Source organism: Coffea arabica, chromosome 3e (assembly GCF_036785885.1).
Source record: "Coffea arabica cultivar ET-39 chromosome 3e, Coffea Arabica ET-39 HiFi, whole genome shotgun sequence".
Lineage (NCBI taxonomy): Eukaryota > Viridiplantae > Streptophyta > Magnoliopsida > Gentianales > Rubiaceae > Coffea > Coffea arabica.
The window spans coordinates 1,068,501-1,345,500 of NC_092315.1; the positions used below are offsets into that span (position 1 = coordinate 1,068,501).

At 36.4% G+C, this 277,000-nt stretch overlaps 37 protein-coding genes, 2 long non-coding RNA genes and 1 pseudogene across 64 annotated transcripts; 18 read left to right on the forward strand and 22 right to left on the reverse strand.

Annotated features, from left to right (window-relative positions):
• Positions 1–361: 361 nt before the first annotated feature.
• On the reverse strand, positions 362–2,055 carry LOC113737875 (patellin-4-like; annotated as a pseudogene).
• A 2,430-nt stretch (positions 2,056–4,485) lies between these two features.
• On the reverse strand, positions 4,486–5,739 carry LOC113737112 (uncharacterized). The gene has a single exon (XM_027264368.2). It carries the CDS (start codon positions 5,685–5,687, stop codon positions 4,635–4,637), a length of 1,053 nt encoding a protein of 350 aa, XP_027120169.1. The 5' UTR covers positions 5,688–5,739; the 3' UTR covers positions 4,486–4,634.
• A 139-nt stretch (positions 5,740–5,878) lies between these two features.
• LOC113743409 (replication protein A 70 kDa DNA-binding subunit B-like) lies at positions 5,879–16,020 on the reverse strand. Of its 3 annotated transcripts, XM_072084166.1 has the most exons (12): positions 15,750–16,020; positions 15,439–15,569; positions 15,194–15,212; positions 9,134–9,289; positions 8,002–8,272; positions 7,824–7,911; positions 7,616–7,740; positions 7,445–7,523; positions 7,220–7,352; positions 6,968–7,125; positions 6,761–6,881; positions 5,879–6,665 (listed from the first exon to the last, which is right to left on the reverse strand). In XM_072084166.1, the coding sequence occupies exons 4-12, from the start codon at positions 9,281–9,283 to the stop codon at positions 6,171–6,173; spliced, it is 1,620 nt and encodes a 539-aa protein (XP_071940267.1). In that variant the 5' UTR covers positions 9,284–9,289; positions 15,194–15,212; positions 15,439–15,569; positions 15,750–16,020; the 3' UTR covers positions 5,879–6,170. The 3 variants fall into 3 exon arrangements, with proteins under 3 accessions (XP_071940267.1, XP_071940266.1, XP_071940268.1); XM_072084165.1 differs by having other exon boundaries at positions 15,439–16,020; XM_072084167.1 differs by lacking the exons at positions 15,439–15,569; positions 15,750–16,020 and having other exon boundaries at positions 15,194–15,347.
• LOC140038758 (uncharacterized) lies at positions 9,649–14,783 on the reverse strand. The gene is made up of 4 exons (XM_072084023.1): positions 13,811–14,783; positions 12,794–13,705; positions 9,707–12,700; positions 9,649–9,659 (listed from the first exon to the last, which is right to left on the reverse strand). The coding sequence occupies exons 1-4, from the start codon at positions 14,781–14,783 to the stop codon at positions 9,649–9,651; spliced, it is 4,890 nt and encodes a 1,629-aa protein (XP_071940124.1).
• An 870-nt stretch (positions 16,021–16,890) lies between the features above and the next one.
• LOC113738074 (uncharacterized) lies at positions 16,891–23,022 on the forward strand. The gene is made up of 7 exons (XM_027265236.2): positions 16,891–17,847; positions 18,582–18,779; positions 18,862–19,134; positions 19,875–19,977; positions 20,738–20,856; positions 20,964–21,140; positions 22,122–23,022. The coding sequence occupies exons 1-7, from the start codon at positions 17,545–17,547 to the stop codon at positions 22,869–22,871; spliced, it is 1,923 nt and encodes a 640-aa protein (XP_027121037.1). The 5' UTR covers positions 16,891–17,544; the 3' UTR covers positions 22,872–23,022.
• Positions 23,023–23,248: 226 nt separating this feature from the next.
• Positions 23,249–26,565, reverse strand: LOC113738075 (uncharacterized). Of its 3 annotated transcripts, none has more exons than XM_072084169.1 (8): positions 26,219–26,565; positions 25,980–26,110; positions 25,186–25,263; positions 25,049–25,093; positions 24,893–24,937; positions 24,640–24,785; positions 24,072–24,168; positions 23,249–23,777 (listed from the first exon to the last, which is right to left on the reverse strand). In XM_072084169.1, the coding sequence occupies exons 1-7, from the start codon at positions 26,484–26,486 to the stop codon at positions 24,108–24,110; spliced, it is 774 nt and encodes a 257-aa protein (XP_071940270.1). In that variant the 5' UTR covers positions 26,487–26,565; the 3' UTR covers positions 23,249–23,777; positions 24,072–24,107. The 3 variants fall into 3 exon arrangements, with proteins under 3 accessions (XP_071940270.1, XP_027121038.1, XP_071940271.1); XM_027265237.2 differs by having other exon boundaries at positions 24,734–24,785; positions 26,219–26,561; XM_072084170.1 differs by lacking the exon at positions 25,980–26,110 and having other exon boundaries at positions 24,734–24,785; positions 26,219–26,563.
• Positions 26,566–27,905: 1,340 nt separating this feature from the next.
• On the reverse strand, positions 27,906–30,894 carry LOC113738077 (probable protein phosphatase 2C 34). Of its 2 annotated transcripts, none has more exons than XM_027265241.2 (6): positions 30,732–30,894; positions 29,533–29,792; positions 29,123–29,437; positions 28,884–29,001; positions 28,569–28,801; positions 27,906–28,406 (listed from the first exon to the last, which is right to left on the reverse strand). In XM_027265241.2, the coding sequence occupies exons 2-6, from the start codon at positions 29,773–29,775 to the stop codon at positions 28,185–28,187; spliced, it is 1,131 nt and encodes a 376-aa protein (XP_027121042.1). In that variant the 5' UTR covers positions 29,776–29,792; positions 30,732–30,894; the 3' UTR covers positions 27,906–28,184. The 2 variants fall into 2 exon arrangements, with proteins under 2 accessions (XP_027121042.1, XP_027121041.1); XM_027265240.2 differs by having other exon boundaries at positions 29,533–29,801.
• On the reverse strand, positions 30,870–35,320 carry LOC113738078 (CST complex subunit TEN1). 6 transcript variants are annotated; one of them, XM_072084171.1, is made up of 5 exons: positions 35,048–35,320; positions 34,750–34,863; positions 34,068–34,218; positions 33,426–33,546; positions 30,878–30,989 (listed from the first exon to the last, which is right to left on the reverse strand). In XM_072084171.1, the coding sequence occupies exons 2-4, from the start codon at positions 34,851–34,853 to the stop codon at positions 33,427–33,429; spliced, it is 375 nt and encodes a 124-aa protein (XP_071940272.1). In that variant the 5' UTR covers positions 34,854–34,863; positions 35,048–35,320; the 3' UTR covers positions 30,878–30,989; position 33,426. The 6 variants fall into 6 exon arrangements, with proteins under 6 accessions (XP_071940274.1, XP_071940272.1, XP_027121043.1 ...); XM_027265242.2 differs by lacking the exon at positions 30,878–30,989 and adding an exon at positions 31,507–32,124; XM_072084173.1 differs by lacking the exon at positions 33,426–33,546 and having other exon boundaries at positions 30,870–30,989.
• A 123-nt stretch (positions 35,321–35,443) lies between these two features.
• On the reverse strand, positions 35,444–49,187 carry LOC113738076 (phospholipase D zeta 1-like). Of its 2 annotated transcripts, none has more exons than XM_027265238.2 (20): positions 48,624–49,187; positions 47,794–47,895; positions 47,531–47,646; positions 47,285–47,426; positions 46,478–46,648; positions 45,517–45,690; positions 43,880–44,122; positions 43,676–43,792; positions 43,346–43,485; positions 43,062–43,211; positions 42,450–42,606; positions 41,850–42,374; positions 40,689–40,799; positions 39,699–39,845; positions 39,415–39,612; positions 38,395–38,496; positions 37,548–37,679; positions 37,213–37,278; positions 36,597–36,658; positions 35,444–36,524 (listed from the first exon to the last, which is right to left on the reverse strand). In XM_027265238.2, the coding sequence occupies exons 1-20, from the start codon at positions 48,876–48,878 to the stop codon at positions 36,275–36,277; spliced, it is 3,360 nt and encodes a 1,119-aa protein (XP_027121039.2). In that variant the 5' UTR covers positions 48,879–49,187; the 3' UTR covers positions 35,444–36,274. The 2 variants fall into 2 exon arrangements, with proteins under 2 accessions (XP_027121039.2, XP_027121040.2); XM_027265239.2 differs by having other exon boundaries at positions 47,285–47,442.
• Positions 49,188–56,374: 7,187 nt separating this feature from the next.
• Positions 56,375–57,343, forward strand: LOC113737055 (uncharacterized). The gene has a single exon (XM_027264306.2). It carries the CDS (start codon positions 56,491–56,493, stop codon positions 57,067–57,069), a length of 579 nt encoding a protein of 192 aa, XP_027120107.1. The 5' UTR covers positions 56,375–56,490; the 3' UTR covers positions 57,070–57,343.
• A 5,292-nt stretch (positions 57,344–62,635) lies between these two features.
• Positions 62,636–64,565, reverse strand: LOC113738079 (ethylene-responsive transcription factor RAP2-3-like). 2 transcript variants are annotated; one of them, XM_027265249.2, is made up of 2 exons: positions 64,198–64,565; positions 62,636–63,429 (listed from the first exon to the last, which is right to left on the reverse strand). In XM_027265249.2, the coding sequence occupies exons 1-2, from the start codon at positions 64,367–64,369 to the stop codon at positions 62,819–62,821; spliced, it is 783 nt and encodes a 260-aa protein (XP_027121050.1). In that variant the 5' UTR covers positions 64,370–64,565; the 3' UTR covers positions 62,636–62,818. The 2 variants fall into 2 exon arrangements, with proteins under 2 accessions (XP_027121050.1, XP_027121051.1); XM_027265250.2 differs by having other exon boundaries at positions 62,636–63,423; positions 64,198–64,557.
• A 2,153-nt stretch (positions 64,566–66,718) lies between these two features.
• Positions 66,719–70,142, reverse strand: LOC113738080 (uncharacterized). The gene is made up of 2 exons (XM_027265251.2): positions 68,362–70,142; positions 66,719–67,142 (listed from the first exon to the last, which is right to left on the reverse strand). The coding sequence occupies exons 1-2, from the start codon at positions 69,805–69,807 to the stop codon at positions 66,969–66,971; spliced, it is 1,620 nt and encodes a 539-aa protein (XP_027121052.1). The 5' UTR covers positions 69,808–70,142; the 3' UTR covers positions 66,719–66,968.
• A 163-nt stretch (positions 70,143–70,305) lies between these two features.
• Positions 70,306–75,229, forward strand: LOC113738081 (malate dehydrogenase, mitochondrial-like). Of its 6 annotated transcripts, none has more exons than XM_027265256.2 (6): positions 70,306–70,682; positions 70,847–70,885; positions 71,105–71,175; positions 71,331–71,450; positions 73,077–73,226; positions 74,863–75,229. In XM_027265256.2, exons 3-6 carry the CDS (start codon positions 71,127–71,129, stop codon positions 74,877–74,879), a joined length of 336 nt encoding a protein of 111 aa, XP_027121057.1. In that variant the 5' UTR covers positions 70,306–70,682; positions 70,847–70,885; positions 71,105–71,126; the 3' UTR covers positions 74,880–75,229. The 6 variants fall into 6 exon arrangements, with proteins under 6 accessions (XP_027121057.1, XP_027121055.1, XP_071940276.1 ...); XM_027265254.2 differs by having other exon boundaries at positions 71,407–71,450; positions 73,077–73,209; XM_027265252.2 differs by having other exon boundaries at positions 70,314–70,682; positions 71,407–71,450.
• A 2,934-nt stretch (positions 75,230–78,163) lies between these two features.
• On the reverse strand, positions 78,164–80,929 carry LOC113736401 (multiple organellar RNA editing factor 3, mitochondrial-like). The gene is made up of 4 exons (XM_027263346.2): positions 80,536–80,929; positions 79,490–79,587; positions 78,770–78,835; positions 78,164–78,667 (listed from the first exon to the last, which is right to left on the reverse strand). The coding sequence occupies exons 1-4, from the start codon at positions 80,886–80,888 to the stop codon at positions 78,396–78,398; spliced, it is 789 nt and encodes a 262-aa protein (XP_027119147.1). The 5' UTR covers positions 80,889–80,929; the 3' UTR covers positions 78,164–78,395.
• A 1,640-nt stretch (positions 80,930–82,569) lies between these two features.
• Positions 82,570–85,034, reverse strand: LOC113737877 (exopolygalacturonase-like). The gene is made up of 5 exons (XM_027265019.2): positions 84,867–85,034; positions 84,243–84,563; positions 83,550–83,839; positions 83,172–83,388; positions 82,570–83,024 (listed from the first exon to the last, which is right to left on the reverse strand). Exons 1-5 carry the CDS (start codon positions 85,032–85,034, stop codon positions 82,800–82,802), a joined length of 1,221 nt encoding a protein of 406 aa, XP_027120820.1. The 3' UTR covers positions 82,570–82,799.
• A 20,041-nt stretch (positions 85,035–105,075) lies between these two features.
• LOC113738082 (probable acyl-CoA dehydrogenase IBR3) lies at positions 105,076–112,979 on the forward strand. Of its 2 annotated transcripts, none has more exons than XM_027265258.2 (17): positions 105,076–105,352; positions 106,511–106,645; positions 106,774–106,914; positions 107,069–107,200; positions 107,428–107,613; positions 107,787–107,864; positions 107,981–108,103; positions 108,175–108,273; positions 108,399–108,516; positions 109,452–109,711; positions 109,805–109,999; positions 110,449–110,591; positions 111,190–111,301; positions 111,385–111,594; positions 111,981–112,133; positions 112,345–112,449; positions 112,590–112,979. In XM_027265258.2, exons 1-17 carry the CDS (start codon positions 105,218–105,220, stop codon positions 112,779–112,781), a joined length of 2,517 nt encoding a protein of 838 aa, XP_027121059.1. In that variant the 5' UTR covers positions 105,076–105,217; the 3' UTR covers positions 112,782–112,979. The 2 variants fall into 2 exon arrangements, with proteins under 2 accessions (XP_027121059.1, XP_027121060.1); XM_027265259.2 differs by having other exon boundaries at positions 111,217–111,301.
• A 2,547-nt stretch (positions 112,980–115,526) lies between these two features.
• On the forward strand, positions 115,527–117,736 carry LOC113736679 (pectinesterase-like). Its single transcript, XM_027263747.2, has 2 exons — positions 115,527–116,647; positions 116,875–117,736. Exons 1-2 carry the CDS (start codon positions 115,657–115,659, stop codon positions 117,567–117,569), a joined length of 1,686 nt encoding a protein of 561 aa, XP_027119548.1. The 5' UTR covers positions 115,527–115,656; the 3' UTR covers positions 117,570–117,736.
• A 1,521-nt stretch (positions 117,737–119,257) lies between these two features.
• LOC140038759 (probable pectinesterase/pectinesterase inhibitor 58) lies at positions 119,258–119,855 on the forward strand. The gene is made up of 2 exons (XM_072084024.1): positions 119,258–119,438; positions 119,587–119,855. The coding sequence occupies exons 1-2, from the start codon at positions 119,258–119,260 to the stop codon at positions 119,853–119,855; spliced, it is 450 nt and encodes a 149-aa protein (XP_071940125.1).
• Positions 119,856–122,088: 2,233 nt separating this feature from the next.
• Positions 122,089–124,265, forward strand: LOC113736667 (pectinesterase-like). Its single transcript, XM_027263734.2, has 2 exons — positions 122,089–123,207; positions 123,428–124,265. Exons 1-2 carry the CDS (start codon positions 122,217–122,219, stop codon positions 124,120–124,122), a joined length of 1,686 nt encoding a protein of 561 aa, XP_027119535.1. The 5' UTR covers positions 122,089–122,216; the 3' UTR covers positions 124,123–124,265.
• A 4,836-nt stretch (positions 124,266–129,101) lies between these two features.
• On the forward strand, positions 129,102–131,306 carry LOC113736578 (pectinesterase). Its single transcript, XM_027263621.2, has 2 exons — positions 129,102–130,234; positions 130,495–131,306. The coding sequence occupies exons 1-2, from the start codon at positions 129,232–129,234 to the stop codon at positions 131,190–131,192; spliced, it is 1,701 nt and encodes a 566-aa protein (XP_027119422.1). The 5' UTR covers positions 129,102–129,231; the 3' UTR covers positions 131,193–131,306.
• A 987-nt stretch (positions 131,307–132,293) lies between these two features.
• Positions 132,294–137,841, forward strand: LOC113737116 (condensin-2 complex subunit H2-like). 2 transcript variants are annotated; one of them, XM_027264373.2, is made up of 11 exons: positions 132,294–132,704; positions 132,801–132,900; positions 134,682–134,788; positions 134,865–135,007; positions 135,084–135,522; positions 135,611–135,783; positions 135,857–136,030; positions 136,138–136,227; positions 136,665–136,783; positions 136,869–137,027; positions 137,219–137,316. In XM_027264373.2, the coding sequence occupies exons 1-11, from the start codon at positions 132,512–132,514 to the stop codon at positions 137,220–137,222; spliced, it is 1,701 nt and encodes a 566-aa protein (XP_027120174.1). In that variant the 5' UTR covers positions 132,294–132,511; the 3' UTR covers positions 137,223–137,316. The 2 variants fall into 2 exon arrangements, with proteins under 2 accessions (XP_027120174.1, XP_027120173.1); XM_027264372.2 differs by having other exon boundaries at positions 132,295–132,704; positions 136,665–136,766; positions 137,219–137,841.
• Positions 137,842–139,099: 1,258 nt separating this feature from the next.
• On the reverse strand, positions 139,100–140,545 carry LOC113736764 (RING-H2 finger protein ATL2-like). Its single transcript, XM_027263859.2, has one exon. The coding sequence runs from the start codon at positions 140,347–140,349 to the stop codon at positions 139,441–139,443; it is 909 nt and encodes a 302-aa protein (XP_027119660.1). The 5' UTR covers positions 140,350–140,545; the 3' UTR covers positions 139,100–139,440.
• Positions 140,546–145,289: 4,744 nt separating this feature from the next.
• LOC113737140 (uncharacterized) lies at positions 145,290–146,453 on the forward strand. Its single transcript, XM_027264397.2, has 2 exons — positions 145,290–145,497; positions 145,670–146,453. Exons 1-2 carry the CDS (start codon positions 145,411–145,413, stop codon positions 146,147–146,149), a joined length of 567 nt encoding a protein of 188 aa, XP_027120198.1. The 5' UTR covers positions 145,290–145,410; the 3' UTR covers positions 146,150–146,453.
• A 5,794-nt stretch (positions 146,454–152,247) lies between these two features.
• Positions 152,248–155,265, forward strand: LOC113737080 (epoxide hydrolase 1). The gene is made up of 3 exons (XM_027264329.2): positions 152,248–153,019; positions 154,387–154,628; positions 154,745–155,265. The coding sequence occupies exons 1-3, from the start codon at positions 152,543–152,545 to the stop codon at positions 155,013–155,015; spliced, it is 990 nt and encodes a 329-aa protein (XP_027120130.2). The 5' UTR covers positions 152,248–152,542; the 3' UTR covers positions 155,016–155,265.
• A 1,556-nt stretch (positions 155,266–156,821) lies between these two features.
• On the forward strand, positions 156,822–159,305 carry LOC113738083 (epoxide hydrolase 2-like). The gene is made up of 3 exons (XM_027265260.2): positions 156,822–157,485; positions 158,320–158,561; positions 158,822–159,305. The coding sequence occupies exons 1-3, from the start codon at positions 157,009–157,011 to the stop codon at positions 159,066–159,068; spliced, it is 966 nt and encodes a 321-aa protein (XP_027121061.1). The 5' UTR covers positions 156,822–157,008; the 3' UTR covers positions 159,069–159,305.
• A 251-nt stretch (positions 159,306–159,556) lies between these two features.
• On the reverse strand, positions 159,557–163,129 carry LOC113738084 (oxaloacetate tautomerase FAHD1, mitochondrial). Its single transcript, XM_027265261.2, has 7 exons — positions 162,795–163,129; positions 162,516–162,681; positions 161,156–161,208; positions 160,651–160,713; positions 160,343–160,393; positions 160,133–160,250; positions 159,557–159,924 (listed from the first exon to the last, which is right to left on the reverse strand). Exons 1-7 carry the CDS (start codon positions 162,990–162,992, stop codon positions 159,812–159,814), a joined length of 762 nt encoding a protein of 253 aa, XP_027121062.1. The 5' UTR covers positions 162,993–163,129; the 3' UTR covers positions 159,557–159,811.
• A 34-nt stretch (positions 163,130–163,163) lies between these two features.
• On the reverse strand, positions 163,164–170,473 carry LOC113737878 (protein GAMETE EXPRESSED 2-like). Of its 6 annotated transcripts, none has more exons than XM_072084179.1 (13): positions 169,092–169,539; positions 168,138–168,344; positions 167,996–168,054; positions 167,772–167,913; positions 167,081–167,389; positions 166,727–166,851; positions 166,205–166,422; positions 165,862–166,089; positions 165,340–165,569; positions 164,574–164,812; positions 164,342–164,498; positions 164,034–164,195; positions 163,164–163,596 (listed from the first exon to the last, which is right to left on the reverse strand). In XM_072084179.1, the coding sequence occupies exons 1-12, from the start codon at positions 169,426–169,428 to the stop codon at positions 164,062–164,064; spliced, it is 2,385 nt and encodes a 794-aa protein (XP_071940280.1). In that variant the 5' UTR covers positions 169,429–169,539; the 3' UTR covers positions 163,164–163,596; positions 164,034–164,061. The 6 variants fall into 6 exon arrangements, 5 of the variants coding, with proteins under 5 accessions (XP_071940280.1, XP_071940279.1, XP_027120821.2 ...); XR_011842361.1 differs by lacking the exon at positions 163,164–163,596 and adding an exon at positions 163,756–163,804 and having other exon boundaries at positions 163,910–164,195; XM_072084178.1 differs by lacking the exon at positions 163,164–163,596 and adding an exon at positions 163,756–163,804.
• A 2,894-nt stretch (positions 170,474–173,367) lies between these two features.
• LOC113738085 (large ribosomal subunit protein eL18y) lies at positions 173,368–175,694 on the reverse strand. The gene is made up of 5 exons (XM_027265262.2): positions 175,554–175,694; positions 175,367–175,456; positions 174,818–174,946; positions 174,197–174,379; positions 173,368–173,718 (listed from the first exon to the last, which is right to left on the reverse strand). The coding sequence occupies exons 1-5, from the start codon at positions 175,554–175,556 to the stop codon at positions 173,560–173,562; spliced, it is 564 nt and encodes a 187-aa protein (XP_027121063.1). The 5' UTR covers positions 175,557–175,694; the 3' UTR covers positions 173,368–173,559.
• A 2,117-nt stretch (positions 175,695–177,811) lies between these two features.
• On the reverse strand, positions 177,812–182,981 carry LOC113738086 (lipoamide acyltransferase component of branched-chain alpha-keto acid dehydrogenase complex, mitochondrial-like). Its single transcript, XM_027265263.2, has 8 exons — positions 182,638–182,981; positions 181,733–181,879; positions 180,978–181,103; positions 180,192–180,586; positions 179,480–179,727; positions 178,836–178,924; positions 178,465–178,692; positions 177,812–178,289 (listed from the first exon to the last, which is right to left on the reverse strand). The coding sequence occupies exons 1-8, from the start codon at positions 182,842–182,844 to the stop codon at positions 178,176–178,178; spliced, it is 1,554 nt and encodes a 517-aa protein (XP_027121064.1). The 5' UTR covers positions 182,845–182,981; the 3' UTR covers positions 177,812–178,175.
• A 7,197-nt stretch (positions 182,982–190,178) lies between these two features.
• On the reverse strand, positions 190,179–195,469 carry LOC113737041 (uncharacterized). Its single transcript, XR_011842362.1, has 5 exons — positions 195,330–195,469; positions 194,235–194,435; positions 192,936–193,098; positions 192,498–192,598; positions 190,179–190,594 (listed from the first exon to the last, which is right to left on the reverse strand). It is a non-coding gene; the product is annotated as an uncharacterized lncRNA (long non-coding RNA).
• LOC140038809 (protein DETOXIFICATION 55-like) lies at positions 190,570–192,378 on the forward strand. The gene is made up of 2 exons (XM_072084180.1): positions 190,570–190,682; positions 190,776–192,378. Exons 1-2 carry the CDS (start codon positions 190,641–190,643, stop codon positions 192,240–192,242), a joined length of 1,509 nt encoding a protein of 502 aa, XP_071940281.1. The 5' UTR covers positions 190,570–190,640; the 3' UTR covers positions 192,243–192,378.
• An 11,180-nt stretch (positions 195,470–206,649) lies between the features above and the next one.
• Positions 206,650–208,087, forward strand: LOC113737201 (FCS-Like Zinc finger 15-like). Its single transcript, XM_027264465.2, has 2 exons — positions 206,650–207,075; positions 207,683–208,087. Exons 1-2 carry the CDS (start codon positions 206,816–206,818, stop codon positions 207,846–207,848), a joined length of 426 nt encoding a protein of 141 aa, XP_027120266.1. The 5' UTR covers positions 206,650–206,815; the 3' UTR covers positions 207,849–208,087.
• Positions 208,088–210,718: 2,631 nt separating this feature from the next.
• On the reverse strand, positions 210,719–213,463 carry LOC113736659 (uncharacterized). Its single transcript, XM_027263727.2, has 3 exons — positions 213,076–213,463; positions 212,845–212,950; positions 210,719–211,080 (listed from the first exon to the last, which is right to left on the reverse strand). The coding sequence occupies exons 1-3, from the start codon at positions 213,259–213,261 to the stop codon at positions 210,998–211,000; spliced, it is 375 nt and encodes a 124-aa protein (XP_027119528.1). The 5' UTR covers positions 213,262–213,463; the 3' UTR covers positions 210,719–210,997.
• A 932-nt stretch (positions 213,464–214,395) lies between these two features.
• LOC113737130 (uncharacterized) lies at positions 214,396–222,403 on the reverse strand. Its single transcript, XM_027264389.2, has 13 exons — positions 221,247–222,403; positions 220,527–220,608; positions 219,954–220,145; positions 219,421–219,485; positions 219,176–219,335; positions 218,556–218,801; positions 218,308–218,424; positions 218,029–218,217; positions 217,863–217,944; positions 216,642–217,579; positions 215,483–215,981; positions 215,185–215,375; positions 214,396–215,075 (listed from the first exon to the last, which is right to left on the reverse strand). Exons 1-13 carry the CDS (start codon positions 222,284–222,286, stop codon positions 214,575–214,577), a joined length of 4,302 nt encoding a protein of 1,433 aa, XP_027120190.1. The 5' UTR covers positions 222,287–222,403; the 3' UTR covers positions 214,396–214,574.
• Positions 222,404–227,876: 5,473 nt separating this feature from the next.
• On the forward strand, positions 227,877–234,414 carry LOC113738089 (glyoxysomal fatty acid beta-oxidation multifunctional protein MFP-a). The gene is made up of 18 exons (XM_027265266.2): positions 227,877–228,178; positions 229,286–229,357; positions 229,434–229,499; positions 229,585–229,641; positions 229,723–229,790; positions 229,872–229,953; positions 230,385–230,440; positions 230,524–230,826; positions 230,911–230,997; positions 231,479–231,653; positions 231,740–231,861; positions 231,990–232,153; positions 232,247–232,501; positions 232,613–232,734; positions 232,835–232,956; positions 233,095–233,243; positions 233,426–233,564; positions 234,124–234,414. Exons 1-18 carry the CDS (start codon positions 228,073–228,075, stop codon positions 234,157–234,159), a joined length of 2,181 nt encoding a protein of 726 aa, XP_027121067.1. The 5' UTR covers positions 227,877–228,072; the 3' UTR covers positions 234,160–234,414.
• Positions 234,415–235,376: 962 nt separating this feature from the next.
• Positions 235,377–240,060, forward strand: LOC113738090 (bidirectional sugar transporter SWEET17-like). Of its 2 annotated transcripts, XM_027265267.2 has the most exons (7): positions 235,377–235,584; positions 237,609–237,773; positions 237,991–238,027; positions 238,156–238,366; positions 238,510–238,671; positions 238,758–238,877; positions 239,621–240,060. In XM_027265267.2, exons 2-7 carry the CDS (start codon positions 237,740–237,742, stop codon positions 239,855–239,857), a joined length of 801 nt encoding a protein of 266 aa, XP_027121068.1. In that variant the 5' UTR covers positions 235,377–235,584; positions 237,609–237,739; the 3' UTR covers positions 239,858–240,060. The 2 variants fall into 2 exon arrangements, with proteins under 2 accessions (XP_027121068.1, XP_027121069.1); XM_027265268.2 differs by lacking the exon at positions 237,609–237,773 and having other exon boundaries at positions 235,457–235,584.
• An 839-nt stretch (positions 240,061–240,899) lies between these two features.
• LOC140038810 (uncharacterized) lies at positions 240,900–242,074 on the forward strand. The gene is made up of 2 exons (XR_011842363.1): positions 240,900–241,434; positions 241,558–242,074. It is a non-coding gene; the product is annotated as an uncharacterized lncRNA (long non-coding RNA).
• A 7,500-nt stretch (positions 242,075–249,574) lies between these two features.
• Positions 249,575–251,491, forward strand: LOC113737073 (uncharacterized). Its single transcript, XM_027264319.2, has one exon. It carries the CDS (start codon positions 249,995–249,997, stop codon positions 251,204–251,206), a length of 1,212 nt encoding a protein of 403 aa, XP_027120120.1. The 5' UTR covers positions 249,575–249,994; the 3' UTR covers positions 251,207–251,491.
• A 7,306-nt stretch (positions 251,492–258,797) lies between these two features.
• LOC113737879 (phylloplanin) lies at positions 258,798–259,649 on the reverse strand. Its single transcript, XM_027265021.2, has 2 exons — positions 259,441–259,649; positions 258,798–259,304 (listed from the first exon to the last, which is right to left on the reverse strand). The coding sequence occupies exons 1-2, from the start codon at positions 259,622–259,624 to the stop codon at positions 259,012–259,014; spliced, it is 477 nt and encodes a 158-aa protein (XP_027120822.1). The 5' UTR covers positions 259,625–259,649; the 3' UTR covers positions 258,798–259,011.
• Positions 259,650–261,460: 1,811 nt separating this feature from the next.
• On the reverse strand, positions 261,461–266,619 carry LOC113738091 (eukaryotic translation initiation factor 2 subunit gamma). The gene is made up of 9 exons (XM_027265269.2): positions 266,484–266,619; positions 264,737–264,932; positions 264,543–264,604; positions 263,865–263,977; positions 263,684–263,786; positions 262,927–263,154; positions 262,615–262,833; positions 262,253–262,513; positions 261,461–262,051 (listed from the first exon to the last, which is right to left on the reverse strand). Exons 2-9 carry the CDS (start codon positions 264,840–264,842, stop codon positions 261,749–261,751), a joined length of 1,395 nt encoding a protein of 464 aa, XP_027121070.1. The 5' UTR covers positions 264,843–264,932; positions 266,484–266,619; the 3' UTR covers positions 261,461–261,748.
• Between the last annotated feature and the right edge of the window lie 10,381 nt (positions 266,620–277,000).

Consider the following 277,000-nt stretch of genomic DNA (forward strand, 5'->3'; position numbering starts at 1 on the left):
TTAGCTAGATTAGTTTGAAGAAATAAAAAATAAAAAAATGAGGGATGATAGTGAGAAGAAGAAAAAGAGATGGAGTGCATTTTTTGATAATGTAAAGATATTTTAAACTTTATGGCCAATTGAATGAAAAAGGGAAGGAAAATTTTAGCAAAAAAAAAGGTTTCATTTGTCAAAAGTTAAGGCAATACGCGGGCCAAAATGATGGGATGTTATAGTAACTTGGTTTTCTTCATATATACAAGGTAGAGATAGATAGACATTTTAGATTCATAAAATGTTTTTGTATTTTGCATCTTCTAACTTCGAACCTTGGATACTACGTTGGTAATGTCATCCATTTGTATTCCTTAAGAAAGAGAGCTGCACCAATCGTCTCTCATATATCACATATGTGAAAATTTAGTCTCTTATAACAAAAATGATCAGTTTTGATCCCTAACAAACAAAAAATGATCACCTTTAGTCCCTTTTCACTTTTTCGAACCAATTTTGGCCGAAACTCATTGGGTCCATATGCAATGCCCAATTCCTAAAGGGTAAAAGTGACAAACCACTGTTGATCAATTATGCGAGGGACCGACTGTGCAAAACTTTAGTTAAACATTCATAAAAAAAACACAAAAACTAAGAAGCATACTTTTGGCTTCAAATTCAGGACAGTTGTCTTGGAGAAGAGCAAAAGCTTGTTTTGTAGCAACACGAACTGCCTTTTTGGATGGATCGATTGAGTTCTTGAGATCATTGATCTGAAACAAGGAATTGACACCGCCAGGCTTGAAATCAAGCTTTTGAATCCCCTTCTCCATAAGCTGGACTCTCCATCTCAAGAACTGATCCTTAGTCCCAAATATCTTCTTGTAAAGCTCCTCATCATCCAAAACTCCAAAAATGTTGTAATAGATGGGCCTTTGCAATCAATCCCATTCATGTATGCAACAGATGCAAGATCATCCCCTAAATCTTCATCCAAAACTGAATCATTGTTCAACTCTTTTCTCCATTGAAGTGTATTCTTCAGCATCTCAAATGCCTCATTGACTTTGAATTCCTTAACCCTCAAAAATTTCAAGAGAACCACATCAGTTCCCTCATGCCCTTTACTAGCCAAAAGAGACACTCCCCAAATGGAGATATCCTTGTCAATTTCAACATCTACGTCAGCCTTTTCACCCTCCTCACCATTATCATCACTCTTTTCTTCAGCATTTTCTTCAGTTTTCTTCTCTTCATCACCTTCATTTTCCTTCTTTCCATTTTTATTCTCTTTAACTTTTTCTTCACCTTTTTTTGCAGCCTCATTTGTTTCTTCTTTCTTCTCTTCACCTTCCTTTTTCGATGACTCCTTTAGAGCCTCTTTAGCCACTTCTTTCTTAAAGAGCTTGTTTCCCAGAATGGCTTTTTCCAGCTTCGACTTCAAAATCATTCAAAGCCTTCTTCTCAAACTCTTTGAGATCAGAATGGAAATTAGTTTATTCCCTATAAGAAGAACTCTTCTCAACCATCTTTCCTTCTTTGCATTCATCACCATCAGTCACATCCTTCACTTGCTGCACTTTCTCCATCTCCTTTTCTTCCTTTAAAACCTCTTCCTTTGTAACAGCCACTTTAGCCAACACCTGAGTTGCCTGTGATTTCTCCTCAACAGTCATGATAACAATGCCTAAAATGAACGCAAAAACACCAAAAAAATGAACAAAATCATTCAATAAATTAATCAATTACAAACCAAATACATAAATTAAAGAAAGCCCAACTCATTTTTACTTCTGATTTTGCTGAATTTCTATCACAAACTTTTCTCTTGCTTCTCCAATCTCCACTGCTGGTTCTTCTTTGGCCTTCTAAAGAGTTGAGAGAAGGAAATCAATAATGGTTTGAGAGGAAGGGGAGAAGGGAGTTTGACTCATGATTTGCCACTTTTATCCATTAAAAATTGGGCATTGCATGTGGACCCAGTGAGTTCCGGCCAAAATTTGTTCGAAAAAGTGAAAAGGGACTAAAAGTGATCTTTTTTGTTTATTAGGGATTAAAACTGATTATTTTTGCTTTGAGGAACTAAATTTTCACATTTATGATATGCGAGGGACGATTGGTGCAGTTCTCCCTTCTTAAAATTAATGTCAAGCTAACTCATAGCACAATACATGTCACGTGATGTGCGACATGTCAAGTGGTACTAACACATGGTTTGGACACGTGTCAGGGGTATGACACATGTTTGTCGAGGTAGACGTGGCAATTTTTGGGTATTTGCAGTTTTAGTACTTTATGTTTGGAATTATATATTTAGGCCACATGTAGCTTCTCAGCATTCAGGACTTATTTTCATGTAATATCATTTAAGTCATGTCCATTTACTTTAGATATTACACATAAATAAGGAAATATCCTCTATTTATATTTAATAAAAATAGTTTCAAAGCCAAATTTCTAAAAATAAATTCCAAGTTTCCAGTTTAGGGTTGTACAACTAGAAAAATTCTAGAATGATAGGGTTAGCCTAATTTCAAAAAGAAAAAGCCAACCCTAATTTTCTAGAATAGGGTTAACCTAATTTAATCATAAGAAACAAATATCGAGATTTTTTATTCTCACTTTCTAAGTGTTTAAAATACCAAACTTTTTGTGGTACTTAGTCTTCACAAACTGATCAAACTTAGGTACATGTATTCCTGAACCCTGATATTACTCGATATGCAGCTATAAACATCCAAGGGTATATGTTCATTCTAATTAAGTGCTTTATTGTGTCGAGAAACCTTCTCTCATAAGTGAAATTATATGATCTAATCGTGGGATTTGACATTGGCCTTATGTCTTTAAACTATGCACATAGCATTCACCTATGCACCAGGCCTATTGGAAAATCAGTACGACCACGATCCTCTCCACCCAAACTTTTGGTCTTCGAAATACCAGACTTTTGGTCCACTACCACACGCAAAAAGGTTAATACTCCCTCCGTCCCACTTTGATAGTCATGTTTTCCTTTTTCGTCTGTCCCAAATTATAGTCCACTTTCCAATTGAAGAATGTAGTTGTATTTTAATTTTTCTAAAATACCCTTATTCAATGTAAGTTGTTATTACTATAAACCTACCCCATTTAATGAGAGTTGATTATTTTTTTACCATCAATTCAAATTCCCATAAAGTTGTACTCTAATTCATTTGAGGGTATTTTAAAAAAATAATTATCTAAATTGATTGTTCCAATAAAATTAATTACTTTTTCTTAAACTGTGTGAAAAAAAAATCAGGACTATCAAAATGGGACGGAGGGAGTAATGTAATTCCAAGGCAACCAAAAATGTGAACTCTGACTAAACATCTTGAGGCCCAATATATAAAGAGGTTGACCTTTGACCAAAAAAATCAACAGGCCCAACGGCTACCAATAACTGTGTGGGCCATTACACTTCCAAATAGCTGCAAAAGGTTAAATCGGAAAATCAAACTGAGAATCTCCCATCAAGAGTTGTACCATATGGCTCAACAAAATGATTCACATGGACAACAAAATTACTAAAACGCCAACCACCTTGGACAGACCAAAACCTTCAAAAGCTTGGAAAAGGGTAAATCAGTAACCCAAGCTAACATCCGCTGCTTTAAAGATTGTACCACAAGCTCCATCAATGATTTACATGACATGGAAAAGTACAAAAAAAGCCACGGGGAGACGGACGAAAAGCTTGCCGAAGCTGTTGCCAAAGTGCTTTTCATACTACATGTAGGATTATTATTTTTTTTTTTGGAGCTTGAATTAAAATTTTCTGTTTGTCACATAATAAAGCCTTTCTGTAAAAATTTGACCAAGAATCGTGCTACCAAATGCAAATTTAAAGGCGAATAACATACTTTATTAATACTTCAAAACTCTATAACAACGGGGCAACCTTAATTGGTAGAAATATGTGCATAAGAAACACAATACTTCAAAATTCCAGCCTCTCCGGTTGGAGACATTCATGGTAGGATAGCAAGCTTGGTGGTGCTGGTTCTGTACATTGTTGTGTTGTCCGCCTTTTTCTGGGCAGATTGCAAAAAACGTCTCAAAACTTGTATTTGTTTAATACTATATAGTTTAGATAGAAAATCCAGTTTCAAAGTTTTGGTGATAGCAGACGGCTGAACTTACCTAATCTTGATATCACACTGTAATAGCTTAGTATATTAAAACAGAGACACCAGATTTTTCTTTTTTTTTAAAGATAGCTGTAGCAACTAATTAAAGTGCTATTTCTTACTGGGCTTGATTCTATGGTCAACTCCATGCTCATTGTAAGTAGCGTTCGTAAACTTTTGCAGGCCCAAGTTCTTGGCCTCCTGTCGCCTTGCTGGGTTTATGCACGAGCATCTTCCCCAATGGTTATGGGTCTACATTATAAGGTAGTGAGTGATGGTGAGTTTGAAGGAAGTCAGGCACCCAGTGGTGGTGGAGTCTTGCTTTGTCCTAAAAATGGAAAATCAAACAAATTGGCACTCGCTCAAAATTTGATCTTTATATCTAAGGAATTGGTTGACCGTTGATTTTTCAATCCAAGAATTTGCCCAAATTTCGAGTAACTGTAATGTTATTGTGTACTAGTGCAGTGTGTATTCCTTATACAACACACAATTTTCTATTCCAATTCAAGAGCCCGAGCAAATCCTCCATTGATAAACACTGGAGCTCAATTCATCAGGGAGAGCAGAAGACCAAGCAGCCAAATCAGGCAAAGCCCTTGTCAATGCAAGAAAGTTTGCACCTTTTTCTTTTGGCATTAACTTCCAGTTCAGCTCCCCGGCACCAGGAAATGCTTTCCTCATTGCTCTAATTGCATTATTTTGTTCCCAACCCAGTTCCAAATTCCCTTCCAATAATTCTTCACGTGCATCAGAAGAAACTCCCCCACAATTCACCATTATTCTACCCTTTGGCATCAGCTTCTCTCCAATTTCCGCCCAAGTTTTCACCTCCTCCAACCCCCTTAAAACCTTTCCGTCCGCAAACAAATCCACGATGATTCCGGCGTATCCTCCGGCAACACTGGCATTCGCCGAGAGCGCATCGCCGATGCGAACTCTTAATCCTCCTCCTCCGGCTTCCGCACGGTTCTCGAGCTCAGAGAGCCCTAGGTATTCTCTGGATTTATGAACTAAGATTTCGTCGATCTCCCACCCTTCGATCTGCAACGACGGCCACAAATGAAGCATTAAATCAGCTGCTGTTCCGCCTCCCAAGCCAAAAATCGCAATCGGACCGGCAGGAATAATCCGCGGCAAGCTGGCGAACTCGTCCCAATACGAACCAGTCCATTTACTTCCGCCCTTGCCGAAAATGCTGTGAATCTTGTGGCTGGAGTCGAGAAGCAAAAGCCTCGACTCTGCAGTTTCCAAAATCATAATGTCGTTGTAAATGCTTCGAACCGCAGTTAATAACTTGATATCTTCCGGCAGCGGTTCGTCGGTATTTTGACCATGTCCGTCTTCAGCTGACTGATGCTGAACTTCATTTTTAGCAGTGCTGCTTCTTCTCCGGGAATGGAAGAGCTGTACGGTCCTTCCGGTGAACGGCAAGGAATGTATTGATGAAGAGGCGCGGCGACGGCGGCAGCATTGAGAAGGTGGGTAGCTGGGCGATGACAGAGGAAGGGAGGAATAGGTAGATGATATGATACTACTGGTAGAAGAAAGAGTCTTCATCGAGGATAAGAATTTTTTTTCTTGTCGACTGGTTGAGCTGACTATTTTCGTGGCTTCGACTAGCATGATTCTGGCCGTGCATTGCACGGCCTACCCACTGATATGATCAAACAACTTAATCACACCTGGGCAATCAGGACCATATATGTATATATATGATATGACCAACTGAAAAATGAAGAGGTAAATAATGAATATGCAAATCACAACCATAGATTACATAAACTCAAACATTCATGTCTTAGCAAAACACACACTTCAGTTCAACCCACAGTTACATATTAGGGGGTTTAAATAGGCTTCATTGCCTATTGAGTTACAACATTGATGGTTAAACCATTCATAGATATATTAGGATCCATTACTTTCTAAGTCAAAAGAATAATGGATCATAATATAATTCAAAAGGCATTGTCTAAGCAATCAAGATAGTCATCAAGGCAATGAACAAAAGATATAACAAAAGTGCAGAAATCAGGCATATCAGTCTTCCTTTGCTTTAGGTTTCTTGGCTGGACTGTCTTTGATATTTGCAGGTGGACCATACGGTTTTGCAGGTTCTTTGGCAAACTCTTCAGGAGCCTTTGTTGGTTGTTTAGGATCTGTGTCTGCTGGTAAATCTTCTGGAAATTCAAGGCTTCTTTTTGCTCCACTGGTTGCAGATGTCTGGCTGTCTTTGTAAGAACTGGCTCCAGCAATTTCTTCAAGTAGCAACTTTGTGCTTGGTGTGAACAATTGATCCTTTGATGATGTTTCTGCATGCCTTGCTGATGAACTGCCAAGTGCAGAAGAAACTTGAGTGTTTTCTGGAAGTTCCAGAGGAATGGGACGGTCTGATAGTTCAGCTGCAGTATAAGCCTTGATGACAGTATTTTTTTTCTGCAGTTGACCTTGGAAAGGAGTCTCATAGGATTTCAGAAAACAGACCACTGTGTACTTTTTCAAGGCATCATTAAGTTCAGTATCTATTTGAAAGCCCTGCACCAGAAAATTTTTTTAGTTAGGTTCAGCGAATTCCTTTCTATGTATATCTGTATTTATGCCTGAATATAAGACAGAAAATTCATACTTACATCTTCTTGTGCTTGTTTAAGCTGCAATGGAGTGAACTCAATCAATTTTTCAGCATCTTCTCCAGATATAATGCAATGTATTGAGCTCGAAGCATCAGTTATAATAATTGGAATGCGAGCCCTTTAATTGAGTGGAGGAATTAAGATTAATATATGGTAACAAATGCGAATAATATTTAATTTAGAAGCATAAGTTAATGATCTAACCTGAGTTCAACTTCACTTTGCTGTTTGCATGAAGGACAGTGGATGATCCAGTCAATGTCAGCATTCACAATTTTGTGACAATTCGCACAAGCTGTAGTCCAATATTTGCTGAATCCATATGCAAGTTTGACAGTTCCTTGCACCCAAGCTGCCTTTTGCTGAGGCAGGCAACCATGAATGGTATTTGAATGTGAATTAGACAGAAAATAGTTATATTTAACCAAAATTGTAGAATAACAATATGGTACTTACAACTGGAAATGATGCCTGAAAATTGCTGATTGCTTTGATATCTTCTTCATTTGGAGGAGGAAGTAAACAGTTTGCATCATTGTATGTTTTAGCATCAAGCAAATTCCTGATTTCTTCCTTGTTCAAGCTGAACCTGAATGATTATGTTTAGAGCACAAATACAAAATTTATCAGTAAAATAAGTTGATAATTTATGGAAAAAACTAAAAAGAAAATTATACTTACCATTGCCTCAAAGATAGGTCATCTGGAAGTGGAGGACTAATCAGAATTCCAGATGAATACCTTGTAGTGAATGACAAAGCTGTAAAAATGATGAAATGGTTTAGTAATTATAACATCAAGTACTTAAAAGACACACAATAAAGAAATCATAATGCATAATGAAAAATTTACTATTGAATGTGGTAACTTTAACACGGAGAGCTATGATTAGAGGGGCAGTGCTAATCATGTCTGCTATTTTGCTCCCTTCATCATGTTCAAATTCATTCCAGAGAGTCATAAGCATCAGTTTCTTCCTGTCAGGTATAACAAATAAATTATAACTACTGCCATTAATCTAAAATGAGTTAATAAAATGGTAGTATTCAGGTTTGATTACTCTTCATTCACTATTATAATGTCTCTAGAAATAGAAGCCGGATCTGGCTGTTTTATTGGGAATGCGTGAATGACAAAGCCTCTAATATCTGAAACAAAAGTGTTGATATGAATGTAAGAAATCAATAAAATGTCAAATGACTGTCAAGTAAATTAAAAAATAATGTAACAAAAATTACTGCAAAGGTTATCTGAATCAGCATATTTGTGCAGATCAGAGAAGTTTGTCAGCTCAAATATGCAAGGCAGCATAGGTGGCACAGGTTCAGCATAATTTTCAATCAAAGTCTTGTAGTTCAAAATCCAGGAGCATTCATAAGTCCCAACTCTGTATGTTGGGTCAGCAGGAACCACAATTGCATTAGAAACATAATATCTTTGATAAGGCTGCAGAAATTTGCTGAAGGTCTTGATGTGTTGTTCATAAGTCACAACAGAAACTTTTGTTCCCTGATTAGGATTAGGAAAAGTTAGTTATATATATATTATGAGTTATAGCTATAACTATAATGTTGATGGCTAACACTATATTTATGACACAGAAATTAAAATTATAGGAATGCATACTTTAATAGTTAGGCAAGTATTCACTTGTAATGAAACTATAGTTTTGATATCAGTAGATGAAACTATGGTTTGTATAGATGAAAAGGTTAACTGCCATAAGTATATCAATTGTTCCAGTTCATTAGTCCTGTGCAAATTTAGAGAATTAACATATTATACTCCCACATGCTGTCTGGTACAGCGTGTCTTGATGACCAGCAGAAATATGCAATTTTTTCTCCCCTTAAGCTTTTACAATTCCATTATCTGTTTAGTGTGTGTGTTTTTTGTGAGATGTAATAAGCAATAATATGACAGGGTAAACTGGAATTGCATATGTATATGTTTGTGATATGCTCATAACAAAGGTTTGTAATGCAAGAATAACTTCGGTATAAGGTAAAATTTTTTGGTATAAGTTTGAAAATTGAGTTCTCATTCACTCTTTTTTTTTTGATGTCACAGATTGAGAACATTCTTCTTTTTCTTCTAGACCAACAAAGCCTACTTGCTAGCTGGATAGAAAAACTTAATGAACAGCAAGATTCCCTTCAGGAGCAGGTTGATATAAGTAAGATATCAGAGGTCTAAATTCACTGATTACTATGTCAAAAGTGGTGCTAATCATCCTTATTCTCAGCTTCAGCAAGTTTTCAACCATGTGGTAATGAAGAAGCAAATCATAAAATGTTCGTATACAGAATCTAAAATGTTCTCATCTATGAATTTAATTAATGACCAGAGAGATAGGAAAGAATTGCTGACCTCAGCATCTGTGAGCAGAAACCGCATAATTCGCCTAGGTGGAACTTCACGAGTTAATTGACTGTGGCCTTTGTGAACAACTTGTGCTAGAACAGTCCACTTTTCTGCTCCTTTCTGAATGTTTAGTACCGAAGATATATGTCTAGGCATGATGGGCTGTATTTGTAGAGAAATTAGATAGTGAATTAAACAAAATAATAAAGTTGGAAAAAAAGCCATGAATATTAAAACCTGATAATGTAATCTGGGAAGCTTCAAGAACTTCTTTATATACTATATTTTTAGTATGATCAGTGCATGATTCATCAAAATAAGCTGGCCTAATAAGTACTTTTACAGCCGAAGCTGTTTTGGCTCTTGAAAGTGCAACATATAATTGGCCATGTGAAAACACAGGTTCTTTCAAATAAATACCAACAAAATCTAAAGTTTGGCCTTGTGCTTTATTTATTGTCATTGCAAAGCACAAACGAATTGGAAATTGTGTTCTCTTATATGGAACTGGATATTGTTCATCACTTGGTGGCTGCAAGGAAATTCTATGTATAAAAACTTCTTTGCCACAAAAATCACCCACTGCAATTTTAGCACAAATAACATTCTTGCTCAAACTCTTTATTATGAGTCTAGTTCCATTGCATAATCCTTCAGCAGGATCAAGATTTCTTAAAAGAATTATTGGGGCATTGGATTTTAAGAGTAACCTATGTGGAGGTAAATTGCTTGGCGTAAGAGTATTCAAAAGATCAATATATTCAGATTGATGATTTTCATTCAGTGTTTCATCATAGCTTAGGTACTCAGTCAAATCTCCTGGAAATTTTTTGATCAATTGATCATTTATTTCATCTACAAAGTTATTCTTTGTAGTTAGAATTGCTCTATTTTGTGAGCAATACAGTTTGTTTGAAGGATCTTTAAATTCAGGATACACAATATTGATTAGCTTTTCAATTGCATCAGTCTCATTATTATAGTTAACTATAATTGAAGATGGAAGTTTTACTATGTCATTCTCATTTGTTTCTTGTGTCCCATCTCCAATTCTTAAAAGAAACTGCGTGAATGAAGGATCTAATTTTGCTCTCATGTTCTCTATTAATTGCAATTTCTCTAATTTGTGCCATAATGGAGAATTTATCAAACATGCATTTATCATTTCAGCTTTTGTTCCTTTTCTAACAACTGGCAACGTTTGTCTAAAATCTCCACCAAGTACAACTACCTTTCCCCCAAATATTTCTTCTGAATTCATTAAATCTCTTAAGAGATCATCTAAAGCTTCAATTGCTGCTTTTTTAGCCATTGGTGCTTCATCCCAGATTATGAGTTTTGCTTCTTTGATCATTGCAGCTAAAGAAGTTTGTTTACTGACCCGACATGTTGCACCATCAAAGATATCTATTGGAATTTTAAATCTGGAATGTGCAGTCCTTCCACCTGGTAAAATGGAAGCTGCAATTCCTGATGTAGCTGTAGCAAGAGCAAGATAGCCTTTAGATCTAACATCAGCTAACAAAGCTCTATAGAGAAATGTTTTTCCAGTACCACCTGGACCGTCAATGAAAAAAACACCAGATCTATCTGAGTAAATTCTCTCAGATATGACTACGAATGCTTTTTTCTGTTTTTCATTGAGTAGCTCAATTGAATTTAAGTCAATTTCTGAAATGACAATGTTTCTTTCTGCTCTTAATTCTCGAGTTTCATTGTCTATATTTTCATAAGAGAATCCAATGGGAATCAAATTATATGAATGTATACTTTTTCCCATCGATTGCAAAAATCCATCAATTTGTTGCAAGACATTTCTTTTCACTTGTGTAGATGTCATTGCTGAACATTTGGCAAAATCTTCTGACATAGAAGATTCAAAATTTTGCCACAATGCCTTTGGGTCATTAGGGCAAGAATAAACCAAAAGTGTTGCAAAGAGTCTCCTCATTTCATAGGGCATATGAAAAAGTGAGGCTTCTTGTAAACAAATTTCTTGGCTGTTATCATTTTGTAACAAGCCTCGAATTAATGCTGCTTCTTGGAACGTTTCTACTTGAACTCCATTAAAGGTTCTTAGGTCATCAAATGAAATTGGACATCGAACCTTTGATAAGAGTAATCTCAAGTAGTATCGTTCTCCTTCGGAAGGATGAGCAGTCATTATTCGACCTATTGATTCACCTCTTTCTCTCAATTTCCAGTATTTTTGCTTAGGTAACCAGACAAAATGATCAGGAAACTCTACATAAGTACAATTTAGATCCTGAGCTGCTTTATCTGTCCTATTCATGTAAAAAAATTCAGTGAGCATTGTTTTTTTCAAATGATAGTTATCGACAACATTTTGAAGATTAGCTGTTTTTTTGAAACTCATTGGCTGATAATTCTCCAAATGTAATTGTAAATGAATAATAGGTGGCTTTATTTCACTCATACAGAATCTAAAAATTCTCCATGCTGCCTCAGGTGGAGAAACCCACCTAGCTGATACATATTGTTTAATTTCATCAATTTCTGAATCAGATTTATTATTCACTACAGAGAAGCTAGTTCTATCATGACCTTTATAGATATACTTGTAAATGTATTTGACTGCTTTAATTGTAGAGCATATTTCAACATTAAGATGGCAATCAAATTTAGCCAAAAGATATGGATTGTATGGTACAACCCATCTGTTATCTAAAAGAGCTGATTTAATCTTAATTTGAACTCCATCATCTCTTCTTCGATATTCAGGATATGCATTAAGAGTTTGGATAGTTTCCTCACAGAAATTTTTAGGAAAATTATTCTTGCAAGTTCCATTTTTTCTCATGCATACATTTGTTGGATCAAGTGAACCACATGGTCCATGAAGCATATGTTTAATGACCAAATTATATAGATGTTCATTTTTCTCTTTATTTGGTATCTCAGCACAGACAATTTTATCATATTCTTCAGGGGTATACATCTTGAATTTTGACTTTAAAATTAGCAAGAAATGTGCATGTGGCAGTCCACGTTTTTGGTATTCAATGACATAAGTGTAAGCTGCCACTTCACCGAAGATGCATTTTTTCAAAAGTTCATCTTTAAGCTGTTCTAACTTAGCATGAAATACTCTAGCAAGCAAATCTGGTCTGTTTTGTGCCTCTTCTTTGTCTATTAAGTGTTCTTTTATTTCTGGCCAATTAGGATTGCAAGTCATGGTCAGAAATATATCCGGTTTACCATACTTCTGTACTAATGTCATTGCATCCATGTATTTACGTCTCATATTTCTCGGCCCTCCAATAAATGATGGCGGTAATATGATACGTTGGCCAACATTAGATGCTTGACTCTCACCTGATCCTAAAGCATCTATTATGCCTTTCAAGAACTCTCTCCTAATTTCCTCTTGTTGTAATCTATAGAAGTCAAGTCTTTGTGTCTCAAGCTTCACATATTGATCAACAATATATTGTTGTAGGAGGCGAGCAAAATGTAATAGCCAAGATTCATCATTGTCTCTAATCTGAAGTTTATAACAATAGTATTCTCGAAGGGACACAAAATTTGGATCTTCATGTATGTTTTCCATTGCTGTGGAAAAAATAATAGTACATTATTAAATGTGTAATCATAAATATTAAATAGGTAAAATGAAAGATCATGGTATATAGTTATTATACTAACCATGTTCTTCATTTTGGATTAATTGTTCTGCTGTAGCAGCATTTGCAGGGGAAATCAAATCTGCTACAGGTTGTTTTTTTTTCCTCTTTCTTCCATATACTTTTGCTCCTTTCTTTGGTATTCCTTGGTGCCAGCCAAGATCACCAAAAGGAAAAAGTATTGGATATTGGAGTGGATCATAACATCCATAATAGTACTGTATATTTTTTGAAGCACCACTATGGGTATGAACTCTAATATCACGCCTGCCAGTTTCTCCATTTTCTTGCCCCTCAACCCACAAACCAGCAACTTGTGAAGTTGTCGGTCTATTATAAACTCTTTGATCAACACCGGGCAGAGTTTTTAACACAATGTAGTAGTTATCTAAATTAGGTACCTCTCTCAAATTTCTAAAAAATTTTGCATATGGATTAGACTCAAGAACTTGCATAATTTTTCTAATCACACTTTCAGATAGTCTAGGACAAGCTGCTAATCGATTGCTTACTTCAGTTTCAAAATCATTGAAATATAACTGTAAATTATTACTATGATCATTGCTTGAATTGAAATCATTCAGAAAATGATATATTTGTCCTTGAATTCTAAAAGTGTAAATTCCTTTATTCCTTTTTGAGAGAGTCAGATCAGCTTTAACACCGAAGGAAGTGAATCCAAAATGATTATTATACGTTCTAATAAGAGCTCTAAAAGATTGTGCCTCTTGTGAAGATGAAGTCAATAGCTCTTTAAAGATATCTGGAATTTTATTTTGAGCTAAAATAACTTCACCATCTTGGCAACAAAAATACGCTGTCTCAGAAAAAAACTTCTTCGCTCCACAATGAGGACAATCTAGTTGGCGTGGTAGGATATCAGCTTTGTCAGGAATTATATCCAACAAAGCTCTTCCTGTTTTGTATCCTCTTCCTAAAATATAATTATTTTAGAGCACTTAGTAGTCAAATCATTCAATTGATTTTAATGCTAGTTTAAAAACAGATATTAGAAAACTTAAAAATATTAACTATAGACCTGGCTGAGTTTTTTTCAGAGATGATCTGCGATGTTTCGAACGAGATCGAGAAGTACACTGAACATCAACAGCTGAGGAACACTCATTCACAATCGTGATGCTTGTTCGATTTTCAATTATATTTGTAGAAGCAATAGATTTAGATTTTGCTCTCAATCTTTTGTTTTTCCATCTAAAGTAGGCCAGTCTCCTATATTCTTTCTTATTTATTACCTCTCCATGATATATTTCAGAATATTCAAGAGGGCTCTTATCATAAGGACCAATTGATCTAGATTTTCCTCTCAATTTTTTCTGTTTCCATCTAAAGTAGGCCTGCCTCCTATATTCTTTCTTATTTATCACCCCTTCATGATATATTTCAGAATAGTCAAGAGGGCTCTTATCATGATATATTTCAGAATAGTCAAGAGGGCTCTTATCATAAGATATAACAGATGTACTACCTATTATAGGTATATGGCTATTCACAGAAAGGGGAGGAATATAATTAGCTAGTTCCATATCTAGATTTGATATTTCAGAATAGCTAATTTTTTCTTTAACGTTTGCAACTTGTTCACTCTGAAACTGATTTTCTATAACAAATGGTTCCTCATTGCAGTTCACTTGTGACAAAGTAGCAGGTTCAACACCACAGAGGTTGATTAAAGATGAATTCATTGTAGGCAAACAATGCTTGTCAGTAGAATCAGAGGTATAATGAACTTCTCCAGTATTTTTTGGAGGAAAGTAAACATTTTTACCTCTGCAGTGATTTGGCAGAATTACATTCCTATCGATGTGATTTTGTGAAGCACATGTTTCAACAGAGTGCTTTTCACGGATGTCATTCTCACAGTTGATTACAATAGGAGAATATGGTTGAGAAACAGAAGAATCAAGAGTAAACTTCATATGCTCAGTCAGCATATTTAAGTTTCTCCTTTTGTTTCTTTCCAACATTGCTAAATCAAGGGAATCATCAAACATCTCATCTATCAATCTAAAACCTGAACTAAATTTTCTTTTTTTCTTCATTTTGAAACACAGAAGATCAAAATCTAATTTTACTATAAATAAAGCAAGATACTAAACCAAAGGTACACAAAATGACAGAATCAAAGCATCCTAGAATAGCTAAAACTAACTAATATATATAAAATGACATCCTTAATAACCCGAAGTACAATGATACTAAATGATGTAATTATTGAATAGATAAACAGCTAACAGCATCATGCAACATTTGAAATTAAAAACAGAGGCAAAAGTAAACCATCATAGCATAACATCAAACACATCGCATTTCTTATAATAATTAAAAGAAAGCAATAAACAGAGGCAACAACAATGGGAAAAAATTGCAGTTCAAATCAGAAGGTGAGAAAACAGAAACATACCTATATTTTCTTTGCTCGCCTGAATGTTTGCAAAAGTCCGGCAGCATTTGAAATTAATATAAAAACAGAGGAAAAAGTAAACGTAAGCTAATCGAAAAATTAGCATCATAATTATTCTTTTATGCATAAAATAAAAGACATGGCAGTCTTTAATTAACGGAAGGCAATAAATGAACAGAAGGTAAGAACATTCATCAAACTAAAAAATTGCAGGTTGAAATAAAAAGACACAGAATAGAAAATACCTAGATTTTCTTCGGTCGTCTGCTGAAGACCGGCAAAACTGAGGAACAAAAGTATATATAGGACTGGGAATAGTAAATTTTGAAAGCTGCATCATAGCATACGTCGGTAGAACAGGCATCCCTAAAATGAGCTGATTTTGGGGAAAAAGAGATATCAGTGAACTGTTTTTGGGGCAAAAGAAGAATTGACGTCAATTGGGCGACTTTTTTAGAGACAATCGAAAGGAAGTACAGTTAATTGCTCGAGGAATTGACAGAAAATCGAAGATTTTGCAGGGCCGTAGATTTTGGGGAAAAGGAATTTTACTGACCTAATTTTTGGGGCAGGCCAAAAATTCACGTGCGTGTGGAGGATTTTCTGGGTCGAAATCAAATTGAAGGACAATTTAGTTGTTGAAGGATTCGGTAAGAAACTGAAAATTTTGCAGGCCGATATAGTATAGCGGCCTATTCGATCGAGAGAAAGAAAAAGGCTATTCGACAGAAAAGAAGGGGAAGGGAATTCTGGGTAAATGAAGAAAGAAGGAAGTTCAATAAGTAATAAGACAATTAAGGTGCTGTTGACTAACTTCAACATCAGTCATCAGTCATATACTAACGGCTAAGCACATTACTTCTAACGGGCATAACTCCATTAATTTATATTAATTATATAATGAATCATATAATCTAATTCAAAACAGCCCATGTGATAAAAGGGCCCACAAATAGTTTACAATTATTTGCACTTGATCAGAAAATTATAAAAGAAATATTTTCAAAAATACAAAAATAACCCTAAATAGTTAGCAACTATTTAATGAGTTAGTTTTCATAAAAGCATTCAATTGACCTTTCACATCAATTAAAAACCAAACAAAAGGAACAAATGCAAATAACTAAACCATTGTTACCAATTAGCCCCTAAATAGTAAGGAACTATTAAGACATTGAATTTGAAGACCATGTCTGAAATAGACATTTCTCACTTTTTGGTAGAAAAAACCAGGAAAAAAACTCCTTTCTCTAACAATATAGTGACACTTGGCATTCAATTGAGAACTCCAATTGTTCTCTTATCTAGTTGGTAGATATGGCCTAATGAAATTAGTTCAATTTGGAGTGTTCATTGTGAATGAAAAGAACGACCATAATCAAAGCAATTTAAAATTTAGCCCAATTCAAACCGTCAATTACGCTGAGCGATTCCTCGCCAACACCAGATACCAGAGATGAGAGACCCCCCTTGCACACTACGCTTATCCAAACCCGGGTCCGGCAAACCGGAACCCGACCCCTATTTAAATTCGAGAATCAATCAACTTGATCCAGAGCTGATTTTTTTTTTTTTTATCAACACAGGCAGACAGTGTCCCAACTTTGATCAGACTAATCTTTCTATCTTTGTGTATCCCGCTCTTCAAGGACATATAAAATGATAAAAAAGTCGAATTTTAACCACAACGTGTCAGGATCTAACGAGGGAACCCAGCACCAGTCGAGTGAACCCGAGGGGCACCGAAAGCTGATTCACGAGCCCTTACTTAGTTGGAACCAACCATGAACGAAACTCAATCTCAAGGGACGAGATCGATCATACCGGACCCCACTCAATCACCAAAAAAAACAAACCCATACACGCTTATCGCCGGCCATAACCGTAGACAATCACGGCCCCACATTTACCCGCCACTTTTACTCCTCCTCCGCCTCCTCCTGCATCTCCCCCAATCTTCATATTCCCCAGACCACCCAAAAACCCAAGAACAAGGAGCCCCTTTCTTCTACTTCTGACCTTTGCAACACCTTTCCCTTTAAACTTACCTTCCCACCCCTTTTCTCCTCTTTCACCTCCTCACCTCACCGAGGGCAAACCTGTCCTTTTCCTCACTCCACCTTCTTTCTTAACTCCCTTTTTTTAATCTTTTCGAGATATTGATCTCAGTTTCAAGCTTACCATTTCTCTCTCCGCGTTTATCTTTTTTTTTTTTGCCTTACTGAAAGTTGAAACCTTTTTCTTTTCTGTTTTATTGGAGATTGAATCCAAATAAGACGCCACATCACGGTGTAGTGTAAATTTGAAATGAATGAATAGTGTATATAGGGTTTTAGAGTGTGTTTGATCTAATGGCAGCCACGACGATGGCGACCGCCGCTGGAGCGGTTGTGCTGCTCTACTATGTGCTCAATCGGCGTTTATCGGCCAAAGGAGGGGATGAGGATGTTGCTGGTAAGAATGGCGAGGAGTACTCCAAGCGATCCGGCAGACGGAGGATGTCTACCCGGAGGCCAGTAGCTCAAGCTCCGGCTACGTGGTTTGAGACGATTATGACGTTGTCGGAGACGCTTAGGTTTACTTACACCGAGACGTTAGGGAAATGGCCAATTGCAGATTTAGCATTTGGAATTAAATATTTAATTCGAAGGCAGGTAAAGTCTTTTTCTTCCCCCTCTTCTCTCGAATTAATGATTTTTTTTTTCCATTCCTCTGAAAAATTGTATGCATATATACGTTTTTATTCAATTTTTGTCGTTTGCTAGTGTATTTATAGGCTGTTTTAGTTGATAAAGTTCAAGACTTTGCTACCAAGGGATTCTGCCAGCTTCAATTGATGCGTGTTCCTTACAAATCGCGTCTGAACTCTGAAATGAAATCTTACTGCGATGAATTGGTTCATTTTTTAAGTTTTACTTTGAAATAGGAAATACTTGATTGCTATAGTATTGACTAAAATGTTTGAAGGACTTTGGTTTCTGAAACTTTCCAAATATGCTGTTTTTGTGGAAAACGCTGGACTATGCGTGCTTTGGATTTGTTGACTTGAGGAAAAATCCAGCTTGTTCTTGATAGTGTGGAAATGAGATGTTGTTCTTAAGGAATTTTCTTTTTTCTATTTGATTTGTATGGTAGATGTTTCTCTGACTTGAAGTGTTTAATTTAATTTAATTTTTTTATAGTGTTTGTATTTGGTTCTTCAAAAGGCTAAGTTCTCAAACTGGCTTACAAGGGATGCACATTGGTTGTGACACGGCAAAACCGAAATAAACGTCTTTGTTTGAGTCCTTCCTGTTGGGTGCTTGCTTTTGTTTAGTTGTTGATCTAATTTGCTATGCTTTTCAAGGTTCAATGTTCTCAGAATTTATAGCTCATATATTTCTTGCAGGGCAACCTACAACTTGCAAGTGTATATGCTGGAGAAGATTCTGTACAGTTGAAAGGCATTGAAATAATTGCACAGTTGTATTATTATTTGAAGTTGCTGACTCTTTGTATGCTGTTCTCGAAGAAACCATTTCCAGTTTTTTTGGAGTCTGCTGGTTATTCTCAAGCAGATGTCCTTCTTCAAAAGGCCAAAGCAGGAGTATGAATTATTTTTTGCTGTCTCTGGTTATATAGTTTGTGGTGCTTTATGAAGTATTCATCCCCAAATTTTATTTCTGCAGCTTTTGAAGCCTGCATTTACTATTATACGTGATAAAGATTCAAAATGCTTCCTTCTTCTAATTCGAGGAACTCATAGCATCAAAGACACATTAACTGCAGCAACAGGAGCAGTGGTCCCTTTTCACCATTCAGTTTTAGATGATGGTGGCATAAGCAATCTAGTGCTGGGCTATGCGCATTGTGGAATGGTTGCGGCTGCACGTTGGATTGCAAAGCTTAGCACTCCCATCTTGCTGAAGGCTTTACATGAAAATCCTGACCATGAAGTCAAGGTAGGTGCTATGTTTACTATAAATTTCTTCTAATTGAATATTTTATTTATTTTTCTTGTTCATATATGGTTACCTCGTAATTTGCAATACAACTTTTTGAGCTATCTTTGGTTAAACTGTAATGTATTCGAACAATGTACGACGCTTAAATTACATTGAAGTTATTAGTTTCAGACTTTGTGCTCTGTCATGGCACTTGCATTGTGGTGTAGAATTAGTTGCATTGTGGTGCAGGTTTACTAGAACTATGGCATATGTTTAGTTGCTTTTTAGTTTAAATTTCTCCTAGCTATGTCTATGAGTTTGCAATTCTGCACGGTAAAGCTGACTCTTTTACTGTGATGGTTTAAGAGTATTAGACATCTTGCATAAGCCACCCAATGATTTTTGTCTTCTATATGCGAAACCCATCTAGCATGGATACCTGTTCCCCCTCCCGGCTTCATAAATCCCACCCCTCCCCTGCTGGAAAAAATTTGAAAAAAAACATGTAGAATGTAAGATGATTTGTTTTTGGTATTGCAGATGGTTTGAGTAGTTTAAGGAATAAATATTCCCTGAAACCTACAAAATTAGAGGAAATACTTCTTTGTTTTTTTTGAATATCGACCAAGATCTTTGAGCATCTGCAAATTTGCTCAGAAAGCCATTGGCAGCTCAGTTCTCTTGCAGTACATAAACTAGACTATTGAGTATTCAGTTCGACATAAATAATTGTAATGAAGCATATCAAATTTCAGATTGTTGGCCATTCACTGGGAGGCGGCACTGCAGCACTTCTTACCTATATCCTCCGAGAGCAGAAAGAATTATCCTCAATCACGTGCGTCACTTTTGCACCAGGCATGTTATGATCTTCTAGGGTATACTTTTGTGTTGACTGATGAAAGAGGCTTGTTTCTTCGAATGTCAATTACTGCAAAATTTTGTTTCTCATCCAAACATTTCTACCAATTATTTTATCCCATTGCTGTGGAGTTGTTGATGTGTTAATAAAATATGTCTTTGGCCTTTAAATCTGCATCTGCTAGCTCGATTGTTGGTCAAATTTTTACAGAGGCTTTATCAAGTGAGTAATTGAAAGTTCTAATTCAAGCTTCAATATGTAAAGTGGATATGGCAAAGTGTATCAGCTGTAAATAGGTGTTTCTGGATCAGGTGTCTCTATTATGTAAGCCATTCTTGCTGACAGATAAAGATTAGTGTGTTAGATCAACCTGCTATTCCAATACAGGTCAAAGAATTGTATCAGCTACACTGGTTGAAGTACTATAAGTTGTACAATCGCCCTCTTCATTCAATTAAAAGGAAGGGAGAGTTGGGATCCTGGAAGCTTCTTAAAAAACATGCGGTTTGATGAGTCGAGGCTCCTCTGTTCATATAGAACCTGTTTACATTCACCTATTGTCTTCTATGTTTGAACTTGTAAAGATGTTTGCTGTGAATAATTCTTCCTTTAGGGCAGTAAGCTTTGGATTTGTGTAGCTGATTTACTAGGGAAACTTGATTTGATCTGCTTTAATATGAGTTGGTTACTTTAGTTGATCTATTTTTTCTACATTGAGACAATTATTCTGCCATCTTTGTTTTTGCTTTTCTTCAGCTGCTTGCATGACATGGGAGTTGGCAGAGTCAGGAAAACACTTCATTACAACAATAATTAATGGCTCTGATCTTGTGCCTACATTTTCAACTGCTTCTGTGGATGATCTTCGTTCAGAGGTTCGGTATTATTTTCATTTGAAAATATTTTTATGGGATATTATTCATTCATGATCTGAAAATAACCCCAGACTCAGCTGATAGGGCCTCATCTTATACCCCATTAGGTGACAGCTTCATCTTGGTTAAGCGATCTGCGTGATCAAGTTGAGCACAACAGAGTTTTAAATGTGATATATCGATCTGCCTCTGCTGTTGGGACTCGCCTACCATCTATAGCTAATGCCAAAGCAAGGGTTGCAGTTGCGGGTGCATTTCTGCGGCCTGTTTCAAGCAGCACTAAGGTAAGATGTCGTGTCACTTATTGGTGTATTTTGCAGCTAATTGTTGTCAATTTGCTTATATAGCAACGTGTTTTTTCATTGTCTGCATGCTTAAGATCTGCTTTTGAAGAAGGGAAAATTATCGGTTTCATCCTTCACATTTCATAAAAATATTCTTTTCATCCCTCACTTTTAAAACGAAACAATTTCATCTTTGACATTTAAAAACTGAAGTTCTTACATCCCTGAACCCAAATTTCAATCTGAATCAAACCACCAATCAACATAATTACAAATTTTGGGGGTGTAATTGGTGGATCACTTGGTTAACTTAACTTGATATTCATGTAAAATTTAATGAACCCAAAAATAATAAATAAAAAATTATAACATAAAAAAAAAGATTAATCTTTTCTACATTATCATTGTATATTCTGACGGTTTTATGTACCGCCATATCATTTTAATTTTAATTTAAATACCAAATTTTATATTTATGATACACATCTAGATTCGCAAACGGATATACTAATGGTGTATGAAAAGATTTACCCAAAAAAAACTCTACTATTCCAAGACAAAGAATGGCCTTTTATGTTATAATTTTTATTTTTTTGGTTTAATAAATGTCATGTGAATATGATGAAATTGACCGAGTGATCTATCAATTCTATTTCCAAAATTTATTACTAGGTTATTGAATGGTTTGATTCAGATTGAAAATTAGGTTCAGGGATGTAATAGCTTTAATTTTTATTTGTCAGGGACGAATTTGCTTCATTTTAAAAGTGAGGGACGAAAAGAATATTTTTGCGAAATGTGAAGGATGAAACACATAATTTTCCCTTTGAAGAATGGCATGTACAATGTGGAAAGTCATTTTGGTTGTCTTCTCACAAAATTTGCATAGCTCATTAAAATACTGAACCAGGTCCATGTTCCTTACTTGTTTTTGGGCACTATTTGGATCTGGTAGGTGATTTTTACTCTCATATATTACAGGTAGTGATGAAGCGTGCACAAGATGTAGCTCAAGCAGTTGTTAAGACCCGCACTTCTTTCTCATCATGGACATGCATGGGTCCACGTCGACGAGTGGTGAATGCTCCTTCAGACCCTAAAGCAAATGATATGCCTGAAGCCTCTTCTCTTATTAGTGAAACAGTGTCTGTATCTAGTATGACTGAAGTTGTAAACAGAGAATCCGAGTCAAACAAGATGGAATTCTGTTCTTCAAACAGTGGTTCAGCACACGAGGAAACTGATGAAGAGGAAGATCTTATTCAGGTGGATAGAGTCATTGCCACATCTACCTTGGAAGATATAACTCGGGGTGAGTTGTGGTATGAACTGGAAAAGGAGCTTCAGAGGCAGGTGAATGAGGCTGATATTCAGGCCCAGGAAGAAGAAGCTGCTGCTGGTGAAGAAATTTCAGAAGAGGAAAAGTTGCTGGCTGATGCAGTGGAGAGTCAAACACCCATCTCATCTTTAGATGTTTCAGAAAACCTGCAATTTTACCCTCCGGGCAGAATAATGCACATTATTTCTGTGCCTGCATCTGAGGCAAGTGAATTTGGCGAGGATGATCATAAACCAGAGCAGGTTGGCATCTACGAAACACCTAGAGAATTATATAGCAAACTACGGTTGTCGAGGACAATGATCAATGATCATTACATGCCAATGTATAAAAAGATGATGGAACTACTGATCAAGGAATTAGAAAATGAGGAAGAAGACGTGTCTGTGTAGCTTTGAAACCAAATTGCTGCAGATTACCTGTTGATAGTTTTGGACATTCCCTTGTATGCTTTGCCTTGAACTATGAATGACGCATTGAGGAAGCAAATTCTTGATGTCCTTTTGCAGAATTATTAATAGTAACCATTTTTAACTGCCAGAATTTAATTTTCCAGCATTAATCTATTGTAATTGCTTTCGGGCCAACAAGTTGCAGAACTTGAACCCCAGCTGATACAATTAGCATGTGTACACTGTTTAGCAAGTTAACGAGCCTCAGTTTATAGCATTCTTCTTTTGTTTCAGGTACTTGTCTTTTTCTTTCAAGTTACCTTTGGGTTTAACCTGATCACATGTTTATCAGGGATCAGTTGTAAGAGCCAGAGAAATATAAATTGATCATAGGGATCAAACCAACTTCAGTAAAACTCCTATCTAAGAGAATACACGAACATGACCAAAACCCTGATTCTCAAAAGGATATCTCTACCCAATTCCCATTCGAGCTTTCTGAACGTCTTACTATTAGACTACTGCTTGAAAACATGCACCAACTTCACTATTAGATAGTTACATGCTCCAACAGAAGCTGCCGCTTTGGCCTAGCTCTACTCCAAGACAGAGTAGGGCTTCTTGAAATTATAAGAAGCCAGCAAAATTTGGAGACTAAATCCTATCCAAATAATGTTTCAAATGAAGTCTTTAAGATGCTAGATTTAACATCCATTAATGCCTCTCAGAAGTTTGATGTATCAACCACCATAGCGGAATTTTAGTGGCCCAGGAGGCTCCTCTTCCATGATGCCTGAACCAGTTGTTGCCAAGTAGTCACGGATGGTTGTTTTACGATCCGCAAGAAATGTGTGATCAACAAAGTTATTGTAGACCAGATCACCAAGATTTTCTGCTGCCAGTACACTGCGGTGCCCTTCCATCAATATTGGCTCATGTATAGCATAACAAGATAATTTTGCCACAACAAATTTGCAAGCATAATAAAGTTCTCGTAGATTAATGGCAGTAATAGATTCTTGAAAAGTAAATGTATGATGCAGTAAACAAGTGATGCAGAACTATCACTCAACCCATCACTGAGAAGGTCTTGAAAACTACAGATACAATTCGATAAGTACATCAGATTCCAGAAAAACAAAAGTTCCTATTGTCCGAAAAATAAGAAAATAAAGAAAAGTGAAATTGAGTAGCACTCACCAGTGACGCAAATAAACACGACAAGGTAGTATATCATCATGCCAAATCTTTTGGATACCATATCGTCCATACCTTTGGAAAAATATTTCCTGGTTTCCTGAAAGTTATGTGCAAGAAGATAGAAGATGTTTTCATTTTACACCATGTTGCTTACCAAAAGAAGAAACATATATAAACATGTTTGAACAGTTGGATAAGAGGGTCAAGGGTGCACACAAGTAGGACAAATCACAGTGCAATTTAGAATATAGAGGATATTCATACTCCCTTTAACTTTAATAATTAAACCCATAAACATAGTAGGATACAAATATCAGTTAGTTTTCAGAATTAAAGGACTGTAATTCATCAAAGATAACAGATGCTCAAATCTCACCAAACTTCCCAATAACCAAATTGAACAAACTGTTCATGTCAAATTTTTGTGCAACTTTAACAGCTTGTTAGAAACAGATTCACTTTCTCCAGCACAAAGTCTGATGCATGGATACAATGGTAGTTGGATGTCATCATATCAAGTAAAAGACTTGAGGATTACGTTATAGAACACAAACAAAATTCAACATACTGCTTTTCAACTCCCCAATTTGTTTTATTTGGGGGGCCCCGGGGGGGGGTGGTGTTGGGAACTAGTCGATACACTAAAGATATCTGATAATCACCTTTGCATCTATTCTGGAAATATTCTTCATCACTATAACGGGCACAAAGCACCTGCATAAAAATTAGCAGTGGAACATATCATGAACAGACTTATGGGCAAGTTATGCCAAAAAAGGTAAGGAATCCATGAACAAGATTCAAAATCTAGTCAAGCATACCGCAGGATTAGTATAAAACAATCCGTTTATTGTCTCGGGTACTACCTAAAGACAGATAAAGAAATCAATCTTTAGTTAAAATCATGAAATATTTAGATTGAGTACCATAAGTTCAACAGAAAATGAAGAATAACAAGGTATGGTAAAGCAACTCACTACTAAAAAACGGAATTCATGCTCCCTTTCAATGAATGATGGAATCTGAATTTGTGAATAAAGATATCAGGTCTCAAATAACATCTGAAGCTAATGGTAGAAATTCAACAATTCAAGAACTAAAGGTATACACATACCTCTGATTTTGGGATCTCAAAAATAGTGATTATCAGAGATTCACCATCACAGGGCTCCACACTCAAGCTTGATATCTCCTAAAAAATATAGCAGCATTCAGTTAAAAGAACCCAAGTACATTTCAAAATTGTGATGAAGTGCAGCAAGAAAATGAAGTCCTTAGCATCTTTTTAGCTAAATCTCTCCTTGACACCCTTACAATAAGTAAAGGAAGAGAGTAAAGGAAGAGAGGCTGAGACTAAGAAAAATAATCAACTTGTAAAGCTTTTTAAGTCGTTAGGTTAGCAACAAGCAAGATAATTTAGTGATTGACATAAAAGTTCAGAACATAAAACTGAAGCATCAAGAAAGTCACTGCAACTCATCGAATCCTTTTTCCTCAACTCCTGGTGGTGTTGCGGTGATAAAGTCGGAAATCCTAGTTCTATATCACAAATATCAAATAATTAAGGTGAAAGACACATCAAAACAAAATTTAATGCAGTGGTCTTTTATGGATTGCATTAATGCCATGGCAGATACTTAACTCAGACTTCGGACTAAGGATCATTCTCTCTCATCCAAATATCTGCTTACACTGATCAGTTTCGTATTACAGCAAAACTTCCTTTGTTTTTTATTAGCTAATATAATTGCAGTAAAATCTCGTTTTATTTGAAAAATCAATACTTTAGCAAACTAGGAGCATGAAATGTAATCCACAATACCAAACTTGCATGATCAATTTAATAGCCAAAAAACACGCATTTGTTCCTCGTACTAACACGGAACAAGTGAAATGTAGAACTGAAACCTTAGTTTCAGGTTTCGCGATACCACGCTCGAAGAAAATCGGAGCAACATGAGCAAAAACTCGCCGGAATCCACTCAGTTTACCGATTCTGAAGTTTATAAGCTCCGGAAACGTGCTCCGTGCACTCCTCTCTGCTCTACCAACAACGTAATCATCAAAATAAGCGAATACGGAATACTCCCTACAAAACAAAAAAGTTACTGCCATTACAAATGCCAGATTAAAGCAACTATACGGACCGGAGAGGAGAGAACCGAAGCCGCAAACGGAAACAAGTCCATCGGAGGAGACAATTTTGTCGAAATCGGACTCGTGTTCCAAAGGATAAGGACAGAAGATGTCGCCGGAGGACATTGATGCGGGAGTTCGCCACCGTCCACGAGCGAAGAGGTTGGGGGAGAAGTGGGGACGAGAGAGAGGGAGCGGTTTCAGAAAAAGGGCGGAGGAGGAGGAGGAGGTGGTGGGAAAAGGGAGGTGTGCACGTGTTCGGCACGCGTGGCTCAACATGTGAATATAATGCGGATTTGGTAAATATCCTCTCAAGTCTCAACTCGACTCGCCCTTCAAATCTTTCTCTGGCATATGAATCACGTTCTGGAAATGGAATGGAAGGTGTCAAGTCACGTTAGTATTGGGCAAGAACTACGTCGTATTAGCTGATCCACAAATCAAAATTACTGTTGATTTACAAGTCAAGAGTATTTGGCTTCTGATTCACAAAGGCCTATTTTTCTTCTAAGCATATGTCAATTGTTTTCTTTTTAGTACATGTACATTCTAGCATGTTGTTTAATTATTTTACTATGAAAAACATGTTACTTTTTCTTTTCCCTGCCTAGGGAAATAGGACAGGAATGGTCATTAGAAGGACAGTTCCTGAGCAGTTCACGGCCAAAATTTGATCAAAAAAATTTATACGGTACAGATTTTATCTTGTATCTCGATTTTAACAATATGTGTGGGACCCACAAAATTTTGTTCTAAAGTTACACGTTATTGAAAATAAATTATACCATGTGCAAACAAAGTTACGCGCTGTGCAAAATGTGTGTGGGACCCACAAAATTTTGTTCTAAAGTTACACGTTATTAAAAATAAATTATATCATGTGTAAACAAAGTTACGCGCTGTGCAAAATGCATATAACTGCTAGGAACGGTTGCATCTAAGTGCCCGTGGTCCCCTGCCTAGTGATAGATGTTTATAGTGGGATACATATAATCTTTTAACAACATGTCAATTATGGTTTAATTGTCAACGCACTATAGTGCAAGTGTAAAGGGATAGGAGCAGATGTCTTCATCTAATGGAATCTAATGGACAAATCATTTTACAAGACATGTGAAAATCATTTATCCAGTGGTATTTGATGCTAAAATAGAAGTGGGTTCATACGACTTTAGTGCATTGTTAGTACATTTTTGTTTTTATCAAATCATGAATTGGCCTTGTTTGAATTGTAGTTTTCATTTTTACGTTTTCTGGGAATACATCTGCATCATATATATCAAATCGTTATAGTGAATACATCTATATCACATACACCAAATTGCTATTATAGTATATTTTTTTACAAAAACTCCAAAAACTAGCAATTTCATAGTATGAGGTTTGGGTCTTGTTTGTCTGACCTCCGGAAACATGAATACATATTCAATAAACTACTTTTAGTTTCTACTTATAATAGTTGTAGCTGTTAGCCTTTAGAATTAAGACTCGTGCTGATGAACTGAGTGATGTGCTTGTCAACGTCCTTATTAAGCAGTAGTAACTACGTCTTTTCTTGCTACCTTAATGATTCAAGGGAAGCAAGCTACACTATTTTGCTGTTTTGTGATTGGTTATGGTGTATGTCATATTAACTCCTTTCTCCACCATTCTTGATTTATTCTTGACCGAGTTTTGATGTAGAGAGAACTCAACACATGGACAGTGATCTTGATTGATTTTATTTTTGAAAAGACTACACGTATTCGGAGGATATCCTTCCTGTACGCATAGGATTGACCTGGCAATCCTGTTGGCTCACTGGTGATGTTACCTTAATCTTGATGCATCACAATCTTCACAGAACTTTTATGTTTTCGGGTCATTCAGCTCATAACTGTTCCTATGTATTTACAAAGACAGAGGCCTGGAATGATAGCAAATTCATATACATCAAGAAAGCGAGGCTGCAGCAAATGCATCCCTCCTCCTCGTGTTTCATGCAAGTTTCTTACTAAGCTTCAAAGGATCAAATTCTTGTGAGGGACAAGAGTCGTGAAAAAATAGGCAGATGGCTGATATGTCATCCATTGCGATACCTGGTCTCTTGCGTTTCCATGCACAGACTGCTGATTCTACCAGCTTCTTAGCCGATTCTTCCCTTTCAGGTGTTGAAGATACTATGTCCACAGCTTCTTGGTTAGAGATGACATCCCACACCTACCAAAAGAGAACATGGAGTACATTAGATTATGTTCCAACCTCGTGGTATGAGCAGTGCAAAAAGAAATATCCTTAACCAGCCTACTAGCTAAAGTTTTCCTCCTCAGAGAAGTCTCTACTTTTTACATGATGCTGAGTAAAGAAACAAAAAGGGCATACACCATCTGTTGCCAAAATGGCAAATTGATCTCTATCTGTTATCCTTCTCTGTGTTAATTCTGGTTCAGAAATTAGACCAAAGTCTTTGATGTAGTAGTCACCAAAGGCTCTTGATATTGCTAATCCAGGGCCTTCAAGTGTGTTTCCATTTGGCATCCAAACTCTGTATACCCCCGGTTCATCATGACAGGAACATATCCTTCCATTTGACTGTGTAATTCGCTCGCTTTCCTCTGTAACATGAGAAAGAAACACCTGCATAACTATGGGGAAAACTCATGGAGAAAGAAAGAGAGCGTACGAGAGAGAGCTCACGAGGTAAATTAGGCTTCAGGTCAACAGTAAGCTGAATTGGAACCAAGCTGCCATCATCAGAAGTTGTTGCCAACACAGCCCGAGAGTCACCAACATTTGCAACAACAATGAGATTACCCTGGAATTCATCAAAAGAAATGATTCAGAAATAAGAAATCCACTATTGGATGTACAAATTTGAAGTCACCATCACCATATTCTGATTGATTTACAAATCCAAAAACAATAAATTTGATAACCTGTCTGACAATTGTCAAAGCTGTTGAACCACTATAAAAAGAATCAATCCCTGGAAGCTGAGCAAGTTGATAATCAATTGCTGAGCAAGCCTTGAAGTAAGACTGCTTCCATATGTCAAACTGGCAGCGGCGTCCATCTGATGATCCAAATTCATCACTATCAGGTTTCACGACAAATTGAGCAAGAGTTTCTTGCCAATTGCACAGCAAAAAGGATGGCATCAATTGCCTCACTGTCTTGGCCACAAGATGTCCCCAAGGACCATGCCCGTCAAAAATGCCACAGAATATCATGTCCTCTTGGCATCCAAACTCCTAAAAAAGGTAACCCAATCTCATCAATAAACAAAATCTTAAAAACTACAGATTGTTTCATTAGTATAGTGTATTGTGGATTGTAATCTACATACCTCCCAGACAATAAAGCGATCCTGATTTATTCCTTTCTTCCCCTTCTTAGAATAAGCTGAAGCCATATTACTGGTCCTGTTTGCATTGACAATGCCAGAAGAAGTCAACATCATTTCATTTTTTCTTGCTTCCTTGGCCAAAGTATCTGCGGCTTCCCTCCCAACACCAACTCTACTCTTTCTACCACTCCTAATAGAAATATTTTTTGCCAAAGTTGAAAGGATAGTGGTAAACTGCACCATCTTCTCTAATGATTGTCCTGCACAAGCTGATGTTACAGCAAAATTCACTTTACTTGAAAATGGATCTTATTGTACTGGAAAAAATCATCTAAAAGTTTGTTGAAATCACTAAAATTTTGTAACTTCATTTCAGAACTCTCTGTGATTCTTTTTTCTCTGAATTGGCAAGGACAGCTACATGTTCTATTAATCCAAAGTGAATAAATAAATGACGATTGGGGATAATTTTATCTCTCAATTTTATTGATGAAAAACGAAGAGCTGAAGAGCTTAAACATTTCTTTGATCCATTTGCATCTATTCATGTTGACTGTGCTTTGAACTGTATTTAGGCAAAAGTGATGGATGCTTTCATTTTCTTTCAATCTTTGCACATCCATTCTGATAGGAAAAAGGGCTTGATATGTAAAAAGATCAATTTTCAGTAATCATGTTAAGTTTATGCCTTTATAAGCTAAAACCCCACGAGGACATGAGAAATATTCTTCATCTGTCTTTTCCTGAGCTGTCAGCAAGTTTCTAATGGAGAATTTCTGGAATTCTATAGTTTCAAAGCATGCTTGTTTTTCCTTTATTTTGTTGGCAAAGAAACTGTGCAGGCATAGTTCTACCATCCACTCATGTTACCAATACCTCCATGTTTGAAGAAAGCAATATGCTAGGTGCCAATTTACACTTTATAGAGACTTGGTTGTTTTCGGCTTTTATAAAGAATGATAGCTTCAATTTCAGAACTCTCAAAACAAAGCAAGAACTCGTAATTTTCCAATCAACCTTCTACCCTCTTCTTCTCCAAGATTTCTCAACAAATGAATTCATCGTCTAGCTTTTCATTCACAGCGAAAAACCACTCAATCCAATTCTAAACAATAATGAATATTCATCAACCACATAGGGAAAGTTATGCATAACATCTTAGAAGTCAAAGAATATATGAGAGGACAGATGATACGCACCACTTGTTACTTGCGGCCGGCTCTTTAACTTAACCAAGAAAGAAATTCTGAAACTCCAGAAATCCACAGAAAGAACCCATTTTCCGTCCAGCTCCGGGGAAAATTCGGCTAGTCAGATTGATATGTAAGGGAGCAGGAGACCCTTGAGATGGCTTACACTCCATTCTAGTCTCTTCCTCGTTACAGCGTAATATATAGAGTCATGTATTGCTTTAATGCAGACGTGCCATCGGGTATGATAGAAGTACAAAACGACCCCTAGTTTAACAGCCAAAATCCAATCAAAAGCTGGCCATTTTAGAAATTTAACAATGATTTTCTTAATCACCATTCTTCGTTTCCTATGGAAAAGCCTTCTTTCACTAAGTCTTTTTCTGGAGGGTAATGTAGGAGTAACCTTCTAGTTTAAGATGTCAAATTAATAACGACCAAGCACTGTTAAAAGCTAATTACAATTTAATCAAGCAATTAAGCATAAATTAATGGGTATGGATTTGGATAATGATGCAAATGCATAGGATATTAGGGGTAAGCACTTAAATAAAGTATCTTGGTGGTTCAAAATGTTGCAGACTCAGCTTGGCAATTGGAAGAGCAGTTGGTAACATCTTATATGTCACCGTTCAATATTAAATATTAATATCCGTATTCCTTCTATATTTATTTAGGTAATTAAAGAAAGACTTGAGGGTGATACCCAGTCTCACAAGTTGCATCACCATTCTGTAGTATTTTATCAAGCGCTAATTTTAAAATGGTTGAAATTATAGGAACATTTTGGTTTGTGGTGGTTCCTGCTAGAAGCTCGTAGCAAAAGGTTAATGAGTATGACAAAGTCAATGCAGGACAGACATCATATGAGAACATGATAAAATGATGCTAGAGTTTCTAGAATATATTGAACATAAAAACCTCCAGTACGGCTGAAATTGCATAATTTGCTCTGAAAGATGAGATTAACTGAAGTAATGTGGACGTTAACAACTCTATCCCATGTGCTCTGTTTGATGACAATTTGAAGGGAGAAGGGGATCGTCAAACCATGAATTCTCAAGGCCTAACAAAAGGCATAGTTTGACTTGAAAGTGGCCATGATATGGAAAAGCAGCTGGGAAGAAATGGATTATATAGCGCATGTCGGCATCCAGCAACCAGCGAGTAGAACTCGCTAGCTAATTATTGATTTACATAGTTGGAAGGTCTCTGTCCAGTTTGTTTGTATAAAAACCAACTTTCGTAAAGTTCCAACTTTCCTTCCTCTTGGTGAGGCTGAGCCACCAAGTTTGTGTGTATTACGTGTTGGGGGTTCGGAGTATGTTACCGTCTAGGACTGGAATGCCCGCCTTGTGCCTCCTTGACATTGCAAATCCAAGTACCGAACCCATGAAAATATCTAGGGAAAATAAATTACTCACATTAAACCAGGCCATATACGATGTTGTCTTATTCTAATAGAATACTAGATGAAGTGATTACATGAAACAATGATACAGTTCAATTTCTACCACAGAGACACACGTCTGTTTTTTTTTTTTTTTTTTTTTATATATATATATCTAGCAAGGAAGGTCGAGATTCTTTCCTCCCGAGTATATGAAGTCACAAAATCGAAAGAACTATCGTGACAGTTCCACCTGCCACACGTGTTCTACAGGGGGAAAAGGCCACAGCCATTTAATCTACATGCTCCATTTGGTTAAAGATTTGCTAATGCACTCAATGCTCCAACTTTCAGCTGGATTTTGCTTAGACAAAAAGGTTTGGCAGCTCAACAAACATACAAGTTCAATAAGATCCCAATATATGATCGCATCTAAACAACTACTCAATAGTGAGAGGGCTCGAACTCGAGATCTCTCATTTACACTCTCTCCTCCAAACCACCCAATCCATCCCTTCCCCAACCACCAGAGGATGTGATGTGGGGGGGGGGGGGGTGGGGTTTTATGCACAACTTTTACAGCTATTGAAAACAAACTTGGGGAGTGTTTTAAGTTGAAGACATCTTAAAGCTCCTGATGGCAAGATATAGGAATCCACCTAGGAGAATTTATCAAACGTCAAACCAACTGCAATTGTTAAGTCTATTGCCGCAAGTGATATCAAACTCAAACAAACAATTGGCATGCTTAGCCAATCAATCATTCCAAACAAATAAGAGATGTGATTAACAAAGATCAGCGATTGAGCCTCACTGCCAACTCAACACCTTTTTCTGCTCACAACTTATCAGTGATGCTTGCAGTTCCTGAACATGATGGTCAACTCTAAAGTAATGCTTGGTATAGCAGTATTGACCATGGACTAGACTTCTGGTAAGACCATGTTCTCATCCTAAAAATATGCGCCCAATAATTAATGCTCTTGGCTAAAACGGTTATGAGAATATACAAAAGAAACCTAGAGAATGCAGATCGCAGAAATTTGATTGAATATATCAATGAAAAGATGCAAGAGAATGGGTAACAAGCAAAAGGTAACAACTAGCTTGGTGGAGGAATCAATTTCCCTCTCCATAAAGATATTTTGCTTCGCTTCTAGTTGAGTTCCACACAAAATAGATACAGGAAGCCAACATCTGTACGATTAGGCAAGAAAAATGAAAACAGCCATATTTTGTTCTCATCTTTCTCCTCTTCAGATAGAATTGACAGTTGATATTAACCTTGTATCTTTTCTATAAATAGATATTACCCTAAGATGTCGTGCTATTCATCTGCTCAGCTTGAAAGTCTCTCAAGAGCTGCAGAGACTGATGATAGAGATTAAGATCCATGCCATCTACATTCCTACCCACTCGTGCCCTCAAAATTGCCTGACATTTATGATAAAAGCTCACAGTAAATAAATGCATGAAGTGGTCAGAAAAAATTTTAAAAAACCTCGAGAGGTTTTTTATGTGTGCCATGATTACGCTTAAGCCAAAAGACACGCTGTGTAAGATATATTGCATATGTAAGCACAATCAATCAAACATGCAGGGTCAATTTAATTAATTAAGAGCAAAAATCACATGGTACATTCAAAAAACTTAGCTTGATCACAGAAATGAAGCGTGGAAATAAAGCGAGAGGTTGATCTCCAGATGAAGAATGTCCCAAACACAAATACCACACCCATTTCCTAATTTTCCTATGTAACATCACTTATTTATCATCCTCTGCAGCCTGTTGCTCTATAAGCCACTGAACTTATAGATGGAGAGATCAAAGGATTCCAAACATCAAATTGTCATCGGGATTTACAGAAAGGGCACCAGAATGGAGGATATAAATTCAATGATTGCTCAAATATTTGTATGTAGTTGTACAAGAAAATCACCATAGACATGCATACCTGATTGCTGGGGTCAATAAGCAGTTCTCCAATGAACTGGTACAAGGAACCTATGCGAAGATTGACCTTCAAATGTTGCGTGTCAATCTTTAAGGAAGCATTGCCTTCGACAATTGAGGCAATTGCAGTCTCTATGTCATACTCCTGTAGCCTATAAAATAGAACAAATTAACCCTCTCAAAGCTGCATAATTGATTTTAGATTGTAGCACACAAGTGGCATATCTGACAAAATATCATAAAACAATTAAGGAGCTGAACTTTCTTTAGAATCCCGTGTAAGTTTGTATAATTTTATGTTCTTCTGCACTCGAAACACCTCAGAAATTTTACCGTGGTATATTGATATGATGGTAAGAAAAGTAAATGGCAATGATGACACCACCACGCTTGAAGTTGAAGTATAGTTGCAGATAAACATCGATATAAATATAAATAAATAAATAAACTTCTGATTGAAAAGCAAGAAATGCAAGAAGCAACATTATCACTAACAAGTGTGCAAAGACACCATGACATGAGCCGATGAAGGGCCTATCAGAAAAACCCACTACCATACTTTCGAGTTGAGAAGTGGCCTGCTTTCTCCCCTTCTTATTAACTTTTTCTCTATATGTTTCACAAATCGAAATAGACAAAATTCAAGAAGCATTTGCAACAAGGAGCAACACGTAAACACCTACTTTCCAGTAACTCGAAGCGATGCTCCTTGCGTGAATTGTGAGGAGGAGGGAACTAGTTCCTCAAGAGTCACCAACGCACCAAAACTTACAGCAGATGTTGCCATTGAAGCAATTCTACAAACAGGCGGAGCTATAAGAGTTTCACTGAGGTATTGTTGATCGTAAACCAGAAATTAAGATAAAAATATCCGAAGTTTGAGAGCAATTTACATGATCAATGTCAACTAAGTAAATCAAGGCATGGATTTCCAAAAGACAAAAGACAATTTTATGATTAGTTTGGGGTTTCAGAAGCTACCTCCAGATGAAGGTTAAAAAATGTTCCCTCGGTTTCCAAAATTAAAAAGGCCGGGAATATTTTGGACCAATTTAGTTATCGATTCGGCCACTTGGATTCTGATTTTTCCCTCGTGGGCCCGTTTGAATTGCTGATTTTTAATCAATCTTATACTCACTCCCTTTAAGGTCCAATGTGCTCCATCATTTTTCAGTAGACGATACATCTTTTCTTCCACATGTCAAAAGTGGAGGCGAGACTACCACAAACAGAGAAATTCGAAATGAGTTGAACAGGGGCAGGAGACAACTAGAAAGCGGATTGTTGGTCTGAGCATCTGAAGGCACTTTCTAAACTAACCATACGTAGCCCAGACTCTCCACCGCCCAGGCGTCATAGACCAAGGGAAACATGACGTTGCTGAACATATACGTTCATCATTTATAGGAACTAATTTATGTAAAAGTTAATTTGAGATACATGGCCAACAAGTTATCAATGTGTCAGGAACCATACAAAAAAAAAAAAAAAAAAATTCATCAATGTCTATCCGAAATGTTCCTTTTTTCGGTTTTTATTTTTTTAGGGGTGAGGGGAGGTTGGTTGAACCATATTGCTCTATAATCTATATTGCAGAGAAGTCTTGTGCACAAATTTTTGTGAATCTTTCAAGTACATAAAATATCACCCCCATGAAGACTTTAGAAATCTTCGGTGCCTGCTGATATCGTGCTGAATATTATCGGTTGAGATGGTAAACAATCATTTCTCTGTCACTGGATCCTCATCCTCCTCTATGAACAGAACTGCAAATCTTAATGAAAGTGCTTCCCGCAACTGGCAAACTCCGGCGCTTATTGTCAAAGTAGACCACCAGATATGATAGTTCAGGTGTCAACAATGGACTAATGCCTTGAGGAACACCAGAGTGAATCATGAAACTTTAATTTCATTCATATACATGTAGAAACATTAAGCAGAGAAACTTGTATATAACTTCCACTTCCTCGAACATTAAGAGCCCCGCTAAAGAGCGCCTATATATAACTTCCATTTTCTTGCTGTATTTTCTTGCTTCGAACTGAAGTTTCTGGTCAACCACCACCCCTTTCCATCTCTCTCTCTCTCTGGTTGGGGGGCTCCCTCTGTGTGTGTACTCTCCGCCTGAGGTGCATGTCTCACCATACTTAAAGACACGTGGAAGATAATTTTCAGCTATATACAAGCCGTAGTTAATAAAGATGATGCTCAGTGAAAAACTTGAGATGATGCATAGTACTCGCTTTCATTGAACACAGGTCTTAAATCTTCTTTGGACATGAAATCCAAAGGGAAAGAAACAAGATGCCCCCTAACAGATTCTAACCTCTCCAAGGGATCAGTGCATTTAATATCCCCATCTTGATAAGACTCGAGCTTATTTGGGGCTATTCCTAAATCAATGGTTGCCTGGCCAAGTTTTTCTTTCCAGTAGACCATGCATTGACGGAGAGAAGCCCTGCAAGCTTACACAGATTTTTATACAATCAACAACAAAAAGAAAAACAAATCTTTGAAAGAAGGAACGCACCTGGAATGGATTAGATCATTGGGTATACAAGAAAAAACATCTTGGTAGATCATGGTATTTGTCTGGCAAAATCACATTACACAGAGAAGTTAGTTGGAGGTAAATAAAAGCCAGTGTTACAAACCCTAACTCATAGCACATATGAGTTTACTCATTGTGAGAAGTTAGTTTACTCATTACATTGAGAAGTTAGTTGGAGGTAAATAAAAGCCAGTATATAAGATTTACTCATTGTGAATGGATTAATCTTCTATACACTGACCGTGTATACACTTTCACCATTAAATGCATGACACATAATCCGAATTTGAATTTGAAACCCAAATTTTGCATGTGTCGTACATCCAACCGTGATAGTGTATACGATGTCAATGCATATAAGATTTACTCATTGTGAATTCTTTCTTTTACATTCGAGAAGATTACAAACTTGTTGGCTCAAGTAACAAAAATGACTCTTCCATCAAATCATACTCTGGAGTTTAACTCCCATCTTTATTATTGCAGACAGAAAATTATACACTGAGAATCAAGATAGAAGTAATGGGCAACAACCATATCCTGACAAAGATGAGCAAACATTTCATTGACGACGTACTTGAAAATGGCATTTTACCTTGGCAGTTGCCATCCATATTCCCTTATATGTAGAATCAATCACCGGATCTCTTATTTGATGGACCTAAAAGAGGATAACCAATTATCACCCAAATCTCACATCTCAGAAAAAGATGAAAGACAGATGCAGAGGCCAGAGGTTAGAAATCTTTCATCTATTAATTCTACCTAGTCCTTTTCTACTTGCTTTTCTGTGAATGACACATAAATTGGCTATGCATACCCCTCCTAGAAAGAATGGGGAAAGAAAAAAGAAAAAAAGGAGTTCCATAGAAGAAATGATTTCGAGAGACATGACTATCACACGGTATCAAAAGGGTGATGGAAACTGACCTCTCCAGCTCTAAGACCAAGGTGCTCAGACCATAGAGAAAGCCGCAAGCTCGATGCAAACTTCCCAGCCTTCCATGGCTTGCCTCCCATTAATGAATCAAACAGTTCTTTGTCCTCAACTAGTACACCAATCTGAAACAACATAAGTAACATGGCTGGTCAGCAACCAGGGGCATAATTTAAAATGCGAACCAGAACCAAATTCCTAGTGATAAGCAATCCCAAATTATGTAATGAAGTGGAAGTAAGATTCAACAAATTTTTTGAGGTTCAGAGTACTGCAATATGACATACAAGTCAACACCCATACCAAGATGTATTTAGATGTGCATTTTATCAGCTAGGAGACAAAGCTTGCATAGCTTACCAAACAAACTTCTATGCATAAAGAACAAAAAGAATGGGCTGAACGACGTGAAAAATAATAATTATTGGGATGCTAAGAAATGGCTAAGAAGCTCAGGAACTTATGCTTGCTAGAGGAAGACCAAGAAAAATTTGACTCAGAGAAGAAGTATTCTTCCTTTTCTAACAAAGCTAAAGGAAAAGTATGTGCTTTCCATTATTCTTTGAATAAAATAGACGAAGCAGCTGACATCAATCACTCTGCTTAAATGATTATACAGTGATGCCTGGTGACCAGAATAAGCAAGGTACAAGTCCTTTACAGAGGTATAAAGATGCAATTTACCACCTGTAATCTACAAGGAACAAACTCAAGTAAGAACCCATGAGTAAAGACTGAAGAGAATGGATATAGAATAAGAGAGTAATGTAAACCACCCCGAACATTCAACTAAATCTGTATAAAAAATCCACAGATAAAGAAAAGGAATAAAATATATACCTCAGAGTCCCTTGAGCCAAGCAAACTTCTATCATTGATATTAGCAGATCCAACTAGAGTTATACAATCGTCAACTATCATGATCTTGCTATGTACATACACCTAGAGAAATGAAAAAATCACCAATAGCATCATCAATTTTATGTTGTAGAAGCAGAAAAGAGAACCTTGTAGTGAATAGAAACAGTGAATTCTTATCCCCTTGATTTGCTTTTGCAAGTCAAGTGTAGTGGAAATGAAATGCAATTATCCAAACATTCAACAAATTTATTTTTAAGTGCTGTAACCATCAGACTATTACATGTTTCCATGAATTTCATCTTCTTAGATACTAAGCAGTTCCATGGCTTCATGAGCTGTAACTACTACGTGTAGTATCAATCAAACAAACAACTCATTTGAGTACGGGCTGCTGTTTTCTACCGTGCATAATTCTGCTCGGAAGAATAAAAGTGGCTCTGCATCAAGATAGAATGAAGATAGGGGCAACCCCAGAAAGGTGGACAGGAGCCAAGGTGTGGAAGAGAAAGGAGGTGAAAATGTACAGGGTTTAAAAAAAAGAGTTAAAAAAAAAGAAAATAAAGGGACAGATAGCAATAAATAAATAAATAAGAGAGTTGTCTTTGCGGCTGCAAGGGGTACAGTTAAAGCAATGCAAAGTTACCAAAATTAAATAATATTTTAGCGTAAAAATCTTAAATAAAAATAACAAGGGACTACCTTAGCATTTCTTCCAATTTCAAATATGCAACTTGCAAACTTCTACACTTAGATATAATGTATACCAAATAACGAACTAACATATCCTTATTAAATAATCAACTAAAGATAGGTCCTGCCTGTCTAATAACTAACAAATGGACAGTTCACTCACCTAAACGGTAAAGTGCGTAAACGAGTCAAATTTACACATAAATACCATCAACAACTAAACAATCAGAAGGTCATAGAATTAGCAATCAGATGCTTGCAAGAGACTTCTTAATACACAAAACTTGAAAAAAGAAATTGCACAGTCACCTGACTGGAGGCCACAGGACCACCTTCAAAAAGTCTACCATGAGCTCTAAGACCATAGAAAGATATATAGTCATGCACTCGAGGTCCGATGTGATCATAAAGATTGTCCAATATCGAATTACGTCCTCTGCATATTGTTCGATACTGCCAATGCATAATTGCTCTCACAGATGCTGCGCCACCATCATCCACACCACCCTGCCAAAGTATATAGAGTGAAAAAAATAAATAAATAAAGAAAAATTACTCATATTGGACAAGGGGAACACAACCAAGCATAGTACCTGGAAGCCTGGAAGAAGTGGTATGACAATTATAACTCTGAAACACTTCTTTTCCTTGTAAGCTCGCATAATGCGTTGGTATAATGCTTCCAGTACACGATTCCGTATGATCTCGTCTCCAGAAAGACCTGAGATGAAGAATTGATTCTGGAACAAGTTTCCAGGAATTTATGTCAGACAAGAAACTAAAAGCTGCTTAGAATATGCCTAGCCTCCTTAAATGGAAAACCACTCAAGAAAAGACTGATCAAATACTCACACTGACGGCAATTGCATCAGAAAATTGAATGCAAATTTGATAATACAAAATCAAAAAGCAACAAAATTATTCAGTAAAAAATAAGAATGTTCAACAAATGACCTGTCACAGGCATGGTAATCGCTTTCAAAAGATATCCCTTGTAGAAAAGGAAAACCAACTTCCTCAAAACCAGACCATGAAACTTGCAGAAGAAAAAAAGACAGACAAGTGCAACCACACTAACATTAGCTTGTACTTCAGAGATCAATTGCCTTATCCATCACAGGAACGAAAAGGACACTTTTGAATAATTGAAACCTGGGAAGCTTCAGAAAATGCTAAATGAATGGCTATCAAGACATAACATGTAGATCCCATTGAATGCTGTAGAAAGTTGAGCATAGGCAGTTTCTTAGCAGTCACCAAGGATAAGGTAGTGTTCCAGTTATAAACAGGACACTAGTGGCACATAGGGTCCTTTCCAATATTATTTTCCAAGTTATATTCTCCTCTAGCTGTGCCTTTAGTCCCATCCATACCACCTTCCCATATTTCACAATTTTCCAAGACTTGCTCAAATATATTAAACACTCCGCACGAAAAGTCACATTCAAAATATTTACCTTCCTTCTGAAACTACTGGCCCAAATTTACTCCAAATTAGTTACCTAGATTAACACAATTAATTCATTGATTATCAAAAAAAAAAAAAAATTACCACAACTAAAACTAATAAAGGACAGGAATACCTCAATATATATGAAGTGTTCTGCCTTCTCGATAAGAGAACAGTAAGCACTGTGAATGCTTTCCTCTATTTGGCTAGTTCCAGCAGACCATTGACTGACACTCCTTATAACCTAAACTTGGAAGCATCAAAGGACAGTAGTTATTTAAATAACCAACATAAAAAAGAAAAAAATTTTAAAAGAGTATAATCCTCAGATATATTACATAGAATCTTCTAAAACAAGCTCATGTTTGGGATGCTGTAGGCCCAAAAACAGTTGCAGGTCATTTTTCACAATATACCCACAAAACACATTCCACCACCTCCGCAATGACAAGCCATTGTAACATGATGTAAAAGTAAGCAATTAAAACAATCTTAATGAAATTCATATGATATCACAGTACATTCTCCCACTAAGAAAAGGTTTTAAGCTAAATATTGTGAACTATACTCATACCAGAACCAGTTCTTCTACCTCAGCCCATGTAGCATATATAACCGCTATTTGCTTACAAGTAAAGTTATGTAGGTCAAAGCCCCCCAAAAAGAACTTGTTAAGTAGAACAAGCAAAGATTCCAGCATAGCCTAAATAGTCTTAAACAAAGTGTACTTTGTGCTCATTAACCAGTAACAGACACAACTGCACTAAAAAGAATGACATAAACAACCTGGAGATTATAGCACACCGCTCTGTTTATATAGCCAAACACAACGTACTATGAATCCCACATAGGAGGATAGCATGAGAACATCAACATATGAATCACGCTTATAATAGTAATATGTCTAATGTTTATTTGTTACATGATACAGAAACAAAAACATGATCTTAATATGTAATATATCCTTCCTAGCAAGTGGGAAAAGTTACTAATCATGCCCATCTATTAGGACAGGAACCTAATCTACTTAATAATCACCAACACTTTTTATATCATACACTGATGGGATACAATATGGATGCACGCATGTCACTCAGTATAGAGATCCTCAACCTCCTAAAGAAATTATATCTAACCCCACCTAGAGAAACAAAATCCTGAGCCAGAGTTGCATGGCCTAAACACTACATCTTCAATGATCAATAAAATTAGATGTATACATGAACTCAAGTAGCTCATCATGGATAAACATTTGATCAGAAAGAACTGGGGCACTGTGACATTTAGATCTCACCTGACATCGACATGAAACACGAGGACCAACTTGTCCACTTTCATCTGCCAGATCAACTTGACCACTTCGATCCTGTGTTTCCCACCATTCATTACCTGAAGGCTTGAATCCAGGCTGCATGGAAGACAACTCCTGCAGCATATGTGAGGCATCAAGATCATCTACAAAACCTTTCATTGGCATATCTGGATTAATTGGTTCAACTTTTGACTTTCGGAAAGAGAAAGGACTTTTGCTGGGCCTGCTTGCTTGATCATGGAAACCATATTCCCTACTTAAACCATTTAATTTTAATTGCCCCTCTGAAGCATCGAGCCCATCTGCTTCTTGAGGCATGAGTAAGGGGATATCCTGGCAGGATGATCGAGCCGAAAATGATTCTTGCTTTTTGGTGCGTTTACGGATGTTTCCATCATTCTTAATTTCATCATCAATGTCTCTGTTAATTCCCATGTAGTGGGGAATAACCATGTGATGCTGTGGCATAAGGAGTGGGATCGCCTCCTCATATGGAGCTTTATTCCTCTGAAAAATGATATAGCTATAAAATCACCAAAGCTTTTAAATTCAGAGAATACCTAAAACTGTAACAAGATTAACCTTTGCATAGTTCCAACGCTGAACAAAATGTCTAGCAACATCACGGCAAGGCGGTCCCCAAAAAGCACAGTGGACATCATGCCATGGCATACGCGGATACTTTTGCCGATCTAATTCATCTTTCATAGTATCTTCCCATGAATTTGGTTCCGACTCCCTGAATTGTTATTAGGTATCGGACAGGCAATTATTAGACATAATCGATGCAGATTGTAGCTCTCCACAAAGTCAATCTCATCACTGTATGTGTGTGTGTGTGTGTGTATGTATGTATGTATCACACAATGAGTCGGTACATTTGTAGATCCATTATCATCAAAAAGCAAATTGACATCAGAAAAGTTCCAGATCCAAATTATTCATACTTAAAGTAAACAATGTAAAGTATCCATCTTTACTTGTTCTTTGCAACAACAATCCTCACTCAGGTATAGCAACAAACAACTAGAACTACTTCAAGATCATTAAGACCAAGTAATTTATGGATGTTCCAATGCAGCAGACCATCATGTCCCACTAGATAATTCTGAGACTAAATTGACTTCTAAAATCAGGATAAATAGTTAGCTACAAGATTAAAATGAACTTGTAATGAAAACACGGGGAAAGCACCTTGGGTTGTAATAGTCCTTTCCAGGCCAATTGCAGGGAGGGTAATCGCCCACTTTGTGATCAAATGAATCATAGCGACCAAAGCAGAGGTCAAGCCCTCCAAGAAAGCAAATATGGTGGTCAACAATAACAATTTTCTCATGGTGCGACCTATGTATAAGCAGATGTAAGTCCACAGAAATTTCTGTTTCATCACTGAGTGAAAACAATAATCAAGTACCATATCTGTAGGAAAAGAGTATGAAAACTTAAACAGCTACTGGCTTTGACAATAAGGTGCATACCATAAATAGACACCAGTAGAAAAATGGTCTGGATATCGTAGTACTCTCACATTCTCATGGATGCCAAGAAGCTTTTTCTTGCTGTAGACGCTGTTAATTTTCAGAGCTAGGGCAACCTCTTTGTATAGAAGAATATAAATCTACAGGAAAAGAAAATTCAAGAATCCAAAATTAAAGTTCATACAGTTAGGATAACAAAAGCAGGGACAAGCCATGTTCAGATGCAGCCACATTTTCATGAAAGCCACAATTGTTTCCTTCAAAGAACTTCAGAAGTATTGGCATGTATGAAACATATAACAAGTAAATCATATGTACAGGCATATATACCTGAACACCTTGCTTAGCTTTCATTTCTAGTAAAGCATCAAGCCGAGAGGATGCATGAGCATCAAAAGGCCGCCGCAGGTAGAGTTCTGGGCAGAGCCACCAACCACAAATAAATATCTGCAGGAAACTTCTATTCATATTCTACTTGCTCATATAATAAAAAGTGAAGAATATTATCTGTGAAGGTGAAACTAAAGCTTTGACCTCTGATTTTGCATCCTCAATTGCCAAAGCAATCGCTTCAAATGCCACCCGACCATCTACAAACCACTGAGCCTGACTACCATCTTCTGTCAATCCCCGAGGAGGAGCAAAAGATCCAAAACGGTGAGGGTGACACCAACCCTCAGGTGGCCTAAGACCAGCATCATTAATTGCAGCAACCCAATCTTTGACTTTAGCATTGGCCTTGGTTCTGACCTTGATGCACCGGATTCCACAAGATACCTTTAATAACATCATAATAACTTCAGAAAAAGTGCAACTTCTTACAAATAGCAATGCTGACCTTGGATGAAAACCAATCACTCATCATTTTAACTGGGACTAGGAAGCTAGAGGCAAGGTAATACAAGTCTATGCTACAAACTTCCTTCAGATCACGATGCTTTTTCTTGTTATTCTCATCAAAGCATGGTACCAAATATTCCACTGAGATGTGGAAAAGTTGGGAAAGGAATAGGTTTTTATTAAAAACCCAAAGGGCCCCCAACCCATGAACCTTTAGAGTTGCTTCATTTCCACAATGACTTGCTTGGGTATTGACCTTCTTCTTCTCCTTCTACATCCTTTCAGGAATAGTAGCATAAATATTCTTTGCAGATCTCCAACCATCTCAACAAGTTTTCTCTAATTTAACACAATTATGATTGTTCACTTTTTGTAACATTTATTTCGTTCAAATTCAGGTCAACATTTTATTTCTTAGTTGACTAAATCATTAGCAATTTCAATACAGCTCCTTACTTGCCCAAATTATCTCTCTTCAAATAGGTGGCCTTAACCCTGAAATTTTCATTTTGATTATACTGATGCACTATGACACTAGAACATATAATGCTATCACTCCATTTAACCATATCTATTTGTTCCTATGAATGCATCATCCCCGGTCCCTTTTTTAATTCAATCATGAAACCTAAACGCTTAGATCAGTAAACCCATTATCCGTATCTTTAACTAAAATATTCCGTCTCCAACAATCAAGAATTCAAGGAAAATTAGAATCCTAATCCTCTTTATATTCATTTACAGGTTTTTATTTATTTATTTATTGAAAATTGATTGTCTACAGACCAGTGGCGGAGCTAGGAATTGCAATTAGGGGGGGCGAGTCTCTGTTATTTGGACCAAGTCCAAATAACTTTCAAATATTATTGTTTGGGTCCTTGAGAGGGGGGCAAAGTGAAAATTTTTATCAATATTTTTTTGGGGGGAGGGAGGGGGGGGGCAAAACAATATAATAAAAAAATTTTTACTTAGAAATTTTTTTATAACAATTGGAGGGGGGGGCAAAGTGAAAATTTTTATCAATATTTGGGGGGGCAAAACAATATAATAAAATTTTTTTTACTTAGAAATTTTTTTTTTTAACAATTGGAGGGGGGGCGGTTGCCCCCCCTGGCCCCCCCCTTCCCTCCGCCCCTGCTACAGACACACTCCCAAAGACATCCTTCTCAGGAACAAGATGCAAATCTTTGTTATCTTTAGAGACCCATAAGATGCTCTAAGGACTAACAAGAAACTTTATACTTCAGGACTGGACTCCGAATGTAATGCTTCAGGAAGAGTGTCAACATAGAATGGGTCCTCTACAAGAAAAACATGCATAAACAGCTTACCCTGAAATAATGGCGCAAAGGATTGTGATCCTTTACTTCTTTTGCTAATGATACACGGCCATCTCCATTACCATCTGATGCTGGTAGTACATCAAATACAATTATATCTAGAGGTTGCGCATCAAAAGGATCTTTGAGGAAGGCCAGAAATCCAGGCTTGAGTACAGCCCAGACCTGCATATAATTCCAACACTGTGATATTTCTTGTAGAGTAAATCTAAATTAGATACTACAATACAGGTATTAGGAGCATGACCAGATTTAAATTAGAAACTAAACTATGCATATTGAAAGCATAACTCCAGATAGCTGAAAGCAGGTTCTAACAATTTCAGCATTCAAGCACATGACTGGTGTTAGCTAATTGAGAATGCTTAAAATCAAGTGAGGACATACAAACAGATTTTTTATGACAAGTTGAGGCCACACAGTAAAAATGCTTAGATTATGGTTGACACAATATTGAGGGATGCACAAGAAAAACTTTCCAGTAAAGAGAGAACCAAACGAGGAAAGCTGTAAAATATGAAAAGACGAAAAGAACGCAGTAAGGGATACAGAAAAGCAAACCCAGTACAGCCTACCTTTTTCATCAGGTTGCGAAACCTGTATATGAAGAAAAGGGAGAAAAGACTAGGAATAACAAAACCTAATAATTCTCTGAATAAGAACCACATAAGCAGGATGCAAGGAAACTCAAAATTCTAACTACCCCAAGCACTGACCTCTTAGATTCTCCAACCAAAGTCATCATGAAATAAAAGCAAAGCAAAGCAACAATGATCTTGTAGCAACTAAAAATTGAAAGGTCACCAGTCAATGTCATGCAGTAGTTGAAAACAGTAATGGATCCAAATATGAGAAGAGGAATTCTCAAGTAGTATGCAATTTTCATTATCCCCAAAAATCAGAAAAAACAGAACGAGAGATTCATGGTAGATTATCCAGCGAAGATAATTACCTTCTGCCAATTGTCTTTGCAGCAGCTGAACCACTGACATGAACAACAGCCTTGATGTTCATCATCACTTGGGATTTTTGGTAAGTGCTTCACCATGACATAATCTTCTTTTAGCTTAGGACCATACTCTGGTAAAAAGGACAACCTGGAGACTTCCAAAAATCTGCAAACCTGCCATATAATTGGGAAATGTGAAAGACAGAAAAATACCGAGAAAGAAATCTGGAGTAGCCAAAACATGAATTCAACTTAATTTTCAAAAAATGGAAACATTAGCTGCATAAGAGTTGTAGCCTAAATACACAGTTCAGCTTAAAACAAATCAAAGCAACGATATCTTGACTAACAATCGCAATCTCCTAGTGCTATTACGGGTTAGTTACTATTCCACCACACAGATATTCCATGGTCAATTATTCTTTGGTGAAAGAGATGTGCGAGAATTTCATACACATGATAACATGGAAGTATGTGCTTGTGAAAATTTTCCCTACCGAATTTGTATATGTAACATGAAGGGTTGAAGTAGTTGCCGAATATCAGGTAAAATCTCTCTAGGTGCTTATTTAATTCAAGGCAACTTAAGAAACAAGGTAACTCATTTACCGGGTCAAGCTACTGACTCATGCTCTTGGTGCAAGCACACATGCATAGAAAACACTCTTTCTGTTAGTTGCTAAATTCGAAGGATGAAAATATGAACATTAAAGAAAACAAAGTGTGCTAATTATTAGGTTGTAACAAAAGTTGCTACACTATCTTGCAAGCAAATCTAAAACAAAAATTCTAGAGTAAGACTTTGCATACCTCCCGTGAATTCACTATATCCATGTTCCCAAGAAAGTGATTCAAGTAGCCTTGCATTGCTACTTTTGATCTGTCAGACATTGAATTCTGCCGTCCTAGGGCAGGCCGAATAATTGGCAGGGCAGCACTTGACGGAACATCTCTGAACAAAAAACTACCTGTAAGAATCATACAAATTATGATGCTACTCGCAGTATGTAACACTTACTCCCCTTTCACAATAAGCAATATAATCTCAAGATTCACCTGTTTTTGACACTTTCATCATTACGCAGAGGAATGGTCTCATCTTCAGCTTCTTCATCATCCTGTATAACCGGTGTATGATCTCCTATTCCTAAATTTTGAAGCCATTCTCTGACCTTCACATTTACGCATCCATAAGAAACACATCAGCATTCCACCACAGATTCAACATGAGTAAAAGGTGCAACAGTTTGATCAAACAAACCAACCTCCTAAAAATAAACTGCAAAAATGCACACCGAAGCAAATGAATCTAAGCATACCTGCTCCTGCTTTTCATGAATTTCCTCAATAAATGCCCTTTTCTTCAACGCAAAATGTAAATAGAATACTTGTGAAGCTTTCTTGACTAACTGCCACTTGAACTGAAGAAAGAATAAGTATTAGTCCAGCAGAATCCAATCAATTACTAACCTCCTAACCTATGGGGGGAAAAACACTATTGGAATATTGAAGCTACCATTCAACCAATTCAAGTATTAATATTTTTTTTAGGTGGAACTGACGGTAACGAAAGGTACCCAAATAGGCTACCAATCTTTTCGTCCCCTGTCACCAATTTTAATTGATAATTGTAGACTACCAAAATTCGCACAATCCATCAAAATTCACATACTGCCCATAATTAAAACCAAATATGTGCAAGGTAGCAATAACTGTCACAACAACAATATAACTCCTAAAATTCATTTTCAGTCAAACAACATCCTAAATTAACAACTAAATTTAGTTTAATTACGTCCAAAAACCCAAACTCACTCAATTTCAAATCCGAAAAAGCCCCAGTTTTTACCTCGTCTACAAGAACTCTAAGTTCACCCTTTTGGCGTTCCCTGTCAAAGCCAACACTCCTCACCTCACTCTGATTCCTAGCTCAGGTATAAATGAACAAACTTCCATTCATATCCAGTTCTCAAAAATCCAAACTTGAGCTGATTCCAGCATCACTCTATAAGCAATCTGTTTATGTTCTAGTCTCTTCTATAAAACTCAAAGTAGCAACTTCTCCATTAAACAAATTTCTACCTGATATATTGAAACAAACAAAAAATAAACTAATATTGGCAGCAAGCGAGGCAAGGTGAAATCATACCTGTTTGTATTGGAATTCAATTGTATAAGTGAGCATAATAGGGCTAATATCGGCAGCATCGGGGCGGGACACCTGAATAATAGTAGCCTTAGGCAACTCATCGAAAATTCGAGCTGACTCGGCTCCGTGATGATGATGAAAGGAGAAGAATGATGACATCATCATCGGCAGCGGCTCCGATTGCACTTGCACGTACCTCGGGCCTCCTCCTCCTCCTCCTCCGCCGCCGGTCACCAAGTGCTCCGTCGACGCCATTCTCTCCGATCACCACTGACGATTTAACAAAAAATACAGAAACACGTGTACAATCGATAGCTATGTCAAAAAAGGAATGACGCAATTAATTTGTTCCGGATAGAGATCAAGAAGAAGTAGAAACAAAATAGAGAGAGAGAGAAATTTGAGAAAAATAAAGGGCTAATTAGAATTTGACTTTTTTGGGATGAAATGTGTGGATTTTCTGTTTGGTAGTTTTCAACTTTTCATTGTCTTCCGTTACGTGGACTTTGGTGTGTGGTCGGTTGTGGATAGTCCGGAATTTCAGGATCCGGGTAGATTTGAATTGCATTACAAGTCTCTCTCTCTTTATTTTTTTCAAGTGAGTCTATGCCTTCTAGTTTTCGTTTTTTGACTCTCTCTCTCTCTCTCTCTCTCTGCTTTTTTTTTTTTTTTTTTTGGGGTGTTTTACAACAATTTTTTTAATGGTTTTGGTTGGGATTAGCCACTAGCCAGGATAATTACGCGAGCTTAGCACAATTGTGTGAGTTTTGGCCTTCATTTGGAGATAAATTTCCGAGCACTAGTTTAAATTCTCAAAGAAATGGTCCTTTTCAATTTAGGTTCTAGAACACAAGACGAAATCTGTGGCTAGTACAGGGTAATTACGGTTTGCTTTGGAGCATATCAGCAGATGATCCATTGTTTATACTTGACCGATGGTCGTTGGGATGCAAAAGCCTAAACCGTTTCTTGTTTTGAGTTTTGACTGGTAGGTTTTGCTATTGTGACCCAGATAAACCAACTTAATCAATACTCATATAAATAAAAATTATGAGTCAATTGATGATGCTAGATTATTTGCATTAGAATTTCGAAATTGGCTACATCCCTAAGTCTCCTTGATCGTATGCTTCGTCCCTTAGGAACTGACGTAAGTGTCAAGTTTGGAATACTAATATGCCAGGTATTTCTAGAGAATAGAGAGAGTTAATGCTAATCTGATTAGAAGAAATGTGGCAAAAAAAAGAAAAAAAAAAAACCAACGAATTGAATTGAAGGAAGACATGGGGTTTGTTTGGACAGTAGATTATTTGGTCAACTATATTTGCTGACGTCATCATTACAATTTTCAATACAGCTTTTTATCTTTCTAATTATCTTTTTATCTCACATACATCACATCAGAAAAAATGCTACTGTAATTATTCCAAATAATATTTCAAATAATATCCTATCCAAACAAATATAAATTCTAAATGTTTGGATAGGAGATTATTTGGGATAATTTTTTAAAGAAAATACTGTAACACTTTTTTGATGTGATATACGTGAGATAAAAAGATGATTAAAAAATAAGTTGATGACACAAATAAATCAATGGATATAAATAAGGTGTCAATAAAGTGCAATCAAAAACACAGTAGTGTGTGTTTTTCCTTATATTCTATTGAATTCAAGTTTGTAGCTATTATTTATTGTTTGAAACTGAATGCCTGTACATAGGGTAGGAAGAAGAATAAAGCTAATGCAGGAATTTCATACCTTCGGCTCAAAAAAAGGGAAAAAAAGAAGTAGGTTTTTCTTCACAAAATCCTTCATAATTTTTTCTCAAATTGTCGAATTTAAAGATTAAATTCTTACTAAAATAGCAAGAAGAAGGACAATTTTGTTCAAATTTAAAGATTAGATACTTTGCAAGCTTTAAATCCTCCTTCTTCAGCCAAAGGAAATATAGATGGAAAACGAAAAAATAGAATTAGGTATGTGTTAGTTAAATGGGTTTTAAATGGATAATTAGATATCCATCATCCATTTGGATGCGGACAACCATTTATTATATATTGCATCATTTAATCCACGATCTATTTACATAAAATCAATTATCATCCATATATCATTCAATTATTTGACAAAAATAACCTCAAGATGCTCAGTTAATTGCTAAAAACCGGGCAGAACATGGATGGATTTTATGCATGTATGCTCTAATAATCCTCTTCTCTTATGTAATTAACATATTTAAAAATCTCCCACAACATTCAATAAGAATGGGGCAAAACCAAAATAAATGGTTAATCATAGAAGGGGCACTAAAGAGCAGACAGCAAGCAACAAAGCATTAAAAAAATGGTGGCTAGATTAGAGGGACACACAGAGGTCTAGCAAACAAAAACCATAGCCTTTGCAAGAACTCACCAAAAAACCAGTAGAGGTATAATAACGCCCACTGTTTAACTATTTATCAGGCCGTCTGCTCTTTTAAAACTCACATTCAAAGCCTAAGTTCTTTCTGAACCAAACCAAATCATGGCAGCTAGGTTTGTACATTTTTTGAAGAGATCTCCTCAAACTAAAAGTTTTATCGACAACATCTCCTCAGTCATAGTCATTTTGTTATGAGTGAAATCTCAATTGAGAAGAGAGCAAGCAAAAATTTTGTTGCTCCAAGATGGAGAGAGTCAGATGTATCATGCAGTAGATGAGGTCATCAGCAATATAAAGGAGATAAGCAAAGCCTAACGATGGGTACTAGAGATGAGAGAAGAAGGCTTTCGGGGCTGCCAATGAAGGCTAGGAGCTAAAGAATGTGGAGAATGACTTTAGTAGTAGTAGTCTAAGTAACTTTAGCATTAGTTCTGTAGTAAAAAGACATAAATTTTAAACCCAAATATATATATATATATATATATATATATCAGCCATCCCACCACCCAAAAAAAAGTATAGAATCTTGAGACGTTTTTTGTTAATAAAAATGTCATTTAGTATTTCTAAATCTTTTTTTATCTTAGGAAAATTGTAACAATGTAGATGTAGAATTAATTTATGGAACTAGTTAGAAGTTAGAAGTATGAATTTTACAAAATACAATCAGTAGTATGTTTTGAGGGTGTTTGACATCTTACCTTTTGCCCATGCTTCTTGTTATTAGTGGTTATGAAGCAAACCAAAACAATAGTAGTATAAGTAGTTTTTTTTTTTTTCTACTAGAGCCTTATATGTTTTGTTGTTAGCATGCAGACTTTCTCTCTGAGATACTATTTGATTTACCAGAACAATTTTATAGTTGGCAATAGTACTAGAGAATGGAAAAAAGTCTATCCGAATTTTCACCTGACTTTATAAATTTGCATGAAGTTGCTCATTGAGCAATATCAAATTGGAAGTCACACTAATTAGGTACAAAATAGCGTAAAAATTGATAAGACTGTAAATTTTTTGAAAGCTAAATTGAAATTTGGCAACCTTTTTGCTTTTTCCCCTACAATTTATATCTAACTTTGATTGGGATCTTTTTCTTCCTTTCTATAAGCTTACAACTAATTACACCCAAGGGTGGGGTGGAGCCAGTGCGAACTGCTCCTGCTATGGTAGTATATATCAACAAAGGTCCTTCCCAGCTAAAACATTGTTTTTCAAAGGGGCAAACAAACAAAAGTCCAAGATAAAGCCTACGCAATAATAGGTTCATTAGCTTCAAAACAACAAAGAGCAAGAAAGAACCAACACATCGGCTTTGTGGGGGGTCTTCACCGCTTAGTAGCAGCGGGTCGAATGGGCTTGGCCCCTGTCGGGGTTTCTATCCCACATCGGCTTTGGGGGGGTTGGGATTTGGGTAGTTAAGTCCCTGGGAGCAATCCAAGAATTGCCGACTTTTGGATTGACTTCTGGGATTAGGTTTAATTGTTCAAATGTCGTTTCTCGAAAGAAAAAAGAACCAACACACCAAGCAAAGGCAGGAAAAATGAAGAAATAAAGCAACCAAGACCAAGAGGGCTAAAAATGCTGGACTCATTCTCTAATAAGTACTATACTACTACAATAGTATGGTATAAACTGAATAGTGATTACCATGGAGATTATTAAGCAGTTAAGAATTACGTATTTTTTAATACCTAACAACTATACTAAGCGCCTTTGTTACATCCAAAAAATTGGTAAAGTTATTGTGGCCTGTAAATGCACTAACAGTTTGGGCCCAAAGCAAAGCCTGCAGATCTGGATGGTTGCCTTGTTTCTAGCTCTTATTTCAATCCAGTTTGGATATCTTCCATCGATTAATACTTGTTGGGCTTAAAAATCTTTTCCAATCGATTCTAGATTTATTAGTTCCTTTAATAGATATGGTGGGTTGTTATCGGGGATTAATAAATAGTAGTAGTAGATAACTTTATGGATTAATTAAAGAGAAGGTGCTCGTGCTGAACTAAAAGTCTAAAACCGGAGAAGTCTAATTGAGCTCGACTTTTGGCCCTTTCTTAATTGAGTTCACCTACCCTGAAGTCTTTGGAAATCTCTACGCAATAGATAAATACATTTTTTTTAAAAAAAAATCTCTCTAAGATTAATACAAAATTTCTATTCAAGCACAAGGAGCTTTTGACCAAAATGTTCAAATACATACCTGACCTCACTTGATTATCTACTTTTTTTTTTTAATCGAAATCGATAAATAACCCACACACACACCCACCTAATTTAAACAAACGCAGGAATTAATCGAAGAACAGCCCGAAAGCAATTTAAGGGGAATCCACAAAGAACCACTATTCAGCCAATTGGTAACTGAACAGGGTTCCTGTGGACCTTAAATCCAGAGTAAAGACCCCACGATCTTTCGATGTGGGATAGGATGCCCTAGCCCCCGCGAACACTCTCACCAACTGAATGGTTTGTTTGTTTTCTATACTTGATTATCTACTTCAGTTAGCCTAAACTTGACTTCAAGAATAAAAGCTTATTATATTCGGTGAATTATTAAAGATTTGACTCATCCATCCAAATTCCAACTTCCATTCGCTTGCAAATTGCAATGCAACCTTTTTATATGATGATAAACTAATCTAAACCCTGTACATGACAAACCAATTTTTCAGGAAAACCACTGAAAAGAAAGGTCCTATCATTTTGCCTATTTTGACCCTTTCATGTTCTCCACTTCTCATCCCACTACTCTCTTTTCTATATTTCCAATGGAATTGCTAATATGCATGAAATGAATTGGCAAAGACAAGCCCATCGGGGTTGACTCGTAAGGTGGTGTGTTCGAGTCGCCTCTCTTACCGTCTTGTATATCTTGGAAGCAGGGTGCACACGCGTAGAGAGATTAATCGATAAAAAAATCGAGATATTTTCTGTGTCGAAAAAAAAGTTGACAAAGACAAAAGCTATGATAAACTAATCTAAACTTATCATTTTGCGCATTGTACATGATCTTTAAGAAGTTTGTTACTACTTTTAAATACTACTAGATAGACTAGTAGGTCACTAGAACTGGAGTAAGATCTTTACATAAATGTCAAAAAAAATTGCATTGGAAAATTGGAAGAAATACTAACGTACTAACTAGGGGTGTAATCGAGCCGAGTCGAGCTCGAGTATTGCTATACTCGAGCTCGACTCGACTCATATACACCAAAGCTCGAGCTCGACTCGAGCTCGAGCGAGCCCAAAAAATCGATACTCGAGACTCGACTCGAAAAATTTTCTTGACTCGATACTCGAGGCTCGAAAATTTTTTTCATTTTAGGTCTTTTTACAATTATGTTATTACTTTTTTGCCATTATAGGATTTTATTATAAAGAAGGATATATTGTAAATTTCATATAACTTATACCCATAATGGTCATTTTATAATTATAATACATATATATTATTTAAATTATAAATATATTATTTAAATAACTCCGGCTCGTCGAGCTACTCGACTCGACTCGAGCTGGGCTATTTCGACTCGAAACTCGACTCGATTTTCATTCGAGTTACTCGAAACTCGGCTCGAACTCGGTCAACCCGAGTTCGAGCCGAGTCGTTGACCGAGCTACTCGCGAGTAGCTCGGCTCGCGTACATCCCTAGTACTAACCAACCGTGGCGTAGGCGTAGAGGAAAAATCTTTCAATACCACACGTTTATTCAAGAACAAGAATCAAGGGTTATGTTACCTGTGTAAAGCGCGGACCTATGTGGCCGCCCCTTGAAAATTCGGCTTCAAATCCTCTGTCCCTAAAGTAGTTTTTGTCCCCTCTATCCCTTATTTGTACAGTTGCCACCTGTCTCTAGGCTTTTGTTACTCAAGTTTACTCAAGTTAGCCTTTTGATAATAATCGGTTGATAAGTTTACTTAAAATCAATTAAAACAGATAATTCAAAACTTTTTTTTTTATTTTCTTTTTAACAAAAAAGAGTCTTATTGATCATAAACATAGAAATCAACTAAAACTTTTCTTTATTTTGTTTGAGTTTGGGATTAACAAAACTTGTAAATCAATTATTATCGGTTTATTTGAGTTCGGATTAACAAAAGGTTAGAAACACGTGGCAGCTGTACAAATAAGGGACATAGGGGACAGAGACTACTTTGGGGACAGAGAATTTGAAACCTGAAAATTCACCCAAAAAAAAAAGGGAAAATCGTCCAAAACGTCTTTCACATTTTGTAAAATGATTTTTTTTGTCCCTCACTTTTAAAAGTATAATTTTATGTCCCTTACATATTCACATCGGTCAAATTTAGTCCCTAACTAGGTTTCCGATCATTTTTTGGCCGGAATCTATCACGTGCAAGGCACGTGATCATTTTTTAAGGGTAAATTTGTCAAATTATATTTTACATAATCTGATCTATAGTCCTCCACATTTTATAAAATAAATTTTTTCGTCCCTCAAATTTTATAAAATGATTTTTTTCATCTCTCACATTTCACAAAATGAATTTCTCCATTCCTCACATTTCAAAAAATGAATTTTTCATTTCTCACTAATTATGTGTTTGAATACATTTTTTTTAAACATATGTATATATCTATTTAATTTTACTTAATAATAATAGCATAAACACATGTATGTAATTGGGCCCAACTTGTGGGCTATCTTCTTTTTTTGTATGATTATGACTAATATTTATCAATAGAACCTTAATTTGCTTTTTCTTATTGTATTTTGACCGAAAATAGCTTTATTGGCCAAATTGACAATGAATGCAAGATTTTTTACTAGCTAATACCAGATGAAATCAAATGATCACGTATAATATATGGTATTCGTATTGTTAAATGAAATCAAATAGACACATACATATATTTATGCTATTCGTATTATTAAGCAAAATCAAATAGACATATACATGTGTTTAAACAAAATGTATTCACACACATTTTTTTTAAGGGTTTCCCTCACACACATAATTAGTGAGGGATGGAGAAATTCATTTTATGAAATGTGAGAGACGAAAAAATTATTTTATAAAATGTGAGGGACGAAAAAATTTGTTTTATAAAATGTGGAGGACTATAGATTAGATTATGTAAAATATAATTTGACAAATTTACCCTTCAAAAATGATCACGTGCCTTGCACGTGATTGAATCCGGCCAAAAAATGATCGAAAACCTAGTTAGGGACTAAATTTGACCGATGTGAATATGTAAGGGATATAAAATTACACTTTTAAAAGTGAGGGATGAAAAAAGTCATTTTACTAAATGTGGGGGACGTTTTGGACGATTTTTCCAAAAAAAAAAAGACAAAATAAATACTATTCCCTTCCCTTCCCTCCTCCCATTGCCCGGGAAAATCTTCGCTGCCCAAAATCCCTAACCCTAGCTGAAAATTTACTCCCGTTTCTCAAACCCTCATTCAATTTCCCGATGGAAATCTCTGTCATCTCCGATGCATTAACGTCAGTGGCCTCAACCCAAGGTTTAAGCTTAGGGGTTTCAAAGCTCAACTTCTGTTCAAATCAGTCTTCTGAACAATCCGCCGGAATTCTTCAAATCTCCGCCATGATTTTTCCGCTCGATGCTGTTGCACCACCGCCGGTGAAGTCGAATCGGACAAGAACTTTACCGCGTAGACTGATCAAGAAAAGGCGTCGTACCAGAAGAAGATCTTCAACCGGTGATGATGATAATGATGATCGGGAAGAAGTTTTCGGGTTTTTTGGCGGCGACGGAGGAGTTTTTGATGGGCCGTTTAATAATGGTGGCGGCGGCGGCGGCGGCGGCGGTAGTTGGAATTTTGGTGGGTTTGGAGGGGCAAATTGGGAAGGGTACTCATCCAACTCGTATAATGATCCAGCGTTCGATTTTGTTTACGAGGTGTTGTCGTGGATTGTTTTATCGAATTGTTTGCATTTTGCGTTTAAGAAGGTTGTGAGGATTGTGGCTGATGTATTTGGTGATCCTGCTAGGGAGAAGGTCCCGATGAGATTGGAACCTGTTTGCTGAATTGGTAAAAGAAATTGACTCCCCGAAGCAAAGATAAACTCTTTACTCTGATACACATAATTTAGGATTTGATTATATGTTCTTCGGGAAAAAAATTATGTAAATAAGTGGACAGTACATTTAGGACTATGCTTCTTAAGTTCGCAATTGCATTTACCTTTTTATTGTTTATCAGCGTAAATAATGTAAATATTCATCGATGGATGTCTGACTGATTTTGAATTTGCTTTACTCTATATGATTCTTCTATCCACGGACTGATATAGTTGCGTTACATGGATTGCGTGTTGGTGATACTTCTGTTATACGTTCTGTGATGATTGTTGTGGAGATGTGTTCCCCTTCCATCATACAAGTCTGTGAGCAAAGATTTGAGTTGTCTTGACAAATAAATAAAAGTGTAAGCTGGAGATTTTTTATGCTACTTGACTTACAATGCTGGATATGGTAAGGGTAGCACAATCAATTACTCCTAAAATTTTTTTTGCTCTTGCATTTTGAAGATTTGCTTGGCCTTAAAGATGTATCTTTTTCTTTGTGATTCTTGATTATCGTAGACTTTACATCTCCCCTTCAAAAATGATTCCCCTCCCTATATCTGCCTTTCAATGTGGTCTACGTAGTGTATTCTGGGTCATCTGGTGAATGGCAAGATCGAGTCTTTGAGCATGGTATGTTGCTGTATTGTTGTTTGGGAGTTCATAGGATAGTTATTACTTCCATGTGAAAGTGTCTGAAGCCTGTGATCACCTGTTTCATTTCTGGTTTACCAACAACAAATATTTTGTAACTAATGAGAGCCAAAGAGGCTGTATTTCTTTCTGGTTTGAGGGGGCTAGAAATGTTGTAACTAGTAAGATTCAAAAGGAGCATTTGGTGGTTTTATCTTCTTCAGAAGTAAGAAACCAGTAATTAGCTTGGCCCCTCTGGGTAGTCAAATCTCCTATTACTGCCAGAAATTACGAACTTTCTTTTGATGTCCCTGCCCTTAACTTGTTATGTTTAAGATCTTACGACAATGAAGTTAGTGAATATCGATCATATGCCTTGTGAAGTGCTATATTTACATTATCTTGCAAAGGAACATCCAATGGTCTCTCTTTTACTGACTTAGAGGCCTTGAATACCCTAATAATTGGGATTTGTCTAGGGCAAATTTCAGGTTCTTTATTTTATTTGAAGTCAGGCTGATTGATAGAAGCATGAGTGCCTTTCTTTTGGGGGTTTTGTTCACGGCCTCTGAACCAATTTAGTATGATTGCAATTTTTTTTCTTCTTTTGGTGCTTGTCCTTGCATTGACTGTTGAGTCAACTGGCTACCTCCTCGTGTAATTTCTCTAGCACAATCGCTGTTGCAATTTTTTGTAGTTTCTTTAGTACTATTTTACTATTAAAATTAAGACTAACAGAAGGTTTGGAGGCATGTGCCTCAAAGACTGTTTGTTCCCCAGCAGGTTGGCTGGTAAATTCTTGACATGCCGCTCTCATGCAATGGACCTAACTTATGTACGACTTCATATCACACTTTTCTACTTTCTACGCCTTTTATCTTTTACATAGGAGAGAAGTATCAGATGATGATGGGGGAACTAGGCAGCAAACTGTCAAGGAACAAAGATGGCAGTTTGAAAAAGCCCCACGCATATGTCCCATTAAGATTTGAAGTGACACAATCAGCACTTGGTTCATGCATCTTCTTAGTCACTTTCGATCGACTGATTATTCCTAGTAATTACAATTACACATAAAACACTTGATAAATTATTTTTAATACCCCGAGTCTCTATCTGCCGACGTACGGCTGTCTGTCTGTGGTTTATTCTTTTTTCTTCTTCTTGGATATCGATCTTTCTCACTACTTTGTGTCTCTTCTATCTCCTGTTCCAGTAATATTCGATTTTGAACTGCTAGATGTGGCAGTAAACATCATGGCATTGTTCATCTGTTTCGTAGAAAAGGGGAAAAGATGTTACCGGAAATGTGCAGAAAATTTCAAAGAGTGCCCAAATAGTTGTTGGTCCCATTCAGCGTTTACTCCTCCTTTCCGGAGCATTTTCCTGGGTAACTTCCCAAGTACCTTGTAGGTGATACGGCTGCTCTATACATAATAATAGCTCTACCCTTTAATACCCGAACATAAAAGTCCTGTGCATTAATTTCCAAAATAAACAGGCATAGGATGGCCTTATGCATGAAAATTCTTCTTCAAATTGCGTAAGATGGAATTTCAAGAATGCAGATGATTATCCAGCTGAAAACAAACTCTGTCGTACTTTAATTTGATCGCCGAAGTATTTTGCGATTTTTTTCTGTTAAAATCAAGTAGTAAATTGCACTAACTTGTGTGATATAAACTGAAAAGTGAAATTCCAAAAGTTTAAGGACATTTTTGTCCCCAGCACACCACCCTAGGTAACTTGCCAAACAATTTGTCTTTTTACGAGAAAAGACCATTCCAAACTGGTATCAAGCACCTTTTGTTTTCGAAACAAACGAGTAAACATGAAAACCCATTCGGGACTCCTATCAAATTAGCGATCGATGCACGCTTGATGCGTGTGTAATGAATGTAGAATCCTTCGTTTGAGATAACGAATGTAGAATCCTTCATTTGACAACAAAATTTAAAAGTAGTAAATTTAAAAAGTTATTGCAACAAAATATGATAACAATCAAACAAAAAAATTAAAAGAAGCAATCACATGCAGTGATTGATTAATGAATCTTTTAAGAAGTGGAAATTTTTGTTCTAAATGTACTCTTATATTGAGATGGAACTCCACAATCATCTAGAGGATAGTATTGTATTCAACAATTGAAAAGCATCAAAATCTTATGGCAAGAGATAGAAAAAAAAAGTTCCGTACAAAGGAGATGGAGAAGAAGTTATTTATGTGATTTTGATTTGTAGTTCGGTGGTGGGGGTATTTCATCGTGTGATGTTAGTGGTTCGTTAGAGTGGGATTAGTGATGATGAGTAGCTATTTTCTTGATAAAGGTAATACGTACGTAAGAGAGAGGCGAGTTGAGTTGAGTTGGATAATAAAGAAAGAGAGATTTTTAGTAAAAGATTCTGAATCCAAAATCTCTCACTTAAAAAAATAAAAAGAGAATAAATACATGTCACAAGACTAATCTAATTTTCAAATGGTTCAAATCAACTCTGTATTTCAATGTAGGCTCCGTATGTCTTGACTTGGAGGTGGTTCAGTATTTTCCGAGTCTTCAATAACAACGTAGTTGGGTCTATGTTTTCTTCTTATTATAGGAATAGTCGTAAGCAAATATTATTGTTTGTCAAAAAAAGAAAAAAAAAACAGAGAAAACACCTGTATGTGCAACGTTTTCCCGTCATAGAATGTAGAATAGTCAATGTTCTAAATGCACGGACTACCGAATCCAGCCACAGTAAAAGTTAGTGTGCACTATACAGTTGACCCCTTAATTATTGAGGTCTGAATCCTTCTCTCTACCAGAAGAAAGGGTTCACGAGACAATCTAAGATTTGACGTTTCTTGGGTGTTTTTTGTTCTCTTGTCTCCGTAGCATTTGCGAAATTTGGTTGAAAGATTTGAAGACGTGCAGGCTGCAGCTTAGAAAGGAGACATTTTGGCCATTATCCGACGTGAAAAAACAATGCAGACAAAAATCACATTTGTATTGATCCGCTCGGTGCTCTTTTCAGCGTTTCCCCTTGACAAATGACTCACTGAATTTGCGTGTAAAGGGGTTCCAGTCTTACAATTTTAGAAGGGATTCCAATCACAAAGGTGCCCCATAAGTAAGGATTATTTAGGTAGAAGTCCTTTCTTTATACAGTCATCACTACACTAATACGTATGACTTAAGTACATGTGAACTCCACTACTAATTACGCAGGTCAATTGGAGCAAACATTAGTTAAGAAATGAGGCCCAATGGGTGATTCAAGAAATCAGTAGTATTACTACTAATCCGTTTTAACTCCTAATTTGGTAGGCGTCAACCAAGCACAAGTAGTGGTGTATTAATTGTAGTAAACGGGTTGATATTAAGGGTCTGTTTGGTTGGAAGTAAAATGTTTTTCTTGGGAAAATATTTTCCGTGGAAGTAATTTTCCATGAAAATCATTTTCCTTTCATCATTTTCAGGTGTTTGGTTAGTTTATTGAAAATATTTTCTTACTCATTTTTCTGGTGCTTGTTTAACTTTTGAAATATTTTCACTTTTATCTCTATCTTTACTTTCTACACATTATAACTACATACTTCTTCCCATGCAAAATAAGAAAATTTATCTCATTGTTTAACTTTAAAAAATCTTGGAGAAATGTATATATGAATAAAAAATATCTCCTTAAGCAATAAACAAATTGCTGGCCATTTAGTGTCAAATATCAATCACATGCAATGCTTATTGTGACATATATCTTGCACTCTCACTGCTGAAAGTTTCTCTAGAAAAGAATGTCCCTTTTATACATAATTAATTACTAACATATGATGAGCAGGATGAGATTTTTTTTTTATTTTGAATATACTAGAGGGAGGGTTGGGTGGTACGGGGGAGGGAGTGTAAGGAAGAGGTCTTGGGTTCGAGTCCTCTTGTTTACACTAAAAAAAAAAAAAGAACATACTACAAGATATTGTCAGTAAGTTTGGAACATACTACAGGCGGGATGCATGCATTTTGGAAAACAACTTCAGTAAGTTTGGAAGGGAAGTTGTTTTCCATAAGATGAGTGAAAATATTTTACATAGGAAAATGTTTTCAGTAACTTTTGTGCAACCAAACACGGGAAATTAGGAAAATATTTTCCTGGAAAACATTTTCACCCGAAACAAACGGACCCTAAAAGGGAATTCTTTCCTCAAATAGTGACCTCATCATCCTCTGTGCCCCCCACTGGCAACAGCAGAAATAAATGAATACTCGACGCCGTAGAATAAATTACTCCCTCCGTCCCATTTTATTAGTTTTGTTTTTTTTTTTTGTCTGTCCCAAATTGTAATCCACTTTCCCATTAAGGAATGTAGTAATCTTTCAAATTGTCTAAAATACCCTTATTAAATATCTTGTTATTAATACATTGTTATTAAATACTAACCCACTACATTGAATACGTTGAGTTTTTCCAATACATAGATAAATGAAAAGTCTATCTTTGTTATTTATTGGCACTGTTGGCGGTAATTGAAACAATCAGGGTGCACTATTGGCGGTAACTGATATTTATTGGCACCATTAGCTGTAACGGATATTAATTGGCACTCTTCGTGATTAGCATAAGGGTATTTTAGGAAATTATTAATCTAAATTTATGTTTCCAACCAAATTAATTACACTTTCTTAATCAGTGTGAAAAAAAAATCAAGACTAACAAAACGGGACGGAGGGAATATGTAAGAGCTGAGAGTGCTTAATTACGAAAAGGTGTCTTGATTGGATGAATGGAACAGCATCATTACCAATCAGACATTATTAATTAGCCAAATGCAGAATACGACACAAATTTTTTGCAATGAAGTATTTCTTCTAATCATACCGTGATAGTAACGTAGTAATACTACCCTTGCTGGCTAATTAATTGATGCCAAAGCATTATTATTATTATTATTATTATAGTGTACCATGATATTGACACCATCCACAGAATGCAGTAAAAATTATCCCACATCAGGCAGTAAAAGTCTGAAAGTACACGCAAAAGACAAAACAGGAGAGAAAAACACGCAGTTTCTAATCTAGATAGTCTATGGTAAAATTTCACTTAATACAGCAGATTATTAGGCTGCTGGGCTGTAGCAACAAGATCGTCCATCATCCAGAGATCAACCGGGTCCGATTCAGTGATCCCACCAAACTGAGATGTTGCTGTGGTGGTCGTCTCAGGTTCTAAGCCCAGGAAAGATTCCAAGCTGGAAAATTGATCCCCATACTGATAATCTTGATCAGTCACTTGGGACGGATAGTAAGGCTGGGGTTGGAAGCCAGGGTCCACTACTGGCGGGGTTGGTCCAATTGACTCCAAGATCTCCTGATCAGGCTGAGGATAATAAGCCGGCGGTGGCTCAGGGGTGACACAACGCCGCTTGGCCAGTGGCTGCCGAGGTGGTGTCGGCTGTGATGGGGTGGTTGGTGGCGGCTGATCATCAGCAACAAAGTTGAGTTTAGCCTTGTCGCCCCGGATGCGCTTGGCTGCCTTGTCATAAGCCCTGGCTGCTTCTTCAGCTGTGTTGAATGTGCCGAGCCAAACTCTAACGCCCTTTTGTGGATCGCGAATCTCAGCTGCCCATTTTCCCCATGGCCTCTGTCTGATCCCTCTGTACTTGTTCTTCCTAGGCTTCTGACTGATCTTCTCAGACTTCTGATTACCTGCTCCTACACTTCCAAAAAAATCACTTCTTCTTGCTAATACTACATCAATAATCATTCAAGTTAGACACCATTAATTCTTCATTCCTGCTAGACACCATTAATCCCCAACCCTTTATTTATTTATTTATTTTTAGAGGGGGGAGGGGGATTGGGGTGGTTGTTGTGTTGTAGCATGAAAAATTGATCTACTATGTACACGTACATATGTCAATCTCAGAATTACCTATGCATAATACATACATGCAGCTACACCGTATCAAAATATATAGGTGGATATAATATAGTAATACTTTGTACGTATGGATTTGTGAAAACCCTGATGGAGTTGTTACGGTAAAGAAATACTTATTAGTAAATATGTTTAGAGCCATCCTAAATAGTAAATACGCAGTCCCTAAGAAAGTAGATAATAATATAATTGGAAACTAAAAGCCTATTATATGTAAGCTTGCTGAAGTATGCATACATACATATCAAAATATAGGAGCGTCCAAGTATGCAGTAGATGTATTTACATGTACGTATGAATCATCAACATAAATCATTTTCTGAGCGCGCAATTAATTAGGTCGTCATACAACTATTATACTTTATTATTGGAGTATTATTATTATTTTTTTGGTAATTTATCCAAAAATGGCAAAAAAGTACATAAAGGTAGCAAGTGGTAGTAATAAACCAAGATGAATGATAGTATCAGCAGAAAATTCAAAGATATGTAAGCTAGTGGCAGTAGATTGTGTTCAGGTAATGGGGGGTGAGTGGACCGACCTTTCTTTGGGTGCTTGTTCTTGTCAGTGGCCTTGGTATCTGCAGCCTGGCCAGAAGGGTCGAAGCCCCAGAAGGGAGAGATGGTGTCAAACTCAGCCCACAGTTCTTTTGGGGTTAACTTCCGGCCGGGGTTGATCGGAGACCCCCCGGAAATGATTGCACCTCCACACATCTTTCTTTTTTTTTGTTGGTTGTTCTTGTTGTCTGGCAGAAGAAGATGGTAGGAAAAAAGTTTTCAGAGAAAACTGAAGAGGAGGAGGAAATGAAATGAAAAAGGAGGAATAAATAGAGCAGAGAGAGAGAGAGAGAGAGAGAAGGAGAAGCGTTACGTATTGAGGGTCTTAGTGTTGTGTTTTGTTACGTGATTTTACGAAAGAGGGGACGGTTACGAATCAATAATCAAAGGGAAAATGACAAGTGAGGAGAGCTGAACCCAGACTTTGTTTTTATTCGGATTGTATATTTTATTTATATACATATATGGGATCAAACGGTGGAGAGAGGGCCCATCCATTTGATGTTGATGATGTGATGTAACGTAACGGGGAAATTTTCTTTTATTTTTTTTTGTGGGTCCAGATGAGATGAGATGTGTGATGAAATTATGCACATCAAATCAGTATTGAGATTTTTGCAAGTTGGCAAGGAAATTTGGGTAAATTTGAGCTACCGTATTTCGGTGCTCAAAACTCTGATTTTCATTCCGCTTACTTTATTTTAAATCTTGTTTATAACTCTAATTGAGTTCCAAATTTCAAAGGCTGGTTCGCAATGGGTGCGGTTTCTGCAATTGGGCTATTTTAAAAGATATACTGACAAAATAAATAAATGTAAATATTAATGCATTATAGCATGTAAAAAAAAAAACAACAACTTTAGAATTATTTTGTTACAATTAATTTCATCTTTCAAATTTATATTGAGCACATCTGGGTTATTTTTTTTTTCAGACAAAAAACACATCTGGATTATTAATTGCAATTGCTTTGCCTATCGCATAGAACCCATCCTTGCAAGAGGGTGTGGGATGTTGGTCCCAACCCTCCTTCCCGATTTGGATACGTCAAATTATGAGAGGTCTTTTTTAACAATAAAATTAGGAGATTTTTTTCTGAAATAATAAAAATGTGATATTAAATGAGTTGATTCCTGGTACATAGTACTAATACTAGTTTATTTTCTTTGGATTTTAGACCATATGAAAGAAAGCATTGCCACTATAATATAAATAATAATCACATCAGAAAATTCTGCCCCCCAAAAAAAGGCATTAAAAGAAAGATGACAATCGAAGATTATATCCCAAAAAAGGAAAAAAAGAGTAGAGATATGTGTTTGGATAGAGTGTTATTTGAAATATTATTTGGAATAATTACTGTAGCACTTTTTGTGATGTGATGTACGTGAGATAAAAAGATGATTGAAAATATAAAAAAGTGAATTGGAAAATGTGTTTATGATACAAGCGAAATATTATTTGGTATAATATGAATATCCAAACAAACTCTCGAGTCGAATAATGTCGAATAATATTGGATATCCAAATCAATAATGTCGACATAGTGGCACCAACCTAAAAGCCACACGCAGTCGAAGGCCCCAAAAAACTTGCTTTTGGGCTGACCCATCTCGTTTTCCACAAATATTTTCTTGACACATTTCTTAATTACTTCACATGCATCACGGTATATTTTTTTTCCTCAAAAAACTTACAATCCAAACGGGTTATCATCTAATAAGCATTAATTAAAGTTTAAATGGATTTAGGAGACAAATAATGAAGTATATTATGATTTGTCCATCAATAATTCCGTTTCTTTCTTGTCAAAAAAAAAAAAAAATGCATTAGTAGAACTCAGAAAACAGATCAACAAGGCGCATTTCTCTTATCCCACCAAGGGCAAGGGCTAGTTTACTTCGGGAAATATAATAATATGACATCAACTGCATGTAGCAGTGCCGCAAAAGGGCAAACTTCACGAGGCACAGCGCATCAGACTAAATGGCTTTTAGGGAGCGGGGGTTAGACTGCTGAGACTTGTCTCGAACAGAAAGAAACGCTTCTTTTGTTATTGCCTCCCAACATTTTCTATGCCTTCTTCTGAAGAAACAGCCCAAAAGTTCCACATCATCCGTGGGAAACCGTTCCTTAAGAGGAGGCCAAGGTTATGTCATTCACAACCCTACAAGCTTCCAATGCAATAATCTTCCCAAACAAAACATATGATATGATAATACCCAACAACTATCACTCCAATAATTTCGTTGATCTCTGATTGCATCTGGGGTCTGGCAAACTTAGCATAAGCAGAAGACAAGAATACGTTGTCGTGCCATGCTCCATAGGCAAAGCCCTGGGAGTTTTGAGGGGAAACTTAAGACCTGATCCCTTGCTCACAAGTCACAATAACACAACACTGTGAGGATCTTATACCATCAATTTACTCGGTCACCGTGGAATTTAGTACTCACCCTTTCGTATAAAACCTACATGAAGATATCAATGAATGTATAGCATAAATTTTCCATGAAACAATATAATATTTTGTTCCTCATTCATCATCTCAGCCTCAATCTAATGAAACATGTGTGTTATACATGACTATAAAATATCACCTATAATGGGTGTAGACCCAATCAACCAAACAAAAGCAATCTTTTAGCAGACTAACATATATAATCTCTCCAACAAATCGCATTAAGTGGGAAATTATCAAATGTAAAGCGCAGTTGTACACCAAAGGCCACAGAGACAACATCTGCAAGCTCGTCTAGTCAGCCATTTTGGTTAACCGATGAATGGTACTTCTTGCAACCCTATTACCAGGATCAATTCTCATAACACTTCTGAGGTCTTCAGCTCCAAGCTTGTACTTCTCCATACTCTCGTACAAAAGAGCACGTTGCACCAAGATGTTCACATTTTTGTCATCTTGTTCTAGCGCCTGCACAATCCAATGGCCAAAAAGTCTCTTACTTGGAGTGAACCGCAAAAACTCCTCAGCACGATATTAAAAGATCAAACAAGAACCAGCATATTTATTCACCAGCCCCAATTAATATTCAAAAAAAAAAAAACGAAAAAGAACAAACAGAAAGATGCATCAGTGTCCCGTGGATTTTCATTACCTTCCTGCAGATGCTCCCAGAAAACACCACCTACATTTTTGTCAGCATAAACCAGGGGAAGAAGGAATAGTATCTTAAATTACAGGTTTTCTCTAAGTGGCTATGCCAACTGCATACTATTTCCATAAACTGCAAATACAGATCTCGTGAAGGGACATCAACTTATACAGGAAGCACAAAGTGTAGAAAGAAAGGTTCAACAAAACTTTGACCTGGTCTGAAGCCTATACCTAAGTAGCTTGCTCGTACATCCCCTCCCCCCGCCCCCAAAAAAACCAAAGAAAAAAAACCCCGAAAATCCCCAACAAAAGGTATCATGCATAGATGTAAACAGAATGGATCCACGCGGCTAGTTAGGCAAGGTGATCTCAATAGCAACAATAATAATTAATAAATACAAAGGAAAGGGGCCTTAAATAGTTTCCATTTCAATAATGTGAGACACAAGGGTGTTATAATAGCAGTATCGTTTTCCAAAGGCTCTCAATGCCCCGTTCAAGCCCTTGACCAACCTCTAAACTGTTCACTAAAAGGTCTTGACTGTAGTTTGATCCATGCTGATCAAGTATGAAACTTTAAATTTAGTCATGGAAAGACCGACTAAAACTTCCTAGAAAAATACCTGACAAGTCTCTTTATAAAACAGTTTTCATACTGTAGCAACTTGGGACTAAATATACAATTCTTGATCCAATTAACTAGTCCTCCAATATATCGGGGAGCTAGTCTATGAAAGAGGGATGGTTCAACTCTAACTTGCACAAGTAGTTTCTTTAGCAGTTGAAGTGCCATGCCAACATTTAAGTATGTCACAGAAACAAGAGCTGCTACCCCTATACTCACATAAAATAAAAATTCTTGAAGTTATCTGCCAGATAAAACGCAAAATTCACCAGTTACTTGACGAAGTTCAGTGCTCAGACTAGCTATATTTTGGGAAGGTGCAATTACAGGGCTAGTTATTTTGGCACAGCAATTCAACCTGGAAAAGCACCGAAAATCATGAAAAAATGATTTTGAAGAAAAATAATATACCTTTGTGCAATCAGCTACAGCTTTCTTATATTCACCAACTTCTTTGTAACATGCAGCTCTGCATGTCAAGACGTCCATGATGCCAGTATCATCTCCAGCTTTCTCCAAAAGAACGACGGTCCAAGACAACCATTTTATGGCGTCAGCAAACTGGCCCTGCTTGTAATTGTCTAATCCCTTATTTTTCGCAGTTGAAGCACTAACACCAGCAGGTGGGGGTGGAAGTCCTTCAAGTTCGGTTGTCCCACCTGTGTCATGGCCATTGAAGTCCGATTCGAATCCCCAGTCATCGCGCCCAGAAGAATCCTGGCTTTTAAATTCAGCACCGCTGCCTGGAGTTGTCGTAAACAATGCATCAAAACTATCAACACCAGTGGACTGACCAGATGGTCGACTATGAGGCTGACTACTAGGGAACCCAAAATCATCAATATTCGAAAAAGAACCTCCTGCACCTGGCCCAGCAGTATTATGGTTCCCCGAAGGAAAACTACTTGGCTGACTCTGGGACGGAGTACTAAAGAACCCAAAATCGTCAACATTCGAATAAGAACCTCCTGCACCTGATCCTGTCGAGTTGTTGTTTCCTGAGGTAAAACTACCTGAAGGATGTGCAACTCCACTTGTTTTTGAAGCACTCTGAAAACTTTGAAATGCATCATCTCCAACTTTACTACTAGCACTTCCTTTACTCTCTGACTTCATATTACCACTCGGTTTAGACGAAAAATCAACTAAGGAACCAAACGGGTCCTTATTTGAACCCATCCCACCCAATCCTCCACCTCCAGCCATACTCTTCATAGAAGGACCACCAAGATTTGTTCCTTTACTAGCATTCCCATTCAAGTTAACATTCCCTCTACCGCTGTTGTTACTGCTAAATCCACTCGTATAAGTCCCGAAAGTTTCACTAGACCCCCAATTTCCGCTACTTTTTGTTGAATTACCCGTTTTGGGCAATGAATCCGCCATACCCCCCATTGAAAATGAGCTCTTATTCGACGCCGGAGCTGCATTTTTCAAAGGCACATTACTATTGCCCTTGTTCTGACCCAATGCCGAGCCAAGCAAATCACCAAACAAGTTGGGATCTTTGTTAACAACTCCAATCCCAGAATTCAAACTGCTAGCTGGGGCAGATGAACCCCAACTCTTCCCAGAAATATCCCCCACCATCGAAGTGGGACCCGATAGAGATCCCGTCCGAGTTGATTGAGCCGGAGCAGCAGGTTGGTGGGTCCATGAGGGTTTGTTAATAGGCTGGTGAGTCCAGGACGGCGTCGTACTGGGCTTTGCCTGAGCTGATGAATATGAACCATATGAAGAAGACTGGTTCTTTTGATCGCTAAGAGATCGAGAACCCGACTTTCCAAGACCCAAATCGAACTCGAAACTATTTAAGGATCCCGATTTGCTATTGGATTTTCCGTAGTTTGAATTCATTTTCCTCCTCTAGATGTGAATTATGTTTAGGAAGTTTGGGCTAATCAAATCAAAGCCAGATAAAAAAACGAAAACTAAACGTAGATGATCCGAAAATATAGATCAAACAACGAACTACTAAAAGAAAGGAAGAAAGAAAGAAAGAAAGAAAGAAGGGATCTCGGATGGGTTCAGTATATACCTGATGGAGTTAAAATTGGAATTGAAACTGAAATTTGCAGAGAGGTTAAAGAAAAGCTTGGACCGCGTAAGGCTGAAAGGAGCTCAGAGCCACCGCTGGAGAGAAACCAAGTCGGAGGGAATAAGAAGTGCGACGGGACCGCGAGTTGGAGCAGGAGCTGGCTAATTAACATATATAGCTAAATGTGTGAATGCCATTCTCTTCAATTGAGTTGAATTGCTGACGTGGCACATTTTTATTGGTCTATTGGTGGTAGTCCTCCGATTGATTGAGCTAATGAATTGAATTGAGGACAAAATCGAGATTTCACGCCTTAATGAATAGGTAGGGTTCCGAGAGTCTTCGCTTGCGCCGCTCATTGTGTTTCTTGCTTCTGCTCCGTTTCTTTCTTCCTTTCTTCTCCCGTTCTTTCTTCCTTTCTCCTTTCTTTGTTTTTCACTTCTTCTCTTTCTTCTTTAATTGAACATTAAATAACAGTGCAAGACAAAACAAAGGTCACATGTTGGTCTTCTTCCAGAGCTTCTCTCCCCTTCCATTTTTCTTTCCTTTCTTTGGCAAGAAAATAAGATTCGGGATTTTCTCTCCCAGAGATGTCAAAATGTTTTTCCTCCTCTTATTTTCTCTTCATCTCTCCAGTTTTTTTCTGCACCGCCATCTACCCAAATCGTTCTTCCTCTCATCAGCTGAATCATGTGTACGCTGGATCATCCACCATTATAAAAGCAAAAAAAAAAAAATATGGAGATCGTTTTCCCTTTTAAACTTTCTTCATCTCCTTCTAAAAAATTGTCATCTTTATCGGTGATTTTTGTGGGTTTTTTTTCCTAATACTTGATTGTACTTTCTATGGTGTTGTAGGTGGAAAGGTTGAATATTTACATTGACTCCAGATTCAAGGTAAGTGTCTTCCATGACTTTTCCTTATCTTTAAAACCCTCAATTCTTTTTCTCATATGCCTTTACTCTCATCTCTAAGGTTTTTTTTCCTGTTTTTTCGTATTGCTTTAAGAAGGAATAATTTGACTTCCCCGTAATATATTGTGCTCTTTTTTATGTTTTGGTGAAACAATTTTTTTTTGTTTTCGTTTTGGGTTTTTTGCTGTTGCTGTAATTTAGGGATTTTTTTTTATGGAGAGCAATGAAGGAGGGGATGATAATGTTCTGGATGGTTTCGCAAGTCAAAAAAGGTTTGCTTTTTTTCATACCCTTTTATAAATAATCAAGAACATTCCCTATTAATCCTTTGGCAAAATGTTGTGAAATATCAAATATTTCAATCCAAAAAAGTACAATTATAATGTTAATATGATTAGCAATCCTGTAAACTCTACTGTCCCTATAGCTTCTGAGGTCTTCAAGAAAGCAGGGACTTATGATGACAAAAAGTTTTTTGGCGTCACTATACTCGATGTTGTCAGGGCGAAGACATTCTATGCTGGGAAGGCCGAAGTCAATGTTGCAGGTATATCTGCTAGGCCTTGGATTATAGTGTGGTGTATGTAAAAGTGTCTTACTCGTTCTTTGTCGTGTTTTGGTTTTGGGAAGTAGTCTATTCTGGCCTTAACTTACCTTTTAATGCTTGCTCCTTTCCTCCAGAGGTTAACGTACCTGTTGTTGGATAGAAAAGTACTCCAGTTCTTTTGTTTGGTTTGAAAAATGAGGTAGTGTATTTTTTGGGTGATACAACAAGTTTTCTGAAGCAAAACTTATCACTTGAGATATGATAAGTGAATGGGTGAGAAAGTTCAAGTTTTGATGTTAGAAATCACATTGGAAATGGTGATGCATTTGACCATAAACCTTTTACGAATAAGAAATTTTTTTGCTGTCACTGGACTAGAATACACCTACTTTTACACTTTTTTCCTTCATTCCCCCAATTTCTTTGTCTCCTATGTTTCAGAATTTTTTATCTGATTGTTTTCTTTTAACCCAAAAAAGTAGAAATAGGCTTTTGTGTGTGCCTATAGGGGTTTAAAAAGTAAATGCACTTTTAGAGTTAATAAAAATGAATGGTGCTTGTTAAATTGGTTGCTTCAGAATATGACGAAATTGGGAGGGGCATTGCAAGAGTTAATTCAGTTTGAAGGCATTCTCCTGTTAAGATTTTGGGTACTCGTATATTTACCATACTGCCTATCTTTACTGCCTTGAAATTTAGCGGGGTTCTATCTATCTCTATTGATTGCAGTTATTATTTCTTAGCAGTTGAAATGTCTTAAATTTAGTGGATAGAGCAGCTGATGTTCTATGTTCAAATTTCCCAACTCTTGTTTAGTTGTTGCTTGGGTTTTTCAAAATAACTGAAATTGTCAATTTTCTTGGTTCTTGTTCATGTCTCTGCCATTGCAAGGAGACTTTGACTGCCATTTCCAGGTTGACCTTTTGGCCCATGTTCCAAAGAATCATCCAAAATATAATGAATCTGTTATTAAACTACATGGTATTCTTCATAATGTCAAGATTTGGGAGGCTGTATGTTGAAATCTTTATTTCATAGTTGATTTTTCTGGTTTTGTGGTTTTAATATGCAAAGTGAAATCATTATTATGCCTAACTTCCTTGAAGATGTTTTGATCAGTTCATGATTCATGAGATACATAGTTATATGAATTAGGTAAATGGAGTTTCAAAAGCAATGTCCATGTAATCTACTATGAAGATACTGTCTTTCCTCTTTTAAATTACTAAAAAAACCTAGCTCGATCTTTGACTGGAAAAAATATGTTTAAAAAATAGTATCCCTGTGCTTCACACCATTGACCTTTGATGTTGGACCCAATTTTGCATTTTTAAAAAAAAGAAAAATTGGAAAGTAATGCATAGGAAGTTCTCTAGAATTTGCTTCCACATATATGTACAGTGTTTTGTTCCCTTTGGGGAAATTTCATCAGTGACATTATTTTTATTGATTGATTTCTATTGGTAAGACTCGCTTTTATACTCTCTCAGTAGATTCTTTTCTTGTTTTTGTTATCCCCAATTTTTTTTGTGAATTCTTCTTTCTTCTAAGCAACTTTAAATGTTCTTTTCATTATATGAATATGTTATTATTGGGATACATCTAATCTTGATCCTACTTCTGTAGCAGGAAATGACCATATTTTCTGTTTTGTTACTGGTGGGTCTGCTCATGTGCAAATGCAACTTAGCACCAAAGAGTGTGAGAGTCTGGGATTAACTGGTCTGGCTCTCTGCTTAGACTGCAACACTTTTGCTGAGTACGTCAAGGACCAAGGTTATACCTTTATTATATGAATTTTGTTGATCCTCTGATATTTATGGTTTTTGGTGGATTTTATTTCTGGGTTATGATGGGTTTTTTGAATTGATTACTCGCTTGTAAGTACATGGGTTGTAAAATGGTAATATTTGGGATTCTTGTTTCTGTACTATAGCTGATTGGTTGTCAAAATTAACGAATAGTAGGAAGCAGATGTGATTCTTATTGCTTTTAGTTGACTTAAGATCTGGGTTTTTTTTTTTGGGATTTATGAATTGCTTATTTATATGTGAGATGTCATTGGTGATAATTTGAAACAAGAACCTAAAAAAGGCTATGTTTTTATACAAATCAGATTGAGCTATTATGCTTATAACAGTAAATAAGTGTATTTTGATTTTTGTTGTTTTCGCTATAATTTTTTGTGATTAAGTTTGATAAAAAAAATGGATGGATAAGTAGTATTTTGGAAGATTTATCTTTTTTCTTTTTGTGCCTCAGATAACTTAAGTATAATCGCAGAAATCGAAATAAGATCTTCATTGGGATTCTTAAATTATCTCATGCAATTAATGGCGTTACATTGTAATCTATAGAATTCTAAGTAACTAGCCTGGATTATGGTAATGGTTCAGTTTTGTTGCTCTTGAGGATGTTTTGCACCTGAGCTGACAATGATCAAGACCTGCAAGAACAAACGTTCTACGGTCATGATTTCCTCAATTACGCCTTGTAGTTCCTTATATTTGATGATTAGGACCATACCTATTAAATTGGGATATTCTGTTGGCATTCTTTATTGTACCAAATAAAGTACTATCAGGAGAAATTCTGAATGGAAATGTGCCATTTTCTGAAACATGTACCAGAGAACCCTTACTCTTCAACCCTTTTATATCCATTTTGGTGACTTTGGAAAATTTAAATAGCTGAAGCTTGTGTAACAGAATTCATCAATTATATAATGACTTAGATTTGTTAAAGAATTTTGGATAGTAAGATTACAACAAACTTTTTGAACATTCTGCAATAATTTTAGTTAACAGGAAGAAAATTGCTTATGTCGTCTAGAAATCCTGGATGTTTGACAAGATCTGCATTTAACATATGCAATTTAGATGATAACTTCTATAGATTTCTGTATGATATTGGAATGATCTTTTTGAGCATTCCGCAAATAATATACTCTATGAGTATGATAATCTGGAAAACCTAATGTTTGAAAAGACTCCGGATGCAGTTTAGATTTGTCAGTGCCTCTTAGAAATTTGCCCCTTGGCTTTGCCTTAGGCTTAGAGATGGCTTGCTGGATCGGTCCATTTTTATCTATTGATTTTTGTTGTGAATTTTAGTGTGCAAAGCTTGGTCCTGTCGATTCAAAAATAGCTCATTTGATGCCCACTGTCTTGAGTTCATTTTGTTTTGTTTTGTAAATTTTTCATTGATTTCTTTGTTTTGTGTTTTGGCCTGTATCGTTGCTTCTGATATATGATGATTTGGTATCTGTAGGGTAGGAGAAGGGGCGGTGGCATATGGTGTTAAAAATCTTATTTTTCATAAGAAATATCTCCAAGTCAATAGCTTATGTAGATGAAAGCCTTGGGATATTCCGCCTTCTAAATCTCTCTGACCTTTGTTGTGTAATTTACAGGATCTATTGAGGCATGAGAGTAACAGAAGCCGTGGTGACATCCCTTTCATGTATGTCATTATTGTGGGTTTGCTTGGCCTTGTTCTGGGTTATCTTTTGAAGAGGACGTAATCAATCAAGGTTTGGCGTAACCTGCAATATCATGTGTTACAGTCTGTTTCAAAATATTTAGATCATTGAAGACAAATGTACAACTGATCGGGAAGCGCTCAGTATCATGTAGCCATCTGATTGACTGTAGAAACATGCTTAAGAAGGTGCTTGATGGATTTTTGTTATTGCCTTGAGGGCTTTAGAGCATTCATTGTGTGACTAATTGCTGTAACGTGTTATTTTGGAAACTTAAGCGATGGACATATTTTTATCTTGCTTCTTGTTTTCTTTCCCTTTCTAATGCCTTAATGTTCAATCAGCTAGAATTTTGTTGGCTTTTTCCCCAGTGGTCATATTGTTTCAATCAGTCATCATTTTATCTTCAGTGGTCATATTTAATTTTTCTCTTTGTGATCTTGATATAAACAAATATTGATTCATTTTCTCATTGTCTATTGTTGATTTGTTATCCAAGCATTTGAGAGTTTAGTTAACGTGTATACATACAGAATATGATAAATGTTAAACTATTCGATTTGGAGCCTTCATCACTTGTGCTTTCAGTTTCATTATGCAAGTTGCAAATCTGCCGTGGTTGATGTGTACATAGCCAATAGTTTTGAGGGTGTCAAGTCAGCATACTAGAATAATTTCTAAGTTTTAACCAGGAATTAACACCATCCGAATCTCAGGGAACCATCAATAAGGTTAAGAAGCTTTTCATCTTTCGAATTTTAGAATTTTGCTTGATTTGAACAATAATAGAAATCGAATTGAATTACTTATCAGATTGAGTAAACAAATAGCATCTCCACTGTTAAATATTTGGTTTTTTTTTTCTTCCCTAAAAGGTTACTTGTTTGCAAAACTACAAGACTAATAAAATATATTTGTTTTGAGAACAAAAGTAAATGATCAATAAAGAAATATCTGACCCGGACACTCCTGTGTTGACAAAAAAAAAAAAAAAAAAAAAATCTGAAGTTTTGCTTTTCTTGGTTTTGCATCTGCATCATCGCTGCAGCCGAGGAAACTTCATTGGTAGAGTTTTCATTGTGGGTCTGTAGAGACTGCATTTTAGAGATCTTTTTTGTATGTGGATATGATTATATATTATTTTAAAGTTTCTTTTATGGAAAAAAAAAGAGAAGATGTTATATTTGTTGTATGTTGTTGACTTAAAACTTATCTTGCATCTGAAATATTTTCATTGTGTAATTATTTGATTTGGTTTTTCAAAACTCATTCATTGTCTTAATAAGATTTTAGACACGAGATAATGGTTTGTTTATCTTATCAATTATATGTAGATTTTTAGCCCGTATTGTGTTGAATCCTGTATCTCTTGCAATTATGTGGTCGTTTTTATATTTTACAATTAAATAGGCTTCTTATCCGACATATTTTAGTATTGCTCTCAAAAAGTTGACCTTCCTCTTGAATTTGTTCATGAGTGGCATATTTTTTGTGCACATCAAATCATTGCAAATACAGTTAGTATATGCAAGATGACGTTACATGGTAATATATTATTTTGAAACTCATGACATTGCCAATCCTATTCAATTAGTAGATAAAGCAAAAACTGACTCTTCGTCGCTTAGTCACTAAGTTAAAATTGTGGCTTATTTTCACTGCTTAATAAAATTACAAAAACATAATCCTAAAGATTTTGGTGCACCTTTGTATAACTTTTCATACTTACTATCTAAATTTGAGTAATTGCGCATTTCTGGGCAAGTCCAAAAATTACACCGCGCATCGCGCGGTGTTACCCTCCTAGTTATTTATCATGTTTGATCCAGTTTACCAATTTAGCGACTGAGACAAATTTTTTAAAATTTGCAAATCCCCCCAATGAGTTACTCCTGTATGCTATAGGAGTACATCTACGCAACTTGAACATAAATGACAATTTCCGTTAATGTTTAGTAAATATCTGCATGGAATTATTTTTGAGATCTTTAACAATTTAAATATTATGATTCCCATTATACACGAAAGTCATAAAGTGATGTGTTTAAGGATTAAATCCATCAATTTATTTGTAGTTTGACCATGCTCAAGTTTCATTTATGTCAGATGAATCTTAAGAGCGTGTTTGAATAACAAATCATTTGGGATAATTTTTTTTAAACTATTGTAGCGCTTTTTCATGTTATGTATATAAGATAAAATGGTGATTGAAAAATGTGTTGAAGATAGAAACAAATAAAATTTGGCAAATAATCACTATCCAAACAAATAAAATTGTAGGGTTTTACCTTGAAATGTTTTTCAATATTAGGCTTCTTTATTGTTTCGCTAGGTGATTGACTAATTGCTTTTTTTTTTTCTCTTTTTTTTTTTAGAAGTAAAATAGGAGCAGCTGAAATACCCATCATTTACAAGAAAGATGTAGGTACGCTTTTCAAATTTAGATGGAATTCCAGGGCAGTCTCTTTAAGCTCTCAGGAAGATTGATATATTGACTAACCGCAGCGAAATGAGGGTTCACTATCATTTCTCACATGAAATTGGCAATTAATCTCACCTCCAACTAAATGAAATACATTTCTTTTGATGCTTTTACGTTGATGTTATCCTCTATTACCATAATTGTACACTTCTTTTTTTGGTACAAACGAAAATATACACTTATTTTGAAGTTTTTAAAGCATTGGCATTGAACAATGTAGCAAAGATATTACTGAATAGTCACAAAAAGAATAGTCACAAAAATTATCCACTTCTTTTTTTGGTAAAAATGAAAATATACACTTATTTTGAAGTTTTTAAAGCATTGAAATTGAACAATGTAGCCAAGATATTACTGAATAGTCACAAAAAGAAGACAACCGTATTTCTATCAGCTAGCATATGTGCTGAAAGATAATTTTTCCCTATCAACTTTTGCAACGAAAACATCGAAGGGGAAAGTAAGCAAGGTAAGAATACCTTGCAATTCGTACCGGCTTCACTTCGAGACACTCTTCTTCAAATCCTTGAGGTGCAAGATGAGCAGCAAGGCTTTTCAATCCCCAAATACACATTTGTAGTCAGTACAAGGCAAGAAGAGGCATTTTTTCCGTTTTGACTACATAACTTAGATGTTTGTTGTTCATCACCATCTAACTTCTCGAGAAACACAGCAACCGTAACCATTTCCAGTTCTATCTCTTATTAATCGGACAAGAATTCAAGGTTCAAAAGGAACTTATAGTTGCAGTTAAAGAAAATGCCTGCTGAAGTTTCAGTTACTTCAAGGGCCATTCTACTAAATCAAGTAAAATACCAATTACAAAAGATCCCAATGGATATTCACACGAGTTCTGACATGCCAGGTAACATGCAGTCTTTCCTAACCAGCTAACTTGACAATACATGACGGGCCAAATTACTATCCATCCCTCAAGCTTAACTAAATTCAGAGGAATCTCATATTTCAACAACTATGATTTTCAGGCATTTGTCCCCTGAAACCCTCCCTGGTTTGGTTGATAACCACCCTCACCACTCTGAGGTACATTCTGGCCATTCATTGGTGTTGGCTGCTGCGGCGCTGCTTGCTGATTTGGAGACCAGGCCTCTCTTCGAATAGGCTCTCTCCTTTCAACCTGCATTGTCTCACGTCGTCTATCATACCGTGGACGAGGCCTGTTCCTGGTTTGTTGCCTCTCATTGAATCTATATTGTGGCCTAGGAATAACCTTTCCATCAACAAAAAGATCCCCTATAGCAAATTCAAAAACAGCACCAAGAAATGTTTGATTACCATGAAAAAGTAATAGAGGAAATGTAAGGACATAAAACATTAAATTTCCACTCTGCTAACCTCCATAGTCCTTGTTGGGAACATCAAGATATGAATCAGGCAAAACCCACAGAACATCTGGTAAACCTATTTCAAGACACACAACGTGGAATTAGTCCAAAAAAACCTCAAAAGTAATCTAGAACAAGCTATTTTTTGTCCAATCTCAAATTAATTACTTTAGCAAAAATAAATCAAAAGTTTGATTAAGCCAGGAACATTAGCAAATAACATGTTCAGATAGTCAGGAGATATAAACAAAAAATAATTGTTCCGGCCAACAGTTTCCAAAGAATGTAGAACATTGAACACAATTCCCATAAGTGTACATTCAATTGAATATCTCAAGCAATGACTCTACAATTACGACTGTAAACAAATGATAAGCATATACTAGACCTTTTAAACCCCATCAAGATCCTGATACTGTGGGAATAGGTTGGAAAAATAGAATACATAACACAATGTGACATCCCTTGCTTCTTCAATTTTCTTCTGTACAGAAGTTGCCATATGATTGTTTTGAATTTTATTGCTACAGAAGATGATGTTTTTCCTTCTCCTAATTCAGACTATTAGAACAAAGCAAACTCTGATCCTCCAAAAGGGGAAAGATCAAGAACAAAGTAAACTTCACCCAAACCCGAAAAAATAAACACAAAAAGACATAGCAAGTCATAAAATAACTATGACACTTTATTGATATCAAAATCTCTCCAATTACCATGGGGCATTGATTACCTTTAACTTTGTATGAGAGCTCCTCAGAAATCAAAGCACCAAATCCAGTGTATGTTGTTGTGCAAACAGAGTAAATTTTCTTCTTTGCCTCCTCTTCACTGCATAATAAACAAACAAGACATGACACAATCTCAGATTAACAACTGTATGTTGAACCTTTAGATAAACTATGGCTATTAAGCAACTAGGAGAAACATCTCCAAAACCAATGGCCAAAACTTAGTGCCAAGCAGCACACAGTTACGTACATGAAGTTCTAACAAACAACTTATTGACACTGATGATTAGTTCCATTTACTATATTTTCAGGCAGATAACATTACAGTACGCTGAAATGCCAATTCATCAAAATGCCATCTAACCATCCTATACCGAAAAACATGCATTCAATCTGAAAATTGTACATGCACTAGTAGACGTCGATGACAGAGTGGAAAAGTATAGCAACATTCATACTGGAAACAGGTAAAACTAAATGCCAGAAACGTATGATAAAAAACTGCATTGAGTACATGAATTTCTCTTTTTTGCCACACTTTCCGGTACAAAAAAACATGCAGAGGAAACTTAAGTAAACAGGTTAAAGAATCATACTTTATACAAAGATTTTCCAACAATATCAATGCCATGCAATCATAAATATTTCCTAGTTTGGGTTTTGCATATCAAGGATAATCCCCTGAGTAAAGCACACATAATGTATATTTAAAAAAATTACAAGCTGAATTAAAAGATCATCCCCTTTTTTCTTTTTCTTTTTTTTTTGGTTCTGCCTTTCTCTTGTCAACGATTTATCATCAAGGAATTAGTTAAAAACACATAAACTAACAAGAAGTACATCAATTAAGTTCAAGGGCATTATACCCTAAAAAATCTTGTAATTTCGTCATAAGATAAACTAATTTTTTTTTTCATTTTTCTTTCCAAAAAATTAATTACTAGGCCTCGGTTCAAATCTAGTACAACATAAATAATTGGATAAAAAGGATAATCATGTCAAGAATCTAAGCAACATGTGGTTGCCCACCGAGAAAAAGTAATTGTACCTTCCAACAACAGAGGCTAGGGTTTTAACATAAGTGTTAACCATTTCTTCATCCGAGGGTTTGGGGTCATTTGGGAACTCCATGACGATAAGCCAGTGTTCATAGTCGCAACCGTCGAGGAGTATCGTCTCCTTCGGCGGTCGGTTGCTCCAGTTGGGTGACGGGTCATTTAGGGGAGAGTAGCCCGACCCGGATGTTCTGTTCCGGGTTAGGATGTTATACGGGATCGGAGCTGCCTCTGGGGTTTCGTTATGGAGATTGAGGAGAGGGACAGTGAGGCGGGCACGAGAAGGAGATGATACGGTGCGGCTGAAAAGGGTGGCTAATGTGCGCCGGGCGGCGAATAGCGCCATGGCTGCTGCTGCTGCTGCTGGCTACAGAGTATTGACGAGATGGTTGGGCTATTTTATTCATCTTCTCGCGGAAGAAATTGCACTTTGGCCCTTCATGTTTGGGTTTGTTCTTTTTCTGCTATTTTATTTTGGATTTGTTCTTTTTCTGCTATTTTCTTTACTCTTTTTTTTTTTTTTTCCTGATGGAGGGGGTTTTCGGGTCATCAAATAAATCGGACCCGACTAATCCCCCACCGGTCCGGGAGGAGAGGCCCCATCCCCCGAACACGATAACCATGGGATTCGAACCCTGGTGGGACTGGACAACGGCTCCTAAGCAGGCTTACCGTGGCCAACCGAGAATTGAATTTACTCATTCTTGATACTACTTCAAGAATTTACTCATTCTTGATACTACTTCAAGAATTGAATTTAAACAAGTAGAACGCTTTCGTGTATAAGCAATAATTAATTTCTTACTTAGCTTGACAATCAATGATTAGTTCCTTTATTTTGTTTTGATGAGGGAGGTAAATGAGTTGTATATACTGAACACTAACTTATTGTTTATAAGCACAGTTTCACTGAGTAAATTTGACTTACAAAATATTGGGGAGTTTGGATGAAGAATACAAACTTTTATCTTTTTTATTGGGATAAGTTTGAGTTCTATTTGATCGGAGTGTTCCATCAATGCATGAATTTGTGTTCATTGATATCAAGTTTAAATCGAATCAAAATGTTAACAGGCATAAATTTTATTTAGATTTGATCTAATTAAGTTAACCGATTAATCTGAAATGAGTTTTTGTTAAATTGAACTTGATTCATGTAGCAGTTAGTAGCTTGGTTAATCTATCCTGGCTTATTTGTGCTAAAACTAGTCTTCTGAATTTATTTTTTCATATTCTGAAGGCATGTCATCATTTAGCTTGGTTCATGTATAATTGCTTCTCATGTTTTGAATTGTTCTTCCAAATTAGACAAGGCGAGGGATCCAACACTAGGTACCGTACCTTCTTTAAAAGTAAATTATTGATCACCTCACATACACATTTTTCTTACAAAATAAGGTTTATGTGAAAACTGCCCTTAGACAGAATAGAAAACCAAAAAGAATGGAAAGACAACGAATTGGAAATAAAGTTTGTAGGTTTGCAATAAATTATTTATATAATGAGTGGCCAATTGACACTAATGTTAGAACTTAGAACTATAGCGTTAGTTTCTGAATAATAATAATAGAAAGAATTAATGGGAAAATTGCTTCAATGAAAGGGTGAGGGAACAGAAATGTAGTAAATGTGCACTAGATAGCAAACTCAGCTCAATCTCAAAATTAATCCAAGTTTATTTGGACCAATCCATTAAACCATGTTGGTTTTAATTTGCCTATTCTTTGTCCACATAATTTGCATGGAAATGAGAGACATAATTTGTTCCTTCTTTTTTGGCCTCTCTATATAATTTGTCAACAATAAGAGACAACAGATCGAAAAGGGTCTTTTGAGCGAATGTGCAAATTTAATGAGGGGCAGCATGCTGTTTCCGGGCAGCTATTGCATCTAAAATTAGTGTATTTGGATTCGACTTTATATTTGGAGAATATGATATATGTGAGATAAAAAGATGATTGGGGAAATAAAAATGTGTAGTAAAAAATGTGTTTGTGATACAAACAAATAATTTTTGTGTAAATGATGCCTATTTCCCTGTCCTAACAAGAATGCTTTCTCTATTTCCGTCCTTGCAAGATCTTCAGTTTTGTTCGTGTATTAGCACTTGCAACATTCTCCCCGTTCTCCATATCCTAATCAGCCCTTCCCATCCCCAGAAAAAAAAAAAAATAAATCAAGATTTAGCTTCTAGAAAGCAGAAATACTTCTTTCCCTACACATCTGTTTGTTCTTTTTTTACTGGAAATATATATAACTATAATACACAAGGAGCAGGGGTTTGTACACCGCTAGAGATAACTCGCGCATTAGCACAAATGGAGGAAAGTCTAGCGGTCCTCGTGTTCCTGAGATTGATGTTGGTAAAATACACATTTTGGCAAGGAACCGATGGGCTGCACGTTAGACTGATAGCAGTTTCTGTGCTTGTGGTTCCCCTTATGTTTTCATAGACAACATCGGTGATTCTTACTTGAGATGGCTGCATAAAATTAAACAATCAAAATCAGAATTGGGATTTCTTTCTTCTTCACATGGGAGATTAATCACTTCATATTGGCTTTCATTGATTGAGGTCCGTAGCTTAATTTGTTTACACAGCTGGAGAGAGAGAGAGAGATTAACCGACCTGGGTGGAGGATCCGCCATAGTTTTGGTCTATGATGATGGGGTTCAACACATTTTCCATGACAATATCGCTGAAACGCATCCCTGCAGCAACACTTGGACCTGATCCTGCGTATGTTTTAATTCTGACGCCATTTGTAGTGCCTTGCAGTGTGCAATTTTTCACAATCAGCCCTCTCACATCCAATTCATTGGGATATTTGCCCAGGCTACCTATGCTGTTTCATGAACAATAATAATGTTAACCCGAAAAAGAAAAAAGAAAAAAGTTAATAAGGTTGTTAACCAAGAATGCAATCACTAAAATGAGCTAGATTTTGATTCGCACGACGATCCAATCATCATTAAGCAAACAACTTTCGTGTAAGCCAAAAAGTACCTGATGCCATGTCCAGGGCCGCAGGTGACTTTGTTAATGGTGACATTAGTGGCTCCCGGTCCAATAGAGACACAATCGTCGCCTGTTCTGATTACACTTCTGGCTATCTTCACAGTGTTAGATTTGCTTACGTGCATGCCATCGGTGTTGGGACTATCTGGAGGTGCAGTAATGGTGAGGCTATGTGCTCTAAATAGGTAGCTGTTAGTAACGTGCATGTGAAATCCCATGGCGTTTACCAAGCTGATACCCTTGATTTTTGCATTCTTCACACCATTAAAGTGGAAAGACTGCACAAATTCATCAAAAAAACATAAAATGTGAGATTCTTGCAGGGAAAGTCAGAGGAAAGTAAGGGAAAGAGACAACAAAAGTTAAATGCAAATGTCTCAGTTTCCAATTCCTATGATTGGTCGAAGATATAATATGGGGCCATGAAGATAAATTTTCTTGAAATCTATCAGCACTTTCTTCAGATATAATTTGCGGTCAGTTCTTTGTCACCAATAGTAAATTACTAGTAGTAGGGTTTAACGATCTAAAATATTTTATCAAGACTTTTTTTTTTTTTTTGAAAAGAGAGAGAGAGAGAGAGAGATTTTCTATGGATAGCATATAAAAGAGCTGGATTATGTGACAATTTTTGGACGAAGAATTGCAACCCCGTAAGACTGAGTTTATTTAGGTGCTTACGGCTGGTAAATGCACACAATCACCATTATTTTTGCAGTCATTGTATTGCCATACATTCTGGCCCCGGCCGTCAATGGTACCTCCGCCAGTAATTACCAAGCCGTTTATCGTGTCGAAAGAAATCCAGCCTTGACCGGAGTATGCAGAAACATCAGACACGGCTTGTACGGTTCCGGCAACCTGGAAAACGATGGGACTTTGGCTGCTGCACGGCCCCTCAAATGTGACCTCTCCGAGCGTGAAAATCCCTGGAGGTACAAACAAACTTGCCCTTGGTCCAACGAATTTACAGGCAGCATTCCATGCCCTCATGAAAGCCTGCTGGAACGCAATTATGGAACTACCATTAATTCTCTAGTTTATGTGGATAAATTCAAAACGAGAGATGGTTACATTATGCATTAATTATTACCATCATCAATCAAGTAATGGTTGGGCAGGAAAATTATTCATCTATTTATTTTGTTTTTTTTTTCTATTCTAGCAATCTGTAAAAGGACAAATCATAATCCAATATTCAGAAAATCATTGGTGATGTGCACTAGCCAGTTGCATAATCAATAGCAAATGCATAGCTTACAACCCAAATAAATACTATCTGCATGAATGAATACGATAATTCACCTGGGCACTATCTGTATTGCCGGGCTTTGCACCAAAGCTGACCACATTAAAGACGGCAGGAGGGGCGGGCCGTGGAAGGCCGCCAGCTGCATTGCAAGAAGCCAGAGCCGAACATAAAACAAGGACCGTAGCAATTGTGCTGCTGCTGCTTCTTCTATCCATGGCCATTTTACCTGCCGCAGCAACCCTCAAAAACTGGTCTCCTCCTCCAATTGTTTTTATAAATTGCTTGTTTGCTCTCACCCCAGGGATTTTAGATGTTGAAAGGGCAAGAGCTCTCTCTCTCTCCGATATCTTTGTGTTTGGTTCTTTTTATAATTCAAAAGCAATCATTGTTCACACTCCATAGTTATCGGCAATGCCTGTATATTGGCTGTTCGGACGCTGCGGACGACCTTAAGTTTACGTTTTGTTCTTGTTTCGGCTTGTCTCCGAAATTGAGGGCTGTTATTTAGTCACCCTTTCAAGTTCCTTCAAACATAGCACTAATTTATTAGCCGCCGGGCCATGCACCTCTCTCTTTCTCTCTCACGCCCGCAAACTTTGGTAATTGACCTCTCGCCTCTCATTTTCATCGAGTCCACCCATAACTGAGATTAACGCTCACCAGTTTTAACTTCCTGAGAACCTTATTATACATGTCTCAAGCCACATGGTGGACTGTCACCAAGTAATGATCATGGTAAGTCATATGTTGACTATTGTCACATGATGCACAGAGATTATGAAATTCCCTCTCTGCGGTTGCCTTACCCAGCTAATTAACCTCGGATTAACAAACCAAATGCAAAGGGCATGTATGGTTAATTTTCATGATTAGTATGGCTATTAAAGCTTGCTCTTCTTCGATCTTGTAGACATACAAATGGGAAGCGTTTTGGATACGTCACTCATCAATATATACTCTTTTTTTTTTTTTATAAAAAGGAGCTTGGGTGGAAATATATAATCATGGGATTGGGACCAGTATGATTAACATGATACAAGTGATAGAGTTGTCGTATTTTTTTATTTTTTTTTATCATCTGGCATATACTTACGGACATAGTGTACTCATACTTCGAATTAGTGTATTATCAACGAAATTTATTCGCACAACAGAATAATGTAGGGATAAACCATGTCGTATAAAAAGGGGATAATTGCAAGGAAATCTCCCCTGAGGTGGTTTCTGACACTTTCACTAATCTCTTCTGAGATTTTAAAAATTATACTAACCTCCTTTGTCGGAAATTTGGACCCATTACTTATATAAGATATAGTGAATATACTACTTTGCCCTAACACATTATGCATTATTACAAATAGATATTTGACAAAAAAGGTTAGGGCACTAAATAATAAGATTAACTAATAAAACCAAAAAAATGATTATTTCATCTCAAATTAGCAACCATAATTACAATAAAAAAATGACATCAATTGCTATCCTAAGATGGCGCTATTTTTGTGATTAATATCACTTAACAATGGTCAGAACATGCAACCTTATATAATCTGCACAAATAGATTTTATGAGCAAGAGAAATAGAAGAATTTTCTGATTGACTTATTTTGTTGAATCTTGTGTTCAGACAAAACTATTCATGCCTTTTGTTGTTGATTTGTTGACTAAGACTTGTATGTTTTTTGCACCAATACTTTTCCTTTCACCTCGTCAACTAAAATAAAAAGATTAATTTTTTACCCAAATTCAGATGCTTCTACTACTAATTTAATAGCATTATAGAGTTAGTTGTGTCTTTTATGTGTAGTTGCAAATGACAAAAAATTATGGCCATTACAATTTGTACTAGCTATGTGCAGAGACCATTGTTGCTTCAGGTTATAGTTGCTACATCTTTTCAAATTTTACGTATATCCCTTGACTTTTCAAATTTTACCAATACAACTTGAGGACAATTATCATGGAAAAGGGTGTATATGGAAGAAAATTATCATCTGATCACTCTTCAAAATACTTTTTAATAGTACTTTTTTGAATTGGACTGATTAGGTACCAAAACTTTAAGTTAAAGAGAGATTAGTGTTTTTTTTAAAAAACTTCAAGGAAGGTCAGGTTTTTATCTGTTTTAAACATCGGATTTCCTTTATTTTGCTGGATCCGATTTATGAACTTTCCTCACATTCCAAACTTTTATCTATGTGGGCCAGTTCCAAAGTCCTGGAATTTAGATGTCTGTATCCACCACCACACCCCACCGCCGCCCAAAAAGATATAAAGAAAAAAACATAGATGAAAAGAAAATCTTTGTGAGATACACACTTGCATATCTTTGGTTCATCAAGATTGATACATAGAAATATATATAAGTATAATTTATTACTTTCTGAAATCTAGATATTACTTTCCTAATGGATCTAAGATTCTGGATGATGAACAACTGTATTGCTATTGGAGGGGGCAGATTAACTTTCACTTTGCACAGGTAATTTTGCTAATGTCTTTTAACGATTGGATTTAAGCGAGAAGTTAGGCGTGCAAAATGTTAAAAATTAAAATTTAGAGCGCAAAGTGAAAACAAGATATAAGCTTAGTAATGCAAATTAGAGTTAGTCCTAGAAAAAATAGAGAGCTCTCTTAGAGTACTAAAACTAGAAGTCCATTAAAACTAGCAGTGGATTTGAGAGACCACAGCCAGACACCACGCTGATACGTACGTACTATTAAAAGGGAAGGAAGCAAAAAAAAAAACGATTTCATGCAAGACCATATATATATACTACTAGAAGACAAGCATAACACGTATAGAACTAGTGACATCTTCTGATGCTTCACGCCGGCAGCCAGCTAGCGGAGTACCATAACTAACTCGTCTGATTTTCCCAAGTGGTGCAGAAGAAAACCTCAGGATTAATCAGCCACGGAGAACACCAAAGAGTGATTTTCGCTTACCAGCATCCTTAATCAACACCCCTCCATATTTTCTTGCAGCTTGGTTACAGTCAATGGCTTCATTTTCTTTCGTAGGAATATCAATAATGTTATTACTCACCAGTGGCAAGTTGGACCTTCGATTTGACCAAAATGGTTGCTGAATTCGATTTGCTTGAGGCTGTTGACGCTCCGGACGAGGTGGTGGCGGCGGCCTAGTGGTTGGACCACGGTACTCTTCACGTTCCAACGTCGCAAAGCCTTCCTTGCCAATCTCCACTAGACTTGCTCTATTCTTACGTCCCATTTCAACCAAAGACTACTATTTGGATGCTAATCGAATACTAGTAATTATAAATACTGATCGGATGAGCAAAGAGTTCGATTGCTTTTGCTTGGTACAAAAACTAATGGATTCATACATCTTATATATAGAGGACCAAAAAGTATCTATCACTCGCATCCTGCATGCCAATGGTAGCCTATATACTTTACTTCCTAGCTAGTTTTAGCTTCATTATTGGCAATATTCAATGTTCAAAAATCAAGTTGGGTCATGGGTGTGGTTAAACATTCATGGCTTTTGAGCGATATTGAGTCAAAGATTCTTTCTTTTTAGGTTTTTATGCAATATGTACTAAAATATTCTTTCTTTCGTGGCTCTTTAGGCTTTACATTGAGTAAAAAAAAATTCTTCTTTGGTGGCTCTTTAGGTTTTCGCGGAGGCAGTGAATAATTTATTAGTGGAGAAAGCTCCAAAGAGAAAAATTATACCGATTCGCCTATAGATTGACATTAATAAAATGATCAATTCGAGTTTGATTGTTCATTGAAATAGCTAGTTAACAATTGCGGTACTAGCTTTTAATTAAGTTTGTTTGGATTGGGTTTTATTTCCCCAAATTTATTTGCTTACATCATCATTACAATTTCCAATACACCTTTTTACCTTCTCAATTACCTTTTTATCTCACATACATCACATCACAAAAAGTGCTACAGTGAAAATATCTCTAATAATTCACAATCCAAACAGACAGAATGTTATCTACCAAACAATAAACATACCACAAAAATTTTTTTCATTCTACTTTTGTTTTGTCGTTGCTCTTTAATTTGCAGTTTTTTCTCTAAGTTTTTTTTTTTTTTTTTAATAGGAGAAGGGTTAGGTTTGAAAAGCGGCTATGATTTCAATCTTAGCCAGTAAATTAAGATCTCTTTAACTATTTTTTTAATGTATATAAACACTAATTCGAGCTTTTTCTGTTAGTCAATCAATAATTACAGGGTGGATGAGGTCATTGAATTACGTAACACTGAATGACGTCTAAATGGTAATTTTGCGTGTTCTAGAGTTAACGGTAAAAGTTGCCAAATGGATTCAGCATTATATCTGCAATTCTTTGAAGCTTGTTGAGCAGGACGAATCCATAGAAGAAATTACTACTGACATCTTTATTCCTTTAGCATTGTCTTCATCTTAAATAAATTTTCGGTGATCTGAATTTTGAGCTTCCTATATCTCATATCCAAGTCGACCGACCAAGTAAAAGAGTTGCTGGAATTTCCACATGCATATCCACCACCACCACCACCACCACCACCTAGTATGGATGAGATAATGTTTGATCACTGATCACCCAAGAATTTAGAAGATTCCTTAGTACTACGCTTAAGTTGTGTAGATTCTACGTGTTGCGAGTCATTGAAATTAAATCCAATGTAAATGTTTTATTACAGTTTGTACGTATATATATTCACGGTTCAGGAAGGCCAATGAATTTGGTAAATGAGTTGAAACTTTTTTTTTTTCATGTGTTGTACATCATAAAATGGGGGAATCACTGGGCAGGTACGGTTAGATTTATTTAGGCGCAATTCGTATGATCGTTGTATTTTTTTTTCTTCGTGATTTGGCGTATATTCACGTAACTTTATTATATTTCTTGACATCTAATAAAAGTTATATAAGTATACACTAAATCATAAAATACAATAAAATTATGTGAATGTATACCAAATCATGAAAAGAAGCACGACGACAATCAGATCAATTACACCTAAGGCTAACTGTACGTGTTCCATTCCCTGAATTGTATGTGAGTTAGTCCATTCTTCTGGGGTTTTTGGCAATCATATGAAATCACGTTGGTTTCAATCTACAAGTGATGACGCAAAATACTAGAACTAGTTTGTCGACTTAGCATCTGGTTCAAAACATCTATAGCCCTTAAATGATCCAGTATCGAATTACAAGTAGTTAATGGAATTTGGAATATTTCAACAACCCAGATCGGTCAATATATTATTTGCCTAGATGATTGGTAGAAGTACGTACGGCAATGTTAGATAATGAAGAAAATCTGGCTTGTGGGATAAATTAATGTGTGAATTGGAGGATATGGATTCAATTTTTGTGGGATATATCAGTGCTAAACTAATGATTTTTTTCCGCTTCATGAAATCTGAGTCGACCAACCTTTTAGATTAATTATTGCAATTATATATCTAAATAAATTATCACCCGTATCAGTGTTTTGTTACTTCATTAATACAGCGCGAATCAGATTCTGGTGCCTTGCTTTAAGTGCTGCTTATTGTGCGTACGAGGACGTCAAAAGTTTATCAAATCAAAGAGGCATCCATTAACCAAAGCCAGAATATAAAGTATGGTATTATACTGAGCTTTAAGGTTCGCCAATAGTGCAGTAATTAAACAACACTAATCATTGTTCTTAGACTAAAATATGGGATTTTTCACACAACTTTTTCTTTTCTAGATACGATTGCGGCTAAGAAAGTCATTCTTTCTTAATTAATGGATGAGAAGATCGCACCGCATGCCCCAATAATCTCGCAAGTATAAACTATATGTGTACTTGCTATTTTCAGATTAAAATTATCTGGGGGAATGATCTTGTGCATATGGAAGGCAAATAAATTACAGTGGCATCAAGCCATCAACTCCAGACAGCTTGATCCACATGTCTCAGTACTGGAATCATAACAGTGTGAATTCACTCTGGTAATTAGGGTTATAATTGAAGATGAAGAAGTGTAACTTTCATGCACAAAGGGAATATCCAGCGTCTTTAGCCGGAGATGCCACCTCGTCGCAGGAATTAAATCTACGAGATGCAAACTTATCTGATCGCCATTCATGAAGGTACCCATCATCATGAATCATGATCAGCTCAGTATTTCCACGCACTTAAAGAGTTTTCTCTTGGGACAAATCTTCAATTTAATATTTAGAAACAGATTGATGCGAATCCAAGCCTTACCGTCCTGGCTAAGTATGCAGAGAAAATTACAATCTGTTGATTCATCGATATCCAATGGTATGTTTAGTATGGTATATTCAAAGGGAAAAAAGCAAAGAGATAAGAGAATAAAATGGATTTGCTTTATTCGTCGTCTTTGGATTACCTTTGAACAAGAAATTTGGGAAGATCGAGACAATAGAAAATTAAGGTGTAACTTAATTAACTGTCCATAGCCTTAAAGCTTAGATAAGTTTCATGTCCATCAGAGTAGAAGAAAACGCAATGACTACATACAAAGGGCATTTGAATGAGATTTAACGGGTGACTTTACGCTGAAAAAGCTCAACCTAAATGGAAACTCGATTTGTTGGATAGCTAATTTAAGACCAAAAAAAACTAACCTAGCTAAACATACTTGATAACAATTACTATTTGTTAGACTTCTTAAAAATCAATTCAAACTTAAAACAGCCTGAGTTGGACTGTTATTAGCTTGTCTACAATTCAGAGGGATGAGAGACTACTTTCGGCCATAGTTCAGCTCAGATTTGTTCAAAGCACGTAAAAAATCTTAGAAGGGACAAACTACACAATTTTAGGGTTTTAACAACGCAAAAAAAAAAAACACAGATTGAAAATTTTCTTTTCTTGGACAACATTTTGGCAAGACCAAAAATGTTTTGAGGCTAATTATGGGCAAGTAAGTCTTGAGCACATGCAGCTAATTAATCATTTTTTTAACTCTAATGGTGATTATCTGAAAATATACCATTCAGTTTGAGTATAGTACAAACAATGTTGACCCAAAGCGCTTTTGCTCCCTCGCTCTCATTCAGGATCCATAACACGTCTAAATCACATCCCAAAGAAATAGAATTTGTTGAACTACATCACGAATTTGATGACGCTATTTAGCAGGAAGTTATTGAGCCAAGCAAAATTAATTAAGCTCGCATATGCATGAATTTGTCGATAAATGTGAAACTTATCATCAAACATTCTGAAAAAAGAACGTGCTACCCAGCCAGGATGAACTTATAATGCGTCTAAATCTAATTTCCATAAATTAAGTAGATGAATAAATAGAGTCGCAGTATCTGAATGTAATCACGAAATTTATCCTCGTTGGACCTTTTTTTTCCCATTTTTGAGGTGGTCGGGCTGGGAAGGTGGCGGAAGCGAGGGAACGAAAGAGATTCAAAATTATATCAATAGCCTGCATATATTACAGATGCAGTACTTGTTACAAGTAGTTTTTGGTACTATATATGGGTAGTTATACATACACTTGCCCGAGTACCTTTAATTTTACATCTTGCAAGCCTGGCATATTATCAATATTAACCAGGAGGTACAAAGTACTGCCTTAAAACGAGCACTTTTAACATAAGTTCATACAAGAAGTAGCATACGATCAAGATTCAAGAGTGTCATCCTTAGGATAACAGATTAATTATAACGCATACGAAAAGGTGGCCCCTGATAATCCATCACCGGCATGTATTCGACAGACTTTGCATATGCCTCGTATTGATAGCCGCTCACAACAGTTGCTTCTGTTGCAAAGGTCTTGTTTACTCGCACAGTATTGGATTCCTGGGGCCGATAAACAAGGTATGATTCTTGAGGTTGAGTTGCTTCTGTTGCAAAGGCCTTGTTTACTCGAACAGTAGTGGATTCCTGGGGTTGATGAACAAGGTATGATTCTTGAGGTTGGTAACGCTGGTAGCAAATTTGATGAGGATGATTTGCATGGAAAGTGGTGGCTGCGTTGGCAGCTGCAGGAGCCCTTTGTGGTGGTGGAAGGACTTGACGACTCGGCCTGCGTCTCCAGCCGAAATGTTCATCAATTATAGCAAAGCCCTCCTCGCCAATCTTAACAAGGTCTGGCTTGGATGCCATTGAATCTCAAAGGCTACACTGAAGAGAATAGTATTACTTAGCAAAAAGTAGTTGTGTGTTTGATTTCTGATGCAGAGGTAGAGAGGCAGAGGCCTTTATATAGAGGCTTTTTTTTTTAGATAGCAAGGGTCCCAAAGTGGGGGAAAAAGTCGAACCATATGAACATGGCTGCTTCATGGAAACGAGACAACTTCCCATGCTAAGTTACAAACATTTTTATCACTTCTAACGTTTATGCCCCCACATTTTTGTCACTTTTGCTGCAGTGTCTCTCGTTTTTTCAAATTTTTAAAATTGTTTCTACATCTTTTTTTTTTTTTTTTTTGCATTAACTAACTATGATTAATTATGATAACTAATTATAACGAGCTATATTGAAAAGACCACAGCTCGACATATATAAAATCCATAATCTTGCATCTAAAATAAAATAAATAAAACTAAAATTTTTTGTCCCAAAAAACAACTTAATTTTCATGAGTTACTTTCTACAAACAAAACTTTTACCATCAGTTTTACAACTTCGTTACATTACCCACACATTGGGGTATCATTAGCAAGCGGTTACTTTAATGTATACATGAACTTGTTACATTTTCTAGCCATCACCTTGGTTCGATTTTGGCAGATTTAATGAAATGATGATGTTTTATCCCCAAGAAAAAAAAAAAAAAAACCATCACCTTGTTTCGATTTTGGCAGCACAACCTCATAGTGAGTGGGAAGAAAAATCTGAGAAAATTCCAACTTCCCAACATGGGGCGATTCCAGGAGACAAAGGCATAATAAAGCTAATGGGAAAGGGGAAGGCACCTGGTGATTTAATTCAGGAGGGCTATATTATTTCGTTTGATCGGCAAGGGAAAGTGGTTTTATACGGTCGTGGTCTTGGCGGTGGTCCGAGTCTTTCCTCTTTCGGTGGAATAGAACATGACAAGTGTGTAATGGATTGGATGCCTTGGACTTCGGTCGAAGACTGGACGACTTCAATTTTCAGTCCATTTGTGTTAATCTTTCATCTATGTACACATTATAAACTAATTTTGAAAAATGATTATAGACAAAATTAGAATAATTTGAAACGACTCTTAAGTGGATTCTTGATTTTAACTTTTTAATTATTCAAAATTATTAAAAGAAAGAAAAGAAAGGAATAATCAGATGAATAGAGCTCCTAGTTAAGCCTGGTTGTTTGCTTGACCGCCACAATTACTAGAAAGCAGAATTATTCTTCTGACTGAAACAAACAAAACAACTTCTATAACAACTGATCTTTCATTGATATAACGAAAATTCGGTCAAGGAAGAGATAATTCCTTTTTGCTTTTCTTTGGTTCTTTTCATCTGACTAGGATAGACCAATCCAAAGTTCATTCAATCAAACTATTTAGAAGCACAATCTTACTTATAGAATCACAAAAGAAAAAAGATTAAAAAAGAAGAAGAAAGTTTGCAATTTGTTTCTGGCAAAAGCTTCGTTTGGATTGTGAAAAAAGATTAAAAAAGAAGAAGAAAGTTTGCAATTTGTTTCTGGCAAAAGCTTCGTTTGGATTGTGATTTTTTGTAGAAAAATATTTACATTTTTCGTGAATATATTTTTTAATCATTTTGACTACCTTACATACATCAAATTGCTACAGTATATATTTTTTTACCAAAACTCCTAAAATTCACTACGGTACATCAAATTTTTAACTGGAAAATGTAACCATACTCAAAAGTTTACCAAGCTAGTGTTGTACACAACAAAGGCTCTGTTTGAATTCAGACTTTTTTGAAAAATAATTTTTTCATCTACAATGGTACAGTAATATACAAACAAAAAATAACTCCAAAAACATCATATCCATACAATATATCAAAAACAATTTCAAATATACAAAAAAATACACAACTACCCATCATTCTCCACCACCACGGCCACCACTCCACACCCACGACCCTCTCTCCTCTCTCTCTCCGCCCATCTTTCCTCTCTCTCTCCTCCTCCTCCTCCATTTTTTCTCCTCCTCTCTCTCCTTCTCCTTCCTCCTTTCTTCTTTCCCTTTTCCCGCCCCCCAATTTCCTTCCCTTCGACTGACCGCAACCTTTCTAGTCACGATCAAATCTGATCGCGACCAGAAGTCGTGACCAAGACGGTCGTGGTTAGAGTGGTGACTAAAGTCGTAATCACCACCTGCGAGCGAGAGACGGGTTTGGGGTTGGGGGGAATGAGGGGAGGGGGGAGAAAGGAGAAGGGAGAGGAAAGAGAGAGGAGGAGGGGAGGAGAGGAAGAGAAAGGAGAGAGGGGGAGGAAAAGGGAAGGGATAGTGATGGGTCGTGTAAAATTTTAAAAAAAGTATTCCAAAAAAATTGTAAATTATAAAAATACTTAAAAATATATTTTAAAAATATCTCTAAAAACAATTCAAAAACATCTAAAGTAAAAGTTTTTTATATGCACAGCTATAGTAAAATTTTTGAAAAATACTTCCAAAAACAGCTAATCCCAACAGAGCCAGTATTACGGTGAGTTGTTTTAATCAGAAGAAAGACACCAGATCTCTCTGCTTCTATGAGTTGTTTTGATCAGTTAGATTTTGAATCTATTCTTCTCCCATGTTATATCATTCTTTATGTTTAAGCATTTCGTTTTCATTGGTTTGGATAGACAAAAATCTGATCAAGTGGTGAAATTAAATCAAATGACGGGGACAGTGCAAATTAAATTACGAGAATAGTGTATACTCTTGACCACGTACCGTGCTAGATCCAGCTCGAGCTCGCTTGGCCTTTCTGTAAAACCACTTTCTACAATCAACCATTACATAAAAAGGTTACAACTTCATATGAATTGTGATTGATACAATGGTATTTAGTTTTATGTTGTACTTCTTTTTTCATAAATTGTGTTTGCTATAGAGGTTTCTCGCATTTGCTGCTCTTTTTTTTTTTTTTCTTGATATGCATGCATTTAGTTAGAAGAAACCACTTCAAGTTTCGGCATAAATTGTAATGTCTAGAATGAAAATGTAATGCCATCACAGGTTGAAATATTCCGTCATACAGCTAATACAAAAAAAAAAAATTTTTTTGGTCCTCTTCCTACATTAATGAAAAGCACTTGCAAATTAGTAGAAAACGATCGTTGATGACTGTTACGATCATAGTTATTAAACCCGATCTGGCCCGGCGGTTCAACTAGTCAACCCAATGAACCGGCCATAGAACCAGGCCAAGTTGCTAATTAGATCGTTTGGACAGCAGAACCGTTAACTTTTTGACGAACCGGCGGTTCAACCGATCAACTGGCCGATTTTCTGAGGAACCCGGTTGCTACGCGGAATTTTTTTTAGAAAATATTGCATTGATGGTTCAAACTTGAGACCTTCTTAGAATGTAGTGCAATCACCACTAGACTGTATAAGAATGTAGTGCAATCACCACTAGACTAACAATCCATTTGTTAGTTGTTTGGTCCTTCTTATATTATATATTAGACTTTTATTCTGATTTTATTTCTTCAAAACAAAATTTATTTGGAATCTTTTAATAAAATTTTATTTATTTCCCAAATTCCACAAGGCAAATTTTAATAAAATAACATTATCTAGTTTATTTCCATAAGTTAAAACTAAAAGTTTGTTAAAAATAATGAAATTTCCATAAAGCAAATTTAAGTTTTGTTGATTCTTATAAAAATTAATGATTCTATAATAAATTAGACTAATTGAACATTTACTAAGACATAGTTTATTATAATTTCAACTATATAAAAAATTATAAGACATAATATTTAAGTATATTTAGTGACCCACCGGTTGGACCACTCACCCACTGATTGAACCAGTAACCCGTTGACTCACCTCTTTCACCGGATTCCTCCCCGGGCCGGGTTTAATAACTATGGTTACGATAACGATAAGCAGATTAAATAAGCGAATTCATCAATGCAAAAAAAAAAAAAAAAAAGAGGAAAAGACAATTTCTTTCATGCACTGGTCTAGGTATTACTTCCAACATTCAGAGTTCCAGCTCAAGAACTTCGGAAGGATACCAGTAAAATATCAGATGAAAAAATTGAGCCGCGAACTTGTTTTATATATATATATATATATATATATATATATATATATATATATATGTATATATATTAATTCTTTTGCCTGGGAGAGTGCTATCAGGAGATGAAAATGTTAGCCATAGACCGTTAAAAAGAAAAAGAAACAAAAAAAAGAAGTCAGCGAAAAAGATGCAAGTATATTATATAGAGCATTCTAATATTGCTTCCAAGCTCGACTTCTACATACTTCTTCTACAAGCCTGGAAACTATAAAAGACTAGCAGCCATACAAGCTGTAATTATGTGCTTGCTTGCTTGCTAGTTGTTAATTGCTACTACTGCTACAACACAGGAGAAACTTTCTGCAGCACTCTGCACTCTGCAGTGATGCATCCACATATTACATATACAATAGGCCTGCACATATAATGGAACTTAGTAAGCCATAGCTTCTGATTTCCTCTTGGAATAATCCATAATGATCATCCCATCATGCAACTTCATAGCATCATAGCGGGTGACCTTCTCTTCACTAGAAACAGGGATCATCATCTGATAAATTGGGGGTTTCTGAGGTTGATATGGGGGACAAACTGATATATATGGGTTGGCAGCTGCAGGAGCCCTTTGCGGTGGTGGTAGGACTTGACGACTCGGCCTGCGTCTCCGGCCGAAATATTCATCAATTATAGCAAAGCCCTCCTCGCTAATCTTAACAAGGTCTGGCTGGGATGCCATTGAATCTCAAAGGCTACACTGAAGAGAATAGTATTACTTAGCAAAAAGTAGTTGTGTGTTTGATTTCTGATGCAGAGGTAGAGAGGCAGAGGCCTTTATATAGAGGCTTTTTTTTTTAAAGATAGCAAGGGTCCCCAAGTGGGGGAAAAAGTCGAACCATATGAACATGGCTGCTTCATGGAAACGAGACAACTTCCCATGCTAAGTTACAAACATTTTTATCACTTCTAACGTTTATGCCCCCACATTTTTATCACTTTCGCTGCAGTGTCTCTCGTTTTTTCAAAATTTTAAAATTGTTTCTACATCTTTTTTTTTTTTGGCATTAACTAGCTATGATTAATTATGATAACTAATTATAACGAGCTATATTGAAAAGACCACAGCCGGATATATATAAAATCCATAATCTTACATCTAAAATAAAATAAATAAAACTAAAATTTTTTGTCCAAAAAAACAACTTAATTTTCATGAGTTACTTTCTACAAACAAAACTTTTATCATCAGTTTTACAGCTGTGTTACATTACCCCACACATTGCGGTATCATTAGCAAGCGGTTACTTTAATGTATACATGAACTTATTACATTTTCTAGCCATCACCTTGGTTCGATTTTGGCAGATTTAATGAAATGGTGATGTGAAAAATCTGAGAAAATTCCCACTTCCCAATATGTGGCGATTCCGGGAGACAAAGGCATAAAGCTAATGTGAAAGGGGGAGGCACCTGGTGATTTAATTCCGGATTGTTATATTATTCCGTTTGATCGGCAAGGGAAAGTGATTTTATACGGTCGTGGTCTTGGCGGTGGACTTGGTGGTCTGAGTCTTTCCTCTTTCGGTGGAATAGAACATGACAAGTGTCTAATGGATTGGATGCCTTTTAGTTCCGTTGAAGACTGGACGACTTCAAATTTTCAGTCCATTTGTGTTAATCTTTCATCTATGTACAGATTATAAACTAATTTTGAAAAATGATTATAGACGAAACCAGAATAATTTGAAACGACTCGTAAGTGGATTCTAGATTTTAACTTTTTAATTATTCAGAATTATTAAAAGAAAGAAAAGAAAAGAAATAATCAGATGAATAGAGCTCCTAGTTAAGCCTGGTTGTTTGCTTGGCAGCCACAATTACTAGTAAGCAGAATTATTCTTCTGACTGAAACAAACACAACAACTGATCTTTTATTGATATAACGAAAATTCGGTCAAGGAAGAGATAATTCCCTTTTGCTTTTCTTTGGTTCTTTTCATCTGACTAGGATAGACCAATCCAAAGTTCAGTCAATTAACCTATTTAGAAGCGTAATCTTACTTACAGAATCACAAAAGAAAAAAGATTAAAAAAGGAAGAAAGTCTGCAATTTGTTTCTGGCAAAAAGCTTTGTTTGGATTGTGATTTTTTTGCAGAAAAATATTTACATTTTTCATGAACATATTTTTAATCATATTTTTACCTCACATATATCAAATCGTTACAATATATTTTTCCACCAAAACTCCTAAAAATCGCAACAGTACATCAAATTTGTAACTGGAAAATGCAACCATACTCAAAAGTTTACCAAGCTAGTGTTGTATGCAACAAAAGTATTACGGTGAGTTGTTTTGATCAGAAGAAAGACACCAGATCTCTCTGCTTCTATGAGTTGTTTTGATCAGTTAGGTTTTGAATCTATTCTTCTCCCATGTTATATGATTCTTTATGTTTAAGCATTTCGTTTTCATTGGTTTGGATAGACAAAAATCTGATCAAGTGGTGAAATTAAATCAAATGACGAGGAAAGTGCAAGCTAAATTACGAGAATAGTGTATACTCTTGACCACGTACCGTGCTAGATCCAGCTCGAGCTCGCTTGGCCTTTCTGTAAAACCACTTTCTACAATCAAAAGGTTACAACTTCATATGAATTGTGATTGATACAATGGTTTTATGTTGTACTTCTTTTTTCATAAATTGTGTTTGCTATAGAGGTTTCACGCATTTTGCTGCTCTTTTTTTTTTTTCTTGATACGCGTGCATTTAGTTAGAAGAAACCACTTCAAGTTTCGGCATAAATTGTAATGTCTAGAATGAAAATGTAATGCATCACAGGTTGAAATATTCTGTCATGCAGCAAATACAAAAAAAAACCCCTTCCTACAATAATGAAAAACACTTGCAAATTAGTAGAAAACGATCATTGATGACTGTTACGATAACTATTAGCAGATTAAATAAGCGAATTCATCAATGAAAAAAAAAAAAAAAAAAGAGGAAAAGACAATTTCTTTCATGCACTGGTCTAGGTATTACTTCCAACTTTCAGAGTTCCAGCTCGAGAAGTTCGGAAGAATACCAGTAAAATATCAGATGAAGAAATTGAGCCGCGGACTTGTTATGCTTTCGATATATATATCTTTTGCCTGCCATAGACGGTAAAAAAGAAAAAGAAAAAAAAAGAAATCAGCGATAAAGATGCAAGTATATTAAATAGAGCATTCTAATATTGCTTCAAAGCTCGACTTCTACATATTTCTTCTGCAAGCCTGGAAACTATAAAAGACTAGCAGCCATACAAGCTGTAATTATGTGCTTGCTTGCTAGTTGTTAATTGCTACTACTGCTACAACACAGGAGAAACTTTCTGCAGTACTCTGCACTCTGCAGTGATGTATCCACATATTACATATACAATAGGCCTGCACACATAATGGAACTTAGTAAGCCATAGCTTCTGATTTCCTCTTGGAATAATCCATAATGATCATCCCATCATGCAACTTCGTAGCATCATAGCGGGTGACCTTCTCTTCACTAGAAACAGGGTTCATCATCTGATAAATTAGGGGTTTCTGAGGTTGATATGGGGGACAAACTGATATATATGGACGAGCCGCGGCAGGACCAGCAGGAGCCTTCTGCCTCGGTGCAGCAGCTGCCCTTTTTTTTCCTCCATATTCTTCCTCTTCCAGCATCTGAAAGCCTTCGTAGCCTATCTTAAGAAGCTTTGATCGGTTGTCCATCTTGTAGTTACTGGCCATTTCTAAGCAAGAAGTGAGGAAAAGTGGGGAGGCTAGCTTCTGATGAAACTGGGTTTGAGGTCTTCTTTTGTTGTGTATGGAAAGGTTAGTTTGAGTTGGTGGTTTGGTGTAAAAGGCCGTGAGCAATGAGCCCTTTATATAGGGAGGATTTTTACTAAGATATAGCTAGGATAAGGCTGGAATGGAAATCAGATATTTGCATAGGAAAAAAAAATAAAAGAAAAGAAGAATCTTCATGGGGTCTTAGTTTTCCCAACTTGTGTTGATTCCCTTTCAGATGTGCATGGGACCAGTTTACAGGGAAAGGTAGGGGTTTTGGAGATTCTTGAACGATGAAGTTGAGTTTCCTTCCTTGTTAAGAGGGAATAAAAATACTATGCTACTGCGTGTTCTTATTAGTTATGTATTATAACTGAATTAGTGCAGCATCCAAATTATCGAGGGAACACTGAGAACGTGGGTTGTTGATCTGCAAATGCTCCTCCACTTTGGATTGATTTGTTCACTAAGCATTTACTTTTCCAGGTTACACATTTGACTGATATTTTTTTTTGGTCATAGTATAACTAGGCCTGTCAACGGGTCGGGTCTAGACCCCGATCCGGACCGGATCCGTGAAATTATTGCGGGTATGGGTAGGGATTTAATTCTGTTTCCCGGATCCGGATCCGGATCCGTTTTGTCAAACAAAAAACGGGTCGGATCCGGAATATAGTATTCCGACCCGTATTAGACCCGGATCCGGATATAAATGAATTAATAATTTAAAATATATATATTTATCAATATAATTTGATTAGGGTGATGTATTTTAATAAAGTTAATTTGATTTCTTTTCTTATTTGGTTTTTTCTTTGCATTAGTTAGAAATTAGTTTACAAATATATTTTTTTCTCATTTTTATTAGAAATTATAAATTTTGGTAAATTTGTTCGGGTAGACCCGGATCCGGATCCGGGACCCGCCGGATCCGGATCCGGAACATAGAATAAAAGACCCGTCGGGTAAACGGATCGGATCCGGATCCGGCATAGTAATTCGGGTCCGGGTCCGGAATAATGAATTCCGGCCCGGACCCGGCCCGTTGACAGCCCTAAGTATAACCTTATGTGGGCGTAGTACATAAATTTTGAGGATCAAAGACTCAAAAGTTTGCACTAATGCGTATGAAGTTGCATTGCAGAGCTCATTTTGGTTAAAATTCTGGTGGATAAAATTAAGGTCTATCTTTCAATAGAAACTTAGCTAGGGACAGGGAAAAAAAAAATCTCAAATTTGATTAAGTTTGTTTGATTGGATTTTAATTAAGGCACAAAAACTTGTCAAGCCTCTTTCTTTATATATATCGCGTGTGTAAAGGCTAACACTTAAAGACTTTCTTTTCTAGATCAATAGCCCCTGAAAACGTCTTTGAGCATAAACAAATTATTATATCTCAAGGAACCACTGAGCTTAGTTCGGTGGCCACTGATAAGGGACTCAAGTCCCTCCTTGGGCCGTAGGACTTGCAGTAAAAAAAAAAAAAAAATCTAAGGATGATGCAATAGCATTCCTTTGATTTAGTCAGATCTGCATACCTACTAGTTTCTAACATACAAGACTCCTTAGAATGGAATAAGTTATACAATTGTTATCGTTACCTGAAAAAAAAAAAAAAAAAAATCTCAGGGGAACAGGTGGCAACACGGCCAGATGACACAAACACACAGAGTGAGCTGCAAGTGAGCTGCATGATGTATGCATGCATGCGTAAGAATTATTCCTATATATCCACTGTAACAAAAGATCAGACGTTTGAGGTGGCTGGATAAGGCGGTCATCCCAAGTCATAATTGAGATCCACTCCGGACCCAAAAGATCAAGATCAAATCCTTCCCTTCCCTGATCCCCAGCAGCTGGGGCTCGTCAAATTAGTATTGTAGACTTGTTCACCCACCCAGATTCGTGTCACTTGTGTCTTTGCTTTAAACTTGAAAACAGACTATTCAGCCTTTAAGTTTAGGACACATAAACTCGATTTCTTAGAAATCATGTAGAATCAAGACGAGTAACGTACGTCTTTATGCATTGAAACTATTTTGGATGATGATGCATCATGCATGCAAGATCTTCCTCCTTTTTTTATTCTTTTTATTAAAACTAGTGATAACATTAACTAAGCTCAAGTTGGTTAAAAGCTACTCTTTTTCCCTAAAATTTTAGCTGTCTGTCAATACAAGCACCCAACCTCCATGCCTTTAGAATAGGAAATGATGAACTAAAATTTTTTTCCTTTCTTTCTGAAACTAGAAATGATTTTTTTTTCTTTTTTTTGGGTAGCTGTTTCTTATATATCCACAAATCAATGATACATCTGAGCTCCTGCACCTAACAGTGTATATATATTTTACGTACAATACTTAATTGTAACTAGTCTCTTGGCCCTGCTGGCTTTTGAGGGGATACAAATACACATGGAGAAGAATAGAATAAAGCGGCAAATATATTGGGAATTTGATTCTTCTTTTTTTTTTTTTTTTTTGAGATCCTCTAATTAAAAAAAAAAAAATCTCACCCATTTATGGATCAACTTCAATGAGAATAGACATTGACTAACATAACCATGCATATCTATAGCAGTACTGAAAAATCAAGGGATTCAGTCTTCAGCAGAGTTCTTATTCTTGCTTTTGTTTCCAAGTTCTGGACGCGTACAGAAAAAGTGCCATTTGGTGCTTGCAAATTATCCAAGAAAAGAAAAGGGCAGCACAAAGGGGTCCATTGTAATCTTCAATTTTGTGTCCGGAAGATAATTGTGGGTTCCAGGTTACCCTTTATACCAGACGAATCAACAATATGCCTGTTCTCCGGTTATATCAATGCAGGGCCGGCTAATAATAGACCCATAATTGTGGAGAATTTGCTGAAGATCCTTCATTTAATTGAGCAAGATTGTTCCTAGATTTGCTTCCTTTAATGAAATCAAAGTTTCTTACTCTAGACTGTAGCCAAAATAGCTCTAGACTCTAGTGGGGTTGATTAGGATTTAATTCTCTCTTTTACCAATTAACTGGAGGGATTCATTCTCCTCCCAAATCAAACCATACATTCATAGATTCATGTTACGAAACTTACAATAAACAAGTTATAAAAAAAAAAAAAAAAAAAGGACAGACTCATAGTTTTTCATGCAAAAGGTTGATTCTTGTGAATATCCTCCGGCATATCTAAAAAATATCGTACTAAGAAAGCAAGAAATATGCCTCGTGTATCAGGAAAATGTTCGTCCAATTCTTCCTTTGCAAAGTTAGTAAATATTTGTTTGGATTGTGAATTATTAGAGATATTTTTACTGTAGCACTTTTTGTGATGTGATGTATGTGAGATAAAAAGGTAATTGGAAAGATAAAAAGGTGTGTTAGAAATTGTAATGATGATGTAAACAAATATATTTTGACAAATAAATCGCAATCCAAACAAACATAATATTGAGAGCTTTCTTCGCACCAACCTCCATTTCCTGTACACAAGAAAATTTTTTAAATTCTTTATTTTGTTTTTATAGTGGTCAGAGTACGATTTCTTCATAGAAGGGTGAAGAAATAAATAAAAGAGTTACTAGTATTAAGATTTTAAAACGGAGGTCCATCTGATTTATCCAACTAGAAATAAATAAAAGAGTTTTGAACGGAGGAGTGTTCAATTGGTATTTGTTAAGATATTTAAATCACATCTAACCTATTATATAAATACGTATATTAATAATTATTATTCCACTTTATATTTATAATTTTTTTATTTAACATTTTTGAAACGGAAGTAACTGAAGATTTGAATCCATAATTTTTAATTCTTGGATCCAAATTTTCCTATGTAATTATATTTTCAAAATATTAACACGACGACTACATTTTAAAGAGTGGCTATTTGGTGGTTAAATAGAATCATAATGGAAAAGATTTTTACTGTTTAACTCTATATTTTTAAAATATTAACACTAAATTTACATTTTTTAAAGAGTGCCTATCTGGTGGTTAAACAGCATCATGATAAGAAAGATTTTTAACATCACCTAAAAGACTGCAGACTAATCCATTTACTTGCATCTTGGAACATCCAAATATCCAATAATAAAAAATATTCTTGACATCAGCTAAAAGACCTGAAAACTAATCCATTTACTTGTATCCTTGAACATCCAAATCTCCAAATATCCAATAAACGACAAAATGTATGATTTTTTTTCCCAACGTTAGAAGTTTCACTGGTTAACTGTAATCTTATCTTGATGTATATTTTTCTGTAGCAAATCTATATTTAGTGTTGTAGTCTGTCTGACAGCAAAGCTGGTCAACAAATATATAAGCTAACTAGTTTCACCCCAGCACGTCAAAAACCAAAAAAAGGGTCGATTTTTCCAAACCTTGAAAACCGTACCTTAACACTCTAAGTTGTCTTCTGCGTAGTTCAGCTTATTTGACACATTCTCTTGTGGGTTATCGTGGGTTTTGCAAGAAAATGGCGATTCGGACATCTGATCTTGTGGGCCAAGTCCATCCGGGTCAGAAGTTTGATGCTGATGCCCTGTTGCGATATGCCTCTGCTCACGTTGAGGGATTCCCTAGTTCTCCCTCTGATTTTATTGTATCTCAGGTTTGAATTCATCCTTGTTTTCTGATAGATTCTAATGGAGATATGCTGATAGATTTGATTTCTTAAAATGAATTGGATTACATTATTCTAATTCTAAGTGGCTAGAAAAGATTGAATTTTGATAGAGGAGAAGCTTTACTGGACTGGATTTTTAGGATTATGTTAAAGCTCGATTTATGATGGTGCATTAACTGTTCAGAGCATGATGGAACTGATGTGGAACTTTTGAATTTTGGTTGACAAGTTTAATGTTGTCTGAATTAAATTAGCAACTCTTCCTATTGACTACTCAATTAGCTTTCAACTATGAGAATAGCAAATTTACTCCCCTCGGAGGCTGTCTTGTCTCTTGTGACATAGGAATTATAGGATAATGAGATAACAGTTTTATTATTATTATTATTTTTTGTGTCTGTGTGTATGTGTGTGGCGTGCCTAGTATGAGAACTAATTGAAATGTTCTCTGCTTTGTCCACTTTTTTTTCCTTAGATAAAAAAAAAGAGTGGTCACATTTACAGGACTCTGAATTCAAGAATTCTATGGTTTAAGAGCAGTAATTAAGCTCTTGTTTGAAAGAAAATGCATTAATGCTGAGTATCTGAAGAAAATTTTCTATCAACGTGCTCTTTGGATTTCTAGGATTTTTTTAAAATAAGAATTAGGAAATCCAATTACAGGAGCAGACAGCTTCTACTGGTATGTTTCCTAACTTGTCATCTGTAATGGTCCGATAAATGAGGGATGTCGGTGCTAGATTTAGGTTGCTTCATCATGACCTAGGTGGTAGCAAGTTCGTTAAGCAGAAATCTTGATTTTACTTGAGGGTTGTCTTAAAGGAGTATGACCTCCGCGGTGGCTATTGATGGTGCAACAACTGAATTCTTGGGGGGCCTCATTGGCATCAAAGGCTTTAGTATCATTTGCTCGTAATGCTTGCTTAGAAGGAAAATCCTCTGTATGAAATTGAGCATTTCTAAGAAATCTGGATGTTGTCTGTTTATCATTTCAGAATAGAGAATCCAATATATTTGCATAATATGCTAGAATTTTCATGTTTAAGATATAAAGTTTTCGTTATCCTTCTTGCTCCCAGGGGGCGGCAAAGGAAAAGAAAATGAAATGTGTTGTGTTTTAATCTTGTGTTAATTGTGGATCAGTTTGGCCATGGTCAGTCAAATCCTACATTCCTCATTGAAGTTCATTCAGAGTCCTCTGTTAAGCTGTATGTTCTCAGAAAGAAGCCTCCTGGAAAATTACTTGAATCTGCTCATGCTGTTGAGAGAGAATTTCAGGTTATCTCTCTCTTCCTTTTGTACAAACAAATGTATCTGAACTAAAATTTTCTGTTGTTCAGTTTTCTTCAGATCCTTATAATTCAGTGCCCTTACTTTGGAATGCTCTCTAATTGGACGTGTGTCAGGTTCTACATGCTTTGGGTACTTATACGCTGGTTCCTGTCCCTAAAGTTTTCTGTTTGTGTACTGATTCAACTGTGATTGGAACACCTTTCTACATTATGGAGTATTTGGAGGGACGCATCTTCATAGACCCCAAATTACCCGTATGGACCTTACCTTCCAACTTTATCTTCTTTTCTTTCCACTTAAGCTGTGCTCAGAATATCAGCAAGCTAGTTCAAATGTCCTCTCCCACTCTTCTGGTGCTAATAGACATGAACTTGACTACTTAATATCAAATATTTTATCTTTTATTAGGGCATGTCGGCAAAGCAAAGGAGGGATATTTACCATGCAACTGCTAAAGCATTGGCTTTTCTTCATTCTGTTGATGTTGATGCCATTGGTCTAGGAAACTATGGAAAAAGGAACCACTACTGTAAGCGGCAGGTGCAGGATATTCTTCTTTTACCATACATACTAGATAATTGAAACTTAGCTGTATATTCATGTTAAAAATCAACCTAGACATGATGTTGCAATTGCAAGTGGAAGAAAGACATAAATGAGTTTTTGTAATGTGAAGGCCTTGTCTTCCCTTGTTATGCTGGTAAAGGCCTTTGAAGATCAAACAACTGAATGCAGAAATAGTTAATGGGATACTATTTGCATTGTAGGTAGAGAGGTGGGCCAAACAATATCTTATTTCTACTGGTGAGGGAAAGTCAGAGAGAAATCCAAAAATGTTAGAGCTAGCTGACTGGTTGCGGCAACACATTCCTCCTGAAGATTCTTCTGGAACAACAACTGGACTAGTCCATGGTGACTTCCGGATTGATAATCTTGTATTCCATCCCATTGAGGTGCTGAACTTGAGAAGTTCTTCATATTTTCTTTGCTGTAGTAGTTATGAAACTTCTTTAGAGCTACCATATGACTGCAATAAACACAATAGACAGATGCCCATTCAAAGGTGTACATTGTATTTTCTTTTTTAACCTAAAGATACTATTAATTTATTTAATTCCGCTTGCAGAATAGAGTGATTGGCATTCTTGACTGGGAATTATCTACTTTGGGCAACCAAATGTGTGACGTTGCTTATAGCTGCTTGGTACTAGTCATTCTGCTACTTTAACTTTCCTTTTTTGTTGTTTCTTTTATTTAAAGTACTACTTTTGGTTCTCTGTATGGGATTCAAATGTTGTGTATTGCGTCCTCTCTTGGCAGCATTACATTGCAAATGTTGCATCTGGGGATGCTGTAGAAGAGAATGAAGGTTTTGAACTTACTAATTTTCCTGAAGGAGTCCCTTCACTGCCAGAATATCTGTCCTATTATTGCTCTGCAGCTGTAAGTTCCGTTTTTTCATACACCTGGATAGCTTTAGATGCCTTGCTTTTGCTTGAACTATTCTAATACAGGAAAGAGCATGGCCTGTTGCTGAGTGGAAATTTTATGTTGCGTTCTCATTGTTTCGTGGGGCATCAATCTTTGCAGGAGTACATTGTAGATGGATAATGGTAATTTGACTCTAATGCTCTTACTGGAGATGTCGTGAATGCCAAAAGTTCTGATGATTAATCTTGGTGAATATTGCCTTGGATCTCAACATGTTTTAATTAATTCATTCACTGTGACTTTGCAGGGCAATGCCTCAGGGGGTGAACGTGCTCGACTTATGGGACAAATGGCCAATTCTCTGATAAGAACTGCATGGTCATTCATTGGACGTGAATCTGTCCTGCCTCGGCAACTGCCTTCTGGTAGCTTTGCTTTTTGACGATCATTATTATCCCTTAACTTAAGAGCAAAGTTGTCTTAGGCTAGGCATGGATAATCTTAAGCTACCTAGGAATATTTTTTCCTTATTTTATGCTGGTTTCATTGGTTTAGTCTTAAGTTTCTGAACCTGGTTCCCGTCGTAAGGCTTCTGAATCATTATGTGCTATTTGTCCTGTAGAATGAGACTTTTTTATAGCTGTACCCTGTTGTGTAGTATCATTAAAATGATAGATAAGGCTAAAGACCTCATTATGCACTAGCATGATAAATATAGAATAGAGCAAGTGTCGAAATTTTAGCATTTTGTTCACTGCAAATGGAAGCATTTTGTCTCAGAGAGATAATTCATCAATCTACATGATTAATCCTGCTTAGAATGTATGGCAGTCCCTTTTTTTTTAAAGTTCGAATTGGTGAGTGAAATAAACTGAGAGCAAGATATCTTTGACTTGAAATAGGGAAATTGAAGTAGGCTCCCAATTAAGTTTTTTATTATCATTGCCATGTTCAATGGATATGGGTTACAGTGGTGCTTATAGTCCTCTAGCACATTAGATGCCTGGACCATCTGAAAAGTTGGATTTTTGCATGAGAGCTTCCTCCCACTAACTGCATTCCTGCCTAAGTATCTACCATCTCTTTCTGTTGAATCTTTGCTTGCCAACATTGAGGTAAATGTTTCTGTTACTGCATTAAACCTGCCTTTTGATCCGAGAAGGATATACATGATAAATTCCTGACTCTAGCAGATTTCAGAATTTTTATTTGTTCTCAAATCATGTCTAAGGTCAAAACTTTTAAGTGAAGACTGCATTTTTGAAGCAGTAAACTGCATTTTCTGGTGCTATTTGGTTATAGTCTTACTTGTAAAAATGCTGCTTAAATTACCAGCTGGTGGTGAATTTTTCTCGGACAGATGTACAAGGAAACAAACAACAAAAAGTGGAGGAAGAAAGCAAAGTTCAATTTTTATCAATGGGTGGAAAGTTTGTCCCAAATCAGAAAGTTCAAGATTTGAGAGATCGATTGATAAAGTTCATGAACAACCACATTTACCCAATGGAAAGTGAATTCTACAAACTTGCTCAGTCTTCCAAACGTTGGACAATTCACCCAGAGGAAGAGAAGTTAAAAGAGCTTGCCAAATCAGAAGGACTTTGGAACTTGTTCATACCTGTATGTACATACGTTTCTTTATGATCTTCACAAATATTGAACATTCAGCATGAATATCTGCTCAGGGGCTTTGATAATTGTGGTTATGTCCAGCTTCACAGTGCTGCTCGAGCAAGAAGAATATTAAATGGTGGAAAACATGGTGCTTTGATAGCCAAGACATCTGACCTCTTGTTGGGTGCAGGACTTACTAATTTTGAGTATGGATATCTTTGTGAGATTATGGGTCGTTCTGTTTGGGCACCACAGATTTTTAATTGTGGGGCACCTGATACTGGAAATATGGAGGTAAAAAATAATTTTCTGTTCTTTACTCTGATAAATTAGTTCTGGGGACGTTCCCTTTGCTTTCGTATCCAGACCACAACACAGATAGTTATCATTTCATAACAATCACATAAAAGTATCGGTTATGCATGTCAAAATTATGCCTTTGGTATTCTATTTTTTCCTTTAAATCTGACTTCCTTTATATCTTCGACTGGGCCCGCTGCTGGATTGCAAGAAATAGCTTCTTCTGCCACAAATGTAGTTTCAGCCTCTATATTCTTCCCAACTTTAATGGAAGTGGGTTTGGTTTTGAATGTCTAGAATGTGCTATCAAGGACCTTAATGTGCAATGCCACCTACCTGTTATTTTGTGCTTTGTTGGCAGTGTGCTTTGAGTCACCTATTTTTTGAGGCATTTGTGTTGTATAGTTGTGTCCTTGCTGTCATGATTTACTGCAATTTTTCAGGTATTGCTGCAGTACGGGAATGAAGAACAATTACAGGAATGGCTTCTTCCCTTGCTCAAGGGCAGCATTAGATCTGGATTTGCTATGACAGAACCACAGGTTGCATCATCTGATGCAACCAACATAGAGTGTTCTATTAAAAGGTATATGCAAGCTACTATAGTTAACCATCTCAATGTGGTAGATACAGTGAAAGAGAAGATGGTATCATCAGAATGGCTTATTTAAGCAAAGAAGAGCCAGAAAAGGAAGCAGGGAAATTTGGGTGTTAAACTTCCCATAAATAGACAATGACAATTAGGATGCTATAGTTTCCCTGTGAATGAGGAAGTGATAATTTTAGCATGTCTTTTTTCTCAGTTGTCTGTAGGGGTTTTAGCTGGGATGCTTAAGTAATAAGTACTTGGGGAAAAAAAAAGAGCAAAATGGAAAGATGAAAAAAGATGTAAAAATTGGATTAAAATTAATTTCAATGCATGGTCGAGAATCACCTATTTTATTGTGGAAATAAACTGTAGTGCTTTTGTGTTCAGGAATATTTATTTGCTCAGGAGTCATGGATGCTGAAATTTATGTAATTCAATTTTTGGGATCTGGGTGGAGCTGTTTGTTTTGGATTATGACATGGTTGAGTACTAATCAATTTCGAGAGAAGCACCTCTAAATTATTGTTGTTTTATATTCCTGGGGACCAATAATCATTCTTTGATTACAGTAAGATATACTTTGATCCTTTTGAAGGGTACTTAAGACATGTCCTTTCTATAGACTTGGGGAATCATATATCATCAATGGAAAGAAGTGGTGGACCAGTGGAGCTATGGATCCTAGATGCAAACTCCTTATTGTTATGGTTAGCTCTCTGTGGCTGCCTGTGAACTCAATGATTTTGTTTTGACTTCTGAATCGAAGGTAATTGATCTGGATAACGTGCAGGGCAAAACTGATTTTACTGCTCCAAACCATAAGCAGCAGTCAATGATCTTAGTGGACATTAATACTCCTGGGATAAACATACGAAGACCACTCACAGTATTTGGCTTTGATGATGCTCCACATGGTCATGCAGAAATATCATTTGAGAATGTACATGTCCCTGCCAAGAACATTTTATTGGGAGAGGGGCGAGGTTTTGAGATTGCACAGGTAAAAGCTATGCAAGTTTGCTGTCTACTTCAATTACTTTTCATACGATTATTCTATCAACTGCTCAATGCTGGGTTTCCACTTGAGTTTTCTTTTTAGTTTATCTTGTCAGATGGCTGATAGTGCTAGATGTCCTGGTTCCATGACATTTGATGTTTTTTTTATGCCGAACAGAAATTGCAATCTTGTCCTTCTGCTAGATCCTAATCCTTGTCTTGTCCTAGGCTCATCTATGTGAAGTCAAACGTTTTTCCAGATATACCTCACTGTAGAAAGACTTTCCAAGATTTTATGGATTTCACTTCACATGAAGATCTGTGTGTTTATGTGTGATGATTATCTGAGATTCTTGACTTGGTAGTTGGTGCTGTTACCACGTTTAACAGGGTAGGCTTGGTCCTGGAAGGTTGCATCATTGCATGAGGTTGATTGGTGCTGCAGAACGTGGTATGCAGATGACAGTAGATAGGGCTCTCAAAAGAAAAGCTTTTGGAAAGCTGATTGCAGAACATGGTTCATTCCTTTCAGATATTGCCAAGGTTGGTTTGATTAAATTGCCCGTATGCAAGAACTTGCTGGAAATTACCCTGTCTTATTCATTTTCTTTTCCTTTTCCTTTTACCTAATCGTCTGTGGAAGATGTATTATTTGTCTGATTCTGACATCAAATCTCCTGCATGTACTTTTGCTTGTAAAATAATTTTCATTGAGCAATGAGGTGATGGTTAAAAAGTGTTTTTTATGCGGCAGTGTCGAATAGAATTGGAGAAAACTAGATTGTTGGTTCTGGAAGCAGCAGACCAGCTTGATCGTCTTGGGAACAAAAAGGCTCGCGGAACCATTGCGATGGCCAAGGTACCTTCCCATGTTTGAATTTATGCTTTATTCCTCCATTTACGCCTGTCTTCTGTTGTTCCTTATATGTAATTTCCTTCATACGTGTCAACTGCGAGTTTTTAATAGGATATGTAATTGTTCTGGTGGTGCACTGACAGGTAGCAGCTCCAAACATGGCATTGGAGGTACTCGACATGGCAATGCAAGTACATGGAGCAGCTGGCTTATCTGGCGACACGATACTTGCCCATCTATGGGCTACTTCTAGGACATTGAGAATTGCTGATGGCCCTGATGAAGTCCACCTCGGCACTATTGCAAAACTAGAACTGCGAAGGGCTAAACTATGATGGTTTTAGCGGGAGAAATAATCCAAACTTTGGGTAAATAGAAAGGGAAAGAAATAAAGAAAACGTTGAAGCTAATATATTTATAAACAGAAATAAGATATAAGTGTACTTTTGATTTATTGTACTCATTGACAGAGATGTTTTACTGTTCTGTTTTTCATTAATATTTGGAAATGAATGATAAACTGTTTTCTTCTTCTTCTTCTTCTTCTTGAATATCTACGTTTGACATTCGGTATTAGCGTTGCTCGTTAACGTTTTTTGACATACGAAATATGATTGGCAGATTTGCCTAAGGTGGGAGAGAATCATTGGGAGGTTAACGATGCCAAAGGATCATAAAAAACAGAGGATGTCTAGCAAATCAACCTGGATCCCTATTAACTACTATCTTCTCCAGCTGTAGTGAAAGTAGCCTAAATTGACTCGTATACATGAAACTCTTGAAGGTGAGGCTGTCATCTCTCTGATATATTTAACCGACGGGCTAAAACTATATGTGGGCATCCATGTCTACGTCCTGTATGGTTCTTGCTATTCTCCTTGAGGGGGCTTGAGAGGCTATTCCCTTCTACCAAAAACCCAAAAAAGCGATTTATAATTTGGGCATAACTAATTGATCACTGTGTAATGCAATTTGACTCATTGCTTTGTCCAATCTGGAAGAAACAAAAAAGAAATAAAGAAAATTACTCTCGGGTGAAAATTGAGTTGATTGAATCCTTGAATGGACTTTACGAGCAAACCTACTATCTTAAAGCAAACTTCAAATACTGGATTGTATGAAGCACTGGACTTGGAGTAAAAATCATGCAGAAGTAGCTGTAACAGAGCTTGGAGTGTTTGGATACCAAATTATTCCAAATAATATTTCGCTTGCATCATAAACACATTTCTCAATTTACCTTTTTATATTTTCAATCACATTTTTATCTCACATACATCACATCATAAAAAGTGATACAGTAATCATTTTAAATAATATTCCAAATAATACTCTATCCAAACAAACGAGTGTTCAAGCTGCGCTAGCCTAGCAAAATAGGTAACACATACCTATATCCTCTATCATATTTTTTGATGTTACAGGCCATTTTAATATTATACCATCTTCATCTATTATTTGCCTAAAGATCACCATCTGTTTTTTTTTTTTTTTTTGCAAGTCTTACTCTAATAGATAGAGATGATGTATATAGTGTGAAACATCCAAAAAGAGAACTCGAAGTCCCCCTGGAACTGCCAAAATGCTTAGCATACATCATAATTTTGTGGGTGGAACAAGGATTCTAGTAGTAACTTTATAGTTTTTTACTGACTTGTAAAAGTTTTTCACACTGAGCATATTCTAGGTGGGATAATCTTTCTTCTCCAGTAGAATCGGCTCCAGCAAGAACAGAGGGCTTTCACTGAATAGAAGGGTGACTGTTGTTTTGGGTCTCCAAAGTAGATGAGAGTGTCAATTCAGACCCCCCTAAAAGTGAATAACTTTTAAATTAAGCCCTTCAAATTGGAAATTTGTTTCAAATGAGCCTTAATTTCATCATTTCATGTGAATAAACTTTAGTGGCAAAATAGAATACTAAAAATTTTTAGGGACTTTGAAACGATTAATTTCCTGCCTAATTAAACTAAATATGATAAAACTTTTCTCTTTTATATAAGAAAAATGTTCATTCCATTTCAAGTTTGATTAAAAGAGTACTATTTTATCCTTTCGGGGACATTCAAGTGGGAGGTCATATGCTTCAAGTGGGACATTCATTTTGCAAGATTTCATCATGCCAATAAAGTTTAGTCAAATATTAGCAATCAAATATGAGTTGATTGAAGGGCTTATTTAAAATGAAATTTCTAATTTAGAGGGCTTAATTAAAACTTATTCATTTCAGGGGTTGAATTGGTATTTTAATCGCTTTGGTAGGGCAAATCATCAACCTTGAATTAAGTTTACATACGAAAGAAAGCAAATTAATTTTCTTCCAAACAATAACATTATGAAATTTTCGTTCAAAATTGTAACAGGTCGTCGTGCTGTAAAGCCATTGGCACGCATAGATCAGCTCAAGTGAAGCTACAATTTTTGTTTAAAAAGTACTTTTTTTGTGGGGGAAGAGAAAAGAGGAGAAGAGAGGTAACAGTTAACATAAGAACTTGTGGCTTGGCCAGGCGAGAATAGAATGGACACTCCCTGCAAAAAGAATTGATATCCAAGAAGAAATAAAATCGATATTAATTTTTTAGAGACAGGATGCCATCAGATCAGTAATTGCCTATACGAAAAGAGTTGGGAATGGATGGTCAGTGAAAAAGAGAATAAGAAACGAAGACAAGAAAATCAACATTTGTTTGCTTTAAAAGAAAAAAAAAATCAAAGGACAGAAAAATTATTGTCCTTAGAAAGTAATGAGCCTAGACAATAGAAAAACTATTATCATTCTTAAAGTTATAAGCCGAGAGAATAGGAAAAGTGTTGGGATCCTTGAAATTAGTTATCCATGTAAGCTTAATCAGTTTACCCAGGCAAAGATACAACAAATATCCTCCTTTCTTGGTTTGCCAATGAAGGCTAAGAACCAAACATTTTGTCGAAACCGTTCAATTTGAAATTGTTCGTAGCCTCATCTTTCTCGACAGAAACTGTTTGTTACTGCGTGAAATGAATTTGTGGTTGTTTTGTCTGGTACCAAAAACCTATATAAAGCATCCTGTTTCACAAAATTATTCAGACTCAGGGCACAGAAGAGGTAAGGCTCTTTTGTGTAGTAAATAAGAGACCCCTCTTAAGAGCTCTGTTAAATTCTCTCTCTGATCAAGGGAAAGATAATCTCACGAAAAAGAAAAAAATAGTAACAACAAAAATACCAAAAAGAAAATGGGTAGTGAAGGAAAGAAGAAGGCAGCCATTCTTGGCGTGTCTGCCATTCTCCTGGTGGCAGCTGTAGTTGGGACAGTCACCTACTCCGTTGGTCGCCATGGCACCGAAACCGCCACATCTGGTGGTGGTTCTGATCAAGTATCAACCTCCTCAAAGTCCGTGGAATCCGTTTGCAAGCATGTGGATTATAAGCAAACCTGTGAACAAAGCTTGTCAGGAGCCAAGAACACCAGCGACCCCAGAGAACTCATCAAGCTCGCATTCACAGCCGCAGTTGATAACATTGCAAGTGTCATCGAGAACTCCACTCTTCTCCAAAACGCCGCCAAGGACCCCAGGACTCATCAGGCTCTGGAAACTTGCAAGTATGCCCTCAACACATCCATTGAGGACCTCCAGAGGTCATTTGAAACAGTTGGCACCTTTGATATCAACAAGATTGACGACTATGTCGCCGATCTCAAAACATGGCTAAGTGCTGCAGGCACTTTCCAGGAAACTTGTTTGGATGCATTTGAGAATACAACAGGTGACACCGGTGAGCAGATGAAGAAACTCCTCAAGACAGCTGGTGAGCTCACAAGCAACGGTCTTGCCATGGTTACTGATATTTCTGAGGTCTTGACAAACTTCAACATCCAAGGCTTCAAGAGAAGGCTCATGTCTTCTTCTGTTGAACCTGATTTTGTTGATGCTACGGCACGCAAGCTCATGGCTGCCAGCACTGCTTCCCTCAAGCCTAATGCCGTGGTTGCTCAAGATGGCAGTGGCCAATTCAAGTCTATCATGGCTGCTGTTAATACCGTCCCTAAGAAGAACAACCAAACCTTTGTCATTTTCATCAAGGCTGGTATCTACAAGGAGTATGTTACGCTTCCAAAGCACGTTAACGGCATTGTCCTCGTTGGAGAAGGCCCAACCAAGACTAAGATTACTGGAAACAAGAACTTTGTTGATGGAGTTGGCACTTTCCAAACACCAACACTTTGTAAGTCGCATTATAATTTATAACTTCATTTGCTTAGCCAGTGTAGGTATTTCATTACAGATGGAGACTGGAATTGCATTCTATGAATTGAATACAATTCCAATTTCCATACTAATTGGTCTACGGTTGCAAATATCATAAGAAATCTTTAAAATGAAAAGTCTCTCGAATAGGAAAGAAACACAACATTAATCTCATGGTATCATTACTGACCACTTTTTTTGCAGCCGTGAATGGAGATGCCACCATCCTCAAGGACTTGGGAATTGAGAACTCAGCCGGGGCAGAAAAACATCAGGCCGTGGCACTTCGAGTTTCTGGCGATAGGACAATCGTTTACAACTGCCAGATCGATGCCTACCAAGACACACTCTACACCCATACCTACCGCCAATACTACCGCAACTGCACCATCAGTGGAACCATAGATTTCATCTTTGGTGACGGCTCAGCTGTATTCCAGGACTGCAAGATGGTTGTCAGGAAGCCAATGGAAAACCAGGGTTGCATGGTCACAGCTCAAGGAAGGAAAGAGAGACGCGGCATTGGAGCCATTGTTCTCCAAAACTGCCAAATCGTTGCCGATCCAGCTTTCTTGGCCGTTCAACCACCAATCAAGGCCTACCTCGGACGTCCATGGAAGGAGTTCTCAAGAACCATCATCATGCAGACTTCCATTGATGGATTCATTGCTCCAGAGGGATGGTCCCCATGGATGGGCAACTTTGGCATAGACACTTGCTATTATGCTGAGTACAACAACAGGGGTCCAGGTGCTGATACTAGCAAGAGAGTTCAATGGAAGGGTATCAAGAAGATTACTCCTCAGATTGCTCAGAGCTTCACCCCAGGGGCCTATATTCAGGGCGATGCATGGATCACAGTCTCCGGCGTACCCTATGCTCCTGGCATGCAAGTGTAAAGAGAATTATTTTAATGCGCGATTTCAGTTGATGTAAAATGAAGAATAACCTGGCTTTTAGTGCATGAAACTTTCGGCAATTTTTTGCTCTTTTTTTTTCTTTTTAGTTTGTTACAACATTAATCTTGTTCTTTTTTTGTAGAACGTTCTGATCAATAAAAGAAAAAAATTTCCTATTTGTTGGCATTTATCACTTGTATTCATGGTTGGAAGACTCGGCCGAGACCGAGACGACTCGGCCGAGTCGTCTCCGTCTCGGCCTAGTCCGAGACGATATCGCGACCGAAACGTTCCGAGATACGTGACAGGCCGAGACGTCACCGTGAAGGGTTGAAATGGCCGAGTCACACCGAGTCACTCCGAGTCATCCCGAGTCAACTTGAATTTTTATTATTTTTACTAATTTTTAATTATTTTTGCTTATCATATTTTTTACAAATTTTAGAATATTAAATATTTTAAAAATTTGTGTCTCACCGAGACCGCGACCGATATGCCGAGACCGATGTGGAACGTTCCGGGCCGCGACCATGACCGCGACCGCGACCGCGACCGCGACTTTGAACCATGCTTGTATTACTTTGTCTCCGAGACATGGAACTTTTTCTCAGATGATCAATAAAAGAAAAAATTTTTCCAGATGATCTCAAGACATGGCACACTGGTGTTGCAACATGCCAATAGACTTGTCTTGATACTTTTGAAAATACCAAAGGTGATGCTGGCATAAAAATGAAACAACTGTTTACGGTGGAAGGCGAGCTCACTACTGATGCCCTTGCAATGGTGAAAGAAATCTCTTTCTATCACCTGCAAAGACCTCAGGCTTAAACAGAAGGCTACTGTGGGAAACTGATAAAGGCACTGCACACAGACTTCTTCATGTCGTGAATTCTACTCCTAATGTTACTGTGGCTCAGGATGGCTCTGGAAAATATCAATCCATCAATGAAGCACTCAAGGAAGTCTCCTAAAAAGCACTGCTCCCTTCATCATATATGTCAAGGAAGGAATTTATGCCGAGTATGTTACAATTACAAAACAAATGTGGAATGTCATTTTAATTGGGAATAGTCCAACAAAAACCAAGATCACGAGAAACAAAAGCTTTATAAGAGGCTTGGGCACATTTTTTACTGCAACAGTGACTAAGTAACGTCTTCCTTTCTCGCTGACAGTTCTAGCATTTATTTGGATAGTAAGTTGAGTTTCTTATATTTCTGTAATTTCTTAAACTTTGAGATGTCATTCTGCCTCCTTCGTCATTCAGCTGGCTATCACTATAGTGCATATCCCAAGAAACAAGATCTAAATCTTTCCATCATCTTTTTCTTGAGGCAGCCTCCACAAGCTAAAGGAAGTGGACTCTTTTGCCTAGCAGACTGTAGTTACCAATGTAGAGAAAAGATAAGGAAAAATAAGCCTTTCTTTTTGCTTACAAATCAATATGTCTATAGCGATGACTTTATACCTCATCCAATGATGATTACTGATGTTCGCGGTCTTCTTGTTAATTCAATGAAATCTAGAGATTTTCTGTAAATCGACAAATTCGGAACTTTCATATCATCTTCTTCTGATTAGCCACCTTAAAATCCTTTTAGACTATTCTTAATCAAATGATAGGGTTGGAAGGGGACCATTCCTTTGGCAAGAACGTTGGAATTGAAAATTCAGCAGTCGCAGAGATGCATCAAGCCTTAGCTCTCCATGTAACAGCTAATGAATCCATCTTCCATAACTATCAATTGGATGGTCATCAGAACACCCTCTATGCCTACAATCATAGGCAGTTCTACTGCAATGTACCATCAGTGTTACCATTGATTTTAGCTCTGGGAATTCTCGAGCAATCCTCCAAAATTGCACGTTGATAGTAAGGAAGCTATTGGTAAAAAAAAAAAAAAAAAAAAACTGTGCATCGTCACAGCTCAAGGAAGGTTTGAAGAACTTCAAACTTCTGCAATTATCCTTCAAAACTGTAAAATCATTCCTGATACTGGCTACCCTACACAAGATCCATCGTATCGGGCATCTCAGGGACGACCTTGGAATCTGTTCTCGAGAACTATTATCATGGACCCTGATATTGATACTATAATCCACACTGATGGATGGGCAAGATGGCTTGACGACCAAAACACTGGTACTTGCTGGTATGCTGAGATTGAGAACAGGGGAGCTGGTACAAATCAGACCAAGAGAGTAACATGGCCAAGCATCAAGAAAATAACTGAGAAGGATGCTGTGCAATTCATAGCTGAACAGTTTTTTGGTAGGAGTTGAATGGATTAAAAAAGCGGGGATGCCTTATGAGGTTGGCAGGATAAGAAACTAGAGTATAACGGGGACCAACAATCATGGAAGTGTTCAATTGCAGTAATCCTGGAAAAGATAATCTTCCAAGAACCTTCTTTTTGGGTCTAGTTACTCTGATCATTTCATTCTACGGGTCAGCACCACCCTGAAAAAAAAAAGGGATGATCATTTGCGAATGTAAATGAGACTTCTGCATAGGAATGCGAAAAAAAATTTAACAAATTCTTTCATGTTCAATTTCTCAAAGCAATTTACAATTTGCGCATAACTCATCAAAAATAGAAAGCTAAGTAAAACATCAAAATTGATCACAGTGTAATGTAATTTTATTCATTGCTTCGTCAAATCTGGAAGAAACAAAGAAAATTACTTTGGGGTGAAAATTGAGTTGATTGAATCCTTGAATGGACTTTACAGCAAACCTACTATCTTAAAGCAAACTTCAAATACTGGATTGTATGAACCACTGGACTTGGAGTAAAAATCATGCAGAAATAGTGTTCAAGATACGCTAGTCCAGCTAGATAGGTAACACTTTATATCCTCTATCATATTTTTTGGTGTTACAGGCCATATTAATATCATACCATCTTCATCTATTATTTGCTTAACGATCACCTTCTGTTTTTTGGGCCATTCTTACTCTAATAGATGGAGATGATGTTTATAGTGTGAAACATCCAAAAAGAGATCTCGAAGTCCCGTGGAACGGCCAAAATGCTTAGCATACATCATAACCTTGTGGATGGAACAAGGATTCTAGTCTAACTTTTTAGTTTTTTAACTGACTTGTAAAAGCTTTTTGCACTAAGCATATTCTAGGTGGGCTAATTTTTCTCCTCAAGCAGAATTGGATCCAGTAGGAACAGAGGGCTTTCACTGAATAGAAGGGTGAATGTCGTTTTGGGTCTCCAAAATAGATGAGAGTGTCAATTCAGACCCCCCTAAAAGTGAATAACTTTTAAATTAAGCCCTTCAAATTGGAAATTTGTTTCAAATGAGCCTTAATTTCATCATTTCATGTGAATAAACTTTAGTGGCAAAATAGAATACTAAAATTTTTTTAGGGACTTTGAAATGATTAATTTCCTGCCTAATTAAACTAAATATGATAAAACTTTTCTCTTTTATATATAAAAAAAATGTTCATTCCATTTCAAGTTTGATTAAAAGAGTACTATTTTATCCTTTCGGGGACATTCAAATGGGAGGTCATATGCTTTAAGATCCCGAAAAAAATTTGCAAGATTTCATCATGCCAATAAAGTTTAGTCAAACATTATCAACCAAATATGAGTTGATTGAAAGGCTTATTTAAAATGAAATTTCTAATTTAGAGGGCTCAATTAAAACTTATTCATTTCAGGGGTTGAATTGGCATTTTAATCGCTTTGATAGGGCAAATCATCAACCTTGAATTAAGTTTACATATGAAAGAAAGCAAATTAATTTTCTTCCAAACAATAACATTATGAAATTTTCGGTCAAAATTGTGACAAGTCGTCATGCTCTATAGCCATTGGCATGCACAAAACAACTCAAGTGAAGCTACAATTTTTGTTTAATAAATACTTTTTTTTTGTTGAAGGGGGAGGGGTGAAGTGTTAACAATTAACATAAGATCTTGTGGCTAGGCCCTGGCGAGAATAGAATGGACACTCCCTTCAAAAAAGAATGATGAATTGATATCCAAGAAGAAATGAAACCGATATTAATTTTTTAGAGAAAGGATGCCATTAGATCAGTAATTGCCTATACGAAAAGAGTTGGAATGGATGGTCAGTGGAGAAAATCAACATTTGTTTGCTTTAAAAGAAAAAAAAATCAATGGACAGAAAAATTATTCTCCGAAGAAAGTTATGAGCCTAGACAATAGAAAAGTATTATCATTCTTAAAGTTATAAGCCGAGAGAATAGGAAAAGTGTTGGGATTCTTGAAAATTAGTTATCCATGTAAGCTTAATCAGTTTACCCAGGCAAAGATACAACAAATATCCTCCTTTCTTGGTTTGCCAATGAAGGCTAAGAACCAAACATTTTGTCGAAACCGTTCAATTTGAAATTGTCCGTAGCCTCATCTTTCTCAACAGAAACTATCTGTTACTGCATGAAATGAATTTGTGATTGTCTTGTCTGGTACCCAAAACCTATATAAAGCATCTTGTTTCACAAAATTATTCAGACTCAGGGCGCAGAAGAGGTAAGGCTCTTTTGTGTAGTAAATAAGAGACCCCTCTTAAGAGCTCTGTTAAATTCTTTCTCTGATCAAGGGAAAGATAATCTCACGAAAAAGAAAAAAATAGTAACAACAAAAATACCAAAAAGAAAATGGGTAGTGAAGGAAAGAAGAAGGCAGCCATTCTTGGCGTGTCTTCCATTCTCCTGGTGGCAGCTGTAGTTGGGACAGTCACCTACTCCGTTGGTCGCCATGGCACCGAAACCGCCACATCTGGTGGTGGTTCTGATCAAGTATCAACCTCCTCAAAGTCCGTGGAATCCGTTTGCAAGCATGTGGATTATAAGCAAACCTGTGAACAAAGCCTGTCAGGAGCCAAGAACACCAGCGACCCCAGAGAACTCATCAAGCTCGCATTCACAGCCGCAGTTGATAACATTGCAAGTGTCATCGAGAACTCCACTCTTCTCCAAAACGCCGCCAAGGACCCCAGGACTCATCAGGCTCTGGAAACTTGCAAGTATGCCCTCAACACATCCATTGAGGACCTCCAGAGGTCATTTGAAACAGTTGGCACCTTTGATATCAACAAGATTGACGACTATGTCGCCGATCTCAAAACATGGTTGAGTGCTGCAGGCACTTTCCAGGAAACTTGTTTGGATGCATTTGAGAATACAACAGGTGACACCGGTGAGCAGATGAAGAAACTCCTCAAGACTGCTGGTGAGCTCACAAGCAACGGTCTTGCCATGGTTACTGATATTTCTGAGGTCTTGACAAACTTCAACATCCAAGGCTTCAAGAGAAGGCTCATGTCTTCTTCTGTTGAACCTGATTTTGTTGATGCTATGGCACGCAAGCTCATGGCTGCCAACACTGCTTCCCTCAAGCCTAATGCCGTGGTTGCTCAAGATGGCAGTGGCCAATTCAAGTCTATCATGGCTGCTGTTAATACCGTCCCTAAGAAGAACAACCAAACCTTTGTTATTTTCATCAAGGCTGGTATCTACAAGGAGTATGTTACGCTCCCAAAGCACGTTAACGGCATTGTTCTCGTTGGAGAAGGCCCAACCAAGACTAAGATTACTGGAAACAAGAACTTTGTTGATGGAGTTGGCACTTTCCAAACACCAACACTTTGTAAGTCACATTATAACTTCATTTGCTTAGCCAGTGTAGGTATTTCATCACAGATGGAGACTGGAATTGCATTCTATGAATTGAATACAATTCCAATTTCCATACTAATTGGTCTACGTTTGCAAATATCATAAGAAATCTTTAAAATGAAGAGTCTCTCGAATGGGAAAGAAACACAACATTAATCTCATGGTATCATTACTGACCACTTTTTTTGCAGCCGTGAACGGAGATGCCACCATCCTCAAGGACTTGGGAATTGAGAACTCAGCCGGGGCAGAAAAACATCAGGCCGTGGCACTTCGAGTTTCTGGCGATAGGACAATCGTTTACAATTGCCAGATCGATGCCTACCAAGACACACTCTACACCCATACCTACCGCCAATACTACCGCAACTGCACCATCAGTGGAACCATAGATTTCATCTTTGGTGACGGCTCAGCTGTATTCCAGGACTGCAAGATGATTGTCAGGAAGCCAATGGAAAACCAGGGTTGCATGGTCACAGCTCAAGGAAGGAAAGAGAGACGCGGCATTGGAGCCATTGTTCTCCAAAACTGTCAAATCGTTGCCGATCCAGCTTTCTTGGCCGTTCAACCACCAATCAAGGCCTACCTCGGACGTCCATGGAAGGAGTTCTCAAGAACCATCATCATGCAGACTTCCATTGATGGATTCATTGCTCCAGAGGGATGGTCCCCATGGATGGGCAACTTTGGCATAGACACTTGCTATTATGCTGAGTACAACAACAGGGGTCCAGGTGCTGATACTAGCAAGAGAGTTCAATGGAAGGGTATCAAGAAGATTACTCCTCAGATTGCTCAGAGCTTTACCCCAGGGGCCTATATTCAGGGCAATGCATGGATCACAGCCTCCGGCGTACCCTATGCTCCTGGCATGCAAGTGTAAAGAGAATCATTTTAATGCGCGATTTCAGTTGATGTAAAATGAAGAATAACCTGGCTTTTAGTGCATGAAACTTCCGGCAACTTTTTGTTCTTTTTTTTTCTTTTTAGTTTGTTACAACATTAATCTTGTTCTCTTTTTGTAAAATGTTCTGATCAATAAAAGAAAAAAAATTTCCTATTTGTTGGCATTTATCACTTGTATTATTTTGTCCTCGGGACATGGATAACTGTACTTCACAAGATGAATTGAATTTTTGAATTAATAAATTCATGACTTCTTCAATATTGGAAAACTTCTATGTATGTTATACACAATACTTCTATATACACAACAACCCAGAGGCCCAAGTGTTTAGAAGTTGACAAAAAAAAAGAAAAATAAAAAACAAGAGTGCCGAGTTGTTTAGAAGTTTTAGAGGTTGTTTGGTGAATAGGCATCAAAATTAACAGGCATCATTCCCTACTTGGGGCTTGGATTTCAATAAATCTATTAACCCATTAGTAAAATAAGATCCATTCTTGTTCCAAACTCAAGTGGTGAGGGAAACGACGCCAATCCATGCACGTATTGGAGTTTATGATTGTGATTTCGATTTCGAGAATGTCAACCAAATGCCTCCCTCTGGAGACTAGGGGTGATAGATGAAGTTGTTGGATGAGGGACGAATGTAGTCAGATGGCATTTTTTCAGTAGTTCTTTTGGCAACTAAAAAGTCTTCTTGAGTGGAGGTTTCCATGGTTTCTCTAGGGGCTGGCTTCTTGACATTATGATACTTTTCTTCCCCGATATATCTAGCATAAGTCTCTTGTTTTGGTTTTAAATTTTACGAGTACAATACGATCAATATTCATGGTTACTTTGTTTAAATGTAATGGAATTTAATCTCTCCTAAAGCCCATTTGTTGCCTTCATGCTAAGGTTGCAAACGAATCGAGCCGCTCACGAGTTCGAGTTCAAGTTCGACTCGAGTTCGGTCAATATCAAGTTCGATCTGATCAAGTCGAACTCGAATTCAAAAATACTCAATTCGTTAGTTCACAAGCCGAATCTAATATATATATATATATATTAATAATAAAATTACATATATATATCCCTAATATTTTATTATTTGTTAAGAAAAACTATTATTTTTATTCATTTTTTAAAAATAAAATAATTTTTTTTTTATTTTTTTAAGCTCAAACTCGGGTTTTGCATTAAAAGCTCGTCAAGCTCAGTCTCGAGTTTAAGTTTCATAAAATTAAATTAAGACTCGACTAGATTAAGTCAAAATTCGACTCGATTCATCTCATTTGTACCCCCTAACGTAACTTTATCATCAAGAAGCAAATCAACTAGTGGATATACCGTCTAACTTTGAGTGCAAGCAACAAATTGATCTCTCTTTTACTTAGGTAGCTTTTGGGCACTTCAGATCCTCAGCCTAGTTATGAAGTTCCCTTACCAATTCTCATTCTTCAGATTCTAACACGTCACGTGAATTCACTTAGATCAATTCTTACAATACAACGTATTACATGTGTCAGGATTTGAAGAGTGCGGATTGATAAGGGATTTCATATTGGAGTTGAGGATCGGTAGTGCTTTTGGGAAAGCAAGTTTTATTCTTGTTAATGGCCAACTGACAAGCCTGTTGATCATTCATTAAACAGTGAAAATGCTTCAAATATTATGAACGAATCCACCAATTTCTCTGATATATATATTTCACCAAGGATTTCAAACAAAAAGTTAGCTCTTATCCTCTGTTGCAATGTCGTCGAGTACAATTATTCCAACTCCCACAAAATTTTCTTTTCATCTCTTTTCTTTTTCCGCTTTTAAACTAGTTGCAAACAGTATATCACACTAAGAGAATTTTGATGGAAGCACGATGTAGCCAATCTAGAGCTCAAAAATCAACCTAGATAGGGATTTTTTTTCTTGTTCTTTCGTTTTCTTTTTAATTTCGAGAACAATAATTAATCCTAGTTAAAGAATATTTCATATTTTATATTTTTATCTATGTTTTGCAAATTACAGAAGAGGGAAAAAAAGGAAAAACTCAATTCTCCACATTATCTATTCCGGAAGGAGGAAAAAAAAAAGATTACAATCTTTACTCCATGCAATCTGCAATGAAACGGACTATACAGTCGAACGATGAATGCAATAATCAAAAGCTATGGACACGTTGAGTTTGTCAGTGGGTTTCAATGATAATCAGTCTTTTTTAAATTACTCAATTATTTGTTCTAATATTGATTTAATCTTGTGTTGGATATGGGTAGATGTCCATGATTTTTATTGTTAGTCAATAATAACATATCCAAAATCACAGATTGTAGTGCACATGAAGAATTTGATAAAATGCACAAGAAAAAAGGAAAAGAGTCGAACTAAGTTGTTTTTTTTTGTTAGGCTAAAAGTCATCCCAACGTTGGTGATGGAATTTAATTAAAACTTTTACGACCAGAGCTATGAGTCGTTGAATTAGCAAGTTGTAATTGGTTATTGATCAACTTACAGGGAAATTCTATAAGTTGCTCAATGACTAGGGGTGGCAATTTTCGATACGACCTGAAAACACGACACGAACCTAACACGAAATTAATGGGTTTGGGTTGAGGTTTCGGGAATTCGGGTCAGAGTCGGGTTGGACCCGATGAACCCGAAAAGAAAACAGGTCGATTTCGGGTCAACCCGTAACGACCTGATATGACCCGATATGACCCGTTTACGAATTAAAAATAATTTAATAAACATAAAAATAATTTTATATAACTAAACTAAGTTATTCTTTTTTTCAAAGGCATTAATTACTTAATCCTAAATGAATTTATTTAATTTGTGTGAAGTTGAAATTATTATATTTAGACAAATAATATATTATATTATTTTTTACTTTTATACTGTTTTAATTTATTTTATATTTTGTTTGGGATAAAACACTTTTACGGTGTTTAATTTATTTTAGATTTGGTTTGGAATTATTTATTTAAATTTTTATTACTTGATTATGTAATTAGTTTTGTGAGAAATTGATTTTATTAGAAATTACAGTGATAAATTAATAAATTAAAATTAAGTTTCGGGTCATTTCGGGTCGACCCGCCAACCCGCCAACCTGAAATTTTCGGGTTCGGGTCAGCATACCTGACCCGTCACGGGTTGGCGGGTCGAGTTAGGGTCAACAGATTTTTTGACGGGTCGGCCCGAACCCGACCCGCCAACCTGATTTGGACCCGAATTGCCACCCCTATCAATGACCACCATAAAACTTGTCATCATGTCAACGTGGTGACAATAAATATATTTACAGGATTTTTTTGTTTTAATGAAATCAATCCAGAGGGTTTTAAGCAAAACAGTCTGACCATTAAAAGACGATTTTTTTCAAAAAAGAAAAAACTAAATTAATGAATTCCTTAAATAAAAAAAAATATATCCCGCCTAAACAAAAATTAAAATAGTCTCTAGTGCTTACAGGCCATGTCAACATGATCAGCTAATTGTGGATAACAATGTAGTTGTAGCCATCAATGGTGTTACTAATCCCTTAGTAGCAGCAGCGTTACAGGCTTCCCTATTCTGTTTATCCCACATCGTTCTTGGGGGGTTAAGGGTTGGGTAGTTAAGTCCCCAGGTTTGCCTCAAAAGTTGCTGGCTTTTGAGGTTAAACTTGGGATTAGGTTTAATTAAACAATTTCTTACTTCTGTAAGGAAAGGAAAAAGTAGCCATCAATGGTGTAATTAATTGCATTTTTCCTCAATTTTATATGATCATAAATGAGTTATGATTCCTTATTGGTTCGACAGTATTGTCTTTTTGCAAAGCTTTTTAAGTGAAGCTAAGCCCATAATGACCCTCAATGTATTAGTAATTCAATTTGAGAGACTGAGAAAGTTTACCCCATAGATTCTCACAAGTCAAGAATGAATTTCGCATTGAACGAAGAATATATCAATACCATGACTAAAAGATACTAACTCAGGGAATGCATAGCATAAACTAATTGTAGTTTTGAGTTTCCTGCTAAATTTAATAAATAAATAAATAAATAAAATAAAGGTAGTAAGTAGCTTTTCCTTCAGTTAAACATTTTCACCCTTGACACTTGATATTTGAAGAAACCTAAATTGGACCGGACTTAAGTTTTTATCCATCAAAAAATAAATGAAAAGGTAGAACCTGTTGTTCTAGGATCTAAAATCTAAGGATGTTGAGTCTAATTACCAGAGAAGTTTTAGATGACTCATTTAACAATTTTAATCAAAGTTACTGGAAAAATAAATCTTCGTGAGGTAGCAACCAGCAAAGTAGATTCTTTTCTTTGCGAAGAAGAAAATTTAACAACAGAGGAACGTACGTAAAACAATCACTCCCTCTGATATTTTCTTATCAATCTTCATTAAAAAAAAAATAAAGATTTTTTTTTTTTTTTTGAAACTTAAAGAATGACTCTCTTTTTTTTTTTTGTTGGGGTAATGTGTTAAACCCAATATTTTCATCCCATAGGAAATTGAATTAGTTACCACGAGGTGCAATTAATTTAAACATCATATCCTTCTGACCCTTTTGCCAAGGTGGAAAATGTTATACGCCCTCAAGTTAATATTTGCTAGACAATAAGCATACATATTCAGTAAGTCCATAGAATCTTCTAAAGCTAACAGCCCCTTAGATTCCAAAACTATGGGAGCCCAGCGAATTCATAATTATCAACCGGTCAAATGAATGTGTGTGTCATTCTCACGAAAAGTTTACTCAGCCAAAGACACAACACATACCTGTTGTTTTTGAATGGCTGTCCTACATTTTCTTGGCCTATAAATGCTAAGGACCATCGTTCTGTAATGTCCGAAAATAAAGAAGGCCCTCAGCCAAACGCTATCTAACAGAATTTGACTGTCAAATTGCATGGTTATATTCCTCGCATCTTCATCTCTATATATAAGAACCATTTCCCACATTTATCCAGACAGTGGAGGGGTATCAAAGACCCTTGTGTCTTTCCTAATAACCTTTCTCTAATTCAAGGGAAAGAGTGGGCTCGTTAGAATTCGAAAGAATAAAATATATCAAATAGAAAGAATTACTTTTAACACGATATATAAATATCATCAATGGGTTATGACGATAGTTCAAGGAAGAAGAAGCTCGCCATTCTGAGCGTCTCTTCAATCCTCCTTGTGGCAGCCGTAGTTGGTGCCGTGACTTATGGTTCTAGCCATAAGAATGTTGAATCACCCCCCGCCGGGGAAGATGCCGCGCCTGTAACATCTTCCTCCAAGGCTATACAAAGCCTTTGCCAGCATACTGATTATAAGGAAACCTGTGAAGATAGCCTGTCAAAAGCCAAGAACACCAGTGACCCCAGAGAACTTGTAAAGGTTGCCTTCCAAACAACGGTTGATAACCTCGGCGAAGTCATCAAGAACTCATCTCTTCTCCAGAATGCTGCCAAGGACCCCAGGACTTCTGAGGCCCTGGACATTTGCAAAGAAGTTTTGAACACTGCGATTGATGACTTCAAGAGGTCCTTCGATAAGGTTCAGAACTTTGATATCAGCAAGTTGGATGACTACGTGGCTGATCTCAAAACATGGTTGAGTGGTGCAATCACGTTGCAACAGACTTGTTTGGATGCTTTTGAGAATACAACAGGTGATACCGGAGAGAAAATGAAGCAACTCATGAGAACTGCTGTTCAGCTCTCTAGCAACGGCCTTGCTATTGTCACAGATTTCTCTGAGATTTTAGGAACCTTGGCAATCCCCGGCCTCAGCCGAAGACTCCTGTCTGCTGAAAAGAGAAAGCTTGATGAGGAAAATTTTGTTGAGCGTAGGCTCCTTCAAGTTGACCCTGCTTCAATCAAGCCTAATGCCATAATTGCTCAAGATGGAAGTGGCACCTTCAAGACCATTCGGGATGCTATTAATACTGTCCCCAAGAATAACACTACACCCTTTGTCATTCTTATCAAGGCTGGTGTCTACAAGGAAGTCATTTTAATCCCAAGACGCATAAACAATGTTGTGATTATGGGAGAAGGCCCAAATGTTACCAAGATCACCGCAAACAAGAACTACGTTGATGGCATTGGCACTTTCCACACTGCAACTGTTGGTAAGTTGGGTGCGCTAATTACTTTACTGCATCAAAAGGATTTATTGTTGAGGGTGTTTTTCTTCCTGTCTATCAGAAACTCAGAATTGATGATCAAAATCTTATTTCAATTCTAAGTCTCTGATATGTAGAGTACAATAGGCAACCTTAGTAGCAGATTAGCAGTGCTAAGTAATTTCTTACCATAGTTGGAATCAGATTGATGTTAGTAACTGCATTGCTGGACCATATTTTCTCATTGTGCTCTTGAAATGATACAGCCATTAATGGAGATGGATGCATCCTTAGAGACATTGGAATTGAGAACTCAGCTGGACCAGAAAAGCATCAGGCTGTGGCACTTCGTGTTTCAGGCGATAGGACCATTGTTTACAATTGCCAAATAGATGGCTACCAAGATACCCTTTACAGCCATACCTACCGCCAGTTCTACCGCGACACAACCATCAGTGGAACCATAGATTTCATCTTCGGCGATGCTGCAGCAGTTTTCCAGAACTGCAAGCTGATTGTGAGGATGCCACTTGTGAACCAAGCTTGCATGGTCACAGCTCAAGGCAGGAATAACAGCCGTAGCACCGGAGCCATCGTCCTCCAAAACTGCTCAATCGTGGCAGACCCTGCTTTGCTGTCTGCTGATCCACCAGTCAGGGCATATCTTGGACGTCCATGGAAGGAATACTCAAGAACCATCATCATGCAATCCAACATCGACGGATTCATTGATCCACAGGGATGGTCCCCATGGATGGGTACTTTTGGGCTGAAAACGTTGTACTATGCTGAATACCAGAACAGAGGTCCAGGTGCCAATACAGATCAGAGAGTTGATTGGCTAGGTATCCAACATATCACTCCACAGATTGCTGAGAGCTTCACTCCTGGCAAATATTTTATCGGTGATTCATGGATAACAGCCTCTGGCTTTCCCTACGTTCCTGGCACGATGAAAGTGTAAAACTACTAAACCCCACACTTTCCCCCAGCCCCCCATGTGATGGGACTCAATGTACAACTACGACATAACTCAACAAGAAAGTGAATTTACCATAATGAATTCTAATGACATTCTTCTTGGTACATGGCAAGTCAGTATTACTTGAATCCAGCATAGAGATCTTTCTACTTTTCTTCTTGTTCTTAACTTCATTGGACAATATTTTTACCTGTTCAAAGATACTGCTAAATAACGAAGTGTTCCACTGAATGCATGTCTTAGACAGGGGAAGAACTAGAAATTGAATTCAGCAGGGGCAAACTATGTGTAATAATTCACAATTTCTTTATCTCAATTCTAGATCAATTGATAAAGAGTAAATTCTATACACACTGTCAGTGTATACACTATCACGATTGGATGAATGACACATGAACAAATTTTAAATTTCAAATTCAAATTTTACACGTGTCATATATATAATGGTGGTGATAGTGTATATACTAACAGTATATATAAGATTAATCATCAAAATTAATTTTCATCGTTTGTATCTATGGCTTGGAATTTTTTTTAAAGACTCGCGCAAGGATTTATAAATCACAGGGACAAATACTTTGGAAATATAGGGATAATGAGATTAAATAGCCATAAGTTTGGGAAAAATAGTGAATAGAGATAAATTTAGGAAAAAATAGCGGATAAAAGTAGTTACAACATCTCTAACACTAAAAAAAAAAAAAAAAAATCTTTGCACTCTAATTTTCTGTATTTTAAAATCTAAAAGTTAGACAAGATATTATACTACATTTGAACAACTTTTTTCATATCAAAAGAAAACATTGTGCAACTCAAAAGGATACTTGCATGCATCTTTGCCAATTTTTGGGAGTATTCCACAAGATAAAATTGAGCGGGCCCCAAACAAGTTTTGGGTCTGGCCTCCTATGATTGTTGGAACATTCCAGGCCAGCCTTTACTTTTGAACCCACAAAAGAGGATGGACATATACTTCTGTCCAAAAGCAAAAAGGGCCAGTAAGCCCAATGAATACACCTGGGCGGGAAACTAATCACCCAAAAATTTTGAAACCTTTCACGCACTAAAACACTTCAATCTACACACACAACACGCCAAAGTTCCAAACGCTCTCTCCTGTCTCTAGGCTTCATCCAATTTAATTTTCCTCTTCATTTCTTGGTTAAAAAATTTGGGAGTTCCAAAACTCCATTTTTTCAACAACCCAGCTTCTAGGTTTTCTATCTTTGACCCCAAATGATGAAATTTTGATGGCAGAAAAACCCGCCCAGTAATGGACTGTTCTATTCGGTCGATTGAAGATGAATAACACTCAAGATCAACAACCCCAGTCCACCGGAATATTTCATTCGGTACAACCTCTTCGTGACCTCGAATCAAATTGGGCTGTGGATTTAGCAAAGAATCTTTCGGAATATTTGCTTAAGATCTGCTCCGGTGAAATTACCTCCGACGACCACGATGTTCCTCAACTCTCCGTAAATTTTGCCGAAGGTCTTGTCAAATTTTGCTAATAATAAGATGAGGGTTCTTGATTATTCCCAAATTCTGGGCTGATTTTGATATTATGTTTTGGGAATTTTGTGTTAGCTGCTTTGCTGCTGCAGGGTTCGGTGCAAGTGTACAGTAGAAAGGTGGAATATTTATATTCTTTGGTTTTGCATGCGTTGGAGTTCATTTCCCAGAAGAGGTTTGGTTCCTTAAGTCCATTTATGCATCTTTCATATATTTACTTCTAGTAGACTATTTTATTTTATTGACAAACGGAATTATTGCAATATGTAATAGGACAATACATAATTATGGAGTAAAGGTTGTCAATTGGCATTTTAAGTTTCTGGATTTGAAGTAAAGTTTCAAACTTTGTTAGTTTAGTCATCTGGGGATAGGAGATTTGCACACAATCTGTTAGCCTTTCCCTTGGATTGGTTAGTAGGGAATCGAAGTTAACGTCCTTGGTGTTTGTCTGTTTTATACTGTGTTGACTGTAGCTAAAGTATTGGCATCTGGAATTCTGCTGAAACAACGAGTTTAGGGTAGGGACTCTCAATGTGACAGTTAGGCTGTTCATTAAGGAGGCATAACAATTAGCCGCTCTTTAACTGGTGACTTAGTTGCAATGAGCTACATTTTTTTCTATAACTTATATATTTATTATTTTAATAGGGTGATTTATCAGGTGTGATAGCTGGTTAACCTTCTTAGAAATGAATGTTTATGCAACATTTAGATTTTGTTTGCACATGTGCTTCTGGTTTCAGTCCTCCATAGTGTGTCAATCTTATAATAATTTTCCGTAAGTAATTATTTTCACACTGACAATTTGTTTAGCTTTTCACTGTTAAAAAAGAATTTTTTTTAAAATTTAACTTCTGTTATGTTTGTCTATGGACAAAGTATGCAGCTAGATTAATCTTTCTTTCAATTTGATAAAAAAAAGCTAAAAAATTACGTTAGTCTTGCAACTGTTCTTCATTTGGAAAATTCAAGCCTTTGGTGGAATTGAATGGAGAAATTTTAGACATTTGCGTGTCAGGAGCATGTGAAAGCTGTGGTGTAATGATATTATCTAAGACTTGCATATATTTAAATTTCTCAAATGAGTTGTTAGCTGTGGCATTTGTTTACAGTAGAAGTTCTTTTTTTTTGTGAACTGGAGAGAAACTCTGCTCCTTTAGTTAGATAAACTCAAACGTGGTTTTAATTGATTGAATTTCATGGTAATCAGTTGCACAGCATAACACATTTACCTAGAGGAGAAGAAGAAAAATATGTTGTGCAGTTTTTTGATGTAAAACATATGCCATAGTGTAACACTTGTGGTTATGCGAGTTCTTTTGGCGACCTTTAAGTTAATTCCTTATGATTTGGTTTTTTTCCACATGCCTTCCCATAATTTCAACCAAATTAGTGAACTCTGTTGAAAGTTGGATTCATGAGAGCATTGCTGTTCCTAAGATAGTTTTATATAATTGTTATTTTATGTTGAACAATGATGAGCATATGGGGCCGGGGAACTGAGGGGCATAACAGGCAAATAGTCCTTAGTTTGGGCAGAACTGCCCCATTAGTGCCGCGGAAGTGTCATTAAAGTTAAAGACTCATGATTTGAATTGCTTCTTTCACATGCGCATGTGTCTGCTAAAATTTCTATGGTATGCCATTGAAACATTGTCATCTGATTTAAGCATTAACTTAAACATTAAAGATTTAGCACTTAATGGAATATAAAGATCGGTTTCTTTAAAAGTTGGATACCATTAGATTTCGTCCTTAGTTTATGGTTGACATGTGCAGTTCTGGTTGCATTTATAAGTACTCATTATCCAGGATCAAACTTCACTAGTTGTTTAAATGGATAAGGAAATTTTTGGCAAGAATGAGATATTGGTGAAAAGAGATTTGCATTTGCAAAATTTGTATAAGTTACCAATTATTTATCATTTTCTTTTTAACTTCTTATATGAGTAGTTCACAAGAACAAGGAACGAGTGCATCAGCCCAATCAGAAGAAAGTGGTTTAGAGGCTCCTCATGAGGAAGAAGATGATAGATTTTGGGGCTTAGATGACATTCCAGGTATGTTGTTTCTTTTTTATCTTGTTGTGATATGGTTGCAAAACATCTCTTGGATTAAAACTTTTCTGTGTTGCAGTTGAAGCAAAGAATATATTAGATAGTGTGAATGGCAAAGATATACCAGCACATCATTTTGTGAGACCCCCAGCAAATTTGGTTGTCCTTGAAGGTGATTGCTTAGATGCTATTGGAGATGCTGGGGAACTAGAGTCCTATCTGGTATTTGTTAAGTATTAAGAATGTGGTTTGTCTAAGGATGCTCTCATTCTCAATACATGTCATTTTGTGCTTGCAGCTAGCCACCAATGATCTTTTCCAGGATTTTATTTTGTTAGACTCATCTGATGCAGTAGCAGTCATCGACTTCTTGAACAGTCAGAGTAAAGCTGGAAAACTCCACAATGATGTCTGTAGAGGAAGCTCCTTGAACTGTAAAAGTCGCAAGAGCTTTCAGTCCCCAACCAGACATTCTGGGGGTACTGGCCACAAGCTGTCGGCTCAAAAATATCAAGATGCTGAAATCAATCAGTCTCCATTGGTCGATCATGGTGTCAAATTGAATGACCATGGTGTTGGGTCTTCTCTGCCTGCCTATGATTTTCCTGGAGATGACGGTGGTCATTTCAACATGGAAAATGAGTATGCAGAATCAGATGATTCTGATAGTGATGATCCATGGAAACCTCTCAATCCCCATGAACCAGGGAATTTAAAAGTCAAGCCTTATAAAAGAGGTTATTAGACTATTCTGTTGCCATTCTTGCTCTTTTCCTGTCTTAAATAAACGCCTGATTTGTTAAATTTTCATTTTGTTCCAAGCAGTCAAAGTGAAAGGAAGGCTGGTGGCCAATTGGCGGAAATCTGATCCTCTGATGGCAGAGTTTCCTCTTGCAAGACAAGATGGTCCTAGTTCAGAACTCGCTGAAATATGGGAAGCAAGATGCTCCACCTTACAGAGGCCAGCAGAACCACATTCTCCTCCACTCTTTGAGAAGGTTGGTTTATTTGTGTTATACGTTTTGCTCTGAGTTGGACTTCTTTTCTATATTGACAAACCATTGTTTGCAGCTGCGGCAATCATTTTTTGTTCGAGGGAGGAACACAGAATACAATGCTGTTCCTAATCCTAAAGAGAACAACACAGATAATGGATATGACAGTGAGGATCCAGGAAATGAGCCGCCTGATTTTGACATGCCAGAGGATACATACATTTATGAAGATGTACCTCAGCAAGATAAGGTTAGGCAGGCTGTTGATGTGCTTCCATATTTGAAACTTGTATGTGTGGTGAAATGGTGGTGTTGTGCACATCTAGACAAATGGTTCACTTTTCAACTTTTGTGTAGCATGATGGTGACATTCACTTGGACCGAGATGAAGGTTATGAAAATCCCACTTCTCATGCAAGCCTTGAAGATCTTTGTCGCTCCCACTTGGTAAGCCACAGAAACGCTTCCTATCTCAGTCAGCTGATTAAAGGTTGACTTCTTATCTTGGTTGTCACTGTTTAGTGTGAGCATGTCTGCTCGGAGGAGATCATATATTTGAATGGGTAAACAATGTATTTGGAGGGAAACACAGAAGCTCAAAATTCATATTGTGAGATAGGCACTTTCTTAATCTTTTCTAGTTATCAGTTTCTCTTGGTGCTGCCGTATAAAATTGTGGTTTGTATGTCTGGATCTCGAAGAAACTGCATGCGTTTCTCAATAGTGATTTGAATTGTACAATGAAGTGGGATCACTAGGTTTTGCTAAAAGAAGTTTACAATGCCATATTCAAGTGTTGAACTGTAATTCCTTCTCATGCAGTAAGTGTCTTTGAATTGTCAAGGTGCAATATTGACTTAGTGAAACTATATTGATATCTGTAGGATTCTCTCCTTGCTAGTCTTGCTGAAACTGAGAAACAGACGGAATTAGCTGCTCGGGTTTCAACATGGAAACAGAGAATTGAGCACAACTTGGAAGAGCAAGTTTGTGCATCCCACATGTCTCTATAGTTATTTGATATCCATCTTTCTACTGGTATTTCCATAACGTGCTTCTGATGCGAGCCAATATTGACACTCTGACAGGACTCGCGGCCTCCATTTGATATTCATCAGTATGGTGAAAGGGTTATGGATAAGCTACATATGGCAGGAGACACCCGAATTTCCATGTCTTTTGCTGATGTGGTCAAGGGCCAAGAAAAGCACGATGTTGCTCGAACATTTTCTGCTCTTCTTCAATTGGTAAACCCTTCACTTTGGACTTGATTATCTTGCAAACCGACGATTCTAAATTTCTAGTTAGGACGTGCATTAGAAACTTTCCCACGAGAATTCTAGTTGAGTTGAAGGAGCAATTTATTTGGATTCGTATTTATATAATAAGGATGAGGTGGCATTGTTCTAAATTTCGACCTTCTCATCTCTATGAACAGGTGAACGATGGATACGTGGATTTGGAGAAGAGTGGGGGTGATAGTGGATCTATCTGTTACACGGTTGGGAATCCATTTCTGGTCCATCTCCTCCAAAACGAGAAGCGAAGTGATGTAGCACCGCCTCAATTGTCAAAGAAGAGAGCTAAATCTCCTAAAGGGTGCACTAGAGGTGAAAGGCACAACAAGCCTGGTAAAGAAAACTGCCCCGTTGCAGGCATACCAATACCATCTTCGGTATCCACCTCGACTTGTAGACTCTCTGTAAAACTGGGAAAGCCTGGCGGTGTCTCGAAAATCTGTACTCCTGAAGGCAAAAAGAGGCGAAAATCGCGCTTGGTTGAACCGGTGAACTTACATCTAGCAGGATAACAGAGTCAGAATGTTATACTGTGGACCTTAACAGATAGATCATTTGCTGAATAGGGAGTGTAGTAATGTAGAAGACAAAGGTGGAATTAGAGCTGTAGTAATTCTAACAGTTAGTAGAGAAGTTGATTAGCTAAAACTGATACCTAGAATGTACCGTACTAAAAGATATGATCGTAATTTGTAAGTTTGTAACATATATTATTATTATTATTCTGCAAATAAATTAAATTAAATGCCCTTAATGAAAACCACTGATAGAGTGTTGCAAATTAATCAAAAGCTCACATGATTGTGGATAGAAAATAAAATAAAATGGTGGGAAGTATTTGGAATTTTGAAGAAGGAAACTGCTGTTAAAGGACTTGTGAATTATTGTCCTAACTCCGCACGTAAACCATATCTTCTCCGTGCAGTGTATTTCAACGCAGAAACGTGACCCGTTTTTTAAGCGTGCTTTCTTTGACTAAACTATAGTTGAATCCAAGTGGAGCTCGTTGAAAATTGTCAATGCTGACAGCAGAAGTCATCCTTTTGAAGTAGTTGAATAAAAGACCAACAATAATATGTCTTTTCCTTTCTTTCTATCTTTTATTTATATATATATATATATATATAAAAAAATTGGAATTCAGCTTGGGAAGACCAGCCTGCCTGCCTCCACGTTGAAATGCTGATGAACGAACTGCTTTAATCATCTTATTGCAAGTTCCAGGCAAATGAGTTACGTTCCTTATTCCCACTCTCTGTGGTCTCCGATGCTAATGCTAATTTTAGTCAACGTTTGTAGTTTGAAGATGGTCAAGGTCAAGGACTGTCTCAACAACTTTCAGCTTGTTTGTTTGCATTCGAAAGGAAATGTCTGGTGGTTGTTTAGGCTTTTGCTGCTTTCACAGCTTACTAAAAATTCCCTTCGCTAATCAGCAGCAACTAATAGTAAGAAAAACAATCCTAAACTGGCATTATCCCTTAAAATTAGTGTGACACACACACACACTTGCAAAGAAACTCGAATCCTTCGTTCTATTTTCTTTTGTTAGTCAGAAGGTGAAGAGAAATTACGCGTCACGGGAATGAAAACTTTTATCTAAGCCCACTTGGAATCTTGATTTATTTCTTCACCTTTATAATTAAATCAGCAGAAAATGCACCTATCTAATCTACCACGAATTCTATAAGCCTAAACTTCTGTACTATATATATATATATATATATATGCATATGTATATTCCAATCGGCGCGTGTAACCATTGATAATTAATAAGGCATAATATTAACAAGTTCGAGTTTAATTTTTTCTTTTTTTTTTAATGGGTGACACAGAAGAAGCGAAGTGGAGAAAATATAAAGAAATTAGAAATGAGAATCTCTAATATTTGAGTTTGAAATCTTAATCTCAATTATTAGATCAAGAACTTCTCGTTCAATTTGATTATAAGAATGGCCTATACTTTCATTATCTAAATAGTAAATAGATCAAAAGACAAAAATCTCATGGTGTCCAAGTAAAAATCGGCCAAATGTAATGTGCTAAAATCATGATTAATCAAATAATTGAATGAATAATTTAGGACCGGTGGATTACAAAATAGAAGTCTCGTGGTCAGCAGTAGTAACTAGTAAGTAGTAACCCACCATCCTTATCTATCTACAGGTCAACCATTTCAGTCATCCACTGCGTGCTAGCAAATCAGCCTCTGTAAATCACGACCATTCACTATTCGCCACGCCTACTCAAGAATTTGTACTGCATCGGGCGGCTCGCGAATCTCCAGATTTCTGACACTAGTCAAAATATCTGTTTGCGATTTTTCCATACTGTTCAACTATTGCGGGACTGAGATCAAGACCTCTCACCTCGGGGTCAGCACCCGGCTCTGAGTCAACTCAGCCGGTCCACTCTCCAAATCAAACTGAGTCGGTCCCGAGCTGCAACTCGTTCCCGCCCCACACGGCGTCGCAGGTGCTGTGCCAGGTGTTTTTCGGCCCATGCTCAGTATTCTCTTCAAAGACAACAACCGAGTCCCGGGCGACCTAAAACCGTGACTCGCCGGTGAACTCAGCGGCAACTCGGGCTCGAACGCACTCCTCCTCGGAACCTCGATTCTCACAGCCGTCAAATCCAACCCCTTCCTCCTCTTCCCCAGCGACGCCGTAGAAGAGCAGTCTCCCTCCTCATGAACACAAGCTGGGCACAACCCAGAACTCAAATCGGGTTCAATCCTGTTCCCCTCCGGTTCAACCGCGGAATTGCTCGTCACCGGTTCGGGAACCGGTTCAACCGCAGCTCGACAAATTGGGCAGGTGGAGTGCGAATGAAACCACATATCAATGCAATCAGCGTGAAAAGAATGGTTGCATTTGGGCAACAGCCTTCCCTTTTCATTCTCCTCAAACTCCGATAAGCAGACGGCGCAGTCCATCCCCTCCGGCTGAGTTTTCGGGCTATAAACAAAAACCGGAAGAGAAGCAATCACGGACGGTTCAAGGCCGCTATTGGGGGCCGGGTGAGCAGCGGGATTGTTGTCAACGTAAAAGACGATGTGGGCTCTTCTGCGACTGTTCAAACGGCTCCTCCTGCGGAGGAGTTGGCGGCGCCGTTCGCGGAGGAGGTACCACCGGGCGTATAAATGAAGGGCGACCATCAAAACTACGACAAAGAATAAGATGACTATAGCACTGAGCATTATTTTTCCGCCCATGGCAAAGTCTTTTGGGTTTGGTGTGTTTGGAATACGAGGAACGGAGTGATCAGCGTCCATAATCACTACTATTTTTTATGGTTTTTGAGAGAATTAAAGAAAGGGAGGAAGGGGAAGGGTATGCTTAATGCAGAAGGAATGAAGGGGCAGAGGAAGTGAAGGAGATTATAAGACGATGAGAATTGAGAGAGAGAGAGAGAGAGAGAGGATTAGGAAGGTTCTTGTTGGTTTCAGTGAGACCAACTACGTAGGAGGATGAGTAAAATTGAAGTTGAAAGCGCTGCAGTAGGAGTAGGCGCCAGTGTTGACGCGGGATTAGTTGAAATGACGGTATTGGACTCATGGTTCTTGTCATGGGTGAATTTGATGCTGTTTGGTAAAGGGCTGCTGCCTCGTAGTTGGAAGTGCAATAGGTGGGCTTTTTTTAAATTGTTGTATTTATTTTTCACTTAATTAATAGTTATTGAATCTTAAAAAAATAAAAAAAAATAAAAATATAATATTTATGTAGGAGAAATAGTAATATAATAAAAAGTGAGAGAGAAAGTGGCACAGAATATGAGACAGAAGATCCGTTGCGATTGGTTTCGGTATTGGTATGGGAATTGGGCCATGGGAAAAGCCTTGTACTAGTAGCTTTCGATCAGAGCCAAGTTCAATCAAGCTTAAGTGACGTATATTTAGTACATTATATAATTTTACACTTGGGATATCTATATATATATATATATGAACAATTTGCATATATTTATATATATATGCGCGCGTGCACGCACGTGTGTTTGTGTTAAAAGCTTGATGAGCTTTCAATCCTCTTATATAAAGCTCAAATTCGAGCTCTTCAAATTATTCGAGCTGCTTCAAGTTCTGATGGAGTAATTGATCTCATCTCGTTTATACTGGCAATGTAGAAGTGCAATAGATTCCTTCCTAGGTACGGTTGTAAACAATTAAAAGCATATTTCTTGCTGAATTCAGGACCCAAAGGATTACTGATCGAACAAGTCAACTGCAACACCATAATGGTTAGAGAATTAGATAAGTAAAGGTCCAATGTGTTGTAAAATGGAGTAGTAATTACCTTTTTAAAAATGTATAACTCGTATGCGCCCAAAAGTACTGTTGAAATTATCCCCAAAAGTCAGATGCATGGGAATGTAGAGTTAGATCAGTACGTGTACTTAAAGTATAACTTAGGAATATAAAACTAGGAAGTAGCAATGGGTGCCTTTTCGCTGTGGCTTATGGCTTTCCAGGCTGTGCAGTACTATTTGCTGCCCCCATATGGAATTTGCTTGGATTTTGCTGAGGCAATGGTTATGATTGTGAAAAGGACACAAGAAGAGCCGAAACACGCAGGGTGGCTTCTGAAATTGGCTCTCAATCTGGATCTTGCGAGTCTGTGATCAAGTTAGGGTTGGAACAGCGTATGGGCTTCAACAACAAAATAAAAAGAGTTCTTGGGCTTTCTGGAAGGTGTATTTGTGTTGTGTTGAGTGAGAAATTGGCAGAAATTCAAATGGGCTTTTTCTAACATGGGCTGCCTCCTGAAACTATCAGTTTGAGATGAGAATCATGTAGAGTATTGAAGTTTGTGGTAGCGAGTATTAATTACTAACTAATAAATAATTGAGACATTGAATAATTGGCCAATGTAGATGAGACTTGAAGAGTTTTTTCGGTGGCTTTTTAATTAGCAAAGGGGTGGGTCACTATAATCCGAATGGAAATAGAACAAGGGATGTAGCTAGCTTCCCTGATCAAGCACAAAATGATTCAGCAGTTTCTTCTTATTGAAGGAGAAGAAAATAGGAAAAGGGGATGAAGTATTCCTCTTAGCAGCCAAAACGACTAGGCTGACATATCAGATAATTGTTCTGGATTGTCTTTATTATAACCACCCACAGAGAAGGAAGAAAATTTTTAAGTACTGGAACCACTAGATGGAGCTCAGGTTCCATATTGTGAGAATTCTAATGGATTGATCTCATTCTTTAGTAGTAATCTATCTTCTTGATCATGCTCATAGATGAGGCAACAAGAATACATGCCATATGCTAAAATTCTCCTTTATCCGTTCGAGTTTCAGATAATATATATATATAGCCAAATACTCCCTCCCTTTTTTTATAACTGACGTTTAAGGTTTTGCACATCAATTAAGAAAAGTTTTTCATTGCTTAAATCTATACACTACTTTCCTTTTGTATCCTCATTAATTGTCCAATTCACCCATGTTTTCTCTCACTAGAGTACTAAATGGTGTTGTTTTACTAGACCAAAAGCAATGCAAACTAACTCCCACCAAACTAATTATTAGGAGTAGTAATTAAGAACCCTGTATTGGAAAAGAGAGATAAAAGGGTAAAATTGTGAAAAAATAATTAATACTATATGGGGATAATAAAACGATAGATAAAAGTACACTAGAACAAATTTCTTAAACGTCAGTTATAAAAAAAGAGATGGAGCAGTAAAAAGCAGTAGTAGTAACTTGATACTCATGCCTTCTTTTTGTTACCTATGAGTTTCAAACGCACTAGCATGCCATCAATGCTACACTGACTACTGCACCAATTTTCATGATGTAGCAATTTTTTTTTTTTGTCGAAACGATAGATGTCCTATAACCTAATCTAGCCTAGTCTAAGGGGAAGGGGAGGGGGTTCGATGTGAGTACAGACTCCATCGATGAAGGTCAATTAAGACCGCCACAAATTGTGGCAAATTTGTGGGAGGCAGGGATTGAACCCCTGACCTCCAGCATCACCTTTAATGGTGATGACCACTGGACCAAATGGTCAGTGGCTCATGATGTAGCAATTACAGCAGTAAAACGTATGCGAAATAAAAGGATAATTTAAAATAAAAATATTAATAAAAAAAATATATCTGTAATATAAACAAATAATTACGTATTATTTTACACAAACAATCCCTATCCAAACACACCAAATTCATTTCTCGACTGCAGCAACTCTACCCAGTAAGCGGGCGGCAGCAGCAGGAGGGGCAGGTAAAAGCCTCATGCATCCCCAGTGACAAATCATAGTCTAGCTTTCTACTTGGTACTTGATGTGTAGTTGAGGAAGAAGACAACTCATATAACTCCACTATTGATTTCTGATGGCTACATTTTAACTACGTTGTTTTCGGGTGAAAACATTAAAAGCACACTGCACCCTAGATTATTGTTAATTTCTGTTCAGCTGTAGATGTGGGCTAGGACACAGTAAGTTACAAAACCACCACCACCAGTGCCACTAGTGTTAGTGTGCTTAGTTGAAATTTACTCACTCAATCCCGCAAAACTTACTAATGTTACTCATTCTCAATTATGCTATTTCCACCATACTTCAGAGGCACTCCTAATGTGACCAAACAAGTGAAGGAAATTTTATTATGGCACAAGTAAGCACTTTTATTATGGCCTAACCTCTTGTGTTCGTCCTGTCTAAATTTGGAACAAGACATTTTACTTGAGTCCGTTCATGTACTCCTATCCCATTTCCCATGGTTCACATCCGGGGAAAACCTACACAGAAAGAAGAGAAAATGCAAATGATCGACGTTCCCACACACACCAACAAGTGCTGATTAATTGCAGTCCTAGAAGTAGCAAGAATTTCTGTCAAAGTATAATCAGAGTAAATTATTAGACACGCTACTTGTCAACAACAATGATGTACGCTTGCAAAATTCAAAGTGAAATTGTAGGGTTCACTGCCTATATGTGTTTGATCAACTCAGTTAGGACTACGAATAAGCCAAATCGAGAATTGAAATTTGATTTTACGAGTTGAGTCTCGATTTAATTTTATCAAATTTAAATTCAAATTTAATCTTGACGAGTTTTTAATGTAAAATTCGAATTCGAGATCGACCTCAAATTTGAATCCAATTGAGCTTGAGTTCGACTCTATTTGATGTTGATCAAATTTGAATCGAGTTTTGATCGAACTTGCGAGCAATTTGATTCGTTTACGACCCCAATCTCAGTGATAGACATTGAGGGCAATATATATATACACACCGAGTTTTGAACAGGAATATCTATTTTTAAGGCTGTGTAATCAATGACTAAATTGTAAAAATGTTGTACGGGTATAAAGTGCATGATTCTAGACAATAAACGGGTGCAGAATGTAGATATATTTATGCTAACAGGGGACAGTGATAGCAATCCTACAGGAGAAAGAGAATTCACAAGGCAAAGTTAACTGTACCCGAATAAAGAAAAGTCTCAATAAGTAAACTACATGTCCAGCCCTAAAAGCATGAAACAATAAATGCATTACAAATTTGGCGTATAAAATAGGGAGTTAGGGCTGCCTGCTCGAGTCAAGCTCGATATTAATCGAGCTCGAGCCGGCTTGAGTCAAACTCGAGCAAAGAATATTAAGCTCGTTAGCTCGCGAGCTGGAGTATATATATATATTTTTTTTATTTTTATTTTTATTTAATAATAAAATTATGTATATTATGTATATTATTTTTATTTTTTATTTTTATAGTAAAATTACGTATATATCGTTAATATTTTATTATTTATTAAGAAAAAAATATTATTTTATTTATTTTTTTAAAAATAAAATAATTATTTTTTATTTTTTTCGAGCTCGAGCTTGAAAATTGCCGGCTCATCGAGCTCGAGCTCGAGTTCGAGCTTGGTAAAATTTAGTCGAGGCTCGGCTCGATTAGCCCAAAACTCGACTCGACTCGGCTCGTTTGCAGCCTTATCAGGGCGAGCTCGAGCTGGAGCTTGGTAAAATTTAGTCGAGACTCGGCTCGATTAGCCCAAATCTCGACTCGACTCGGCTCGTTTGCAGCCTTATCAGTGAGTCCAGACTCCTGGGCACTACCAAGATGCGCGCGAGGCAATTAGCGTTATGGTCAAGATTGACTACTAGGGTAGGGTAGGGTGTTCTCATTCTCACCATCCATCCAACGGTCAGTCCCACCTTGAGCCCCCCCCTACTTCACATTTGCACTAATGTTTACTACTCCCCAGGCCCCCCCGCAAGAACTCCTCGCTCATCCCATTTCTATAATTCTATTCTTCAGTGCACCAGCACAAGGCCAAGGCTCTCCTGCTACTTCCATCCCCCACTACAACAAAAAATGTCAAGCAAGTCTCCCATTTTTCCTGTGTCAGAACCTCAACACTTCAGTGACTATGGCTTTGATCCTCAAATTGATTACTTTCAGGTGCTCTTCATACTATCCATTGTCATTTCTTAATTAGTTTAGAATCCAGGTATTTACCTGCATAGTTAAATGTGACCCTTTTTCGCCCAACAAGTAAGAGAAATGTATAATTAAGAAGCATAATAACCAATCTTGATTCTTGTTTTCTTTTTTGCAAATTTTAAAAATGCAGGTGTTGGAGGAAGCAAGGAGGCACAAGAGGGAGACTTCGTCAAGATCCTCCTCATCCATAGCCATAGACGCACTACACTTCAAGCTTCAAAAGCCCATCTCGAAGGATGACTATTCATCGTCCAAGAAGAAGATCAAGAAGAACAAGAAGCGGTGGTGGAAGAATGCTCTGCTCTTCTTCAGCTGGAAATGGACTTCACGCCACTCTGAGAATGCTCTCGAGTACGGGGTCCACGGTAGACGCGCCATCAGGGCATCAATCTCCGGACCCGTTTACGTTACCGAGAGTAGAAGTGGGTCCTCCACTCCTTTCCGGACAACCAGCCGCCCGTCCTCCGGTCCACTCGCCGGAACTCTGACTCCCGCAGACAAGGATGAGGTGCAGATTCCCTACATTAGCCTTAGGGAGTTTAACATGGACCATCAGCACCAGCAGCACAGTGTGCCAACCTCCGCCGTGCCGATATATTTGGTCACATAAGGTTTTAAAAAAAAAATGTAAAAGCAGATGACATATCGTCAATTATATATCTTTAACATTGTGGTGGGGTTTTCAATATTTCTTGATACTTGTTGGGGCTTATCTTTAGCCTTTTTGAAGTATGAGCCCCCACCCGGCCACCCCTACCTGCAAAACTACCTTTGTTGTTTTAGTGAAAGGTGCTTTAATTTCGTGTAGGTTGGACTTTGGAGGAACTATAAAGCCTTCCTCTTTTTCTGTTTCATGTTGGTTATGGATTGCTTCTCATGACATTTTGTGGTTAATGATGGAATTCTTGGTATCATGTCCTTCCGGTTTTGATTTGGTTCAATTAAAATTTTGTTCTGTTATACAAAGTGAAAAGCAAATCTTATGCTTGAAACATCTAAAGCAAGTTCTGTTATACAAAAAACAAAAAGGGTTTTTGGTTGGTCTAATACACTAGAGATCGACGACTTTCATGGCTCGACAATGCTCCTATACTCTGAAATGAATCTTATGATGAGTGTTCATTATTTTAAAAAAAAAAAAAAGAACCCTCATCAGATATGCATTACTTGACACCAAAGATTAGTTTTTTAAGTTTAGATTCCAGTATCTAAATAGGAGAGCTTTGGCATTTGCCTCCCACTAGATTTGTTACATGTGAGTGAATGTGCAGCGATGTTCTTTGTTCCGAGGACTCAGATCTGTTCCTGTTGGGCCAGCCAATAGCTGCATTCTAATTGTTCTTTTGTCTGTTATTTCATGAACTTATTTGTATCGAATGCTTCTTGACTGGCTGAAATTCTAGGTAACCGTTGGCTATGGTGGGGTCAAATTGCAGTTTATGTTATAAACTTTCGGATCAGATTACTGACTTTTTAAGCAAATTTGTGCAATGTGTAGTTGGACATGGCTGCTTTTTGGGCAAGTATCCTATTCAACTAACGTTGTAATTATTTATCCAACAGCTAAAGCACCAAAAGCCGAGGCTGATGATGCATCAGTATCAGATTAATGCGCCATATGGATAGATGATTGTGAATGTTAGTTAGGTAAGTTCGTTAAAGGGGTTTAAAGTTTAAGCAACGGCTTTTGGAGAAAGAACTTTCTTTCTTGTTTGGTCAGCCATCATTGGATAATGGACCAATACTGTGCCAAACGGACCCTTAACTCTGTGATTACTCCCCTTTTCATTCTCTTTTTTGGAACTGTAAATCCCAAATCAACTATTGCATTGTACCAACTCCATAATTAAAAGGGTACAATAAGAAGAAGAGAAAAAGATCAGGAGATTAATAGTGCTCCGTGATTGATGTAAATCAAATTGCATACTACTCCATCCGTCCCACTTTAATAGTCCTGTTTCTTTTTTCACACAATTTAAGAAAAAGTAGTTAACTTTGTTGGAAAAGTAAATTTAGATTGCTATTTCCCTAAAATACCCTCACATTAAATATGGTACAACTTTATGGAAACTTGAATTGATGGTGAAAAAAGAATCAACTCTCATTAAATGGGGTAGGTTTATAGTAACAACTACTTATATTGAATAAATGTATTTTAGGAAAATTAAAATACAACTACATTCTTCAATTGGAAAGTGAATTACAATTTAGGACAGATGAAAAAGGAATACAGGACTATCAAAGAGGGACGGAAGGAGTAGTATTTATTATATTGTGGACAGAAAAATGTAGTGGCAGGCAATTGGGTGCAGGTGGAACGCTTGATCTACTGTTTCAAACCGGAAAGGAAAGCTCCAAATTAAATCAGTCCAACCCAAAGCTGACGCTGGGCCGTGAGCATGTCTAGACATGTCAATGTAGGGTTTGAGTTGGATTAAATTGAGTTAGACTCACATTAATTTAAGACTCGAGACTTTTGTGGGTTTAAAAAGTAAAATTAGATCCAGACACTCATGAGTTTGGAATTCAATGGATGTCTGTGAATATTTTTTTGAACATTCAGTAAAGAACTAAAGTAAAAATATTCTTAAAATATGTATTTCAATAACATAAATATTAGACCAGGTGATGTTTTCTTAGGTTAAAAAAGTGACTGTTATTTAATCAGTTACGAAATCTTATTATATTTGATCCAATAGCTATAGAATATTGTATCATTTTATAAATTTACTTATATATATATACACACACACACATAGAGGTTTGAGTGGGATCTGGTTTGGATCTGAATTTGGATATGTACTAAAGAAAATCATATCATACCCAAACTAACAACTCTCTTAAGGGTCTATTTTTGGAAAGAGTTTGAATTTGAGAAATTAAACCTAAACTCTACCTAAATATATTGGATTTGGATTAAATTTAGATAAGATCCGATCAATTGACTTAGCTGACCATAGAAATTTTTGTTCATCTCACTCTCTCTCTCTCTCTCTCTCTCTCTCTCTTTGTATTGATGGAGGGCAAATAAATAGGCAACTTGGCAAATGGTAGTAGAAGAACTAGGCAAAGGACCTAAATAGGAGAGCTTTGGCATTTGTCTCCAAACAACCAAACGGTGGCTTGGCTGCTGCATTATGATTGTGATTTTGCAGGCACATATTTGCCATGAATGTGAATGTGAATGTGATGGTTCCACAAAGCATGCAGTTTATGAGGCGGCTGTTCCCTGTTGCTGTCGGAGCTCTGCTTAGATTTCAAGTTTTGGAGCATTCGAATGTAACGTGGGATGTGGGGTTCAGTTCCCACATCGCTTGGGGGGGTTTGGGGGGTTTAGTAGTTAAGTGCTGCGGAGCACTTCAAAAGTTGCCGGCTTTTGAAGTGTCTTCGCAGAGTCCATTTATCGAAACACTCATACAAAAAACTGTGAGTTATGAAAGGGAATGTAACGTGGGATGTGTCAGCCTTCTCACGAGCGAATACCAGTCAATGTCGGAAACTCCGAGTGAACAGATCTTTAATCCTTTGTTATGTTATCGAATTTTTTTTTTCTTTTTTTGCCGAAACAGAAAAGAAATACTAAAAGAAAAGGGATTTTTTTTTTTACCATGTTGGGCACGAGATTTCGTGTGGGCTTCTGCCGGAAGAATTTAAGTTCAGACATATATATGACTGGGCTTACTTAGACTGCGAATTACACTATGCTTGGGTCCAGTCCATGCAACTTGAATCACAAGCACTATGTCCTTGATGGAAAAACACGAAGACAGTTTTGAACTACCCACAAATATGAAAACCGGCCATGTGTGTTTGGATTGCTATATTTTTTCAAATAATACTGGGGCAGTGCCGCGCATCATGTGGGTATTTGGTGCTTGTGATTAAAAAGATTTTTTATTGAATAAATAATAGTATATTCTAAAAAAATATTAGTTATCAAATATGACAAAACTAATAATAATATATTTTAATTGCAGCATACACATATACACTTTGTTTTATCAATACTTTTACAATTTTACCATTATCAAAAGATCCCTACAGATATTAGTTGAAAATCGTCCAAGAGTAGACATAAGGTGTTTTAGATAAAGGAATATCCTCCAATGACCAGTTATAGCAACGTATTAATTGCACAACGTGTTAATATGTCTTTATGTTAATTGCACAATAAAAATCACACTTCAATTAAATGTGTCTATAATATCATTTAAGTAATTACAACAACACATAAACTTATATGAGTTGTATTCGATGCAAAAACGATTGTAAAATAATTTCATATTCTATAAATACCTAGATGTCTCCATAAATAAAAACTTTAAATGTACCAAAATGAGAGCATTTCAATTTATGAAGAGGAACAACCAACAGAGAAAGACTTAGGTGGCGTTTGGTTCGCACATCGGAATCGGATATCCTGGGTTTGGAATGAGGTCATTCATTCCAATACATTTGTTTGGTTCAAGTACCTGGAATGTGTATCATTACTATAGTTGATGTTTAGTTCGTCGACTCTTTCGGAATGCAATATAATAAATATATTATAAACCACATCGTAAATGATAGTTATTGGCTATTTGTAAATGGGATATAAGAAATTTTCACTAATTAAATATATTAGTATAAATGTATTATTAAATTTAGTCTAACTAATTAATAATTTCTATTAGTAAACATGTATAATTATTAGTATAATTGATAATATTATTTATATTACATAAATTAGTATACATTATATAATACATATAACTAATAATATTATTATTATAAGTTTGTAACTAATTAAATAAAATATTATATATATAATTAAATATAAATATACAAATGTTATAATATAAATATATAATTATAATTATATAATATATACAAATATTAATTATACAAATATTTTATATAAATATAATATATATTACATATTAAATATAGTTATTATTATATATTATTATATTTAAAATAATAATTATAATTAATATTATATAACTTATTAATATTACATACATGTATATATTATACTTAAATGCACATATAATATACATTTATAAATATATTATTATATAATATTAATAAATTTATAATATATATTATATAGGTATAATTATATTTAACTAAATAATTATAATATATAATTATATAATATAATAGTATCATTATTATAAGTTTGTAACTAATTAAATTAAATATTATATATAATTAATTATAATTATACAAATTTTATAATATAAATATATAATATATAATATATAAATATTAATTGTACTAATATTTTATATAAATATAATGCATATTAATATTAGATATAGTTATTATTATATTTAAAATAATAAATATAAATATAATTATATAATTTATTAATATTATATACATGTATATATTATAATTATATACACATATAATATACATTTATAAATATACATATATATTATAAATATATTATTATATAGTATTAATAAATTTATAATATATATTATATAAATATAATTATATTTAACTAAATAATTATAATATATATTTATATAATATACTAATATTATAATAAATATTATAATAATAATATATTATATATATGTATATATTATAATATAAATATAAATATAAATATATAATATATATAATATCATATAAATATTAATTATACTAAATATTATGTAATTATAAGATTTTGGAATTACACTTGGGTTTTGGACAAAACCCACCCTTTTACTAAGGAATGGAGGGATGCCAAATTTTTAGAAATCATTCTAAAATTTCAATTCCCATACCAGTGAACCAAACACCAACTATGGAGTTTATTCCATTACTTCGTTCCGAAACCCACTAATGAGCAGAATTCGAATAGATAGAGGCTACTCCTTTCTAGCATACGATGGATTGGCTTTGTCGTAAAAAGGATAGACAAAGGCACAAACAGCATAGAGTATCCAGAAGGGCAAAAATGTAATTGTGAAACTGATTGAAAAGGCTAATGAAGTCATTAACCACATGTCTGTGCATTAAAATGTTGTACAACCTGCTCAACCAATTCGACACATCAAATTTCAAATCACTAAATCAGTGATGTCGCAAATGGAATTCTCAATTCTCCCCCGCTTTCAGTCCTTGGAATAATAAACGTAGGGTGGAAACTGGAAAGTGAAAGCATTCGGCTTTGCCCCACCAAACGCCAGCTTCAAGACGCGGCCCACCATTGTAGAAAAGAAAAGTCGAGTCCTTTTCTCGTCTTTTCCTTTTCTTGCGCATGCCAGAGCATTCTTTTCATCAAAATCAAGAAATCCATTACCCATCTCTCAATCCAAGTATAAGAGACTTAACCCCTTCGTCAACCACTTCCAATTCCTTTTACAAAGCTAAAATTTGTTCGTGATTTCATAGTATTATTGGGTCTTCCTCCTCGGAAAACCAAGTCAAAGCGATATGTGGGAACTGGCATGGAACATCAAAGTTTTACTAATCGTAGAATGTGAGTTACACGAGTAAACCTAAATTAATGCAACCTTCATAGAAGCATTTAACAAGCTATAATAAATACCACTGCGTTTTACAGAACTACATTTTTAACTTGTGCAACTACAATCCAACACGTAAGAATTCATGAAACAAGAAAACGTGTTCAATTGATCCAAATACAAAAGAGGAGTACATAGTACCTTTTATGGACACAGCCAGTATGACTAGATTTTTTTTGGAAACAAAAGGATAAGTCTATCATGTTCATCAAATCAAGATATCTAAGGTGCATTACCCCTTTTTGTTCCATTGAGCACCGACTTATCCGAATTCGACCCGAGTAGCGTCTGCAGCATCTGGATAAATATAAAAGAGTGCAGGACGTAAAGGAGTGTGATAAGTATAAAGAGCTCCCGCATTGCCTCTTTCATAGTCTTAACAAAAGAGTGCAGGAATCTCCCTCAATCCCCTTCTTCTTCTGCGGCAAATATAATCAAGAAAGTGCCCAAAATCCTAACCCCTCCATAATTCTGTGTAAGGAGCAGAAAGAAAAGAGATGGAAAAGATAGAGCACAAAAACGTAGAAGTAAATGGGATAAACATGCACGTAGCAGAAATAGGCCAAGGCCCAGTAGTTCTCTTCCTTCATGGCTTTCCTGAATGCTGGTACACCTGGCGCCATCAAATGTCTTTCATGGCATCCCACGGCCACAGGGCTGTGGCGCCGGACCTCCGTGGCTTTGGTGGCACAACTGGCGCACCTATTGATGACCCCGGCAAGTTCACCACCCTCCATGTCGTGGGAGATATCATTGAGCTCCTGAAAATTGTTGCACCAGATGAAGATAAGGTGTTCTTGGTGGGGCATGATTGGGGTGCAGTCATGGCTTGGGCTTTGTGTTTGTATAGACCTGATAAAGTTAAAGCTTTGTTCAACATGAGCGTCAGTTTCAGTCCAAGAAATCCTAAAAGGAAGCCCCTTGAGACCTTGCGTGCTGTTTGTGGTCCTGACTACTACGTTTGTAGGTTCCAGGTGTGTAAGATTAAATTTTTTTTTTTCATGAATATAGGAATACTTCTTTCGAGTTCAAAATTCTTAGCTGTAGAATATAGAGATGCAGATGCACGTTTTACAATGTCTCTACACTGATTTGGTTGCTAAATTGTTTCTTTATTAGATACCATCTATCATTTGAGATCCAAAATTTTCTTCATGTGATCTTCCTGATTCACAGACAGATAAGTGATGTGAGTATCGTTCATTATCTGAGCTGATTTTAGATTTGAGTTAAAAACCCTCTTCATTCCGTATTGTTATTTTGTTTCCCCAGAAACGATAGATGATTTTATTAGATTTGTGTATGAACTATACACGTAGTGAGCAAAGGCTCCATTAGAGCTATACAAGTGCCTAAAAGCACTGAGGAAGTAACCACTTCTCATCAAAAGGCATGCTTAATGCATGATCACAAAGGTTAGTTGTTCTAACACTAATATCATTCCTGGCTAGAACAAATGAGCATCTCACAAACATATAGCTTAGATCCTGAATATCCTCTAGATGGGAAAGCAGTCTCATATCTCCAGTCTGGTTGGTTTCTATCATCTTCATCAGTTGTCTCTGTGGGATGTCAACTTCAATCCTCCTCCACTGCTATTCCCTTGCTTTGATCATGGCAAGTTTAAGAGCCACAGCATTATCCATCAGGCTGTTCCCTCCACTGAACTCCTTAAGCGCCCACTGAGCTATCAACTGCAAGTATGCCAACTCCCATTTGACTGTCTTATCCTTGAGTTTTGACAGCAAAACTGATGTGAATTTGGTTCTCGCTGTCTCTGCAATCATCCTGTATTGTCTCAGCTGCTTTTGTTTCTGGCATGCTCATCGTGTTCTCTTTCGCATTTGCTTCCTGAAATTCTAGCCACTCCATTTGAGCTTCCTGGATTATCTTGATTAGCGGTCTTCTGCTTTCCTGGAAAACTCTCATTTCTTGCCTTCCAAATCTGCCAAAGAATGTTAACAGTCAATGCTATATGTTCCATTCCTTCAGGTCTACTTCTGGCATCTGTTAGAACATTCCACCATCTGTTCAAGTTCCCTCTTTGGTCTTCAATTCCATCCCATGTCACTGGTGATAGCTTCCATACTTCCTTAGCATTTCTGCAATGAAAGAGTAGGTGCTCCACCGTTTCTATGTCTTCTGTTATAACAAGGTAGTTGGATTAACTTGTAATTAAGATCTTCAATGACTATATACAATCTGTAAGATAAAACAACAAAACGGACACAACTAAAGATTTATGGCCGCAGTACTGTGTGCACAGAGAGTTATACTATTGGGTATATATACCTATTTGTTGGCTTGGTATCTGATTGACAGGTCATTTGGTTCTTTTCAGGAACCTGGAGAAATAGAAGAGGAGTTTGCCAAAGTTGGAACCAAGAGAGTTCTGGAGAACTTTCTTTCTTACCGTGCTCCTGGTCCACTTTTTCTGCCAAAGGGAATACTTTTCGGAGATTCACCTGATGCCCCTACAACTTTGCCCTCTTGGTTATCTGAAGAAGATGTTGCTTACTATGTTAACCAGTATGCGCAGAGTGGCTTTACTGGAGGTCTGAATTATTACAGAGCACTAGACATGTAAGCCTAGAGAATCCTGTTGATAACCATAGTTATATTTCTTGAGCACAGAATACTTAAAAGGGCAACAAGTTTTGATGGATATGTTTGTTGTTTTGTGCTCCGCTTTGGTGCAGAAATTGGGAACTGACTGCACCATGGACAGGGGCTCAGGTTAAAGTGCCAGTCAAGTTTGTTGTTGGGGACCTGGATCTGACCTATAATGCACCGGGCACCAAGGATTATCTCCACAAGGGAGGGCTTAAAAAAGATGTACCATTCTTGGATGAAGTAGTGGTGATGAAAGGGGTTGGCCATTTTTTGCATGAAGAGAAACCTGATGAGATTAACAAATACATTCATCAATTCATCCAGAAGTTTTCTTCCCCGAGATGTTCTCTGCTGTAAATATCCTTGTCCTAAATGTCTGTCTTGTTTGCTATTTCCCTTATAGTTTGTGGTTTTTTTTTTCCTGAAAGTGTGTTGTTGTGGATGTTCATTTGGGCATAGTCTTCAAGGTGGCCGGCCTATGGAAGAAATTTGAGATGTGCTGAAATTAATAATTGTATTATATCATGCCTTTACATTTTCCCGTTCCCCTCTGAATATGCACACTCTCTAGAACGATTGTGTAATGGATGTTCATTTCTTCACTCTACCAATTGTCCAATGTATCATATCCTTTTTTTTTTTTTTTTTTTATGTCCGTGACACACTAGAAGCATCAAAGTTTTAATTTTTGTATCTCTTTTAAGGGCTATGAATCGTGGAAACAGAAAGCGGGTGAGCAATTCCCACATGTGCAAATTCAAGTGTACACCAGAAAATGCAGAATACTCAACAAGGCAAGGCAATATGGGTGGTTTAGCAGTTACATCTGCATTTTTTTTTCATAATTTCAAAAACCTCCTTTGAGGTTTCCAGCAATTACAGAAAGCTCCCCTCAAGTTTTAAAAATTACACTTACCTCCTTCGCTTTTAAGATTTATGTAACAATATAAACCCAATAGATTATAATATTTCTCAAATATCCTAAAATACACTTCTTCAGAGAACAAGACAAAACAAAATAAGGTTTTAATCTTTAATTTTTTCTACGTGTCATACTTACTAAAATAAACAAAGTCCAGCGACTCCAACTCATCTTAAAATTCATTGCTTACTAATTTTTGTTTAATGCAACTCACTACCACCACTACCAATACTAAACAAAGAAGAGTAAATTTTATATATACTGACAGTGTATGCACTATCACGGTTGGATACAGACACATGAGTAAAATTTATATTTTAAATTTAAATCCAATGTATAAAAGATTAATCTAACTAAGAAATGCCCTCAAGTCCTTAAGAACATAATTCATTATTGTTCTAGCACTTTTAGAAATAGAGACAAAATTCTACCTTTATAGTAAAATCACAATCAATAAATAAATAAAAGAGAGAACCATAATTTCATATTTTTCTCTATATCACTGTCACCTTTTTCATCTTTTCCTAGTTTGACAATAAATCCACAGTTTGTACCTTGTTAATTTGGTAATTTCAATTGGCTAACATTTGTAAAGAGTAAAACTATTGGAAAAAAAAAAAAAGAAAGGGTCTAAAATTTTTATAGTAATAAAGAGGCAGAAAAACAAAAAATACAGATAAATTTTAGAGATGGTAAAAAATTGATAGTGGTATGGTTGATAATAATGGAGCGTGATATTTGGTAAGAGTGAGAAGCGATCGTAGGAGAAAAAGAGAGAAGAATATGAAGGGGGAGGTAGGGAGGGAGGAACAGATGAAAATTAGAAATTAATGGAGATAGTTTTTTTGAGATTAGGAAATGACAAGTAGAATAATAAGGAGTATTTTTCGATTTTAATGTCCCTTTATGAATTAACTATTAAGTGGAGGACATTTTAATCATTTGATTAGATCAAGGGAGGTCTATGTAATTATTGAAATCTCAGGGAGCCGAGGGAAATTGTCAAAAACCTCAAGGGAGGTTTCTGAAATTATCCCTTTTTTTTTTTTTCATATTTCATGATGTGCTCAACAAATCAAAAGCAAATATGAACTTGGCCATCAAGTGTTGGGCTCTCCTTTGTACCGTACGGCTATATATAAGCTTGGTGAGCCAAGTGATCGTGCAGCCAATTAGCTTTGGCCGTAATATATATATACATATATAAATATATGTATATATTTATACGCCTCCTGTACCCCAAGACCGGCTAAGAGCCTAAGACAGGAACGGAACCTTCCAACTTGTATGGATTATGGACCAAACAATCTCGTCTTCTCTTCCATTTATAAAGTGTTCAGGTCCAACCTTTTTTTCTGCACCTCCGACTCGGACTGAAAATAAAATACTGACCGAGCAACAGAAGAATACTCAGTCACAAGCAAGAAGATGGATAAGATTGAGCACAAGAATGTGAATGTGAGCGGCCTAAGCATTCACATAGCAGAGCTTGGTCAAGGCCCACTGGTCCTGTTTCTTCATGGTTTCCCGGAGATCTGGTACTCATGGCGCCACCAGATCCTCTTCCTGGCTGCTCACGGCTACCGGGCAGTGGCGCCTGACCTCCGTGGCTACGGCGACACCGCTGGTGCACCCGTCAATGATAGCTCCAAGTTCACTTGTCTGCATGTAGTTGGAGACCTGGTAGCACTCCTTCACGCGATTGCACCTGATGAGGAGAAGGTGTTTGTGGTGGGGCATGACTGGGGTGCCATGGTTGCTTGGTATTTGTGCATGTTTAGGCCTGATAAAGTCAAGGCCTTGGTCAACATGAGCGTTGCTTTTAGTCCCAGAAATCCATTGGCGAAGCCGGTTGAGCTGTTGAGGGCTTATGGTGGGGATGATTACTACATTTGCAGATTCCAGGTTTCAGTTTTACTGCTGTCACCTATATTTTCTAATGAATTATTTTTTATCTGGGCTTGTAGTATTGATGTATCTCATGCTTCTAATCTACCGGAATCTTGTTTAACTTGCTTTTCTCGTCAAAAATCGAGATTTTTATGGTCCCCCCCCCCCCCCCCTTTACGGTTTTGAGATATAGGGCTTTCTTCCTCTTGAATTATTGTGTAGGATCAAGATCTCCAACATAGTTAATTTTGACGTCTATCACTGAAAAATCAGATTCTAAGTCTAAAATTTAGCGAGAGTGTCCACCCCCAGTTTCTAGATTTTTGGCTAGGGGCAATAATTGGGAGAAAAAAGTTCAAGTTAGGACCTTTTGTTGTATTTTGTACTTTAGTATTAAACTTGAAATCTCCTTGATGAAATATGGATCGAAGAGGAGTATGTTGTCCTTGGTTCTGTTTATTTCTTGACAAATGTTTTCACTGGAAGGAGCTTTGGATTTTTCTGGACTGCTAAAGTCTGGCATCAGTAGAAGGCAAATGGGAATTGGTTTCCAAGAAATTCAAAACTTAGTTGCTGGTGCAAAATTGTACTAGTATCTATTTCCAAGAGAGCATTGTCGATCAATGTAGATAAAAACGAAAGCAGAAAAATGTAAGCTCTCTGTATTTTGGCTTCCTTGTGATAGATAAAATTTGCCAAGCTTAATGAAAGCTTGAAGTGTTCAAATCCCTGTTATTTAGGATAGGATGCTTGGGGTTAACCTTATAGAACGTAACCGGTCAGTTTCTTCATAACCTGACTAATCAGAAACATAAGCTTACTGGATTGCATTGCCTACTTGTGCTTCAGGAACCAGGTGACATAGAGGCCGAACTTGCTCAGATGGGTTGCAAGAATTTTTTGAAGAAGATGCTTGCCTACCGCACTCCTGGTCCACTGTTTTGGCCAAAGGGTAAAGGCTTTGGTGATTCACCTGATGCTCCTGTTGTCTTGCCATCATGGTTGACAGAGGAAGATGTGGATTATTATGCAAGTAAGTTTGATAAGACAGGCTTCACTGGAGGTTTAAACTACTATCGCGCTTTGAATCTGTGAGTAACTGTTCAACTTCCAACACTATTAGAATCTAGTATTTTGAAGCTTCAAATGCATTCATGCCCATAATGAATATATAGCTCTTTCTTTTGCCGTTTTTATAAATTTTTAGTGTCAAACATTCTCTCACAAGTACCAGGTTCCTCCACTACTTGCTGCTTTATTGAACTGGAATATGACTAAAATCCAGAAAACTCCAACAGTAAACTTCTGCTGAGTTCTAAATTTTCTACTTATCTTTTGCTCTAAATTGCAGACACTGGGAACTCACTACGCCCTGGACTGGGGCCAAAATAAAAGTCCCAACCAAGTTCATCGTTGGGGAACTGGATCTGACCTATTATATGCGAGGCGTTCAAGATTATATACACAAGGGTGGGTTTAAGAACGATGTGCCTTTGTTGGAGGATGTTGTTGTAGTGAAAGATGCAGCTCACTTTATCAACCAAGAAAGGCCTGATGAGATTAACAAACACATCTACGACTTCATTCAGAGGTACTGATTTTGTGTAGTGCGTCTCTTGGACTCTACCTTCCACAATGTTCCCTACTTCAGTTTGTAACCCTGAACCAGGGGATGGCATTCAGCCTTTCTGGAACTTGTTTATGTGGTGAAGGATTGTAGCACCATGCAAGGACTTGTACAGTCCTATGCTCATATGTAGAAATGATGCGAAAGTGTGATAACCTTGTAGTAACTGCTAATGACAAATAAGCAACACGCCTTTTTATTGGATGAATTTCAAGTTTATGAAGCATTCATGAGATTGCTGGAAACACCGCCGGGACAAACCAGTATGAGTTACGATTCACGCTCTGATGAAAAAGCTACTTCGATTGAAATTATGAACGTAATAGCATTTGTATTTGCAATGCCCTTAGTCAAGATGAAACTTATGGTTAATTTTTATATGCAACTTGATTAACTGTCGTTATCACATTGTGAAGTCATCATTCCATGTAAAGATAAAAATCGAAGAAGCCGGAGATATGAAAGTAATGGTTTTAAGTGAAATTGGTTTAAAGAGGAGAGAACTAGTGTGAGTAGCATGTTTATTTGGTGTACGATCTGCAATCGTGTACAAGAGGTTAAACAAGAACTTGTTCTCAGCAATTCTATCTTATTTTTATAAGGAATGTGTTTTCTTTGTCACTATGAAAACAGGAAAACCAAATTGAACATCTAATGATGGCGAAATGTTACACAAAATAAACCCCAGCAATGCAACATTAATATGATTAAGCTTCAACTATTTCCACTCTTTCGTCTTCCAACATCGAAGTGTATGTCCAACAGTCCAGTTATCCCAGCTTCTATCTTTTGGCCAACCTTAACCGGACCAACGCCTTGAGGAGTGCCTGCAAAAGGTATTACTGCTGTTCTAAGTTCACATCCTTTGAGCAATAATAAATTGCGTGTCAAATTATGCAGAGTCATGGAAATAGGAGACAGGCAAACCAACTAGGACAAGGGACAGAAAATTCAATCTAAAATTTGCATGCGGAAACAATTTTCATGACATAGTGAATGACATTTCAGTGAAAGGAGTATATTTTCGCCTCAGACCTGTTAGAATAACATCTCCTTCCAGAAGCGTCATGATAGAACTTATGTGGCTAATCAAATACGGAATCTTAAAAATCATATCTCGAGTGGATCCCCTTTGCCGAAGGTCACCGTCGACCTGCAGGATTAGGATATACCTTCATGATATACTTGCAGAAGCAGCAAAAGCAATAAGATATGGCACAAACTAGTTTGATCAGGTAGCAGTACCTTTAACCACAATTCCACATCATGAGGATCCGGAATCATTGTGCAAGGTAACTGTAGAAAATTCATTGAAACCATTTACTGATAAAGCGTTTGAAATGGCTCAATACAGATAGCTCGTTTACTTGATGGAACAAAGAAATAAAAGTGGATATCATGGAAGAAAACACGATTAGATGGGTAAATGAATTCTCTTCATTCACGTGTTCATAAAACCAAGCAAAATTCCTTTTCCTGCATAACATTTCATTGTAAATCTAGACGTGATCTCACAAAAAATTAATACAGTAATAGTGTTGGTCAATACTCACAACAGAGCTAATTGGTGTGAAGGTGTCTTGACCCTTAGCAACAGTCCATGGAAGACCTGCAGACTGGCATGATAAAATAAGTCAGCCCAAAAGAATATAGAACTCAAATTTCTAGTGAATCAATGTATAGATTCTCAACACCAGAACTGTTACGTAATCCAAGAGATACACACTTCAGCTCTATGAGCAGCTCTTCTCATTTTGCAGTAACGGATATACATGTAAACTGTAGTCAAGCAGCACTTTTTCTCCTTTTATGCTTTGTTAGGGTAGATGAGGGTGTGTGTGTGTTTGTGTGTGAGAGAGAGAGAGAGAGATGCAAAGGAATCCAACAGCATGTGGTATAAACAATAACTACCAAATAAAAAGAAAAAAAAAAGGAAAAACTAATACTAGTCAAACCCAAGCAAAAATAAAACCATCTCGCAAGAAGAGGAGAGAACTGAATCATGAGAAAACATAATAAAACTCTGAAGCAAATAATCATTGAAAAAAGAATTCACACCTTTGCAGCAGCTTGGATCTCTCTAGCGGTCATGTCCAATGCAAGAGCATAACCTTGACCATGTGACTGATGGCAATTAGTATTTTAGACAAGAGAGAATGTTGGCAAAATATAGTGATGGGTATGTGGATGAAATGATTACCTCAAGAAGCGAATTGACAAATCTTACACAGCATAAAAACAAATTATCTAGTACTTTTTCGTATATACATAAAAGGATAGAGTATTCAAAAACAGAATCAGTGACTAGAAGATGGCATTTCTAACTAAAATTCAGATAATCAATTGAAAAAAAGCAAAAAGATGTAAACAGAGAATAGGAATATTCAAAAGCTTGCAGCATATCTGCAGATGAAGGATAAAATATCTTCTTCAAGTAGACAAGTGCAACTACTGGATAGCAATTCGAGAAAACATAAGAATCAGCCTCATCAACATTCAATTCATTTCTGATCCTTCAAATATGTCAATGCTAATTTCTTTCCCATGCAGCCAGCGATACTATTCGTTTCTCTCTTTCTCTTTATTTCAATAAAATCCATTTTCTTCTTTTCCTTCTTTTCTCTTTAACCGCTTTAAAGGAGAGAAGGTTGAGGTCTGCTCAAGAAGAAGGGCGAAAATAAGCGCTCCCTGTGCAGCTAGATCACTTAAAGCACAACATTGAACTACATAGTTTACTCTGCAGAAGCTGGGGTTCTAATCTTGATTGACTTGCGAATCAAGTGGAATCAAATGTACTATCCAATAAACAAGCAATTAAACCCCGAGACCATATACTCAACTAATCTATCCTAGTCAAAAACCCAGAAACAGTGCAGCTAAACAAGCAATGCTAACCAGAAAACACGGCAATCAACCGTGGAAACCATCTGCCATAACTCGTATGTGTCTTTCTCCCAATTGAGTACACATCAGAAGTCATACTTCCATTCCTCTAGTCTTTCAAACCTCTAAAAACACGAGAGATGGGTACTGTTTTATTCATGATATGGTTCCAGCGGAACAATTTGGCAAGCAGAAACCCGCATGGATGATTAATAGTCAACCTATCTCACAAGTTCAATTAGAAGTCATCCATACCATTATTACTCGACCAAAAAAAAAGACTGAGCATAAACTTCAATAAAACTTGCTACTGAATTTGGTCTGATTCCATTTCCCAATTATTAAAATGCTGCATCAAAAATTTCTAGCTGCTACACTCAGCATCACATTCAAGATCAAGCAAGTAAATGAGAAACCAATAATCAAAAGCATAAAAATCAAGTTTTTATCAAAGAATCAAGTTACAAGAACTCCCCAAAAAAAAAAAAAAAAGTGCGGATTAGTAGAAGATGCTGAATAGAAAGTTGTAGTGCACCTCCGACATAGTCCATAGCAGAGGCCTCGGGAACATCGCGAGCCTTTCGACCGATGACAACCGCCAATTCCACCTCGTGATCGAGGGATTCCAAGTTGTGCGGCACCTCAATCTTCCCTCCGTCTTCCAAATACGACGTCGTCGGCTTCATAAACAACACTGGCTCCTACTTTTTCCCAAAAATTATAATTAAAAAGAAGAAGAGGAAGAAGAAATCGTCACACAAAAGTTAAATGCAACAATTGTAGATCATGACGTGCAGAAAACGAACTGAAAGACCTTGGGGACGGCGTTGCCGAGTTCCTTGGCGTGAGCGGCGTAGTTGCGGCCGACGGCGATGATTTTAGTGCCGACGGTGAGAAGCTTCTGGAAAGCTGACGTGGCGGTGGCCATGGTGGATGACCTTCTAGGAATAGCGTATACTATCACTCCTCTGCTTCCTCCGACTATTTTAGGAATACTCGAAGACGCATTCATGCGTGTAAATGTGACCGAGAGAGAGAGAGTTTGGAGGCGGGCAGCTCAGCTGTGGTTTTTCCGCAAGAAGTCGTGGATAGGCTGAGGTATCAAGCCAGCGCTTTTAGTGCATTACTGCAAAGCGTTAATAACACCACCACCTAACCTTAACTCAGAGATTGGTCACAAGAGTACTGTAAATCCTTTTTAGTTACTACCATATATTAATACTACATGATCATTCTGATCGATTTTTTTTTTTTTTTTTTTTTTTGTTAATACAAGGCAAATTTACAATTTTTTTTCCCTACAGCGTCATGAGTCATAAGTCATACACCTGAAATTAAATTAATTTTCCCCTAATATAATTAATTACTAAAAGCGTACAATTACTATAAGTCCCAGCAGCGACTTCTGAGTTTGGAACCCGAACATTGGTATAACATTGCCTGCTACCCTTGGACGGACTGCAACTAAATTCTACTTTCTACTTCTCTCAGGCATTTCAGGATGAAATCTGTTCGGCCCTTTGTGTTGAAACCTCATCATCAGGACACTAGAATGCAGAGTTTGTGGACCTTGCTTATCTTGGCTGGAATCTCCAGTTCCACTCGGACTTCCTGACCTGAAACTTATTTTGCAATTCGAAGCTTATAATGGGAAAAAATGCTCATCTACCAGAGCAGAATGTTATTTCTTGTACATGGAAGGAAAAAGCCAAAGGTATAGTAATTAGGAGTAGCTAGCCACCCTTCAGGAAGAGGCTGGCCACTGAACAACGAGAGACCGGAACAGCAGCAATCGGTGAAATGTAAGTCCCTACCAGTACTTGACTGCCCGCAAGGCGATCAAGAAAAACTCTGGTTAACATCTCTTTATTCAGCTCTTTCACTAAAAAATGAATACTGATCATGAACAAGCAAATGATGAATAATTACATTTATCCTAGATCAATGGCAGAGGCATATAACATAATGAAATCTCATGCTGGCTGGCTGGCTTCTTGGCAACTAGAATTTGTTGAAAAGATATTGCCAAAAAGCACAGATAGTTGCTACTTACGGCTTCTTCACCCGAAGGCTTGGAGTGCTCAATGTCCTGCTGGATCGTATTCCTCTTTCTTTTCGCGGATGAGCACGAAAGCACATTTGCATGTGAAAAAAAGTAGCAGCCCGCTGAGAGAGAGGAGCATAATGAACTCTACCACAAGTGCTGATCCCAGGGCTGCAGTGCCACGCACATCAGAGCCAATAGCAGTTCAACAACTATTTACTCCGGTAACAAATCTCTACAAATGCTAAATATCTGGCTACTGCAGGTTATTGCACACTTCAAACGAATTGTGCAGGCAATAAGAGATTGGAGCTTACCATGAGCTAACAGCGAACTCATTGGCGGTCTTCTTATTAGACTTATTGTAGCCTCAGCAAATAATGGCATTGACATCATTTGCTCGCAATTCGGGCAACACCCATAGTTTCCCATATCATTTACTCTCACAGTCAGAACATCACCATGTTTGCCACCCTGCAGAAGTTGTCAGTTAATCCCAAATAGAATACCAACTGCATGAGAAAATCCTAGTTTTCCAATGATGCTTACATGATACATCAATTGTTCAATTATACTGTTGCAGTCATTAATAGTCCCTCGGACTCTAATGCCTTTTGCTTTCACCATAAAATGTTTAGAGATGGTAACAAATGTCAGAAGGGGCTGCCACTGGTAACTTGTCTTTAGCTTCAGTTCAGTCGTGGCTACAAGCTCAGCAGGAAGACTTGTAGATAGAACTCCAGAACTGACTTCAAAAGAGATGATGACTAAAAAGTGAGACCTGTTACCTGAAAATCAGCCAAGTAGAAAATCAGGCACCAATATCCTGTCTGATAAGCTTTTGGACTCTCAAAGGTAAGTCTTCTACATCGTCTGATGATCAAGTTTGTTTTTCCAGAATTTTCCATATAAACCGAATGCCCTCTGCGTTTCCAGAGTAATCAGCACTTTATAGGTAACTAACGGTACAAATTAGAGACTAGCAAGAACCGAGCATTTTAGTGCAATTCCAACAACAAATAAAACTTGATGTTAATGAGGTAATGTCTATTAGAGCTGGCAAGCTGTTATCCAAGAAAGCCAGAAAAAATGTGTTTTGACATTGCACATATATGCATCATTTCATACACAAAATCAGCTTAGCTGTCATAATTTGATCTTACATGTTGCGTATACTTCTATACTGCATAAGCTGTCTTGTAAATGATCTTACTTATACTGTCAAGTTTTGCAATATTGAAAATTTTTTATTTTTAAATGCTAGAGTCTGTCTATGAAGCGACTAAATTCAATGCGTTTGTACTGTCTTGCATACCAGGGAAATTTGGAAGATCTGGATCCCCAATACTGAAGTCAAATTTGTCTTTCTTTCTATCAAAAATAAGTACATCTCCCGAATCTTCAAGGAAAATAAATGCAGGGGCATTGATAAATGGATGGTCATTAATAGGTTCCACAAATACAGGAACTTTAACACTGTTCTTCCCATTTCTGTTCATGGTAGAGACTTGGATTGCATCATCACCGCAAAAGTTCTCATCCCTGCTTCAAGGTAACAAACAGCTCATCTTAATGCAGCACACTTAATGATGTTTAACCACAAAGAGTCATGCTGTGCATTTTTTTCCCTTTTTACTTTGTGGGGAGAAGGTGAGATGAAGAAAGAGAGAGTACTCTCACTTGATAATTCTGATGGATGCTTAAAAGAAAGTTTGCTGCTTTGCAGAGGCTTAATAAAAGACAGACGAACTTATGTTGCTACAAATTCATTCCCACAAGGCCTACATGACACATCATGCATTTCGAGAAGGAAAATTAAGTGAGGTGTCTGTCTTACCCAAAGTACCGGATTGCTTGAAGGGCAGAGTTAATTACATCCACACGACCAGCCAAAATCAACTCTTTGGCCTTCTGATGATCTATTTTTACTGATAATTCACCCCAGAGCGGCTGCCAAAATTGCATTAGCATTGGAGACAGGAAGACAGTTCCATACTGTGCATTAAGAATAACCGTGATGTTCTCATCCAAATCTGAGTATGCAATCTCAAATCCAGAGAAACCACTGCACACAGAGCAGGCAAGAATTTTGATGTCTTTTGAGAGCAGTAGTTTAAAAGTTCTAAGATATGTTCTTCATTTTTTCAAAGCTAAATCTACTATAAAGAAAGGCAACATACCCAAATCTGGGACTAATTAGATCCTCCGTTCCGTGCAATTGACTTGGAAAGGAGACAAACTGAGGTGGAATACTAAGGATATCTATATTGACAGAACCAGAAGCTACGTTGCCATTTACATCACAGATGGTATACACGAAAGAATCATTTCCATTAAATCCTTTGTAAGGTGTGTATCTGAAAAGACCTCCATACTGCAGAAGGGAACCATGATCTGGCTGTGACAAGTATCATTTACAACAGTAAGTCCTCCAAACAGAAAAGTGCTCAATTGCCTTAACAAGTACCCAAGGTGTGGTCTTACATATGCTCACTCTGTGCGAGTGAAACACTTCTCGACATCACAATGTGAATGGCCAAAAGCTAGTTGAACAAATAGGAATCATGTATTCTCTTTTATTTTAAAAGGTAGAACCCAAAATTAAGATGGACAGTCACTCACACAAACATAACGTTATAGTTTATGCAGGTCATGATATGTTATGGACACGAGGTTTCATCCAACATAATTACGCAGCTTACCCTCGAATATTCTTTTATACTAGCATTGCCACCTGCAAAGTAATCATTGTCTAGAGCATCAACTGCAGTTGACTCATCCTCCCAGACAGGGACTGTATCATTTAAAACTTTAGGAAAATATTCACCTGAAAAAAAAAAAAAGAATAAATCAGTTAGATGGAGAATATAGAAGTATACAAAAAGAATGCAACAAGCCCTTTAGAGATGGAAGACACCATGAGATCATGACCAGCACCAAAAGATATCAAGCACCACATTGATATTTCGAATGAGGACAGTAATTGTTGTCACCTGTAATTACTAAAACCAAAGAAAGTGTTCTTCCAAATATAAACCAAACATCTACAGACATACTTGTATAAACATTCACGCCAATTGGACATGGCGTGAAATGCTGTCCATCAAATGAAGCGCATATCTCATAGGTGCCAACGTCCTTAGCCAAGAAACTACCAGTATAAGTTCCGTCTTTGTTGTCAACAAACATCATTGTCGAAAAGCCAGATCTATTGACTGAAGCAACCTCAAGTTTCAATTTTGACTGCTCTGACAGAACTGGATTGGAGTATGAATCCAGGAGCTGTATAACTACTTCACTTTTTGCAAGCTTCGGTACTTTTGAAGCAAACTCCACAACCCCTGAAAGGGATAGATTCACCTTCCCTGGAGAACAGATGAATCAGTATGCCACACGCATTTTGAATTAAATATCAAATGCATCAAAGCAGAAAAGGTAGAAAAAATGCCATCTGAAACACAGTAAGAGATATTCACCTGAAATATATGGGGGAAAAAACCCACGTTAACAACATTTATATAAAGCAAGAATTTAAAAGTTCTGTTTCAAATTATAATGAGTACTTTTACATATTAAGTAGTAAATGCCAAACTTCCCAAAATCTAAACTGACTGGATATACATTACAAGGCATGAATCACTAAATACTTTTTGCATTTTCTATTGCTTAGACTATGTTTGCACATTCAGGGGGTTAAGACATTACTTAATCACCCCAAATTAATATATACAGTACTTTACAATGTACCTGCACTTACTACCTTTCTGAAGGGATTGCCACCATTTAGTGGAACATTTCCACAAAAGATAGAGATTTCATACGTCCCACTCTTTTCAGGTACAAAAGCGACCTCAAAGTTACTTGCGCTGAACCTTGTGTTCTCGGTAGACTACATCCACAGCTAACAATTATCACTGTCTTCAATGTGGTACATATAGCAAAAAATTTTAAAATGAAAACCTGAATTTTACCTTATTTTTTGCACCATCAGTTGAAGGAGTAAGTTTGTCAAGTGTTCCAGCAAAAGTACCTGTTATAGCAGTCAAGCTCATCTATCAAAGTGACAACAAGATGGTGTATATTGAAGCATAAACTAGATGCTCATTCTCATACCCATTTCGGCTTTCTTTGGACGTATCCTTGGTCGTAACTGTTTTAAACTGGATTCATGCAGAATTTTTACTTGCAGCATATCTAATTCAGCTGGAGAAGGATATAAATAGGCATCTCTCAAGAACACAGAAAAAGTTGAAACTTCTCCAGCAAAAGAGTGATTTAAACCAGTTCCATTGACAACGCTGTTTGTCCCATCACAATAGCCTGCTCAGTTTCAGAAGTTACAAGAATAGGAGTTACAGGTTCAGAGCGGAACAAGCTAGCTACTCTTATTTAAACAAGATGAGGTAATATAATGACAAAACTTTTTCCTAGCAGAAACAGAGAAAACACGTCTTTTACATAAATATAAGAGTCCATCTAAACGTAAAGATACTAAATGAAAGCGCTTTTATAACAACCTTTCCATAGTGCAGGTATGAGATCATATATACACATACATTTGATGTCTATAACAAGCAAGCCTCCAAGTCTCTAGTATATTGGGTACGTTGAGGGTATGTGTGGGTGTGTCTGTGCAAAACCAGGGAAGGGGGAGCAAATGTTACGGCAAAATGGCTTTGGAGTCCAACAGCTGACATCATGAAGTAATTTCCAAAAAGGTTCTTGAAATTTTTAGATAATCTTAATGACACAAGCATTTTTGTGCCTTCACAGAAAACATAACCTGCCAATTTCCATGTTCTATTTCAAGTTTCCTTTTTACTATTTTAATCCTATCTTGAAAACACCCTTGAATCTCTACAGATTTCCTTCTACTGTTAGTTGCAGTAGTTGACTTCTGCATGTGCAATCTCTGGCAAACTTCCACAGCCATACGTGTAAAAATATCACCAGCTAACAGAAAAATATCAGGCCCCATTCAATCAATTTGGAAAAGTAGATTTCATATCCATGTTTGTATCTACAACATAAGGTACTTAATAAAAGCCAAAGAGTCTAGATCAATACCTACATAGACTTTGAAGTCATATGGCACGTTAGAGATGAGAGTGTTGTGCTTATCAGAGATCATGAGCATGAAGTTCCCAGGCTCAACTAGACTGAAAGAAAATGACTGAATACCCAGCCCAACATCTTCGAAAACCAGATCCGACACTGGCATAGATAAGTTTGTCCCCTTCTGCACAACTTCAACATCAAATGCATACGATCCAGGGACAAGATTTCCATAAGAATCATGCTGGTGTATAAAAGCTTCCATCATTGAGAACAGTTGGAAGGCTTTTGTTTCAATACGCCAGCGTACTAAACAATTAGCAACATCTAAAGTTCCTGTACAGAACATTCAGAAGGGGTATAAACTACAGAGAACAAAGCAAAGATCTACACATGATGCAGTACAACTTTGAGACGATATAAAGTAGAATCAGCAGCATTTCATTAGTTCAAATGTCTTAAGGTGTACCATCCAACTGTTATTAAGATGCGAAGTTTTTGGTACTTTGTATATTTAGATGAGTGGCTGGGACCCAAGAAAACACAGCAGTGACATGGACTTCCACAAGAACAATGCATTTAAATATGAAGAGCAAGTGCCTCTTGGAGTAATGTGAAAGGCAGAATGCAATGCCATAATCTAATATTAGAAGAGTTACACGCCCAAAACGGAAGGAAGAGATTAGAGAATAACTGCAACACCAGTGAATGATGCATTTGACCAGGCAGGAGATTTAGCTAATTCCATTATTTACTTAATAAAATGATGAAGTTTGAAATAAATAATCGCTACCTCTTTTAACCCCTATTTCACATGCACACTCAATGGGCCTTTAAATCTTAAGTTTCATACCGCCCCCCGCCCCCCCCCCCCCTCTCCTCATCTGATAAAAATCACCAATAAACTTCTGCAGGCAAATACAGCACAGGCAGAGAATCCAAATGATGAATTGTTAAATAAGATGCAGTTGTTGGAGGAGCAGGATGGAAAGGCAGAGGTACGTATTTGCCTTTTCAGGACTCGCAAACCACATCATAAGTTAATGCTTAGGAAATCACCTGTTTTCACCTTGAATGGCAATGGGGAGCCAGTCAACGTTTGATTTTTCTCTCGAACATGAAGTAAGAGGTTCCCAGATGAGGCCACAACAAATTCAATACTGAGATATCCTAACTGATTCCACCCCTTGTCAGTAATGTTAAGCACGTCTGCAGCAGAACCATCCAGACTAGTTGCTGACAACCAAAAACTATAGGACTCTGATCCTTTACTGATTGAAGAGACATTATTCCCAAATGCATCTTTAGGGAGTATCAAAATTGTAGCTTTTGTTCCAGCGACAAACTCGTTTGCTCCATCCATCCACAAGACAATACCAGCAGCTAAATACATTTTTCCTTCACATTCATAGCAGTATGTAAGCGGTCATCATTGTACAAATTCATTGATGATAAAACTGGCAGCGTTAAACTGAAACAATATGTGCCCGCAGAACTGATATTAATTACATTCTTGTACTTAAAAAGTACTAGCATGATTGAGATATAGAAAGTCAGTTTTATCCTGCTATACAAACATTGTTGATTCTCTAGATCTAGAGCCAACATATCTCATAATACGAGATGATCGTTGAAAGAAAAGTAACAGAAGAGCAAATGAGAGTCATGATTACATTGTACGTATGGTCAAAACGCTGCTAGCCCTCATTGTACAATTGAAAGTTCATCCAGGACAGGACGATTGCACATGTAAGATAGCAACTTGTCAAGAAAAACAAGTTTCCCTAAACTGTGATAAACGTCACTAAAAGGAAAACAACTGAACGTTACAAATGAGGACATTCTCACTGCATCCAGTGACTGGATTATCATACAATGAAATAAAAGATGCAAAACAAACCTGGAGTGACTCGGAAATGAAGGGAAGAGTCCAAGACATTGAAATTTTCTTCGGTGATCAGCACATTGAACAATCCAACCATAATAGGGATGAAAGATATCCTCCAGTTGTTAACATCAACATCAAACTGTAAAGAAACCCCAGAAATGTAGGAGCTATTACCCATCTTATCGTTGACTGTGATGTTAGGATTAAAGGGGTACTTGTACTTTCCACTCTCAAAATTTCCTAGAACTTTGACCTTTATAGTTGCTATATCCCCTGCCACAAATGTGTCATTGCCATCAAACCAACTGAAAGCAAAAGTGGGCATTGATGGACTCTCTGCAACAAATACAAAAATGATTCAATAAATAAGTAAAACAAAATCCACCTCCTAGAATTGATGTAGAAATGCCGGCATTACCTGATTTTGTGACTAGAAGACTAAAAGATGGAAACAGAGAGGCAGTGAGGAAGGAAATGATAAGTATGATTTTAGTATATAAAAGCATTCTTGAGTGTCCACGTACGAGATTACAGTGAATTGCAGAAATGATTTGACTTCAAAAAAATTTTGGTGGGGAAGAAAGATCTGGTATAGGGCGGGAAAAGTTCAAGTTGATGAATAGCGGTTATGATATCCGTGTGGAAGTCTGGGTTATGGTTGGTTATTGACAGTTACTTGAACTCATTTTCTGTCGCAAATATTTTTTATTTATTGGCAGTGTGGTAAAAGAAAACAAAGATCAATTGTATTTTCAGATTTTTCTTGCAATAGCTATTACTAATATAAAGATCATTCTTTCGATAGCATTTTTGTTCAATCATGAATATTAGATGTGTCAAAATGAAGGACAAGGGGCACAAACGGTTGCAGGTCAATCGTTTGTGGCGGTTTGTGCATTTTCCAACAGCGCGTAACATTTTTTGCACGTCGCGTAACTTTCTTTACACACGGAGTAACTTTAGAACAAATTTTTGTGGACCCCACACATGGCGTGAAAATCGAGTTACATGTTGTAATTTGAGCCGCACAAATTTCTGAGGCCACATCGTGACCGTGAACCTTCAGGAACGGTTGTCAAAATGAGTGACAACCGTTCCTGCCCCATTTCCCAAAATGAGTGATTCGGGTGGATTTGAACGGGTCATAATTTGATAATGGGTATAATTAGGTCAACCCACGTATACGCATTTAATATATGGGTACGAGTATATCCAATATCTATTTATGAGTCACTTAAAATTCTATTTTTTTTTAGCATATTGTTTGACAAGAAATAACGATATCTTATTGTTATTTGATTGATAAGAAATTGAAATTTATTTTCTTAACACTCACTAAAAATTGAATTTAAATATATAATTATTTTAAATGAGTATAAACGGATGAACCGAATCAACCCATTATCAATCAATTAGATGAGTTTAATTGAGTACCAATTTGAACCCATTCAAAATTAATGGATAGGTTTGGACAGGTTATTGGTGGACGAGTTTGAACGGATCAACATAATTGAATTGTAATTAACACATCTAATAAACAGGATCTGAGAACAAGAATGACTAAGGATGATAATCTTTCCAGGGTCCAAGCCATGATAAAGGCAAATATTTTGTAAGAAAGAATATTGAAGTTAACCATGATTCACGTAGGATACTGTTGGAGCATCGAACGGACAAGTACTTTTCATATTATGAAACAATTGAACGTTTGCACAATCAAGTGTACAAAAGTAAAGATATAGTGAATAATAGATTTGCAGTTTGGTAGACTTTTACTAGAATAGATGTAAAAGATGCATGTAAAATTTTCATGTCGAGTGGTCTGCGCTTTTTCGATTCTAATATCTCATCGCCTACATTTACATCAAATTTTGATCACGGGGTTGCAAACTAGTTATGTTTGAAAACCACATGTTAGACATACGTATCGATTACCTTTTTTTTTTTTTTGGGGTAAAAAAAGAAGACTGTTGTGTTTGATAACCATGTTAGATATAGGCATCGGTTACCTCTTTTGTTTTTTTTTTTTGGGTAAAAAAAGAAGACTTGAATAATAATAATACCGCTTCATAGCACATTGCTTTTATCTAAATTCGTATAATTTTATCATTTTAAACTGATTAGCAATAAAACGTTTCCTGCAACAAACATTCCCTTTAGGACTTTCGGTCTTGCCGCCGACGACCTGCCAACATGCAGCAGAATTTCCAAATCCAGTACTTCGTAATTTTCACCGCACTTAACTTCACAGGATTATTACAATTCAACTCAATTCAACATTGATAACAATTTCCATGCAGTGGCTGAAGAAATCTTTTAGCAAGGCATGAAACTCCATCACAGCACAAAGGAATTTTAAGTGTGCCGTTTTTGTTGTCTCTGTTGCTTGGTTGAGGTGGATGCTAGAAAACAAGAATGGGATTAAAGAAAAAAGAAAACATTGCCGCATGTTCAGAATTTCTAATTCAACAATAAGGTAACAACAGAAAAGCTAACTGATTGTCTCCAAAACATGAAGTATGACAAAATTGTCTCGCAAAAATTGCCAGTTCGGCTATAGATAGCACCACCAAAACAAGGAGACACACCCCTTCAAACTCTAAAGCCTCTGCTATTTCTTCTTCCCCTAGCTCTCTCAAATTTCCTACCCGTGGACCTAACATATGGTTTGGTGTGGCTATGAGGCACACCGGGAGCTGGGCCAAAATGTTTCACGGCCTCGCGTGCATTCTTTGGGCCTCTAAGTAAAACCTGCAACAACAAGAACAGTGACTTGTTTGATGTATTCATTTCGCTTAAAAGAAGGATATCTATCAGAGATTGAACTTTCTCTAAGCAAACTAACTACAGCTCTGTCTGAAAATATTCTCCACAGTGTTGGCAAAGTTAGAACCCCAGTGTTTTAACTAAATTCAAATGGAAAAAGGTATCAAATGGATGCTGACCACTAAGCCACACACCCTGTGTCATAGATATCATCGGCAAATAGCAAATCATGGCCTCGAATAGTTTTCAGAGACGGGCACAACAGACAAAGTGCCTTGTTTGGGGGACAAGCATGCTCCTCAGATGAATCTATCGTATTCTTTGTCCTTAGTTTTGTCAAACTGTTTGGCTTTCCTAAGGACTGGCTACTTGGAAAAAAACCAGACAGAAAACAGAGACATGAAAATGAACCATGGAACAGACTCAACTAGAGGCTTTTGGGAATGTAATTTTAGATGCATACCGTGTTCTGACCAAGAGGAGCCCTCAGGGCCAACTGATCAAAGGTCAAGCACTCTCCTCCAGCCTTCTCAATTCTTGCTCTGGCCCTCTCTGTGAACCTCAAAGCAGCCACCTTCAAAGTTGGCACTTCGTACGCTCTAGTATCATTAGTTACTGTTCCAACAAGCACTGCAATTTTGTCCTCCTAGATATAAAACAAGATGAATGCAATTAGCTTGAATAGTTTATATGACATGCTATGCAGTTAAATTAAAACTATTTATATGACATGCAACTTAATTTCTTCTATTCAAAGCACTTTTTGCTTCCCCTATCCCATGAATCTGCACAACTTCACTTGATATTCAAGCTAATTATCAGTGGCAGCAATATTAGTTTTGGGCTATTAAAAGCTATATTAAGTTTTGGGATGTTAAAGAACATCTTAAAGTAATCACTTATATTAGCTACACAGAACAAAAGGAAAACAAATCAAGGCAAAAAATAAAAAAAGGCTGAACTTTGTAGCAAAACCCATTTTGGATATCACTAACAACTAGCTCAAATGGACATCAATGAGAAGCAGAAGTCAAGGTCAATCAAACGAATCCCCAAGTAAAACTCCAGGAACTAAGCAAAGTACCTTTCCTTCCATGAACTTGACAAGGCTGGAGAGTGACAGAGGAGGCTTGTTGGTCTTACTCATGAACAACCTCTTCAGCAGTACAGCATTGAACCTGCTCCCTGTCCTCCTCACCAAAAATCGGTACAACTACAACGAACACGAAGCATTCTATATGAATTCAAATACCTCTATTCCCACCAAACTTGTACATATATTACATCATCAACAAAAAAAAAAAGAGAAAGGAAAAACGTAATCTTTATGATTATGCGCTTGACTAAAGCTGAATGAAATTCTTCGGAGCAATACTTACTAACCAGCCAAAATTCATGTGTTTGCAAATCTAAGCTAGACAAATGGATTTCATTCACGAACTATCAGCAATCCTTATACTTTATTTCTGATTACAAATATGAATACAAATAAAATTCTTCACAGCAATGGTTTACTTGACAAATTCATGTGCTCATACATAACGTAGTATAAAAACAGATTTTTCTTTAACAAACACACGAATATCAGACAGAGACTTAAAAAAAAAAAAAAAAAAAAAGCCAAAGTAGGCACCTTGACTAGGAGCTTGAGGTAGATGTCATGAGATTTGGGGGCGGTACGCTTAGTCTTCTTAACTTTGCCGCCGGCTTTCAAATCAATACCCTGAAAAATACCAAAATTATACACCACAGAATTGGATATTAGGCTGAAATCTTCGTCCCAGCGCAACTAAGCAGAGGGAGAGAAACGTAGAAATTACCATTTCTTCTTTTTCGAAGTCTTGGCGAAGACGAGATTTCTGTCGGAGGCCGCGGGCTTGGCTGCTAATGGAGTACTGGACGGCTGCTCCTCTATAGTTTTGGAGGTTTTCTTATTAGGGTAGAAATGGGATAGGGTTTTTGCCTGGGGAATTGGCTCCCGTGACAAGCTGGTGATGCTGTTTATTACAGACCACTTGGATCTCGATCGTAGAAGGGCCAAGTCCGGTCAATAAAGTAATTTGGCTTTTCCTTTTTACTCAAGTATTTGCATTAATTATCACTGTGAAGGGGTTTTACTAATATTTTTTATTTTCTTCTTAATTTCCAAAGAGAAATTACACATTTTCTTTTTTATTTCAGTGTATCGATTTTACGCCTAGCCTTTTTCACCTTTTTTTTTTTGTTTTTTATACCTATACGATGAATACCATCAATGTCTATTGAAGTTACAGCAATGAAGGCAACAATAAATACGGAAGCTGAGATCAATATAAAGTAGGGATCATCAAAACACTAAACCAGCCCCGCTGATAGTTAGATTGGTTCGAAGTAAGTCCTGTGATTGACTTCGACGTGCTATCTCATTGTACATTTTTGGACCAAGATTCTACACAATCTTAGGGGATCCAATTGAAAATCAGATCGGACTGACCGGTTGAATTGCGAACTGGCCATACCTCCGATCTAATTCAATTAAAAAAATCAAAAAATTAATTGAACCGGTCAAGATCGGTTGAATCGGTAAAAATCGGGAGGTTCAATTGATTTTTATGAAGTATTTATTTTCTAAAATAAATATTTTAGTTTTATTCAAAATTCTTAATACTAAAATGAATAAAAAATTATTAAAGCTTTGAACTGGAGTCAAACCAGTTGACCGATCAAATCGTGAACCGAAATGTTCACTCTTTGGTTCGAGTTTTAAAACATTGAGGGGATCGCCCTCCGTGTGCTACATCGCTATGTGTTTTTGAAATAAGGCTCTACATAGTTTTAGGGGGTTAGTTTGACCGAAATGTTGCCCCTAAGTGAAAAAAAAAATCAAAACACTATACAAAAAAAAAAATCAAAACACTAAACCACCCAATATAAAGACAATTTTTCATGCGGGTTATGCAATTATAGAAGCAACCCCATTGGCTATGACCAAAAAATGAGAGGAATTTGAAATCTCGATAGTTCTTTGTTCAAAATCGTATCGGTTTTTATTAATAAAAAAAAAATCTCGTAATAAAAGAAACATAGGAGTTTGTTACTAGGTATTTGACCAAATAGGATCGTCCATTCCTATAGAACATATCACTAAAATAGCTCTAGAAGGGATAAAACTAGGTGAATCGAAAAGGATTTAAGTTATATAATTATATTTGTTAATTTAAATTTTTTTATAAGAAAAGCTTGTATGCAAAATATGTGAAGATTTTGGCTGTTTTTTATTTGATTGAATCTTATATACTCCATCCCGCAGTCTCTCACGACCCTGAAGAATCCTGCCATGTCACTCATGTTTGCCATTTCTTCTGCTCTTCAAAACGCACCGTATCGAGCAATCTCCATAAAAAACAGCCAAAATCTTCACAAATTTTGCATACAAGCTTTTCTTGTAAAAAAATTTAAATTAACAAATATAATTATACAACTTAAACCCTTTTCACTTCACCTAGTTTTATCCCTTCTAGGGCTATTTTAGTGATATGTTCTATAGGAATGGACGATCCTATTTGGTCAAATACCTAGTAACAAACTCCTATGTTTCTTTTATTACGGGATTTTTTTTTATTAATAAAAACCGGTACGATCTTGAACAAAGAACTATCGAGATTTCAAATTCCTACTGTCAATGTATACACTATCACGATGGGATGGATGACATGTATTCAAATTTTACACATGTATCATATATCTAATGATGATAATATATACACTAATATTGTATATAAGATTAATCTTTTTTATTTTGGGCAGAATTGTTGTAGTTAAAAATCAAGAGGGCCGGATTGCGGTTAAATCCCATTTTTCTGCCTAAACAAAATAACCAATGACACTTCGTGCTAATTTAGCTAGCCTTCGTCTTTAGTGTCAACTTTTTTTAACCATTTGGCCGTGAAGAAAATAACAATGCATGCATCTTGTGCATCAAATTATTCTCAAGTCAATCAATCCTACCCCCATGCTAACGTCCAGCTAAAATGACAATTGAAGAGAATCCTTTTCCTGGACAAAACATCAAAGTTATCTGTGTAGCAACAGTTCAGTATAGTATCTGAATTTGGCTTGTTTTTTAAGGATCATCAGTTCATGAATTTCCAATTCATGTTTGACAGGCCATTTCAATTGTCAATTTATAATCAAGTCGAATGTACAACAATATACATGATCACAAAGAAAAAGAAGATTCATGATTGCATGAGCTTGAGGAAGCCAAAGCTCCTGTTCCCAGCCTTGTGCTTCAGCATCATTGACAAACAGAGAATTTAGCAGCTTCAGAGTCTCAGTAACCTCGATTTGGCATTAAAAACCCTGATATTTCAAGCTCAAAAAACGCCTATGCAACTCAAAAGCTAGTCAGATCCACAGCTCTGGAGCCAAGGCTTGACCCTTAAGTCTAGTTCATGGAGCAGTCACCTCATATGCAACATCAACAGCTCTGGTTTTTCAATGTACAGCTTCCATTCATTGCAGAACCTTGCAACTGTTGCACCATCAAGGACTCTATGATCAGCACCAATATTAACCTGAGATAGTAAACGCCAAAGTGAGAGAGAGACAAAATAAACTCCCAATTAGCAACAAACATTTTGCAACCTTATGATGCACTAATATCAATAATGGCAGGTTGCTGGACAATTATATTTGCAAAATGTGGAATTGTTTATACTGGGGAAACTTAGTGAACCATTCACTACTTACGGTCAAGACTGACATAGGATACACATTTCCATCTTCAGCAAACTGAGGAACTTTCTGGATGCGGCCAAGTGCAATGATGCAAACTTCGGGCACATTGACTAGTGGGGAACCAAACTTTCCACCAATTGCCCCTATGTTACTTAAGGTTATAGTTCCACCAGTTATATCATCAGGGTTAAGTTTATTTGCCAAAGCCAATTGTTGAAGCCATGATAATTCCTTTGTTATCTGCAGATAGAATATCAATCAATCAACAACTCTAGGCAAGCAAAATTGCATAGTCCACCCTGACCTGAATCCTTTTTGTCCTTTTCAACAAAATAAATAATCAAATAGGAAAATGATGCCCTGAATTGAGAGAGAGTACTAACCTCCAAGATCGATAGAGATTGGACCTTCTTAATATTTGGTACCACCAAACCATGTGGATTAGCCATAGCAACTCCAACATTATGAGATCCTTTTGAAGTATGAATGAAATCAAGGTACAAGATTTAAGTGAGCAACAAATCAAGAGAGTTTTCATGTTAATGATCAGACAGTTCAATAATGGATGAACTTCTATCCCTGTCATCACTATCAATAATTTCATGATGAAAGTGACTATCATACGTTTCAGTTGCTTAAAATAACAAACTTCTAGCATCTCTGAATGATTACAGATACACCTGAATCAAACTGTATACAACATCTACAGATCCAAACATGAAACTAAAAGAAAAATAACAATGATTTTGGAAAGTTCAAGACCTAAATCTTCCTTCACTAAAATGATGACAAATACACCTTGAAGCAAATTATTTTGTTGAATGCAAGCTCAAAATTATCTCAAGGACCCAAAAGAAGCAGTCGAGTTCTGGTGAGGTGGCTACAATACGAGGAAAAGACCCAAGGCAACATGTGGCCAGAACAAAAAAGGCATATCAGTGATCATAAGTGTGCTTAACAGTGATCTCTTGTACATCATGTATACAACAACGTAATCCTGAGATTTGGCACTTCATAGACTACTGACCTTTAAGTGTAACCTCATTCAGTTCTTCATTCAAGCTGCTGTTCAGCCATGGATACTTACTGATTGCCATGGAAAGTGACTTTATCAAGATGGGAAGGAAAGTGAACTTGACATCAGGATCAGAATTCTCATTATGAAAGGAAGATTTGAGCTCTACAAGTGCATCACAATTTATTTCTTCCACATAATGAAAATGAGGAATTTTAGCAGCTGATGACATGGACTTTATCATAGCACGTTGATAACCCCTGAAAAGTCAAATTCCATTAGCTCATCATTTCCACAGTTAGCCAACTGAAGTTCATCATCTATATCATAGCCTATAAAAAAAATATACTTCCCCTGCCGCACACCACAACAGCATTAAGTAAAATCTACTATAATGATGTCAAGTTCTGTAGAACTTGACATCATCAACCCATAAAAGATTGCCAGAGGTTAAGACATATAAACATATTGCGAAGAAATGGACTGGCAATCCTCTATCAGAAAGACCAAATTACCAGAAAACCTCAGCTTCCTCCTAATGAAAATAGATGTGGAGTAATGGACAGAACATAAAATTCTATTAAGTCCTCTCAGTGAAAGAGTAGCAGTATGAAAACTGAAACAGAGAAATGACGGAGAGAAAAGAAAAATAATTCTTCAACAAGTCAAACATAGAAGTCGAGAAAATTTTAAATATATGTCTTCATTCACAGAGAAGACATGCCTTAATGTAACAGTCTTATCTTCAAATTCCCATCCGTATGCGCCGGAAATACCCTCGAAGCTGTTGTCAGCTACCTGTGACTGCTCTCCCGAATAAGCACCCAAAGATGTTGGATCCTTAATATTTTCTTTCTTAGCAACATAATTTAGGACATCCTCTCTCAACACTCTTCCATCTTTACCAGTTCCAACAACATCATTTATATCAATACCATAATCTTTTGCAAGACTACGAACAGCAGGGGTGGACAGAACTTTCTTAATGGCACTCCTCTGAAGCACAGAACTGGGAGAATCACCTTCAAGACCATTGCAGTCCAAATTATCCAAAGGATGCAAAGTTTGCATAGGGCAAGCAGTTTCATCAACAATCATTTTCAATAGTGTTTCTCCAACCTGCAAACCAAACGATGATGAGGATATTACATTCTTTGAAAGACCAAAATCAAGACTCTGCAGATATGGATTGTACAAGAGGGCAAACAAAAGTTCCAAAAAGGGACGATTCTACCAATGCCAAAATAGTAGATAGGTGGAGGAAATTCTGGACTGAAATGGTGATCAAGACAAGCCAGAATGAGTAGCCATCGATGGTCAATCTTAAAGAAGATTAACTATGCCCATATTTTCTAGAAAAGTAATCGTTGAAGGTTTAGAACAAAGAAAATTATTGGCAGTCCCACACTTACATATCTTGAAACAAATAATATATAGCCACAGCTCATAGAGAGAATGGACTTGTGTAAAAGCATATGAAGGTGCATGAAAGACTGGTTTTTTATGTTACCTTTACAATGTTACCAGGAACATGGAGAATTTGAGAAACTTTTCCTTTGTAACGGCTGGTTATTTCGATGGTAGCTTTGTCACTCTGAACTTCACAAAGTGGTTGAAACTCTTCAACTTCATCACCCTGCAAGATTTTTTTTTTTTAATCTTCATTTGATATAAGTAGCAGTCTCACATGGACAACCTGGGAAAGATGTCTCTGGTCTGCAATGTCGCATTCACTGTTCTAACCAAGTATCAAGGACAAGCATGTTGCACATGACTCGAATACCTATCTTAAGCTGCACGTAGTTGAAGTTTGTTATCCCATGCATGCCTTCAAAGATTTTCCATGTAGCAGTGTTTCAGAACAGCTAAGTACTATTTTTATTTGGCAAGTCTTCTCTAACTTAAAAAGTCTTTCAATATTTTGTCGAGTCTCCTGATTTTCGCTTTAGATAAAGAGCATTCAGACTTTCAAACACGTGCAAGCCCCAGATAACTCGTGACAACATCCATGATACATAGGTTGTTTCTGGATACTTCCAAATTTTTGCATGAAATAAAATAACAAGCATTTGTACATGTGACAAAAGAACAACTAAAAACGGTGTATAGCCCATCTCGTGCTAACAACATGGGAAGGATGAATAAGCTAGACACTAGTGGATAGAAATTTTCTTCAGAAAAGATAATAGCAGTAGGCTGGGTGATATGCCAAAATACAGCCCAGCATAGTGATTCAACTAAGCTTAGAAATAGATCATAACTAACCTCTTGAATAAACCATTTCAGGAGTTCACATTCAGCAATACCTTCTCCAGTTTGTGCCAAAGGAATATCAACTATCCCATCAACCGGAGAATCAACTACAACTTGAGTTGAAAAGCAACATCTTCTCATACCAAATTCGTAATTTGACTGCAAAACAACAAGAAGAGAGAAATTAACAAGCAAGAATAATGAATAGAAACTGCAATTTCCAGTCCACTTCACAAGTTCTTGAAAAAAAAAATTTGCACCAACACAAGAAGCCAGCATCTATATTCCTATTCTAACAGACAAATCTCAACACAGGCACAGCATACAAACATAATATCCAAAAACACAACTTTTCGGCTCTTCATATGGAAATGGCTTCACATAGAACGATGTCTTGTTTAGAATGAGCACATGGATATCCCTCCAGGGACACATTTTGCCTTGCAAACCGTATAACAAATCCCACCCTTTTTCCACTTCTACTTGGAACAAATACACAATTCAACTCACCAGACTACTCAAGCGGTAGGACTACTGGCATAAAATAGTTTTAACATGAAAAAAATATTCCAAAGTCCCCAGCTTTTAACAAAAGGACCTTTATGAAAACCTTACAAATGCCATTCATTTCATTCACCTTAATGAGTCGGATAAAACAATCTGACTTCTGTGATTCTGAAAATTAAACTAAATTAACATCCTACATGGGCATCAAAGCACCACAATTCACAGGAAAAATAAACAATAAAATGGCTACAGAATTAAGGGAGGGAGCTATAGCACACGACTAAATGACGAAAATCTGCTTTAAGAAAACATAATCACAATCACCGGTAGCACCAAAGGAAATCCCAGAACAGGAGTTTAGCTACCGACAATAAATTCAATGAGAAACAGAGTTAATGATGGTTGATTACTTCATTGAGCTTAATGTATTGCAGAAACGACATCGTTGAGCAGGGGAAGATGGAAGCTTGGGAAGTCGAACCCAGTGATAGAGTGGTTGTTGGGCCTTGGCCAGGACCACCGGTGGCCACCGGCGGCCGAGTAGGAGCAGTAGACGAGTATAACCACCGCCGGCAGGTAATCCATGGCTTCCGCTGATGCATTCGCCGGCAAAGCATTGTGCAATGGTAAGAGCTGGAGTAGCGTGCGACCGCTTCGTTGCAAGTAACGTACTAGCAACTAATTAAACCACTTGGGATGGGAGGATTTCTGCTTGGTTACGTTGTTTTTTTTTTTTTTTTTTTCTGACATTTTCTTAACGGAAGTCAAGAATTCGATAATAAACCTATATCCCCGAGTAACCTTGCAACTTTTGAAGGCACCCAGGGGACTTATAACCCAACCCACAACCCCCCCCCCAATACCGATGTGGGAAAGAAACCCCTACAGGGGCAAGCCCAGCAGGGCGGCTTCTGCTTGGTTACGTTGTTCAGTAGATGGAACGTAAAATTTTTAAATTTGTTTATTTAGGAATTATTGAGATGATTAGCATTTGTCCTCATTTGAGATTTGCCTGCTACAAATTTTTTAACAAGTTTAGTTATAATATTTTTTAAAAAATTTTTAAATTATACACTTTAAAATATTTAAAAATTTACACATTTCAAAAAAATTTTCTACAATTTTTAAGTAAATTATAATAAAATTTTAGACAAACACCCTAAAAATTCACTTGTCAAACGGACCCAGAAAAGTTACTAGAGTTCTTTCCATAATATATTGCCATAAAAAATATTTTTGATTGTTTTTATTTTGTCATGAAAGAGATGGTTAAAATGGTACGGATTATTTTCTTTTGGATAATTTTTTTTTTTTTGGTGTACTGTGAGTATGTAATAGGTGTATATGTTTGTCATATGATGAGCCTGGGCCCAAGAAAATTTTGTGACTGTAACCAACTCTTTGATCCTATAGTAGGAGAGTAAGGCCCAAATACTGATAAACAGTCCATCTAGCCCAAACTCATAAACCAGAGCCATTGGTCCTTTATGAAATACGCTTCGGGTTCCGACTGGTTGCTATTGGGGCAGTTCTGTTGCGTTGTTTCCATATGTTATCCATGCTACATTGAACTGCATTAGCAGTGCGGAGTCTGGAAATTTATGAATATCTGGCTTCTTTCAGGTGTTTTATGACAACATAATAAATTTTGAATAGAGGACTAGAATAATTGCGCTAAACTCAAATCGCTTGCTACTAGTGCTTTTTGATTTTCTATTGAGGTTTGTCTTGTAGAAGTGCTCAAACTGGATTTGTGATCAATTGCACGTATGATTTACTATGCAAAAAAAAAAAAAAAAAGAAGATGGTATAGCCATCTTTTTTATTTCCCTAGGCAAAACATGTATCAAGTGTCTTCATTTCTCTTTTTGATTACTAAGGCCTTGTTTGATAATCCAATTCAGCACTTAAATTTTATAAATTCAGACCTTAACATGTTAAAACACGTTTGATAACCAAAAATTGAATATCTGAATTAATTAAATGGTACTGAATTTCTTAAATAAAATTTGCGCCAAAAAATAAGTGATAAGCTATGTGATATACACTCAAATATGTATCAGATTTAGTACTTAATAATTCAATAACTTAATGAATTCAGACTTCTCACGTTTCAGTTTTTTATCAACCGCACCCTGAGTGAGTTAGTCATCATTAAAATCATCATCATTGTAAGGAGCGCAGTTCTTAGAAGCTTGATTAATTTTGAAGACAGGGATAAATGGAATTAATAGGTAGGGGCATGTATATGGTCCTACCTGTTTAGAATTTCACAAATTGATGCTGCTGGAATCGATCGTGCAATGTGCCGGATCGAGTTGACCAGTAACCGCTTCTTGCGATTGTGACCTCACCAAATTTTAGGGGACTCCTGTAATGGGATGGTGCTTTTTCCATTTGTGAAAAGCTTGTCCTCCTCTTTTTCACATCAATGAAAAAAAATTCTTGTACCCTCTTGTTACTGATGTTAGAAGTAGTAAAGTGGTTCCTTCCTCTCTTGTACTCATGTTACTGATGAAAAATGTGTGCCCTTTTGCCCATGACACTCATTTCTTTTTTATTCCAGTTAGAAGTCGTCAGAAGGTGGTGAGAATTAGGACAATGTCACGTCTCATACACTAGCGTACATCCTTATAGAAAGATTCTCACATGGCTAATGTGCACTTTTACATCAACTACTGCTATTCTCAACTTCTAGTCCTTCCAAATACTTAGCTAGCTTAGCATGTCCTGCTTTATAAGGAAAAACTCTTATCTTCCACAACTTTTATTAAGTTTTTCGTGGCTTCATCATCATCACATGCATGCAGAGTTGCATGGACAGTTTCATCTTTCTTAATGTCACATGCCATGTGAGAAGTGAGGACTAAGATGGCCTGAACAAATTTTTTGGACTCCATGAGTCCCAAGACACTGGAGATACAATTTTTCATACAGAAGATATAACTTCACTTCAGTTGTTATGCACAATGTTTGCCTGAATTTCATCATGTCCAGAAGGTCCATGAAACGTTTTGAGCTCAATTAATTAATTTGCAGTGCCCTTGATTCTCTTCACGTTTCCAACATAATGTTGAGAAGGAAATAATGGATCATGAACTCCTTTGCATCAGATACCAAATGAAAACAATGCATTCCCAAGCAAGTTCTCCCCATGGAAAAATACATTTGCTGAGCAGAAGCACTTTACTGTCATGCACGTTGTCCTTTTTAATCAAGAGATTCCAAGTGGGGTCATGAAGTTTTTTTACCCTAGGGTGTCTGATCAGCTAGACCAATTTGGCAGAAACAAGAAATTATCTGTCCAAAGTGAAAAGGTAAGGAAGAAAATAAAATGTGTTGGTGCGTGAAACGTAGACTTGAAGGCATGAAGGGGAGCATGCCTATGAAGATAAAGGCTGACCCAGTGGATTGTCCGCATTTCCATGCGCAAGAAAATTGGTGGCATCCCATCCAAATATAACTTCAAACTTGGACTGTGACTTGCTGTTGTGATCCGGTCTTCGGGTTGATGGTGAATTGATATTATTATTGATAACCAGAGAAATTTCAGCTTTCGGACAGGCTGGGAAACTGTCTTCAATTGCAATACTACTCAACACAATTGCACTGCTGGAATGATACCGATGGCTCCACTTACAAATAGAGGAAATTTGGGTGTCCACTGTCCACCCTACAGGAAAGATTTTGGCTTTGGAATTAACTATGGTTAATAAATTCGTGGCTCGTTTCTCTCTCTCTCTCTCTCTCTCTTTTTGTTCGTTTTTTTATGGTAGTGCACCTTAATGTTGGTAATATTGATAAGGGAGAACAAAAGGGTACGTGCAAATCAAACCCTTCTTCTAGAACCAAAAAATGCAAAGTATATCAAACATTAATGCCACTAACTGCATATTTGTGTCATTTTATGGCTAGAAGTTTCAAAGTGGTTCTGGAAACTCTCAAGGAAATCTCTTTCAGTCCTGCATGCTTCCACCATTTACGCCTCTGTGAAAAAGTACTCATGATCTTCAAGAATTTTTTAAGAATATGAGGAAAAGTGTTCACAGCACACATATTTTGCGCATTTGTGGTCGGATCCAGTACCCAACTCCTGCATAATATATATATGTCCATCGGGCATGAGACCATATAATGTGGACAATCTATCTATTAGTCGGAGATTGTCTCCACTTGCTGAATTTCCAGCTAACAAAGATGCTAAGCTACAATAGTAGGGTTAAAAATAACAATGAGTTTATGTTGACAAACCAGCTCAAATGAGGAAAAGAAGTGCTACATCCTGTATGAAAATAGTCAACATTCGTGGGTCCTACTGACTAAGGATTATTGCACTAAGATTTACTGGATAGATCTCCATGTGGAGTTCAATTTTTGACCATCATTAGTCCTGTTGTTGGACCTTGATAATCCACCTTCTAGATAGCTTAAGATTTGAGGTTTCTTCCTTCTTTTTTTTTCCTTGTCAATATAAACAGAACAAAGAGCAGGCACATGGAGGAGCTAGTAGTGAAAGTGAGAATGTGGGACTCGACTTTGAACTGAGAATATTAGCATTCATCAAAATGCATGTCAACTTTCTGCAACTGCAACTTTGTGGGTTTAAGCTGGGAAACTTGAAAGATCATCTACAATGCTATTGGTGGTTAGTACATTATCCTTCTATTATGATTAACAATCAGAGATGATCGCACAACGGAAGGGTTGACACGACATCGTATATATATATATATATACTGTGGCATTGTACAAGATACCCAACCTTAAATCCCCTATCGCAAAATATACCAATCCTCTTATTCCACGACATCAATTGTTGGGAGATTATGAACTGTCGGTGGTTCCAGTGGTTTGATACAATGCCCCAGAGATTGGAACCAGAATAGCCACATATAACATCAGTGTAACAACCCCTTTTGAACACAGCAAGGAGATTTGACATCGTAAAAGTTATAAACGGGCTCTCTCAACAACCGTACGAATTTAGCTGTTAAAATGGCATTGGGTGGGAAGGTATAACATCCCATCTTCGACATGTAATAAGTTGATGCTTGAAATGCAATTTGTCTGCAGGATTATGACCAGTGGTGGGGGATGACTGCTAGTCTCAATTAGGTTTGGGTTTCCAAGTCATTTGCTGCAACTAATAGGCACATGCATGGTTTCTTATGAGCAAGACAATGCTTATTTTCTGTTGTTATAAAGCGCCGAGCCTTTTAATCAAACATCATAGGACCAGCACAGCAACAGTGGAGAACAGTGATAAGATTGAGAAGCCAAGGAGAAATTTCAACACGCATATGGAGAATCAACGTCAAACAATTATTAGGCTTCGGGTCTAAAGCTAGTTGGCCAATACCCTAATAATATATCATTTTGAGAGTGCGTAGACTAAGATTACTGCATCAGCTCTTAGGACCAAACATAGTTTAATTAGTACTAGTTGGAAATGTTTAACACAATTTTCTCATCTGGCATAATCATGATCATGACTTTAGTAGTTGTCATTTCATTCATTGTTCATCTGTCTCCATCTTTTCTTACGTCTTCCTCCGACAAGAGTTCGCTTATAAAAAATGATTATTAATCACGATATTATTAAACGATTCACACAAATATGAAAATCCCTAAAGTCGATCAAGCAGGCAAGTAGTTTGTATTCGTGCTTAATTAATCGCTTAGTATATAATTTTTCCTTTCATTAAATCCATGCACGTCTTCGCGGAAAGAAAAAGTACACGCATGTTTTGTACTTCACTAAAATTAGAGTACTACATACTACAAAGTAAAAAACAAAGGGTAGACCCTATGCATGGTAGTAGTAAAGGAAAGGTTCAAGCCAAATGCTTTGTACTTGTAGTAGCCAGATAATTAACTTGTTCCAATGATTTGGAAGTGTTTACAAGTTTAAACACGAATAACCATGCATGCACGCATGTGATATCACACAAGCATTCATTCATTCATGAAGATGCCTCATGCATTCATTGCATGTTCTACATAAATTGGTACAATGAAACACAATAATTAAACAACTTGTAAACTAACATAGAAATTGGAAAGTAAGAATCCAAACAGGGTAATATATCACAATAATTAAGATTACCATTAATGCTGACTTTAGAGACAAGAAGCGTGCTAGTACTGAACAACATAGGGGTTGGCCCCGAGATCTTGGATCCACTACTACAGGAATTTTCACGTAAGCATAAGATTGGAAGGATGTTGCCAAGGCTATAAATATTAAGTTGAATGTGACATAGACCTAAACACAGGCTTCTCCAACCACCAATTATAGATACTTGCCATCATTAACATGGAAAAAGGTGTGACCTAATTTCAATAATCAAATGCAGTCTATTACTCTTGTGGTCCTGCTCATACTCCAGAAATCCAGAGATCGATCGTTATAATGATGGTTTCTACCGTATATGATTATTCATAATTTGATTAGGGAGTAGTTCCCTAGGGTAGATTACGAACAAGAATCTCAAAGGTTGGCAAAAGGGTCGAAAATTTAAATGTAAAAAATGGTTTTTTTTTTGTTTTGTTTTGTTTGAATGATGGCTGTTGGAAGTTCTTTCAGTGTTTGAAACTGTGATTCGAAGAATAGCAGCAGCGTACAAGTAGAATAGAAGATGGATTAATTGTGTCAGGATGTACAGAATCATGAGAATATGATGAGATAAAGTAGCACTGGAAACTATAGAGTTGAGCATTAACTGTGTCTAGAAATGACAGACTTTTAGTTAGATTTTAATCCTGTCTTCTACAAAATGGATGAAGTTGGTGATTCAAATTAATTTTCAAGGTCACTGGCTTGGACTGTAAAAAAAATACAATCACGGGACATGGATCTCCCAGCAGCATCAAAAAGCTTAGCGAGTGATCTTCAAATTAAATGGCAATAACAGTAAAAGAAAGAAAATATTGGCACCCCAAGATTGATTAATGACATATATATATTAACGTATTTCTTATGTTGTTAATTTGAATGCAAAGGAGAGTCCTATAACAGAAGAATAGACAAGCACAACTAAAGCACAATACATTGCTTATGAACAAGTACTGTCGTATGATTATCGTACAATAAAAAAGCTGAAGTCATTGTCAGTCGCTTGGCTACTGCCGCATTAGTTCAGAGAGGACAATTTACATGTCACTAATCTGCTTCTTCCAAAGTAACATTAACAACTTAACCCCCCCGGCACCATCCTTTCCAAAGCAAGATCGATTGAAATGAAATCCCATTAGCCAGTTTCAAACGATATGCAATCCCAAGGATGGCTAATAAACTGCCAAACTTTTGGAGCAGCAGCTTTACAAGATGAAGACAAGGTAAACCGAATTTTTTTGGGTTGAAGTCCCTGAATTTAGTGAGAAGGTTCAATTTTGGGGTCTACTCGTTTCATTTGTCCATTTGGTCCTAAAAAAAAAATGTTTCCTTGAAAGCATCATCTCACCCGTACAATAAAGTCTTATGCGTCTACTTCTACTTGTTAAACATGTCCAAATTTCCTTACCCATCCATTTATTCTTCTGTTTTAATCAATGAGCTTTTTGTAAAACTCATGGATGTAATCCCTAGCGTTCTTTCTTTGCATATATAGCCGTCACCAGAAACTGACGGTGCCTCAATTTGGTCGGAATCCATTCGAGAATATACAAGTGGACACCCAATTTGAGAGAGATTTCTAAGTACTAAATAAACTGATGTAAAAAAAAAAAAAAGAGTTCTGAGTGTTGGAAGTGAGTTTTTGGATTAGGTAAAAGGCCCTTTACGTAATTAACCTTTTCTTTGAGGACCTAGGGGAGGAAGAACATAATCTTCGTAGAGACATCATATTAATGACATGATAATGATTATATTGCCATATTACTGCACGAAAAGCTTCTTCATGTGAAGAAGATAGGCAGTAGATTTAGGTATTATAACATTTGAGCGCGATACTTGTGAAGAGGATGTGGATATGTTCTCACATATATAGAAAAATGACAAACCAGAAGGGGGGGGGGGGGGGACGTTTAGGATGTGGGAACCTCCTTTTTAATCACACAAGGGAATAACACGTTTAACAGTGCTCTATTACACAACTCTACTGCTCTCCAGTCCCCAGATTGAGAACTCTCACTAATATCTCAAAAAGTGATCATCGCCCCCTGCACTATATAGCGCCCCCCTCTTTATCCTTTTGGACACGAGCCTCATTTTGTGCGTGTATAAGACAGTGTGTTCCTGTCTCTGTTGTGTGTCTGTGTGAGCATGCACATCTGTTGGTTGCATGGTAGAAAATAGCATCTTCTCTAGTCAATATTCCTTGATTCTAATCCTTTACTGCATCAGAATTCAGAATTCATCTTCCAGACCTATCAAAAGTCAAGCAAACAAGGAGAATACACAAAAAGGAATCAGATGGAAGCCGAGCAAACCAAAAAGAGCCCGACAGTTTCAGAGGTACAATTTGCTAAATCTCAAAAACTTCCAGCATATCAAATAAAATGGCTAAAGAAATTACACTGACATGCCTCTTTTTCCTTGTTTTGCCAGGTAATTGAGGAACTAAAGAAAATGAGAGACATAAGTTTTCCCATATTTGCAATCGGCTTGGCTGGCTACCTGAAAAACATGATTTCAGTGACATGCATGGGAAGGCTAGGGAGCCTCGAGCTAGCAGGTGGAGCACTAGCTATTGGCTTCACCAACATCACTGGTTACTCTGTACTATCTGGTCTAGCCATGGGAATGGAGCCACTATGTAGCCAAGCTTTTGGCTCAAGAAATACAAGCATTGCGTCTCTCATTCTACGAAGAACAATTCTTATGCTACTTGTTGCATCCTTGCCTATTGGGTTGTTATGGATCAATCTCAAGCCTCTGATGTTACGTCTCCACCAAGACCCAGAGGTAGTAGATATTTCAAGCATCTACTGCCGGTTTGCAATCCCGGATCTTATTGCTAATAGCCTCCTTCATCCTATACGCATCTACTCACGAAGCAAGGGTATTACATGGCCACTCCTATGGTGCACTTTGCTTGCCATAATTCTTCACCTCCCAATCACCACCTTCTTAACCTTCAATCTTCATCTCGGAATTCAGGGAATTGCAATTTCGATCTATGTTACCAACTTTAACACCTTATTCTTCCTACTTGCTTACCTACTTTACTACACTTATGCACCAAGTGAGGCATTGTCTAAACCCCTAGCACCCAAATCAAATTCAACTTCGTTAGGGGAAGACTGGAGAATGCTACTTCGACTTTCCCTACCAAGTTGTCTGGCAGTTTGCTTAGAATGGTGGTGGTACGAGATAATGACACTTTTAGCTGGCTATCTTGAAAGACCTCAAGTTGCTCTTGCAACATCAGCTATAGTCATACAAACCACATCTCTCATGTACACACTGCCTTCAGCACTGAGTGCATCAATCTCAACGAGAGTAGGCAATGAACTCGGAGCAGGCAGACCATACAAGGCACGTTTGGCAACAGTGGTTGCCATAGGCTTGGCCTTTATAACCTCAGTTTTTGGCTTCTTATTGACTACCATAGGGAGAGAAGCATGGGGGAGGATATTTACAAAAGACACTGAAGTCCTAGAGCTAACACTGGCCACACTACCCATAATTGGACTGTGTGAGCTGGCCAATTGTCCACAAACAACATGCTGTGGGGTGCTCAGAGGAACTGCTAGGCCCTGTACTGCTGCAGGTATTAATTTCTACTCCTTCTATTTGATGGGAACACCAGTAGCCATAGCATTAGCCTTTTTTTGGGGACAAGGGTTTTTGGGCCTGTGTTATGGGCTTTTAGCAGCTCAAGTGGCATGCATGGTCTCTATCCTGACAGTGATAAGCAAGACAGATTGGGAAAGAGAATCACAAAAAGCAGTAGACTTGGTTGGAGAAACTTGCGAAAATAGGTACCAAGATGAAATTGCCAAATGTGAAGAAGGACACAACTCTCAGAAACAGAATAGCTTTGAAAAGGCAAATGGATTAAGACTCAAATAGCAATCTGAAGATGGTACTAACAGGGCAGATATAGCATACCCATCATTTTACTCTAGGCTATATGTATTGTATCCCGAACTATTCATCTACTACTGATTTTCTGTATGTAGACTGAAGTCAAACTACTCGTCAAACATTTAATATACGCACTGAAGAATTTCTGAACTAATAGCATGTCCATTCTTGCCAGAACAGTTCAATTAACACTCAAGACAAATGACATTCTGCTTTCCCTCAGAAGCACAACAAACTTACCAAGTAAACTTTTATCGTCCTTAGGGATATTCTTTTCTTTGTTCATTGAAGCAACAACAACAAATCCCCCAAACCGCCACAATTCTGCGATGTAATTAATGCTGCAATTACACCCAAACATTGAAAATTTTAAACATAAGCGAGATAATAGCAGTAAAGTTATAAAGAAATACGTGCATAACCACAAGGGCTGCTTTGTAGGCAGAAACATTCAAACAATTTATGAAAATAGTTACAAACAAGAAAGCTGGTGTTTTCTAGCTTTTACCATTTAGATGAAGGAAAAACAGTTAAAAAAAAAACCCCATTTCTTTAGCTCAGATGAGAACTCGGTCCTATTTGGAACTTCAATCTTTCAGATTATCATCTATTTAAGACAACACAAACTGGCTCAATAGGAAGCATGATATCTGAAGAAGCCAGTAGACCCACTTTTACCTGAGATAGCACCTTTGGCAGTTCCTAGCTTCTCAACCATGCCAATATTATGCTTCTTTAGGACGCAAATATCTGATAGTAACCCAATGGCATACTCCATTCACTTCTCTTACCACATTATCTTCCCCTGATCAGTCTTGACCAGTCAAAATCCTGACCAAACCTGTGGAAATAACTGAAAAATCAAATTTAACTCAATGAAGATAATGAAATAAGCTCTTTCAGTTACATGTATTTCTCATATACAATATTAAAAATATGCATAGCAACAAATCTGGACACTTTTACAAGACTCAATGCATAATATTTAAAACTGAACACTTCTTCTTTTGTTCATTTTACATTACATCTAGAAAACTAATCATTAACCCACATTTTTGAGTCATCAAGTATTGATTTTTCTTGATCATCCCAGTGGAACACGTTCAAGCACCCAGCCATCTACATGTAATTCGAAGGATCAAATTTGTGTTTTTGATTACCAAGCATGAGATGCAAGTCAATCCATACCCTCTGAAAAAGGCCCAACACTATAAACTGATAACTGCATTACCAGCGTATATTCAACAGTTCAACTCTTTCCAACAGATAATTAACTGATGCTAATACAACAATGAAAGGACCATTCATGTGCACATCTGCAAATTTTTTGTTTCCAATTTCCCATAGGATGAAAAAATTTGCTGGGATTGAATTTCATTTAGTACCTATTGAGGTCAGATAAAAACTAGATTTATAAAATTCGTATTTCGCTGAGGTGACAGATCATGATGGAAAAAGCAACCAAAAGAGAAAAAAAAAAGAAAAAATATAAAACAAGAACAAACTAAGTTTCTTTTTATCATAGGGCAAGTTGTATAAGCCAGCAACATGTATTTGAATCCATAATATCCTCCTGCATTTAGGTATACAAAGCAATGGCAAGACAGTGTAATTTGATGCAGTGAATAAGAAGACCTTCAAAAATATTTTGAAATGGCTATACATTTATTTCCCTGGAGACTAAGCGCAACAAAATGGTAGTTATCCGGAAATGGCATTCTATCAAAATTGAGTTCTTTGTCAATATTAAAAATTAAAAAAAAAAAAATTTGACATTTTGACCCAATTGATTTGATGGCTAAAATGCTACAGTCAGCATGTATTTAAGAATGGATAGATCTTTCACTTACTTCTTAGGTATTAAGATACTAAGCACTTTAAACATTTAACTATTCAGAAATTACAACTAGGTGCTACAACAAGAATGAATGAAATGGCATAATACAACCTTCAAAATGTTTAGATGGATAATACTACCTTTAATTCTTCTTTGTGTACTAGAGCCTCGAGGAACAGTAGCACTGATTTGATTTCATATTTTGGTAACAAGAAATTACTGAATACTTCTGGAACACCTGTCATCAACATAAACACGCTCCATTACTCCTGAACAACTGATTTGATTTCCTTTAACCACATCCCTACCAAACGCATCAAATAAGCCAATTTTGCACGTAACTGTTGGATGACAAAAACACCAAATGAATACAATAAAACACAGATCAGTTGATTTATTGCAATCCACTCACACACTCGAATGCTAACGGAAAAAAGAAAGCAACAAGAAGAAAATTCAAATAAGACAATCAAAAGCATAAAATCAGTTGATTTTTGGCCATGCAGCAGCTGAACAGCAGTTCAACTTAGCCATTGATACAAGGGCACTCCCATTTCTACACACAAAATCTTCACAGTAGCTCTGACTCATTTCCCCAAACTAACTTTTCATTCTTTCAAGTGACAATATCTTTAAATTCTTGGAGCTTTTCGAAAACATTCACTCTTTGACATTTCTTGTCGGGAACCCTTAATTCTGCAACCCACTTCTACCTTTCAAGAAAATTACAATTCAAAATCCATCCTTAGAAACCTCTCCCAAATCTTCCTCCAATTTTAAGAGTGATTTTAGCATGATTTACAGGAAAGAGACAAAAATTCAAAATCGTAAATGGCCATTAGTTCCTTAAACTCCTAATCACTTTATTCAACTTTAATAAAGCAAGAAGTCAGCTGAAATTACAGACTCCACCTAGAACTCTGTCAAAGGAGGTGCTCTGCTTCAGTAGACAGGGAATCCCATAAAGAAAAGTATATGTTTGTGCTTCAAATGGGATACCCTATTTCACCCCGTCAAATAGATTTCCAAAATGAGCAACAATGTGATACTCAAAAGCTAATTAAAGTTACCATGATACGGACTGATCCCAATTAACCAAGGATTATGACAGTTGCCCAGATACTCTGGTCTTAAAAGCAAGTTATTGTAACCCACCCCAGAAAAAGAAAAATAGTCTACAGCAAAATAATCATTGAAAATAAGGCAGAGAGATTTCTGAAGAACGCAGATCGTACTTGCAAGTAGAAAGCCCGCGCTTGCACAGTGGAATTCGTGTTGAAGGAGAGTCATCGACAGGCTTCCAAATTGATTCTACAATCAGTTTTGGTTCTTTCTTGTTTTTAAAGCATATTTTATTTGCCCTTTCAGGTGTAAACCAGTTTTAATTCAGCCCCAGTAGTTTATGATATTAGTACACACGAACTAGTGCAAGGAGTGGAAAGATCTACTACAATGTGTTCATATTTGGTTTTATTTGATTTGATTCATTTGATGAACCACTTCTATTGAGATTTCATCAACAAGAGAGTTTGATTGAGTAATTTTGTTTGTCTAGCCATTGGATTTTAGAAGATAAAACAATTTATGAACATTTTCTGACTCGTAGAAGACTTAAAATAAAGGCTACAGGTACAATTATCATGTTATTTTAAGTTTACATTCTGAAAAATGGAGTTGAAGATTTTTTATGGAGTGTTATTGATAATTAGAATGAGTTTATTCGAATAGAAAATTATATTTTCAAAAAAATTTATAATAATACTATGTCACTTTTTTCCCATAGTTGTCCAAAAAATAAAAAATTATTAAACAACAAGAATTTGTTCTATTAAACATTTGAACTCTTTTTGTTTAAGAGCATAAATTGCATTTTATGTTACAAGTTTTGATTTTATCTTTCTCTAGGACGCTTCTAATATTATTGTCTTTCCACCTATTTTGAAGTAACAATAGCCAATTTTAAGTTTAACAATTTGCATTTTCTAATCTTCATTTATCATGAACTCCAAAATAAAAAATATTCGTAGAGACGTCATAAAACATGATTTGAACACATCAAATATGCATGAATAACTACTATAATGATACGAAAATACATCCTACATTCAACACCTTTCTTTCATTTTTGTGTGTATATATATATTCTCCAAATACTAGTAGCCTTAGGAAATTATTAAAATCTCAAGCAAGGCTAGTTCCCCCTTTGTTTTAGTTTCCATTGCCAGAAAATTCAAGCAAAGCAATATATAAATAAAGAAAAAAAAAAAAAAAAGGGATGAAGAGTGGCATTTGGGCCGTGATGAAGCAGTCTTGAATAAGTGTTAGTTGGACTAGATGAGGAGATGTCATCTTTGAATTGGGTCGGTGGACTGAATATGGTCTCTACCTCTCTGTCTCCATCGGCCGTCCTTCTTATCGTACACGTGCCCCAACAACTCATAAGAGTCCAAAAAAGACCTCAAGTAATTGAGTCACCCTCGAAATCTTGCTGTATGCGGTGGGGCCATTGAGAGTGAAAAGAGAAGAGCCCATTTTGTTTCTCTCTACGGTGGTTACATACTTTGGGCCCTTTCAACTCACAAGAGTCTTATCATGATGTGGCCCCCAAGGCCAAGTGAAAAAAAAAAGTAATTTTTACTACATGGAGTAGTACGCCACCTAATTATTATTAGAGTAAAACATTGGAGCAACGACCTAATTTCTCTTATTAGATGGAATAAGTAAAAACATTGGGCCGCAGGGGATTAGTCGGGCTCCGTAAGGATTGACTCGGATACCCCTGTATCGACCCAAAAAAAAAAAAAAAGTAAAAACATACTACGAGAGAGGTACTAACTTTTGAGTTAGTCCATATGGGTGTTATCGTAAACTTGTTGTTAAGCAACATCCTCCCCTTTCTTCTTCGGAATAAAAATCAATGGGTAATGACTCATTTTGAATGAACGAACTAATTGGTGGGGATTCGTTGCATTTCTTCAATTATAATCTAACCTTCAATCTCCATGAATGTTAGCAACTCTTCTTCCTTTTATCTAGAATTAGATTGTCGGCAAAGAGTTTAGGTCCCGTGTAAATTGATATTTTTCGAGATTTTTATAGAAAAATACATTATACTAATTTGACGTATATAAGTAAAATTTCTCTGTACCATGGAATGACTGCCAATTCCGGTCCAATCAATCTCCATAATTAGGGCAACAATTAGAAGTGGAAGGTAGGAAAGGTTTGTTTTTTTTTTTTTTTTTGGGGGGGGGGGGGGGGGGAAGTGGAAGGTAGGAAAGGTTCACACGCTTGAAATTGTACCCAAATCTCGTAATTATTACAAGCCCAATGCGCAAGATATTTTCTCCTTTTATTCTTCCTCATTTGTAATTTTGAACTCAAGAAGTTGTCATCCTACCCGGAACATTTGTACCCAAATCTAGTACAATTTAAATTACGGAAAGTGTATCAGAATAATCCAACGTGGCGCTCAATTCTTGGGACGGTTTTTTAATACTAGGATTTACCCAAGTAAAATTAAGACACCGGGCAACGAAGCGTCTCTAGTTTTTACCTTTTTCCATTTGTAGCCCATTTGTGGTATCCACCTATTAGGAGATCCCATATGGTTGTAAAATATATCGGCATCTTCTGCCATTCTATATAGCTAATTATAAAAGAAAAAGAAAAACAAAATAGACGATACTATTTTTTTTATCAGCAACGATACATGTGTATAACCTACTCTATCCTAATCTAGGGGGGAGGGGGAGCCTAAGGAGATTGTTGTAGGGGGAGGGGGTGAGGGACTTAATTCCTCCCTGGTGGACTTAATCCAAAGAGGGACTTAATCCCTCCCTGGTGGCCACTAGCCATTGGCCCAGTGGTAAAAAAATCTAAGATTTAGATGATGATATTATCAAGATTTAGATGATGATACGCAATCCACCACCACAAAAGGAAACTTTTTCTCTCTTCTCTCTCTTTTTTTTTTAAATAAAAAATATATATATATATAGCAAAAAGTAAAAAATTGGACAATCGTACACATTGGAAAGATACAGAGTGAATTAGGATAAGATAGTTTTTGTTCAGCAGCATTTAGTGAGGATTGACGCAATCAATTAATGACTCATCCGAAATTTGTTCGACTTTAATCACAGCCTAAGGTGGAGGGATACCGTCTATCTATTTTCTCTCCTCTTCTTTCTTTTACTACTTCACTTTTGTCTATTTCTGTGAGGTTAATGCTCGAAGGAAGTTAGTTGAACTTTAACAAGATGTCACCAAAACATTCGTTTCGTATCATGCATTATTCCAAATGGAATTTGCTTGCTTCACTAAAATTCTTAAACACACCAAACAAGATTGTATTTCTAAGATACAAAGTAGAATAATTAATGTTTGAAAATATTTTCCTTTGGATTGCAATTTTTCAAAGTTTTTTATGAAAAAAATGTACTGTAACGATATAATTTATGTGAGATAAAAGTGTGTGTTAGAAAATGTGTTAGAAGAATATTTTTAATTTTATTTTGCAAAAATTGACAATCCAAAATCATTAAAAAAACAATATTTTGAAAATCAGACTAGATTGACAGGTTTGTCCAGTCGAACAGCAAATCGGCTATACCTTTGGTCCGATTCAGTGATTAATCCGAAAATTCAATTGAATCAATCAAATCCAATCAATAATCGATTGACCGGTAAGATCGGGAGATTCAGCCGCATTTCACTAATTTTTTATTTTTTAAAACAAATAATTCAGTTTATTCAAATATTTTAATAAATAAAAAAATGATTAAACTGAGATTGAATTGATTGAATCAGACTGCGAATCAGAATTTCTTTCAGTTCACTCGTGGTTCGGATTTAAAAACATTGCTAAAATGTGAATAGGGAAGAAAAAGAAAGCGGAGAGTCTTTGATTTGGGTAGGATTTTTCCTGCTCGATGGTCTAACTTCATTGTGACTGGTGACCCTCCCTCCCAGATAGTCGCTGGCGCCGACGCGTTACAACTTCAGAATGCTGGTTGCTGCCTTGCTGGTCTTCATAGATCAACTTCATAGTGCTCTGCTTTCATTCCACCTGGCAACTGAAAAGCATCATCGAAATCGACCATTCGTCTTCTTCATTGGGAGATTTTTTTTTTTTTTTTTTTTATTATTAAAGTTGTAAGGGTCGAATAGCTTGCTAGAGATAAGCCAATCAAGGATCATGTGTTGTTTGTTTATTTTGGGATGTGATTAATCACTAGCAAATTAATTTAAATGGTTCGACAGAACATTAGATCTATGCCTTTGAGTGCCCACCTGTTTGCTGTCTTTGCCTGCTCTCTACTGTCAACCTTTTCTCATCATTCTTCCTTCGCTGGAGGAAGATTTTAATCTCAAATTAAGGCCTTTTGTCCTCTTCCTCTATTTTTATTTTATATTTAATAAAATCTCTCATAGAATATTCTAGTGAGACTTTTTTCTCTTCTAACCTATCATAGCTAGTGGAAGTCTTATTTAGTTTTAATTTTTTTTTTCAGATTTAAGATTTTTTTCATATCTGTATGTGATATAAAATATTTTGAATCTTCTAATTAGATCTCAACATTAATTTTGAATTTGAACCAGTTATTTAGTTTTTTTTTTTTTTTTTCAGATATAAGAGTTTTTTCAAATCCGTATGTTAGATAGAATATCTCGAGTTTTCTCGTCAGATCTCAATATTAGTTTTGAATTTGGACCAATTGAATAGCAGATATCAGAGAATAAATATGCACATATATTTATAGAACAACTTTTGCAATTGATTAGATCTTATAATTTTTGATTCACAGTGTAATCTGTTATATTTTGTAATTCTATTAAATTTAATAATTTATCAGATCATATATATATATATATTTGTGACATATGCAATGTATTTTCTAACATTAATGCAACTTTCTTTATTGATTTCCAACTAATTTATTAATAATATTGACTTCTATTTTATAAAAAAAATAGTTCGACGAGGCGTAGGTAACCCAAGTCGCCAATCACTGGTTCATCTAATTGTAAGAATTCTCTAAAGGATCGAGAACGAGTCTGCTTCCCAAACTACTGCGGTTGGCAAGTGGCAACATATGTTTGCGCGGTATGCTAGTCGGTGGTTGCTTTGGGAGATGCCGAATATTGGGATCGACATAGAAGCAAATTATGCATGGCTAGCAAATTCTACCACTTGTATACTCGAATCGACTTGGTTTAGTTGGGTCTGTACACCTTAGGGCTGCAAACGAATCGAACCGCTCGTGTCAAGCTCGACTCGAGTTCGAGCTGGCTCGAGTCGAAATCGAGCTCGAACTCGAGTTCAAAATATTAAGCTCGTTAGCTCGCGAGCCGGCTCGAGTATATATATATTTTTTATATTTTTTATTTTAAGTATATATATATTTTTTTGTTTTAAATATATATATATTTTTTATTTTAAGTATATATATTTTTTAGATTTTTTTAATTTTAATAGTAAAATTACATATATATCTTTAATATTTTATTATTTATTAAAAAAATATTTATTTTATTTATTTTTAAAAAATAAAATAATTATTTTTTATTTTTTTGAGCTCGAGCTTGAAATTGTGAGCTCGTCGAGCTCGAGCTCGACTTCAATGAAATTATGTCGAGACTCGACTTGATTAGGCCAAAACTCGACTCGACTCGGCTCGTTTGCAGCCCTAAGTACACCAACTAGTCCCTAACACAAGACTCTTTAGGCTCCCCCTCCCCCAAATTAGGATATAATAGGTTATACAATGTATTGTTGCTGGCAAAACAAAAAAAAAAAGTATACTTGACTGCTTGCTTTGTCCATTCTTCATCAGCGATAAAAGAAGAATTAATCCGCTGGCAATAAAATTTCTAATTCGACTTTTTCTTTTTCCTCCTGTTGTTATTTCAGTTCTTTTGTTTGTAAAACTCCGAGTCTACTTTAAATTAGGAATAATTTCAAAAAATCTCCCATGAGAACTGTGACAATTTTACCTAGCTAATTTGTCTCTAATTTTAGAAATTACACCTATCTCTCCTGACATACCGACTCACCGAAAATAACTTTCACTTTTACACTATTTTACATGGACTAAAAAAAAAATTGTATACTTAAAAGTGGAAAAAAAAAGAAAACCTTATTGAAAAATATTTTTTTATGAAATTTCAAAACAATTGCTATTTGACAAAAAAAGTATTTTAGTGGATGCTTTGATTCTGAATTTTACTCAAAGTAATTAACATAAATGTGGGTGTAAAAACCGCGATATACAAAGAGAAGAGTTTTTTTTTTGGTCCCATTGGTAGACTACGAGTTTTGGATTTCTAGAGCGTCTCTTTTTGGATTTGTTTTTCTGGTCGGAGAGTGCATGTTGCCTTAGGATTATCATAGTAGCAACACAAATGGAATTGTTAGAACGTAGTGGCTTGGCTGTAGCACTAAATATAAAAGAGTGTCAGAGAGAGGGATGGTTTTTATTTTTAACAAGGATAATATTTGTGTCATTTTAAAGATTTATTTTGTTAGCCAAGTCCCAAACAGTAAATACAAGAGAGGTTAGTGTCTTTAAAAGAATTTGCATGAAATTATTAGAAACCTCAAGGGAAATATCGGAAATTATCCCTTTAAACTATAATAAAATAAAATAGTACTACCGCCTTGCGCTTCCTAGGAACTACGTACATCCCTGGGATGAGCATGCGTGCATGGTTAATACTACTGCTACATAACAAGCACGAGAAGCAACCTCACCAAATTCTTTCCTTCTTGTTTGGTGGCATGATTAATTTCTTCGGATCCTCGTATTAAGGTTTTTTTCTTTTTTTTTTTAACTGTTTTTTTTAGGGGTTTATATGATAGTCCAGAATCCAGATACGTAGTACTTCTTTTGTTAATCTCAAGGGACCCCAGTGAATGCGTACCTACCTACCAATTTAATTACTAAGCTCAAAATGGACATGCATGCACCAAACAAGTCTTGATTCACCCGTTTCTTGTCTTTTTAATTTCTGATTTTCTAAGACGAGTAATCTTAAGCAGAAAACCTCTATTTACGAATTAATTCCAATGATGATACTAATTTCTTCTCTAGTCTGTAAAGAACCCGCTTTCAATAATTGCCACACTACTACCTGATTTTTTCTCAATCCCCCCTCCCTCGTTGTGTCTAAGCACGATTACTGCTAACTCAAATTCAGATTAGCTACGGACATGAATATCAATTTTATCAGTCAGAAACTATCAACCTCATATATATATATATGTATATATATATATTGCTGACTAACTCTCACGCGCGTGCGTGCACACACATATAAAGTCGAATTTTATTAAAGCCGGTCAAAAGTTTCTTGCAATTTTTTCTTTCGTCACTGAAGAAAAAGAAGCAAATGTTGCTGTCACCCGGCCTTTCTGTGGGTTAGAGAAATAGAGGTTATCTCTTGTTGGATAAGTATAACTGCATGATTTTGTTCCCGTGAGGCACTTAAGCTTTACGTATATGTTTCATGGTTATCAACCAAAAAAAAAGAAATATATGTTTCATGTTTACTATGGTACGTGATTTCATGTATGTCCACAAAGCTGGCGGCTTGTTCTTGACTTTGAGATTATCTTTTCCTTTTTTTTTTTTATCAGAAATTGATTTTGTGAATTTCTTCGTCTTCTTCTATGGTTGATATAATTTGTTGACGTTTTGTGATTTAACAAATGCACAATAGACATGCACACTAATTAGTTAACGGAATATCTTTGTTAAAATCAAAATCGACATAGTCACCGTACATATATATGAGAGGAGAGCTTGGGGTTGAATTAAAAGGATTATCAGTCTAATGATTAATATTGAGATTGTAAGAATTAGAAATTTTAAATTCAATTTCTTCTTTTCTCTCATCGCTTCCTAAAAAAAGAATTAAACGGAATAATTTATTGATCAAGTGATGTGCTTTAGAGAGTCGTATTAAGACAAATTCTGCCCTGTTATATGTACCCAAACCTAAAAAAGAAACGGGTTGCATTCCATAATCGCAAAAAGTTATGGGACCAAAAGCAGAAGAAGAAAAAAGGATTCACAGGTGAATTGCCAGCATATCGTGGACCAAACCCAAAAACCGAATTGAAAAAAAAAAAAAATCTAATTACAACTTTGACTCTTAACAAAAATAAGCTTTCATCTATCAGCTGACTTGTCCAAATAGCTAAGGGCACACATTCATAACTGTAAACTGCACATAATTTGAATTCAAGGTAAGAAATATGGACCAATTTGACATGCCAGATGCCTTATGGTGGTCAAAGAATTGAATGTCTTGTTGCACACACACACACACAAAAAAAAAAGGTAAATAAAGAAAAATTGATGAATCGCAAAATGGTACATTTAGGAGGGCACAGCAACATGCATGGTGTGGTCTTGTATATAGTTTTTGTTTCCGGGAGGGGGCTGCCTGTAGATTTACATTTACCACTGCAGTCTGCAGGAAGGAAGCATTAAGTGGCAGCAGTATAAGATTCAAGAATTCATTCATGTACTTGACGAAATTTGGAAGCATTCTTAAAGATGTATTTCAGCTGGCTATTGAAAATGATCGGTAAATTCCAGTGTCATGATATGTGGACGGCGTGTCGTGTACATTTAGCTGCTAACCAAAATTAATTACTACTTATGTGATGTGAAAGTTTAGCTGATGATTAGATTAGCCTTATCAATTCAGATTCCACGTAAGTTTTTATCCCTTCAATCTTCATGTTGCTGATGAACTGTCCTTTAACTAGCTTTTGTTCACCTACTTCCAAAGTCCAATCATATATTTATGGACTTGAGTTCGACGGAACTGAAGATTAAAGCCACCTGCTCACAGATTATGCCGCTGTTTTAGCTACAGCTCACGGGTTTTGGCCAATTAATCCCTCCCATCCAGTTACACTTTTTATAGCTTTGGGGTATCAAGAATTGGACACACCACCTACAAGCAAGGCTGGCTAGCTTGTGCAGGCATTAGTAGAGTACCACAGCTATTGTATTGAATTATAAACAAGGGTTTGGATAACGAGAAATTTTTTTTGTTGAAGGAAATACCCTTACATTAATATTAGCAGTATTACTAACCATTATAACTTTACATTAAATTATAACAACAATATTGATGAAAAGTTATCTCATTTAAGGCAATGAATCAAAACAATTATTAATGATTAAAGTAGGTTATATTCAGGGATAACAAAGCATATTAAGTAAGCGCTTTTTAGAGAAATTAAAAGTCAGTAACAGTACTATATTTTTTTATTTAATTAAAAAGTGGATTATAATTTAGGACGGATGAAAGAGAAAAATGAAACTATCAAAGTGAGACGGAAAAAAGAACTATGACCATGCGCATTCACATTATAAATAAATTAAACGTAACTTTGTTTATATACAGCCACGGATTTAAGGGGGGGCTGGTGGGGGCTTAAGCCCCCCCCCCAAGCCGCCGGAAAACCCCCTATATATAGGGGATTCCGGCGGCCAGCCCAGCCAGTTGGGCAGTGACGGCAACGTGAATAATCAACAAGATGAAGAAGACCTTGTGGATTATTCTCACTTTCTGTTTGAGCCTGATCCTCCAGGTCTTTTTTGAGACAAATAAATAGAGGCAAATGGCAATAGTAGTAGCGAGTGATACACACACACATCCATTTTCTTTTCATGACAAAATTGTGTAGTGTTTTATACTGGCAAGTACTTCAGCGGAACCTATGGAGGATGATGACAATCTAAGTTTTGTTTTCCCCTTCCTAAAAATCTTTCTTATTCAAGGACAATTAAGAGTATTTGGTGTGGATGAGGCCAATAAGGCGGACGCGGGAGTCGTCCAACTTACCCAATTCGGAACTGAAAGACATTGTAGGCATTAATGCAGGGAAATAACATGAGAAGTACTTGCAATCTTCTCAAGTAAAACTCAAAAAACTGATGAGGCTGTAGACGACATTAATTTATTTTCTTTTCTTTATTTGTTTGGTTTAGCAAATTTGTGTGAAGAGATCATGTCCCCCATGATGACTTGCGAGTTCATAAACCCATGATGACCAGCGGGGGCTTTTCTACCAATTCAAGCATTTTAAATTTGGGAACCTTTACTCAATTCTTCAATAATGCCTTGCTAGGTTAAGAGGAATAATCACACACATCGCTTTTTTAATAATGATAACGGGCCGGATAAATACGTATGCGGCCTGCAAATCCTTCAATTCAATGCTTTCTATTTCGAACCATTTGGTACTTATTGGAGAAGTCTATGTATAGAAAATAGATGTAGATTTATTTTGCAATTAATCATTTAATTGCCCGACCAAGACCAATGGTCTTCTTCCTTCGCTTTTTCTTTTTCAGGATGCATAAAACTCCGAAACTGAAGAAGACAGAAGAATTGTTGGGAACCTTATCCCATACTTGGCATTAGTTCTACCAGTTGCGACTGCTTCTGTTGAAAGAGTATTTTCTGCAATGAATATTGTCAAGACTGATTTGCGCAACAAAATGGGAGACGAGTGGATGAATGACTGTCTGGTTGTATACATCGAGAAGGATATTTTTGCAACAATTGAAAATGAGCAAATATTGCAGCGTTTTCAACGGATGAAGACTCGCAGAATGCAATTGCCTCCTCTTCGTTATTCGAGTGCAACAACTACCAATACTTCAAGTGTTAATCAATAACAAATTTTTGGGTATGTATAATTATATGTTTTTATTATTTTTATAATTATTGATTCTAAATTTTACTTATTAAATATATTTATTTCGTCACAAAAAAAAATTTTTAATACACTTCAGCCCCCCAAAAATAAATTTCTGGCTCCGTCCCTGTTTATATAAGCATGGCAAATGAAGCGGTATGTCTCAAAGGAACACAACGTTTGTGTTACCAAGAATACAAAGAAGCTAGCTAGCACTGACTCATTAAATTGAGTTTGATTCGATCTATCAAGAATTTTAATGGCAGTTAGTTCATTAGAATCCTCAATCGCTATTGGGAACGGGAAGTTGTCATTCTTATAGTAGTAGAACCTCATTCAAATACGTGAGTTTTGGTTGAACCCTCAAGTCTAACCTGGCATTCCATTCCCTTGAAGAAGACAGGCAAAAGCTCAACAGCCCACACCACAAAAAGGGCAGTAATAAGTTGCAGTTGAGGACTGTAAAACTGTAAGAATCAAGAAGAATAGGACAAAACAAGAGTTTTTTTTTTTTTTTTTTTTGGTGAGTTCAAAAAAAAAAAGAGAAAAAGAAAAAGAAAAGCAAACCAACCAAGTACTACGACTAAGAAGAAATATGAGTTTATTATTTCGAAATTGAAAGCCACAGGGGGTACGTGGCATTGAAAGAGCAGTAGAAATCAATATAGTACTATGTCAGTAGGCTAAGCTACTCTCCCGTCCGTATTTCCTGCTCTAAATTTCTCTTCCTCTGCCATGCTAAATTAAAAAAAATGCTCCGTGGAGGGTCCCACGCCCCGACTCCCTTCCCTTTGTACTACTACCACGTCATTATTACTATTTCACCCTTTTAAGAGTTTACAACCCCCACCCTGTTCTCTTGCTTCTATTTATTTTTCTCATCTTTTCATTAACTGTATCATACCAAATCCCACCACCAGGCACCAGCTCTAGAAGAAGAAGAAGAAGAAGGAGAAGAAGAAGAAGAAAGGGCTGGAGGAGAAAGACCATGAAATGGTGGGACTAAGCGTTGTACTAGAAGCAGAAGGATACGAGGATATCAGTAGCAAGAGAAGTGCTCATCACCAAGTTATTAGCAAAGCCAGCATGATCATCAAACCATCTCCTTCTTCTCCAACTCCTCCTACTTCTCCTTCTCCCTTCACAAAAAGGAACAGCTCCTTTAACCTCTCATGTGGTACTAGTGGATTTCTTGACTATTGTTTCCTTTGCAGACAGAAACTTTTGCCTGGCAAGGACATCTATATGTACAAGTAAGTGCTTCTCATGATTCACTCCCGTCTTCAACCCTCCAAATATATTTCAACAAGTTTTCGACTTTTTTTTTTCTCTTGCCTGGTGCAAATTATTACTCCTAATATGAAGTAAAGGTTTACTTGTAGCCCTCTTGGTTGCCTCCTCCATGCACCAAAGAGGAAGAATTTTTTCAGAAAAATTAGAGATAAAAACACGAAAAAAAAGAGAAAAATCTTTGAACCACTATATAGGCATTTGAAGTTCCACTTCATTTGGTTGATGCTCCATGTTTGAGCTGGTTTTGCAAGTGAAGAAACCCCCAACCAAAAAAAAAAGCTGTAAATTCCTCTAGGGTTAAAAAAAAATTCCAGAGAAAGGAAGAATGAAAAGGAAAGGGGATATATCTGAGACTGGAGGAATCTTTCTTTTCTTTCTTTCCTAGTCACTCAAGTGATTGTCAGCATCAATAATATGTTGATATTTTAACCAAGAAAAACACAAATAAGCTTAATATGGGTCTTTTCTTTTTCTTTCCTTTTTTTTTTATAAAAATATTTTGACAGCTTGATCTGGATATATATGTTGACAGAAATTTACACAGCTGGTGGGTCTTTATGTATGCAGAGGTGACAGGGCTTTTTGCAGCGAGGAGTGCAGGTGCAGACAGATATTCATGGATGAAGAAGAAACTATTAAGGCTAAAACTGACCACTGTTCATTGGCTGCTTCATCATCTAATTCCTCTTCTCGTAAAGGGGCCAAAAAAAGAGCAAATGGTTTTGCCTATTAGTATAACTTTAGTGGAAATTTTTTTTTTTCTTTCTTGTTTTTCTTTTGGCTTATCTCTAGTTTTGGCTTTTGCCTCATTTTGTAACGACTCTCGGGCCGACCGGGTTTTGGTTCTTAGCATGGTTTGCAGCTAAGAAGGCTCTTGGTTTTGGTTTTGGCAAATAGATTGCAAGAACATGATTGGCTTTTTGGCCATGTAATGTCCACGATGAGAGACTAGGAATATTTGTTTGCGTTTTACTTGCTGCTACTGTTCAATGTCAAATGTAGGTAAGGAAACGCATACATCTTATCTGTTGTTGATTGGGATGTCTATCTTGTTTCAAGGGTTGACCATCTAAAATCTTATCAGTGCGAGTAATCCTAGATTTGTGTTCTGCCTGATCGCTAATAAACTAAGACTAATGGTGCCCTGTTACCTATGATAAACATTAGGCTTGCTTTTTTTTCCTTTCTTGGAGAACTTGTGAGATTCATACCATTTAAATAATTTTTTTGTTTTTTGTTTTTTAAAAAACAGGGCTTCATGACTATGCCTTAGTTAGTGTGTGTGTCTGTGTGTGTACTTGGGAGGACCTCTATTCGGTGTTGTTGGGGACACAGGGCACAGATGATTGTTTCACCTGTAGTTTTTGGTGGTTCTTTTTGTCTTTTGCTTTATATCTAGTTTTTTTTTTTTTTTTTGGGTTTGGGTTTTTGCCTTTAAATTATTGACTGGAAGAGATGGCTGGCTTTCTCATTCTCATTTACGAGGTACCAAATCTGTGGAAAGAATTATTGCGGAGGATAAGCATAAGCATTGTGGACTGGAGGATACAAGAAGACATAAATCAACGAGTGAGTGGGCGAAATCAAATATCTGGCAATTGTGGGTGCCCATGCCCATTCTGGGGAGGGTCTGCATTCCCAAGAGAATGATTATCTAATTAGGAATAACGGGGCCCAACCCAAAAAGCGCTTATTTCCCCATATTTTGCTTCTAGCTCCTTCAAACCTCTTAAGGCTCCCGATTAACATCGATCGACGTGGACCGTTTTGACCGCCTCTCATTTGGCTCACAGGGGCAGGCAAGGCAATCCAACATTATCTCGCACACCAAGTAAACGAAGGTGTGTGTAATTCTCGCGCCTTCCTTCATCTTCCACCCTTCCTTCTTTTTTTTTCCAATTCATGCCAAGCTCCCACGCAAAAAAGAAAGAAGAAAATACAGAAAGACAGAGTAATGAGCTACGGATTTCTTGGCTTTTATTTATTTATTTATTTTTTATGCAGCAGGCAGGCAGGTGGAGCAGAGGATTTAGAACTTCAAAGCAAGGTCATCAATTAGAATCCAAAACAGAAGGACCATAGAATCTATACCATTCTGTGTGCCCACGAGGCTTTAGAACCATAAATGTGATTTGATTCTCTGTGGGAGACAAGGATGAACAAGGGCCAAGGGGTCAGGGGGCCCATGCAACCATTTCAGAAAGATTAAAATGTCTAAAATTTTGGCAACTTTAAAGTCCAACAACATATGTCCAGTAAAAATGGAGTATTTTTTTTTTTTTTTAAACATCAATTTTCACGCTACGTGTCAATTGACTGAACAGATTTCGTCATTTGGCAACATATTTTAATTTAATAGAACCACCTACAATGTACAGCTTGTGAAAAATTTTATACTCCATCTAATGTTATTATTGGAAATAACAATATATAATTCGACTGATATTTGTTCCTAACCCAACTCCAGGTAGAGAGATTCTCATACACTCTTCGATTGGAATCTTTTGGGTTCACCTTGCAGAACTCCACTATATATAGTGGGGTTTGGTCCACGAAGATCTTCCTTCGGAAAGGGACAGTTTTGGCCCAGCTTGGAATTTCGGTATCCCGATGTCAATTAACTTATTAAGAGCACGTCTTTTCATTTCCATTGTACTCTCAAGTCTCAACCCATCTTTTTTTTTTTTTTTGGTTTTTCTCACAAAAAAAAAAACCCATCCTTGTATCTCTTTTTTGACACTAGTACTAGTACTGTTCTGATTATAATAATAAGTTTTCCAAATCTTGATAGCTAACAGGATCGCAAAAGAAATCACAAGCCATTGTACTCCCGTCCGCAACAATCAAAGCATTTGTTATAGGACCTCTCCCTTGTCATTATTGTCCGTAGTTAAAGTGCACTCCCCAAAATATCCAAGAAATGGGAAAACCCCGTGGTTATTTTTACATTCTATCATCTCTACGCCACGCATATCAAGGATTTTTTTCGGTTATTCATGGAGGAGTCCAGTCGAATAAAACGGAAGTAGAAAATTGCAAGGGTCGAGCACTCGAGCCGTATCGAAGTACTGGAAATCTACCCTTGCTCTATATTTACAATTAAAAAGACTTCACCCTTGTGATCATATATATACTTCAACCTAAGAGCCAAATGCGATTCAGCTATGAGAAAGCATCCTCGAACGAATTTCTTCATTTATTTGTGTGAATTGCCAGTTTTAATGGCCTTCCGTTCGGTAATATAGCAGCTATGCTTGGTTAGAGTAACGCGCTAGGCAAGCTCTCGTATCTGTATCAAGGATCTCATTGGACTTCCAAACTAAAGATAATTTTAAGCAGGCTGGAAGTATTACATGGCACCAGGAAATTAAGCGGCAATAGACATCCAAGGAATCTGAGTAACAAAAGCAGGCTTAAACAACGTTCCATTTCCAGAACACAGATAAAGGGCAGTATCAACTTTCAACCATTTTAGCCCCTGAGAAGGCAAGTTCAGTCTAGAGGTCAAATAACTTTTTATAACCCCAGAACCTGGAAATCAAGGCAACGAGGGTCACTGGGATTAAAAGAAAAAAAAAAATCATCGATATGTTTGCACAGATATGAATAATGGTGTTTCACTCCCTTAGTTCACAGTGACCATGCTCTATATGCTTCCTTCCATCTTCTTGTTGATTGACAAGCAAATGTCAAACAAAATGTGGACATAGTGCAGTTAAGTCCTCTGATGTTCAGACACAGACAACATAGGTCAAAACAAATATACAAGTACATGAATGTTCCTCTCAATATTCTGCACTCTAAAGTCTTTGAATCTTACATACAACTACAAGATATGTTGTAACCGTGATGATTAGCAACCACTGTTGAATATCACCACACTTAGCCAGATTTGAACAGAAGTACAGCTTTTGAATCCAAATAGAAGTAAACAAAGTGATTTGTCTCATGAGTCACATAAGAACCTACAAGAAAGAAGAAAATAGACCAGGAAGTGATGGTGGTCAGTTCAGGTAGATCAACATAGTGACACAGTCAAGAACTTTCTATGATCCATAGGTAAACACACAGAGAAGACTGATCTTGCTTATTTGTTTTTCTTCCTATTCTAATGGTTGTGGGCTTGTTGTCCTAGAGGGGATCATTCCGAACGTCATAACATCATTCTTTTTCCCTCTAAAAGGTCAAGTTAGCTTGAAATGTAAAGTACATTTCTAACCAAGACAGCTAATTCTTAAACGCAGTCATGCAGCAAACACGGATTGTCTACTATTTGACAAACAGGGACCATAAAGCAAATAAGAACCATCTTGTCCATGCAACATCCATTTTTAAGAGGTATATCACCCCTCCACTGTTCTGGACAGGAATAAGTATTCTTAAGATCTTATAACGATAAGATATGGTAAGAAGATAAAAAAGAATACAGTTTTCCACGTAAAAAGTAGACATCAAATCCAGAGGCAAAAGCATTCAGGAATCTTTAGCATCATACCTTATAGAAGCAGGAAGATGTAGAATTTTGAAATGATGCATGCAGTCTAACAACTTAAAACTGAAAAGTGGCATAAACGGTAAGACAAGCCCCAAGCTTCCAAGTCTATGTTTTCATTTAGGAACTGTAGCTACTTTCCAGAACCAGAATGTTGCAGTGGTACACATATATTTCATGTTTTTTGGCCAACAGCTGCAGAAAGGACTAAGGGGTAAAGGAAAGTTTTAGTGAGGAAAATTCAGCTTTGGAAAAACATTGAAGGCTTTGCATGATTTTCTCTTAGAACCATTAGGAACCGGTTAGTTTTGCCGAGCCGAAATTTAGACAAATATAGAGGTAATTCTTGCTATAGACAATTAAGAAGTATCAAACATTTGAGAAACCACCATTTTAAAGCATGAATTGAACTCGTAAGATTTTTGAAATAAAAATTACAAGCCGACATACCCTTAAAAGCTTCATGCAAAACTTACCTTCTATATTATGCAGCTCACTGGAACAACTTTAAGCACCAAATATCTACAAAAACTAAACTGAAGCAGCACACTAAGCCTCTACCAGATTCTTTGAGCATACAAGAACTCAATAGCCAACACATTCATAAACTCCTCCCTCTCGCCTCACCAAAACCCCAAGATACCTCGCTAGAAAGACAAAACAAGATACCCGATATTTGAATTGAATTTAGCTCAACAAGAGCTTATTTTACATTGGCTTGTTCACTAATCAAACCAATCCCGACTCAGGATCCAGTGTCTGTTAAAAAAATTATTAAGCTCGTGTACAAAAGCATAACAATCAAAAAATCAAAATGTACACTTAATCAAGATACACGAGCTCAACGTGATGAATGCATCTAACCTCAGCTCAACTATAATCGACCCAAGCCAAGCTCACAGATGCAATTCGAAGCTCACTAACACAACCAAACCATTCTTGAACACTCTATTGTCCGGGTTGATTAGGCTTATTTACACTCCTTCACGCTTTCCTCCTCTCTCGCTCCCTTTGAACTTCCAACATAAAATAAACCTAGATCCAACTCTATATAAACTCACGAATCATAACTACGTATTAACAACACATAAATTTAGTGAGCAAGTTCATAATAATCGATCAAATTGATAAATTGAAGCATTCATCTATAAAAGTTTCTCAATTTTCCAGCAATAATTCAAATAAAAATTTTTTAAAAAAATGGAAAAGTAAAGCAAGATTAAGTAAAGTTAATTACCGAAATTTCTGCCGACAATGCAGTGCCAAGTAGGTCCATGCCGCTTATCAAACTCCTTCTTGATATGCTCCGCTACATCTTTCTCCACACCGTTCTTCTCAAAAGCCTGTAATTAAAATAAAATGAAAAATTAAATGCAAAAGATTTTCTTCCTTAATTATTCCTTTTTTTTTTCTTTTGCGTTTGGTAACTGAAGTTAAGCTTCAGAGGCAGAAAGAAAGAGAAAGTTACGGCGATGGCAATGTCGACGGCCTCTTTCTGCATGTCTTCCTTCATATCTGCGCTCTTGATGATGACTTTCTTTCCGACAGCAGAGGAGGTCGGTGCCGAACCGGAGGTCGACTTCCGATCATCAGAGAGTGACTTGGCAACTGCCGGAGCTGCTCCACCCACCATCCTCTTTGCTTCTTCACTCATTCCTTTGCTTGTAATGATTCACGATTGAAGCACAGAATCACGCAGAGGCTTTGGAGCTCCGAATGAAAATTTAAAATAAGAGCGAAAGGAGAAAAAAAAGCTTAGAGAGAGAGAGAGAGAATATGAGTGTGTGAGAGAGAAAGTGAGGAGACAGACGGAGATGATTTGTGGTCTCTCTGATTTCGTAGTGGTGGTCTTCTACCCTTTCTTTTGGGAGTTTTTAGCACTTATATATTCTGAGGCAAAATTATACTACAGTATATATTTAATAGTACACTAGTAATTTACAGGAAAATTTGGCAATTTTTTTTTGATTAACTTTACATTACAGGAATATTTTGGCAAAAAAAAATTTTTTTTTCTTGGATTGGCTTTATATTACTGCTACAACGGCTAAGGATTTACTACTTGTTTTTACTATTTTGGACTAATGGGAAAATTTTTTGGTAAATTAAAAAAAAAAAAAAGAAAAGAAAATTACACTTGCTAGTGTTGACCGGAGGAATGGGAGGCTGGGATTTTTGTGGGGGGTCAACATTCCCGATTTCCATTTTACCAGTAGTAAGTACAAGAAGATAAATAATATGATAATTTGATTGTTGCGTAATTAAGTCAATCATTATCATCAACAGGGTGGTGGAAAATTAACGACAGGGTGGTGGTCTACTATTATTTGGCCCTATCTCCACTCCAGTAGCAGTACTGCATTTGGAATTCCACTTGTGTAGGATTTGAGAAAAGAAACAAAAATATGCTTCAGGTGAATTTTTCGACTAAAACATGCCATTTGCACGTACCGGAGTTGTATCCAACCAATGATTTCGGGGTGACATTCACCTATGATTAATGAGGCATTTGGCTATGTTTCCCGTCTGCTACACTCGCTGAGTTCAAGTCGAGTTTAAATTCGAAGTTGAGCTCAATTTTTAAAATGCAATATTGGGAAGAGTATTTTTATTATTTAATTTTTTTTATTTTTTATTTTTAGTATTATTTAATTTTTACTTTTATTTTTTCTATCAAATTTTTAGTTTTTTAGCTTTTAATTTTTCATTGATGGAATCACTACTTCCATTTGGACATGTTTGTTTTTATCATTTTAATACTAGTTTAAGTGTTTTGACTTTACATGGATTATCGAGAAATTGTAATTATATTTTTTTTCCCTACCACAGATATAGTACTATTGCGTTTTCTGGTCTTTTGATGAAAATATATATTTCTTGGATGGGTCCCAAGAATAACACCCGCATTTCCTATTTAGCACTAGTCATTGTGAATATGAACGCTTGCTTCATTGTTCAATTTCCATCTTAAAATGCTAAACTTTGGCCTGTCTCCATCTCTTCGTCTGAGGATGATTCCTCCATCACCCTTCTCCTCTTCGATCTTTGTCCATTTGAAAGGCCTGCTTCATCTTCACCATCTGATCCAGAATCCGCTGCAGCCTTTGGAACATCATATTCGAGGGATAATTCGTTATTGTTTGCTCCACCATTTCCCTCTTCTCCTTCTTCTTCATCACCGGATTCCTCAGATGATTCACTCTCTGCAGCATTGCCCTCATTCTCTTCTGTTTCATTAGTAGGATCACCTTCTTCTTCTTCCCTGACGAAGTCTTTGGGGTCTAATATCTTGAAGTCCCTCGAAGTACTCCGCTTGGCCTGCCTCAATAAATTCAGTTTGGCTGCCTTGCCGAGTTGAATGAGATATTTTTCATAGTCCTCTATCTGGAAAATCAACTCTGGGATGCATTTGTTTTCCCTTTTGATTTTGCTCGCCATTGCTTTGTTGTTCCCGCTCTCTTGTTGATCCTGCACAAGTTTGTCAATAACATAAGATGACCCAATTTACTGAAAGCTCTGTAGTCTTAACAGCCAGAAACTCAGAATGTAAACGCTTAACTAAGTCAGTGCCTCGTACCTTTTGTAGCTGTTCCATAAACTTGTAGAGAGGAGCTGTCAGCTGCCTGCAGGTAATTTCTACCAGCTTCTGATACTTGAGGCTTGGCAAAACTTGCTTGGAACCTCTAGGGGCTATAAGGAGTTTTGCCATTCGAGCTAAATCCCTGTATAGTTTCGTAGACAATCTCAAGAAATGTTCTGCTTGAGGATCTGCAGTAAATGGAGCAGGATATCAAATTTATCAGCTTGTGAAGAGAGATTATCGATAAATATTAAACTGTAAGTGATAGTTCTCTTTCCCTAGTCGATTGACATACCTTTTAGGTTCATCAATACAAAATTAGACGAGACCTTTATAATAGCTTCCACTCTGCAATAAAGAGTCTCTTCCAATACCAGCCCAGGTCCAAGATTTTTATCGGGTTCAAGAGCTACGCCTTTCTGAGTAGCAGTAGAGTACGTCTTCAATTTTGTTATGATCCAATCCATGTCAACAATGTTTGACTCAACTATCTGCAGTATAGAAGAAGCTATCACCGCGCAAGTTGTTTTGTTAATAACATGGAATGTTTCAGACAAATCTGGATCACTTTTCCCTAACCTGAGTACTTTCAGAAGTTCAGAAGCCATTTCCTGGGAAACAGTCAAGTCATTTGGAGGTAAGCTTAAGGAAACAACCAGATAGACCCAACTTCTTGCAAGCCTGGGATTTCGTAGATCAATGCTTTTGCAAATATGTAAAATCCATGCTCCAACAAGATTCCGCCTTTCTGCCGGCAGTTGGTTGCCAATGATCATCAATATATCACAGACAATCTGAGAGCAAAGCTTGCTTAAGAGATTATGTCTTCAGAAAATTAAGCACAAAAGATACATCTAATAAGAAAATAACATTTTGGAGAAGGTGAAGCCATAACTATCTATTGCTCTGGGAAAAGGACACTTCCTATCCTATATTAACCAAAACATCTAATTAATAAGGACCATGTGCATGTTTCAAGGGCTTAACACAAGTGCACGAGAATCTGCCACAGAGCACACAAACAATGTCAAGTCTTCCTATTTCTCTAATTATGCTACTTTTGCCTCAAGTCCGAGTTCAGGAGCTGCTCAAGAGAAAGGAAAGAGTATTTTCAACTACTATGGACAGTCAATAGAAAATATCACTTATCCCATGTGAACAAATAAACCAATATTGCAGCCTACATACATGGCTATACACAATCAGAACAGAATATACAAAATTTCATTCAATCAAAAGTTTGATAAGGAGTTTTATCTCCACCATTTTTAAAGGCTTTGCTTAGTCTGTGGAACAAGTTAAGACAATCACATGCCTCAAAAAAGGAGCAATATATTGGTGTACGAAACTTCAGTTAATGGCAGGGCAGAGGAAATTTGTGATTATAGGGGTCAAGCATGATGCTTTACTGACAAAAATCAATCAGTTTGACAAAAAGGTTAGAATGCATCTACCTCAACTTCACTGAAGAAAGAAGATTTTAGAAGCTCGGAGAGCAATGGCATCATGCTGTTTTTGATGAACATTTCTTTGCTCCTTGTAGCTTGATTTTCTACACCTTCAGCTAATTCGCATTCAATTCCTCGATCAGAATGCAGAATATCACTTGCTCCATGCTCAACTTCAGAGGCTGACACCAAAGCTTCTATTAGCTCACCAATTTCAGAGCTACACAAACTTACAGTTATCAATTTCTTCAGGCATATCAAAGCTAAATGTATATGCTCCTTTCTATCATCTACATTCCTCCCCCTGGATTCTTTCTTTTTGTGAGACTGTGGTACTGAAGTTAGCAACTGAATCAATTTCACCAAAGGAGGTCCCAACAACTTAATTTCACCATAGATCAACATCTTCAGTGGATCTTCTCTTCCCACAAATGGTAATGATGTTAATTGGCACAGGCAAGCATTCAACACAAAGTTTATCAATTTAGGATGCTGGTCTGATGCTTTGCAGGAAGAGACCTGGCTATGGTTCTCAGAAGGTGCACTACTGGTGGAACTATCAAATTGCAATAGTTGAGGAGCCATTGCTAATAGCCAACAGATGCTTGAAGTTGCCAAGTGAGGAACTCTTTCCTGTGGCAATGTTGAACCACTTGAGTTACGCTTATCAGCTGGATCACTGGCAGTAGAGCGTACTGTCCCTCTTCTTGTTCCATTTACCTGCCTGGAATTACACGTAAACTTTTCCAACATATCATGAATAGCAACAAACTCAAAAAGCTCATTCTGCAATTCCACTTTCTTCACATTGGTTGCTTTCTCCAACTCATTGATGATGACATTCAATACCACTTCTGAAATCCCTAACAAAACAAACGCACAACATCTAATCTTTTCTTCTTCTACAATTGTAGAGTCTGAATCATCAGTTTTACCCAGTAAACCTGATCTGACATATAAATTATCATGATGTAAGTAATTGCTTTTGAATAGGTATATGAAAGCCTCAGAAAGAGTAAATCAGAAAAGAGCTCAAGTCTCAAACAATAATTTTTGGATGTAAATGAAGATTTTGTTTAACAATAGAAGGAAATTGTTCCTGCTACTGCATGGACCTCCATGCAAACTTCTACAACGAAAGCAAGTAACAAAGAGATCTCAAAACCATCTCATCGCGTACAAACGTGTTCCAAGATTGAAAAATCTAGCATAGAGAGTCACACTAACCTTCCAAATTTACAGTCCTTAGAAACTTCCGAATCTTTGATAAAGCATTAGAGAATGACTCTCCAGAGAGTATTCTTCCAGCCTGATGAATTTCATATGATAGTCTTGAGTGATTATAGAGCCACCATCTGCTAAATGACAACCTTTAAACAACAAATTTGTATACCTCGTTCTCCTGTGTCAGAGAGAAGCCAAAACTAGCCCATGAATCAGGAGGGTGGCCAGTTTTATCTTGCGGCTGAAGTAGAAGGATCCAAGAGATGCAAGAGAGAAGAGAGTCCAATGGCTCTTCAATATGAAATTTTCCACTGTCTGATTTAATACAAGAAGTAATGTCCAGTTTGATGTCTGCATCCTGGAAGCAAAATTCTCTGGTTCACAGTTTCAATTTTTTCAATATATTTAACAGAAAAAGACCATTCTTTGCACCCAAATAAATAAATACCTCTTTATAATAGCGAAAGAAGTGTGGTAAAAGAAAATCAAAAACAGAACCAGCAGCTAAAGGATCCACCAAGACAACCTTTACAAGTCCATGATACAGCACCTCTCTTGCTTTTGCCTAGGACAACATAGAAACTGTCATGAAAAACCTTTCATTTCAATATCCTCCAGTAAAAGTTACTGGTTTTTGACTTCTCATTCGTGTTGAACAAAAGAACAAGATTTGGAGAGGGAATAAATAAAAAATACCTGCTGGTAGAGACATCTCTGAAACAAACCACTCAGCTCCTGGAAAAGACTAGCCCCAGTGGTACAGGGTATTTCAGCCTGTTGGCTACAACTGGCTTGACTGCTTGATTCTTGAAAAGAAAGTGGCCCATCTCTTTTGCGTTGCTTTTCTGCTAGTATCAGACTGATAATGCAATTGGTTGCAGCAACACGAACTGAATCTTCCCGTCTAAACATAGCCTTCCTTAAGACTAAAATAGTATAATCCTGAATCACAGAGAAGATATAAGGAAAGGGGAAGGAGTGTTTGTTTGTCTGTTAGAGAGACAGATAAACTGTAAAACTTCTCATTCCTCCAAGAGCAGAATTTTGACTGTTAAATTTAAAATAATTAAATCGTTTAGCCCAATTTGAAAAATGAAAATTGCTTAAAGCTATCAAATCTAATGATTGCTAAATTCCCTAGAAATGGAGTTCAGATTGTAACAAAACCTTCTTTTTTATTACATTAAGAGACACCAAAGTATTGTGCTATGGTAGTTATCATAGAAAAACTCAATTTACTAGTTTGCAGTCATCCAAGTGTCTTCTCTTTCTCCAAGAGAATGATATGATTGAACTATGAATGGGAAAACAAGTACCTGAAGATCATGGCTGAATTTAGTAAGAGGCAATAGAACAGCCACTAGGCGTGAGGAAATCTCAGCATGAGTAAAAGTGAAATAATCCAACAATTCCTTCAGGTGTGCAACATGATCCAACATTTGGAATGGATAACTCTTGACGAGATGCTCAAGTAGTCTATGAGAAAAATGACCATGTCAACTTATTCAAGCCAAGGGGAAAAAAAGAAGGAAAAGGTCAACATGAAAGGAGCTTTGCTTACCTTGTAATGGGCAATGCTTGCTCAGGCTTCAAAGAGAGGATGCGAAATTTGCATTGTTCAATTATCTGCAACAGTACAACCAACTCACTATACACAGTTAGAACATGATCAACATGCATACTATAGATATCTCTAGGTCATAAAAGGCTCATACTAAAGACTAAGCATGGTGTCAAATTGTGTCAAACTTGCTGATGCTTTTCTTGGCCATAAGAAGCCTAGTTTCAGCACTGCCAGGAAAGCAAATGCATAAAATCATGGAAGCAGCAGTAAAAACTGTAAATAATAATTGATAGCACGTTATAATATTGAAGACATTTTCACCCTCGGAGCACAAACCATAAATTATTAATAAATTTTTTTCATCTAATTGAATGTATTTAACTTTGCCTCCTAATATTGCTTATTGGATGATTCAGAAATGACAAAAACAAATTTTGGAGCCCCTCCTCAAAGTTTATAATCTGCATCCTGTCCATATGATAAGAAGTGTGATAATCCATTTTCACATCTATAGACATTCTCATGCTGACCTCCTTTCTTGCCATGTCATGAACCTCAAATGAACTCTTCAGCATCTGGCTTCCCAGCTCCTCTACACCCAATAGATCATCAGAATTGTCAAGTCTTCTTTTGCTAACCTCTTCTACTCCTTCAAGCAGTCCAAATCCAAATTGGACAATGCTTGGAATAATATGCTCTCTTCCAGAATTGCTTTCATTAACCTGTAGAAGTAAAAGCAAAACAGGAAAAAGAAGTTTAAAAAAAAAAGATTGAAGGAAATGAGATCAACCTATAAGTGATCACTGTAGAAAGAGCACAAAATATGCAGTTGATACAATTTTTGTAGCACTAAATCATCAATAGATTTATCTATTATACTTATTTTGTCATCCTTTGCATACTACTGGTCCTTTTCTATTCGTTCTAAATTACTATGCACCTAAAATACTGACATTACTGAGGGAGGTATTTCACTATTATTTGCTCATTCTACTAGGAGGATGCAATTATCCACAATGTATATAGTTAGAGTTGACTATAACTTGCATTCGCATAGCTGAGAAACAAATAGACTGAGCAACAAAAAGTTGGAAATAAGTTACAGCTCTTATTATGGCTCTCTCCATCACTTGAGCAATCTGCAGATATGCTTCCTTCAAATGATCTGATAGCCACTTGCACTCTCTGAAACATCACAAGACAGAAAACAGGTATAAAATGTTACATTATTCAGAATTAGGTAAAGTGAATTAGCTTAAAACTCAGTTGATGAAAGTCCTAAGAGATCCAAATCCTCAAAACACAAAACAGAAATTAGGCATAAAATGCTACATTAGTCAGATTTGGGTAAAGTGATTAGCTGAAAACTCAGTGGATGAAAGTCTTGAGAGATCCAGATCCTAGAAGAAAGGAAAAAGTACTCTTCCAAGGGGCTCATAAACAGGATTACACGAACTTCATTACAAAAATGTTTCTAATTGTTCAAACTGCTGCAGTTATCCAGCAACATTATCACAAAAATGTTTGTGGAAGGTGACAAAATGTTTGTTATTCCAGCAACATTGATAAGACATCAGAGTAAGATTCCAGCAACATTATCAAACTGCTGTGGAAGGTGACAAAATATTTGTTATTCCATTGATTTTTAGGCTCATAATTCTCATTTACCTCAATTTAGTGCAAAACATAATCCATAAGACATCAGAGTAAGATTCTATACAGCATGTAGCATCCAAAAAAAAAATTCTATACAGTGTGTCACAAAATTCAACTAAGCTTGAATGTAAAAATATAATTACTTAAGTGCCCTATGAATAACTTACTTTGCAAACTTGTAGTCTTTATAAGCAGAAAGCAATGCTGTTTTTAGGACTCCGATAGAGCTCTCACAAAATCTTTTAACTCTAGCAACTGACAACAACACAGCAACGGTAAAATGATTAAATGCCCGCGAATCCGCCTTTACTAGCGCCAGAACCTCCTGGCCTAAAGAAGGATCCTGCTTTACTGCAAAATTCACATGAAGTAATACTGTCCCCTCAACTTGTTTTACTATTGAACTACCCTTCTTTCCCTGCACTTTATCTCCAAAATACGTGACAATCCCCTCAATCACCTCCTTCTTACTAAACCCTTTTGAAGCCAACACCAATAACTGATAAACCAACCCAGGCAAGTCCTGCAAATCTACGTCCCTCATCCCATTAAACACTTTTCCAAGAAAATTCCTTCTTTTCTCTTTTTGCATAAAGGAAAATTCCCTAATAATTTCCACCATTTTCACCAACAAAACCTTTCTCCATTCAGACTTAATTAAACTATCGACAACAGAATTTACATACCCATAAGCATTTTCAAACTCATTTGAGGTTCTAATCAGTTCAAGACACTTTGGGAGCAAAATTAGCAACTGGGTATCCTCAGAATCAGTTATTTTGGGAATATAAGAGGTGATTAAATCAATAATAGGGGGTAAACTGGAAACTGGGACGGCGTCGAGGTGGGTCGAGAAGAGCTGGATGGTGGACAGAGAGAGGCGGTCGTGTGGGATTTTATGAGTGGTGAAAAGGGAAGCGTAAGAGAGGAGAAGGGAAGATAGAAGCGAGGAGAGGGGGGAATGGAGAGAGGAAAGAGAAATGAGGGCGGAGGCGTATTCAGAAACTGCGGAAGAGGGGTTCGGAGAAGCGGTGGCTCGAGATTGGAGGTAAGATAAGAGGGTTTGGTGGGAGGCTTCTGCGAGGAGGAATGGGGGAAGTGGCAAGGGGGTGGTGGATTGGGAGGAGGAGTAGGGGTGTTTTTGGGCCAATTGAATGATGTCGGCGTCAGTTAGTGGCGGTGGAGGGTGGGCTGAGGTGGTGGCCATTTTGGTGGCGATGGCGATGGCGTTCGCGGATGGCGACTGGGTGGTTTATGGGCAAACTTTGGAGGAGATAAAATGGCGGGAAAACGTAGAAGCTACGAAAAAATTTCTGATGCCAGGTGCCAACTTTCTTCCTTTTGATGCACGGCCTTGAAGGCGTGATATATTAACGCTGTTAAAAAAAAATTTTTTTTTTTTTTAAAAAAAAGGGAGGGGGGCTCCCGCCTGCCCTTCTTCCAAAAGGCTGGATACACTCTGCCAGACACATTACGCCTTCATCCTCTCTCTTGACAAAGGCAGTCTGTCAAAGCTGAATACAAGACCACGCCTTTGTGTCAAAACCGAAGTACTCACGTTGAGGTGTAAAAAAATAGTGAGTTTGTTTGGAAAGACAAAATTTGCAAGATTTATTTCAGATTTTGTTTTGCTTGCATCATACACACAATTCCCAATCACCTTTTTATCTCATATACATCACATCACAAAAAGTACTACAGTAACAAGATCAAATAAATCATCCAAATAAATTCTTATCCAAACAAACTCACTACTACCACGTATTATCGAAGTGCGAAGCGAAGAAAAGCCAAGAGAAGGTTCATTGACCTCACCTTTACCAAAGACAAAGGCGTGAAATTGGACGTTCAAAAATATCCAGCACACTGCCTTGGACTCAGAGATCAGATGCTCGTAGTTTGGAAAATCTTAGCCTACTTTTTGATGATGAGACGTTGACTGTTGAGGGGCTGGCAGTAGATGAAAGTTTTTTTTTTTTTTCTACACAGTGGGTATCTGGGCCCATGGACTGGTTACCGTACGGCCCAACTAATCCCACTGCGGGTTGGGAGCGGCTCGCCCTAAGCATCACCAGCCACGGTAAACCGGGGATTCGATCCCGTGACCTGGCTCTCCCCCAACTGGGACTACAACCAGTGAACCGAACCCCGAAGGGCTGGCAGTAGATGAAAGTTTGCTCGTCAAATGGATGACAAGTACTGAGCAGCTATCTTTTTTTTTTTCTTTTTAATCATATATTGAGAATTGGGTACAATTTCTTGTATAAACGAGTGAACTTTAATATTTATAATTTGTTTACTATTATTTTTAAGAATTTTTATAAAAAATATATATATATTATAATGATTTGATATATGTAAAATAAAAAAATGATTGAGAAGTACGTTCACAAAAATTATAAAAAATTTTCTGCGAAAAATCACAATTCAAACAAGGCCTAATATTTAATAGCATTCGATCTAATCCCATGTAATTAAAATTTTGATATGTTTATAGCTCTTTTGCTTTAAGTGTAAAGGAAGTAGGAGCAATTTGAGACGAGTAGTGTATCAAATTTCACAAGCGTAGCGTTTCTCAACTAATACAGGCAAAGCAGTGCAAGTACCCGTCCATGCATGCTGCACTTTTGGTAGGTGCTTTTGTTGTTGTTTAACCAAAAGGATCATGCTATCATTTGCATAAGAGCTAACCCAAAAAATATATATATATATTTTTAAAACAAACAAAGAGTCAAGAAATTCTCGGGGGAGTTGGTCTTCCATGTAGCAGCCTTCTCTTGACAAAAGATAATTGGGTTTGCAAAATATTATTGAATGCGTGATGAATCAGAATTCTCAACTTCTTGGTTGCTATTACAAACTACAATCATGGTTGAATCGAAATTAAACAAAGTTTGCAGACAAACTTAATGCTAAGACTGTACAGCCAATCTCTTTGAGAACTTTAAAAATTCATTACAGAATTGTTACTCTACTGATAAGACTGTGGGATGGGCAGTTAATTTGAAATTCTGACGTACTTTATGGAAATTAGCAGAGTCATATACACTGCTAGTATAGTTTTAAAAATTATAGATAACTGTTTAAGATAAGAAAAAAAAACAATTGAAGTTGCAACAAAAGAAATTGTCTGGAATTGTTTGAAGGGGTTAATTCCACTTTGTCCCCCCAAACTTTGGACGATTACCCACTTAAGTCCCTAAACTTCAAAATGGGACACTTAAGTCCCTAAATTTATAAATACCTCCCACTTAAGGAAAATTGTTAACAAATCATGAATGCCGTTGGTAGTCGAAGTGTCCCATTTTATGAGGGTTTAGGGATTAAAGTGTCCCTATTTATAAGTTCAGGGACTTAAGTGGGAGGTATTTATAAGTTCAGGGACTTAAGTGTCCCATTTTGAAGTTTAGGAACTTAAGTGGATAATCGTCCAAAGTTTGGGGGGACAAAGTGGAATTAACCCTTGTTTGAAAGACAAGTTTGTCTGCTACAATTTTTTAAAAAATTTTAACTACAATAGTTTCAAAAAAATTTTCAAAGTTTGTAAACTATACACTTCAAAATATTTAAAAAAAAAAAACACACTTCAAAAATTTTTTAAAAAACTTCTACAGTAAAGTTTTAGACAATTACCTAGGGTTGTCAACGGGTCGGAATTCATTATTCCGAACCCGGACCCGAACTACTATACCGGATCAGGATCCGACCCGTTTACCCGACGGGTCTTTTATTCTATGTTCCGGATCCAGATCCGGCGGGTCCCCGGATCCGAGTCGGGTCTACCCGAACAAATTTAGCAAAATTTATAATTTCTAATAAAAATAAGAAAAAAATATATTTGTAAACTAATTTCTAACTAATGCAAAGAAAAAACCAAATAAGAAAAGAAATCAAATTGATTTTATTCAAATACATCACCCTAATCAAATTATATTGATAAATATAAATTTTTTAAATTATTAATTCATTTATATTCGGATCCGGGTCTAATACGGGCCGGAATACTATATTCCGTATCCGACCCGTGTTTTTTGTTTGACAAAACGGATCCGGAAAATGGAATTAAATCCCTACTCATACCCGTAATAATTTAACGGATCTGATCCGGATCTAGACCCGATCCGTTGACAGGCCTACAAGTACCCAAAAAAACTCATGTGCCAAACTGGACCATAGAATCTGAAACTACATTTATTTTTTTTTTTTATCGAAACATCGATTTGTGTGAACATAGGGAATACCAACTCCCCCTTTGCTCCAATCCGACCGTTTATTGCTTCATCATTGCTCACACATATTGGTGCAGTTAATAAATATACATCACTTTTTCAGTTGTGCGTTTGAATTCTCTCGAATTTTTTTTTATTAAAAAAATTTATTTCTATCACTGGGAAAAAAAATTACTGCTAATCTTTTGCTTGGGGAAATAAAGCACATCATTAACTGCACTACCATTGTTAAATTGAATGATGAAGAATTTTTTTTTTTAATGGAAGTAGGAGGTAATGCTAACATACGATCAGCACACCAAATGTGTCGTTTAGCATCCAGTAACGTGACGACGAGTATGATTTATGATTTGTCTGATGTTTGACTGTCTCAAGCTTTCTAAAATGTCTGATGTGGCATCTGCTTCCCGCAAAAACCGTTGCGTGTGGATTGAAAACTTCGAAAAACATGACAACTCCAGTGTGACGCGCGAAACATGGTCGTGATGAGCACCTTCCCATTCCGAGAGATTTATAATATAGGAAAAATCGTTCAAAACATTCTTTGCATTTTGTGAGGGATGTTTTGAACGATTATTTCTATAATTTATATGTGACTTTATTGGAAAGTCTAATTGTAAATTCACATGGATCGAGTAGTATTTATTTTATTTTTGTAATATCAGAGGAAAATTACTTTGTTAAAATATTTGAGAACAGTTTTATTTGAACAACCGTAAAACATTAAAGAAAGTTATAGTATTTATTCCACACACATATTACAAAAATATATTAGTGATACGTATAATTTGTACTTATTGAATACGAAAGGGAAAAAATCTTAGCCAGCTTATAAATCTAAATGCAAAATGAGTAAACAAATGATGTTTGATGTTGCATCCCTTTTGTGCTTGTTTAATTAGCTTGATTACGTCAAATGAACCGTTTAAAGAGGATAAAATGACGACAATGTTGAAGTTACTATTGATGACCTCGTTTAATAGAATGAGAAAAAAAAAATGCTTCATATGAAATTTTGACCACGTACTTACTTGCAACCATTTTAATAATATAATATAGTGCTAAAAGTTCGCAAATTAGTTGCAAAATTATACATTTAATATAATATAGTACTAAAAATTTGTATAAAAAGTCCTAAAAGAACAATCTTAATTTTATCCCAAATACGAGTACAAGCTTATAAAGTTTAACAGATCGATTAAGAATCTGCAAGTACTAATCGGATTTTCTGTTTATCAAGGAGGAAAGACGGCCTTGTTTGGATTGCAGTTTTCTGTCGGAAAATTACGTCGTTTTTCGTGATCATATTTTTCTATTACCTTTTTTTTCTCACATACATCAAATCGCTACAGTAATTTTTTTATGAAAAATCATGAAAAATACAATCCAAACACAACCTAAGTGTTGCAATATTGAACGTTTAGAATCAAACTATACAGCCAAATTGCATCAGAAAAAGCTAGGCCTGTCAATCGGGTCTAATGAGCCGGGTTTTGATGAGCCGGGCTTTGATGAGTTCAAGTTCAACTCATTTAATTTGAATCATTTTCGGGATTCGGGCTATGAGTTTCGGGTTCGTAAATGTGAAACTCATACTCAACTCACATAATATTCGGGTTGTGAGCCTTAATCGGGTTTAGCCCAATCTCACTTATTACTTCTTAATTTTCTTAATATAATTACTATAACTATTGAGTTGTAAAACTAATTTAACATTTACAAGACTATAATATTAAAACTAAACATGAACAAATAATAGTTCTTAAAACGTATATAAACCAAAAATTTTTCAACAATATTTATATTTAATCCATTCAAAATGCATGAAAAATAGTAATAAAACATGCGATCATAAGCCAATACATCTTTAAAAGTTAAAACTTTTTTTTATAATCTTGTGATTTAAATCCAAATATGCTTGATGATTTTTGTGTTTGTAGACAAAAAAAAAAATCAACCAATATTATGCCAATACTAAAATTTACTCAACCAATAAGAAAAATTAGAGATTTAGTTATGTATTACCAATATTGGCTCTCAAGAAAGTTCATGAAAGAGTTTTTAGATGTATTTTTGTGTTTTGTAATTTATGTATATATTTAGTATTTAGTAATAATATATTTGGATATATAATTATACATAATATCAAAATATAAATATTATATATATAGGTAATTAAAGGCCCGGGCCTATATCGGGTTTGAGCCTAATAAGGCCCAAGCTTGACTCACATTTAATTCGGGCCTATTTTTAGGTTCAGATTCAGACCGGCTCACTAAATGATCGGGCTCATCGGGCTTTTTGTCGGGTCGAGCGAGTCGAGTTCGGGTTGGCCCAGCCCCATTGACAGTACTAGAAAAAGCCAAACATTGTATCGGAAAAGGAGAAAAAGAGGCACGGAATCCAAAAAATCTCAGCAGACTTTGTACCTCAATTTCCAAAACCGAGAGTGGACATATCTATTTAGAAGGAAAAATCTAAAAAGTGCCCCATCTAAATGTAGTAATAAAAAGAAAATCTTAATCATATCATTATCTACAATGTATACCGAGGTATATCTTACAATCGCCCCTTACGTCACACGACTCCTCCTCGCCTTGCTTTCTCAATAAATACGCTGCGTTTTGCTTGCTTCCGAGTTAGGATAACAGACGATCCATCATCCCAAGCCCAAATATCAGCTGAACAAAATTTTCAATTTTTTGAGCTTTCTTTATTGTAAAAGATTTGTTTTCCTTTTTTGGTTGAACAAAAAGAAGACAAGATGAGCAGTAGAAACCCAAAGGGAAGAACAACAATTGAGGTTGGAGCTGATGGGGTTGCTGTGATCACCATCTTTAATCCTCCTGTCAATTCTCTTTCTTTGGATGGTACTAGAAATTCGCTACCTGTTAATTTTAGATCTCGGCGTCTCATTTGCATTTCTTGTTTTTCTTTTTTCCAATTTTGGTGCGAGTTGTTGGAAATCATGTCCAACTCACCTCCCAAGATTGTGACTTTATTATGTTTGTGATTTATTTTTTGGGTTATCCCTGAATTTGGACTTGCTTATTGCAGGAGAGTTTTTAATTTGTTGCTCTCTTTGTGTTGTTGTATTGTGGCGGTAATTTGAACTTCTCATCGGTTTATGATCATGAACAGTCACGTTTGTTTGGATAAAATAGGAACTTCGTCATTGACTTTAGCAAAGAAGTTTGATGGAAATGTGAGCAATTTTTTAGCTCATTTAAGATGACCACTGGATTATGGTAGATTGCTTGGAGCTAAGACGTCATATTGGATAGGAATGGCAGAAGGATAGTGCACTTGTAGAGGCATAGTTTGTAGGGAGTTGTATCTGACATTAGCCTTATTTTACTCCTTTAGGAGAGTAGATTTTTGCAACGTAATGTTTCAAATTCAAGACTAAAAATTTAATGAGAGAAGAAGGAGAACTCGCAAATAAGGGAGATCCTTCTGCCAGGACGCCAGCATACAAATATCAAGAGATGGACTGCCAATCAATCTGTAACTCGTGGAATACAGTGTTTAAACATACCAATGCAAGAAGCCAACGAGAAAAGAGTCGGACAACTCCCTTCCTTCAGCATTCTAAAAGCTATATATTGAATATGCATGGAGCATAACTTTCTTGCTTCCCAACGCTGGAAGTCATTTAGGTGGTCTCTATTTCGCTGTCCTTAAGTTGGGGCAACTCAGGATAATCACAGAGACTCTTTTATGTGGAGATGTGAAGAGAGTTCACCACGTCCTTACTTTGAATTGCATTCAGTTAATCTTCTGTGTCTTTGGCTTCATCTTATGGGTGTTTTTTGTAAGAGATTGCGTAAAAGCATGCCCAGAGATGTTTAATGTATGCTCAGCATACGCTAAAAGAATATGGGCATCAGTTTGTCTTCTCTTCTACTAGGCTTTAGTTTTTCAATTTTCTGTTCAAATAGAAGCAAGCTTCTAAATCATACTTTCTGTCATTTCAGTGTTAAACAGCTTAAAAGAGAGTTACGAACAAGCTTTGCGGAGAGATGATGTGAAGGCAATTGTTGTCACAGGTAAAGGGTGAGGCATATGATAGTTGAGGAGTGTGGATTAGTCGTGTATGAAGCTAATCTTTTTATGCTTGAGCAGGCTCAAATGGAAAATTCTCGGGGGGCTTTGACATCACAGCTTTCGGTGGAATTCAAGAGGGAAAATGTATGTTCTAATGTATATATACTTGTGACTGTTATTGAGGGTGCATCACTTATTCTTTGCTAATATCATTTTGTGTCAATTTCAGTCCCTGCGCCAAAACCTGGTTTCGTGTCAATTGAGATCCTCAGTGATACTGTGGATGGTCAGTTCTGGATTTATTTTCTTCATTCAGGACATACATAGCAATTTACACTGAGTATTAATGAAATCTCCATCCTTTCAGCTGCGAGAAAGCCCTCTGTGGCTGCTATTGATGGCCTCGCCTTAGGCGGAGGGTTAGAAGTTGCAATGGTATGTCCTTCAACTCATTGTGGTTCGAGAAATTTTATGTCAGATTGGCATGTGCTGATTTATGAGTTATCTGTCCGTCAGGCTTGCCATGCACGTATATCAACTTCAAATGCTCAATTAGGATTACCGGAGCTGCAGCTTGGTATACTTCCTGGGTTTGGAGGTACAACCAAACTTTTGAGCAAATTAAAAGGGTCTGCTTTTGTGGCAGCTCTAGAATTAGTAAAACTCCAACTTAGGGTAAAAAGCAGGTGCATGCAAATTTGCTCTATTATTAACCAGCATATTGCAGTATTTGCTGTTTTGGCCATAATATCTTAGGTCACAGAGTCGTGATCTTATGATTTCAGGTTTACAAGATGTAGTGAGCAATATGAACATCATGAGCTGTCCTGTAATAAAACCAGTTTTCAGAAAAAAGTGGGCCTCTTCTTGTTATAAGCTTTGAACCTGATTTCTTACAAAATGCTGTTTTTTCTTTTCATTGGTAATAGTTATTGTTAGCAGTAGTGCTTGATCCTCTGATGCTTAAATTGTCAAAGTTCTAGTAGCATATATGTCAGTTGCAGGAAATAACTGATCACATTATTGCAGGAACGCAGCGCCTTCCTCGCCTTGTAGGTCTTGCCAAGTCTCTTGAAATGATGCTGGTAAGCTCTAGCTTGCAACTTTTGGCAGGATAGCTTGGGAAAACTGAGTTTGGGTGTAATTCATATTCTACTCTTCCATTCAGATGTCAAAGCCTGTAAAAGGGGAAGAAGCTCTTAGTTTAGGGCTTGTGGATGAAATAGCTACACCAGATCAACTGCTGGCTACTGCTCGTCGCTGGGCACTTGAAATTTTGGAGCGAAAAAGACCTTGGGTTTCTAGCCTTTATAAGACTGATAAGTTAGAATCTCTTGCTGAGGTTAAGGAAATACTGAAGTTTGCACGAGCTCAAATACGTAAGCAGGCTCCAAATCTCACACATCCATTGGTTTGCATTGATGTTGTGGAGGAAGGTATTATTTCAGGTCCTCGTGCTGGCCTTTTCAAGGTATTTATCTGCTTTCAATTCTCTTTTCCTGATGCTCAAGTTTCTCAGCAATATGTAATGCCAGTGAATTTCTCATATTGGCAGGAAGCTGAAGCATTTCAAGTTCTCCTTCACTCAGACACTTGTAAGAGTTTGGTCCACATTTTCTTTGCTCAACGTGGAACGACAAAGGTAAATAATTTGGTAGCTGTCTAGAGGTTTTTTTTGTGATTTGGATAATAACCATCACTGACATTGTAGGCTAGCTGCTCTGAATCGGCTTTTGCTACTTTGATACAATAATGTGATTCCATGGGACTTTGTAGAATCAATTGCTCTAGCAGTGAGAAGTTACCATGATATTTGTTTACTTACATTTCTTTGAAATAGTCTGACTTTCATTTCTACTTGGATAATCTAATAAGTTAAACTGCGTCACAACTTGAACTTCAGTTAGGCATGCTTCTCAATTTACTAAATGTTATCTTTCCCTCTCTAGGTAATGCATCAGATTTAACCAATTTAAATTCTCTGTCATCATGAAGTTAAATCTCCAGATACTGAAGTTTGAAAGATTACTGCATTCTAGTCTAAAGTAGACAGCTTTTTTCGTATTTCAGCCTAAGCTATTATTGACTATATTTTAAGTGACCATATCTCCAACTCCATGCAGGTTCCAGGAATCACTGACCGAGGTTTGGCTCCTAGAAGGATAAAAAAGGTTGCAATTCTTGGTGGTGGCTTAATGGGTTCTGGAATAGCAACAGCGCTGATCCTCAGTAATTATCCTGTGATCCTAAAAGAAGTCAATGAGAAATTTCTACAGGCTGGGATTGATAGAGTGAGAGGTGATGACAGATTTTTTACCTTTGGATTAGTTCATGCATGTAAGACATGATAGGGAACAAATTTTTTTTTTTTTGGTTAAATACAGCCAATTTGCAAAGTCGAGTCAAGAAAGGGAAAATGACTCAAGAGAAGTTTGAGAAGAATCTTTCTCTACTCAAAGGTGTCCTTGATTATGATAGCTTTAGAGATGTGGACATGGTCATAGAGGTAAAGCATATGTATAAATTGAGGTTTTGCAGTTGCATCCTCCACCCCATCCCCTTCTCTACCTCATCCTGTGGTTCCAACAATTCAATCTTGTCTGATTACTTCATGCTATTAATGTTGAAATGCAGGCTGTGATTGAGAACGTATCTTTGAAGCAGCAAATATTTGCAGATTTAGAGAAGTATTGCCCTTCTCATTGCATACTTGCGAGTAACACATCCACAATTGACTTAAATCTGATTGGTGAGAAGACCAGGTCTCACGATAGGATCATTGGAGCCCATTTTTTCAGGTAACCTTTAGTTTGCTCGTACACTAGTTTCTCTTCCCTCCTAATTTGTATCGTTGGTTGTGATTTAAACTTTTTGTATATTGTTTAATGCAGTCCAGCTCATGTTATGCCTCTTTTGGAAATTGTTCGTACCCAAAAGACATCTCCTCAAGTAATTGTGGACTTGTTAGATGTTGGGAAGAAGATAAAGAAAACCCCAGTTGTTGTTGGAAATTGCACTGGATTTGCTGTCAATAGGATGTTTTTCCCTTACACTCAAGCTGCCCTATTGCTTGTTGAACGTGGTACGGATGTGTACAAGATTGATAGAGCAATCAACAAATTTGGAATGCCAATGGGTCCTTTCAGGTAAGAGATAATAAATGTAGCTGTTTTGTATCCTTTAATCTCATTATTGATGCTGAAGGCGACAATTTACTAAAATGGTGGTGGCCTCGCGGCTTCAATGTGTCCGTGTAGATTGTGTGACCTGGTTGGATTTGGTGTTGCAATCGCAACCGGCTCTCAGTTTGTCTTAAATTTTCCTGAGAGAACTTATAAGTCGATGCTTATTCCACTCATGCAAGAAGATAAGAGAGCAGGTAAGCTCACTCGTTTGCTGGAGCTCTTGATAAATGGCTCACAATCTAATATCATGTTGCAAGTGTTGAACATGTTTAATCGGCCATACACTTGTCATAGGTGAAACTACTCGAAGAGGGTTCTATGTATATGATAACAAACGCAAAGCCAGCCCTGATCCAGAAATAAAGAAGTATATTGAGAAATCAAGAGAGATGTCTGGTGTTAAGATTGACCCGAAGGTTCTCTCTCTTTCTCCCTCTGTGTGTGTGTGAAAAACCACCTTCATTCCATGGCAGTGTCTAATTGAGATATGCGATTTGAACCTTTTAATGAAAAAAGTTATCTACCAACTAATTGTGGTGATTTCCTACATCCAGTTGACAAAATTATCAGATAAGGATATTGTGGAGATGATATTCTTCCCTGTGGTAAATGAGGCATGCCGGGTACTTGCTGAAGGGATTGCTGTCAAATCTGCTGATCTTGACATTTCTGCCGTGATGGGAATGGGATTCCCACCTTACAGGTTTGAAATCTTTTACTGATTCAAAACATCTTCCCTATATTAGATAAGTGTTGCAAAAGAAAAGTAAAAAAAATAAAAATAAAAACTCTGCGACACAAAGGGGTCTATATTAAAAACTATCAATGTTCTAATGATGTTATCTTCAGTCAGACTACCGACCTAATTGCATGTTAATTAATCAGGGGAGGAATTTTGTTTTGGGCTGATACTTTTGGATCCAAATACATTTGTTCGAGATTGGAAGAATGGGCAAATTTGTATGGGGGATTTTTCAAGCCTTGTGCATACTTGGCCGATAGAGCTGCCAAAGGTGCTCCTCTGGTAAGAATTCTCTAGTCAACCCTCGTGTTCAGTGATTAGTCATCCATGTTTGTCAAACGTCTTCAATTACAACCCTCTTCTCCCATCATTTGGGAGATGGGCATGAACGATTGTTTGAACCGTGCAACATTTTGTCAACAAGTTGTAACTCTCGTTATAAGCTAAATGTACAACTTCGCAACAGGGACGTCATTATTACGTGTGGAGATCACATGAACAGTGACTTAATATCAAAATACAATTGTTGTGAAGTTGTACAAGTTGTTAACGATAAGTTACAAACTTGTTCAAATGGTAGTATTTGGTTTGACAAACGTTCTTGCCCCTTTCCTCTTTTATTTAGCCATCGTTTTTTCTTCCCCAACTCGAGTTAGATCTGTCGATTTCCTATTGTTTCAGCTGTAATCCGGGCTTACATTTTCAATTACAAACTTGTCAATGTCAAATTGGCCATTTCATGCTCATTCCAGATGCGCACACGCACGCACTCCCTAGATTTTTTTGACACGTCCATTCTGGTGGTTGTGACTGGTGAAATTAAAAAATCTGTTTATTACAGGGTTCAACCTCGGATCCTGGACAGTCCCGACTGTGAGATCAACTTACCTCTCTCGCAAACTGCTCCTCCGGCTCCAGCTGATATCTCTGTCTGTATGTTTCTTCATGTTTTAGTATTTAATGAGCTTAATAATGTGGTGGTGTAATATAAAAATCACTGGCTTTCCAAATAATTAAATACAGAGAAGATTTTGATGTATTTAAGGTTCTTGGAAGAGCACATGAATCAATAATGTTCGTGACAGTTGTGTTGTCGAATTTCTTATTCAAATTGGCCACCATTTCTTGCAAATTCTCATGTGGTTCGGCAAATTATGAGCAGTGTGGCTCTTTAGCTTTCTAGCATTCTGATGTGGAGTTGATTCAGCAGTTTTCTGCAATCACGTGGATTGAGTAAAACATGACCCAGAAGTGCTAGGAAGTTTCTTTCTCAGTCTAGAATTGCCGTACTCGAAAGTTGGTCCGAGAACTTCCTGGAACTTTTGTTGTTTTTTTTCCCCTTAGAACCTCCTTGAACCTTTTTCTTTTTCTTTTTTTCTCCAAGGACAACTCCAGGCCTTATAGGGGGGAAAAAGGGCCGAACTAAGAATCTTATACTCACTTAACTAATATTCTTAGGATTAAGTTGAGTTTTGGAACCTCAAAACTATTATTCACAGTTCAGAAAATTGCGCATATTGCATTTTTAAACGATCGTGCCACATAAACTGCGTTATTAATGGTGCTTGGGCCGCTGCCATAATATAGCAAAGAATAAAGAGAAAAAGAAACTGAATTGCTTGGCACGGTGTGTATGTTCACAGGTGGAATAGTTGATTGATGTAAATTATTGTTTGTTATAACCAAAAGGCGAACAAGTGGGATACTTGATTGATGAAAAATTAACAATTAGTATTATACTTGAAAAGCTTTTTTTTTTGTTTTTCTTGATTGAGAAATCTTGAATTCAAAATTTGCTATTTACAATTATTCTCGTTTTTATCATCCTACCCGATCCTCCTCGATGAAAGAACCATCCATTCCTGCTTAACTCGCAAACAAAAATGTTGCAGTGTTTTCACTTCATCCAATGGTTGTGCGACACCAACATGAACGCTTAGGAATAATGCAAGTCACAATCTCATAATGCAAGCTCAAGGTCTTGAGAGCCTGACGCCATTTTCACCGATCGCTTACAGCTAATGCATATGTCTACTCGAGTCATTCTACAATCACTGTTGAGTCATACTACCATGATTGGTCTTAATTGGCACTATGATTCTGCTACTATAATAATAAAATATAAACCAGCCTCAAAAGATTTTGCTCTGATTCCATGGTGCTTCTTTAAAAGCCTTGGTTTCTTTTTCATGCCTGTGAAGTTGCAGAGGATTAGAAGTCCATCAGAAGAGTGCATGAACAAGGCTCAGGGCGGAGGCTAGATTAAAGTCATCTTCTAACCACGCGAAATTGGATACTTCAGGTAAGCATTAATATATTTTGCTTAGTCATTAATTACCAGCGTATGACGAGGAAGTAAGTAAGAACCAGATAAGGGATTAGTGAAAGAGCCTTAGTTTGATATCTAATTTTGTTACCCTTATGACCAATACTATCGTGTAAAGTTGATGCTGATATAGGTGTTTGCAAACTTTGGATCATTATTTAGATGCAAAAGTCATGTATCAAACGTTTTCATTTCCACACGTATATATGGGAAGACTTAGATTTTGATCGCAACATAAAAAGTACTCAGTTTTGGTATTGTTCTCTAAAATTATGGTAAATTCCTCTCCTGTATAAATATTTTTATCCTAAGTTTGATATCAATTTAGATGGTTCCGTGCTGTAATACACGAGCTTATATCTAGTTAAGAGTATGGTCCGTCAAAACTTAATGATTGGCAGAAGACGGAAGGTATCATGGATTAATGGAGCTATTGACAATTAGAGAATTCGGTCTGTCAAAAATTAATGATTGGCTGAAGACGGAAGGTATCATGGATTAATGGAGATATTATTGACATTGTAATCATGAGTTCACACAATTATTCAAGTAACTGTAGTGGTAGTGGAAACAACTTTTCAAGTCTGATTTTCTGCTATATGTAAAGAAGAAATGTACAGAAACTGTCAAGAACCAATAATATGTTTCTTTAACTTAATGAATGAAAGTATGATCTTACTCTACTAGTCTGTTATGTACCATAATCATGTAATCTGAAACTTCTATAATTCAACAATAAATACTGCTGTTTTACCATATCTTTATGATATGTATCTAACATCTGAAACAGTCATCAGTAAACTGACGTCTCATTTGCACTTCGACGGGATATTCAATTGTTTAGCCAAATGTTTAGCCCTGATGAGGCTGTTTCTCTGAGGAAACAATTCCTTCCTGTGTGTTAACAAATGCCCTTCTTGAAGACAATGCAAATTATTACATAGCTCCTGAATATTATTTAATTCCATCCTGTGTGTTTGCAGTTTTTGACCTTCTTGAATTCTTCAACGTGCATGGGAATTGATGCTTTTCCATGTTTAAAAGTTTTTTAAGACAGAATATGAGTTATTGCAGGTTGAGTGGAGCCTGTATGCATATATTTAAAGTTTGCTGTTTTGGGGCAATAGACCTTAGGTGAATTGCTCAAATGTGACGAATTTGGAGGCCCGATAAGTGCATGAAACTAAACAATGCTTGTTAATATAGTGATGGTGCAAGGTGTCCTCCTATATTAAAATCCTAATCTTGAATTCCATGTTAAAGAAATTAAGTTGTGAACTCGATGTTGAATTTTTATGGAAGTTGTGAATTCAGAATTAAATTTTTGGAGAATTTACCAGCCCTAAATTATATCTTTGGGAAGATTGTGAATCTAAACCACATTTTTGGGTGGTTGTGAAACCATGAATCATTAATGTCACACGAACATATATATATTTTCTGAAGTCCCTAGATTTGTGATTTTTTTTTTTTTGTTGCTCTTGTCCTTCTTAATTTTGAAAGAAAAGGGTTTCAATCTTTTGTCTTTGATTGTTCTTGTTTAAAACACTCAATTAGCAAGTAATCACTCATTTAGGCTTAATCAAAGGATGAGGGGTGGATTAGAATTAACTAAAATTTAGAAAATATAAAATTACCATGCACAACACTTTTTTGAGATGTGATGTTTGTAAAAATAATAATAAAAAAAAAGATGACCAAGAAATTCATTAAGGAAATATTCTCAAAAAAAAAGTTCCAAAGATGGCAATCCAAACAACCAATCGCACATGCACATGACTGTGGGAATTAAATGGATATGGAGCATATTTTTCAAGATGTAATTGGCTACCTAAAAGATGTCTTCCTTTGAAGTGTGGATCATATGTACCTATTTTCCATAAATTTAAACTATAGTTACTTACAGCACCTTAAATGTCTTTCTTTTTTTCTTTTTTTTTTTAAAGTAAACTAAGAACAAGAAAACAACATTAATTGATTTTTTCCATACAAATCGCTAGTTTGTGAAGTTGCAAGCAAAGCCGCCTCATCCTCTTCGTCTTATAAGCCGTTCTGAAGGCCTTTCTTTTTGTTTGGGAGGCATTTGCGTTTTGGAGTGCTGTTGTCAAGATTTTGGTGGCCTTCACCAAAAATGGAAGGTTTCACCTTCTTCATTGGCATCTTGGGTGAGAACCTAAACTTCTTTGTTTCGTGGCTCATCATCAGGCGCACGTACAACTTTTCATGATATATTTATTGCATGCATTTGAGATCATATCGATCTATTGTGGTTGGATATTCCCAAATTTCTACTTCTCCATCTTCATACAAGATAGAAATAATAAAAAATTTCTCTAATTGGTTTTTTTTTTTTTAAAGAAAAATTATCTTTTTTGGTTGCAGGCAATGTCACGTCAATGCTTGTATTCCTTGCGCCCATGTAATTAAGCTGGCCCTTCTCGAGTTTTTAATTATATTCCCTTTTGTTTGTGGGAATTTGGGTGAGAAAATGGTAATGCCTCTCACATTGCAATCCTGTCAAGATGAATATATTGTAATGATTTGCAGAGACACCTTCAAGAGGATAGTAAAGAACAAATCGACGGAGGAATTTGACAGCCTTCCATACATATGTTCGTTGCTGAGTGCATCTCTATGGACGTACTATGGAATTGTACAGCCCAGCGCATTTCTTGTCGGCACAATCAATGCGTTTGGAAGCATACTTGGGATTGTTTATGTTGGCCTCTTCCTTTTCTATGCTCCTCCAAGCAACAAGGTAGCTAGCTACAACCATCTTCATGATCCATTATTAATATTACATTCCCCATCAATCAATCATCATTTCTTTACTCGTTACCATAATTTCTTTTCTATGGTCTTTTTACCGACATAAATTTTTTTTTTAATTGCAATTTGCAGGTTAAAATTGCACTTATTGTAGGGACTTTGAATGTTGGATTCTTGGTGGGAGCGATTTTATTTACGCGACTGGCATTTAAAGGAGAAGCTCGGGTCGCATCCATGGGTTTCTTGGCCGCAGGTTTCATCATTGTCACGTACGCTTCGCCGCTTTCTTCCATGGTAAGAATATTGAGATCATGAAACCATATGCAAACCATATATATGCAATGGATACTCTCATGAATCTGTCGGAATTTCACTTTCAGAGGACGGTGGTGATGACCAGGAGTGTGGAGTACATGCCTTTTTACCTTTCATTTTTCATCTTCCTGAGTGGAGGCGTTTGGGCTTTGTATGGTTGGTTGATAGGAGATTATTTCGTTTCGGTAAGTTCACTCTTTCCTCATTTCTACAATTAATTATTAGTCCTAATGATCGATCAGTTACAATTTCTCAAAGGGCCCCATTTATACACATCCTAGAACAAAAATAAAGAAAATTAATGAGGATTTTGCTGCTTCTACTTAATTTCAAATTCCTAGAGAATTTCCTCTATTTGTAAAGGTGAAATGAGCAATTTTTTTTGTGAGTTTCAATATGCAGAGAAAAAAATTATGTAAACTTTTCAAATGAATTTGTGTTTAGGAGACAGAGAAAGAAAGAATGAAAGTAAATTTGAGTACTCGTTAGTTGGTTTTGATCTTCGATGAAAGTGTAAGGGATAAAATGAGCCATTTTTGTTTCTACGTGTGTTGATTTGATGATGACAAATGACAAATATAAAAGTAACACCAAATAAATTTCTTATTACTGAAGAGACGTAGGGATAATATTCTCTAACTATGAGAGCAACTTTATAAATTTTTATACATAAACTACCCATTTTTGTGGGGTAATTTTCCCCACGTTATCTTGTCCCATGCATGCATGGTCGATAATGAAATGCTAGCGACTCTCACTATCTTCCCTTTTTCTTTTTTTTTGGTTGTTGCCTGCCACCTTCAAGATTATTGACTAATTAAAAAAGTTAACCTATATTAGATGCAATGATCTTAACTTTAACCACATAAACCAAGACCTCCTCCTCGGTTGTAATTTGACATTTTTCGCATCTAAATTATATTTGCAGGTACCAAATGGGACAGGATGTATACTTGGAACAGCTCAACTAGTGCTGTATGGGATATACAGAGATACCAAGCCACCCGCCAGAGACAGCGCCTGCGTCAGCTTCTACGACTTGGAAGAAGGATGGCAGCGTCAGCCCCTTCTGTCTTCAACCCATAGCTTAGTTTCTTCCACCCATAGCTTAGTGAGTTCCGCCCATAGCTTATTGGCTTCCGGCCATAGCTTCTTGGAGTCTTGACGGAAAATGTCATGTTTGGAGAGCAGATTATTAGGGATAATTTTTTAGGGGAAATTTTTTTTTACTGCAAATAATAAACTATCCAAATAAACTGGTATCAAATATCTACCAATTAGATCCCTGAAGGACGTGCGTGATAGAAGGGGGGCCAGAAATTTTCTCATTTACGTTATATAATTTTTTTTTTCCTTTTTGGCTTTTTAGTTATACAGTTTTTTTTTTTTGGTTTATGGTTTTATAGAGCAATATGTAAACTTTTACATATGTATCTTGATTGCGTCTCAATTAATGGCGAGTTCATACCAAATTTAAATACTTCTGCGGGGATCCTTAATTTTCTTAGCCAAAGCACCTTTTCTTGTATTTTTATTTTATTTCTTTTCAATAACAATCAAACTTGATATCCCTACCATATATATATAAGGTGGGAGGAATAGTTTAGTATAAATATTCCACCACAACGTACGTTACTCGAAATTCGACCAGTAATATCACACAATTACTAATATGCACTACGATTATCACACAACTATTGAAATACAAACTACCAACTCTACTCCATTTCCATTTTTATTTAAAATTTTAATAAAATTTTAGGATTGGCATCCTAATTTCATGTACAGGAATTTTATCCAAAAAATAAATAAATTTACTCTATTTTCATATTCAAAATTTCTTATTTACAATTCCTTCGTTTCACCGACCAACACAATACTATTGGGATTCTAGAGCCCAACACAAAAGCAGACAAAACCTTGGAAATGGGTCGATCTTCAGCATCGGTGGGCCGAAGTTGGCGATTCCACACTCGGCTACCTATGGCCGCTTATGGGGATCGGAATTAATTTGTTCAAGAATCCAAACCATTTGAAAAAGGGTTAACAATATAAAAGCCTCTGTAGCATAGCTATCATACATAAAAGCTCACAGTGATTTCATATCAAATGTGTCCGTAGCCTATGATTTGAATTATTATAAAAAGTCGACGACGTAATCGCTAAAACAGATGAAATTGAGTGAAAAGGCAAAAATACCCTTTTGATATAAGCGAAAATTGCAGAAGTAATTTTGCACTTTCATTCTGTCAAGCATGGAATCAGGACAAACCGCCTGAAACTTCCCCTCCTCATTCACCACACACTCACTATACTTTGATATGAAATAATCCTCTGCAAATGGCATTCCATTCTCCTTAAAACCACTCACAGTCAAATCTCCACCCACCATAAACTTCTCGGAAGCATTGGGATTTGCCCAACCAAAGGCCTTATAGTTCTGAATCCCAATAGCAGCTTCCAACCCAAAATCAATAGAATCCTTATCTTCACTATAATTCCACCTAACCCTGTAGTTTTTCGACAAAACTTTACAATTATCGAATATGGTAACTGTCAAAGGACCACCAGTCCCACTAAAATTGGTGGAGGAAGAATTCCCCCCAAGGACAACGTGACCAAAATCAGAAGCAGTGGGCAAATCCCAAACAGAAAGAACTTTGATATGATCCCAAGTGAGCTTGAGGAAGACATCGTCGACCACTTTCTGCACTTTCCCTTCAATATTTACAAACAAAATATGTACAGATCTATTTTCCCCCGCTGGTTGCTGCACTTTCCGTTTCCTTTGCTGGCTTTGAGAACTACATCATCCTTTGCCGGCTTGCAACCTCTGGTTGATTGATTACTTACAATTTTGCACAGGCTTCGAATGCTGGCTTGAGAACTGCTCTGTGTCCTTCAATTTTGGCCGAATGTAAAGGACATGTACCAGCTGTACGAGAAAACAACGACATGTACCAGCAATTCGGCCTCCCAGAAAGTAAAGGGTACCAACTGTGAAGGGTAAAGTGTGAAGGACGAGCTGTGAAGGGGGAATGTGTGAAGGGACCGTAGGACGTGCTTCTTTAATTGCCTTGTTCTTCTCGTGTCGTTGTTCTTCTTTAATTGCAAAACAACGGCCTCCCAGAAAGTGTGAAGGGAGACTGGCAGTCTGGCAGAACAAGTTCTCTTCTCGTTAAAGTGTGAAGGGTAAAGTAGGTATATCAGATGAAAGTTTGTGGTAGAAATCTATTTTCTGCAAGAAACACGTGCCTTTTCGGTGCGCGTTCAAGATAAGCGTCGTAAATTTGACGATTTTTGTCAACTTTTTAGAATAATTCAAATAATAAGGTATCGACGCATGTGATATGAAATCGCAAAGGACTTTTCTGCATGATAACTATATCACAGTAACTTTTTTGTTTTTAACCTTTGAAGAATGGTCCGACATCCATGCAACTGTATTTGATTTCATGGAGATTCTGAGTTCTCGAATCGTGTCCCAATGTTCTAGGCAAGTCTTGTTGTACTAATGGGCTTTTGTTGTAATTATCATTAATCACGTATGAATCATCCATCAAAAAAAACATCCCGTATGAATTAGAATACCAAGTATTTTTTTTTTTTTTAACACGAGAAGGATAAGATTCAAGAAGTAAAGAGGTTAAATCCAAAATCTCTAGTTCCTAGATTTTTAATTTTTAAAAATTTTTAATCTTTGCCACTGCACCAAGCACAAGTACGTGTGAAAAATCAATGAGTTTGTTTGGATAAGAGTTTATTTGAGATATTTACTGTAGCACTTTTTGTGATGTGATGTATGTGAGATAAAAAGGTGATTGAGAAGATAAAAAGGTGATTGGGATTTGTGAAAACAAATTTTGCAAACCAAATTTGGCTTGTCCAAACAAACTCATTGCATACATCACCATTACAATTTCCAATACACCTTTTTATCTTCCCAATTACCTTTTTATCTCACATACATCACATCACAAAAAGTGCTACAGTAAAAATATCTCAAATAACTTACAATCCAAACACACTCAAATGAAGTACCTATTCAAATGCTTTTTCTAGAAAAAAAAAAAAAGCTTTTGGATTGCCTTTTTCTACAGAAAAATTTTGCCTTCAACTATATTTTTACCTCATATATATCAAATCGTTATAATATATTTTTCTACAAAAATTCATAAAAACAACAATCCAAATGGACTTGCTGCTAATTGACAGAATTTAATGCCTCCATAAGATGCTTGAAAGATTTTGTTCAACCATCTGTTTACTTCACATATATCAAGTCGTTATAATACATTTTTCTACAAAGATTTCTAAAATCCAAACGGACACAGCGCTGCTAATTGACAGAATTTAATGCCTCCATAAGATGCTTGAAAGATTTGCTTAAGCCACAATAATTTGCATTTACTTACTGGGCACTTAGATCTCTTGTATAGTCTGGTAAGACTGTTGATTTGCAATGACTCCTGTAGACTGAGAATCAATTTGTATAGAAAGAATCTGTTACAGCAAAGCTTTGTGGTCCAAACTCTGAAACATAGCACACCGCAAATACGGGTGGAAATTGAGATGTATTATGCTTATGTAATTCTATAGCAGTTGCAGGGTCTTTGTCTGATTATATAATGGTAGTCAACATTATTATGATATAATTAATCTCGTTTGCTTTCTTTTTTCCTTTTTTTTTTCTGGGATTGAAATCTCCATTACACATGCAAGGACCTCCAAAAAAGGGGAATAAATAAAATGAAGCTGGAATGAAATTAAGACTTAATGGACCAAAACAGAATACGTTGGAATAATTAAAGAAGCTGTATGTACAATGACAAGTACGTGGTTCAAGTAAATGATTCCCGTCAAAGTGCGATGTGTAAAAGAAAATTCTGTACATACTTCCGGCCTTAAAAATATTTTTAAAAAATGGCAAATTACCACCAAGCCTTCTCTTATTCTTGAAGCACCCAAATTAGTGTTTGATTAATTCTTGAAGGAAAAATTACCTCACATCAAGTGTACACAACATACATATTTTTTTTTTAAATTTTCTCACACCCTCTCTGTATCATTCTCATCGCCAAATATCAGGTACAGAATCCGTGATAGTAGAAAAGTCTTTAAGAGCGCGGCCTTGTTTGGATTGCAGTTTTCCGTCGGAAAATTACGTCGTTTTCCGTGATCACATTTCCCTATTACATTTTTTCCTCACATACATCAAATCGCTACGCTACAATAATTTTTCTATGAAAAATCATGAAAAATGCAATCCAAACACAACCGCCTTTTGGTGGGTAATTTCTCACAAAAACTAGTACATAGAGATTGAGATAACTACTCGGTGGCTGAACAATCAATTTAAAATCTCTATTCTTTTATCATTTATGGAGAAGTCATTGGTGCTGAGAAATTGGCTTGAGTTCAAGATGTAGAAGGTAATCAAATCTTTCCTTTTCCATTTATCTAAGGTGCTCGTTCCTAATTCTTGGAAGTGCAGGGAGATAAACCAGATGGGTAATAAACAAACATTCAATAATATATTAACAATGGTAAGTTTCCTTTTGTTTTTTACCCTCAACTTTTGGCAGCACAAAAAAGTGTAAACAGAAAAGCGTTTAACAGTCTTAACACGAAAATTGCTTCTAGTAGTATCATAATCAACTGAAATGACGATTGAATGGAGTAATGGACAACAGGCTTTAACATGTCCAAAGCAGAGAAACCAAAAGGATATGTTAGAAAGGAAATGGTTTGATCCATGGATGTTGCAGGCATGTCGTCCAGAGCAGTGACAAGAAGGGCAGCAGTGTAGGTTAGGGACTAAACTAAACAAGCGTAAAAATCCAACTAAACTCTGCTCAGATTCACGAGCCGTCCATCAGAAGAAGAGACAAAACAAACTGTTGATCCCCATGTGTGAGGACTAATAAACAAGGACTGATGAGGGCCTTCCTATCCTTCCTTCCCCTCAACCTCATGAGTCATGCCCCCTCCTCCTAAGCTTATTATTACTTTTTTCAACAGCCTGAATCAGACTTTTGTTGTTTTATAAACCTAATCCCAGAATTAACCTCAAAAGCCGGCAACTCTTGAGGCAATCCCAGGGACTTATATCCCAACCCAAACCCAACCCCAACCCCGATGTGGGACAAATGTACCTAAGCTTATTATTACTTACTAGTAAAAATAATGCAAATATCGTCCATCCCCACATGAATCATCAAACACGAACTTGGACACCCGAGTATGAGTGATCAGATCAGCTCAGATCCTTGATGGCTTCGTTGCCCTCTCATCAGTCATGCCTCAATCCTCATCACCATTATTAGTATTATACCTTGTAGGACACCAGGGAGTGTTGTGTTATCATCATCAAAATCCACGCATATCTTCCTAGGGACTAAAAAATATCAATCCATGCATATCTACTTTAGTCAAAATTGATAAGATAAGTTCTTGCATTTCCTTCATCTTTTTTTTTTTATTATTATTATTAAAAAAAACCAGCCTTCCTGATTCCTGTCATTCTACTAAAATCAAGTATAGGAGTAGCACTGTGGTAGAATTTCCCATCTGATGTGTTTATGGAATCTAGTTTGAGGAGGATCAATTCTAATTAAATGTATCAAAAATAAGAGAAACCCGTCCATTGAGCTTCTAGACAATAAATACTCTTCTCGTGTTGGCCTTCGGGACTGTAATATTAACTCTGAGTTGTAAGAGACAATAGAAAGGCCAATTTTGTTTTGTTTTGATATTATCCTTCTCACCAAATTTAGAGAATGTTACGAATATTTGGAAAAGAATAGATTGAAGTTCTTGATTGCTTGAAGGGATTTATTAATGTCATTTCACGTGCAGAGCGGCCTCTCAAAATTCATTTAACACCTTTATTTGAAATGTACATAATTTAAAATATCAAAATTCAATAAAGTCAATTCTTGAGTAATATTCTAGTCTGTTTTGTTAAATCTTATGATCATTAATGTAGTTTTATTGCTTATTCGTGTTGTTTAATTTATTAAATGTGAACTTTTTGAGTAGTGAAAAAAGTGTATTAATTATTTTTTATTCTTTTACTAATACAACTTATATACATGTATAAGGGATATTTATGAAATAAAAGTTTCATCTCTCTCCTTAAAAGTACTTTCTTAATATTACTTTTTCTAATTAGACTAATTTTATTATCAAAATCTTAACCTCGGCCACGGGGAAGTTTATGCAATTTTGTAAATTTTAGTGGAAGCTAGTGAAATTGTTAGAAACTTCAGGGGAGGTTTCTGGAATTATTCCTTGAATCTTTTCCGGATTGCCTTGGAGATATGAAATAATTTTCTGACAAAGTAGGTTGGCTAACCAACATCATTAAGCACTCTGGAATTAAGTACTGCTACTTTTACTAGTACTAGAGAAGCAATAAATAAATAAATAGACTCAACTCCGTTCTTTTACTTGGTGTATACTCCTGAGCTGCCGATTCCAAAAGCCAATGAATCTTTTAGCCGGTTTAACACGAAAGCATAAAGATAATAGCAGTTGTCAAATAATTATTTACTTGCATTGTAAAACATAAATATAAACGCATCTTTTAATACTTTTTTTTATTTTTTAATTACTTTTTATTTAAAAATTTTCATACATCAAATAATAAAAAATGTTAAATATATTTCAAATAACCTAAGTAGAGAATTTGATGGACTAGACCCATATGCCCATCTGATCAATCTATCAAATATATATCTCCGATCGATATATAGAGTAGAGTAGCAGTGGTAATTTGGAGCAGAGTTTGCAGAGAGCAGCAGGACAGAGTACAGACTAGAAGTAATATTCGCTGCATCGCACAAATAATATATCTGTTTTTTTATCCGAATCTACAATTAAGTACTTCTTCCTTTCTTTCGTGGAAAATTAATTGGACTTGTGTTGACACATTTTTTAATTATTTTTTTATTTCATATATATTAAATTGTTATAATATTTTTTTTACAAAAATCTAAAAAAATACATTTCAAACAAGGCCTAAAATATTTTAAACTATTTTCTACTATTTCAGAATGCTTTAAAATATTTATCATAATGAGCAAATCAAAATATTCTTTAGTCTCTTTATTTTTAATCACATGCATATCATTATTTAATTTCAAATTTAAACTTATGCAATAAAATTAAAAAAATATAAACATTATAATCAAATTATTATTTTTAAAAAATTAAATTCTTGAAATATGACAAGAAATAATAATAATTATTATTAAAAGAAGAAGAATTGGACTGTCGTGGGGCGGGTGTCTCTATGGACATCGTTTAGTGACCAGCCTAGCCGGTAAGAGATTCGTTTTACGAGACTGTCCTGTGGTGCGTGCCGATTTTCCATTATCTGTTTGGAAAATCGGCACGCACCACAGGACAGCTGTTTGGAAAAACATTTGGAAACAGATAATCGGCACACATTTGGAAATTTTGGAAGTTCGATTATGTCAATTTCTAGGTAATGATGAGTTTGCTGTCGTTTTATTTTTTTTAAACCTGATTTTAAATTCTAATTTTGAATAAATATTATCCGTATCTAAATATTATATTTTTCTAATAATGAAAAAGTCTATCCATGAGTAGTTTTAATTGAATCTTTTTTTCTTAAAGTCGCTTTTCAAAATGAATTCTTCAAAATATGTAGGGATAATTGCATAAACCTCCCCTGAGATTTCTGATATTTGCACTGACCTCCTCTCTAGGTTTAGAAATTGCATTCACCTCCCCTGAACAGTAACAATTTGTTGCAGAGACCTCCTTGACAGCTTTTGTAGAAGTGAGATAAGAATTTTCTTCCAATTTTGCCCTTACTTGCTTGACAATTATTATTTGCTTGACAATTGCTTAACTAATTATCTAATTAGTTAATAGTTAAACTAATTAACTATTAACTAATTATCTAATTAACTATTAACTAATTATCTAATTAATTAATTAACTAATTAAATAATTAACTAAAGCTGTTGTCTGTCCGAAACTAACAAACTATTTGCATGTTAAACTAATTAACTAATTAACTGCTGAACTAATTAACTAATTAACTAACTAACTAATTAACAAACTATTTGCATGTTAAACTATATGCAGTACGCATTACCTATTTAAAGTATCAGCTCTTTAAGGGTATTTAACTTTCAAACATTTAATTTATGATAAAAACATCAATGTTTGTAAATAAAATTCAAAAAGTGTTACAGTAATATCAATATTCTTACTTTCAAACATTTAATATTCTTACAAAAAGGGAGGGACATAGGACCATAAATTAAATGTTTGAAAGTAAGAATATTGATATTACTGTAATACTTTTTGATTTTTACTTATAAACATTGATTTTTTTATCATAAATTAAATGTTTGAAAGTAAAATACCCATAAAGAACCGATACTTTAAATAGATAATGTGTACTGCATATAGTTTAACATGCAAATAGTTTTTTAATTAGTTAGTTAGTTAATTAGTTTAACATGCAAATAGTTTGTTAGTTTCGAATAGACAACAGCTTTAGTTAATTAGATAAACAGAAATTAGTTAATTAATTAATTAGATAATTAGTTAGTTAATTAGTTAAGCAGTTAATTAGTTAATTAGTTTAACATGCAAATAGTTTGTTAGTTTTGGATAGACAACAGTTTTAGTTAATTAGTTAATTAGTTAAGCAGTTAATTAGTTAATTAGTTTAACATGCAAATAGTTTGTTAGTTTCGGACAGACAACAGCTTTAGTTAATTAGTTAATAGTTAATTAGATAATTAGTTATTAATTAATTAGATTATTAGTTATTTAGTTAATTAGTTAATTAGTTAAACTATGCAGAAATAGTTAATTTAGTGTAATTTTTATTAACAAATGTTTTGTTGGGTTTGATGAAAGTACTCATCACATTCATTTGATAAAATTAAATCATGTCGGGGGTACTTTAGTAAATTGACCAACTTTTGCCTATTAAATTGCCTCCAACTTTTGATAGGGGAGGTCAGTGCTATTTCAAAATTGATAGGGGAGGTCAATGCTATTACTATAAAAGTCAAGGGAGGTTTCTGCAATTATCCCAAATATGTATCGAGAACAACCCCAATATTAGCTAAATTCTTCAAAGTATCTTTTCCCGCAAGTAGAAAGACTTTATTTTATGATTATGCATTGTCCGTCTTAGTAAATTATCATAATAACTATTTTAATAACCTCAAGTCCCATTTTCTCTTTAACAACGGACTAAAATTAGTACAGTACGTAAAAAATTGTTAAAATAATAAGAGTGTTTGGATAGCAAATTTTCTTAATCTACTTTTTTATATTCTCAATCACTTTTTTATCTCATATACACCACATCACAAAAAATATTACAATATTTATTCTAAATAATATTTCAAATAATACTCTATCAAAATAGAGTATTGCATTGGTTTCAGCTCAATTTCTTACACTATATGTAGATATACGCTTTCAAAAATGACTCAATTTAATGCAAACTATTCAACCAATTTTGAATAAATCTTTACAAGTTTTCCCACAATTGACTGAAATCAACTTTTTGGTAAAAAAAAAATTTTATTGACGGATCTTTAAAAAATATCGAACACGATTTGATTTATATCATTGATTAAAAGTACCCTATTTCTAGCCTACTATTTACAAAATTGATTAACTTGTTAATGCTATCACGAATTTCTCATGAAATTAAACCCTAGATTTCAACACAATTGCATCATTAGCAAAAATTTACCCACTGGGGGCACTTGATTAGCACTAACAAAAAGGAATTGACCATCAAGGGATGGATGGTTATGCACTTTTGCTTGTCTTATTCAACAGTATAATAATCTAAACTAGTCAGGTTTCCACGTGCTCCTGGGGACTCTCTTCCCAGTCCCCAGTCTTCCTCCAACAGTTCCCTTCTCCTCACCTCGCAACCTTTCCTAGTTACTTTAATGCCATGTTTTCTTGCTTTCATTTATGTTTGCCCCTTTGACCAATATTTTCTGCCATACATACAGGCCAGATACTACCCGGCCAATATTTGCCCCTCACATTACAGCCCCCAACTCCTCTCCAGTCTCTGCCAATCCCCCTTCCTAAATGTCACTGTTTTCAACCATTTTCAGGTGTTACTAATTCTTAGGAGCAGTCAAACAAACCATCTTCACGTTTCAACTTCAAGAGGATTCTTCTTATCACATGCATCATCATCATCATCATCGTCAAGAAATCGTCTACAGCTACCATTGCATCAGTCCCGCTTTCTGAATATCAGTTCAACAAAAGAAAAATGGTGATGGAAGTTGTTCAAGAAGATATGGGGGATGGTAGCATGCAATGCACCGACCATCCTTACAAGAACAGCACCCCAGGTGGGATCTGTGCCTTTTGTCTTCAAGAGAAGCTTGGCAAGCTTGTTTCTTCCTCATTCCCTGTTGCTATTTTCCCGTCTTCTTCTTCTTCTTCGTCTCCTTCATTTAGATCTGACTTTGGTGGTAGCATTACTAGTGCATCATCTTCCTCTGCTATTCGCCCTCCTCATCACGGTTCCTCAGCAGCTTCTCGTCACATTAATCTAAGCAATGACTGCGAGTATCACACCAGAAGGTCTAAGATGCCGTTTAGTTTGAGTACTCACAGGAGAAAGAAGAAGAAAGATGGCACCGGTGGTGTCTTGGCTGCAGCAAGTTCAGATGTCACCAGCATTGTTTTCAAAAGAAGCAAATCTACCACAACTCCCAGAAGAAATGGTATCCATTTTTTGGATGCTGATGATGCTGAAGATTACAGCCCTCACAAGAGAGGTTTCTGGTCATTTCTTTACTTGCCCAAGCATTCCACTGCCAAGAAAGGTGAAAGGTCGTTCAAAGATGTTAGTAGCTATGCGTCATCAGTGTCAAGTGCAAGTGGAGTTGGAGCTGCAGCTGGTGGTTCTACGAGATCAAGGGACAAGAAGAAAGAAGAGCTTGTTGTGGTGGATGAAAATGAGAGCCCTGATCAGGCTGCACTTGATAGAAAGGTGTCGAGATCTAGATCTGTTGGCTGTGGAAGCAGGAGCTTTTCTGGGGACTTCTTTGAGCGGATTTCCACGGGTTTTGGAGATTGCACTCTCCGAAGAGTTGAATCTCAGAGGGAAGGTAAGCCTAAAGTGCCTTCAATGCACAGGAACAGTGGTGCAGGGCAAGATTGCATCAAGGAGAGAGTCAAGTGTGGTGGGATTTTCAGTGGTTTCATGATTACTTCTTCCTCCTCCTCTTCTTCATCTTCATCATATTGGGTTTCATCTTCAACTGAGGATAATGTGAATGGTGGAAGATCAGCATCAACACCAGGGAGCGCGCGACATGTTGCTCATGGAAGAAGTAAGAGTTGGGGATGGGCACTTGCAAGTCCAATGAGAGCTTTTGGGAAGCCCTCAAATCATGGAAAAAGAGAAGCTTCAAATAAGAATGCTGCCCCAAATTTAGCTGCAATTCCTTCCTTGTTGGCTGCGAGAGGCTAAAGGCTAAGCTATAAGAAGGCAGCTGCTTAATTTTAAGTTACTGCTAAGGAGTAAATTATTTACCACTTCTACCTTATTATACTAGTGTTATACAAATTTCTTGTCTTAAACCTGTGTTTATCTTCCCTAATATTATGAGTAACATCCCTGTTTGATCACTTTTCTTGAGCTCAATTTATCAAGTTTCTGTTGTGGATTCAAATCCGATTAATTGTATCGTTGTGTGGTGGGACTGTGTGCTAAACAGAGGGTAATCCTCATTTCTTTAGAATATTCATCAGCAAATGCATAATGTTAAATTCAATTTGAGAAGGACCCAAACACTCCATGATTTTTCAGAAGTCAAACGTGTCGTTCTCTTCTTGTTGGTGGAACTTTGCGTTTTGTTGAAATATTTTCCCCGTTTTCCTGCCATATATAGACAGGATATGCCATGCAATTGTTACTCGATTTTGGATATCTATCTACCTGTATGTTAATGTATTTGGAATGATGTGTAACGTAGTTGCATGTTTAGGGAGCACTGTTTGGCCGCTGCAATACGGTTGTGGCTTTGGCGGTCGGATTGTTGTCGTGGTGATTGATCCCTATACGTTTGTCCCTACCCTTCTGGGGCCGAAAATTGCTAATGATAAGAGGAAAAAAGACGATAGATAGAAATCAGGTTTGGTGAGGATAGAATTTTGAGCGACTTTGATGCAAAAAGTTTGTAGGGGCTTTTTGTCAACAGGATTGTGTATTGTTTTGCTTGAGTTGTTATTGATGTTTCCATGGAGGAGTCCCTATCTATTTGTGTTTGTTGCGTCAATCTAGCTGGCTGAAATTAATAAAGAACGGGTTGCACGAACTCAAGAAAAGGGCAAGCAGATTAGCCATTATAACCGAGCATGTGCAAGGGGAGCTGTAAGAACAACTAATCATTGTGACAAAAAGAACTGTTAATTGGAGATGAAGAATCGCTCTCAAAACTCAAAAGGAAAGGAAGAAAATGAAGAATCACTCTCAAATTTTGAGTCAAATGGAAGCACATGTATGGTGGGATATGGACACATGCAGCAACCTAGTCAAGGGCACAACTGGGGTTTGGGTGGATCCAGACTAGACTCGTAGTATATTATATAGTATAAGATTTCTTAATTAAGCTTTGCTCCAACAAGTGCTCTTCACAGAGTTGCCAAGTGGCTAGTCTTGCTTGGTATACTAACTATTTATAAAAGGTTCATTACTCTCTCTCTTTCTATCTCTTGGCCATTGGACAAGGATTTTAATTAATTAAAATCGAGTCAAGTTTGAGAAATTGAGCTGGAATTGTATGCAAACAAACTATAGGCTTTGAAATGGCCTTAAATTAAAAATTCGCAAAAAAAAGGTTCGACATAGGTTATGGAATATACAAAACAGAAAACAAAACTGCTAGATATCTGGACTCTCTCGACGGTAGGGTTGGATTGGATGGTAAAGAGAAAAAAAAAAATAGATGCATCTCTCTAGTGATTTGGACATTGATGAAGCTCATAGTTTAGCTAAACTGAGAGAGAGGCCCTTTAAAGTTTGCATCAACAAATTATTGAACTTGTTTAAGAGAAAGGCTGCAGAAGTTTTTTGCAAAGGGAATACCAGCACAATAGATTAATATACCAAACTGGTTGGCCATATGAATCACCTATAATTTGATTTCCCAGTTGGTTGATGATGCTTTTTGCTTAGTATTTAATAGTAGTAGTTAATACTAGCTTGATTGTGTAGTAATAATAATAATGTACCAGAAGACATGGTGATTCGCTTTTTGTTTTTAAAAAAATAATAGTTAGAAATATCGACGAATTGCAATGTTAACGAAGGGTACAATTTTCATTCGTCTAAAATTCAAGGATCTTTTCGTAAGTTTAGAAAAACTCACACTGGGTTTAGGGATAATCAGGCTCGAACTGATGATTTCCATCACGTCAAGGTGACACTCTACCGCTGAGGTATATCTCTTTCTTGCCCGCATCGAGAAATAGAACTGACTAATCCTAAGTCAAAAGGTTGAGAAACTCAACGTTACTATTTTTGAATAACTTGGAGCCGATCCTTCTTTTCGCACTATTACGGATATGAAAATACTGGTCAAAATTGAATTTAATTGTCAACTGCCCCTATCGGAAATAGGATTGACTGCTGATTCCGAAGGAACTGGAGTTACATCTCGTTTTCATTTCCATTCAAGAGTTCTTATGTGTTTCCACGCCCCTTTGAGACCCCGAAAAATGGGCACAATCAATTAATCATTCTAGGGGAAGTAACCCTAATCAAGTGTTATTCAAAAAACTGGTTTTCCCATTAATTTAATCATATTATAACGCCCTAGCCTTCAGCTATATTTGACAAGTATAACAACTAATTCTACTTATACACAAAGCATCCTCTTGTTTCACTACCATTACCTCGACAAAAGACCAGATTGCAATTGCCAGATGATGCCTAATAAAACAGAAAGAAGTTGACAATTTCCCATACTTTCTTGAAAGAAATTGACTGCATTTCTACCCCTTTCTTCTTCTTTTTTTGCTTATCAAGGTTGGCTTAATTTAGGCACCTTTAATCCTTTTTATCATCTGTGGATAGATTTGGAAGCAGCATTAATGGAGTGGAGTATTCTTGGGGCCTTGAATAATACCAAACTGAAGATAGAGACGTATGATAATGATGGCACGGGAGGGAGGACAAACGATATACACATATATATATATATATGTGTGTATGTATATATGCACTCATACACATGCATGCACAATAACGACATAGAAAAAGGCTGTCTACTTCAAGGCTGGCAATTGAGGATGAGATCGATTGTGTTTGGATTGCATTTTCCGTCATTTTTCATGGAAAAATTACTGTAGCGATTTGATATATGTGAGGGAAAAAAGTGATAGGGAAATGTGATCACGGAAAACGATAATATTTTCCGACGAAAACCTTCAATCCAAGCAAGGCTGTACTTCAAAATGATATGCGCTAACATCTGGGTTAGATTTTTGGGGCCCTTCTGGTCCCGGGGCGGGGAAAGAAAGTTCCTAGAAAGAAAGTTCCTAACCCCTAAGTGGGAGAAGAAACAAAAAAGGCTACAATAATAATTAGCAGTTGAGGACCCTTCAGCAGTACAAATTCAATATCAGAGAAACTACATTTTGGAGGCCGTTTAGGCAATATCAGAAAAAAGAACATTAGGGAAATTGCCGTAATTATGAGACATTATACATGAGATTTCATCTGGGATCAACACAATTTGCCTTTGCAAAAGCAACATTTTATTAGAAAATCTTTGTAACCAAATTCTTAGATGTAGTTTGGCCCTCCAAAATTTTTTTCTTTTACTTCGACTCACTATATAGAACTATAATTGAGAGTTCGCCAACCTAGAAAAAGGTCTATATATTTGTCCTAGAACATAAAAACAAATGACAGTCGGCATAATTGAGTTTTTTTCTTTATACTTTATTTTACGGGTACTTAATAGGCATCGATTTTTATTATAGGGGTGTAAATTAAATGAGTCTAAACAGACAGAATACTTTAGTATTCAAACTTATTTGACAAGTTTAAATTTTGTTCAACTTATTTACTTCTTGAGTCGAGTTTGAACAAATTTTTATCGAGTTGAATTCAAGTAGTTTGAAATTTTTATATCTACACTTCACTTATATGCTAATCGAGCCAAGCTCGAACCAAACTTGAAAGTTCATCAAATACAAATTACTGTTTAAGCTTAGTTTGATTAACTGCGAACAAACTCTTACCAAATTAAACTCTATTCAAGTATCGAGTAATTTTTACTCGTCTTTCAGTCTTATCAGTTAAGAAGGTGCTAAGTAGTATTAGTTTCTTCAAATTAAATGAAGTAAAAATTAAATTAAAAATGTGTAAATTTTATTTATTTTCAATTCAATAAAAATAAAAATTGCAAATGTGTTAATGAATTTATGTAATAGATTAAGTATATCAAGTAAAAACGCATTTAAATGTTTCTTTTATCATAGTGCTCCTGTTTCTCATGATAATTTCCCTTGGAGAAAGGGGTCGGACTTTGCATCTCTTAATTCCGAGAATGGATAGTTAAAACTTTTAGTTCACAGGGTCCCATGTGAATCATTAATCTTTTGTATGTCCCCTTGGATGATTGCTGCACTTGCAGAATCTTCTGCACAAATATACAATTGCTCACCCAGTGCGAAGGTTATTTTAGCTTACAAAATAGAGAGTGTGTTCTGCTTTTGCAATGGTAAATAAATTAATGCAGGAGGTTAATAATTTGAGAAAGAATAAATGATACATACTGCTATTGAAAGGCACATGCACGTCAATGCAATGCATTTTTTTTAATCAAACTACTGCTAGGAACACATTTGACTATCATTCTGCATAAAGAGAAAATCTTAATCGTGCATAACAAATTGAAAAATATACCATAGCAATTTTACAAATGTAAGGTAAAAAAGTGATTGAAAAATATATTCATGAAAAATATAATTTTTTTTTGGGAGAAAACTACAATCCAAACAAGACTTAAGAAAACACAAAAAGTTGATTTCATTATAAATTATATTATGGTATTTTTTTTTATTTTAATTTTGGGCATAAAGTGGTGTTTTTCTTGATAAATGCCATATATGCGACTAAAAGCGTTTTTCAAAAATCAATAAGTAGGATTATATATATATATATATATTTTTTTTTGACACAGGGGTGTTCGGGTCAATAAGTAGGATTATATGTGTTTAACAATTGAAATGTTTGGGTGTATGTTTAATTTCCTCCAAATTTTGTGGACTAGAATCGCCCGTACCCTAAAGGGTACATTTGGGACCAAAATTACAACTCCCCCCCCCCCCCCCCCCCCCGCCTTTTTTTTTTAACATGTACAAATTGGTCATCCAGCCTAAGACAGGATTTATGGTGGGAGGAAAAATGCCTAAGAGGGTAGGCAGGAGCAGGACACTGGAATCTAACGCAAAATCAGTCAGACAAGTTATTGAATGCCATGCACGATCTTAGGCCGTGCGAGAGGAGTGGGTCCATTTCCCTCGTTAAGTCCCCATTCAACAGCCCCTCAAAATACAACTGCATCTTATGGAAATGAAAACTTTCTAGGCTCTGGTTTCACTTTTGTCAGATTTCATTATCCAGCTCACCTCACCTCTGTTGTCACTTCTCTCTGTACTAGCGGCAGCAAGCTGCTGCTGCTGCCCTGCGCATCCCATGTACTCGCGCCTACTTCTCTTCATCTTTAAACCAAACAACTTTTTACGTATGTTACCATTATTAGGAATGAGGACTGAGTCCAAGTTCTAATGTACACCATCTTAGAGCTTTTTTTTTTTTAGGCAACAAAAATGACCAGGCATCTCTTGATTGATGAAAAAAAAAGAAAAAGAAAAAGGGAGAAGAAGAAAGAGAACTTGTAGCACCTACTGACTGACCAAAACTCAAAAAGATTCCTTCCCAATTTATCCTAAAATTTTCCTACTCAAATTGGAGGAATTCGTTACTTGTTGTTGGGTATTGAATTTAGGCCCATCAATTTTGGTTAGAAAGCCCAAAAGAGATGCATCGATCTATTGCATGAATAAATCTCGGTTGTGTATATAATATATATATATACTCACCGTCACCGGTTGAGTAGAGAAGCAAAGACCTTGGCGGGGGAGAGAGAGCGAAAGCGAATCATTTCTTCTATCTTTGATCTAAAGTGAAGACTAAATCGATGTGGAGCTTTTCAAAAGAGAGAACATGAACAAGTTCTAGATTGTGAGGCAACTATATTGTTTGGATTGCTTCATATTTCCCCAATTTTATTTGCTTACATCATCTTTACAATTTCCAATACACCTTTTTATCTTCCCAATATCTTTTTATCTCACATACATCACATCACAAAAAAGTGCTACAGTAAAAATATTCCAAATAACTTACAATCCAAACAGACGATGAGAAAGATGGCCTCCGGACGTGAAGTAATCCAATCAATAATTTGCTTTGAACAAGTTCTAGATTTAAGGGGCCGGTGTCAATAAGATCATCCAACTAATCTGCGATTGGAAATGTCCCCACAGCAAATAAAAAATATTTTATCACACAATGCACCGAATATGTGCAAAATTACTTATTCAAGTTTTCTACGTCTTTGAGAAGCACAAATTGGTAATGTCAATGGTACAAGTTTTATTTATGTATATGAATTGAATCTCTGTAAATATATTAATTAATTAAATGTCCCCAAGTAAGTTAAGCATTTTTCTCTGGTTCTTGAAGGTTTTCAAAATCGATTTTTAGGGCCTACAACCAGGAGCTTAATTTTATGTTTCTCAAACCAAAAGATGTTTGAAGCCATTGTATATGGTTTGTTTTTAGTATCTCCTTGTAGCTTACTTGAAGGTGAAAAGTAATCTTATTGAAACGCTTATAGTATATCAGTCTGCATTTTTTCCCTCCTCATTTGTTAAAAAAAGGATGTCACATTGTTGCTCTTGGACTAGGGTTTGCTTTCAACGATCGTAGTTAGATACATCTAATCAACTACTATATATGTTGCATATTATCCTATCACGCATGAGATATACAGATTTCTGTACTCATTAGGTTTAAACTAAACTTGGGAGTTGGGATAGTTGATTGATTAGGATGTTTTGTGCTTCGCTCAAAACTTACGTATTGTGCCCTCAAAATCTTGATTAACTGCATGTGAGGATATAGATCAATTAAGAGAGCCAAACATGCACTTACGTGTCAGCTATTATGTTGACACATTCTTCTTGCATTTAGTAAATCACGGCAAACTCTTCCCGAATCAAGTAAATAAATCACAACAAAATCTTCTTGCATCAAGTAGCAACAAAATCTTCTTGCATAACCCAGAAAAGATACCAAAAAAAAAAAGAAGAAAAGTTAGCAGTTACTTTGTGACTCCCAATAACAAAATTAATTAACTCTACTTTATGCCTTTCTTTCTTCCTCATTTCCCCCTTTTTCAAGTTATTTGAGTCACTGTATTTCTCTTCTATTAATGTCTAGTTCATGATTCTTTGTGCCAAAAGATTCTTTTACTTGTCAAAAAAAGATTTCATCCCCACGTTTTTCATATATGTAATTCTGACCAAGACTATATGAAATTTGTCTTACCTCGGTGTTGAAACAATTCCTTCTCCAAAATCAGTGAATTGCTCGTCCCAACGGCAAATTACTGACAAAGCATGTTGTCACACAATCATTCCTGCTGTAGCATGGATTACGAATAGTAGTACTGTTATAATAGTTTTCCATAATTCAGAATTAAACAAGGTCGAGCATATCTTGAGGCTTTCCACTTCTTGTTTCAATTTAATTGTTTCCCTTCCGGAATTTGGCTCAAAAACCACCTGAAATTGCACTTTAAGATGTAACCTCCCAAGGTTGGGAAAAAAAAAATGCTTCTTGTGAAATGTAGTTCAATATTTTTCTTTGATTTAGTCAGCATTCCATGGAATTTCTTGAAGCCCACAAACCAACACCAAAATAGTAAAAAAAAAAAAAAAAAAAAGGAAAACAAGAAGCTGTGCTGTGCAGTGACAAAATATAAACTAGAAAAGAAAACATGACTTATATTGCAAGCTTGCAAATTACAATTGATCATCACACTATCGGCAATACATATATATAATGCGGAAAATTCAGAGAGAGGGACTTTAACAATCCAGATATGAAGCCAAACAATCACACAGTTTTATTACTAATTAATTATACATAGGAAACACACATCCTTCATCCTGATTCAAGCATGCGAGGTTGCACTAGTTGGCGAGGCCAGGAATAAGTCGGAATCCTGAAGGAATCAAGTTTGCGATGTTGAGAAGTCCCAGAACGGTGTCTCCCACGTATTTGAGCGGTGATTGCAGGCCTCCGACGGAAGGCAGGTTGACGTTGCATGTTGAGAGTGGAGTCTTCACAGCCACGCTGCAATTGGTTGTTAAAGAAGAAAGTAACATTTGAAGAGGATCCAAAACAAAACCAAACACTCCTGCGCTGTTCGTTGTTGTAGTAGACACCACATCTCCATTTCCGCACTGCAATTGCACTAATGCATCTGTCCAGAACCGAAAAAAAAAAAGAAAAAGAAAAGTAGTGACATTTATGCATGCATGGTTTAGTATTGGGTAGCGTGAAACTAAACCACTAGGAAACCATGTGTTTCTCCTCTGAACTAACAAGGCAAAACTTACTCGAAAAAACGGGGGTAGCGGTGCCATTGATGCCAATGTTGCCATCAAGAGTGCAGAATACAATGCCTTTGACATTAATAGAACCAAGGAGGCCACTGATGAGTCCTCCTAATTGGGCTTCTGCAATTGGGATTGCCATTATAGCAACCGCCAGGGAAATGAAGAGAATGGACCTTATAGCCATGGTTGGTATGTAGATTGCAAAGAGGTTTCTAGTAGGAATCTGTGGTTTGGCTGGTGGGATGACAAGCGCTATGCAAAGTGGCCAATTTATAGGAGGGAGGAACCATGTTATTGCAAAAAATGCATGGCCGTAATTTCATATGGCTGATACTTGTCAAAATGAAGATGGAGTAGAGAATTTGTATCACTTGCATTTGAAGTCAAAAAGAACAATTGTTTCCTTTTGCCTTCATTCTTGAACAGTCATATTCACGATAGAATGTAAGTTAATCATCGCCATGCATGTCACCTTCGTGGTCTTCACCCTATGAGACTTCTAATAGGGTCCTAAGCTTCAATGGCATGCGTCTCTTGGCATGTTATGATGAAAAGTGCACTTTCAACCCCAGAAAGCAAATTAATCATATGTAGATGGTCCAAGTTGCTGCAATTGGGAGAAGCAAGAGCAAAACACTTCCTACTTTGCTCTTTGAAAATCTTTGAATTGATTTCACCCTTGCAACAGTGACAGTGCTTAGTTTTGAGATTGGGCTGTGTTACATCACCACTTGCATCTATATTACCTAAGAGAATTTGGTAAATATAGTATAAGATTGTAGGAGAAACGAAGAAAGTTGAAGTTAAGGTGGTCCTTTTGGAATCCTGCGTTCTTACCCTGTGATCAGGCAACATAGACAAGACAAGACTGATGCTGTTTTGCGACGATTTTGTGGCTTTCACAATTCCAGGTGGTCCTACGAATATGCATCAAAGAACTTACATCATGTAATTTTGATCTCCAAACAAAAGAAGGGACAAATTTACAATCTTCAATATGGTGTAACCTATACATGTGCAAATTGGAGGGTAGGCAACTTTGTCACTGTTGATATATGATGAGAGTATCTGTTTCGTAAATGGGAAGTTCGAAACAAGAAGTGCATAATAAGGTGGAAGTTGCCCGACTAATGAATGAGTCATGGGCTCATTCACCCTTTTACTTGCAAATCCAATAACTTCAGGGGAAAAAGATGAGGAAAGAATTTAACAGCATCGAAAGACCATTCAAGAAATGCATAGACAATTTGGTTGAACACTACAAATCATTGTAGTAGTCTTCTATGGCTCATCTCTGGAAACAAACCTGCTCGTTTTCAAGATTTTGCCCAGCCGTATAATTAAAAAGCAATTCTTCGTCTGGTCAGTATGTCACTCACCTAAAAAAATGCATTAAACTATATAGGGATACCAAGTCTAGAAAGGGCTTTCAGAAAAAGAAAGCATGCCTTGAAGTTTCTTTCTTTCTTTTTTTTGTACCATTACTCTCTAGGCTGTAGTTGCTTTAATACAACATTCTACTCTCTGGGCTCCCTCCGTAGCCTTTATTGTACGTTGAGGGGTACCTTTGTTACATGGAAGTAATTGGTCGAAAGCTTATGCCGAGGGCTCGAAGGAACACCAGTAGCAATAAGTGACGAAAATTAAAAGATAGAGACGACTGTTACGAGCCCTAATTCAGAAATACGCAAAGTTGGGTATCGAGTCTGAGATGTGGGAATTAATCTTTTTTTTTTTTTTTCGATACGATAGAATTCCTATAGCCTAAGCTAGTATATTCTAGGGAGAGGGGGAGGGGACTCGATGGGAGTAGAAACTCCATCGAAGTTGGTCAATGAAGACCGTCACATAATGTGACATCGAAGTTGGGAATTAATCAACATATCAAAAAGCTTTTACCATGTCATATCATATCATTATTGGCACTCATATCCCATCAACACGCTGACGACACAGACCACCGGTCAAATAGGGGAGGTATGATACAAACAGCAGCATTGTTGGCTTTAGATATCGAGGCTCCTCCCAAAATGTTGGTTTCTTATACGTAACAATATCCAATCATCAACGCAACAACTAATAAAGAATTAGATAAGGTACAGACTCTTGCACAAAGATAAAAAGTGGCCGAAACAGCACAGAACAATAATCAAGTATCCAAAATTCTGAAACATTTTCTTTTCTCCGCCAACGAACAAAAACTGTTCCCTGCTGCAGTTGCCTGCCCTCCCACATCTAATCCGTAGTTTTCTCAACTGTTTCAGTTGCTTTCTTCTTTCCTTTGTAAGTGGTTGTTCGTCTAATTCACTCAGACAGGGCAGGGTGGGACGTCCAGAGTTATACCAGCCTGAATTTGGCCCCAGCCAATAAGACGCCAGTGCTTCTCAATTCTGCGACTGAGTGCAATTTTCTCCCCTTTACTGGTGCAGACAGGAGATGTGAGTTGTAATTTTGCAAATACGTTCCTCACAGCAACAACACGAGCCCCTGTTGACATAGACCCTATGTTCAACATAAGGATCTCTCCCTTGGCTAGCTTTGAGACTCTACCCTGTCTCTCAGTATCCTTTGTCCGGACGCCTAAAAGCCGCCGGAGCAGAAAGAAGTTTACCTGCAACAAATCAATTACATTAAGGCGATCAATAAAAGCACCATGGCAAATCAATTAAAGGGAAAGCAACACGGGAAGAATTTTGCAGCAGGAGGCACTAAATCAACCGACAGAAACATTAGCTACAACATTAAATAAAGCCTCTCGAAAACGTTCCAAGTATTAAACTGCATTACGTTCTCTTCTCAAGCAAATTCTTACCTCCAGTTCAACAAAAACTTCAGGCAACGACCCAACTTCCCCAAGAACCTGACCCACCAATCGATCAGCACGAGTCAATGTAGGGTCCATAGTGGTTCCAACTCCAATAAGGCCTCCTGGCACTGCAAACTGAAGTTCATTTTGTTCGGCAAACAATGACACTATTCTGGAATATATTGGGGTACACTTGATGTTGCCATTCTCATCCTTTACAACAATACCAGGACGAACCTCAATGTATTGGTTTACTTTCAACACACCCTGCATGCAGAAATCAATAAATTCTTAACATCTTTACTGAGCATTTATGGTTTGTATGTCATACATGCCTACTAAAATGCTTACTGAAAAGTAAGAAATACCTTCAAGATACTGCCACCAGCGACACCACCTTTAATCTCATCAACTTCAAAACCAGGCTTATTGACATCAAAAGATCGAATAACAATCATATTTGGCGGTGAAATGAAGTTCCTTTCTGGAATAGGAATCTTCTTTACTATATATTCAGCCACAACATCGATATTGTACTTCAACTGTGCAGAAATTGGTATGACTGGCGCGCCATCTGCAACAGTTCCCTGAGAGAGAAATTGAAAGTATTTAGTGTTAACAGAGCATTAACGCAAGTCTATTACATGTAATTGCAAACAAGGTGAATAAACGTCTTTCACCTGTATAAATTTCTGAATGGCTTCATGCTGGTTGATGGCTATATTTTCCTGGACAAGATCAACCTTGTTTTGAAGAATAATTATATGCTGGAGCCGCATAATTTCAACAGCAGCTAAATGCTCAGAAGTCTGAGGTTGTGGACAACTTTCATTCGCGGCTATAAGAAGTAACGCCCCATCCATGATAGCTGCTCCATTAAGCATTGTAGCCATGAGAATATCATGACCCTAAAATAATTCAAGAAAACAAACAAAAGATCTCATTAAGAGAAGCATGAAATTCAACCATAAAGTAAAGTTATCGCCCAGAAGATTAGCATATTTCACGAAGTATAAAAAGAATAGTAAATCATCTGGGATTACAAACAAAAGCAACAGGAAAGTGAATTTGTCTTTCATCATAAGAGGAGGCTGTTCGATGCTAAGGACTTCAACAGATGCTACTGGCCAAAAGTGGAGGCACCAATTAACAAAAATTCAAAAGTAACCAAAAAAAATTGGACTGGACTCTCACTTAATGCATAAGCAGCATTGAACCCAGTATGTACACCTGTGTAGCAGTAACCTTAAAAATTAGTGAAGACCCAATAGACAAATCAAGTGGACATACTATGATATCAGTGAATATATATGCCATTGCGCGATTATGTCTAGCATAAAGTATAGAGATCTTAGGAAAAGGAACACAGATGTAATTACAAATCCTATTAATCAAGGAGACATCTGAAAGCAGCTTCAAAATATACAAAATCCTTACAGGGCAATCAACAAAAGAGACGTGTCTCAACAATTTCATCCTGCAGTTCTCAAAACCAGGAACGTCACACATGGGACTATCTTCTTTTCCACTTCCATAAGCCCTGAAGAAAATGTGAACATGAGAAATGCAACTTGAAATGGATAACGATAACTACAACGCCCTGTAGACAACAACTTACTTATAGCACATGGGTCGAGGGCATTTATCATCCTCACATTTATATATCTTGGCATTGGCATAACCAAGCTTTATAGTAATATTACGCTCCAGCTCATTTTTAAAACGAACAGTCTGCAGAATCAAACAAGACAACACGATAAAGAGCTGTATAACAGCTACTGATCAGACAACAAGATACTCACAAAAGGAAAAATAAAATAAAGAATAGACTTTTAAACTGAAATAAGCTCCTAAAACACAAATGCACCAAAAAGTAGCATCTACACTCAAAATTGTTATGTATGAAGAGATGTGCCTTTCATACAAAAACCACAAAACAAACCCTCAGTACTCTGTTGGCCACAAGATAATCTGAATTCAACTCTGAAGAGGTTGTCTTTCCAAGAATACTCTCACAACTCATTAACACACCACCTCACATTATGAGAGATTTAGCACCCAAGAAAAAGTGTGATTGCTTCGGCATGAAAACAAAATAAATCTAAAGCCCCTGAGAAGAATGCGATCTAGACCAGTTTCACTTTATTTTCTTACATATCAATAGAGAATTAAAATTACACTACAGGCAAACTTTCCTGTAAACTACAACTTCTTAACCGGAGGATACAATCTCTAAGCAAGTTTTCAGGTAACAGCCCAAACTTAAAAAGACAGTGAAATGAAATAACCACCGTACTTGGACACCAGATATGGCTTTCACAACAGTTGACTTGCCATGTGCCACATGACCAATAGTGCCTGAGGAAAACACAAAACGCAAAATTAACAAGTGAGTGGAGTCTTCATAGAGAGACTGAAAATATCAATCAAGCACACATAATCACATGTATGTTGGATGAGCATTTATGAATTAGACGAACATCAACGCACCAATATTTATCGTAGCCTGGCGGGAAATAACTTCAGGTGAGAGTGGATGTAGTTTTGTTACATCCAGCTTGCTTAGATCCTGCTCCATTAAACCTTTTCGAGACATTTTTCTCAATCTTCAGTAACTTTGTAATTTACAAGAACAAATTCCAAATTCAGCGAGAGGGCAGCAGGTCACCACACAAAGCAATTCAACCTGCATCAAACAAAAGCCAATCAATTAGCTAGCAGATCAATGACATCCCTAGCATAGACTTCCATTACAGACCAGACATGCGTGCTATTTCTTTTTTCCAAGGAAGACCCAAATAACCAAGTTACAAGGTTTCAAAAAACTGCATGACAAAAATAAGTACCAAATCATGGCTTCACCAACAATAGATTCTCCCAGCTTACATGAATCAGAAAGAATTTTAGTGGATGCTAATGTCCAAACCAGCATTAAGCTAAGAAAACTTTCACTTTTCACTTGCTTTGAGGGATTCACAAACAAGGCCAGTAAGTGCCCAAAATAAGGTACTTAAAAATCTGGAATATTCTTGATTACTTCAAAGATGCATAACAATGCTTCCTCAAAGATATGCATTACTATTACTTCTTGTTCATGAGCTAATATCTTCCTTAAACTGAAAGTCAGATCTATATTTTCCAAAATCATCGAACATTCAGTAAGTGCATCAATACATATCCTATTTTGCTCCACCTCTGCATTAAAACACTCACTCCAATTCACATGCTCTTCTCGATGGACCAAATTTTATTAATATAGGTAATATCCAATGCCTCATGCTAAATATAGAAAATTAGTCTTCTGAAAGAAAGGTTGAATCCAAAGCAACTAAGATTTCCTGAGCTCTAGATTCTTTATTTCTTACACAGAAGATGAATCCTATGCCACAACAGCCAAGCTGCCAGTATCGGAAGTCAAAACTATGCTAAAGCAATGAATTTACAGAAAGGTAACAAAATTGGAGCTTTTTATACTAAATGAGTTTGATACGATTCTGTTAAAGAATCTATACATAGAGCCTTCATGCATACCCCTTCCCTCACGCCCAATTAGTAAATATGTATGGATATATAGTAACCAATTTGAGGCAGCTCAGTATGTCTACCCCACAAAAAGAAATTCTGGCATTGCTCCATAAGAATAGATATTATACTGCAAGCCATGTGAAGATCAATCCAAGAAAGACAAGATAAAAAATCACTAATACCCTAGAGACTCATCCACAGAAACATCTTTCCAAATGCATCGTTTACTGAATACAGCAAAGAACTTCACAGGGAGGAAAAGGTTTCTTTTTTCTCACTTTTTTTTCCTTTCCCATTTTAGTTAGCCCACATAACAAAATCAAATTACTCAGCAAGCAAAAAAATTGATTTTTACATTTATTTTCCCCAAAAATAAGAACCCTAAAATCGAAAAAAGGTACGTTCAAAACCAGACCCAATAAAATCGATAAATTTTCCACCATAGCACTGCTAGGGCTTTGTTCAGAAGAGAATGGGATTGCAGAAAACCCGCAAGAGCTAAAGGCAAATCCCAGATAAACCCACTTTTTTCATCAATTTTAGCAAACAAATTCCTATTTCTACCGTTGAATTCTAGCATACTAACAATAAGATTCAAAATTTCTGTCCTAAAATATCCCAAAGGAAAATGGAAAAAAAAAGAATATGGGAGAAGATGAATGCAATATATGTGTATAAAGTAAATAAATCAGTAAATAGAAAGGCCACTTACCAGAAAATAGGCGATGGAGAAGCTGTAGAGAGAGAAAGAAAGGGGGTGAGACAGACAGCTTGAGAGAGGAGGAGTTGAGAGCCTGAGCGAGAGGCGTATAAGGTTAGGGCTTTAGCTATTGGGGGCATGGGAAAAAATTACGAACAAAAGGCAAGTGGTCAAAGATTCTCAGTAAAAATTAAAAACCAAGGTTTTACTACCCTATACAGAGCTTTTTCTCTGGGTTAAAATGTTGAGGTTAAAATTTGCCAAACATGCAAATATACACATTGCTCTAGATTGTTATTTTCTTTTATTTTGTAAATATCCAAAAAAAATGATATTTGGTTTAATTGAATGATTTTTTATGGATTGGCATCGCTTATAGAACAATGGATAGTTTAGGGAGATGCTATGAGACAAGTGACCAAATAAGAAGTTTTTTTTACCAAATAATTGATGACAATTTTATCACAAGGTTTTTTAAATTATTCTAATGATTTTACAATTGTAGATTTTGGGGATTGACATGAATAATGTTCTCAATTATTTGGAAAACAAAACATGATGGAGTCGTTTATTTTTATTTGCTTCTCTTTTTTTTTCCCCTTCTTGTGAAAGAGGAGATGCAATTCTTATTTGTCCGGTCTTTTATCTACAAACCATTATTAATCTTCAAAAACTACTGATGTAAGATTTTTCAACTTCCAATCACTCACAAATCGTGAAAAAACTTTGGAAGTAATCCAAGTTCTTCTTTCTATAGTTGCTATTCACAAATTTCATATTCTTTAAGCTTTTATTTTCAAATAGAGTTTTGGGTTTGGTTGGTTGAATTGCTGCTTAAGCAATTATTTCAAATAAATTCCACTTTGCATACCAATGTTTTTAAATCCAAACCGGAGAGTGAACCGAAAAATCTTCCGATTCACGGTTCGACCGGTTCGTCCCCGATTCAAAGGTTTAATAATTTTTTATTCATTTTAGTATTAAAAATTCTGAATAAAACTAAAATATTTATTTTAGAAAATAAATACTTAATAAAAACCGATTGTCTATTTATGTAGTGATACGGTTAAGAATATTTTTAATAGGTGTAAATACAAAAATATAATTCCTCATTGTCTATTCTAAAAGTAGGACAACGAACAATCTTCACATTAAAAGTATTCCATATACTTTCATGGATAATATAATACAAGATGACATGCCCAAATTTTTCTAGTCATCAGAATCACCCCGAAAATGGCCTTCAAGAAATTGGTTACCATCCTAAAATCTGAACAAGCGAAGGCATTTCTCAACAATTTGGTCATGGCTGCAATTTTCGCCGGAATTGGTGAAGTTTCTGCTCAACAAAGAGACGAGAAAATGACCGAGAGGGATAACAAGATGTTGTTGGCTTTGAAGGAGCTATCGCTAGCAATTGCAGATGCTGTGAGGCACATACAACAAAGTGAGGAAAGTAGCCGCAACAAGAGAGTTCTGGGAGTAGCTGATGACTTGGAGGCTAAAAAGAGCAAGGTACGTTTTTTTTTCCTTTTATACCTATGATTATCATCCCTTTTTACGGGCTTTGTTACTCAGAAATATCTTAAGCATTATTTGTTTTGTCAGTAATTGCTTGGAAGTCTGTGTTCCTGTTCTTTAGGGAAAAGGTATCACTGCTTAATCCCAGCGATTAATTGTTGGACACCCGCGACTTGTCCATTCAATTCAGAAAAAGCTAGTCTTCAGAATCACCCACAAATGGCGATCAACAAATTGTTTAGGCTTCTAAAATCTGAACAAGGAAAAGGCTTTCTCAACAACTTTGCTGTGGCTGCGATTTTTGCTGGTATTGGTGAACTTGCTTCTCAACGAAAAGAAGAGCGAACGATTGAGAGGGACAACACGATACTAATGGCTCTGAAAGATCTATCTCTGACCACTGCAGATATTGTAAGGCATGTACGGCAAAGTGAGGAAAGGATCCTCAACAAGAACCAGCCACTGAAGATTCTAGGAGGAGCTGATCACTTGGAGGCTCAAAAGAGACTCAAAGTACTCTATTTGATACGTTTTTTTTTTGCTTTTTTTCCCCCCTTTTTGGGTTGTATTCTTTTCCCTTATTTTCCACCCTTTTGGGTTGTATTACCTTAAGTTATGTTTTTACTAAATTTTCATCTCTGGATGATTTTTTTTTTTTTTTTAGAGACATGCCTTTATATGTTAAAAAAATCTTAGGGTTAATATACGGGTGTATAATAAATGGATGAGTGGGGGTAAGGTGGCTTGGTTTGCTATATTTCGGCTAAAAGTTATAATGCTATATTTTGGCTAAAAGTTTAAATATTGCTCGAAAAGGTATTGTATACTTTTATTCAACATTTCTGAGTTTTTCATTCAACATCAATGTTTGATAGGTTAATCCTCATTTTTTTTGCTACATCTAATTGGTCAGTGTTGGTGAAATAAACACTAATTGCTTAATATTGTTAATGTTGCTTAAATAAAGACTAATAGCTTAATGGATTGAAACAACTAAAAGTGTTTTCAATCCATAAGAGCTATTCATGTATTGGATGAACCGTTTCATATAGTTATTCATGTTCTTGTAGTAATAAGTGTTTAATAGAATTGATTTACTTTTAATTTTGTAATACCTATATATAGAGGTACCTTAGCACTTTTTGGGTGTACATTTTTTATTAGTTGGAATAATAAGAACATCATTCTGTAATTTTCTATTTTCTTCTCTAATTTTCTATTTCATCATTCTCTAATTTTCTATTTCCTTCACTAATATTTCAATTCCTATTATAGTAGTTTATTTTATTAATTTTATAACACGTTATCAGCATGAGTCTCTACTTTTGAGCAAAAAAAGTGAAAACGGAGCCTCTACCTTGAGTAAAAGTAAAACAAGAGATTCTGCCGAAATTCTGCTCGTGTTTTTCCGTCAACTTCTGTCTACTTATTGAGAAATGGATGCCAAATATTTGGGATTAAATAATGGTGATGATGACATTTGTCTCATTAATAGTGTTACTACGCACACTATATTGAAAAATAAAAAATATTTTTCTTTTTTGAAAATGAGAGAGACAAATGTTAATACCATCAGTGGTAGTGCAAAATTGATTGAAGGTTCCGGAAGAGCCATTCTATTTCTTCTTGAAGGGACTAAAATTGTCATAAATAATACACTACTTTCTCTCAAGTTTCGGAGAAATTTAGTGAGTTTTAAAAATATCTGCGAAAATGGATATCATATCGAGACAATGACTAAGACAAATGGAGAATTTTTATTAATCACAAATATCATTTTTAGGTAGAAATATGTAGTAGAAAAATTACCTTCTTTTTCTTCTGATTTATATTATGCACAAATTAGTGCAGTTGAAATTTATCACCCAATAGATTAGAAGTCTACTCATCCCAATGATTTTATGATTTGGCATGATCGTCTCGGATATTCTGAATCTATAATAATGGGACGAATAATCGAGAATTCACATGGTCACTTATTAAAAAATCAAAAGATATTAAAAGCAAATGAATTCTTCTGTGTTGTTTGTTCCCAAGAAAAATTAATTATTAGACCATCGCCAGTTAAAGTTGGGACTGAATTTTCTATATTTCTAGAACGAATTCATGGTGATATATGTGAATTTATAGATTCATCATGTGGATCATTTTGATATTTTATGGTGCTAAATGATGCATCAATTAGATAGTCACATGTATATTTATTATCAACTCGCAACCTGACGTTTGCGTGATTGCTTACTCAAATAATTAAGTTGCGAGTATAATTACAGATTATCCAATAAAAAAAATTAGTCTAGATAATGTTGGCGAATATTCATCACATGTTTTTGACGATTATTGTATGTTCATTGGAATAACTGTTGAACATCCTGTAACTTATATTCATACACAAAATGGTCTAGTCGAATCATTTATTAAACAGTTACAATTAATTGATAGATTATTGTTGATGAGGTCTAAACTTCTTTCATCTGTTTGGTACATACTATATTACATGTAGCAACACTTAAGAATTAGGCCGACAAGTTATTATATTTATTCATCCCTATAATTAACTTTTGGTTATGAGTCCAATATTTTTAATTTACAAATATTTGATTGTGCGGTTTATGTTCCAATTGTACAATTCCAACGTTGTAAATTGGGCCCTTAAAGATGGAAATATACGTCGGGTATGAATCACCTTCAATTATTAAGTAAATGGAACCATTGATAGGTGATTTATTTATTGCGATATTTGCAGATTACCATTTTGATGAATCACATTTTTCGACATTAGGAAAAAATAAAAATCAACCGAAAAAAGAAAATCACTTGGAAAATATCATTGAATTTCTTTGATTCTTGTATTAAAGAATGTGAATTAGAAAATCAAAGGATTATACATTTGTAAAAAATGGTAAATCAATTACCGGATGCATTTAATGATTCCAAAAAAGTTACTAAATCACATATTTCTGTTGAAAATGTTTCGATTAAAATTAATGTCCCTCAATGACAAATTATAAGTGCTAATGAGTTTCAAGTGCGCTTGAAGTGTGGGAGATCTCTTGGTTCTAAAGATAAAAATTTTTGAAAGAAAAGATGAGTAGATAAATTAACAATTAGTGACAAAATTCAACCTCCTGAAGAGGTCACTCATAAAGAGCCAATTCTTGAAGAGAATAAAATTATAAAAAATTCAATAAATTTTGTCATTTCAAGAAAAAATTGGAACCGAAAAGAAATAATTGTTGATAATATTTTTGCATATAATATAGCACTTGATATTGTGGCAAAGGACGAGAATCATGAGTCTAGATCGATTGATGAATATCGACGTAGAAATGATTGGCCAAAATGAAAAAATGCGATCCAATTTGAATTGGATTCATTAGTTAAAAAAAATTTTTTGGACCTGTAGTACAAACACCTGAAGGTATAAAGTCAGTAGAATATAAGTGGATATTTGTGAGAAAAAAAATGAGAAAAATGAAATTGTGAGGTACAAAGCATGATTTGTAACTCAAGAATTTTCACAAAGGCTTGGATTTAATTATGATGAACATATATTATCTGTAGTGGATGCTATCACATTTAGATATCTTATGAGTTTTGAAGTGCATAAAAAACTAGATATGTGTCTAATGAACGTCATTACTGCATATTTATATGAAAATATTGAAAATAATATTTATATGAGAATCTCCGAAGGATTCAACGTACGTGAAGCATGCAAATCAAATTCTAAAAATATTTATTCAAATCAAATTTTGTGATAATTGTTGTATATATTGATGATATAAATCTTATTGAAAAGACAAAATTATGTCTTGGTTCATAAATTGAGTATTTGAAAGGAGAAATTTTTGTCCACCAAACTACTTATACTCGAAAAGTATTAAAGTTATTTTATATGGATAAGATACATACATTAAGTACCCCAATGATCGTCAGATTATTAGATTCTATTAAGGATCCTTTTAGACTTTATCCTTTTAGACCATAAGAGAAAGATGAAGAGACATTTGGTCCTGAAATATCATATCTTAGTGCATTTGGTGCACTAGTGTATCTTACTAATTGTATAAGACCTGATATATCATTTGCGTTGAATTTATTAGCAAGATTTAGTTTCTCACCCACAAGATGACATTGGAATGGTATTAAACATATTTTTCGCTATTTCCAAGGAACAATTGATTTTGATTTATTTTATTCAAATAAATCCAAACTTGAATTGTTTGATTATATTGATGTTGAGTATTTATCTAACCCGCATAAAACAAGATCTAGACTGGTTATCCATTTATATATGGAGGTATAATCATTTATTGGTGATCTACAAAGCAATTATTAGCCGTCACTTTATCGAATCATACTAAAATAATAGCAATTCATGAGACTAGTCGAAAATGTGTTTGGTTAAAATCAATGACCCACTACATCCGGAAGAGTTGTGGGTTATCTTTCGAAAAAGAAAATCCTCCAACTATATTATATGAAAATAATGCAGCTTGTATCGTTCAATTGAAAGGAAGATATATTAAAAGAGATAGGACGAAACATATTTTACCAAAATTCTTTTTTTACTCATGATTTGCAAAAGAATGATGGAACTGATGTACAACAAATTCGATCAGATAATAATTTGACAGATTTATTTACCAAAATATTGCCGATTGCAACATTTGAGAAATTGGTAAAGAATATTGGAATGCGATGATTAAAAGATCTTAAATGATGTTTGTATTAGGGGGAGAAATTAATACACATGAATAGTGTACTCTTTTTTCTTCATTAGGATTTTTGTCCCATTAAATTTTTTCTTAATAAGATTTTATCGAGATATATTCTCTGTATAATGGACATCCAAGGGGGAGTGTTATGAAACAACTAAAAGTGTGGACGTTCATTTGTATTCTTAAGAGAATTAATTCATAATTCATTGATTCCAAGAGAATTAATTCATAATTCATCACTATATTATGTAAAGGAATTACATTGGATGAACGGTTTCAATCCATAAGAACTATTCATGTATTAGATGAACCGTTTCATATAGCTATTCATGTTCTTATAGTAATGAGTGTTTAATAGAATTGATATATCTTTAATTTTGCAGTACCTATATATAGAGGTACCTTGACACTTCTTGGGTGTACTTTTTTGATTAGTTGGAAGTTGGAACAATAAGAACATCATTCTCTAATTCTCTATTTCCTTCTCTAATATTTCAATTTCTATTATAATAGTTTATTTTATTAGTTTTATAACACTTAATGTGTTGATGGTGACGTGGGCTTTATGATAGTATTAGTACTTTATCTTTCATAAATGCAGGCTCTTGCAAAAAGCTTGTTGGCGGCGAGACCATTCCTAAAGCAAGCCTCGACAGGGTTAGGACCTTTTTTAGTTTCAGTCAATGATTTTGGGTTCATAGTATTTTAATCGTTTCTCCTTTTACTTGATTAATTGAGCTTTGAATTTTTTTTTCCGTTAGTTAGATTCTCCCATCCTATGGTGTGGAGAAATTCACCCCACAAGTGGGGGATTCCTTTGATTCCAATAAGTACCGCATAGATCACTTTGTGATCAGAGCCAATCATAACCCTAACATGATTGTTCATGTGAATCAGGTATATAATAGGTTATCAAACTGATTAGATTAGAAACACTCCATATAGGCGAGATAGTTATCCTTTTGTCTTTATGGAAGGAAAGTTATCCTTTTCTACCTCTCTTCCCTTCTATAGTTAGCATTTTATTTTGCTTTTGGTTCATATTCTGAAACTATTGTGTTGTTTTTTATTAGGCTGGCTACCTATTTGAAGGCGAGGTTATCAGGAGACTGGTTATGATGTAATTTTTTACTAGTAAATGATTGGTAATGACTACAGGTCTTTTTGTGTTGCTTATGATATGACTTTTCAGATGTTTTGGGTTTGGTTGGTTGAATTGCTGCTTAAGCAATTATGCTGATGATTAAATACTCTTGTGGCTGAAAATGTGTATGTGAATTTGGGTGGAAGACAATCAGAAAGAAATAGATAGCTTTCTTGAGCCTACTGACCATTCTTTTCTTTTCTTTTTTTTTTTGGGCCTACTGGCTGCTTGCACTATTGTGCTCATAACCCAGTTTGCTGATCAAACTCATGATCTGCACTAGCTGATGGGCACCAAACAAACTAACAGATTCTAGTTTACTGCTGCTGATGATCAAGAAATGTTTAACTTGAACCATCCAGGCTAGGATAGGAATGGCTTGTATGCTGCTATGTTTTTATCCTGATTTCGCATGACCGTAGTGTAAACATAGACAATGCAGTTCTAGGCAATTGTTATAATTAGACACCATGATGAGGTCTCTTATTAATTGCAAAAAATTCCAACATATGAGAGTAAAACAGTAGCCTGAGAGTAAATGACGGCATGGAGAATGATTCTGGCAACTGAGCAAAGCCAATTATCAATGTGATGATAGAAATTTCGAAAGTTGCAAGGACCTCTACCAAAATCGGAGCAAACAGCAGAAATTAATCGCCATTTGATATCATTAGATATTTCCATTTCTATTCGATATAATCAAATATTTCCAGAAAATTGAGTGCAAGAGAACATCGAAATTATAAAAACCCTAAAGAACAAGAAAAAAAGATTATCTGCAGAACTGCAACTGCCCAACTATAATCTCGTTTGGAAAACAAACAAAGCGAAGCATTTGCCAACTAGGAAACATTTGTTTGGCACTACTATGAGATGGTTGCTCGTGCATTTCATCTCTGTCCACAGGTGTTAATTAATCATTCAACGCCATTATTGCCTTGTCAACTCAGATTATGATATCCTAAGCTTAGATTACACCACGAGCAATGGCTAATAACAAATGTTCAACCTTGTGATATCATGTAGTATAACTCGAGTTTTGATCTTATGAATTAGCTATATAACTAGCTACAATTAAGGTCATTAATGGTATTACAACTATTGCTTCATTACTCATCTATGGGAAGTTGATGGATGATGGTTAGCTCAAGAGGATGCAGGAGCTAACTGGCCTTAGTGGATGAATCAACTTTAATTCAAATTGCACTTCTTAATCGTTGAATCTCATCAATCCCACACAAATTTTCGAGCATTACTTAACTTACCCGCAATCACTTTCTAGTCTTATATTTTCGAAGTGTGAATAGCTACTTCTAGTTTTGAATGATCACAAAACTATTAAAAACATTACAAACGACATGTATTATTATATAATTGTATTGAAGCATCAACTTTGAATTTGAGATTGTTGGCCATTCGTCGGAAGGCGGCACTGTAGCCCTCCTTATATCCTCCGAGAATAGAAATAATTGAATAGTCCTTAATCACATGATGCTTTTGTACGAGGCATCTTGTGGTATTCTAGGGAAAAATAATTTAGTGAATATTAGTTGAACCGCGTATGCCATGTGACAGGGCAAATTTTTCTGAGTATTGTTGAAAAAAGGAAAGTCCGAAAAATGTGGTTGGCCAAGGGTTTTTTTTTTTTGAAGTCTTTGAAACCACCGAGGCTAAAATTTTTTTCTTTTTTTTAAATACAAGGCCCAACGAGAGGGCTCCTTTTTTGCACAATAGTCCCTACCACCACATGAAGGGATTGATTAGCAAAAAGTACTTGTTTAGAAAAAGATAATTGTAGATAACTGTTTCAGAAACATGGCAGGCCTTCATTAGTTTTTTGTTTGACTTTCGCGAGTACCTGTTCTAACTATCTAAAAAAGTTAAAACTATGGAACATTATCAAAATAAATAAATAAATAATTTAAATTATGCAACTAATTGTATTACTTAGAATTTAGGGTTTAAATGTAAATTGTTCTAATTATGCAACTCATAGTTATTAAACCCAACTCGGTACTCAATCCAAAGAGTTGACCAAGTCACCGGTTCAACTGCGTGTTGCACGATAGGTATATCATATAACATAATAATATATTTCAAATTATAAAAATAGTAAAATTTTTAAGTTGGTGGTTCAATTGATAGTTTTTTTCTCGATTCACCGATTAAACTGTCGGGTCGTTCACTGGTTAACGGATTTATTGCTTAACTGATTTAATTAGCAACCCAACTCGCCCCTATTGCCGGTTCATCGGATTGACTGATTCGACCATTGGGTCAAGTTGAAATTTATAACTATGATGCAACTTTTAAGCATTTAAATTTAAGAAAATGCGATGGATATCTAATTTAAATTGCTAAACAATTACCTTTTACTAATTGCTCCTTGTATATAATGTAAGGGACTATTGTGCAAAAAGGGTCCTTGCATTTCTGAAACGAGGGGGCCTTGAATTTAAGGAAAAAATTTTCAGCCCCTTTTGTTTTGAAAACATGGGGGCCATATGTTCAGAAAAATCCCCTTGACTAGCTACACTTTCCCGACTTTTTTTTTTCAACAATATTTAGAGAATTTTGCCCACATGATATTGTACTAAAACCAATCAAAAGTTACCAAGTAATGTGGTGCACCATTCCTTATCTGGTATTTATGAGACAAGGAATGGTCCGTCGCTATTATTTATTGATGAATAATTCGTATTAGTACACAACTTAGCATGTCATGTGGCATGTGCGATGTACGGAAAACCTTCTCGGCATGCATTTGTGTTGACTAATGAGTAATGAAAGAATCTTGTTTCTCCGAATGTAGAATTCTTGATAATTTTGAAATATTGTGTTTCTCATGCACATATTTCTACCAATTACGTGGCCCCGTTGTTATAGAGTTTTGAAGTATTAATAAAGTATGTTTTTTGCCTTTAAATTTGCATTTGGTGGCACGATTCTTGGTCAAATTTTTACAGAAAGGCTTTATTATATGACAAACAGAAAATTTTAATTCAAGCTCCAAACAAAAAATAGTAATCCTACATGTAGTATAGAAAGCACTTTGGCAAGCTTTTCGTCTGCCTCCCCGTGGCTTTTTTTGTACTTTTTCATGTTATGTAAATCATTGATGGAGCTTGTGGTACAATCTT

Excerpts from the sequence above, each read along its gene's own strand:
- LOC113737112 (XM_027264368.2), bottom strand. The coding sequence starts at position 5,687 with ATGAAGACTCTTTCTTCTACCAGTAGTATCATATCATCTACCTATTCC.
- LOC113743409 (XM_072084166.1), bottom strand. The coding sequence starts at position 9,283 with ATGCCTAGACATATATCTTCGGTACTAAACATTCAGAAAGGAGCAGAA. Across the intron at positions 7,741-7,823 it reads ATTATAATAGTGAATGAAGA|GAAGAAACTGATGCTTATGA; the intron begins GTAATCAAACCT and ends TATACCTGACAG. Across the intron at positions 7,126-7,219 it reads TTCAGGCATCATTTCCAGTT|CAAAAGGCAGCTTGGGTGCA; the intron begins GTAAGTACCATA and ends TGCCTGCCTCAG.
- LOC140038758 (XM_072084023.1), bottom strand. The coding sequence starts at position 14,783 with ATGTTTGATGATTCCCTTGATTTAGCAATGTTGGAAAGAAACAAAAGG. Across the intron at positions 13,706-13,810 it reads TCTGAAAAAAACTCAGCCAG|GAAGAGGATACAAAACAGGA; the intron begins GTCTATAGTTAA and ends ATTATATTTTAG. Across the intron at positions 12,701-12,793 it reads AATCCAAAATGAAGAACATG|CAATGGAAAACATACATGAA; the intron begins GTTAGTATAATA and ends TTTTTTCCACAG.
- LOC113738074 (XM_027265236.2), top strand. The coding sequence starts at position 17,545 with ATGGCAGCCACGACGATGGCGACCGCCGCTGGAGCGGTTGTGCTGCTC. Across the intron at positions 17,848-18,581 it reads AATATTTAATTCGAAGGCAG|GGCAACCTACAACTTGCAAG; the intron begins GTAAAGTCTTTT and ends TATTTCTTGCAG. Across the intron at positions 21,141-22,121 it reads CTGTTTCAAGCAGCACTAAG|GTAGTGATGAAGCGTGCACA; the intron begins GTAAGATGTCGT and ends CATATATTACAG.
- LOC113738075 (XM_027265237.2), bottom strand. The coding sequence starts at position 26,486 with ATGTTGAGCCACGCGTGCCGAACACGTGCACACCTCCCTTTTCCCACC. Across the intron at positions 25,094-25,185 it reads TTGAGATCCCAAAATCAGAG|ATTCCATCATTCATTGAAAG; the intron begins GTATGTGTATAC and ends TCACAAATTCAG. Across the intron at positions 24,786-24,892 it reads TGTTTTATACTAATCCTGCG|GTGCTTTGTGCCCGTTATAG; the intron begins GTATGCTTGACT and ends ATTTTTATGCAG.
- LOC113738077 (XM_027265241.2), bottom strand. The coding sequence starts at position 29,775 with ATGGTGCAGTTTACCACTATCCTTTCAACTTTGGCAAAAAATATTTCT. Across the intron at positions 29,002-29,122 it reads CTTTGACAATTGTCAGACAG|GGTAATCTCATTGTTGTTGC; the intron begins GTTATCAAATTT and ends GATGAATTCCAG. Across the intron at positions 28,407-28,568 it reads CCATTTTGGCAACAGATGGT|GTGTGGGATGTCATCTCTAA; the intron begins GTATGCCCTTTT and ends CTCTTTTGGTAG.
- LOC113738078 (XM_072084171.1), bottom strand. The coding sequence starts at position 34,853 with ATGGCAACATCTGCTGTAAGTTTTGGTGCGTTGGTGACTCTTGAGGAA. Across the intron at positions 34,219-34,749 it reads TCGCTTCGAGTTACTGGAAA|GCTACAGGAGTATGACATAG; the intron begins GTAGGTGTTTAC and ends TCTATTTTATAG. Across the intron at positions 33,547-34,067 it reads TTATTGACCCCAGCAATCAG|GCAATTTTGAGGGCACGAGT; the intron begins GTATGCATGTCT and ends CATAAATGTCAG.
- LOC113738076 (XM_027265238.2), bottom strand. The coding sequence starts at position 48,878 with ATGGCGTCGACGGAGCACTTGGTGACCGGCGGCGGAGGAGGAGGAGGA. Across the intron at positions 47,647-47,793 it reads TTCATGAAAAGCAGGAGCAG|GTCAGAGAATGGCTTCAAAA; the intron begins GTATGCTTAGAT and ends GTAAATGTGAAG. Across the intron at positions 40,800-41,849 it reads GTGTTTCATGTCGATGTCAG|GTTATAAGGAGTGTCAGTCA; the intron begins GTGAGATCTAAA and ends TTCCAAGTTTAG.
- LOC113737055 (XM_027264306.2), top strand. The coding sequence starts at position 56,491 with ATGGAAATCTCTGTCATCTCCGATGCATTAACGTCAGTGGCCTCAACC.
- LOC113738079 (XM_027265249.2), bottom strand. The coding sequence starts at position 64,369 with ATGTGTGGAGGTGCAATCATTTCCGGGGGGTCTCCGATCAACCCCGGC. Across the intron at positions 63,430-64,197 it reads GAACAAGCACCCAAAGAAAG|GAGCAGGTAATCAGAAGTCT; the intron begins GTCGGTCCACTC and ends TTGGAAGTGTAG.
- LOC113738080 (XM_027265251.2), bottom strand. The coding sequence starts at position 69,807 with ATGAATTCAAACTACGGAAAATCCAATAGCAAATCGGGATCCTTAAAT. Across the intron at positions 67,143-68,361 it reads CTGTAGCTGATTGCACAAAG|GCGCTAGAACAAGATGACAA; the intron begins GTATATTATTTT and ends TGGATTGTGCAG.
- LOC113738081 (XM_027265252.2), top strand. The coding sequence starts at position 70,488 with ATGTTGGTCTTCTTCCAGAGCTTCTCTCCCCTTCCATTTTTCTTTCCT. Across the intron at positions 70,886-71,104 it reads ACATTGACTCCAGATTCAAG|GGATTTTTTTTTATGGAGAG; the intron begins GTAAGTGTCTTC and ends GCTGTAATTTAG. Across the intron at positions 71,176-71,406 it reads GGTTTCGCAAGTCAAAAAAG|GGCGAAGACATTCTATGCTG; the intron begins GTTTGCTTTTTT and ends CGATGTTGTCAG.
- LOC113736401 (XM_027263346.2), bottom strand. The coding sequence starts at position 80,888 with ATGGCGCTATTCGCCGCCCGGCGCACATTAGCCACCCTTTTCAGCCGC. Across the intron at positions 79,588-80,535 it reads CTAGCCTCTGTTGTTGGAAG|TGAAGAGGAGGCAAAGAAGA; the intron begins GTACAATTACTT and ends TTTATTATGCAG. Across the intron at positions 78,668-78,769 it reads TCCCAACAAGGACTATGGAG|GGGATCTTTTTGTTGATGGA; the intron begins GTTAGCAGAGTG and ends AATTTGCTATAG.
- LOC113737877 (XM_027265019.2), bottom strand. The coding sequence starts at position 85,034 with ATGGCCATGGATAGAAGAAGCAGCAGCAGCACAATTGCTACGGTCCTT. Across the intron at positions 84,564-84,866 it reads GCAATACAGATAGTGCCCAG|CAGGCTTTCATGAGGGCATG; the intron begins GTGAATTATCGT and ends ATTGCGTTCCAG. Across the intron at positions 83,389-83,549 it reads GGCCCTGGACATGGCATCAG|CATAGGTAGCCTGGGCAAAT; the intron begins GTACTTTTTGGC and ends TTCATGAAACAG.
- LOC113738082 (XM_027265258.2), top strand. The coding sequence starts at position 105,218 with ATGGCGATTCGGACATCTGATCTTGTGGGCCAAGTCCATCCGGGTCAG. Across the intron at positions 105,353-106,510 it reads CTGATTTTATTGTATCTCAG|TTTGGCCATGGTCAGTCAAA; the intron begins GTTTGAATTCAT and ends ATTGTGGATCAG. Across the intron at positions 108,517-109,451 it reads GCCTCGGCAACTGCCTTCTG|ATGTACAAGGAAACAAACAA; the intron begins GTAGCTTTGCTT and ends TTTCTCGGACAG.
- LOC113736679 (XM_027263747.2), top strand. The coding sequence starts at position 115,657 with ATGGGTAGTGAAGGAAAGAAGAAGGCAGCCATTCTTGGCGTGTCTGCC. Across the intron at positions 116,648-116,874 it reads TTTCCAAACACCAACACTTT|CCGTGAATGGAGATGCCACC; the intron begins GTAAGTCGCATT and ends CTTTTTTTGCAG.
- LOC140038759 (XM_072084024.1), top strand. The coding sequence starts at position 119,258 with ATGCATCAAGCCTTAGCTCTCCATGTAACAGCTAATGAATCCATCTTC. Across the intron at positions 119,439-119,586 it reads GCAATCCTCCAAAATTGCAC|ATCCATCGTATCGGGCATCT; the intron begins GTTGATAGTAAG and ends ACCCTACACAAG.
- LOC113736667 (XM_027263734.2), top strand. The coding sequence starts at position 122,217 with ATGGGTAGTGAAGGAAAGAAGAAGGCAGCCATTCTTGGCGTGTCTTCC. Across the intron at positions 123,208-123,427 it reads TTTCCAAACACCAACACTTT|CCGTGAACGGAGATGCCACC; the intron begins GTAAGTCACATT and ends CTTTTTTTGCAG.
- LOC113736578 (XM_027263621.2), top strand. The coding sequence starts at position 129,232 with ATGGGTTATGACGATAGTTCAAGGAAGAAGAAGCTCGCCATTCTGAGC. Across the intron at positions 130,235-130,494 it reads TTTCCACACTGCAACTGTTG|CCATTAATGGAGATGGATGC; the intron begins GTAAGTTGGGTG and ends GAAATGATACAG.
- LOC113737116 (XM_027264372.2), top strand. The coding sequence starts at position 132,512 with ATGAATAACACTCAAGATCAACAACCCCAGTCCACCGGAATATTTCAT. Across the intron at positions 132,705-132,800 it reads CTCCGTAAATTTTGCCGAAG|CTGCTTTGCTGCTGCAGGGT; the intron begins GTCTTGTCAAAT and ends ATTTTGTGTTAG. Across the intron at positions 137,028-137,218 it reads TTTCTGCTCTTCTTCAATTG|GTGAACGATGGATACGTGGA; the intron begins GTAAACCCTTCA and ends CTCTATGAACAG.
- LOC113736764 (XM_027263859.2), bottom strand. The coding sequence starts at position 140,349 with ATGGACGCTGATCACTCCGTTCCTCGTATTCCAAACACACCAAACCCA.
- LOC113737140 (XM_027264397.2), top strand. The coding sequence starts at position 145,411 with ATGTCAAGCAAGTCTCCCATTTTTCCTGTGTCAGAACCTCAACACTTC. Across the intron at positions 145,498-145,669 it reads CTCAAATTGATTACTTTCAG|GTGTTGGAGGAAGCAAGGAG; the intron begins GTGCTCTTCATA and ends TTAAAAATGCAG.
- LOC113737080 (XM_027264329.2), top strand. The coding sequence starts at position 152,543 with ATGGAAAAGATAGAGCACAAAAACGTAGAAGTAAATGGGATAAACATG. Across the intron at positions 153,020-154,386 it reads ACTACGTTTGTAGGTTCCAG|GAACCTGGAGAAATAGAAGA; the intron begins GTGTGTAAGATT and ends GGTTCTTTTCAG. Across the intron at positions 154,629-154,744 it reads TATTACAGAGCACTAGACAT|AAATTGGGAACTGACTGCAC; the intron begins GTAAGCCTAGAG and ends GCTTTGGTGCAG.
- LOC113738083 (XM_027265260.2), top strand. The coding sequence starts at position 157,009 with ATGGATAAGATTGAGCACAAGAATGTGAATGTGAGCGGCCTAAGCATT. Across the intron at positions 157,486-158,319 it reads ACTACATTTGCAGATTCCAG|GAACCAGGTGACATAGAGGC; the intron begins GTTTCAGTTTTA and ends CTTGTGCTTCAG. Across the intron at positions 158,562-158,821 it reads TACTATCGCGCTTTGAATCT|ACACTGGGAACTCACTACGC; the intron begins GTGAGTAACTGT and ends TCTAAATTGCAG.
- LOC113738084 (XM_027265261.2), bottom strand. The coding sequence starts at position 162,992 with ATGAATGCGTCTTCGAGTATTCCTAAAATAGTCGGAGGAAGCAGAGGA. Across the intron at positions 161,209-162,515 it reads TGCTATGGACTATGTCGGAG|GTTATGCTCTTGCATTGGAC; the intron begins GTGCACTACAAC and ends CACATGGTCAAG. Across the intron at positions 160,251-160,342 it reads ATGTGGAATTGTGGTTAAAG|GTCGACGGTGACCTTCGGCA; the intron begins GTACTGCTACCT and ends CTAATCCTGCAG.
- LOC113737878 (XM_027265020.2), bottom strand. The coding sequence starts at position 170,472 with ATGTATTTAGCTGCTGGTATTGTCTTGTGGATGGATGGAGCAAACGAG. Across the intron at positions 167,914-167,995 it reads CTGATGGTGCAAAAAATAAG|TCTACCGAGAACACAAGGTT; the intron begins GTAAAATTCAGG and ends CTGTGGATGTAG. Across the intron at positions 167,390-167,771 it reads CAGAAAGGTAGTAAGTGCAG|GGAAGGTGAATCTATCCCTT; the intron begins GTACATTGTAAA and ends TCTGTTCTCCAG.
- LOC113738085 (XM_027265262.2), bottom strand. Across the intron at positions 174,947-175,366 it reads ACCTCAAGCTCCTAGTCAAG|TTGTACCGATTTTTGGTGAG; the intron begins GTGCCTACTTTG and ends TGTTCGTTGTAG. Across the intron at positions 173,719-174,196 it reads CTCCTCTTGGTCAGAACACG|GTTTTACTTAGAGGCCCAAA; the intron begins GTATGCATCTAA and ends TTGTTGTTGCAG.
- LOC113738086 (XM_027265263.2), bottom strand. The coding sequence starts at position 182,844 with ATGCTTTGCCGGCGAATGCATCAGCGGAAGCCATGGATTACCTGCCGG. Across the intron at positions 181,880-182,637 it reads AATACATTAAGCTCAATGAA|TCAAATTACGAATTTGGTAT; the intron begins GTAATCAACCAT and ends GTTGTTTTGCAG. Across the intron at positions 178,925-179,479 it reads GAATGAGGTTACACTTAAAG|GATCTCATAATGTTGGAGTT; the intron begins GTCAGTAGTCTA and ends ATACTTCAAAAG.
- LOC140038809 (XM_072084180.1), top strand. The coding sequence starts at position 190,641 with ATGGAAGCCGAGCAAACCAAAAAGAGCCCGACAGTTTCAGAG. Across the intron at positions 190,683-190,775 it reads AGAGCCCGACAGTTTCAGAG|GTAATTGAGGAACTAAAGAA; the intron begins GTACAATTTGCT and ends TTGTTTTGCCAG.
- LOC113737201 (XM_027264465.2), top strand. The coding sequence starts at position 206,816 with ATGGTGGGACTAAGCGTTGTACTAGAAGCAGAAGGATACGAGGATATC. Across the intron at positions 207,076-207,682 it reads AAGGACATCTATATGTACAA|AGGTGACAGGGCTTTTTGCA; the intron begins GTAAGTGCTTCT and ends TTATGTATGCAG.
- LOC113736659 (XM_027263727.2), bottom strand. The coding sequence starts at position 213,261 with ATGAGTGAAGAAGCAAAGAGGATGGTGGGTGGAGCAGCTCCGGCAGTT. Across the intron at positions 212,951-213,075 it reads CCGTCGACATTGCCATCGCC|GCTTTTGAGAAGAACGGTGT; the intron begins GTAACTTTCTCT and ends TTTTAATTACAG. Across the intron at positions 211,081-212,844 it reads CATTGTCGGCAGAAATTTCG|GTTCTTATGTGACTCATGAG; the intron begins GTAATTAACTTT and ends TCTTTCTTGTAG.
- LOC113737130 (XM_027264389.2), bottom strand. The coding sequence starts at position 222,286 with ATGGCCACCACCTCAGCCCACCCTCCACCGCCACTAACTGACGCCGAC. Across the intron at positions 219,336-219,420 it reads CAAGCATTGCCCATTACAAG|ACTACTTGAGCATCTCGTCA; the intron begins GTAAGCAAAGCT and ends TTTTTCTCATAG. Across the intron at positions 215,376-215,482 it reads TGTATTGATGAACCTAAAAG|ATCCTCAAGCAGAACATTTC; the intron begins GTATGTCAATCG and ends CATTTACTGCAG.
- LOC113738089 (XM_027265266.2), top strand. The coding sequence starts at position 228,073 with ATGAGCAGTAGAAACCCAAAGGGAAGAACAACAATTGAGGTTGGAGCT. Across the intron at positions 230,441-230,523 it reads AGTCTCTTGAAATGATGCTG|ATGTCAAAGCCTGTAAAAGG; the intron begins GTAAGCTCTAGC and ends TCTTCCATTCAG. Across the intron at positions 232,154-232,246 it reads ATTGGAGCCCATTTTTTCAG|TCCAGCTCATGTTATGCCTC; the intron begins GTAACCTTTAGT and ends TGTTTAATGCAG.
- LOC113738090 (XM_027265267.2), top strand. The coding sequence starts at position 237,740 with ATGGAAGGTTTCACCTTCTTCATTGGCATCTTGG. Across the intron at positions 238,672-238,757 it reads CTTCGCCGCTTTCTTCCATG|AGGACGGTGGTGATGACCAG; the intron begins GTAAGAATATTG and ends TTTCACTTTCAG. Across the intron at positions 238,878-239,620 it reads TAGGAGATTATTTCGTTTCG|GTACCAAATGGGACAGGATG; the intron begins GTAAGTTCACTC and ends TTATATTTGCAG.
- LOC113737073 (XM_027264319.2), top strand. The coding sequence starts at position 249,995 with ATGGTGATGGAAGTTGTTCAAGAAGATATGGGGGATGGTAGCATGCAA.
- LOC113737879 (XM_027265021.2), bottom strand. The coding sequence starts at position 259,624 with ATGGCTATAAGGTCCATTCTCTTCATTTCCCTGGCGGTTGCTATAATG. Across the intron at positions 259,305-259,440 it reads CGCTACCCCCGTTTTTTCGA|ATGCATTAGTGCAATTGCAG; the intron begins GTAAGTTTTGCC and ends GGTTCTGGACAG.
- LOC113738091 (XM_027265269.2), bottom strand. The coding sequence starts at position 264,842 with ATGTCTCGAAAAGGTTTAATGGAGCAGGATCTAAGCAAGCTGGATGTA. Across the intron at positions 262,834-262,926 it reads CCATTCAGAAATTTATACAG|GGAACTGTTGCAGATGGCGC; the intron begins GTGAAAGACGTT and ends TTTCTCTCTCAG. Across the intron at positions 262,514-262,614 it reads CTGGTGGCAGTATCTTGAAG|GGTGTGTTGAAAGTAAACCA; the intron begins GTATTTCTTACT and ends TTCTGCATGCAG.